At 46.3% G+C, this 288,358-nt stretch overlaps 2 protein-coding genes across 6 annotated transcripts; one reads left to right on the forward strand and one right to left on the reverse strand.

Moving 5' to 3' along the window:
- Positions 1 to 39,669: 39,669 nt before the first annotated feature.
- On the forward strand, positions 39,670 to 49,780 carry LOC138472860 (uncharacterized). Of its 2 annotated transcripts, XM_069611244.1 has the most exons (8): positions 39,670 to 40,618; positions 40,694 to 40,812; positions 40,904 to 41,029; positions 41,910 to 41,975; positions 42,848 to 42,936; positions 43,424 to 43,529; positions 48,289 to 48,368; positions 49,342 to 49,780. In XM_069611244.1, exons 1-7 carry the CDS (start codon positions 39,946 to 39,948, stop codon positions 48,295 to 48,297), a joined length of 1,188 nt encoding a protein of 395 aa, XP_069467345.1. In that variant the 5' UTR covers positions 39,670 to 39,945; the 3' UTR covers positions 48,298 to 48,368; positions 49,342 to 49,780. The 2 variants fall into 2 exon arrangements, with proteins under 2 accessions (XP_069467345.1, XP_069467346.1); XM_069611245.1 differs by lacking the exons at positions 42,848 to 42,936; positions 48,289 to 48,368; positions 49,342 to 49,780 and having other exon boundaries at positions 43,424 to 43,530.
- Positions 49,781 to 63,739: 13,959 nt separating this feature from the next.
- LOC138472861 (interferon-induced protein with tetratricopeptide repeats 5-like) lies at positions 63,740 to 227,127 on the reverse strand. 4 transcript variants are annotated; one of them, XM_069611248.1, is made up of 2 exons: positions 226,979 to 227,127; positions 63,740 to 67,911 (listed from the first exon to the last, which is right to left on the reverse strand). In XM_069611248.1, the coding sequence occupies exons 1-2, from the start codon at positions 226,981 to 226,983 to the stop codon at positions 66,450 to 66,452; spliced, it is 1,467 nt and encodes a 488-aa protein (XP_069467349.1). In that variant the 5' UTR covers positions 226,984 to 227,127; the 3' UTR covers positions 63,740 to 66,449. The 4 variants fall into 4 exon arrangements, with proteins under 4 accessions (XP_069467349.1, XP_069467347.1, XP_069467348.1 ...); XM_069611246.1 differs by lacking the exon at positions 226,979 to 227,127 and adding an exon at positions 134,377 to 134,517; XM_069611247.1 differs by lacking the exon at positions 226,979 to 227,127 and adding an exon at positions 134,346 to 134,401.
- Positions 227,128 to 288,358: the final 61,231 nt, after the last annotated feature.

Raw genomic sequence — 288,358 nt, forward strand, 5'->3', positions numbered from 1 at the left:
GGCGTTTCTGTGCCTCTGAATGCTTGGAATCCAGATTGATGATTGTGGAGACCACTGACAAGTTCAGTGTGCGAGTTGAGTTGGGGCAAGGGCAGCTTCTCAAACAGTTTCCTCATTAAGGGGGTGATTGAAATAGGGCAGTCGTTGGATGGACAGGTAGGGTCGCCTGAAGGTTTTGTCAGGATCAGGTGAACACAGGAGTGCTTGAGGGAGGATGGGAAAGAGCCAGTGGCAAAAGAGTGGTTTCAGAAATCATCGAGTACGGGGGAAAGAGAGCCAATGTTTTCCTTGATGGTTCTGAACAAGTAGGGAGGGAACCTGTTTTGAAGAGGCCTTCATAGAGTGGACAACTCTGGTAACTTCCTCAGGAGTGACAGGTATGAAGTTGGAGAAGGCAGAGGAGGAGGGACAGTGGCCAAGGGAGGCAAGGGGGTGTGGGTTGGGTTTGGTGGGTGAGTAACAAGGGTGTTCAGGATGTCCTGAGTTTCAGTGTCAAAGTGTGAGGCCAGTGCATTGCAGAGGGCCTGGGAAGGAAGAGGGCAAGAGGAGACTGCAGAAGGGTTGGCTAGCTCCCTTCTGATTTTTAAAAGTTCAGCCGTGTTGTTGGATGCACCAGATACCTGTGCATGAATGTGGGCCCTTTTCTGGGCATGGATAGAGAGCTTGTATTACCTTTGGATCAGGCGGGTGAACCTGAGGTTTGCCACTTCTGTTCTGCTGCTCTGCATTTTCATTTCAGGGTTGCAAGTTCAGAGTCATAGCATGAGTTACGCTTAGAGTCGGGTTTCAGTTGGATTCTCATGACTGGGGCAAGGATGTCAAGAGTATTGGTGATGGCTGAGTGAAGGTTGCTGAGTGCCGAGTCAGTGGTAGAGTCAGAGGTAGGGGGGAAGAGGGGATGAAGGAAGAAGCAAAGGCAGCGGCTGATCCTCGTTTAATATGATGGATATTTGAGAACGAGGTTAGCATGGCTTTTGAGAGGGTGGTATTGTTTGTTTGTTTTAATCATTTATAATGCGCACCAAACCCGAAGGTAGCCGGGCGCAGCAGTACAGAATATGCAAGGCTTAAGTTAAAAGGTAGGAGGTAGGAGGGCCAAAGTTACTCAGGTGGGAGGAGAGGAGAGACTGATCTGACCAAGAGAGAGGGGTGATGAGAGGGGGAGCGAGAGAGAGGTCCGAGTGGATGATGGCATCCAGGGTGTGTCCAGCTGAGTGGGGTTGGACCAGAGGGGAGAATGGAGAGGGAAAGAGAGGCACAGAGGTCGATGAAAAGAGTGGATACTGAGGCAGGGGAGTCCAATTGGATGTTGAAGTGACCCAAGAGGTGGAGGTTGGTGGTGATTGAAAGTAAGGAGGAGCATAAGTCATCCCATTCAGAGAGGAACAGGGTGATAGCCCCTGGTGGTCGGTAAATGGAAGCAATGGTCAGAGTGGAGGAAGGAGAGATGACCAACCTGTAAACCAGGCTCTGAAAGGAAGAATAGAGTTGGGTGGGTACGATGGAAGAGGGGACCTATTCAGGATAGATTAAGGCGACCACACCACCAGCACAGTGAGTTTGAGGCTTGGAAATGTTCTTGAAACTGTCAGCGAGGAGGGAGTCAAAAGCAGTGCCTGAGCTGGCATTGAACCAAGTCTCTGTTAGAGAGAGAATGTTTAGGTCAGTGTCTTCAAGTAGGAGGGAAATGTGAGCAGAGGATTTGTTGGCTGAGCAGTCATTAAGAGTCAGCAGATGGAGGCAATCTCTGCCTTTGAAGTTTATCTGAGGAGGAGTACAAGGGCGTGGTATTCGGGCCAGAGGGGGATGATAGTGAGAGTGGTGTGGGGGAGAGGCAGCAGAAGGAAGGAAGTTAATGAGGGAATGCAGGATCTGGTCAAAGAGAAGGAGGTTGGATTGAGGACCATGAACCAGGATAGTGCCAGTGTGGAAGACATTAATGATGCTTAGTGCCACCGTTGATGGGAGAGGAATTGAAAGGGGAGAGAGTAGAGATGAGATGAGGAGTCCAAAGATCTTTAGAGGGGACAGAAAAAAGGATATCCGTGAAAACCTCTCTGGAGGTTGCGCTGACAGATGTGTCTATGATGGCAAGGCCAGGGTTTGCACGCAGAATGTCTTTTTTGTGCTTTTTCATTCCAGACTTAGTGAGAGGGGGGGGTAGGAGATAGAGTAGCAATTAGAGAAGATGGGAGAGATGGAGAATGACATTGGGGTTGGGGGAACGAAGTTGAAAAGAGACCGGAGACTGCACTGCACTCTTCTGGCCTGGCCTGATCTCACAGGTGGACTAGTAGTAACAACGGGAGAACAAAAAGCTATGTAAATGCAATGGAAAAGGCACACATGCAGATACATTAGGGTGCAGGAAGTAAAATAGACACAGCTAAAATCGATTTTCAGTGAAAAAGGCACAAATGCAGATACATTATGGTACAGGATGTAAAATACACACAACTAAAATCGATTTTCAGTTAACAGAAAGCAGAGAGAGAGTACAGTAGGTGATGATGATAGGCAGAGTGAGATAGGCACATATCTGGATCCGGCTGCTAGCATAGGAGGCAAATAAATAGTTCAGCCATCATTCACTGGGTTAAACAGTTCGTAGGGGTGCTGGGTCCCAAGTTCATTTGTGATAGGGGATGTGCACAGCAGGCTGCCACATAGTTTGTGGAGAGGGTTAAAGGGGGGAGGGCCCTTCCACCGGACAGGCACAGACAGGGCCTTACAAGTGGGACTTACAAGTAGGGGCTGGCGTTTGCCTGGCGGCTCTGGATTGGATGTAAAGTAAGGCACTGTAGCAAATCATGGCAGTATGGCCAGAAGAAAAAAAAGCACTCCAGTGCTTGCAAAAGGGGCGGCCATTTTGGAAGGTGGTCACTTCATGATTAAGTATGGCCCAACACCAAACACACAATTAAAATAAAATGCTCTGTGAGCATACAAGTCCCCAAATCAGCACACTGGCGAGACAAGTATGAGTGCTCAGGTGTGTGTGTATGTTGTGACCCACAGACAATTCACCAACCCAAGAGGGCTTACATTCTCTGGCAATGGAGTCTGGTAGCCCACAGCTACGGATGGCTCTTCAGGAGGTAGAGGGGCTGCAGCAGGCAGCTGCAATGTGATCAGCCCCTTCTTGTGTCGGCGAAATCAAGAGAAGAAATGAGGATGCTGCCAAAGACAGGTCCTTACAAGTGGGCCTTAGGTGGGGCCATCGTTTGCCTCCTGGATTCTGATTGGATGCAAAGTAAGGCACTGTAGGCAATCAGAGATGCATGGCCAGAAGACACAAAAGCCAAAGGTGTCGGCCATTTTGGAAGGTAGTTGCTTCATGATTAAATATGGCCCAACACCAAACACTCACATAAAATAAAATGCTCCCAGAGCATCCAATTCCCCAAATCAGAGTGCTGGAGAGACAAGTATGAGTGCTCAGATGTGTGTGCATGGTGTGCCCCTCAGATGATACACCAGCCCAAGAGGGCTTACCTTCTCTGGCATTGGAGTCTGGTAGCCCACAGCTACGAATGGCTGTTCGGGGGGAGAGGGACTGCAGCAGGCAGCTGCAATCTGATCTGCCCCTTCTGGTGTTGGTCAAGAGAAGAAAAAGAGGTGGATGACCCCACAGGGAGAAGGTTTTGTTCAAAATGTCCTTGTGGATTTACCACTCGTGTTCCTCGGGTAGAGCACTTCTGCTGAGAGTGTCTGCTAGAGCACTGAGTTCCCCTGGAACATATTGAGAGATTAGGAACATGTTCCACTGCAGTGCCCACTTCCCAATTTTTTGGGATAGCCTGGAAAGACTTAGAGAGTGTGTGCCTCCCTGCTTGTTTAGGTAAAATGTGGCAATGGTGTTGTCTGCGAGGACTTGCACTGTTCAACCTACTAGATGCTGTTGAAAAGCTTGGAGTGCCTTGAGAACTGCTAGAAGTTCTAGAAGGTTTTGTGGTTTTGGGCTGTAGTTTGAGTCCACAGACCGTGTGCTGTGTGATGAAGGTAATGGGGGAGCCCTAAAAGTGAGGCGTCTGTTGTTAGTATCACTTGAACTGGTGGATTCCCCTTTAGCAGGCTGTCCTTGGACGACCAGCGAAGAGCTTATACTAGGGTTAGCAAAACAACCACTAGATTGTCCCACTGACTGCTTACCTGAGACCATTGTTTTGCTAACCACTCCTGTATTGGGCGCATGTGTAGTGGCGCAATTGAAACTAGGTAGATGCATGAGGCCATCATCCCAAACAGGCGCATCGCCTTGTATACGGTTTTCTGGTGACCGGCTAGATAGTGAGGTACAACATGTTTTGTACTCTCTCATTTGAGGGAAAGACTAACTCCTCTTGGGTTTTTATGATCGCTCCAGGAATTGTTTTACTTGGCTTAGGACGAGGCTTGATTTTGTTCTCATTGATAGAGAATCCCAATTGAACAGAAGATTGATTGTTCTTTGGGTGTTGTTTTTGCATATTTGCATATTTGAGGAGTCTATCCTGTTATCTGCCAGTCGTCTTTATAAAGGAACACTGGGATTGGCCCTCATTACGACCCTTGCGGAAATCGGAAAACGATGGCGGAAATGCAATACCGCCATCGAATAGCGCTCGGTGCGACTATGATCCGTCACCGCAAAGTACGAAGCCATTAGCGACACCGTAGTGAACGCCAACGCTAACTGCACCAAGCACGCGCGCGCGCGCCATGCGAAACCGCAAACACCACCATGGCGCAAGGGTACGCCAATTCCGACCCTAGCGGACATGTACCTAACGCCATCAGGCATGGCGTAATGTACCATTCCGCCATGGTGAGAAGTACGGCATCGCGAATCAACCGTAAACGGCCCCACTGAGTGCCTGTACACCGCTCCCTGCCCACAAAGTACAACTCCCCGTAGGTGCAATGAAGTCACAATGCAACCATTGAAATGTACAAGTCACCCATGCATGGCAACGAACAAAAGAAACACAAGAGGGGCCAATGGGAGCTGCAGGGCACAGATGGCACGAATACAGAAGCCATCCCAATGGACATGACCACAGTCCCCCACCAAGAAACGCACGCAAACACAGGCACCTGTGACCAGCAATATTCCGAGAATCACATCATTCCACCAGTCCACCTGGCTGACCGGCATCTGTTACACAAAACCCAATCCCCCGCCCCTGAGCATGACAACATTCAAACTGTCATATAGGCAGCCCCCATCCCTGACCTCACGGGCTTAGTAGGCAAACGCGCCCAGTACAGTACCACGCAACTAAACCCCGAAGCTCTAACCCAATGCAGATCTTCTCACAATACATCGCCCCCCAAATAGGCATATGCCACATCACTTGCAAAGAAAAACGCTACACGGGCCAAATCAGAATAGAAATTTTATGCACATCAAAGTCACCAAGCCCATACAGCCATCAGGCCATGAACTCCAAAACACTAATCACCATTGTGGGCTGCATCCGCAAGAAATGACCAGCCACTACTTGTGTGTCGCCCTGTTCCCCCATGGTACACAGAGCCACATTCACGTACGAAAAGGCAACATGGAAGCTCACAGAACCGCAGGGCCGTCCCAATGGGGAGGCACTAGTCCAGCTGAAAGGCCGAAATGTTGCTCCGAGCCACCAGTACTGCGTAAGGGCATGTGGGCCATTGGCGATCGTCCCATAAGATCGTAATGCTGCTCCACTGATTAACACGAAGCAGCAGGTGTCGGGAGTAAAACCCTTCTGCAGGAGTGGCATACAGATGGCAGTGGCAAAAGGGGAGGAGATACCTGTCAACCAAAAGAAAAGAAAAACAACAGAATGGCCATCAGAACTACATTCCAACAACTCACTTCAATGATCACACGAAATCCACAGCCATATGCATGCTAGCCCACTCCAAAGGATCATCACCACCCCAAAACCACTTGCGACTCATAACCATCTATATCGAGGTGCAAACACCATCACAAACGAGTGTACCTGTGCATGCGTCTGTCAAAACAGAATCCATCAGATGGGAATGTTAACGTGCATGGACACAAGTGTCTGAGGGCGCGTCGAGACAGGGAGGGCTCAACAAGGCCAGATAGACGATGGTCCCACTATGGCAGCCCTGCATCACATAGCGTAGGGGAGACGGATAGATCCCAAGAAGCCCTGTACATGGCAAACCCTGTATCAAATCACCTGCCCATGCATCCATTCATCATTCCCTCATCCCGGGATCAAAACGCCTGAATAATTACTCACATAACATTAGAAACATCCATTGAGTCTGTGCGTTATGCAGCCTGCAAAATCCACAGTGCCCCAGCCCGTAATTCCAGTGTTGTGAAGTAACATGTATTTGTGAACGGCGGCCTCATCGCCCACGTAGCTATTGCGCATCCCAAACTATTCATATCAATCATTGCTTCCTCGCCATGGGCCCTGTCTCAAGGACATTGAACAATAGAACGTTATATTTGCAGTCAGACCTGTGGGCATCTCCTCGCCGCTAGCTGGAAACCGAAAGCGCCGCCCTTCGAATTCCTCATTTGCAACATCACGTCGAAAAGGCATCTGTGGCCGTTTGAAATCACTAATTATTCCATCGAGTGCGGCTGTGTGTGAAAATGGCAACTGCCTTCACCCACAAATGGGACGCCCCGCCCGTCGTTGCAACTCGGTACAGTGATGCATGAGGGCCCACCGTTACTCGAGTACTACGTTCCACTGACCCTTCACAAGTCTGTTCGCGACTGCACAGATAGTATGTGAAACAATGGGACCACAGCAGAATGAACATATCAACCAATCTTACACGGCCATCGGGTACAAATACATGATTGCAATAGCAAGATACCATTCCCCGAATTGCAGCGTTGTGCGCGGGACGTGCTCGGCCAAAGGGGAGAGCAGTTTGCACAGGTGGAATTAATCACCACAGGTGGAGGCCATACAGCCTGAAAACACATAAATTGCACAGCCAGTCTCCTCCCACAACCACACCGAAATGCTACCGGCAGGACTCGCGATGTTGGCCCTGGGGGACCTGATAGCACTGCAAGTGCTCCAACTCCAAGAAGAAGACGAACACCAACTACAACCAGCCGCACGGAGGAGACGCAGGAGGAGGAGGAGGCCAAGGCAGGGCCAGCAAGGCCCACCAGCACAGCCACTACCACCACGCAGGCAGCCCGCAATCCCACGCCTCCGAGCACATCCGTTCAACCTCACTGATGAGCAGATCCACACCCTCTACCGTCTGGACCGGGACACCATAGCCGCCATTGTGGCCATGACACAGGCTGACCTTGTCAGCATGATAGATAGCCCAACCGCCATCCCGCCCCTACTGAAGGTGGTGTCTGTACTCCACTTCCTGGCCACAGGCACCTACCAGCACACAGTCGGACAGTTGCATGGCATTTCTCAGCCACTGTTCTCACGGACACTATTGCAAGTGCTCGATGCCCTCCTGCAGCACGCAGACGACTACATCTCTCTACCACGCTCGGAGCAGGAAATTACCAACACAAAAGTGGGATTCCATGCACTTGCCGGCATACCGGGTTGCATTGGTGCCATCGACTGCACCCATGTTGAATTGGTCGTCCCACATGCCATGGAGGCCCAGTACCGCAACCGAAAACAATTTCATTCCCTGAATGTACAAATGGTGTGTGACTCCAACAGGATCATTACACATTGTTGTGCCCGATTCCCTGGATCAACCCATGATTCTATGGTCTTGAGGAACTCTACAATACCACGCTACATGGAGCGACACGCAGGGAACAGATCCTGGCTACTCGGTGAGTCTCATTACATGCATGATTATGTGGGGTATGTGAATTGGCAATGACCTGGCAGGAAGGGGGGGGGGTGTGCGTACGTATCAATGGCATTCCACATCATACGTTTCTCGTCCACATACAGGTGATGCTGGATATCCACTGAAGAGATGGCTCCTCACACCAGTCCGGAACCCACGGGACCAGCATGAGGAGGACTACAACCATGCCCACTCACGTACCCGTGTAGTCATTGAACAGGCATTCGGCCTACTGAAGACTCGTTTCCGCTGCCTCAGCAGGTCTGGCGGGGCACTCCTGTACCGCCATGAGAAGGTTGCAAAGATGGTCATGGCATGTGTCATGCTCCACAACATGTGCGTACGTAGAAATGTGCCCATGCCCCCAGACGCAGAACTGCAAGCACCTGATGATGGTCATGATGAGGGTGGGGATGTGGCAGCACCTCATGGAGTCTGCGAGGCACCGGAGGCCCGTGACATTCGTCAGCATCTCATTGATGTATGCTTCTAGCACTCACGCCTGGTGGCTGATACATGGACACGGGACTCGTGGCACTGCGTGTGTCTGGGACATGCACAATATGGACTGTACGCCTATGATGGCCTAGTACACAAAGATCAATGTCCACACATCTCATTGGTTGATCGTGCACTTTTTATGGCATATGTGATGTCATGTTGAACACCCTATCGACCCGCCACCCAAGTGAGCCCAACACACCCCCTCCACCCTCCTACCTCCCCCCCGAACACCAGTGTCCAAAGATGCTCATTGTCAGTGGGCTGTCGCTATTGCAAGCCCCCTCTGCGGGTATCAGGGGCACCCCTGCCTGTGAAGCGCAGGTTCCTTCCAGATCTACGTTGGGGGCTGCCCTGGACGGAACTTGCAACGGATGATGTGTCTGCCTGCTCACGTCCATGCATGTCCCTAAGGGTTTGCGAGAGCTCAGTGAGCACACGGCGCACTGCGGCAAGTTCGGCACATACGTCTTTGGACGTCGCATGCAGTTCCCCCCTCAGGCTCTCGGTGCTTCTCTCCATTTGGACTCTCAGGCTCTCGGTGCTACTCTCCATTTGGACTCTCAGGCTCTCGGTGCTACTCTCCATTTGGACTCTCAGGCTCTCGGTGCTACTCTCCATTTGTGCCCTTAGCGTCTCTGTACCTCTCTCCATTTCTGCCCTAAGTGTCTCAGTTGATGTTTCTATGTCTGCCTTAGTGCCCCCACATTCATCGGCATGGTCCTTGAGGAGTGTGGCCAGTTGCTGCTGTTGTACGATTAACTGGTCGAGGGACTGTTGCCTCTGCTGGGCCATGGCCATTTGCGGGGGTGTTACAGAGGGGCTGTTGTCCTCATGTTGCCTTGCCACAGGGCTTGTGGGGGATGGCCAGTCGTCGTCTTGTGGGTGCCCCTGCGTGGTATCCTCATGTTGTACGGGATGGGACAGACAGGGGGATTGGGACAGGTCATGGATGGATCTGACTTCGACATCCCCGTTTTCTGTGTCCGAGCATGCTGCCATCAATGGGGTGTCACCTATGGTGCTGCTGCCACCAGAGGCAGTGCCTTCTGTGGCATCCATTGGGGGGACCTGTGGTGGTGGTGTTGTGGGCATGCTGGCTGCTGGGGTGCCTGTTGATGTTCCCTCCTGTGTGCTGCCACCTGATTTGTGCTGCTGCCGTGTCTTGATGCGTGCAGCTGAGGTGGAGGGTCTCTGGCCGTTGGTCTTGGCCCTCTTTGCAGGTGTGCTGGTAGGGGTGTCCTGTAGCTCGTCGTTTGGATCAGACCCTGTGGTGGAGTAAAGGAGGGCGAGGGTTATTGATGGGTCTGTGGGAATTGGAATGGCATTGTATCACATGCTTTGGGGTGGTACCTGAGGGTGATTTGGGTCGGGGCCTTGGAGGTGCTTTAATTTGTGTGTGGAGTGAGGGTGCAGTTGTTTGGCAGCCTGCAGTTAGGGTGTGCCTGCTGCACGTGTAGTGCGTGTATTAGGGGTTTTTAATTATTTATGTATTTATTGTGGGTTTTAACGTGCGCTATCAGGCCGATGTGTGTGGACGTTCTCCTGGACATGTGTTTCTGTTGCACTATGTGGACGCATGGTACTTCACATGGATGGACTGTGTGGATTTGGCATTGTTTTATCTGGCCCACCTACCTGAATCTTCGGATGTCTGCACTCCTTTCTCCATCCCTCCGACTCCCTCTATGCTCTCCATTCCGATGGTGGAGGCACAGATTTCTTCCCAGGGGGTCAACTTGATGGGTGATTCAGGACCTCCCCCGGTGGCTGTGGCAATGTTGCGGTTGGCAGAGAGTATGCTGCGGACGCGTATCCGCAGGTCGTCCCATCGCTTGCGGCATTGCTGTGGGGTGCGGGGTGCGGTCCCCACCGCACTTACCCGCTGTGCCACCAGAGCCCATATGGTCTTCTTGTTTGCAAGTGCCGTTCTGGTCATTTGCGTGGAGAAGACGACGGCAGCATTCTCATGGAGGGTCTCTGTTAGCACGGTGAGTTCCTCACGGGAGAAGTGGACCTGCCGCTTGCGGTCGCACACTTTCTTCGCTACTTTTCCCATTTTTCTTGGTTTCGCTAGGGTGGGTGACGGGTTGGGGTGTGTTTCAGGGTAGTGATTTTAGTGGTTGTGTGGTTTTATAGGTGTACGGCGGGATGTTTCCGGTCACCGTACTTTCCGGTAGGCGCACACTGCGGTGACCGCTAAGAGGGGTGGCGGTATAGCACCTAGGGCGCCGTACGGCGGCGGTGTGGCCCGTTTTGGGGTCATTTCCGCCATCGCGGACTTTGCACTTCCGCTGTGGCGTGGTGCTCGTGCCCGATGGGTCGGAATGGGCCGCACTTTGCTCCTTCGTGCAATGGCGGAAACGCTATTTACGCTGTGGCGCTCCGGTCAGTCACTTTCCGCCAGGGTCGTAATGAGGGCCATTGACTCTCTACGTAAGTGCACTGCCATCACTGCTAGTACCTTTGTGAACACTCTTGTAGCTGAGGCTATGCCGAAAGTAGCACTTTGAACTGGTAGTATTTTCCCACCACTGGAAGCGCAGATACTTTCTGTGCGCTGGGAACATTGAAATATGAAAGTATGCATCTTTCATATCTAATGTCTTCATGAAATCCCCCTGTTTTAGGGAGGAATTACCTCTTGGAGTTTTGTCATGCAAAACCTTTGTGGCTTGACATATGTGTTTGCTGGGCGCAGGTATAGTACATGGTGCATTTTCAAGTCTTTCTTTGGCCCAAGGAAGTACATTGAATAGATACCCTTGTTTACCTGGTTTGCTGGGACTATTTCTATGGCGTCTATCCAGGAGAGTATTCACCTGTATTCACCTGTTCATTTCATCTGGTGTCATTTTTCTGTGTTTTGGCAGATGGTTGAGTGGTTTCTGCAGGAGTTCTATGCAATACCCTCCCGCCACGGTGGTTAACACCCACTTGTCTAAAGTGATCCCCTCCCATGCGTGAGTGAATTGAGAGATGTGACCTCCTACTGGAGTAGCATGTGAGGGGTCTGGAGCATCCCATCATTGTTTGCGGGTAGAGGAGCCCTGGACTTTTTGTAGCCTCTTTGAAAACTGCTGGCAGACTGTCCCAGTGAGTTGCCCCACGATGGTCATTGGTTTCTCTGGGCATAGTTAGAGGAGTGTTGTGGGACCTGCCCCCGGAAGAATCTTCTTGTGTTGAATGACCCTCTTTGGACAACAGGTTTATTAGAGAGTTGTCCTGGTGATTTTAAGGTGTCATATTCCTCATTGGCACTTTTCAGTGCATCTTCAACTGCCTTGCTAAACAGGGCATTTGGCTCAATGAGCATATTCATTAAATGTGCCTGCATTTCTAGATTAAAGCCTGACTGCCTTAACCAGGCCTGCGTTTAATTAAAGTGGCTTCAGCTTTGATGTGGCCTGCATTGTCAGCAGCATCCATTTAAAAAAATAAATCCAGTTGCCCAATTGTTTGCCCTCCAAATCTGTCTTTAACAGCTCAGATCTAAGAGGCTTGGGGATGGCTTATATCTGTTGTTCTAGTGAGTCCCACATATGGTAACCATAGCTAGCCAGAAGAGTGGTATTGTTGGCGATTCTGTTTTGATAGGCAGCTGAGGATGCAACTTGCCTGCCAAAGGTATACATCTTTTTGTTTTGTCAGGTGGAGCTTCAGCAGAGGTTAGGGGTGTGCCTGGTCTCATGGTGGTGATGACCAGGGAGTCAGGTTTTAATTGATCTCTGATATACAGCGGTTTGGTAGGGCCTGGCCTGAACACCTTCTCCATGCAGGGGTTGACTGCTATTGTGAGGTTTGGTTTTAGTAGGGAAGGCTGAACATGTCTTTGTACCGACTGAAGGTTGGGACTGAATTGTGTAGCAGGCTTTCTGTCTCCCAAAATGTCCTCTACAAAATCTTTGTTGTATTGGGCCTCCTGAGTGTCTATTTTAAAGTGTTGGGTGGCCCTTAGGAGCAGTTCATTGTACTGCAGCTGGTTATCAATAGGTGAGTCAGGCATTGGCTGATCCTGACTGTCTGCGGTCTGGAAGACGCAGATATCTGCATCATCATCATCATAATATTGGTCCTGGTCCTGACTATACTGGTCGCCATGTTCACCCTGGGAACCTCGATCCTGGGAATCTGAGGGGTCCACAATATAGAGATCCTGTGAGGGATCCTGTAACAGTGAGGTAACATAAGTTTGGGTGGAGGTGCCGGTCTGGGAGGGGTCTATTAATGAAAGTGGGGACCAAGGCCGTGAAGCCAGCGGTGAGGGCTGCACACCCAAATACCACTTAGTGGTCTGACAGTTTAATGTTGGTTGGTCAAAGTTAATAAATCTTCAAAAGCTTAGTTTATGCTTATTAGAAAAATATTAGATTTTATTCGTATCTTGATACTTTGCAGCTGTGCATCACTGTCTGATCAGATGCATTAAATGAGCTTCTAATGGCCTATGCATTTCAGAATCAGGGTCCTTTGTCAGGGCCAGCTCTATTGAATGCTCATAGAATCCGAATGAGTTAGTAATCGGATCTGTAACCCACAATAAACAATGTATACGTAATGTATTAACAACATCCATTACATGCAAAAATCGCAAATTCAATTGTGAATCAAGTCGGTAATCCAACAGCAAAGGTTACCGTGAACATGGTTAGGTACAGAGGTGTAGTGTCACCACAATCAATGTGTGGTGCGCATGCCCCCCACACACATTTAGTGTTCAAACGAAGTCGAGTAACATTCAGTGTTCCCACAAAATCGAGTAACCGAAGTGGAAAATAAATGCAGTTCAGATGAAATTGCAAGAAGTGGTAAAACCAGCCGTATTTCGCGTTACAGAGCGGTGCATAATGTAATCAGGTTAACACAAATGGCGCCATCGAACATCCAATTGAGTGTTGTATATAAACAGACATGCATATAGTTGATAGAAAAAATAATACATACGTGCCAGATCGAAAATATGTAAAGGTAGTTCGATATACCCGTTAAACAAAAGGAAAATAAGAAAGAAGAAAAGAAAGGAAAAGAAAAAGTTAGCTAAATTAAGTCATTGTGCTTGGTGTAATGTAGCTATTAACAGTGAAAGGAACGTACTGACCTGAAAGTGTGATCAGTGTAAAATCTTTAAGCTGCGGTGTTGCCGCACAAAAAATGTTACGATGCTGATTGCTGGCAGCAAGCGGGCGCTGTAAAAGATATATATGTTAGGATGTCACTCTCTAGGGCTTGCGATGAAGTCCGCATTCTACTGATAAAACGGATTACCTTTGTTGGATTTACCATGTTGTAGCTGCTTACCTAGCAACCACCAGATGGGGATCCACGAAGGACGCCGGAGGAGCGCGCCCTTCGTGCGGCTAGTGTTATAAGTTGTTTGCTGGTTGTTGCCATGGGTACGACCCAAACCGTGAAGAAAACGGCGGCCATCTTATAAAGTGTGACTAAATATACTTGTGTATGAATATCATATAGTATTCATATCCTGCGTGGTTAGGGTCAGATGTACGGGCTTTTATATTAAAGTAGTTATGAAACGGAATGACCAGATTCGATCACTGTGAAAAAAGCGGAGGAAAATAGTTGCAATAATTTTAATAATTTTATTAATTATACTGCGCAAAAATGTCTAATGAGGGTGTGCTACCACTGTGTATATCGCGCCCCTACCTTCTAGGTGCTAATATTAGTTATTGAAAATATAGTAATCACCGAACATGAAGGCATGGTCGGGCGGTGTTCTGTAATATTTGGTATCCCCTACTGATCCGGTATCCCCTTGTCTTCGGCTGTCTTCGGCTTAATGCTGATTGGCTGCATTAAGCTCTAGCAGCACCCTCGTGAGTCGGAAATAGCAGACTAAAGCAGCAGAGTTCCGAGCTGCGCACAGCTTCCTGAGCCAACGTAGTGTTATGAATCATGTCACTGGATGCTACAATCGCATCTCGTGAAATGCTTCATAACGCTCCGTTATTAACTGCTTCCTGAAGTATGCAATGCACGAGGAAACGTAGCGTTATGAAGCATTTCACGAGATACTACAATAGTGAAATGCTTCATAACGCTCCGTTAAGAATTAACTGCTTCCTGAAGCTAGTGAAATGCTTTATAACGCTGTTATTAACTGCTTCCTGAAACATGCAATGCACGAGGAAACGTAGCGTTATGAATCATGTCACTGGATGCTACAATAGTGAAATGCTTCATAACGCTCCGTTAAGAATTAACTGCTTCCTGAAGCTAGTGAAATGCTTTATAACGCTGTTATTAACTGCTTCCTGAAACATGCAATGCACGAGGAAACGTAGCGTTATGAATCATGTCACTGGATGCTACAATAGTGAAATGCTTCATAACGCTCCGTTGCTGGACAAGAGGCAAATACACATGGACTGAAAGTGTGCCTCTTTTTTTTTATTAATTAAAACTGGAAAATGATACCTGTTTATTTTTTCAAAATGTTTCCAACAAATGCAATAGTTAATTAAGCTTGCTTCTATAAGTAGTTTGGATATATTTGATGCTAAGGAACATTAGAATTAGTGTGCCGTTAGCATGCTGAAAATAATCGTGTAATTTTATAACACTTACATGATATTTAAAAAAATGCAACTATGAGGGTATCAGTAACTTGTAATGACCACTCAATATGTTATAAGAAAAAGTGAACAGGGATATTTCCATGTTTTTTAAAAAAAAATGTGTGTCTGTTAGCCAACAAGAGGGTTGATTTTAAATGTTGCTGGAACTGTGATTGAGTAGGTAGACATTTTAAATAAATGCAATGATTTTGATTGGCTCACACAGTGCTGTGTTTGTTAGCCAAGAAGAGGGTTGGTTTTAAATGTTGCTGGAACTGTGATTGAGTAGGTAGACATTTTAAATAAATGCAATGATTTTGATTGGCTCACACAGGGCTGGGTGTGTTAGCCAAGAAGAGGGTTGGTTTTAATTTTGCTGGAACTGTGATTGAGTAGGTAGACATTTTAAATAAATGCAATGATTTTTATTGGCTCACACAGGGCTGGGCTTGTTAGCCAACAAGAGGGTTGATTTTTAAATGTTGCTAGAACTGTGATTGAACATTTAAATAGTGTAACTGCTGTCTGATTGGCTCACGCAGTCTTGGGCCGGCCCCAGACATTGCTGGGCAGGGCTTCACACTGCATGTATAAAAATAAGCTGCAGAGAGCCTGAACATTTAGTCTGAGGAAAGAGACTGAAATTGGTGAATAGGAGTGAGACAGGTAAGTGACTGGGAAAGGCACATCGTTGGGGATTAGCATGCCTATCTCCCTTGGTATTACTCCTTTCCTAACATCTCCTGATTACAGTACTTGTCACATCACACATATTTCATTTGTAATAGGAGTGGGTGGGAAGTCATGGATTTTTCATGGCAGGAGAAGGCCCCTGTATGTTTTGTATTGTGTCTGTATGGGGATTAAAAGTGTTTGTCTGGCAGGCAATTAAGTGTTGTTGTAACTTGTGGAGTTATTCTACCCAGACAGTTTTCATTCAGTTGTATTCTATTGTCTGATTGAAACTGTATGTTTATTTGCAAGCCACCCCACAGAATGTTGTCCGTTGTGATGAGCAGTTTTGTTCTGAATTATTAACATTAGATTACTGCAGGCATGGGTGCGTGGGTAACAGATGGTGCAAATGGTGGGTGATTAGACAGCATGGCTGCATAAGGTGCCTTGTACCTCTAAATGTTGAGGCTTTCTGCAGCTTACTTTTTTTACATGCAGTCTGAAGCCCTGCCCAGTAATGTGTGGGGCCTCCCCATGACTGTGTGAGGCAAGCAGACAGCAGTTGTATTTAATTAAATGTTCCTCAATTGCAGTTATAGCCAAATTTAACAAGTCAACCCTCTTGTTGGCTAACATGCACAGTACTGTTCTAATTGATGTAAAAATCAGCTTTCTTAATGTTATAGTGGTTGGGCTAAAGAGCGTGCATGCTGTAGGAGTGTGACAGACCTCATCAAACAGACCTGCTCGGAGGTGCTGGTCCTTTCTTCCTTTCTGGAAGGCACTGCGATCACAGTTCTCATTAAAGTGTAGCTTATTTGTTTATTTATTCATATTTGTAGAGCGCACATCAGCACAGAGGCATTGTGGCACTTGTTACAGAGAATGAACATCACTTAGTTACATATCAGGAAACAAACAGGCAAAGTTGCTGTGAACTGTGCATGGAACAATTTAAGGAAACAGGTAGAGAGGGGGAGAGGGGAGAGGGGAGGGAGTGAGAGGGAAAGGCAGGTTAGTTGAAGAGAACAGTTTTGAGGTTTCTTCTAAAGGCAGGGAGAGAGGTTTCAGCTCTGAGGGCAGTGGGGAGTGAATTCCACAGCTTAGCGGCTATGTATGGGAAGCCTATCCCTCCTGCTTTGGCCCTGTTAATGGGCGGTACAGTGAGTAAATCGGTGTAGTTAGATCTTGTGGGCCTGCTTGAGGTGGATCTGGATAGCGTGCCTGAAAGATAGGGTGTGCAGTATAGTTAATGCATGAGTGGCTGTGAGGATTTTGAATGTGATGCGGTCTTTGACTGGGAGCCAGTGAGCCGACTTTCTAGCTTGTGAGATGTGGTCTCTCCTGGGGATACTTAATGCAGCTCTTAGGGAGTTGTTTTGGGTTATTTGGAGTCGGTTTACGTTTTTCATAGAGGTGCTGGCTAGGAGCGCGTTACAATAGTCGAGCTTGGCTCCTATGGTGGCTCTGGCTATGGAGAGGCAGGTTTCCTTGGTTAGGAAGGGTTTAATAGCGTTGATGAGTTTCGTGCTAAGGACGGATGCAGAGACAATGGCTCTAACTCGTTTGTTCATAGAGAGGGTAGCGTCAATGTGGACCCCTAAAGTTTTAACTGAGGATAAGACTGGGATGGTGCACTTGTCTATGGTGAAGTTGGCGTATAGGCAGTCTAGTTTGGCTAGAGTAGCCTTTTTACCAAGAATGAGGTTTCCTGTCTTGTCCCCGTTAAGGCATAGGCCGTTAGTGGCCATCCATGCTTGGATAGTGGAGTAGATTAGTCTTAATGCTGTGGCGTCTTGGTGATATATACTGGTTAAGGGAAGGAGCACTTGGGTATCATCAGCATAATTAGTGTATGCGATACGAAGTTCATCCAGTCTATCAAAAAGGGGCTTAGTAAAGAGATTGTATAGCATGGGAGCAGTGCAGGATCCTTCTCGGACACCACAGTGGATGATGTGTTTGTGAGAGGGGCAAGCTTGGGATAGAAGTCAGCTTTTATTAAAGTTACAGGGTTATGTTTCTACCGCTGAAAGGAGTCCAATCCTTCTTATAGTGGGGTGTTCATTGTAGTGCTTCTTTGAGAGGGTCATAAACCTCATTACAGTTCAGGTGAGGGTGTAGGAAGCTTCATTTTGTGATATAATTCGTCTTGTCTTTAATCTCCTAAAAAAGTGTCTTATTGAAGGAAATAAAGACTATAATCTTCCCACCCCCAAATCACTAACCAGTTACACCTGGTGTGGGTTTTGTGTAAGTGCTGTGGTGTAATTTGTTCTTTAAAATGATATTCTCCATAGTCCATTGATTGAAAACATTTGCTTTTTGCTATAACAGTTGTCTTTCAATCTCTTGGGAAGTGCATGTCCCCTGTACATCGCAGGTAACATTTCATGGTACAAAGTTCAGTTTTTACACATAGATTACATAGTCCTTTTATCACACTGAGTTCCGTCCACACATTTTCACATTTAAGGTTTAATTCACAGAGTTTTGAATGGGGTTTTGCAATTATAGGCCCTTACACTTTTTAAGTCAGTTCTATTTGGCAGAAGTGTGTGTGCATTTGCAGTCTAAAATGTGTGTCTTTCTTTTTAGACGGAAAGGTACGGACGTACTACCCTCACTGGTTGCATACAGCAGTGCTCTGTGCTGAAACCCTTCAAGGTGCAGACTGTGGTTTCCTTTACAGTTATTTTCTACTGTACTACGTGCCTTAACCAGGAGGAGAATAAACTGGTAAGCTGTGCCCAGTTGCGGCATTCTGTTTTCATCTGACGTGCCAAAACCGAATTTAGGTGTGCCCAGTTGCTGTATTCTGTTTTCATTTTGCTTGCCAAAATTGAACTTCGTTGTGCCCAGTTGCTGCATTCTGGTTTCACCTGCCTTGCCAAAACCGAATTTAGCTGTGCCCAGTTGCTGCATTCCATTTTCACTGTGTCTTGCCAAAACCGAATTTAGCTCTGCTCAGTAGCTGCACTCTGTTTTCACTGTTTCCTGCTGTGAACGAGCTAGCTTTGCCTTGGGGTTGCTTGGTGTCTTCATTAGCTGGTGTGCAACCCTCTGACTCCCCCCTCCCTTGTGCCACCCACCCCATCCCCTACCCGCCCGAATGCATCAGTGCCCAACACTGGTAAGTGTCTTCCCCCCTCCACTGAAGCCAACCATGTCGCCATCTAGGTCTCCTAACTATCTCATATCCTTCTCCTATCACTAAATCGGGCCAGAAGAAACTTAAGAAGGAAATACTGGGCTCCAACCCAGGCCTTCCTATTGCAGACAACTATATCACGGTTTCCGCCAGAGAGACTCTCACTGACATCCTCTTCTTCCTTAAGGCACCTGACCTATGGACTCACTACATTGCTGGCTTTCTCTCGTCTATCGCCTCTTCTCCCATTAATGGTGGCACTCGCTGGGAGGTTTTTCTTGACCTCTTCACCATTTCCAGAGTCATCATTAATGTCTTTTTCAATGGAACAATCATGGTTCAGGGTCCTCAACCAAACCTTCTTCTCTTGACAGGCTCCTCCCTCGCCTCTCTAACCTCACCGCTCCCTCCGGCCAGGCTCCCTTGCCTTCTGTTCCCTCCTCCTACTCCTCCTCCTCCTCCTCCTCCTCCTCCTCTGCACAGGCTCCCTTCCCTTCTGTGCCTTCCTCCTCCTCTACACAGGCCTCCTTGCCCTCTAAGCCCCCCCTTCTGTACAGGCGCTCCTGCCCTACTGTATTGTCCCAGCTCCCTTGTTGGCCTTGGCTCCTTCGCCAACCTCCACTATTCCCATTGACCTCTTGCCACTCTGGGGGGTGGGGGGATCTTCAAAGATGGCAAGCTGCTCCACATTTCCACTCTCAACACTCACTCTGCCGTCAAACACTCGTCTGACATCTGCAACCTCCTCGAACTCATGAATCTTGATTATCGCTCATCTTCCCTGAATGGATACCTGTATCCATCAACCCTACTCGTGCCTACTCCTCCTTCGAGTGCCTAGTTTGCAGACTCTCACTCTCCCCTAAATTGTCTCTCATTATGGCCACCTATCGGCCATCAGGTCAGTCCACTCTCTTCATCTCGGAATGGGCTGACCGGGCCTCCTCCTGCTAATGGGTGATCTGAACATGCATCTAGACTCTCCTGACTCCTCAGGTCCATTCTGCAACCTCTGTGACTTTCTCCCTCTCTATCCTACCCTCTACCGCCACGCACACCGCAGGCCACACCTTGGATGTTCTCATCTCTACCGACATCCCTCTCACTACCTCCCTCTCTTGGACTGACCACTCTTCTCTCAACACACCTGAAGCCCTCCTCTCCTCTTGCTGCAACACACCCGGCACAGACACTTGGCTTCAAAGTCACCAGACCCATGAAAAAAGTGACAGTGGCTGCCTTTGCCTTAACCTACTGTCCTCCACCCATTCCTTCGGCTAACTCCCACCCTGAGACAGCCCTCGCTAACCTCAATCTCTCTATCTCCAACACTCTTGACACTCTTGCCCCTGTCATGAGGGTCCGACTGAAGCCTTCCAAAAAGTGCAACTCTTTGTAAGACTCTGACCTGGCTGCCCTAAAACGCAACAGTATGGCAGCTCAGCGGAAATGGAACGTGTCTAATAAACTATCTGACAAACTGCCCTGCCGCCTCCTTTAAAGGCAATATTGACTCTGCATCCGCTCCAAAAAAAGAGTCTTTATTCAAGCCTGCATCTCTGCGGCATCAAACAACACGGCCAACCTTTTCAAAGTCTGCAAGGAACTGGTCAATCCTGCAGAAGCCTCTTTCTGTCACAACAACCCAGGACCTTTGCTCGGCTGTGGCTTCACACTTCACCACAAAAACCCAAGACATCCTTTCCACCCTCTCTTCTACGCCACTGCATACACCAATACCAGAGCCTCCCTTGGCCCCCCTCTACTTACCATCTCTTCTCTCATCCATCACACCTGATGAGGTGACCAGATAAGTCCGATCTATGAAGGCTTCATCCAAAGAGGTGGACCCTGTCCCTAAAAAACCATTAAAGACAATATTGACTCCCTCGCCCCAGTCTTGGCTGAGCTCTGCAGTCTCTCCTTTTCCACTGGAGGTTTTCCAACTGCCCTTAGCCCCTGCCCTGTGCACCCGCTGGTCAGAAACTCCTATGCTGACCCCTACATTTTGACAAACTACCGCCCTATCTCCATCACTCCTTTCCTGGGCAAACTCCTGGAGGAGTTGGCTATCTCTCAGCTGACCCTCCACACTGAATCTATTGGTTGCTTCCATGACCATCAGTCTGGCATTAGAGCCTCCAGAGGCATGGAAACTGTTCTTCTGAACACCCGTGAAGATGTGCTCTGAAATCCTGACACTAACACTCCCTCTGTCCTCATTCTCCTTGACCTCTCCTCTGCCTTTGACACGGTTAACCACAACATCCTGATCGCACGTCTCCGTGACACCCTGGGATTCACAGGTCAGGCTGTGGCATGGTTAACCTCCTTTCTCTCCGACCGCCCATTCCAGGCTGAACTCATAATGTTTCTCTCGACTATAGCTCTATCAACATATGGCATCCCCCTGGTTCTATATATGTCTATATGGTTGCCTTGGCACGTGTGATTGTCACTTTCACCTCTAACATCCAGTGTTACGAGGATGACACATAACTATCTTTCAGGCTACCCTCAGCCGCCACCTACTCTTCAGCTCATATCTGAATGTCTGTCTGCTAATCAGTCATTGTGTGCTGCAAACGACCTCTGCCTCAACTCCAGTAAGATTGAGATCGTTCGCAATGGGACCCCTGCTCCCGCTTTCCCACTTTCACTGTGGCCGGCCTCCCTTGGTCCTGCGCCCGCACCCACCTGCGAGGCAAGAAACCTTGGGGTCATTTTTGACTCCTCTCTCCTCTCACATTCAGGACATCTGTAAAAAGTCTAACTGTCAGCTACACCTCCTCAGAAGTACTTTACCTTTCCTCACTTTCCCCCAGCAGCTCACTGTCTCCAGAGCCCTGGTTCTCTCTTGGCTGGACTATTGCAACAGCCTCTTCCTCAAACTCCCTTCTGCCCCTCGCCGTCTGCAACTCATCCAGAATAGAACCGCAAGACTTATCCTTTGCCTCAAGACCAGGAACCGCATCTCTCTGCCGCTGCAATCCCGTCACTGGCTCCCTGTGGCTGCAAGGATCAAGGTCAAGACCCTCTGCATTGTTTACCAGGCTTTCTGGGACCTGGGACCTACCTACCTGCAATGCAGCTTTCCTAAATACTGTCCCTCACAAGCCCTCTGCTCATCTACCTCCAACCTTCTACGAGTGAGCCGGTTCTGCAAGCAGAGATTTGGAGGGAGATCCTTATCCTCAGCAGGTGCTTCCCTTCTAGAATAGCCTCCTTGCCGCCCTCCGTCTTGAGCCTGATCTTCATAAGTTCCAGAAACTCCTCAAGAACTTCCTCTTCTCCTCTTCCTAATCTCTCCCACTACCCTGCTAACCTAGTTCTCTGCTCTCTCCCGCTCTTCCTCTAGCTTGCTGACTGGCCGCCTGGTGTGCCTCGGAGTCTCATAGGTCGCAGGCACCCCCGCCAGTCTTCTTTCACACTTGCCTCAGTGCACTGCATCCCACCCACACTCACTGCACTTGTGAAATAACCCAAGAGATTGGCTCTCTCTGCACTTACCCCAGTCTCCAATGACCGGGTGTACTTGGTACTCCCCATCCCTGTGACCATCTAAGCACTTAGCCGATCCATGCACCCTGTGCCTGAAGATCGCCTGTCTGTTCTCCATTGTATGCACCCTCAATTGTACTGGTAAAACTGCAGAATCACCATCAGGCCTATTTGCTGTATCTCAAACTGTTAAATGTATTTTACGCACTTACTCTGCCTGTGGAGACTATTATTGTCTCAGAATTTAAACAAGTTCTCTGAGTTGCAGTTGTTTTTTTCCCCATGTTCCCCACCCTCCTTGAGTGCTTTGAAACACTTGTCTGTGTATAGGCGCTATATAAATGAACAAAACCATACCAAACCAAGGTGTTTGTTTGGTGATCGCTTTCAAAGCCGTTGGGTTTCAGGGAGGCGCCGGCACACAGAAAATGTAATCCAAATTGGCTATGTAAGCACCCTTCAGCTGTAAAATGCTGGAGGAAATTATCTATCTAATGCTTTGGTGGCGGTATGTTTTCAAGTGAAAGAGCCCAAAACTGTTCTCACACACTTGTACGCTTGCTCCATCCATCGCACTCATTTCCTTGAACACAGTTTCACTTTCACACTCACACAAACTGTTGGGTAGGACTTAAGCAATGGGCAGCTTTATTCATTGTTGGGGAATATTATGCAAGTTACGCTTGTATGAAATCCCACTGACAAAGCATTTCATCATTCTGTGGTGAATAATATGAAAGGCACATATGTTGCTCAGAAGTAGTGATGTTCTAGACTTCTTACACCACCTAAAAGACACTGATGTGTTTTTAGGTGCTATGAGTACTTCTGTATATTATATAATGAAATGGAGTAGAAAATGTATTCAGGACAGTTTCAACTTTCCAATTCTAAATGTCTCGACAGTAGTTTAGGCTCTTTCCTTGCTCTATAACCCTTAATGGTCATACTTTCAATTTCCATTGACAAGCCCACAATTTGGTACCACACCCATTCATACGACATTTAAGGTTAGATATGTAGCATAGAATTTTCAACTTGGTAGATGTTCTACTGAGATGTACACTTGTCTGTTTAGAGAGGTGTCAGGCATACGCCTCTCAATGAATCAGGTGCCGTTAGGTAGGAATTGGTGTAGTCACACTGGGTGAGACTACACAAGATTTATCTTCTTGGTATTAGGTAACCCACCTTTTGGTATAGGTCTGTACTCCACAAGTTGGTAGTGTGACTGAGCAGCCAGGGCTATCTCAAGAAGGGTATATGTGAGCTGTAGAGCTGTACAGATGAAATCAGTCAATACAAGGAACCAAGTAACACTTACACTCAAGGTTTCAGTTGTAAATAATTATTCTCCAGCATGGGGTCTGGCATGGATTCACATGCTCATGAATATTCACCGTCTTCAGGCTGGGAATCCTCAGTAAAAGAAAACAGTTTCACTTTTGTTTACAAACTGTCTTTCTCCTATAAACCAATCATTGAGCTCTGGATTCTACTGCCCCCAGCCAATGACAGCCCTCTCCCTAAGCCCCTCCTCTGTGAGCCATCTTCAGATGTTTACCGAGTGTTTGTCATTCGAAGTTTCCAGAAGGCCATCGGGCCTACACCGGACCATGTCGGAGGAGAAGAAGGACGGGGCTTCCCTCTTCAACTCAGCACCAGCTGCGGTTTGAGGAATGTTTACGTGGAGGACAAGAATTCCCAGTGCCTTCATTATCTTCACCCGACACACAAGGAGGAGGAATGCGAGATCTGTCGTGGCTTTACCAAGCGCACTTTGAAGGATCGACACATCAGACTGGCGGCGTTGCTTAAAGCCAAGGCCTCTACCCCGTGTGGCTCATAGGGACATGCCTCATCCGGATCCAGCCAGTCAGAGCGGGCTTCTAAGTCCTTTGAAGGCACTCCATCCGTGGGGGCCCAAGACAAGGCCCGCACAGTGCTTTTAAAATATTATCTGTGCATGACACTGAATGGTTTGATTGGTGTTGTTAATACATTGTGATTCTGGACTGCCGCATTCTCGGCCAGTCCTCTTTCTGTGATTTCTAGGTGTTCCACTGCCTTGTTCGGGTCCTCATTCACGGCATTTATGTGATGGTTTCTACACCCGTGCGCTTAAGGCAAGCCTGTGTGTGCCCGTCCATGCCCAGGTTGGGCCCTGGCTGCGTCGCTGCACTAACTGCTCTTCCAAAGTTTCTTGCTCTTGCCCCAGCTTCTATTATATTACCTAATAATTTTGACTCACGCCCTGTTTCAGAGGCGATACCTCCGGTCTATGGTTTTTTATTGATTGCCCGCTCTTTGGCAGCACATGCTCAGAGCTGCCAGGATGTGCTAGAGGACCATAGCCCGATTTCGTTTTTATAACTGAAACCTGGCTTGGTCCACATTCATATCCGTGCATGCTCCTTCCCAACTATGCAATATTGAGATGGGATCACATGCCTCCCCGCATGGGTGGGCGTGTTGCTGTAGATTTAAATTCTAATTTCAAAACCTGTACTGTGCCATTGGTTCATGGCTTCAATATGGATGCGATTTTGATTGGCATCTCTGTCTGCTTCCGATACCTTATATGTATTATTGATCTATTGCCCCCCTTAGGTATGATAGGAGGTTCTGTGGTGAGTTTCCTGGGCTGATCGCTACACTCCTCCAGAAGTATTCTAATCTGGCTATTATGGGTGATTTTAACCTTCCGATAAATGAAACCTGTTGTCTACTGGCTAAGCAATTATTTATTTTTATGTCTGATTTGGGCTTTCACCAGCTGATTAACTATCCTACGCATCGGCTTGGGAACACTCAAACACTCTGGATTTTTGTTTTTGCATCACCTACAACCTTTTTGGTTGCTCCGGCGTTGCCTATCATTTGGTCCGATCACCGTGTGGTTTCCTTCTCAATGCTAATATTGTCTCGGCCATCACCTGGCCCGCAACAGTTTGCTTTTAAGGGAATAGTGTGCTCAAAAATGTTATTGTCCCGAGGGTTCGGGCATTTGTTTTTAAGCATACGTTGATCAATGGTAAAAACATTTCCTATGCACCTTACCGTAGTTTTCCTTTTTTTTTTTTTTTTACACATGCGAATTCAGGCAGCAGGGCGCAGCCATCTTGTGCTAATCTTATCCGTTGCCGCATCGACCTAAGGTGAACTGACCTGGTGGCACTAAATGGTATCCCCCGCCCCTGAGGCTGACATCACCAAACCTAGTGATATTCTCCGCCCATCTACATGATGTTACTTGGCAGCGTAGCCAAACGCGCCCAGTCATCACCTACGTGTTGACGCAGAACCTGGAATATCAACACACATCATCTCACAACACAGCGCGTCCCAATTTTGAATATAAAACTATACTTTTAAAGGAAATAGCAAAACTCTAACAATTTGTAAAGTACTTTTATTTCACAATAAACACTCCGAGAACATCCAGCGATTGCCATATTCAAGCAAATGGGTAATTAATTTCTTTGTTCTCGATCCACAAATGTTTATCGTGAGTCACGCAGTGTTCCTTTTGGGTATAAGAAGCGCGTTGGACGCACTGTGAATCGCAAGGCTTCGGCATCAGCTTGGCGCTAGGCCACCATAAACGATGTCAGGTTGCTCCTTATCGCTGGTACCGCGTAAGGGCATATTTGTTTGCGGTTGTTCAGTCTCTTGCTGTGCAGGCTAAGTCACAATCTGATATTTCTCCTTCTCAGGAACTGTGCGACTCTTTCTCTTTCTTTTTTAAAGACAAGATAGTTAGCATCCGAGAAGGCATTGTTGCTTCCTGCACCACTGATTCACTGAATTCCCTTCCCCACCGTGGGCACCTTCACGGCCGCCAAATTGGTGCCACAGTGGTCTTCATTCCCTGTTTACAGAGGAGGAAGTGCTGGCTGCTTTGAATGGCCTTAAGTCTGCTTCTCCCCAGGACCCTGTTCCATTATCTGTACTGAAAAATATCTCTTGGGATATTGTGACACAACTTATTGAGGCTGTTAATGACTCCTTCTTTGGGGATTATCCCTACAACCTTAAAAAGGATCTGGTTATTCCTTTGTTGAAAAAGCCTGGCATTGACTCAGCGGTGCTGTCCAATTTTCACCCTATTTCTTTACTCCCCTGTCTGATGAAGCTTATGGAATCTTTGGTGTCCCTGCTTCTTAGCACCTTTCTGGAGTCCTCAGATTTATTTGACCCATTTCAGTCTGGATTCTGCCCTGGCAGGGGTACAGAGTTGGTCTTGATTTCTGTGGTGGATGACCTGGCCCGTCTGGTTGACCAGGGTGGGGTGGTTGCTCTGATTCTGTTTAATTTATCAGCAGCATTTGATACCATCAACCACTCTATCCTGATCTCCCGGCTTGACAATGCAGTTTATTTTCTTTGGGCATAAATGGCCAGTGTGTAAACCAGTAACCTAGTCTTACCTTTTGTGGTCTCCCCCTGCCCCCCATTACTATTTACCCCTCGGCAGTGTTGTGGACAGAGTGATGTCAGTGTTTGTCATAAAAGTGCCACTATTCCTATGAAACAGTCAGAGTACTTGATTCCCATAAATCCTATAGACCGGCACTAATTTGACTTTCACAGGTCCAAAGAGAGATGTGGCAGAGTGCCTTCAGATGCAGTGCTCCAGTTGCTGCTAATGCAAATGATTCAGACCCGGGTGTGTCAATATTTAAGCAGCTGCCTGCAAGAGCACATTGATGTACAGCATTGGAACTCTATTAGAGTTACATGCTCTCCCCCATCATCCGGCTGCGAATCCTCGTTACTAGTAAAGCAATGTGGAAAGTTTTTATTTGCAGCACATCACCCGCATTTTGGTTCTTTTTGACCCTGATATATGTGGCCTATTGGGTTAAGCTCGGCCCCTGCAGGACAATTCCAGATTCTGTAAGTTAAGACATGTAGCCTAAAACAGTAGTATGATTTCAGGCCATTTTACTGTATCTTAACCATAATTCTGAGAAGTATCACATAACCCTTACCAATCGTCCACTGGCACTAAAAAACTTGGTACATACATTCCCAAATCTTACAGTTTAGTCTCCACATTGTAGTGCTTTGAGTTTTGAAGCAAATGTGAAGCTAAACCGTCATTTACCAGTGACAGACAAATACTGGTTCCTACCAGTAACACCAGCTTCAGGTGAGTTTTTAATTTGGCAAAAACAAAAACGTTTCCACAAAAACAGCCAGGCGTGTGGGTAGATTCACATTGGCCCACGTCTATGTTAATAATGACATTTTGATCATTTCTTACATGCTACCATTTACGTTTTCAGTTGGCTTTTGCATAGAAATGCACTGGTTTTCCTTCTCGTGCTTTGTTTTCAAGCTTCTAAAAGCATGTCGTTGTCCTGACAATGAGTAACTTTGAGTTTTTAGATGGATCAAATGCTCTGTCATCTTCTTATTGTATTTCTTTCTTTGGAATCTTAAATGGATCCAACAATGTCCAATTAGATGAACTATATCTCACCCTCTCATTTCCTTATAATTATTACATACACAAACATAGACTACAGAAAAGTATCCTTTGACTTCTTTGCAACTACTTATGTTTTTTTTCTTTAGAGGATGGATCCTACTAAAATGCAGGAAATCAAGAACTATAAAACCACAAGCACCTATCCCCCCGGTGCCTCAAAGCAAGAAAAACTTGTAATTCGTAGAAGAGCTTCCAAATTCGAAGTGTCTGGTAGGCATTAACTTTTTTCAGTATATGGAGGAACTTGTTTGAGGTCAGGAATGAAAATGTAACATTCTTTGGAATTGTGGGGGGGGATGAGGTTTCAATCATATCATGTGGAATTATGAGGAAAATATATGCCCTCACTCCTCAAGGCTTTAAGGAAAAAAGTAAACTGAATGAGCCAAAAGCTTACCAAAATCTCACTACTTTCTTCATATATTATTCACAATGACATTCATACTATAATGGGGTGAACCTGCTACACTTCCAAAGCAAGTAGATACAACTCTAGAGTCTTCGGTAGGTAAAGAAGTATTGAGTCTGTGGGCAGTAGGACAAGGGATAGCATCATTTTAATAATCAGGAATTGTTTCTCAAATTATCTTGATTTCGAGTAATCCAACTAGGAACTCTTATTTTATAGTGTATTTAAAGAATTTTTATTTTAAATGGGATTTTACAGGTAAGTTCAAGTATATTTTTAATTATGCTATTACAATTCGCTTAGCAAATCTTCAAAAATTGTCTGTATTGCACAGCACATTTATCTGGCTTTAGATACACATTTTAGAAGTCTGAAAATATCAACTGGTGAAAAGTAAAGATATGGCACTGTGTGTGTGAAAGAGTTTTCAATACTGAAATGATAAAAAAAAGTTTTTGTGGATGCATGTAGCTCCTTTTGTGGGAGGCAAGTTTGGTTGGGAACTGGAAGATCTTTAGAGACGACAGTTAGTGTACTGCAGCCGGTGGAGAGGTATTTTCAAATGGATAAAGGCTGGTGAAGGCTTTTTGTACTATGCGGAGACATTTGAACACAATATACTTAAACCTTTAGGCAATGGAGGCTGGAGAGGGCTGTAGTAATGGGGTTATATTTCTTGTGTCCAAGAGGTAGATGGGCTGTGTTCTGCACTCATTGCATCTTGTGAACAACGAAAAATGGGAGACCATAGTCAATGCTATGCCTAGAATTCAATTTTAACACAACTACTGTCACTTTGTACTGGAACATGGGTAGAGTATGACGTGGTAGAATATTTTGAAAGACAAATGTGAAAGCTCCTACGAATTGAAATGAGTAGTGTAAAGCGGAGATGTACTCCAGAATGTGTTATGGTGTAATTTCTGGGACCCCAGCTGTGAGCCATACTCCAAACCTGTCAAAAGAAGTGAACATCTTGCAGGCTTTTACCAATCTTAGTTACCTTATAATCCTTACGGTATTAATATTACTTGTCTTTTGTCCAAATAGAAAAGTGAACATATTGCTTAATGATAATTAGGATTGGCCACTGGTAGAGGGTTCCAGTGCTAGAGGGTGCCAGTGGAAAAGCTATCATTTGAGGCATCTGTACGTTCTGCTGCCATCTTGCTGGACCATGCCCTTCCATTGTACTTTTAATGTAATGGAAAATGGCAGCAGAGGCCTAAATATATAACATTTTAGAAGTATTGCTTTACAAATTCACTTTTGAAGGACCCATTTTTGGCACAACTTACATTTCTTTCATACACCTTTAATTTCTTACAGGGGGTGATCTGTATTATGTATCATTTGGAAAGGATGGCAGGAAGATAAGTTCGAAAGTGGTTTCTACCACTGAGGAAGCAAATGAAATATTTGTGGATTTTCATGCCAGTGCTACAGGCGCACACTGTGGAATTCGGAAAACGTGCCATGCCATTTCTCAGCGCTACTACTGGCCCAACATGAATATGGACATTTGCAAATGGGTAATGATTCTTTTGTTTGTACTACTTGTTAATGTCATTTTTTTAATATAGTTACACACACTGAGACATGTCTAACACTTAATTATTTTCCAAATCTGCTTCTTAACCATCCTATGGGCACATGTTGGGTAACACTACTTTGTGGACCAAGGCCTTTAAGCTGCCTCTGCACTGCAATCAGGATCCCTTTACTAATAATAAATAACCATTAAATGATCTGTTGGGCATCACCATTCCAGCGTAAGTGTTGTTTGCATTAAAATGTCAACTCTGTCATGCTTGTTAGTTGCGGACCCAAAATCCTTGCCCAAAGCTTCTTTCATTCATCTGGGATTACCTTCCCATCAGAAAGGGTAATGTTGTTTACAAATAACACTGAAAGGTACGATCTATTAAATTTGATTGCTAGGAGTGATCTCTTTTGTGGTGACCTCAGGGCTTTTTATGCTTCACCCTTTTTTATGTTTTCATACATATTCTAATTTAAAGAACACTCACATCCACAACATTTCTCTTAGTACATAATTTTCATTGGACCCAATATTTAATATGTGCCTAATAGCCTGCCCCTATCAGCCACCTTATTCAGCCAACCTTTACAAGACCCACCCATAACTAAAGTAAGTGTCTCCAATGGTTACACACAGTTTTTTGATCACTGCTTGTGTCAATGGTGCTCTGTGTTTTGCGTCTTGAAGCTGGCGAGTAGTTGCCAAAAGACAGGCCCTTTGGCTATGGTAACGTTTACTTTCAATGTTGGGAGTGGTTGAATGTATTTCTTTTTACACTTACATTCATATGTTTTTACTATTTTCCTTAGGTATCACATTGCCCAGAGTGCCAAACCAAGCCAATTGAAATCAAGGCAACTACTGACTACTGCCCAATACTGGTAAGCCTTATATTATTCAGAAGGCAATGGTTGTATTTGATTAACCTGTTCTCACTAACTATATGCCAATTCTACAGTGATGTCATGAGCTGGCATGTTTTCTAGATGCCGCAAAAAGGGGGATACACATAGTAATTCATAAACTTGGTAAAATGATTTAAGATTGTGGAGCATTTGGTTTGTAGACCATGCCCTTTTAGTTTAATTTTTCTTTTAGGTTACTGAACCATGGGAGTTGGTGGGCATGGACTTGATTGGCAAACTGAACAAAACCACAAGGGATAACGAATACATATGCACAATAGTGGATTATTTCACTAAGTGGACTGAAGCATTTCCTTTAAAAAGCAAATCAGCAGCAGATGCAGCTGATTGTATTGTCAAATTCTTTTATAAGTTTGGAGCACCGAAGCGCATTCTAACAGACCAAGGAAGAGAGTTCAATAATGAGGTAAGCAGTATTCCTCTTGTATTTCTCATGGTATTCTCTCGACTCTTTGAACCTGTAAGGCAAGACCTCCAGACAAACAGACAATAAAAACACTCCTGTAGGGGAAAAGGTTTGATGCACTGCTTTGTAAGGAAAACATTTAATTTGCATACAAAATGGAAAAAGTATCAGACGGTCCTGTCGAACCAAATTAACATGGAACTCTGTTAGTTGAAAGATACATTTGTTGCCTACGCCATATTTTTGTATGCAAACCTATCATATGGCCAACTCTCATCTGCAATACCCATGCCCCATGCTGCCGCGGATGTTTACTTTCTCGTGAGCTAATAGATTTTCCATAGTCTGAATCATTTGGCCGGGCTTGGACGATGCATGTGCATCCCAACAAACCTCCCATTCCCCTAGCCTGTTTTACAATTTAGCTCATTATATTTGTCTAGAGAGGGACCCACGAATAAGTTTGCAACACAGAGGTGGAAGCAAGGTATAAAGTCAATTTTCCATGCATCTCTGTCCATAATACATTTTCATAACTGCAGAAGGTCTGTAATCTTTGAATTCTCTGTTTTTGCATTTTTTTGAAAACAATGAAAATAGTACAGTTTAGCCTCTTTAAAAAAAATAAAACAATTGCAGGTGTTGCAAGACATATGACTTTATATTGCACAATTAATTCCAGCCCTCAATCCAGCCTCTCCCTTTGACATACATGGCTGGAGAAAAAACAATTTGCCAACTCACATTAGAGGAAGGAATGTAGCAAGTGTCAGGCAGTGTGTTTGCAAAAATATTCAAGAGATAGTGATTTAAAAAAAATGTGTATTGTAAGGCCATGGACTCATCCACTTTAAAAAGAGTTGATTGTCAATTTTCCTACAGTTATGTACATTTTAGCTCCTGTCCTTTCTGAAGCAACTCAGGTCAGAAAGCAGAATACTAGCTTTTTCTTAAATACATATTTTATACTGCCATACTGTTACAATACACTCTTGCACCAGAACACAAACACTCAGCAGCCTTCAATATAATTGTCCCGGGATCCACACAGGTACATATAGTAAGTTACTTATCTGTTCTTGTACTTGTTCATCCTTGGATTAGAAAATGAGCGGATAGACTAGCATACACACACACACTTTTTAAAATGTAGAACATGGCCACAGCTGAATTGTCAAGCTTATGTCAACATAACTGACATGTCTTTTTTTACAGATCTGTTTTTAATGTTTTCATTATTTTGTAGCTGAATGCAGCTCTGTGCAGATTGCTCAATATAAAGAGAGGTATTTCATCGCCTTACCACCCACAAACAAATGGTCTTGTGGAAAAAATGAATGGAACAATTCAACGGTAAGTTAATCTACGAAACATGATGTCATTTGAAAATTATGGGCTCAAAAATATCGCATGGGTATTTTTGACAGTATCTTATATTTTACTATCTTTAATGTCAATGTTGGGTGGAGGTTTGCTAAAGTGTGTACCTGTGGTAAGACTTTATGAAATGATCCATTGGTATACAGAGCCCCAACTTCTAGTGTAAGTCTGCACTGCTCAAGTTTTCTTTTAGTGTGGCAGAGCAGCCAGACTTATCTTACGAGAGAGATGTGAGTTGGAGGTGAGTACAATGAACTCAGAATACATGGGCCCAATAGGAAAGTAGTTATTTATTGTGTGTGTGTCTGTATAGGTGTATATATATATATATATATATATATATATATATATACGGGTACGTAAGTACTATTTGAAACTAATAAACACAATAGAAAACCAAAGCAATACTTCAGGTGAGTAAATCGTGGCATAAGACTTGTACAACTTGCCTGCAATGATTTGATCATGCTCTACATTTCCCAGCAAGCACCCAGGAGCCTGGCTCGTTGTCCTCAAAAGTATCTGTTGGTCCCATTTACCCGGCGGTAAACAATTACATGTGATCATTCATCACTGGATTCCTTTCTTGATCAATACCTCAAACCATTTAAATGGATTTTTATAATGTCATTGATTTGATAGCCAACATTAGTAATAAGTACAGCAAAACAATATGTAGGTTATTTGTTTTCACATTAATTGTTTGTGAATCGTTTTCAAACATGATGAATAAGTGATTTTTTTTTTTAGATCACTGTGCAAGTTAGTTAAGGAAAGACCAGATTCCTGGGACTTGTATTTAGATGCCGTTCTGTTCGGACTTAGAACCAAAAAGCAAATGACAACACAATATAGCCCATATTTCCTTTTGTTTGGACGAGAGGCTAGGTATCCTTCTGAAGTGCCAGAATCATTTGAGGTATTTCCTTAATTGTGGTTATCTTATTTCCATACCCATTTTGTGATTTAATTATAATCTGGAAGTGCTATTTATGGTGAAGACAGAAACAAGCATTAGTGAAGAGGCAATAATTGGAAGTTTTACTGCCAGCCTGAGTCTCTTGATTTTGTGTCTCTTGTTGACCTGACCTGCCAATTTCATTATGTCATGAGTGAACAGATTTCATTCTGTTCTGACTTTTTTAAAGTGAAATATAAGATGTGAAATATTGCTGCAATTCTCCAGCATGGGGTCTGGCATGGATTCACATGCTCATGAATATTCCCCGTCGTCAGGCTGGGAATCCTCGGTAAAGAAAAAACCAGTATCAGTTTCGTTTCTGATCTGTCTTTCGTAGTAATAACCAATCACTGGTCTCTGCGTCATACTGACCACAGCCAATGACTGCCCTCTACCTAAGCACCGCCTCTGGCAGCCATCTTCAGATTTTTACCGCACGTTCATGTGTTGGGATCCTCGTGCTATTGCTCTCGAGCGTTAGTGCTATTTTTCGCGCTTTTTTCACAAAAAAACTTCGATTCTTTCGGTCAAAGAGCCTCAAGCTCCACCGATCCTACATCCGATCAACGGGGACCCGTGTCGGATTCATCTGTGCCCCTCAAGGGTGAAGATTTCGTCGAGCTACACTTCGGAGGAATCCAGAAGCTTCTCAGGCCCGGTCTCGGAGATGGCCCAGGAGAAGGGAAGCTCGACGCCCGGAAAGCTGTTCAGGGTCTGCCCTGGATGCCAGCTGCAGAACGTCTTCAAGGAGGACGAACACTCTTTCTGCCTTTACTGCCTTCATGAGGACAAGACGCACGTGGAGAAGGACTGTGCGTTTTGCGGCAACATGTCGGAACGGACCATGAAGGACCGCCATCAACGTCTCGCCAACTGGCTGGAGGGTAAGAGCCCGTCTGGCGAGAAGAAGAAGAAATCCGAGCGGTCTTCTAAGACCTTTGAGGGCGCCCCGGCGACGGGGGCCCAACATAAGGCCAAGCACCGCGAGTCCGCTGGCACCGGGAGCGCCGAACGTTCGGGCTCTACGGGCGCCAGGCAGGGCGCACCCTCCCCGGCACCATCAACCACGAGCCAACGCTCTGGGTCGGGTAAGAGGAAGGCCGAGCACCCGGCGAAGCTCCTGGAGAGGCCCCGGTCGAGCTCTAAGGCAGAGGAGGAGCGTGGCAGTGCCCCCTCCCTCAAGGATAAGGCGGTGAGCGCACCTAAGGTGGTGAAGGCCTTGATCCATCCGACCAAGCCCTCTATCGAAACGGTCGCGGCGGCCCTGGCTCAGCCTGTGGTGGCTGCACCAGTGGTGGCGACCTCAGGGCCCAGAATCTCCCTGCCTCCTCGGAGGGAGTCTTCCTTTGTGCCCATCGATAGGACCCCCGTGAAACCCTCCGTGGGGAAGAAGAAGGGGGGGCAGGGCGTCGTCGGAGATTCGGCCTCAACCTCAGAAGAGGAGCTGATCGAGGTCTTAAGCCACGGCCTAGGCGTGGAAGAAGGCCAGCCCGTCGGAATGGACCCCGACGCAGGTGACGACGACGACATCGTCGAGGATACCGACGGGGCCCCTGCCCGCCCGTCGGATTCCCCTCTGCCAGCACCGCAAGACAACTCGGCAGCCATTTTGTTGGCCATACAGTCCTTATGCTCCGAGATAAGGACGAGGCTACCGTTACCGACGGAGGAACCTCTCCCGTCGGGGGATCCAGAACCGGGACCTTCTGGTGTTCCCCCTACCAAGAAAAGAAGGATCCATCCACCACCTCCTTTTCAACCGTCGCGCCCCGTCCAGCCCTCCTCCCCATCCACCCGAGGGGATGATACGGGGACTGACACGGCAGCGACGGGTACGGACGATGAGGCATACGACGAGGATTTTCCGTCGTCGCCTCCCACCAGGGCTTCTCCGCCCGACGAGATCGGATCTTTCCACTCCATGATCTCCAGGGCTTCCGAGCTTTTCCAACTCTGCCCTGAGGAGAAGAAAAAGGAAGGCTTCCTTTATCAGCGGCGCGAGGCCAAGAGGAAGACGGTCCTCTCAGTGCCTCTGTTGGACGACATTTGGGATGAGGGCCTTTCCCTCCTCAAGAACCCTTCCACGACGCCAGCTAGAAGAGACCGGTACGAGAAAAAGTACCGGGTCCCGGACACGGCCCCCCTGTGCCTCCGGGCGCAGCCTACCCCGGACTCCGTCGTCTCCGCGGCAGCCAGGAAGAAAGCGGGGGGGGGTGCGGCCTCCACATCGACTTCCCCGCCGGACGGCGAGGGAAAGAAATTGGATGCTATGGGACGTAGAGTCATCTCGTCGGCAGCGACGACGATTAAATCGGCCAACGCCTTGGCTATCGTGGCCCGCTATGACAGGGAGCTCTGTTACAAGATAGCTCCCCTGCTGGATTTTCTGCCAGACGACAAGAGGGCGGAGGCCCTTGAGATCCTGCAGGAAGGTGAGGTGGCCTCGGACCACGCCATCACCGTGGCGACGGACATCGCCAACACCGGGTTCCGCCAGCTGGGCAACGGCGTTTGCCTTCGACGTCGTGGATGGCTCAAAGCTACGGATTTCCGGCAGGACGTCCAGACCAGAGTCCTGGACATGCCCTTCGACGGGAACAACCTGTTTGGGAAGACAGTGGACGATTCCCTTCAGGCCATCAAGGCGGATACTGAGACGGCCCGGGCCCTTGGAGTCCTGCAACGACGGACGCCCTTTCGGAGCGGCGGAGGCAAGGGCGCCTCCAAAGGTTCCGGCGACGGTTTCGCTTCCTACCGTCAAGCGGCCCGCTCGTCGTCGCAAGAGGCCTACAGAGGACGAGGCAAGTCTAGCGGACCCCGCCGTCGTCGCCAAGGAGGTCAAGGCGGCAAGGCCGCGCCCAAGCAGGATTGAACCGGCCGTGGGGTCGGGCCCCCACCGAAGCACCCCGGTGGGAGGCCGGCTGGCGGGCTTCGTCAGCGTGTGGGAGTCCATCTCCACCGACCGTTGGGTGCTGGACGCCCTGGCCCGGGGCCACGCGCTCGAGTTTCAAAGAAGGTGCCCGCGCGTCCCCCCCGTGGCCAGGAAAGAACTTCACGTCCCTCAACTTCTCCTGGAGGTAAAGGCGATGCTCACAAAAGGCGCCATCGAACTCGTCCCAAAGAGGCTTCGGGGCTCCGGAGTCTACTCGAGATACTTCCTCGTGAAGAAGAAGACGGGAGGATGGCGCCCCATCCTGGACCTGCGACGTCTGAACAAGTTCATCAAGGCGCAGAAGTTCCGGATGGTCACCCTCCAGCACGTCCTGGGTCAGCTGGAGGAAGGAGACTTCCTATCGTCGTTGGATTTGGAGGATGCCTACTTCCACATTCCCATCCTAAAGGGGCACCGCAAATTCCTCAGATTCGTGGTCCAAGGGCGTCATTACCAGTTCAAAGCCCTTCCCTTCGGACTACGGTCGGCACCCAGGGTATTCACCAAGTGCCTCGCACCGGTGGCGGCGCAGCTGCGCCGCGAGGGGATTCACGTCTACCCCTACCTGGACGACTGGCTCATCCGCGCCAAGACGAGGGAGCTCGCCGTGGTCCACACAGCAAGGACCGTCCAACTCCTCACGGACCTGGGATTCTCCGTGAACTACGCCAAATCCCACCTGGTGCCCGCGCAAGTCGCACTGTTTCTGGGAGCCAGGCTCGACACAGTGTCCCTTCTGGCCTCCCCGTCGGAGGAGAGGACCAGGACCATCTTGGGCAAGGTGCAACGGATGTTGGTGGCCGACGCGGCCAAAGTGAGGTCCATCAAGTCCCTCCTCGGGATGATGTCTTCCTGCATCTACCTCATTCCCATGTGCAGGCTCCGGATGCGCCCGTTGCAAGAATTCCTGGATGCGCGCTGGATCCAGACGACGGGCAGCTTCGAGGAAAGGATCAAGCTCGACGAGAGTTTCCGACGAGCGATACGGTGGTGGGGCACCCGCGCGCATTTGACGGCGGGCATGGACTTCCAGACCCCAGCCCACCAGGAGACCGTGACCACGGATGCCTCCCTGGAAGGGTGGGGAGCGCACACCGAAAATCTGCACGCAAGGGGACTCTGGCTCCCGACGGAGAAGTCCCTGCATATCAACGTCCTGGAGCTCCGTGCAGTGTTTTGGGCCCTCAGGTCCTTCCTTCCATCCCTCAAGGGCAAGGTGGTGAGGATCTTCACCGACAACACCACCACCATGTTTTACATCAGGAAACAGGGCGGAACCAGGAACCAGGTCCCCAGCGCTGTCCAAGGAGGCGCAGGACCTGTGGCATTGGGCCGTTGCCCAAGGGATTTTTCTGGTGCCGTTTCATCTGGCAGGGATAAAAAACACCATCGCCGACTCACTCAGCAGGGAGCTGCGCTCGTGCCACGAGTGGGAACTACGGCAGGATCTGGTGGATCGCCTCTTCCGACGGTGGGGCACACCCCAGATCGACCTGTTCGCGACGGCGACGAACACCAAGTGCCGGAGGTTCGCCAGCAGGTTTCCCCAGACGAGGAGCATGGGCGATGCTTTCTCGTTCCCCTGGGAGGGCCTGTTCCTCTACGCGTTCCCTCCCTTGCCTCTGCTAATCCGGCTCGTCAACCAGCTCAAGAGGTCACGGTGCAGGATGATCCTCGTCGCACCTGCGTGGCCGAGGCAGATATGGTTCCCGGACCTTCTGGACTTGTCAGCGTCCCCGCCGATCAAGCTGCCGGCGGACGCGGATCTACTCTCCAGGGAAGGAGGCGCCATCCTCCACCACGACCCGAAGTCGCTGAACTTGCAGGCCTGGCTCCTGCAGCGCTAGAGTTTGGAGGATACGACATACCGGCCGATTGCAGAGAGGTTCTTGCAAAGGCCAGGGCGTCCTCGACTCTTAAATGCTACGGACACAAATGGAAGAGGTTCTCTGTCTGGTGCCACGCACAGAAGATTAACCCTCTACGGATTACGGCCCCCCAAGTACTGCCGTACCTGCTGACGCTGGCCAAAGCTGGTCTGGCACACGCGTCCATCAAGATTCATCTTGCTGCGATCTCCCGATACACCAGAACCACGGGGCGGACGTCCTTGTGGTCTCATCGTCTGGTGAAAGAGTTCATGAAGGGACTGTTCAGATCGTTCCCGCCGGTGAAGGCTCCGGCCCCGGCGTGGGAGCTCAACGTGGTGCTGACCAAGCTCATGGGACCTCCGTTCGAGCCTCTGCACTCGGCCCCGTTGAAGTTTCTATCGTGGAAAACAGCTTTTCTTGTGGCCATCACCTCCGCACGACGAGTGGGAGAGATCCAGGCCCTTTCCTGCAAGGCCCCGTACTTGACTTTCCACGACACGAGGGTAGTGCTCAGGACGCACCCCTCCTTCATGCCCAAGGTACCGTCGGACTTCCATCTCAACGAACCCTTGGTGTTACCTGTGTTCTTCCCGTCGCCTTCGTCGCCGGCTGAGAGGACTTTGCACTCGCTGGATGTAGCTAGAGCGCTGAAGTTCTACGTGGACCGCACGAAGGGTTTTCGGAAGACGTCACAACTCTTTGTGAACTTTGGACCTGTCAATCAGGGGAAGGCTCTCTCGAAGGCTTCCATTTCCAGATGGCTCTCCGGCTGTATCATGTACTGTCATCGGTTGGCAAACCGACCGCTGCCTGGCCGTCCGAGAGCCCATTCCACCAGAGCGATCGCAGCTACCACAGCGTTCCTTTCTGGTGTGCCCCTGCTGGACATATGCAGGGCTGCTACGTGGAGGTCGACGCACACCTTCACAAAGTTCTACTGCGTCGATCGGGATTCCAGGGAGGAGTCCAGGGTCGGCCAAGCAGTGCTGCGCAAAGTGTTCGCCTGAGGTGAGCCTGGTGAGGAGGTAAAATGCTTAATGTTGAGTTTGATGTAATGCTTAATGTTGAGCCTTTGCCACCTCCCGTGGTTGTGCATGTGTGTACTGCTATGTATTCTTTATTCATGAGCATGTGAATCCATGCCAGACCCCATGCTGGAGAAGGAACAAGTTACTTACCTGTAACTGTTGTTCTCCAGCATGGGTCTGGCATGGATTCACATGCGAACCCTCCCGCCTACCCCTCTGCGGCTCTTCACTTGGTCATACTGCCACTTCACGTGCTTCCAAATCTGAAGATGGCTGCCAGAGGCGGTGCTTAGGTAGAGGGCAGTCATTGGCTGTGGTCAGTATGACGCAGAGACCAGTGATTGGTTATTACTACGAAAGACAGATCAGAAACGAAACTGATACTGGTTTTTTCTTTACCGAGGATTCCCAGCCTGACGACGGGGAATATTCATGAGCATGTGAATCCATGCCAGACCCATGCTGGAGAACAACAGTTACAGGTAAGTAACTTGTTCCTTTTATTCTGTTGCGATTTGATGAATTTTTGTCGGATTGCAAATAACCATAGTTTGTTACACTAATACAGGAGTATTAATAAAGTACTTTGTTTTGATGTTTTAGGTTCCACAAGCAGACATTGAGAAGTTTGCTGGTAATGAAATTATATCAGAGTGTATTTCATTTCGTGACAGTGTCTTAGATGTTGTTCGAGAAAACCTGAACAAATCGGCACAGAAAATAAAAAATAGAGTGACGGCACAAAAACGGGACCCTGAAATCAAGATCGGTGACAAGGTTATGAGAAAAAACATTCGATCCTCACAAAGAATAGGAGGAAAGTTAGACCCATCCTTCTTCGGACCTTTTGTTGTTGAAAACATTTCTGGTAAACTCATAGATCTGCGTGACAATTCGGGAAACCTTTTTCCAAAAATTAACAGTGATCATATACAAATATTTAAGGAAGTTACTGAGCACATACCCACACAAATCTTAAAATGTGCAGTGACAAAATTGAAAGGTCCAGTCCCAGACGAGATTCCTGTGTCCCTTCCAATGTTGGTCCTACCAAATCCCACAGATCCATCGGATTTGAAAGAACTATGTATAGATAAAGAAAGTGTATCCACTTTGGATGATTTCAAAACCTTGTCAAAATCTACAGAAGATTTAAATCAACAAATATCTGCTAAGACAAATGTAGCTGCAGATACACTACAACTTTCAGATATAAACACTGCATGGTCTGAAACCCAATTGACTATGCCAGTGAGCCATAAAAACACATGCACTGTACAACAGCAACAAAAATGCAGCTGTGTGATCAATGAATTACCAGGACAAGTTTCTGAAATGAATGCACATTGTAACTCCGCTCCTTGCAAAAAGACAACCACCACAGTAGATTTAGGTTCTCTGGAGAACCCAAGTGTTTCCATTAATTGTGTTGAATACAAAGAACCATATCACTGTAAGTAAATGAACACAGTGAACTTTAATACTTGCATTGATGTTGTTATTACTTAGGACTGTGATTTATTTTCAGGTATTGATGATGTTTGGAACAATGTAACAGGACATGTATTGGTTTCAAAGATCGGTCATTACAACATCTTCGACTCAGATCTTGTATGCCTTCAACCAGGCAAGCAGCTGGAAAGTCAGGTAAAAATCTAAATTTTAAATCCCATAGCAATATAGTCATAAATGTACCTGGTTCACACTTTTCCAGTTGTAACATTGTTCAGTATTGCAGGTGATCAATGCACACTTGTTCGGACAAGTACGGACACATAATAAAGAATCCAGTGATGAAGTGTTCTATATCGATAGCTACGCCATGACCCTGATTTGGCATGGAAAACCACCATTAATGAAAAAGGTTAGAGGTTTTACATAATGTTATTCATTTTTGACTGCAATGTGCACATACAAAATTGCGTACAATGTTGAAAATGTTTGCCCCTGGTACATTTAACAAATGTGTCCTGTAGTGAATTGTGACAATTATAATCAACTCCTTACTATATGCATGGTTCACATAGAGTAGATACAAATTGTGGTGTACTGGCTCAAGGAGAGCCAAGGGGTGACCTGGGTTGGAACATCTGCCATCCACTTTATAGGCCTTAAAGCCTAGCTATACTTTTATTATGTCATGATGATCAAATTGACACAACTGGATTGTTCATTAGAAATAATTATGGCAATGAAGTTGCTGCAGACTGAAGAAATCCTATCCAGCCCTCAGTAGTTAGCCACAGCCATTTTGCGTCTGTGGAACAGGCACTACAGTCTGACTAGTCCCTTAATGGTCACATTCATCTTTCTGCTATTTTTGAAATTTCTTTTATCTGGAATAAATTGATTGTTATTGCACTTGGGTGCCTCTTGTATCCAGGATTTTAAGTCGTAAGGACTGCTGGATTTAAGTCTCAGGATTTGGAAAACTACCAACTAGGTGACTTTGATCTCCGACTATGAATAGGCAAATCCAGGCGAAGTGAGAGATTTTTGGGTAGCATGCTAAGCCTTAACTTTTGCCAACCACTCTTACCTGACCAGTAAAGTGCTCACACCTTAATGGTATTGTTTTCCTTTTCACCATTATTTGCTCTATGATCCACTTTTTGTTATCAATTGGTATTAACCAAAACACAGACCTTGGTGTTCCTTTTTCTTTAATAAATAATTAATGGCTGGATTTTAACATGGGCAATTGTTCCTGCATCTCACATTCAATGCTTTCATCCTTCTTATAGGTTGATCCATTGCAGTACAAGTTGCTGTTGGGAGTTGTTAATGATGCTCATCATTGGACATTAGTGGTAAGGGAATCGTACTATCTCCTTGTACATTTTCCCTGTTTGTTACAAAGTATTGGTCATTTTTTAAATGTCATAAATTACAAAGGCTATTTTGCAAATAGTCTACAGTGGACACCACAGCAATCATCTAATTTTTGACCATTTGCCGAGTATAATCATATGTGCAACGGAAGAGTGCACAGATTTTGCATTTGAAATGCTTAGCTATGTAAAGAGCATAGAACGGTTTGAAGGCAACACTCCTTGCACTTTCTGATGGGATACAATAAGGAACAGATTGTGGGACATGAATGCATTTCCTTTTACACTATAATGGGCCTCATTACGAGCTTGCCGGTCTGGAAACAATGGTACCGGTCAGCTTGCCGGTACCATTGTATCCGGACCGGCAAACTCCGAGCTGTGCTTGCATGTGCCTTTCATTCCGCCAGGTCTGACCTGGTGGAATGAAAGGCACCCACGAGCACAGCATGACTGTAGCACAGGCACCATTATGAATGGTGCCGGTGCTACAGGCATCCCCATTCCGATTGAGCCCTATGGGGCTCAAATGGGAATGGGGATCACCCGATTCCGGCACCCGTGAAAGGGCAATTACCGGGTCCGGCGGGGCCGGAATACCCCGGTAATTGCCCATTTGCGCGTGCCGGACTTTCTTGCAAGTTTGGAGGTAGCCTGCCAGTTTTCGGGGCAAGGCTACCTCCAACCTTGTGGGAGTATCCTCCATTAATTGTTAATGCATGACAAATATACAACTACATGCCAATAATAATTTACAAATGTAAATCTGGTATTTTTATTTCCAAATATGATTAGTAGCACTTTAAAAAACAAAACCTAATTTTATTTTACAAAAATGTATTACATTTTAGGCGATATACCCCAGTGAAAAGAGAGCGTTATACCTGAACTCTTTGGGAGAACTAGACAGTCAGATTCAAAAGTGCAAAGAAGTAACAAGGTAGCTATTGATCACGTCAATGTGTATTACAAAGATTATGGATGTTATACTTAAACATTTCAGGTAAATATGCGGGTCTGTGTATGTTCTTCTTCGGCACCGTTTTGTGCTAAAACGATGTTGAGGAATTGCAGCTTCTGTGCAAGCTTACCACAGAAGCTGAACATGAATATCAGTGTGCTGTAGGAATATTCATTCCAGGCTGAATCAAAATCTACCTAGATCAGTCCCTTTAAAGTTGGAGGATGAATGAGCTCATTCCCTATGGGTCACACGTCGGTCAATCATTAAAAAAAACACCATTAGGAAACTAGCCCTGATGAAGTTTGTGACAAGTGTAATTGAAAGTACGTTATCCACATTTTTAAAACTGGGTGTTTTAAAATGCTGATTTGTAATTTCCACCTTAATGTTATACAGATTGCTATGAATTGCTATGAAGTGAAGTTTAACATCTTCAAAACTGCAATGTTTTTCTACTATCTAGGGCTTTTATGAGAAGAAAAAACGTGCCAGTCTCTAGGTGGACATGCTCCAGTGTTGCACATCCAAAACAACTAGACAGTATATCTTGTGGTGTTTTTGTCTGCAAGGTAATGTATCAGTATATTTTTCGCATTACGTTTCCGACGGACAGAATATACATGTTTAATAAATCCTGTACAAAACAGCTCTCTTCTACTATGTCACAGTACGGTTTTTATTTGTCTAGGTCACTATCAATTATGCAAAGCATTTCATTTGTACTTGACTGTTCTGTTTAGAAGCACATATGTAAAATGAAAAATGCTAAAGTAGTTGTAGACCTGCTAACATGTCTATTGTGCAAACAAACCACATAATTATTATAATTTTAGTTTGCAGAATACCTTTTAGAGGAGGAAGCAGTTGTTTTCGAGAGTAGCATGGATGCACTCAATAAATATCGAAGGGAGATAGCTGAGAGCTTAATAAATCAGTCAGGTATTGCAGCTTCTGGTAAAGTCTTAGTTCATAATCCTGTTTGTATTAATATGTTAATGGACAAGTTTCAGACAAAGAAATAAGAACCTGATAGGTTTAAACCAGATTTGAAAGAATTAGTATGTACTATTTTTCATTGTCAATGTATTTTATGATCAGTACTCATGAACTGTCTGCAGAGTAATTGCATACAATATACCGGCATAGACAGACATTTGGCCTCATTACGACCCAGGCGGTCCAGAAATAACGGTGGCGGTAAACCCGTCGCCACCGTTGTTTCCGGACCGCCTGAGTCCGACCCCTGCAGGCGGGAGGTGATGTTCCCGCCAGGTCTGACCTGCCGGGTTTAACACCTCCCGCATGCAGGCGGACGAGGAAACACCGGCAGCACCACGAGATGCTGCCGGTGTTTCCATGATCCCCATTTCCATTGAGTCCCATAGGACTCAATGGGAATGGGGATTTACACCATTCCGCCTCCGTGATTCCCAGAAAACCGGGGTTGTAATGCCCCGGTAATTCCGGAAATCACAGAGGCGGAATGGTAATACGAGTCCGGCGGTAACCAGGCGGTTTTACCGCCTCGGTTACCGACGGACTCGTAATGAGGCCCATTGTCTCCAGAACAGCTGTTACTTGTCAAGCCATTGAAATTGGAAGGGAAGAAATAGAAAGCTACTTCAGGCTGTTATGCAAGCCCCATTCCAGGATTTTAAAAAAAGATATAAATGGTTGGTACTTTTGGGCATAGATTTTGGGAAAACACTGTTAGGGACAATTTACATTTCTGTGCTAATTCCCTTCAACCTTAGAGACCCCCAGCTCTTGCTGGACTTTAGGACTTTTTATTTTTAACCATGGAGCGAGTGACACCCTTTTTCTCACTCACTCATGTGTTTTGATCTGATTTGTAGTTGCATTTCCTTTGTTTTTGTAGTCTGACAAACTCCATAGGAATATACTTTTTGTATGGTGACACACAGCACCTTCAGTGCAGTGTCACAAAGAAATCCTTTAGATTTCTCTGAAGGTTTAAATACCTTTTCTTGGGTGAACTACAGTTCCCAAGTATAGTGAAGTGAAATTGACTTTACTTTCCTTTTGGTCCAGCACACACCATCTTACGTGGAGTGCTGGTGGGTTACTTAGTAGCTCCTTTTCCTACTTACTCATGTAATATCTTTTTTATGTTACCCTCACGACTTTTAATGGCTTGTGGCAGTGGATTAATTTTCCTACCATTGTGCTTTTCTACCGCTGGCTGAATTGTCAGCTGCAGCCCATGGGTGACCATTTTGTCAAAAAGGCCCCAGTCTTCTTTTTTTGCCATTTCTTGCTTGTGAGGTCTCTCTTGGGTTTTACTCTGCACGCAAAACAAGGAAGCGAGGGAGGTGCCCGAAACTCCCTGTCCTTAGTCTCCTTCGTAACCTGAATGCACCCAGTCCTTATTGGCTGGCTGTCCTTATAGGACAGCCAGCCTGCTGTGAGTGACAGCTAGGCTGTGCATGAATGGGAGAAACCTGCATGAAAGGCGAGGCTTCTTGTATTGAAGACATGTAAAAGCAAAAGGAAATATCGAGGCCGAGTACCTTCGAAGGAAATACACCAAACACAGGTTATAAAGATTCACAGATCTTTATTCAAAGTAACTGAACAGTTTTCAAATGAACAAAGTATCGGATAGCTATCTGGCCCTCAGTACATCACAGCGAATACCAGGCCTTTCAGTGTGTGTAGTGAGTGGGACTGTAAATCAGAACATTTGCTCTTTTATACAATTTCTAATCTGATGTCCAGCCCACCTATAGGTCAATCATTCTTCGGGTTAGGGGTTTGTGCCGGGTTCACTACTAATTTGGTCATCTATATGCATATGGGTTATTCCTAGTTCATACACAAACAGGTCACAATAGGAACAGTGTATCTTCGGATTTAACATTAAGCCTTCGTACACGTTTTATACAATGTAGTTCAAATGTTCGCATTCAGTATTTAAACAACATTGTGCTTAATATATGCTCACGGATCGGTTTCGTTGGCACAGGTAATCCTCAATCCACAGGTCAATGAAGGACAAGGTCTAATTACATGACCCTAACATTTGGCCTGCGGGCAGTTTAGGCACTAACCCAAATGCGAAGGTCGAGTCGGCCATGTTACAAACAGAAGAACACTGTCCACCATTTTAGAACACAGGGTGACTTTGGAGCGAGAATCAAAATGGCGGATGAACCTAAAATGGCGGCAAAGTCGATCTAAAATCAGAACTTTACAACGCGGATTTCTTCGCAGAGCGACTGGGCTTAGGCCAATATATACTATAAAGGAGGCACGATATGATATCCCGTTTAACAGACAGTCCACCACTGGAAGAAACATCCGACAAAGGAATTGTGAAGAGAAGCTTGCGGCATCCTCCTGGACCGTTGAACTGCCTGGTGAAGCCCTGCTGCTGTGCTGAAACTGCTTTTCCTAATCGACAAGAGCAGCTCTGGAAAGGACAACTTCTACCCTTGGGTTGGTGAGACCAGCTAACCCCAAGAAGAACTTTGCTGGAAGACCTTCCCCAACTCCCTGTACTGCTGGAACGAAGTGCCAAGGGTCGAGAAATCCATAGTCGAGTGCATCGACTTTAAGCCATACCGAAGCTCCAGGAAAATCCTGAGGACTCTCCGGAAGCAGGACGACCCAAGCTCGAGTCACCACACCAGACCGCTGGACTCAGAGAGCGATGGAAGCCCATCCAGTCTCCAAGATCTGCGGTGGTGCTAATTGACAGTAGCTGAAACCGCAAAGGGCCGCTAAACTGAAAAGAGCCCATAGCTGCCGCCAACCTCCAAACTGCTGTGCAGGAGTCCTCCAGACGTCCTTCCTCTTGTCCCCACGACTGAGGCCCAGGAACCCAGGATCTGCAAGTCTGCAACCAGGATAGAAGCCAGCTGGATCCTCTTCTTTTAAACTATGGTACTGTTCTGACTCAGGGGTACTTACCTCTTTGTCTGTAGCTTGCTTGTATCAGTTGAGACTTGCAGTAGCTGCCTTTCTAGAGATATTTTAGCTCTAACGTTTGACAAAGTTTAAACGATCGTGTCCCAACAGTGCTTTTCTGCAACAAACTCTCCAACTTTGTGCAAGACTTTTTGCTTTCTAAGAAGTGCTTCCGCTCCATAGACTTTGCTCCAAATTGACTTTGGCTGTTTTGGCTCCTTGCAGACTCTTCTGTCCCATTGACTTTGATTCTAACTGTCCCTCATAGGTGAGACATTGGTTTTTAACTAAGAGTGCTGGTAAAGGTTTTTATCTAGACTTCATTGGAAGATTTGAAAGTGCTCACATGCTCTGAGAACCTGTTAACCTTTTTCCTTCCTTTTACCTTTGCTTTCTGCCAACCTCAGAATTTACCAAGCACAAAAGTGATATATAAATGCCAATACTGTCCTACTTAGTGAAGTCACCTCAGGGTGTAGGAAGTGTGTATGAAGCTTCTCTCACAAATATCTACTTGCTTATCTTGATTGTGAGAACGTGTTATGAAGTGTATTTTTAATGTTGCACATTGTCCTTTTTAAAGAATGCTTATTAAAACCTAACCATTACATAAATAATTATTTTACTAGAAAACCTTGAGTGTAAGTGTTATTTGAATACTTGTATTTGTGCATTTTGATGCTACAGCTCTACAGATCACCTTGAACTCTCTTGAGATAAGCCTGGATGTTCAGTCACACTACCAACTTGTGTAGTACAGACCTATACCAATAAGTGGGTTACCTAATACCAAGAGGACAAGACTGGCGTAGTCTCCCTGAGGGTCACTGCATACAATCTTGCCTACCAAACACCAACATAACAGTCATGAGAATGACATTGGACCACATTGTTAAGATATTGAAAACGAAAAAATAAGCAGTAAGCATGCAATCAAAGGGCCTCACTCAGTTTCGGCGGTCCGGAATTAAAGTTCCAGTTTTCATGAATACCAGCACTTTACCAGATGGGCTGACTAGGAGTTTGCCGGTGGGGCACTTGACTTATGTCCATCCAAAAGCTGGAGCTTAGCAGGTTCCCTACCACTAAAAAATTATGTCATTACTGGCACTTAAAGTCAGGATAAAAGGCTATATGATATTGTTAAAATTATTGCAGGATGCACATTGCATTGTCCTGTGTGAACAACTTTGATTAAACTGCCATAAAATACAACGTACCTCTGGTATGTGTGAAGTATATTGTGCGTGTAATTTAATGGACAACATTCTTCAAGTGCTCATGTGATTTTCATGAAGTAACTTACCATACTGTGTCTTTAAAGTGAATATAAATTGCCTGTATATTTACAATATTTCATGTACACATAGTAAACTGTATTTTTATGACTTCTTACAGATGACATGAGTAATCTGTGCCACATTTGTGCAGAGGTTACTTCGACCGTTGATGGACAGAGTGATGGGGTGCAAAATTGGGTAATACATATGATTTTCAGTGTTTTGTTTTCATTCCTAACTGTTATTTCAAAGATTGGCTAAGTCACAAGTAGTCTTATGAGAACATTGGACGTCGCACTCCACCAACTCCCGGTCACGCATCCTCCATGGACTCTAACTTGTCTGATGTCTCCTTGCCTCAGTTATTCTCACTTCAGCCTTTTCTCATGTCGCCTTCACTCGCCACTTTGTGTAAATGCTTGGAGGCTGCGTGGCCCGGTCTGGTTCAGCTTTCCTTGCACAGCTAATTCAAATCTCCTGGGCTTTTCTCCCCAACAGGATTTATCTCGCAAAGCTAGGCTTTCCCCGGCAGAGCGTCAAACATCTCTATATTATCGGAGTACTTTGCATTACTCGGACGGTCTTCTTCACAGTAGTGTACTCATTTTTCTTCACACATAGATAAAAGGTTTCTACACCCCAGTAACGCACATTCATTTCTTTGGATATAAGTTTTTGGGGGTGGGTTGTGGGTGAGTAACTTATCGAGTTCATCTTTGAAATGGGAGTTTTACTCCCCAAGGGGTGGGGCTCTCTTACGGTGAAGTTTCGCTTGCCTCTACCACTAAGGTGGGTATCTCATAGCAAGCTCACCTCCCTAGCCTCACCGGGAAAGGCTCCCCACTGTGGAGAAGTGACTGAATTCTGCGATCCGTCACATTGCACATTGTATATATGTATATTCAATGTATTGAACACCAAGGCTGCAATAATTTACAATTCGACACACAACTATGTGGAAATTATTCTATGTAAAACTGTTAGTGTTTTGATTTGAAGCCCTGGCATTCACATACATAGTTGGTAATCTGTTATTTTTCTTTCATTTCAATTAATGTTCTTTACCGTTGATTTCATAAATACAGTATTTTAATAACTATTGCCATATGTAGTGATGCTGACCGCATTTAACGTTACTTGAATCCTAAACTACTGTTCATATTTTGTTTAGATTGCGTGTGATACCTGCAATCTATGGTTCCACTTGGCCTGTACTGACAAAGAACAAAGACCAGCTGATGAGTGTTCAACATTTCTGTGCTACAGATGCTATAGGAGATGCCAAAGAAGTGATAACCCGTAGGTTATGCGAAAGCCTCTATGCCACCATGGGTGCCTCTGTATGTGACTGGGTTTAAAGTGATTGTATGATACCCATGCCTTTTCTGGACTGCCAGTACTCAGCAGCATTGACATTAATGTGGATTTGCTGCATATGTTATTTGTGGGAAGAAGCACTTTCAAAATGAGCTGCTCCAACTTGGTCCTCAATTTGCAGACTATATACTTGTCATGTTTAAGAGTAAAGTAAAGAAAAGAAAGTGAATGCTACTTGCAGTTTTCATGTACATAATAAGTATTTGTAAAATAAAGTTTGAAGTTATGTTGTGTCTTGGTTTGGAATGGAGTATATAAATCCTTGACATTACCTGCAGGCAATGGCATAAGTTACCACTGTTCAATATTTGTAATATTTGTTTCCTGCCAATTTCACTTCAGCATTGTACGTTTAGAATATGGTACTTGCAGTAGGAGTCCATGGGCCTAATTTACAAAAAAAGCACTAAATCTGCGCTAACAACTTTGCGCAAGAAAGATCATTGCATGGACGAAAAGAATAGCGTGGGGAGCAGATATTTGGTATCCCCCTGATGTTGAGGGGTAACATTTAACAAAGCACTGCTTGAACTATCGCTTGCATTGGGGAGGGGAGTACATCATTAGCCTTCACTGTGTCAGCTTCTGGAAGCCATCCCATCCTTTTTTTGAAGGGGATACCAAATATTACAGCTGATCTAGGGTTGTAATATTTGGTATCCCCTTGATTTTGAGGGGTAACATTTAACAACGCACTGCTTGAACTATCCCTTGCATTGCAGGGGGGAGTACATTGTTTGTCTACACTATGCCTCCTTCTGGAAGCTATCCCACCTGTTTTTTGAAGGGGATACCAAATATTATAGCTAATATAGGGTTGTAATATTTGGTATCCCCTTGATGTTGAGGGGTAACATTTAACAACGCACTGCTTGAACTATCCCTTTCATTGGGGAGGGGAGTACATCATAAGCCTACACTCTGACAGCTTCTGGAAGCCATCCCATTCTTTTTCTGAAGGGGATACCAAATATTACAGCTGATATAGGGTTGTAATATTTGGTATCCCCTTGATTTTGAGGGGTAACATTTAACAACGCACTGCTTGAACTATCCCTTGCATTGCAGGGGGGAGTACATCGTTTGTCTACACTATGCCTCCTTCTGGAAGCTATCCCACCTGTTTTTTTAAGGGGATACCAAATATTACAGCTAATATAGGGTTGTAATATTTGGTATCCCCTTGATGTTGAGGGGTAACATTTAACAACGCACTGCTTGAACTATCCCTTTTTTTGGGGAGGGGAGTACATCATAAGCCTACACTCTGACAGCTTCTGGAAGCCATCCCATTCTTTTTCTGAAGGGGATACCAATTATTACAGCTGATATAGGGTTGTAATATTTGGTATCCCCTTGATGTTGAGGGGTAACATTTAACAACGCACTGCTTGAACTATCCCTTGCATTGGGGAGGGGAGTACATCATAAGCCTACACTGTGACAGCTTCTGGAAGCCATCTCATCCTTTTTGTGAAGGGGATACCAAATATTACAGCTAATATAGGGTTGTAATATTTGGTATCCCCTTGATTTTGAGGGGTAACATTTAAAAACGCACTGCTTGAATTATCCGTTGCATTGGGGAGGGGAGTACATCATTAGCCTTCACTGTGTCAGCTTCTGGAAGCCATCCCATCCTTTTTTTGAAGGGGATACCAAATATTACAGCTGATCTAGGGTTGTAATATTTGGTATCCCCTTGATTTTGAGGGGTAACATTTAACAAAGCACTGCTTGAACTATCCCTTGCATTGGGGAGGGGAGTACATCATAAGCCTTCACTGTGTCAGCTTCTCGAAGCCATCCCATCCTTTTTTGAAGGGGATACCAAATATTACAGCTGGTATAGGGTTGTAATATTTGGTATCCCCCTGATGTTGAGGGGTAACATTTAACAAAGCACTGCTTGAACTATCCCTTGCATTGCAGGGGGGAGTACATCGTTTGTCTACACTATGCCTCCTTCTGGAAGCTATCCCACCTGTTTTTTTAAGGGGATACCAAATATTACAGCTAATATAGGGTTGTAATATTTGGTATCCCCTTGATTATGAGGGGTAACATTTAACAATGCACTGCTTGAACTATCCCTTGCATTGGGGAGGGGAGTACATCATTAGCCTTCACTGTGTCAGCTTCTGGAAGCCATCCCATCCTTTTTTTGAAGGGGATACCAAATATTACAGCTGATATAGGGTTGTAATATTTGGTATCCCCTTGATTTTGAGGGGTAACATTTAACAACGCACTGCTTGAACTATCCCTTGCATTGGGGAGGGGAGTACATCATAAGCCTACACTGTGACAGCTTCTGGAAGCCATCCCATCCGTTTTTTGAAGGGGATACCAAATATTACAGCTAACATAGGGTTGTAATATTTGGTATCCCCTTGATTTTGAGGGGTAACATTTAACAACGCACTGCTTGAAATATCCCTTGCATTGGGGAGAGAAGTACATCATAAGCCTACACTGTGACAGCTTCTGGAAGCCATCCCATCCTTTTTTTGAAGGGGATACCAAATATTACAGCTAATATAGGGTTGTAATATTTGGTATCCCCTTGATTTTGAGGGGTAACATTTAACAAAGCACTGCTTGAACTATCCCTTGCATTGGGGAGGGGAGTACATCATAAGCCTTCACTGTGTCAGCTTCTCGAAGCCATCCCATCCTTTTTTGAAGGGGATACCAAATATTACAGCTGATATAGGGTTGTAATATTTGGTATCCCCCTGATGTTGAGGGGTAACATTTAACAAAGCACTGCTTGAACTATGCCTTGCATTGCAGGGGGGAGTACATTGTTTGTCTACACTATGCCTCCTTCTGGAAGCTATCCCACCTGTTTTTTTAAGGGGATACCAAATATTACAGCTAATATAGGGTTGTAATATTCGGTATCCCCTTGATGTTGAGGGGTAACATTTAACAACGCACTGCTTGAACTATCCCTTGCATTGGGGAGGGGAGTACATCATAAGCCTACACTGTGACAGCTTCTGGAAGCCATCTCATCCTTTTTGTGAAGGGGATACCAAATATTACAGCTAATATAGGGTTGTAATATTTGGTATCCCCTTGATTTTGAGGGGTAACATTTAAAAACGCACTGCTTGAACTATCCGTTGCATTGGGGAGGGGAGTACATCATTAGCCTTCACTGTGTCAGCTTCTGGAAGCCATCCCATCATTTTTTTGAAGGGGATACCAAATATTACAGCTGATCTAGGGTTGTAATATTTGGTATCCCCTTGATTTTGAGGGGTAACATTTAACAACGCACTGCTTGAACTATCCCTTGCATTGGGGAGGGGAGTACATCATAAGCCTACACTGTGACAGCTTCTGGAAGCCATCCCATCCTTTTTTGAAGGGGATACCAAATATTACAGCTGATATTGGGTTGTAATATTTGGTATCCCCCTGATGTTGAGGGGTAACATTTAACAAAGCACTGCTTGAACTATCCCTTGCATTGCAGGGGGGAGTACATCGTTTGTCTACACTATGCCTCCTTCTGGAAGCTATCCCACCTGTTTTTTTAAGGGGATACCAAATATTACAGCTAATATAGGGTTGTAATATTTGGTATCCCCTTGATTATGAGGGGTAACATTTAACAATGCACTGCTTGAACTATCCCTTTCATTGGGGAGGGGAGTACATCATAAGCCTACACTCTGACAGCTTCTGGAAGCCATCCCATTCTTTTTCTGAAGGGGATACCAAATATTACAGCTGATATAGGGTTGTAATATTTGGTATCCCCTTGATTATGAGGGGTAACATTTAACAATGCACTGCTTGAACTATCCCTTGCATTGGGGAGGGGAGTACATCATTAGCCTTCACTGTGTCAGCTTCTGGAAGCCATCCCATCCTTTTTTTGAAGGGGATACCAAATATTACAGCTGATATAGGGTTGTAATATTTGGTATCCCCCTGATGTTGAGGGGTAACATTTAACAAAACACTGCTTGAACTATCCCTTGCATTGCAGGGGGGAGTACATCGTTTGTCTACACTATGCCTCCTTCTGGAAGCTATCCCACCTGTTTTTTTTAAGGGGATACCAAATATTACAGCTAATATAGGGTTGTAATATTTGGTATCCCCTTGATTTTGAGGGGTAACATTTAACAACGCACTGCTTGAAATATCCCTTGCATTGGGGAGAGAAGTACATCATAAGCCTACACTGTGACAGCTTCTGGAAGCCATCCCATCCTTTTTTTTGAAGGGGATACCAAATATTACAGCTAATATAGGGTTGTAATATTTGGTATCCCCTTGATTTTGAGGGGTAACATTTAACAACGCACTGCTTGAAATATCCCTTGCATTGGGGAGAGAAGTACATCATAAGCTTACACTATGACAGCTTCTGGAAGCCATCCCATCCTTTTTTTGAAGGGGATACCAAATATTACAGCTAATATAGGGTTGTAATATTTGGTATCCCCTTGATTTTGAGGGGTAACATTTAACAACGCACTGCTTGAACTATCCCTTGCATTGCAGGGGGGAGTACATTGTTTGTCTACACTATGCCTCCTTCTGGAAGCTATCCCACCTGTTTTTTGAAGGGGATACCAAATATTATAGCTAATATAGGGTTGTAATATTTGGTATCCCCTTGATGTTGAGGGGTAACATTTAACAACGCACTGCTTGAACTATCCCTTTCATTGGGGAGGGGAGTACATCATAAGCCTACACTCTGACAGCTTCTGGAAGCCATCCCATTCTTTTTCTGAAGGGGATACCAAATATTACAGCTGATATAGGGTTGTAATATTTGGTATCCCCTTGATTTTGAGGGGTAACATTTAACAACGCACTGCTTGAACTATCCCTTGCATTGCAGGGGGGAGTACATCGTTTGTCTACACTATGCCTCCTTCTGGAAGCTATCCCACCTGTTTTTTTAAGGGGATTCCAAATATTACAGCTAATATAGGGTTGTAATATTCGGCACCCCCTTGATGTTGAGGGGTAACATTTAACAACGTACTGCTTGAACTATCCCTTGCATTGGGGAGGGGAGTACATCATAAGCCTACACTGTGACAGCTTCTGGAAGCCATCTCATCCTTTTTGTGAAGGGGATACCAAATATTACAGCTAATATAGGGTTGTAATATTTGGTATCCCCTTGATTTTGAGGGGTAACATTTAAAAACGCACTGCTTGAACTATCCGTTGCATTGGGGAGGGGAGTACATCATTAGCCTTCACTGTGTCAGCTTCTGGAAGCCATCCCATCCTTTTTTTGAAGGGGATACCAAATATTACAGCTGATCTAGGGTTGTAATATTTGGTATCCCCTTGATTTTGAGGGGTAACATTTAACAACGCACTGCTTGAACTATCCCTTGCATTGGGGAGGGGAGTACATCATAAGCCTTCACTGTGTCAGCTTCTCGAAGCCATCCCATCCTTTTTTGAAGGGGATACCAAATATTACAGCTGATATAGGGTTGTAATATTTGGTATCCCCTTGATTTTGAGGGGTAACATTTAACAACGCACTGCTCGAACTATCCCTTGCATTGGGTAGGGGAGTACATCATAAGCCTACACTGTGACAGCTTCTGGAAGCCATCTCAGCCTTTTTTTGAAGGGGTTACAAATATTACAGCTAATATAGGGTTGTAATATTTGGTATCCCCTTAATTTTGAGGGTTAACATTTAACAAAATACTGATTGAACTATCCCTTGAATTGGGTAGGGGAGTACACAATTTCTTTCTGAGCACTGTGACTCTGGGCCTGACCAAGGGGTGCTCCGGGCACTAACACACAATTAATGTGGCAGGGATCACCCTGATCGCTGTGGTCACACGACAAGACCGCAGCTGCCGTGGGCTCCCGGACAAGCAGCTGCTCTGCGATCACACAGAGGGCCAGTGGCCTGGAGACACCCAGGTTACACATGCTTGTCTGGGGCACCCAGACTGCACCCAGACTAGCAGGGCCGCAGGCCTATGATCACACATGGTAGGCTTGCAGGCCCAACACAATGAGACACAGATACAGAGTGCCATTACATTTAGTCTACCACCGTGGTATTGCACGTGCGTGCGCAGGCTCCTTCTTTTCCCAGTCAGGTATGAGGCCGTCATGACACATCCTTAGAGGGACAATACATGTTCTTAAAAGGGAAACACCACAAATTCTCCCACTATGCTAAGAGATGTGTAATATATATACATATTGTCAGTCTGGTTTATTGTGTGATTTATCTGCGTTTCATGTCAACCCTGTAAAATGAAATATTATTTGTATGTGTTTTACGTGCCTGCCATGATGACTGCGCCGCTACGCCACACCCTCTACAGTGAACCCATCTATCGGGTCAATTTCCCTAAGGAGGTAGTATTCCGGAGTATTTTTTTCAATTTCCAGCCATAGTTTGTGTAGTCATTTCCATCACTGTTGGCAGCTGTGATTTATTAAGCTACTAATTATATAAACCACTAAGTGTTGGCAGCTGTGATTTTTTAAGCTACAAATAACCATATAACCAACTAAGTTTCATTTAACTCAAAGCAGTTTGGCTGACTGATCAAGTAACAGTGGCGTACCGAGCCGCGGGAGTGGGGGGGCCAAGCTGCCACCCCACAGGCTCTTTTTAGAGCCTGACCGGGAATTTCGTCATTGGGCCACCCCTCCCGTTCGGCACCTCAACGAGGGTACCCAATGGGAAAGGTGTCCCGCTGGCAGGACAATGTGTGCTGAGTAACTCCTGCTCAGCACAGTAATTTTCCTGGCAGCAGGACACCTTACCCTTTCCGAAACCTCTGGCAGGACAATGTCCCAAGGAGCTCAGGGCAGCAGCAGAGGGGCTCTCAAGTTGCTTTGTGTCAACAGAGCATTTCAATGTGAGCCATTAGGCACTGATGGGAGGGAGGGGGGACTATTAGCAGGGACTTTTGTCCCTTTAGAAATGTACATGGCAGGAAGTGATCAGGTGTGAGAGGTTTGCATAATGCTGCATGCTTATGAAATAATGACTGAAGATGTGCTCAGTTGCTTAAATTGTCCACATCCCGGTTTCACTATTTTAACCAAAGTGTGTGAAGTGTGTGATCCTGGGCAGATCATTTAATCAGACTGTCTTATCTGCAGCTCTGTAAGTGATTCACTTCAAAGTGTATGTGTTAATAAATGATGCTGTTATTTTTTTTTTAAAAAGCCTTACTTGCTCCATATATAACAGTGCATCTTAGGTATTTTGCCTCACAAAATTATTTGCCACTTGGCTTCTTGCAATGTGCTTGCTTTCTGTGAAGTAATTTCTGTTGGTGCAATCCATAAGCAAATCAGGAGATGTGCATATATTTTACCCCAGAGCGCCTGGACAGGGCTCTAAAAGTTGAGTTCCCTGCATCTGTAATGATTCTGCCGTTTTTCTTGTGTTAAAATGCGATATGATGAGACAACCTGGAATTGCGTGCACTCCAGTTGAGAGGGGAAAGTATGATGAGACAACCTGGAATTGCGTGCACTCCAGTTGAGAGGGGAAAGTATGATGAGACAACCTGGAATTGCGTGCACTCCAGTTGAGAGGGGAAAGTAGCGAGTTTTGAGAGGGGAAAGTAGCGAGTTTTGATAAGGGAAAGTAGCGAGTTTTAAGAGAGTTTCACTGTGGCTGTATGGAACTCGGGCGTTATGCCGGTGTTATGCAACATTTGGTATCCCATACCGAGGCTCGGAAATCTCCTACTTTGGTCTGCGATCTACGAAGACAGCCGAAGACAGGGGATACCGGATCGGTATGGGATACCAAATATTACAGAACAGCGGCGCTATTGCGCTAACGTGCCCTCTCCGATCAGATCAGCGCAGTCTTGTGGTAGAAGATGTCAAGAAAATAATTGCTGGTTCTACTGATGTACGTGTTGAAGCACGCATCTTGAAGTGTTTGTGTCAGAGAAAATGAAATGTGGCATATATGTAGCGTCGGAACGGACAAGTAAGTTAGAAAAAACCAGAAAGAAAAGAAACTGAGAATTCCATTATAGCCAGATCTAGTGAAAAAGTTGGAACTGCCAATAAGACATAGAAAGCCGGAGCTGTGAAAAATGGTAATAAATAAACAATATAAAAAGTAAAAAATAAATAAATTGTAGTAAATACAACTTAGGGCTCTGGGTTTCTCTGCATACTGTATACAAAATTAAATGTACAACTAGTTTCAAATAAGATAAAAACCATAACCTCGCAGTTATTAAGGGTTGTACATTCCATGCCGTAGTGTATCGCCTAGTTAAATAGCTCACTCGAATGTTAACAATATGTGGATTGAGGTGTGAAGACACATTGTGTAAAATAAATGAAATAGAGATCTGTGCCTAAATTCACGCTGTTTCTATCAAAGAAAACAGCTAAGATAAAGTTCTTCATTTATCCCACTAAGCGATAATGAGTCAAGTCTATCGATCAAGAATGCTTCTTTCTGGGCTTGCCATGTTTTAATGTCACGAGTAAAGCCTTTGGTAGGTATCACTTTGAGTATTAGAAACCTTAGTTAGGTAACTGAATGTAAACGGACATGACCAGATTTGATCACTGTGAAAAAAGCGGAGGAAAATAGTTCTAATAATTTTAATAATGTTATTAATTATATTGTGCAAAAATGTCTAATGAGGGTGTGGTACCACTGCGTATATAGTGCCCCTACCTTCTAGGTGCTAACTGAATGTTAATGGACATTCAGTTACCCAACTAAGGCTGGTTTAGTGATCTCTATTAATGTTGTCTACATTAATGGATGATTCCTTAGGCAATATGACCCAAGGAGGGGGGGGCATTACCAGTCGGGGCAATGCCCCGGGACATAGTTAGAAGTCTGAGAGAAGCAAGGTCTTTAAAGGAGCCGCAGGAGCATTACCCGACCGGTGATGGCCCACCTCTGATTGTCATATTGCCATTAGTACCCCATTAGACCAGAGTACTATTGGTCTTTCTTTGGTTGCAAGATGCTTCGCGTTTCACAACCAAAAAAAATGTGTGTAAAAAATGACTGTCGCAGACTGCGAAACATAGTCCATTTTCCCTTTCTGTGGCGGCAATGGTAAACAAAGAAAATGGCCACCATGGATCATGAGAAGGGACTACATGCAATGTAATCCCTTCTTCCTTTCCATGGCGGCCATTGAAATCAAGGGGAAGAAAAATAAACAAAAACAAATTCTGTTTTCCCTTTCCGTGGCAGCAATGGTAAACAAAGAAAATTGCCACCATCTAACAGGGAGAAGGGATTATATGTAGTCTCTTTTCCCTTTCCATGGTGGCTTGAGTAAGTCGAAAAAAAGAATGCTGGAGTCTGGGGACCGGCACGCAGGAGACGCTGGAAGGCGTGTGTTTGTTTCATTTTTATTTCAGCGCATCGGGTACTAATTATAATTATTATACAGGTAATGATCTCTACCCCATAAGGGCATAGGCTGTACATCAGGAAATTCCCTCATGTCGAGTGTATAGATGTGCTGGTCTATTGTTAGCAGTCTTCAGGTATCTGAACAATTATTGGATTTGTTATATCCATTGGCAGGTGTCTTGAGACAAAATAACACTTTGGGGAATCATCATTGTCAACTAATATTTGAATGGTTTGATCTTTGAAATCTACTAATGGGGTAGGAATTAGAGAAATTCCTTGTTAAAGTGAATTTATTTAATGAATGAAAGCTCCTTCATTAAACAAGGTTTGACCTTTTCTGATCTTTATCGGCATGGTGTACGTTTGTGTATTTACAGAAATAGTGACTACTTTTTTCACTTGATCTTCAGGCAGTAATTGAGTGCACTGAAAGGCTTCCTAAATATTGCTGATATCCATCGTGTTTCTCCCCATTCTGGACCAAACTGTTGGAAATAAAATCCAAATGAATCTCTAGTCGATGTAGCATATCATTACTGAAATAAAAATCAGAAACAACTCTCCCGACTCAGAATATGTGATTTATTGTCTTGCTTTAAATTGTGATCTTTAACATATAGCTGCTAGTAATCAGGTGTCTAAAATCCATAGTAGCAAGACCAGATTTCCAATTATTTAACAGACCAAAATGTGGGAATCTCGCAGCTCTTTTTGTAATTGCATGAACAGCTGTTTACTGATAGAAATTCTTTCTTAATTCAAGCAGTCTTTTGAGAGAACTGGAACATTCCCACAACTAATTTGATTGACAAAGAATTCCAGCTCTCTTTTCCTTTGTAAAATAGCTCAACTACATATTGTATTTCGTGGATATTCATTGGCTGACTTTGAATCCCACTGGATAAAAGACATTGAATGTCCATTCAAAGTGACACCACTCCTTATTTGGTGAAAGGTTTCTTTTTAAAGGTTCTATGGAAGTCTCTCCACTTTCATTCTATTCCTTAAAAGATATGATGGGAAAGTCATGTACTTTTTACTGATGTGATTGGCACTAAAATGTAGTTTGATCAAAAGGCAAGTTTGGGTCCAGAGTGCCTGATTTGTTTAATCTATTAAAGGTGAAAGACTTTGAAGTAAAGTGTTCCCCAGTCAGAAAGCTGTGCCCTCATGCACCACAACTATCACTGGATGTGTTAGTTGTCACCATATTTTGACCATGAATTTGGTAACTCCATCTATTCTTAACATCCTGAGTAGAACTGACTAGTTCTACAAGGAGCAAATTGAGGGTCAGAATTTTAGCTGTTCCTTGATTCAAAGTGTTCATCACTCTCGAGAGATAAAGTTTGGTTGATACCCTGTATTTACGAGAGCCAATAAGTCACAGATGTTTTCACTTCCAACTCATAGACAATATTGAAATTAGTAAACATATTGAAATGTATCTTTCTCATGTGTGTGGTTTCACGGATCTTGCAATGCCATCATGTGGACATCTTCCAGGGATCATGTTCAGGTGGATTGGTCAATAATTCAGTAGAAATATAAATACACTCAAAAACAAAGGCTGAGCATCCACTGCCACATGTTCAATTTGTTCGAGATTATGGCCACTGTTTGGACTGCAGTCTAAAGAATCCTCTGGAGATGAAAGAACAACCTTTTTTTTATGTCTCTAGATGAACTCTATTCAGTTTGTTCATTTAGGGTCTTGTTTCTGAGAGTTTCTCGGTTAGTATCATTATTTTCCTTTACATTTGCAACCCCTTCTTGTATAAGCTTGATCAGTTGTTCTTTTGAAGGTTGCAGACCATCTTTGAAAGAGAAAACTCCGAGTTCTGCCTCGAATGAGTTCACTTCTATCGCGAAGGTGATTGTCACATTCTTCTCTTCACTAAATGTTACTTTCTTGTTTTAAGTTTGTTTGTAATTAAAGGGATAACATGGTGTCACTACAGGTCTGTATCAATTTATTTCCCTGAAAACTTAGGGGGGCCTTCATAAGGCATTAAAGAAGGTTCCTCTAATTATTGGTGTATCTTTCTTATGGTATCACCTTTTCCTCTTTTTCATGTGCATTGAATCATTTTGGACAGGGCTTGGAAGATCATTAGCACTGGGGTTTACCTGTTGGCAACTTATCATAACCATCTCTCCTAGTGGAGTAAATGTGGTAATTCTCCTAACAGCTGTTATATGCTGCTGTTATATGCATTACAGGGCCCCCGCTCACCATGTTACTGGAATGTATTATCTGGGCACCTAGGAAGAGGAGGAAGAAGTTTGTCTTGATAATTGTTTCTAAAAGGAGGTGATTGGTTTCTTTCTCAAGAGAAATTCTGGTCTGAATTCCCATGAGAACTTGATCCTGGATTCTGACTATCTCTGCCTGGAGGGGAGGTACACCTGCAGACCAGGATAGGGTTTGTCTGGTGGGACCCACCCCCGAGGATAGCTGTGTGATAGATATGTGGTTAGATCCTTGTCAGACCCCATCTGGTGGCCCACTCTGGCTGTCATGCCCTAATATTGATCCGGGTAGTCTCCCTTAGACTTAATGTTCTTAACTGTATCAAAGCAGAGACCTAAGTGCTTGGTGGCAGGATAACAGTCAATATTTCTTTCTAAATTCAGATGCCTCGCTCTTGCCCAATGTAGATGTAGAAGGTTATCCGGCATACGTGCAAGAGGAGCTGAGTGTGCAGCAACTGCTGGTTCTGCAGACCACTGTGTTTTGATTCCGTTCGGGAGCAATAGCTATAGAGCTTCCTGGTTCACTGAAAGTGAAACATTATGCATAGGGGATGGGGTGAGCATGCTTTCCTTTATCCCAAATTGTCTCTACATCCAAGGTGTAGGGTCTTTGCTTCTAAAAATGACCCTGTCCCTAGTTGGCATCATGTGAATGTCCCCTTTGCGAGGCACCCAGCATACTTCCACCCCACAGAATGAGGCAGCAGACTTTGTCAAAACCCCTTTAGACTAGTATTGCTGCTTAACTTCGAAGTACACACAAACCTCTATTAGTGGCTGGAACAAATACAGGCTTGAAGCAGAAATGCAATTTTTGAAAAACACCATGATCTTCATAATGTAATCGACCAATGGCAGGGTGATTGGGGTGTGATATTTGAGGAGATATCCACTGGAGGGAGATGGCCCTCAGACAGACTCTCCATCCATAATACGAGTGTAAGTCTTATGTCATTTTACGATTAAGTCACTCTTCAGGGAGTATGTGAAGTGTTGTGTTCTGCTTTGTTTGGGTAATGTAGCAGTGTTGAGGTGCAGCAAACATCTGGACAGCACTTAATCCAACTTTTTTGCTGTGCGTAGCAATGATATTTTTGCAGTAATATTGGGATCCCAGAACAAGAGGAATACGTCACAAGTAGAACAAAAGAAGTCTGTAATGGAGCTCTCAAGTATCTGGGGCATCCTTCTGACAGGAATCTGTGCATAGATGTTTTTTCAGCAAACAAGTGGCTCTGTGATCCCTTTGGCAACCACGTGTTTGCCTCTCGCCTGAATTATCAGATGACAAGGTTTTACATTACTGAATGCCCCAACCTGGTAGCAGCTAGGACGGTTGCCTTCCTGTAAATTTGGGATCTCGTTTCCCTCTATGGCTAAGAGCTGCAAGGCACCTTAGACAGTTTCAACCCACAGGTGTTTAGGACAGCATTCGGGTCACGTTTCAAGACCTCTAGTGCTTGTCTTGAATGTCCTGGTTTCACGTTTAGGGGAAGGAGCTTACTTTGGTACCATTCGGGTATTTCCGCTGGCCATGCTATTGTGGAAATTAATCCAGTGGTAGGGCATGCACCTTTGTATGATTTGTCCTCAAGGGAGTGTGTTTTCTACAGTCACTGTGTGTGAACGTTCCATCCTGTGGATTTCGAATTGTGTGATTTGCCTTTTTGAGACATTGCTGTCTCAAGGACCTCTCAGACAAGCTGGCAATACTACTGTATCTTGTGTCCTACCACTGGGGGTTGTCTCACTGTTTCTGATGCAATTTATAAGCACACATATATGAACACCAGAAGAACATTTGTACAGCTTTCAAGATCCTCGCCTGCTCCTAGGCATAGTGCAATGCTTGCACTATTATGAGCGGATTCGGGTGCCTTCTCGCTCTGGGCTGAATCAATAGCTACAGACCTCCCTCCAGAAGTCTTTCCATGGAGTCTTAGTTCCTAGAATAGATAGTTGGTTCTGTGAGGTGCTGGGACAGGCAAGAGTAGGCACCTAGCTGTCCAGGGGCCACTTGACCTGAGGATCCATGGCGTCCAAGTTTTAGCAAAGGGGCTCGGCTGGAGGATATATTGAAGGCAACAGACCTGTTTTACAATTATGCATTTAAGATAAATTGAACCCCAGTGGACTGATTACACTTGTCAATTGTGAGTTATCTTTGAGCAAGCACGATACTTGCCTTTGTCTCTTTCCTTAGAGTGTAGATTGCATTTACTTACTAGTAGGTGGAATTGTCATTCTATTAAAGACTTAGAACTAGGTTTTATCCTACCCTGCCATGTGCATATGATCCATTTGATATGCATTGCTTCCCTACCTCATATCTACCTCTCCTTTCAACACCAGGACTAATTCCTCCATACAAGGACACGGACCCGGTCCTTCCCCATTCCCATTTTAATCCGGGGCTGAGGAGCACAATGGATTGCTGTGGTTGTGTTTACTTCTTTCACTCGATGCTTTCAGCAGCTTTCACAGGTTCTCCCTTTATGACAGCATTATGTCCTCGATGGTTTTCAATGCGATTGACTGCCAGTAAAGTTTACTGTGCGCGTTTATTTTGAAATCGGATTACATCACATCACCATGTAAAGTAGCCAGACTTCTTACATTGTGAGCATACAGACATTTTACACACCAGAATAAAAAGAACATATATATACAGGCATGACTGTAGCACATCAGCGGATGTATTGCTCATATTAGAGAACAAAATCAATGAAAGTTAGGAAAGCATGTATGGTTTATCTATATTACAATGCTTGTTTTGGTGTGCAAGGTGCCATACCAGTGTTTATTGGTGAAGGATTTCATAACCTATTGATCAATCAAATGTCGTGCAACATAAACTTAAGGCTAAACATGCAATCAATTGTGCCTTTTATAATATGCAAAAGATTTACCACTTGGGTGTTTGGATCCTCATTTTCTTTTTTTATAATATTTACACTTAAAAAATCCTTCCCTTTAAAATATTAAACGGGAGATTTCTTGTATTATCTACATCTTTAAAATGCAAACGAAAAAGTACAGTAACAAACAGATGCAAGCATCTGGTTATGAAGCTTCATCTTGCATGTGAACACAAGGAGTGCCTCTGTGGTGGAAAAGGGCTGTGATGCCTTTTTGCCGATTCAAAATGTATCACAAGAAACATGTATTGAAATGGCCTTGAAGTGAAGGAGGCTTGGAATAGCTCATTGTGGGAGGGCTCACGAGAAAGTGGAGGCTGTGTTCTGACAGATTGAGGGACCAATGGTTGCAAAAACTGAAGCCACTAGAAAGGGACTGTGCAAATGGAAGGAGGAGAGGCCTCTTGACAACAGCTACACATGTATGGAGATGGAAAGCCAGGGCTAACACAATTTTACAAAGTGAGCTAGCCAAACGTTTGCATTTATTTCAGAGTGCACATTATGACAATTTGGACTGCATTGATAACAAAGCCCACCTGTTTTGTCAACCTATGCTTCTCAAATCACAGAACATGAAGTACTCTTATACAGCAGAAGCAAGTGCAGTTCAGGGTTGACACTTTTTGGGTGGTAAGTAATGGACATCTGGGTGGTTAGCTCAGGAGAAAAGCGCTGGCTTCTCACATGGCACCGGCCTGAACTTCAAAACGTGAATCGACTGGCAGGTCTGATCAACATTCCGTGGTCAATAACATGAGTACAATTAAATGGGGTTCCAATAACTGCTGCTATTACAGCACATAGAAGATGGAGGAAGTTGGAATGCAGACAGTATATTATACCCACATGTAAGTGTGCCATGTCCACTTAACTTTGCCAAAGTAAGCACATGCATTTTACAGACAGTTTAAAGATGACTGTGACTGGAGTATTCTGGGAACAATGAACGTAGATGGTATTTACTTTGCATGGTCATTTCTAATTTAATGATGACTGATGTTCATTGTTATTTAGCAGTAGCAATGGTAATTGAGGAGCGAAGGCTTTACTCTTAATTTACATCTGTAGTTGACATAATTTGTGATCTTTGTGCACTTTATGTGAATTATTCTCTTTTTGGCATTACAACCTTTCTGTGGGCAAACGGTTCTGTTTATATATTGGAGATATCATTAAAAGAAACACCAACCATGGTACACTTCATTCAACAAAAGCTGGGTTTGAGAAGACTTGCTGAGCTAAGCAATATTCCTCAATGCTATGCTATGTAATTGGGATTTTAAACTGCACAACGCTGCCATTTGCATGCTCTCCGGGCACACTGGCAGGTCTGAAAGAGTAGGGTTAGTGGGGAGACAGGGAAAATGCAAGATAGCTTTCCCGTTGTGTTGATGCATGCAGTTTGAGAGTACCCTGAGCTATGCCTAAAGGTCTGTTTCTAGTTATGTAGGGATGGAGCTGGTCAAGCAGGCCAGTGACAAGACCATGCATGTATTTGTGTACTTGAGGGTGCGTGGTGCTAGGCTGCATTGGCCGAGAATGTGATATGTAAGTAGACTGTAGAGATGTAGCATTCTGTTGTTTGATGGGTGTGGAGAGGATATCCTAGAATCTCTAAGTAACGAAGAGTCACAGGTTATGCCTCATACGTTTTTTATAAACAAATACATATTATTGAATTGCCATGTGTTAGTGCCTTAGTTTGTATGCATATAATGTCATTTGATAAATCAACACCAAATTAGATTTCTCAGCCTAAAACTTAATTTTATCTTTAATGCTCGGAAAATATTGTCACAGAAGGTTGTCCAATGGTGACAATGCTGTGCAATCTTATAACAAACAAGGATGTCCCATTAAACCCATTGGGAAGTTTAATATACAATATTGTTAATATGGGTGCTATTATAAACCTTATTACATCTTGCTTATTTAGTACAACAGATGCCAAGAAAACATCTCCAAACTCTTTTCACTCACAAAAGCAAAATAATTATTTTTATCGAAAAACAGTTCACAAAATGCAATAATAAATTACAGTAATTGTTTTGTAGTTTTGAACGAAAAGGTATCGGGGATTGCTTTTGGCATTTGTTGTACCTGATAATGAAGATTAGTTGAATTTAAGGTTCATAATGACAGTTCTGTTGCAAATATAGCTTTTTGTGTTTCTTGTCACAATACTGTACAGTCACATTAAAATACATAATTTTTCAGACTAATGTGAAATGCAGGCTGCCTGAAAGGAAATCAATGAAATAGTTAATTTTTGGAGGGAATGTGAAAGAGAGTGATATGTAGATAGAGGTATTTGTGCATTAAGGATATGAATCATATTGAAAGACGCATATCACACAAACCAGACAAGTATTCCTCATTGTCAGGCTCCAGCTGAAGTGCTTTCTCATAGCACTCAATCGCTTCCATCTTTTCTCCATCAAGTTGATGCATGTATCCAAGGGCACCAAAAGCTGTGGCATTCCGTGCATTTCTTTGAAGCATTTTCTCAGCTAAGCGCTTCAGACAAACTTTACACATATGACGTTCATAATTTGCATCTTTGATCATCAGCCCTCTTTTATAATGCCTGATGGCTTCAGTTTCCGATTTTTTGTGATATTCTAGGTAGCGTCCGTAATTTAAGTTTACCTGTTGACTCTCTTGAGGAGTAAGATTAGCCATAGCAAGGACTTTCGTGAATGTTTCCTCTGCTTTTTCGTATTGGTTTGCTTCAACGTACATGTTTGCCAGGTCCGTATATGCATAAATAAACATAGGTTTTTTTTCGACAACCAATTCAAAATGATAAATTGCATTTCGAATGAGTTCTTCCTTTTCAACGTTAGAGCTTCTGGGAGGATATGATAATTTTGAATATTTCTCATTTTTCTTCATCTGATTTAACTTTTCCCTGTAGCAAAGACCTATTTGGTGATGGAGAATCCCAGATGTTGGTGTCAGGTTTATAGCCCGTTTCAGAAGCTTCAAGGATTCATCTGGTGACCCCTTCTTTCTGTAGAACTTGGCAGCATAACGGAGGAGATATGGAAGATCTGGGGTCTTCTCGAGTGCCTCGTTCATGTATTGCTCAGCCTCTTCATATTGTTTCATCTCTTGCAGTTTCAAACTAAGAAGACTCATGACAACAGTTTCCCTTGGATTCAACTTCACTGCACGGCGCAACAATTCTAAGATTTCACCATCACTTTCGGTGGTTTTCTGTTTAAAAAAACCGTAGAGACGATACTCTGCTATGGCATACCCATAATTCCATTCTGGTTCATCAGGTTCCAATTCTAGAGCTTTTTGGAAACAATCCTTTGCTTTTTCATAATACCTTCCTGCAAACTTAAGACAGGACCAACCCTGCTCTCCATATATTTCAGAAAGTTGAACCTTATAGCGGAAAGGGCTTGATAACGCTTTGCAGGCATCTTCAACTTTGGTTATGTATGTGTGAGCATCGTCCAGTTGGTTCAGGTGATAGTACACCCAGGAGAAATTCCCATAGGTAACAATGCTTTTCCTGTCTTGGTCATCAGTATGATTCTTCTGGATAAAATGCGCTGCCTTCTGGAGACTTTCAATAGCCTCTGCATTGTTTCCTTTCAGGTGCTTCGCATAAGCAAGCAAATTGTATACCATGGACTTGTTTTCCGTTATGCCAAATTCAATTTGCTCATACATTCTGTCCTCCAAATCATCAAGGTTTGTGTCATCCCTCAGCAGCCCCCACGTGAAGTGGCATTCCATTTGCAAGAGACTTTGATTCAAGTTATTTTTGGTAACCTCACTGTAGACATAAAGATAACACTACATTAATGCAAACATAACCATAGCAAATTGAACAAGTCTATAATACTTCAATTGGCAGATGTATATGATTTACAAAACTGCGAAACCACATCATGAATGTGCAAGTAAAATAGAGTAAATTGAAACATGAATCACATATACAGAAGGAAAATAGTATATAGATCACTGTTTTTGGAGTTAATTTCTATGCAGGGTTAATTTCTTCACTTATTTTAAGGTGAACACCTTTTAATGCATCATCCTTTAGGTCATTTTTGGGAAATATTCACTTGAAGGTTTCATGAATTTGCATATAATCAATAGTCATGAATCCGTTCCATCCTACTGAAATAGGAAGAACTAACCTAAGACAAGGAAGGGTTTAAAACAGTTCCACTTGTTTATTGGCAAAGCAAAGGGGTGTCCAGGTTCACTGCCATCATCAGTGTTTATTTTCTTTATTTAGAAGTTGTGAATACACTTAAAAGAAAATCAAATACATTATAAAACAATATTAACCTTAAATGCCTGATTGAAGAAAACCTAATATGAAACTGGATCTGACACAGATTCCAGAGGTGCCTTGAACAGGACTCTAAAGAGGATTCCACAGTAAACATTAGGGACCAGATTTGAAAAGGTTGTGACATCCAGTGTTGTAAACCTTCAGGTAAAGATCTCTTGGATACAGAAGATTTCCATTCAAGGGAAAGGTAATGTGTGGATATTATTAGCACCCGGCGGTGTCACTCAGCCAATAAGTGGAGTAGGAAAGTATGCATTACACAATAGCAATTGCCTGGATTCTTAACTCTTGAATCGGGTTGGCACACTGCTGGACCCCACACCCTCTGAGGCTCCAAAATAGGCCACCTGTGAGGAGTCAGTAATGCAAGGCGGACAACTGTTTGATGATTTATCAAAGTATGCCATTTTATTCTTAAAATAATATTTTAAAAAAATGCTTCACTGATCCCACTCTACTGTGAATTTCCCTGCCTATCCAACTCTAAGGGAACCCACTCTAGCACAGAATAACTGGCTACACACTCAGCAATAAACATGCAAAGAAAATATATGGCAATACAACATGACATGAACAACATTCACAGTTCCTGAATAACCTTCTAATGTCCTGGGTAATTTTCCTTCCCCAGAATTCAAAGTCAACTCTGGAAATATTCAACCAAAGAAAGAAAGGTCTTGAATAATGTCATGATGTTTCAAAGTCCAAGTAAAAGTTCATTAACCAAAGTTCCACTGGCAACAAATCTCTTCTCCCTGGGTAAAATATTCACTTTACACAAAAAAATGTGTCAGAGTTCAAAAAGGAAATGCAATCTGCACACTGTTAGTAACACACATTTCTTGGTCAACAGCTAGGATTTATTTAGTTACAGTTTGTAACATTCACAATGGTATATTTGTCAAGATGACTTCTCAGTACTGCTGCTTCTATTTCAACAACCACACTTCTACTTGATTTACAATGAGTCACCTTTCTCTCATAGTATTCCACCTTGTTTAGACTACTGCAATGTTGCATCGACTGACAAGCAGATATACCACCACAGTTTCAGTACTTTGGACTACTTTCACAGCTTCAGTGATTTGACTTTTAGACAGGCTTCAACAAGATATACTTTAACGTACTTCAACACCCTGTGGTAGGCCAGGCACTCTTCCTCTGAATATCTATTTTTAAAAGGGGCAGCCTCTTTGCCTCTCTTGTCTGTCTGCCACAATGACAATTTGCCTTTAAGACTCACTTCTCTCTGCCTTCCACAGTCTTTGGCACTACAGGTTGTGTCTTCTTCAAAATCATCTTTACAAGCAGTCTGTTTCCCTTCACCAGCTTCACCTATACCTTTCTGCCAGCTATCAGCCCAATTAATTATCCAGAAACCTTGGTGTGACTCTGTCAGCTTCAGGTAATGCTTGCACACTTGTATCTTAGGCCAATTAACTGTTAGTAACTTCAAAATATAGTTAGATTGCTTTTCAACTTCGAGAATGTTAATATGGGGAAACACTTGGCATGGGATATGCTTGTTCTCTGCTTCAGTAATATATACATGTTAACTTCTTATTTGTGAAAGGTATGCCTTGTTCAAGTAAAGAATAGAATGCAGTCTTCCTTTAGAAATCACAATTAGGCACACGCAACAACTCCATGATGTCGTTTTCAGAGTTTAAAAATGTAAATTTCGGTATTGAATTGTATTCTCATGTAACGTGAAGGAAAGAGTTCAGTCCTCCTTTGGGAATCACAATTAGGCACATGCGACCATGTAGTTTTTAGAAGTTAAAGACTGGTTGGGTATTTGGTAATGGTCTTTGCAACGTTCAATTTCTTTAAATGGTGTCTCGTGACCACTCCTTCAAATAGTAACAGTCTTATAATGGTGAACAATGGATGTAAGCAGTATTCTCTTCATACGCGAGTAAAAGGACTTTTCATTTAAACTCAAGTGCTACATTTCCCATTATTCAGGTACTTCAGAGTAACAGTCTTAGAATGGTGAACAAGGGATGTAAGCAATATTTTATTTCTACGCCAGTAAAAGAACTTCTCATTTACATGCAAGTGCTACATTTCCCATTATTCAGGTACTTCAGATTCAATTAACAACTTCTCGCTTTACTCATACACGAGTGAATGGGGAACTAGATACTGTTGTCGGCAATGCTTGCACAAGGTATTAGAGTGCTGAGTTTCACTTACCGTCTTCTTCAACACTTGCTCTGTGGCTTGCACTGATTCTACAACCTCCACCATGTCTTCTGCTGCTTCTGGCTGCTTAAGGACACACACCCTTCCTCTGTGAAGGTGTCTCTGATCCGGCCACACATTCCTGGAGCCCCTCTTGCTCCTGAGACTCACGGCTTGGTAACTGCTCCTCGCCTCAGTGTCTTCAGCACGTTCAGTACGCGGCAACCATGGCAATCGGGCTCACATGAGGAAAGCCAGGTCTCCTGCACGCCTTCCGCTATACAGCCACTGCACTTCAGAGTTTGGGGAAACAGGACCCTCTCAGAATATGCAGGTGAAATCTGCTCTCGCCATGTTCCGGCATCCCTTTTGTTCTCCCACTTCTGCTTGGTTTGCCAGTCTCGTGCCTTCTGCCTTCTTCCTTCTGATACTACTGCTATGGCTTGCATTCCAGTCACAGTTCCAGCTCCCTCATCTTCTTCCAATTCCATGCAACTCAGGGTGGTTTGTATGCCTCCCAGGTTTTTTCAGGTGTGGGCTCGTAGGCCAATTGCCTGACTCATGCAACTTCAATCCTCTTCCTGGTCCCAGTACATCTGGGATTCTGGGACGTGTAGTGCCCTTCTGCAAATGTGTTTCTTCTAGCAATTTTAAGATTTGTTTTCCCTGAACACATTAAAAGATGGACTGTTAGAATTAGCTGTTACAGAGGAAGGTAAGTTATTTAAGACAACATTTCCATACTCCTTTACATTATACCCTTGGGAGTAAGAAGGGTGTTTTACTTGGGAAACTTTGGAAGATTCTTCTGTTTTTAAAGGGGAAGTGCGCTCAAAAATGGTATTGTCCCGATCGTTCTGGCATGTCATGTTAAGCATACTGTGATCAATCATAAAAAAGGTTCCTATGCATCTTATCTTAGTTTTCCTCACTTTTACACATGCAAAAACAACATGTAAGGCGTGGCCATCTTGTGCTAATCTTATCCGTCGATGCATTGTTCTAAATTCAAATGCCCTTGCGGCAATAATACAGATCGCCCGCCCCTGAAGCTGACATCACTTGTCCGAACGATCTGCTCCACCTATTTTCATTACATTCATGGCCAGCGTAGCCCAACGTGCCACGTCATCACCCACACCTGCAGAAACAGGAAGATCAACACAGATAGCCACACAGAGAGCGTACCTTCTCTGTCTTGCAAAAAATATCAATAGTCTGCAATGTAACAAGTGCTTTTATTTTTTAAAGACCGTTCACAAGAGTATAAAGTCCACGAAAGGACCAATATTTTTTTGTCCATGTAAGTCAGAGCTAACAAACATTGCATGACTCATGGCATGCTGTTTACGATGAATGGTAATTCTTGTGTGTCCTTGTGTTTCCTTATGTTACAGTAGCAAACATTCGAATGATCCATTTGGTGCTCCGTGTGGGAGAAGAAATTGATTATTTGCACTTTCAAGCCCACCGCTTTTGTTTCTGCATTTTGCTACATCTGGAATGCTGACAGGTAGCTCATTGTTGCTGGAACTGCCAAAGGGCAGATTGGTCCCAGTCGGTCGTCCCACATAACGGTGATCGAAAAAACACTGTTTATGGTAATCCGCCAATGTTGATTGAAGAATCCGTCTGCTGGTAGCTGGAAACTATTGCATGGGCAGTACGGTGCAAAATATCTGCGAACATAACACAATAAAAAATACATTTCAGTACCCATTCTGTACTCTAATATAACAAGTTACTGTATAACTCATAACTGTTTGAAACCAAATCATAAGCACAAACCACAAATATTGAACACAGGCATGACAACATGGGGTAGTACTTGAGACCACCAGTTGCGTACAAGTTGTGCGCTATGAAGTAGGTATCGCTCCCAATGCGACGGAGAACCACATGGAGAAAACGAAGAACAAAGATAGCAACCTTTTAGGTTGAGCCACTGACAGATGTCATTATAACGAAGCTGGCAAGATGACTGATCGATGAGCAACCGCTCTGTACGACGTATCGCATAAGTGCATAAGTGTAAACTAACTTTAGGACTGTCCACTCTCAATATAGTAAATGTTATCATTTTTGTGGCTATTCCACAACTGGTGTCCTTCGAGCAGTTGCTGACTAGTGTTCAAGCCCAAATAACAAAAAAGGCGCTTGTTTTCAGCGATCGGAGGCAGAGAAGTGTAGGTTTTGATTTTGAAATAGAATGCAGGGAAAACAAAATACAAGGCAATGATGCGTGCCTGTGTTTCAGAAAAGGAAGTACAGTTTCAAACTTCCATGTAAAATGTTATGCCACGTTAACGTGTAAACATTCCGGAATGGTGTGTGTTGCTGCAACACACGTGTTTATATCAGCCCTTAAAGGAAATTCTATATAAACCCCACCTCACCCTCGCCCAGAACTGTTTCATGCCACCAAGCGCATTCCGTGTTGATGTAGTAGTCGGCTGTAGCATATTATCATACTTTTCACAATGTTACTTGTGAGAGTTAGATAGACCATACCTTTGCTACATGGAGAGATGAGCTCAGCTTACACACGCTGTAATTTTCAGATGGCTGAGCAAAAAAAACAATTGTAGCCTGCCATCCTACGTAATACTGTTATGTACACTGTCTTACCAATCAACGGTGCATTTTCAGACACTGTGTGTGATGTCATTACTGGTGCTGTGGCCTTTCGCAAGGCACCAACATTCACACTGTATTCAGAGAACCTTTGTGATACTTTTTTTGTATTCTGTACATTTAAACAGTGTTATCCTTGCTAGCTGCTGTGATGCTGGAAATGCATTGGAGGGGCAGGGCCTCCCTGTCCTTGTCCTGTAGTCCTTTTTCATTTGTGTTCTGTATTATTTTCAGACAAGGAGTCCATGTGGGACTCCTGACAGTGCAGCTCTTCCTGTTTTTGGTTTGGTGTACAGACCCATGGGATACCCTTATGGCACTCATGGGTGTGGGGTACAGCCCTGTGCCGCAAGTGTATGTTTTTGGGCACCTGTGTGTGGCCCACAGAGCAGGGTATGGTCTGGTGGCAGCTCCATGCTGAATTTGACAGGTGCTCTGAGTATCCTCCATTTTGGGATACCCAGGCCCTGCCATTGGAATCAGTTGATTCCTGATAGGAAACAAGATGGCCCCTGTGTCCTCTTGCTTTCTATTGCCTGTTACCTTGTTTTCCCAAAGTCCTGGGAAGCCCTGACTCTGTCCCTTCTCCCTGACTGGCTGTTGGGTAGAAGTTCCATATATGGTGTTGTTGTGAAGTCCAGGCCACACTGGCTGGAGCCTTCCCAGTGACTGTATGTTGTGGGTACACCCTATGGGTTGGACCTGGGTGAATGGAGTGTGTGACCAATATGCACTATTTGTTGTGGATGTTTGGTATCTGGTGTTTGACAAAATGACTGAGACAGCCCTGCCGAAAACTGGTATGAATGCAGTGTGTAGTGTTGAATGGCTGGGTGTGATGCTGGAAATGCATCAGAGGGACAGGGCCTCTGAATCCTTGTCCTTTACTGCCTTTTATCGTGTGTTCTGTCGTGTTTTCTGCCCAGGAGTCCATGTGGGACTCCTGGCAGTGCAGCTCTCTCTTTTGGTTTGGTGAACAGACCCATGGGATACCCTTATGGCACCCATGGGTAGGGGTACAACTCTGTGCCCCTAGTGTATGTTTTTGGGCACCTGTGGGTGGCCCACAGAGCAGGGTAGGGGCTGGTGGCAGCTCCATGCTGAATTTGACAGGTGCTCTGGGTGTCCTCCATTTTGGGATACCCCAGCCCTGCCATTGGGATCAGTTGATTCCTGATAGAAAACAAGATGGCCCCTGTGGCCTCTTGCTTTCTATTGCCTCTTACCTTGTTTTCCCAAAGTCCTGGGAAGCCCTGACTCTGTCCCTTCCCCCTGACTGGCTGTTGGGTGGAAGTTCCATATATGGTGTTGTTGTGAAGGCCCAGCTAGACTGACTGGAGCCTTCCCATTGACTGTATGTTGTGGGTACCTCCTGTGGGTGGGACCTGGGTGAATGGAGTGTGTGACCAATATACACTCCTTGTTGTGGTTGTCTGGTTTCTGGCATGTGAGACAAAGACTGAGACAGCCCTGCCCGAAACTGGCCTGAATGCAGTGTGTAGTGTTGAATGGCTGGGTACTTGTCCCAATCCACATTCCTTGTTGTGAGTGTCTGAAAGGGAGGAGTGTGGCCTGAATGCACTGTGTGCCTGATTGGCTGACTGACTGCATGAATGCTCTTCTGTGTGATTGGCTGCTGTGTGTGTGCCAGCAGTGTGGATGAGAGACAGGATAGTATATCTGGGGACCTCTCACCACTGGAAATTGTTCAGAAGCGTTCAGAAGCTGAGTCTCCACTCAAGAGTAACTGGAACTGCTGACCCTCGACGCCCAGCTGGAAGAAGAAGACTTGCTGTTGCATTTGCTTCGACCGATCCGAAGGCTGCCGTGCTCGTCGAGGACTGACCCGAGAGAGGACCTGGCTAGGCGCCCTCTTCCCGTGCTCCGAGGGACCATCGAGCACCGCTGAATCTTCGCCGAAGCTCCCTGGACGCCAGACCATCGAAAGGCTGCCGACCGGAGAAGGGGACTGCCGAGGAGATCGAAGTGAAGCACCCGGACATCGACGCCGTCGAAGTCCATTGCCGTCGACCAGGGTTCGCAGGTCTGTGTAACCGCTGGAGGCCCGTCGAAGTTGTGTTGCCCAGCCATGGGAACCACTTGACGCCGTGCCGCCGACGACCGGAGCCGTCCGCTCCTTGCCTAAGAACATTTGAATTGAAGGACTCCCTCGACCGCACCGTCGACCGCTTTATCCTGCCGGAGAAAGTCGAGGACGACCAACGCGCCGAGGAGAATCCGCCGGTGGGTTTCCCGCCACCTCACGACCCCAAAGACTCGAGTGACTCGACGCCCTTGCTGGGCCACCGTCATTCACAATCTTTGCGGTCCAGAACTAGTGTCGCCGAGGTGCACCGCACGCCTCTTCCTCGCAGGACGCCGACGTCTCGACGCCGACGAGCACCGCTCAGATCGAAGCCTGCCGCCTCATCGACGCCGTTCTACCCCGTTTGTTGTCGGACGTTCGACGCCCCGTGTCTCCCGCTTGAAAGGGAAGGCATTCAAGAAGGGCCGTCGATTCCCCGACACCGAACACCGAGTTCCTCGACGCTTCTCGACGCCTCTCGACGATCCGTGACTCCTGCTTTAAAGGGGGTCATTCAAGAAGGATCTGTCGACGCCTCTTCGAAGAACTCGACTCCACCAGGTACATTGGGGGGGTAAAAACATTGTAAGAGAGAATAAGACTATTGAACAATATATGGACTGGGCTTGTGTTATATCTCTTTATTTTACAGGTTGTCCAGGTGGGGGGATCTCCACACAGAACGGTGTCCAGTAGCAAGGGCCAGTCTTCTGCCCATTGATTCAACCATCTGTTTTCTCTCCTCTCTCTATTGCTGGTTTCCTTCTTATTGATCTGTGTGCCATTTTAACAGTATTGTGAATGCACTTTAATGAGGTCTAATATTAGTGGTACCACTTTAGAATTGTAGATATTTACCATTATTGATTTTCCTGAGCACAAAGTGTGTTATTGTGATAACTGTACATAACCCTTGAATATTAATTATATAAAGACTGTGTTTTCAGTAATACAGTGTGTGGACATTCCTTTGTGGGGGCTTGGGGATACACTGTACTTAAGAACCAGCCTGCATCACCTCCTGAGAAGCTAGGCCTTGATTGCTCGTCCATAGCTACCATAATAGAGAATCTTGGCTGGGGTCCTCTGTGCCTCTCCTCTACCATATAGAGAGCGGAAGTACAGACCCCCCCACCGGTCTTTACAAGCTGGTGGCAGCGGTGGGATGCTTATGGTTTTAAGAATCAGTGTATAACCGTGCCACTTACAAAATATCCGCACTTTATTAGATTAAGGTTTGGGTGTGTACCAAATAACTGCATCACAAGCAATGGAGCCCATTGCGAATGGTAAATTGACTAGGATGAGCTTAGAGGCTCTCCAGAGTGCTTGTGAAGCCAGGGAGTTAGACTTTGTGGATAAGTCTAGGGCGGAGCTGATAGCTGCCCTGGTGGACTACCAGACTGATGGTGAAACTCTTGATGAAGGGGGGATGCAACCAGTGAGGACTCTGCCCCTGGGGTTGTCACTGAATCTGTTTCTGGGAATGCCGCCATTCCTGCTGCCTCTGTTCCAAACCCCAGCAATTCCATGGAACTTGAGTTATTAAGGATGAAGTTAGCCTTTGAATACCGCAAGTTGGAAATAGAAGCTGAGCTTAAGAAAGAGGAGCTGGCACAGCAAGTGGAACTCAAGAATAGGGATCTTGCGCTCAAAGACAAGGACACTGAATGTCAGAGAATCCAGTTAGAGAAAGCTTGAGTGGAGACTTCAGCTAAACCAGTTGAGAGTGGCAGGTCCCCAGCCACCAAGTTTCTGAAAGATTTGGTTGGTGTGTTTGTGGAGGGTTCAGATATCCTCCAATGGATTGAAGCGTTTGAAATGGCTTGTGCAATTCATGATGTGGATAAAAGAGATTGGGCTAAGTGTTTGTTAAGCAGAGTGCCTCAAACTGGATATGACTGTATTCTGAAGCTGAGTGTGGAAGAAAGGGGTCAGTATGAGTGTATGAAGTCTGCTTTAATTGCCAAGTTTGGCAAGACACCTACCCAATACCTTAAAAGGTTCAGGGATTTTAAGAAAAGAGAGAATATGTCTTGGGTTGACTGGGTGAGTGCTGCGCACATGAACATGATGGGGTGGATTGATGGATACAAGGTTAAGACTTTTGTTGAATTGTCCCACCTGTTGTTTTTTGAGCATTTTTCTGAAGCCTGTTCACCAGAGCTGCGTCAGTATGTTGCTGACCAGAACATTTTGGACCCCTTTAAGCTGGCTAGGTTGGCTGACAAGTGGGTCTCCCACCGGGTGTCCCCTAAGGACTCCAGTGGGAAGGACAAGTACAAAGAAAAGGGGACCTCTCAGAAAGCTGAGGAGTCCCAAAAGCAATCACAGTCGGGTAAACCAAAACCTTCCTCTCCTAAGACCCAAAAATCTAGTGGGGATAAGTCCTCTGTGGGTGGGAATAAGAGTAGTGGTCCACCTGCTGCAAAGCAGGCTCCCAGTGGTTCCAGTACCGTACCCCGCACTCCTGGCACTTGTTGGGACTGTGGGGCTCTGGATCACAAAAGGGATGACTCCAAGTGTAAAGGTAAGGCACTTGGAGTACAGGCTGTCAGCCTGACCTACCCTTACCCCGTGTCTGAGGTGGAGGCCACTGTCCTCCCCTCCTCTACTGGGATCACATTTGGTGCTCCGGTAGAGATTTCCTTAGTGTCCCTTGGGGCCTGGGACCAGTACGCAGAAGTACTGGCGACTATCCCGCAGAACACCCGTAGGTTTTTGAGAAGTGTCCTCTTGAATGGCCAGCCTTCTACTGGTTTGAGAGACACTGGGGCAAGCATGAGAGTGGTGGACAGGACCCTGCTCAAGCCAGAGGACTATGTAGGTGCTCCTCTGAGAACCACCAGGTTAGCTGGTGGGCCTCCCAAATTATCGCCTGTAGCCTTAGTCACACTCATGATTGGAGACAAGACAGCAAAGCTTCCTGTCCTGGTTCAGGACAATGTCCCTGCTAACATTCTGTTAGGAAATGATCTAGTAGAGTTGGGGTTGATCTCGGATGGTCTTCCCATGACTGCGGCTGCGGTCACTAGGTCACAGGTGACAGCGGGTCTGACTGTGAGTCAGGTACCCGAGCCAAAGGCGAGGCCTAAGGCAAGAAGAAGGAAGACCAATAAGGCCACCTCTTTGGGGGGAACACCTTCTCTTCCTGCTGTTCCGACAGCACCCATTGGGATCCATGCTCCGGACGGGCTGGGTCCAGTGGAAAACCCAAACTCAACTCCTGTGGGAGAAGAGACAGAAGACTCTCCTGTGGGAGAGGTTCTCAACCCGGAGGATCATCCCGACCTTCAATGCTTGTTAGCTGAAGGGGGACCCTCCCGGGCAGACTTCTGTAAGGGACAGAGAGAGTGCCACTCTCTCGAGGGTCTGAGGAAACAGGCCCTGTCCCAGGCACAAGGTGAAGTGCCTAGGACATTCAAGATTTATTGGGAGGGTGAGTTCCTTGTTAGTGAGCCCACTAAGCCTGAACCTGGTGCCCTCAAGAGGTTGGTGGTACCCCAGGTTTACAGGCCCTTCCTACTGCAGTTGGCGCATGAGGTGCCCTTGGCTGGTCATCTTGGGACCAAGAAGACTAAGCAGAGGCTCTCTGCCCATTTCTACTGGCCACGGATGGGAGTAGAGGTGGAGTCCCACTGCAGGACCTGCCCCACTTGTCAGTTGTCTGGCAAGACTGGAGGCAGGGTCATTGCCCCACTGCAGCCATTACCAGTGGTTGGCACACCATTTGAGAGGGTGGGCATCGACATCGTCGGTCCCCTTGACCCTCCCACTTCAGGTGGACATCGGTTCATCCTGGTCTTGGTAGATCATGCCACCAGGTACCCTGAGGCAATACCCCTTCGGACTGTTACTGCCAAGGTGGTTGCCAGGGCTCTCCTGGGCATTTTCACCCGTGTTGGATTCCCCAAGGAGGTTGTCTCTGACAGAGGATCCAATTTCATGTCTAGTTACATGAAAACCATGTGGAAAGAGTGCGGGGTAACCTACAAGTTCTCCACCTCTTACCACCCCCAGACCAATGGTCTGGTTGAGAGATTTAACAAAACTCTCAAGGGCATGCTAGGTGCTTTGGAAGAGCCCCTAAGGAGGAAATGGGATCTCCTCCTGCCATGCCTGCTGTTTGCTTACAGAGAGGTACCTCAAGAGGGTGTTGGTTTCAGCCCCTTTGAGTTACTCTTTGGACATCCCGTGAGGGGGCCCCTCGCCTTGATCTGAGAAGGCTTGGAGGCCACCCCTCCAGGTCCCGCCAAGCAAGTGGAGGACTATGTGTTAGGCCTCAGGCGGAGGATGACACAAATGATGGGTCAGGCAACAGCAAATCTCAAGGCCAGCCAGGAATTGAATAAGTACTGGCATGACCTTAAAGCTTCACAAGTGGATTGGACAACGGGGCAGGAAGTCCTTGTGATGGAGCCTACAAAGCCTAGAGCTTTGGCCGATAAATGGACTGGACCCTTCCGGATAATCTCCAAGATGGGCGAAGTCAATTATCTGGTTGACATGGGTGCCTCTGGGGTAGCCCCTCAGGTATTCCATGTCAACAGGCTCAAGCCTTTCCACAGGCGAGCCGAGGTCTCATGTCTCTTGCTAGCTTCAGGGCAAGAAGAGGATGAGAGTGAGCCCCTTCCTGATTTGCTGCATAGCAACCCTCATGATGGCTCAGTGGAGGGCGTACGTCTCTCTCCAGATTTGACAAGAGAGCAGCAGAGGGCCTGCAGGGCTTTGCTCCAGCAGTATGCCTCTCTGTTTTCACTGACACCGGGCCTTACACCGTGGTGTAAGCACGAAATTGACACTGGTGACAGTGTGCCTGTCAAAAGCAGGTGCTACCGTATGTCAGATACCGTCAAGAACCACATCCAGGCTGAGGTCGCCAAGATGTTAGATCTGGGTGTTATTGAACCCTCAACCAGTCCCTGGTCCAGTCCAGTGGTCCTTGTCCCCAAGGCAAGTTCCCAGGCGGGTACCAAGGATTGGAAGTTCTGTGTGGACTACCGAGGAGTCAATGCCGTCACCAAAACTGACGCGCACCCATTGCCCAGGGCTGATGAGCTCGTGGACACCATAGGTGCTGCCAAATTTGTGAGCACCTTTGACCTTACCTCAGGCTATTGGCAAATAGCTCTGACGGACCATGCCAAGGAAAAGACGGCCTTCTCAACACCTGAGGGACTCTACCAGTTTAGGGTCATGCCTTTTGGGTTGAAGAATGCCCCTGCCACCTTCCAGAGATTGGTCAACCATGCGCTCAGTGGGCTGGAAGCCTTTTGTGTGGCTTACTTAGACGACATTGCCGTCTACAGTTCCACCTGGGAAGAGCATTTGACACATCTGGATAAGGTGTTGCAGGCCTTGAAAAGGGCTAACCTCACTATCAAGGCCACCAAGTGCCAGATAGCTCAGGGGAAAGTTACCTATCTTGGTCATGAGGTAGGAGGGGGTCAAATCCAACCTCTCTCCAGTAAAGTACAGGATGTACAGAACTGGGAGACTCCCACTACTCAAACCCAGGTGAGAGCCTTTTTGGGTCTCACTGGGTACTATCGCAATTTCATGGCAGACTATGGAACCATAGCTGCACCCCTGACAGCTCTAACTTCACCCAAACAGCCTAGGAAGGTTAATTGGACCGAAGACTGTCAGAGGGCCTTTGATGGCTTGAAAGAAAGTCTGTGTAGGGCACCTGTGTTGTGTGCGCCTGACTACAGCCGACCCTTTATCGTCCAGACGGATGCCTGCGACACCGGAATTGGAGCTGTCTTGTCCCAGTTAGATGACAAAGGGAGAGAACATCCTATCATATTCATCAGTAGACAACTCAAGGGTAGAGAACTTAGGTGGGCTACTGTTGAAAAGGAGTGTTTTAGCATAGTTTGGAGCCTTAGGCGTTTTAGGCCCTACCTTACGGGGTCTACCTTCAAGGTCCAAACAGATCATAAGCCCCTGAAGTGGCTTATGCAGATGAAGGGTGAGAATCCGAAATTGCTCAGGTGGTCCATTAGCCTGCAAGGGCTAGACTTCACCATAGAGCACAGACCAGGGAAGAGTCACGATAATGCAGATGGCCTTTCCAGAAGGTATGTTGACCGTCTGGATGAGCGTGTCTATCCCGTGGGAGATTAGACACCCTCCACCTCAGTCTGGGGGGGGCGACTGTGATGCTGGAAATGCATCAGAGGGACAGGGCCTCTGAATCCTTGTCCTTTACTGCCTTTTATCGTGTGTTCTGTCGTGTTTTCTGCCCAGGAGTCCATGTGGGACTCCTGGCAGTGCAGCTCTCTCTTTTGGTTTGGTGAACAGACCCATGGGATACCCTTATGGCACCCATGGGTAGGGGTACAACTCTGTGCCCCTAGTGTATGTTTTTGGGCACCTGTGGGTGGCCCACAGAGCAGGGTAGGGGCTGGTGGCAGCTCCATGCTGAATTTGACAGGTGCTCTGGGTGTCCTCCATTTTGGGATACCCCAGCCCTGCCATTGGGATCAGTTGATTCCTGATAGAAAACAAGATGGCCCCTGTGGCCTCTTGCTTTCTATTGCCTCTTACCTTGTTTTCCCAAAGTCCTGGGAAGCCCTTACTCTGTCCCTTCCCCCTGACTGGCTGTTGGGTGGAAGTTCCATATATGGTGTTGTTGTGAAGGCCCAGCTAGACTGACTGGAGCCTTCCCATTGACTGTATGTTGTGGGTACCTCCTGTGGGTGGGACCTGGGTGAATGGAGTGTGTGACCAATATACACTCCTTGTTGTGGTTGTCTGGTTTCTGGCATGTGAGACAAAGACTGAGACAGCCCTGCCCGAAACTGGCCTGAATGCAGTGTGTAGTGTTGAATGGCTGGGTACTTGTCCCAATCCACATTCCTTGTTGTGAGTGTCTGAAAGGGAGGAGTGTGGCCTGAATGCACTGTGTGCCTGATTGGCTGACTGACTGCATGAATGCCCTTCTGTGTGATTGGCTGCTGTGTGTGTGCCAGCAGTGTGGATGAGAGACAGGATAGTATATCTGGGGACCTCTCACCACTGGAAATTGTTCAGAAGCGTTCAGAAGCTGAGTCTCCACTCAAGAGTAACTGGAACTGCTGACCCTCGACGCCCAGCTGGAAGAAGAAGACTTGCTGTTGCATTTGCTTCGACCGATCCGAAGGCTGCCGTGCTCGTCGAGGACTGACCCGAGAGAGGACCTGGCTAGGCGCCCTCTTCCCGTGCTCCGAGGGACCATCGAGCACCGCTGAATCTTCGCAGAAGCTCCCTGGACGCCAGACCATCGAAAGGCTGCCGACCGGAGAAGGGGACTGCCGAGGAGATGGAAGTGAAGCACCCGGACATCGACGCCGTCGAAGTCCATTGCCGTCGACCAGGGTTCGCAGGTCTGTGTAACCGCTGGAGGCCCGTCGAAGTTGTGTTGCCCAGCCGTGGGAACCACTTGACGCCGTGCCGTCGACGACCGGAGCCGTCCGCTCCTTGCCTAAGAACATTTGAATTGAAGGACTCCCTCGACCGCACCGTCGACCGCTTTATCCTGCCGGAGAAAGTCGAGGACGACCAACGCGCCGAGGAGAATCCGCCGGTGGGTTTCCCGCCACCTCACGACCCCAAAGACTCGAGCGACTCGACGCCCTTGCTGGGCCACCGTCATTCACAATCTTTGCGGTCCAGAACTAGTGTCGCCGAGGTGCCCCGCACGCCTCTTCCTCGCAGGACGCCGACGTCTCGACGCCGACGAGCACCGCTCAGATCGAAGCCTGACGCCGTTCTACCCCGTTTGTTGTCGGACGTTCGACGCCCCGTGTCTCCCGCTTGAAAGGGAAGGCATTCAAGAAGGGCCGTCGATTCCCCGACACCTAACACCGAGTTCCTCGACGCTTCTCGACGCCTCTCGACGATCCGTGACTCCTGCTTTAAAGGGGGTCATTCAAGAAGGATCTGTCGACGCCTCTTCGAAGAACTCGACTCCACCAGGTACATTGGGGGGGTAAAAACAATCACTGAGAAGGGTATTCAGCAGTCAGTCAGCCAATCAGGCATACAGTGCTTTCAGGACATTCTCCTCCCTCTCAGACACTCACAACAAGGGATGTGTATTGGGACAAGTACCCAGTGTAAAGACCGGTGGGGGGGTCTGTACTTCCGCTCTCTATATGGCAGAGGAAAGGCACAGAGGACCCCAGCCGAGATTCTCTGATATGGTAACGCTGGTCGAGCAATCAAGGCCTAGCTTCTCAGGAGGTGATGCGGGCTGGTTCTTAAGTACAGTGTATCCCCAAGTCCCCACAAAGGAATGTCCACACACTGTATTACTGAAAACACAGTCTTTATATAATTAATATTCAAAGGTTATGTACACTTATCACAATAACGCACTTTGTGCTCCGGAAAATCAACAATGGTAAATATCTACAATTCTAAAGTGGTACCACTAATATTCGATTAGAGTGCATTCAACAAGGCTGTGAAAATGCCACACGGATCAATAGCAATGAAACCAGCAATAGAGAGAAGAGAGAAAGCAGACGGATGAAACAATAGGCAGACGACTGGTCCTCGCTACTGGACACAGCTCTGAGTGGAGATCCCCCCACCTGGGCAACCTGTAAAATAACGATATATAAAACAAGCCCAGTCCATATATTGTTCAAGAGTCTCGTTCTCTCCCACAATGTTTTACCCCCCCAATGTACCTGGTGGAGTAGAGTTCGTCGGCGAGGCATCGACCGATCCTTCTGGAGTGACTCCCTTTAAGGTAGGAGCCACGGATCGTCGAGAGGCGTCGCGGACTCGGGGTTCGGTGTCGGGGAATTGGCGGCCCTTCTTGAATGTCGCCCCTTTCAAGCGGGAGACACGGGCGCCGAACGTCCGACCGTGAACCGGGTAGAACGACGTCGATGAGGCAGCAGGCTTTGATCCGAGCGGTGCTCGTCGACGACAGAGCGTTGGCGTCCTGCAAGGAAGAGGCGTGCGAGGCACCTCGGTGACGATAGTTCTGGACCGCAAAGAGATGAAGAAGAACTGTGGCCCAGCAAGGGCGTCGAGTCGTCGGCGTCTCTGCGGTCTTTGGGTGGCGGGAAACCCACCGGTGGATACTCCTCGGCGCGTCGACGGTCAGGCCTTCTCCCACAGGAGACGGCACGGCGATGCAGACGAGAGCGTCCGTTGATCAAGTTGAAGTTCTTAGGCAAACGGGAGCACGGCGGCTCCGGTCGGCGACGGCGGTCGTCGACAGTGGCGGACAACAGTCCGGGTGCTTCGCTTTGGGATTCCTCAGCAGTCCCCGTATCGGGTCGGCAGCCTGTCGTAGGTCTGTCTACCAGGGAGCGTTGGCAAAGGTCAGCTGTGCACGATGGTCCCTCGTAGCTCGGGAAGAGGGCGCCTTACCAGGTCCTCTCTGGGTCAGTCCTTGGAGACACAGCAGCCTTTAGATCGTGAAGGAGAGCCACGGCAATCCTTCTCCTCCAGCAGGGCCTCAAGGTCAAGCGTCAGTTACTCCAGTTACTCGTCGTAGTGGACTTCAGCTTCTGAACAATTTCCAGTGGTGAGAGGTCCCCAGATATACTATTTGGTCTCTCATCCACACTGCTGGCACACACTCAGCAGCCAATCGTACAGAAGGGCATTCATGCAGTCGGTCAGCCAATCAGGCACGCAGGGCATTCAGGCCACTCTTCTCCCGCTCAGACACTCACAACAAGGAATGTGGATTGAGACAAGTACTCAGCCATTCAACTCTACATACTGCATTCAGTCCAGTTTCGGGCAGGGCTGTCTCAGTCTTTGTCTCTCATGGCAGAAACCAGACAGCCACAACACGGAGTGCATATTGGTCACACTCCCCATTCACCCAGGTCCCACCCACAGGCGGTACCCACAACATACAGTCAGCGGGAAGGCTCCAGTAAGTCTAGCTGGGCCTTCACAACAACACCATATACGGAACTTCCACCCAACAGCCAGTCAGGGGGAAGGGACAGAGTCAGGGCTTCCCAGGACTTTGGGAAAACAAGGTATCAGGCGATAGAAAGCAAGAAGCCACCGGGGCCATCTTGTTTCCTATCAGGAATCCACTGATTCCAATGGCAGGGCCGGGGTACCCTAAAATGGCGGATACCCAGCGCACCTGTCAAATTCAGCATGTAGCTGCCACCAGCCCATACCCGGCTCTGTGGGCCACCCACGGGTGCCCAAAAACATACACTAGGGGCACAGGGTTGCACCCCTACCCATGGGTGCCATAAGGGTATCCCATGGGTCTGTTCACCAAACCAAAAGAGAGAGCTGCACCGCCAGGAGTCCCGCATGGACTTCTGCGCGGAAAACACGACAGAACACACGATAAGAACAGAAAAAGGACAAGGATACGGAGGCCCTGTCCCTCTGATGCATTTCCAGCATCACAGTCGCCCCCCCCAGACTGAGGTTAGGGTGCCTGATCTCCCACGGGATAGACACCCTCATCCAGACGGTCAACATACCTTCTGGAAAGGCCATCTGCATTATCGTGACTCTTCCCTGGTCTGTGCTCTATGGTGAAGTCTAGCCCTTGCAGGCTAATGGCCACCTGAGCAGTTTCGGATTTTCACCCTTCATCTGCATAAGCCATTTCAGGGGCTTATGATCTGTTTGGACCTTGAAGGTGGACCCCGTAAGGTAGGGCCTAAAACGCCTAAGGCTCCAAACTATACTAAAACATTCCTTTTCAACAGTAGCCCACCTAAGTTCTCTACCCTTGAGTTGTCTACTGATGAATATGATAGGATGTTCTCTCCCTTTGTCATCTAACTGGGACAAGACAGCTCCAATTCCGGTGTCGCAGGCATCCGTCTGGACGATAAAGGGTCGGCTGTAGTCAGGTGCACACAACACGGGTGCCCTGCACAGACTTTCTTTCAAGCCATCAAAGGCCCTCTGACAGTCTTCAGTCCAATTAACCCTCCTAGGCTGTTTGGGTGAAGTCAGCGCTGTCAGTGGTGCGGCTATGGTCCCATAGTCCGCCATGAAATTGCGATAATACCCAGTGAGGCCCAAAAAGGCTCTCACCTGGGTTTGAGTAGTGGGAGTCTCCCAGTCCTGTACGTCCTGTACCTTACTGGAAAGAGGCTGGATTTGACCCCCTCCTACCTCATGACCAAGATAGGTAACTTTCCCCTGAGCTATCTGGCACTTGGTAGCCTTGATAGTGAGGTTAGCCCTTTTCAAGGCCTGCAACACTTTATCCAGGTGTGTCAGATGCGCTTCCCAGGTGGAACTGTAGACGGCAATGTCGTCTAGATAGGCCACACAAAAGGCCTCCAGCCCACTGAGCGCATGATTGACCAACCTCTGGAAAGTGGCAGGGGCATTCTTCAACCCAAAAGGCATGACCCTAAACTGGTAGAGTCCCTCTGGTGTGGAGAATGCCGTCTTTTCCTTGGCATGGTCCGTCAGAGCTATTTGCCAATAGCCTGAGGTGAGGTCAAAGGTGCTCACAAATTTGGCAGCACCTATGGTGTCCACGAGCTCATCAGCCCTGGGCAATGGGTGCGCGTCAGTTTTGGTGACGGCATTGACTCCTCGGTAGTCCACACAGAACCTCCAATCTGTGGTACCCGCCTGGGAACTTGCCTTGGGGACAAGGACCACTGGACTGGACCAGGGACTGGTTGAGGGTTCAATTACACCCAGATCCAACATCTTGGCGACCTCAGCCTGGATGTGGTTCTTAACGGTATCTGACATACGGTAGCACCTGCTCTTGACAGGCATGCTGTCACCAGTGTCAATTTCATGCCTACACCACGGTGTAAGGCCCGGTGTCAGCGAAAACAGAGAGGCATACTGCTGGAGCAAAGCCCGGCAGGCCCTCTGCTGCTCTGTTGTCAAATCGGGAGAGAGCTGTACTCCCTCCACTGAGCCGTCCTGAGGGTTGCTATGCAGCAAATCAGGAAGGGGCTCACTCTCATCCTCTTCTTGCCCTGAAGCTAGCAAGAGACATGAGACTTCTGCTCGCCGGTGGAAAGGCTTGAGCCTGTTGACATGGAATACCTGAGGGGCTACCCCGGAGGCACCCAGGTCAACCAGATAATTGACTTCGCCCATCTTGGAGATTATCCTGAAGGGTCCAGTCCACTTGTCTGCCAAAGCCCTAGGCTTGGTAGGCTCCATCACGAGGACTTCCTGTCCCGGAGTCCAATCGACCTGCGAAGCTTTATGGTCATGCCAATACTTATTCAGTTCTTGGCTGGCCTTGAGATTTGCTGTTGCCTGGCCCATCATCTGTGTCATCCTCCGTCTGAGGCCTAACACATAGTCCCCCACTTGCTTGGCGGGACCTGGAGGGGTGGCTTCCAAGCCTTCTCGGATCAAGGCGAGGGGCCCCCTCACGGGATGTCCAAAGAGTAACTCAAAGGGGCTGAAACCAACACCCTCTTGAGGTACCTCTCTGTAAGCAAACAGCAGGCATGGCAGGAGGAGATCCCATTTCCTCCGTAGGGGCTCTTCCAAAGCACCTAGCATGCCCTTGAGAGTTTTGTTAAATCTCTCAACCAGACCATTGGTCTGGGGGTGGTAAGAGGTGGAGAACTTGTAGGTTACCCCGCACTCTTTCCACATGGTCTTCATGTAACTCGACATGAAGTTGGATCCTCGGTCGGAGACAACTTCCTTGGGGAATCCAACACGGGTAAACATGCCCAGGAGAGCCCGGGCAACCACCTTGGCAGTAATAGTCCGAAGGGGTATAGCCTCAGGGTACCTGGTGGCATGATCAACCAAGACCAGGATGAACCGATGTCCACCTGAAGTGGGAGGGTCCAGGGGACCGACAATGTCGATGCCCACCCTCTCAAACGGTGTGCCGACCACTGGCAATGGCTGCAGTGGGGCAATGACCCTGCCTCCAGTTTTGCCAGATAACTGACAAGTGGGGCAGGTCCGGCAGTGGGACTCCACTTCCACTCCCATCCGAGGCCAGTAGAAGTGGGCAGAGAGCCTCTGCTTGGTCTTCTTGGTACCAAGATGACCAGCCAAGGGCACCTCATGCGCCAACTGCAGTAGGAAGGGCCTGTAAACCTGGGGTACCACCAACCTCTTGAGGGCACCAGGTTCAGGCTTAGTGGGCTCACTAACAAGGAGCTCACCCTCCCAATAAATCTTGAATGTCCTAGGCACTTCACCTTGTGCCTGGGACAGGGCCTGCGTCCGCAGACCCTCGAGAGAGGGACACTCTCTCTGCCCTTTACAGAAGTCCGCCCGGGAGGGTCCCCCTTCAGCTAACAAGCATTGAAGGTCGGGATGATCCTCCGGGTTGAGAACCTCTCCCACAGGAGAGTCTTCTGTCTCTTCTCCCACAGGAGTTGAGTCCGGGTTTTCCACTGGACCCAGCCCGTCCGGAGCATGGATCCCAATGGGTGCTGTCGGAACAGCAGGAAGAGAAGGTGTTCCTCCCACAGAGGTGGCCTTCTTGGTCTTCCTTCTTCGTGCCTTAGGCCTCGCCTTTGGCTCGGGTACCTGACTCACAGCCAGACCCGGCGTCACCTGTGACCTAGTGACCGCAGCAGCAGTCATGGGAAGACCATCCGAGATCAACCCCAACTCTACTAGATCATTACCTAACAGAATGTTAGCAGGGACATTGTCCTGAACCAGGACAGGAAGCTTTGCTGTCTTGTCTCCAATCATGAGTGTGACTAAGGCTACAGGCGATAATTTGGGAGGCCCACCAGCTAACCTGGTGGTTCTCAGAGGAGCACTTACATAGTCCTCTGGCTTGAGCAGGGTCCTGTCCACCACTGTCATGCTTGCCCCAGTGTCTCTCAAACCAGTAGAAGGCTGGCCATTCAAGAGGACACTTCTCAAAAACCTACGGGTGTTCTGCGGGATAGTCGCCAGTACTTCTGCGTACTGGTCCCAGGCCCCAAGGGACACTAAGGAAATCTCTACTGGAGCACCAAATGTGATTCCGGTAGAGGAGGGGAGGACGGTGGCCTCCACCTCAGACACGGGGTAAGGGTAGGTCAGGCTGACAGCCTGTACTCCAAGTGCCTTACCTTTACACTTGGAGTCACCCCTTCGGTGATCCAGAGCCCCACAATCCCAACAAGTGCTAGGAGTGCGAGGTACGGTACTGGAACCACTGGGAGCCTGCTTTGCAGCAGGTGGACCACTACTCTTATTCCCACCCACAGAGGACTTATCCCCACTAGATCTTTGGTTCTTAGGAGAGGAAGGTTTTGTTTTATTCGACTGTGACTGCTTGGGGGACTCCTCAGCTTTCTGAGAGGCCCCCTTCTCTTTATCCTTGTCCTTCCCACTGGAGTCCTTAGGGGACACCCGGTGGGAGACCCACTTGTCAGCCAACCTAGCCAGCTTAAAGGGGTCCAAAATGTTCTGGTCAGCAACATACTGACGCAGCTCTGGCGAACAGGCTTCAGAAAAATGCTCAAAAAACAACAGGTGGGATAATTCAGCAAAAGTTTTCACCTTGTACCCATCAATCCACCCCATCATGTTCATGTGCGCAGCACTCACCCAGTCAACCCAAGACACATTCTCTCGTTTCTTAAAATCCCTGAACCTTTTAAGATATTGGGTAGGTGTCTTGCCAAACTTGGCAATTAAAGCAGACTTCATACACTCATACTGACCCCTTTCTTCCACACTCAGTTTCAGAATACAGTCATATCCAGTTTGAGGCACTCTGCTTAACAAACACTTAGCCCAATCTCTTTTATCCACATCATGAATTGCACAAGCCATTTCAAACGCTTCAATCCATTGGAGGATATCTGAACCCTCCAAAAACACACCAACCAAATCTTTCATAAACTTGGTGGCTGGGACCTGCCACTCTCAATTGGTTTAGCTGAAGTCTCCACTCGAGCTTTCTCTAACTGGATTCTCTGACATTCAGTGTCCTTATCTTTGAGCGCAAGATCCTTATTTTTGAGTTCAAGATCTCTATTCTTGAGCTCCACTTGTTGTGCCAACTCCTCTTTCTTAAGTTCAGCATCGATTTCCAACTTGCGATATTCAAAGGCTAACTTCATCCTTAATAACTCAAGTTCCATGGAATTGCTGGGGTTCGGAACAGAGGCAGCAGGAATGGCGGCATTCCCAGAAACAGATTCAGCGACAACCCCAGGGGCAGAGTCCTCACTGGTTGCATCCCCCCCTTCTTCAAGAGTTTCACCATCAGTCTGGTAGTCCACCAGGGCAGCTATCAGCTCAGCCCTAGACTTATCCACAAAGTCTAACTCCCTGGCTTCACAAGCACTCTGGAGAGCCTCTAAGCTCATCCGAGTCAATTTACCATTCGCAATGGTCTCCATTGCTTGTAATGCAGTTATTTGGAACACACCTAAACCTTAATTCAATAAAGTGCAGATATTTTGTAAGTGGCACGGTTATACACTGATTCTTAAAACCATAAGCATCCCACCGCTGCCACCAAGCTTGTCAGGACGAGGTGGGGGGGTCTGTACTTCCGCTCTCTATATGGCAGAGGAAAGGCACAGAGGACCCCAGCCGAGATTCTCTGATATGGTAACGCTGGTCGAGCAATCAAGGCCTAGCTTCTCAGGAGGTGATGCGGGCTGGTTCTTAAGTACAGTGTATCCCCAAGCCCCCACAAAGGAATGTCCACACACTGTATTACTGAAAACACAGTCTTTATATAATTAATATTCAAAGGTTATGTACACTTATCACAATAACGCACTTTGTGCTCCGGAAAATCAACAATGGTAAATATCTACAATTCTAAAGTGGTACCACTAATATTCGATTAGAGTGCATTCAACAAGGCTGTGAAAATGCCACACGGATCAATAGCAATGAAACCAGCAATAGAGAGAAGAGAGAAAGCAGACGGATGAAACAATAGGCAGACGACTGGTCCTCGCTACTGGACACAGCTCTGAGTGGAGATCCCCCCACCTGGGCAACCTGTAAAATAACGATATATAAAACAAGCCCAGTCCATATATTGTTCAAGAGTCTCGTTCTCTCCCACAATGTTTTACCCCCCCAATGTACCTGGTGGAGTAGAGTTCGTCGGCGAGGCGTCGACCGATCCTTCTGGAGTGACTCCCTTTAAGGTAGGAGCCACGGATCGTCGAGAGGCGTCGCGGACTCAGGGTTCGGTGTCGGGGAATCGGCGGCCCTTCTTGAATGTCGCCCCTTTCAAGCGGGAGACACGGGGCGCCGAACGTCCGACCGTGAACCGGGTAGAACGACGTCGATGAGGCAGCAGGCTTTGATCCGAGCGGTGCTCGTCGACGACAGAGCGTTGGCGTCCTGCAAGGAAGAGGCGTGCGGGGCACCTCGGTGACGATAGTTCTGGACCGCAAAGAGATGAAGAAGAACTGTGGCCCAGCAAGGGCGTCGAGTCGTCGGCGTCTCTGCGGTCTTTGGGTGGCGGGAAACCCACCGGTGGATACTCCTCGGCGCGTCGACGGTCAGGCCTTCTCCCACAGGAGACGGCACGGCGATGCAGACGAGAGCGTCCGTTGATCAAGTTGAAGTTCTTAGGCAAACGGGAGCACGGCGGCTCCGGTCGGCGACGGCGGTCGTCGACAGTGGCGGACAACAGTCCGGGTGCTTCGCTTTGGGATTCCTCAGCAGTCCCCGTATCGGGTCGGCAGCCTGTCGTAGGTCTGTCTACCAGGGAGCGTTGGCAAAGGTCAGCTGTGCACGATGGTCCCTCGTAGCTCGGGAAGAGGGCGCCTTACCAGGTCCTCTCTGGGTCAGTCCTTGGAGACACAGCAGCCTTTAGATCGTGAAGGAGAGCCACGGCAATCCTTCTCCTCCAGCAGGGCCTCAAGGTCAAGCGTCAGTTACTCCAGTTACTCGTCGTAGTGGACTTCAGCTTCTGAACAATTTCCAGTGGTGAGAGGTCCCCAGATATACTATTTGGTCTCTCATCCACACTGCTGGCACACACTCAGCAGCCAATCGTACAGAAGGGCATTCATGCAGTCGGTCAGCCAATCAGGCACGCAGGGCATTCAGGCCACTCTTCTCCCGCTCAGACACTCACAACAAGGAATGTGGATTGAGACAAGTACTCAGCCATTCAACTCTACATACTGCATTCAGTCCAGTTTCGGGCAGGGCTGTCTCAGTCTTTGTCTCTCATGGCAGAAACCAGACAGCCACAACACGGAGTGCATATTGGTCACACTCCCCATTCACCCAGGTCCCACCCACAGGCGGTACCCACAACATACAGTCAGCGGGAAGGCTCCAGTAAGTCTAGCTGGGCCTTCACAACAACACCATATACGGAACTTCCACCCAACAGCCAGTCAGGGGGAAGGGACAGAGTCAGGGCTTCCCAGGACTTTGGGAAAACAAGGTATCAGGCGATAGAAAGCAAGAAGCCACCGGGGCCATCTTGTTTCCTATCAGGAATCCACTGATTCCAATGGCAGGGCCGGGGTACCCTAAAATGGCGGATACCCAGCGCACCTGTCAAATTCAGCATGTAGCTGCCACCAGCCCATACCCGGCTCTGTGGGCCACCCACGGGTGCCCAAAAACATACACTAGGGGCACAGGGTTTCACCCCTACCCATGGGTGCCATAAGGGTATACCATGGGTCTGTTCACCAAACCAAAAGAGAGAGCTGCACCGCCAGGAGTCCCGCATGGACTTCTGTGCGGAAAACACGACAGAACACACGATAAGAACAGAAAAAGGACAAGGATACGGAGGCCCTGTCCCTCCGATGCATTTCCAGCATCACACAAGTAAAATCAGTTCTGCTACTGTAAGTAACGGTTTGCAGGGGCTTCATACTAGGAAGATTGCTGAACAGAGCAAAAACGAGCCACGGGCGATCTAAACCAAATACAGTGAAACTGTAGACAAAGAAACTCCAATGTTGTCTAATCAGAAAGGGTCTGTTTATATTTCTTGAGGAAAGAGGCGTCCTGCCATTTCCATGGAGACACGTCAATAGCTTGCACCCAAAGAACGTGGAAACGAGACGTGCATTGGCGTTGTGGAAAGGGTCGAGCACATCTAGTGATGTCAGCTTCAGGGGTGGGCGATCTGTATTATTGCTACGAGGGCACTTGAACATAGGGCGATGCATCGATGGATAAGATTAGCACAAGATGGCTGCGCCCTACACATTTTTTCGCATGTGTAAAAGTGAGGAAAACTAAGATAAGATGTATAGGACATATTTTTATAATTGATCACAATATGCTTAACACGACATGCCTGAACGATCGGGACAATAAACATTTTTAGCGCACTACCCCTTTAAAGTTTGCTCATTTTTAACAGAACTTGTAGCCCGGGTCACAGATCTTATATGTGGATCAGGGATATTATAATGGCAATAGGCCATTACCTGTTTTGGCAACCCAGAAAGGTACTCCCTTTCAAAGGACAAATACTGTGTCCCACAGGATCTCCTCATCACCCTGGGCCCTGTCGCCTCCCATGAGATCCTCCCGCAGTACACCATCTCCAGGGTTAGGATCAGGAAGTCTCTGCCTTTTCCTGGCCACCTGGGAAGAGACTTTAGGCTGAGTTTCAGTGAGGGGTCCGTAGGATTCATCACACATCTCACTGAATTACCCCACCCCTCCACAAAAACATACCTCTTAACTGCTGTCATCAAGGCATTTTTACCCAAAAGCTCCTCTCCTGATTGGTCACCTATGGAAATGTGGACGGGACTCGGTGTATTTGCCATTCCCATAACAGCCATCTTTTTTAAATGTATTTTTTACATGAGAAACTGCTGGTGCTTTCTGTGTGTGTCATTTCTCAAGTGGAAATACACACCTATTAGCAGCCTTGCAATTTTGCCTGGTTGCTAACAGCTATTGTCCGCTGCAGCTTCATTGGTCTGTGACTCCGGTCATGTGACCGGCCCAACACCCTTTCACAAACCTCCCAGGGCAGCCTTGTCCAGGCAGCCAGCCAAGTGTCTACGGGCAAAGGGCAGCTCCCTTATGGGCAGCTCCCCATCCTGTTAACCCCTGTTTGCCCTTGGACGACTGACGAAGCACCCTACAGCCAACACTAAGGTAAGGTGGCACAGGCAGTGAACACAGCCATTACTGTGCTCAATTAAAACCCTGCCACTTCTACATTACCACAATCATATTATAACACTGTGTAGATTAGACGTTTCACCACCTAGATAGCCTGATAGATTTGTTGGGAGTTAGAAGAAACTCTAATGTTGTCTGATCAGAAAGGGTCTGTTTATACTTCTTGAGGAAAGAGGCGTCCTGCTATTTCCATGGAGACACGTCAATAGCTTGCACCCAAAGAACGTGGAAATGATACGTGCATTGGTGTTGTGGAAAGGGTCGAGCGCATCTAGTGATGTCAGCTTCAGGGGCGGGCGATCTGTATTATTGCTGCAGGGGCACTTGAACATAGGGCGATGCATCGATGGATAAGATTAGCACAAGATGGCCGCGCCCTACACATTTTTTCGTATGTGTAAAAGTGAGGAAAACTAAGGTAAGATGTATAGGAAATTTTTTTATGATCGATCACAATATGCTTAACACGACATGCCTGAACGATCGGGGCAATAACATTTTTTAGCGCACTACCCCTTTAAGGTTTGCTCATTTTTAACCCCTTAAGTGCCATGGGCGAGGTATCTCGTCCTTGAAATTGCATACGCAGTGCTAAGGACGAGATAGCTCGTCCTTTTTGGCACCTTGTTTTGAGCGATCCCTGCAAAGCAGGAGACCCCTGGGGACAGGGATCATCTGCCCCCAGGGGTGAAAATGAAAAAAAAAAAGAAAAATCGAAGGAAGGGGGGAGGTGGGATGGGGTTTGGGCCCTTGGGGCCCACTAGCCACCACGGATATAGGAAAACGTGGTGTCGTTGGAAAGGGGAGATTCTCCCCTTTCCAACGACACCATGTATATGACGCAGTGCTGGTCACGGATCGGCGCAGAGCGCTCGATCCGTGACCAGCAACACACTGGAGCACCAGGGATACGTTTGTGATGTGGGGGGCAGGGGGGCTGCTTACAGTAAGCAGCCCTTTCCCCCCCCTGGTCTCAAGAGCATGGGGGCACATATGTGCACAACCCTGGGGGCAGACGGCTGATCATCTGCCCCCAGGGAAGGGGGCAAAAATGTATAATAATAAAAAAAACGAAATAGAATGGGGATGGGAGGTGGGGGGGCCTGGGATTTTTTTGCCCCCTGAAATGGTGGTGGCCCTCCCCCTCCAACACCAAGTGGAAAGGGGGGGCACCCCTTGTAGCCCTCCGTGGGGTCAGATTTATGCCCCCAGGCAGGAGTACATGAGGTGGCCCCCATCCCATTGGGGGGTGGGGGGAGGGCCACCAGGAATAAGTGTGCAGGCCCCCCAAAGGATGGGGCCTGCAGGTTAGGGCCCCCCTTGGGGGCAGATGGCTGATCATCTGCCCAAAGGGAAGGGGGCAAAATAAAATAAAAAAAATGAAAAATAAAAAACAAAAGGGAATTTTGGGTGGGAGTGGGGGAGGGCACTAGCTACCAGGGATATATTTTACAGAAAAGGGGGGACTCTCCCCCTCACCCCAAGGGGAAATGGGGGCACCCTTTGTAGACCTTCCTGGGGGAAGATATCTGCTCCTAGGATGGGGCATCTGACCCCAGGGAGGGCTGCCTGAGATGCCCCTCTCTTATCTGCCCACAGGGAGGGCTGAATGAGATGCCCCACCCTGCATTTGGTATGGGGGGTTAGAGGGTCACCCTCCATTACATTAGAAAATTACCTGGCGGTTTAGGGTGCCCCTCAGCCCGCCCTAAAGTGTAGTGTACCATTTTCCATTTTTTTCTTTGTTTACAAAACTTGCCTTGGTGCAGAGGGTCACATTAGTATGCCAATCTGGCCCTGGGTGCCCAAACCTTACTGCCCCACCCACTGGGGGGCCTGTCCCACAATTTTTGGGGGCCCTCTCCCCCCCACCCCAAATGGAGGGGGATGTACCTAACGCAGCCATTTGTAGGAGGCCCAGGGAGGCCTGCATGAGGTGCCCCCGCTTCCCATTTGAGGTGAGGAGGGAGAGGGACCCCAAAAATGGTGGGACAGGCCCCCCAGTGGATGGTGCAGTAAGGATGGGGCACCCCGGGCCAGATTGGCACATCAATGTGCCTCTCCGCACCAAGGGGAGTTGGGTTACCAAAGGAAAAAAGTGAAAATGGTGGAACGCTATTTAGGGGGGGCTGTGGGGCACCCCAAAGGGTCGGGGAATTTTCTAATGGGATGGGGCGTTGACCTCAGCCACCCCCCACCCGTAATGGAGTGGGTGCCATGTCATGCAGCCCTCCCTGGGCCCAGATATCTGCTCCTAGGAAGGGACGCCTGAGCCCAGGGAGGAGTGTAGCACAGCCCCCCTTATCTGCCCCCAGGGTCGGCTACATGAGATGCGCCGCCCCTCCAATTGGGATGGGGGTGGAGAGTTGCACCCCCCTTCAAATTTGAAAATTCCCCAGCGGTGTAGGGTGCCCCTCAGCCCCCGCTAAAGGGCAGGCTGCCATGTTGAATTATTTTCTTTGTTTACCAAACTTGCCGTGGCGCAGAGGGGCACATTGGTGTGCCAATCTGGCCCCGGGGTGCCCAAACCTTACTGCCCCACCCACTGGGGGGCCTGTCCCACAATTTTTGGGGGCCCTCTCCCCCCCACCCCAAATGGAGGGGGGTTGTACCTAACGCAGCCATTTGTAGGAGGCCCAGGGAGGCCTGCATGAGGTGCCCCGCCACCCATTCCCAAAAATTGTGGGACAGGCCCCCCCAGTGGGTGGGGCAGTAAGGTTTGGGCACCCCAGGGCCAGATTGGCACAACAATGTGCCCTCTGCGCCAAGGGGAGTTGGGTTACCAAAGGAAAAAAGGGAAAATGGTGGAACGCATTTTATGGGGGGGGGTGTGGGGTACCCCAAAGGGACGGGGAATTTTCTAATGGGATGGGGCGTTGACCCCCCTAGCCTCCACCCGCAATGGAGTGGGTGCCATGTCATGCAGACCTCCATGGGACCAGATTTCTGCTCCTAGGAAGGGACGCCTGAGGCCAGGGAGGAGTTCAGGACAGCCCCCCCCTTATCCGCGCCCAGGGAGGGCTACTTTTTTCTGGTGTGACCGTAGATAACACATGTTTTTTGTTTTGTTTACAGCTTTTTCTACGCGAGCAGCTGCAACGTTATGTGAGTACTGTTTTTTATTATTCTATGGTTAGGGCCCACTGTCAGTCGGGTGGGTGAGACTGGGGCTGGATTGTGGGTGGTGTGGGTGTGAATGGACCGTCTGGGCAGATATGTTGGTGGGCTGGGATACAATTGCAGGGGCAGGCCACAAATTGCCCCCAGAACATTGGTGTTTCCCTGGGAGCGGATCCCTCCCATGTGGGTTGTCCGTCTGCAAGCCCAGGCTCCACCTCTGGCTGTGCTACGTTACGAATGGGGATCATGCTGGGGCTCCCTGGAGCTGCTGCTGTGCTTAGGGGACGGTACACCCACATGGTACATGGATGTCCAAGGCCAGGGACATCACCTCCAACTGTCCTGGAGTTGCGGCTGGGCTGAATTACAGCTTTTCCCTTCGGGAAGGTATTGGCACACTGCCGAGACTCCTTGGTGGGGAGAAGCTGTAACGCAGGGCAGGTAGGGCTCTAGCAAAGTCGGTGGTAATATCCCTGGCCTTGGGCACCCTTCTCCCATGTGGGTTTTGCCGGGGGTTCTGGGTAATACATTCTGGGCCGATTTGCGTAAGTCAGACCTCTGTGGATTCCCACGAGTGTCCTCTTTTCGGAAATGCATGGGGTTCCCTGTTTTCCTTGGTGGCTTGGACACCCGAGGCCCATATCTGTATGGTGTGCCCGTCTGCAGAAAGTGTGAAATTCATGTGTCAAAACAGACTTGGGGTTACCTGTGTTTTAGGCTTTCCCGTTGGCGCCCAGGTAGGTGCACCCACACCTGTGAGGTACCGTTTTCATTGGGATACCTGTGGGAACGCAGGAAGGTATAACATTTGTTGTGTTTGTGTGGTTTTCATAACGTTTTGACCCATTTTCTGGTGCCCTTTGTCACACAACCCTTTCATTTCCCAAATGTGCCCTACATTTAGTCGCTGCTTTAGGCACCATACACTTTTGTAACCTGCACAAGTCACCTACCCTTGAAAAGGTCTGCCTGTGCTCTTTCATCAAAAAAGTATGCTTGCCATTCCTCACCACATTGGTTTTCCTGATTTACACATGCTAAGTATGTCTGTTCAGGACGTAAGCATAAAACTCCTGTGTACCATGGCTCAGTGTTTGGCTTGTGGTATTGCTTGTTTTGTAAAACCTACAAAAAAAGTGCGCTTTCCTAGCTGCAAGAGTCGGGGGAATGTAGCGAAGCATTGCTTTTCTCAAAATTCATAGAAGCCATTGCCGTACAAAGCCAACCATGTCCACCACATACCTTTTTTTCGGTCATTTTCCCGCTTTTCCCCCAATCTATGGCATTTTCTCCTACCTAGTTGTTGCCTGACCTACGCAAATCACCCCTTCCTAAACTTGGAATTTTGTCTACTTTTAAGAAATATATGCCTTTCTGTCCTCCAATTCGACTTTCCTACCCTTTTCTTCCATTCCGTCATGCATGTCCAATTGGCAAAAATGGCCAAAATCGGCTACCTCTCACAAAACAGTTGATAACCACATCAAAATATTTTTTTTTTGTTTCCACTCAACCTGTTCCTGAAATCCAGGAAAATGGGGAACTCAGCACAGCAAACCATTTGTTCCTAGCTCTTACAAGGAAATAAACACAGGCTTCTTTGTACATCATTTTATTGGCATTTTATGAAAAAACCCAACATGTTTGCCCTTTTTGCTTATTTTCTCTCACCCCCCTACAGCAACCTAGGATTCCTGAGAGGCGTTACGAGGCGTTACGAGGCTACATGTGGGGGAAAAAGGAGCCAAATTTGGCCGAGATATCTCATATAACAAAAAGTTACAAGCCATTGAATGGCCACATACTGAAAACACCAAAAAAGGCCTTGGCACTGGGGGAAATACCCAATGCACTTAAAGGGTTAACAGAACTTGTAGCCCGGGTCACATATCCTATTTGTGGATCAGGGATATTATAATGGCAATAGGCCATTACCTGTTTTGGCAACCCAGAAAGGTACTCCCTTTCAAAGGACAAATACTGTGTCCCACAGGATCTCTTCACCACCCTGGGCCCTGTCGCCTCCCAGGAGATCCTCCCGCAGTACACCATCCCCAGGGTTAGGATCAGGAAGTCTCTGCCTTTTCCTGGCCACCTGGGAAGAGACTTTAGGCAGAGTTCCAGTGAGGGGTCCATAGGATTCATCACACATCTCACTGAATTACCCCACCCCTCCACAAAAACGTACCTCTTAACTGCTGTCATCAAGGCATTTTTACCCAAAAGCTCTACTCCTGATTGGTCACCTATGGAAATGAAGACGGGACTCAGTGTATTTGCCATTCCCATAACAGCCATCTTTTTTAAATGTATTTTTTACATGAGAAACTGCTGGTGCTTTCTGTGTGTGCCATTTCTCAAGTGGAAATACACACCTATTAGCAGCCTTGCAATTTTGCATGGTTGCTAACAGCTATTGTCCCCTGCAGCTTCATGGTCTGTGACTCCGGTCACGTGACCGGCCTAACACCCCTTCACAAACCTCCCAGGGCAGCCTTGTCCAGGCAGCCGACCAAGGGTCTACGGCAAAGGGCAGCTCCCTTATGGGCAGCTCCCCATCCTGTTAGCCCCTGTTTGCCCTTGGACGACTGACGAAGCACCCTACAGCCAACACTAAGGTAAGGTGGCACAGGCAGTGAACACAGCCATTACTGTGCTCAATTAAAGCCCTGCCACTTCTACATTACCACAATCATATAATAACACTGTTTAGATTACACGCTTTACCACGTAGATAGCCTGATAGATTTATTGGGAGTTATCTTGTGTGTTGCACTTAGCTGTATTTTGGGGGTAGGAATTGTGTCGTACCTAGAATTCCGGAGGTGGAGATGTGTTGCACTTGACTGTATTTGGGGCTAGGAAATGTGGTGCACTTAGATGAATGTTTGGGGATAGGAAATGTGTTGCACTTAGCTGTATTTGGGGGAAGGACATATGTCACAGGTAGATGAATTTCTGGGGGTGGAGATGTGTTACAAGTAGCTGTAGTTGGGGGGTAGGAAATGTGTTGGACTTAGTGGATTTTTGGGGGATGGCAAATGAGTCACACTTAGCTATATTTGTGCATAGTAAATGTGTTGCACTTAGATGGATTTTTGAGGAATGTGCTGTGTCACGCTTAGCTGTATTTTGGGGGTAGGAAATGTGTTGCACTTATATGGATTTCTGGAGGTGGAGATGTGTTGCACTTAGCTGTATTTGGGGGTATGAAATGTGTTGCACTTAGATGGATGTTTGGGGGATGGGAAATGCGTTGCACTTAGCTGTATTTGGGGTGTATGAAATAGGTTGCACTTAGATGGATTTTTGGGGGATGGCAAATGAGTCGCGCTTAGCTATATTTGGGGGTTGGAAATCTGTTGCACTCAGTTGGATTTTTGAGGAATGAGATGTGTCACGCTTAGCTGTATTTTTAGGGTAGGAAATGTGTTGCACTTAGATGGATTTCTGGGGTGGGGATGTGTCACACCTAGCTGTATTTGGGGGAAACGGAATGTGTTGCACTTAGATTGATTTTTGAGGAATGAGGTGTTGTACTGAGCTGTATATTGGGGTAGGGAATGTGCTGTAATTAGATGGATTTCTGGTGGTGGAGATGTTTCGCACTTAACTATCTTTGGGGTAGTAAATGTGTTCAACTTTGTCAGACTTTCGGAGCTAGGAAACGTGTTGCACTTGGCTGTAATTTAGGGGGTAGAAATATGTCACCCTTAACTGTAGTTTGGGTGTAGCAAATGTGTTACACTTAGATAGATTTTGGGAATAGGAAAAGTGTGGCAGTTGGATGGCCATTTTGGGGGTAGGAAATGTATCGCACTTGGATGGATTCTGATGGGTATTGTTACAACTACAGATATTAGAACACTAGCGGAACACCAAAAAGGATACTCAGGTATACAAAAAGGATACAAGTTGAGTTCCCAGAGGGCTTCTCACAATGAAGTATTCCGGATGACTTCTAAGAGGAATTAGATGATTGAAAACCTTCTAACTAATGTCACTCTCAGACTAGATAAAAACAGCCTGAGGGAGTAATTAGTGGAAAGGGCCAGATATGGAAAGGATATCACCAGTCTGCTGAAAAGAAAACAAGGAGTTTTAATCACTACTCTTCATGAACTAATTACTGGGTATGGGTTAGAATAGAAATACACTAACCTGCAGCTAGATGGACTGAGGACTGTAATCCAGGAATTCCAAATCCGAAAACAAAAACCAACGAAGGAAAAGGGAACTTAGTAAGGTGACTAACCCGAACGGAACGAGGGCCGCACTAGTGACGAGTTGGTGCACACCGGATAGCGTCCATAAGTTCAGTGCACTATCCTTGAAGCAATGAAGGCTGAAATGGATGGCTATCCGGTTGGAAATAAGTCTAAGGAATTCCTAGAACAAGAAGGTCCAGGATAGGCAGGGACTGGCAGGGCCCTTTAAGGGAGGTTGAGGCTGGGATAGGAACTGATTGCAGAGAAACACAGGACTCAGTTCTCACCTATATTCACCCCCTTGTGGAGACAGGATAACTGGAGAAGATGAAGGAGGAACGGAGAGGATCCGGTACCCTGGACGTGGAGAATAGAATAACCAGCTGAGCCGCTATGAGTTGCTGCAAGGAGCCAGAGGACCGCGGCTTTGGGTTAGCTGGAGTTCCTGCCGTAGATTGCAGCATGGGTCCGGCTGACAGCAAGAGGAAGAGCAGTCTGGAAACTGCTGGGAAGCGTGGTAGAATACCGAGCTCTGTAACGCTGACAAAAGAACAATGATCAGAAGCGCCGTATCGCGGGAGGCTTCCGTTTAAGTACCAGTCAGCTGATGAGGGCGCGTGAGTAGCGCGATGACGTACCATCATGTGATACTCGCGCATACCTGTGGAATAATTGGTAAGCGGTATGCGCGGTATGGAATGTCCGTTGGGAAAGGCAGAAGGTAGGCAGCAGAGAAAAGCGCGATAGAAGTCTTACAGGGATTAGCGGGAATGAAGGCGTTTGCCAGAAAACTTCCCCCAGAGTCGCCACCGAGTATAAAACGGTCTGGCTGATCTCTGGGCTGTACGTGCAGGGTGCCAAGCATGAGCATGAGAGGATCTGACAGCCATGACAGGTATGAAATGTGTTGCACTCAACTAACTGCACTAAAAACGTAATATTTTGCATACTCACCCTCAAACTCTAAACTAAACATAACCCTATGTCTACCTCACCACAAACCACACACACTTCACAACACCCAACATTGAATCAAACACACAATGCACAATCATACCTAAATACCACATGACGGCTACCAACCAAAAATGCACCAATGCTCAGTGATTGGGTCTTTGAAAAACATTCACAAAGTTGTCCACCTCACATTTCTGACCCCTCATATATGGATTCAGAAGTGGGATCGAAATCAGTTGATACAAACTGGGGATCCAATATGTATATGACAGTTTTGGATCAGACAGAGATTGAGTCATAAGAAGATTGGCACGGCCATTCCCTCCCTCTTCTTAAAGAATATGCCTCTTTTATTGTCCATGGTTCTAATACTACTGGGGAGGAGATGAATTCTCGTTCTCTTTCCATCAAAGGAACCAGGAAAATAAGAGAGATCCATAGTAATCAATGGCCTCTTAAAATTAATCTGGGATTACATTTTTTTAAACTCTCAGGACAAGCTATTATTCCAATCAGACAGCCAGTAGAAGGGAAGATATACCATCTATTCTTTCATCAGAGCTATATTATTCCTGGCAACGATAAACTGCTGGTTTCTTATTATTAGAAGGAGAATTTCCTATGTATATATCTGCCTGCATTATGCCTGATCAGGGACATTGATTTAAGGTGTGCCCCCTAATCTCTAGTGACAAAGAACTAAAAGTTATACGTTTCAATCTATCAATAAATCCTTGTGAGATATATAGAGGAGAAACAGTTGGAAGGTTAATATATGATGTTGCTTATGTGAGAAAAATGAAGGTGTCTCACCCACAAGTCCCTGGGGATCTGTCATCCAGGTGGCCAGGACACAGCCCTGCCTATTGCTTCCAGTTCCTGGGGGTGAACCAGTGGGGGAGGATCACCTGGATGAGGGTCTTCGGGAAGTGGAAGTGTGACACGGAAGGGTGAGGCACGGTATGCCCTTCCTTATGACACCTTTTCCCCATCCTACCCAGTAGGATATTTAGAAACTCCACCCCGCCCCCTTTTCCGACATAAACACTTTCCCACATCGTGATGAAAGACAACGAACTAACACCAGAGCTGTGTACCTGACATGTCACAACACAAAGGTCAGGCAGAGTCAGGCAGTTACCGATAACTACACACGCCTGACTGCCCTTTCCCTTCCCCACAGGGATAAAAGATGGAGCACGAGAGCACACTTTGAGCAAGACTGAATGCACGAGAAAGCAGCCATTCTGGGACAGCAGTTCAAACTGAGGAGAAATGGCTGTGTTAGGCTCAAGGTTGCAGTGGCAACATTGTATATGAAGAAAGAAGATAATAGACAGACGTCTTTTGTAAGTGAAATTGGTACCAGAAACAGAGTTGTCCAGTGCCATGTGGGTGCTCATTCGAAGGGCACTGGCAGGTACCCCTCTCCTGAACTAAGAGAATGAATGGAACTAGGTTGGATTGAAACTAAAAGTACCAAGAGGCCTTAGGGGAGGCCGTCGTGAAGTGTCAAAGTGGTCATAAGAGATTCAAGCCAAAACCCTTGTTCAGTCGAAAGTATTTGACAGGTTGTGGAAACAAAGTGAACTGTGTTACAGTGGCAAGCGTGAACCCGACTAAGGGATGCCTGCAAATTGGGGTGAATAGTAATACACCCGTGAACATTGTGACAACAAGTGTGAACCCAACTGAGGAATGTCCACAGTGAGTGGTTGGTCTGAGCCTGTCTGAGTGAGGCTACCGTTAAGAGAAGGATCGGAGTCCGGCTGATAGGGATCCAAGGGTGAAGAGTAAACACCCGAGGTGAAGAGTAGCAGAAGGAACTTTTTATTTGTTGTTTATGGCACATCAGGCCCCCTGAAGCAAGATACTTTGCATGAAAGGGACTTGGACAAAGAAGGCCCTGATATTGATGAAAAGGAACTGTAACCTCGTGGGAGAAATCTAGGAGTGTGCTGTGCTCAAGAGTCCCGCCTTGTCCCGTGCTAAAAAACGTCGGGAGGGGAGACAACGGACATAACATCCTGACTTATCATTTTGTGAACACTTCTTTCTTTTCTTGTGAACATTATCCCACACTATTTTGTAGCATAGCAGTAAGGATTGGCAATAGTTTTTTTTAGTATTGGCCCTTTTATTTGACTAGACTAGGACTGTATTTTTATTATTTGATGGCCATAGCTTGCTCCCATCTTACATTTAGGTTTAGATTAGGTGTTTATCTCACCCCTTTTACAGTTTAATAAACACCCTTGAACTGTGATCACTTGTGTCTGCCTTGCTTTGATACCATGCCTTTTTTTTACATATGGTGTCAGGAGTGGGATGTGACTCAATTTAAAGTAATTGGGGAACTCTACAATTTCAAATACGTAGTCATAGAGCTTCTATCCCCTTTGTTGCCACAAAAGAATCAATAGGTTTTGATATCTGTAGCAGAAGGGAAGCTGTTATCCCCGTGGGAAAAGAGGAATGATCCCTACAGATCTGGTTTTGAAACCCCCTTCGGGGTGTTACATAAGGTTGGCCCCAAAATCTGGCCTAGCGTGTGTAAGGTGATTTTCCCTATGGGGCCCCAAGAGGAGGGATAAGCAGCAACCTGTAGGAGTCCTGAGCCAGGGATACTACACCTTACCGCACACATCTGCGAACAAGAGACCAGAGGGGGAAGGAGGGTGGACCCTCATACGGGGGCCTGTAGCAGTTCCCTGAATGTGCAGAATAGCCCCATGGGGGGGGGGCTTTCCCTATGGCCAGCCCCGCCCTGGGGTTAGCTGTCTTTTGGTTGAACCAGGTTAAATAAACAGTCACAGCCACATGTCATTTGGTGAAAGTAAAACTCCTCATTTATATCACAGAACATAGAAAAGGCAGCCAATCAGCTCCTCGGTATGTCCGAGTAATTCGACCTTTTCAAATTTTTCCCAAATTCAGGTGCTACATAAACCTTCAAAAGTCATCATTACATTTCCTCTCTTTGGTTTATCCTCTTTACCCCCAGTGTGGGGTCACTGGGGGCTACACAACTGTTAAGATGGATTTCTGGGAGAACTGCCAGGGGGGCGTTGAATGCAGACCTAACTCCACGTCGCTTCACCGGGGCTGCCCGTATCCTTCATCAACCTGCCGTCTTTTTGGTACTGAAATCGCTAATAATGACATACACTGAAGGGGAACTGCAACCACATCATACCCCGAAATCCTGACAAGAATCAGAGCCGTTTTGAGTGTCCGGCATCGTCCTGAAGATCCGCCGTGGTTCTGGAGGAGGAGACTGTGAGACAAGATATGCGGGGCGGCGCTGCCGAACGCCTACAAGCAAGGCAGCCATGCACTCAAATCCTTCCTATTGCACCCTGCAGAGTGAGACTGGCTGAGCGACCGAGCCAATCGGTACTTGAAGGGCGCTGCACTGAGCCGCTGGGGGCTTATTTGAGGTCCTGACTGGGCAGCGCTCCCAGTGAAACTCAGCAGCTCCGGAACGGAGCATCGAGTCTGAGGGCGCGAACGCAGGCCGCATTGCCCATCCCCCACCCGTGGCTCGGCGGAATCCACTCGGCTGACCGGGGCCCTGACAGAAGACCAACAGCGGGGGGAGTCCTGCGCCCATCAGCGCCGGCGAACACCTGCGGCAGCAACGTTACAACCCGGCATGCCTCTCTACTCATCACCTTCACACGGGTCCCCGTCCCCGGCGGCCGCCGTGTGCGCTGAGTGCGAGCGGTCGGGCGGCCCAGGTCGAGGGGTGCCCGCTGGGGCAACAATCTTCTGGAGAGGTACGTCCGAGGTCTACACACACCCGTGGTAGGCCGGGGGAGGAGCGGACCAGGCTGGCCCGGGGCTTAGGACTGCGGCAGTCACACCCGTTGGGTGGCTGCCCGTCACCAACACCGGCTGAAACCAGAGGGGGCAGAGGCTTATCTGAATCTGGGAAATACGTGGTCTGCAGCAAACTCGCTGGAACACGCCAGCTACAGCGGATTGCACTCCAGGCACCGCAGCGGATATGGAGCCAGGGGCGTGGGTCACGCTAGAGGAAGGACTAAAATACCAAATGGTCAATCAATCTAAGAGCACCATCCGGTGCCTGATTAACTGATGCACTCCTCTCTAGCCACTGAGACCAGGGAGTGGCCATACCCCATATGAGACCAAGCCACGGACAGCAACTCCGGAACGGAGCATCGAGTCTGAGGGCACGAATGCAGGCCGCATTGCCCATCCCCCACCCGTGGCTCGGCGGAATCCACTCGGCTAACCGGGGCCCTGACAGAAGACCAACAGCAGGGGGAGTCCTGCGCCCATCAGCGCCGGCAAACACCTGCGGCAGCAACGCTACAACCCGGCATGCCTCTCTACTCATCACCTTCACACGGGCCCCCGTCCCCGGCGGCCGCCGTGTGCGCTGAGTGCGAGCGGTTGGGCGGTCCAGGTCGAGGGGTGCCCACTGGGGCAACAATCTTCTGGAGAGGTAAGTGTAACGCTCACCTGATTCCCGTAGAGGCGCCGGTCTTGACTGGGCGTATACCGTATCTTCAAAGGTGATGTGTAACACACGGCTGGCTCTTTGGGCTGGACCTCTGTGCACTGTATGTCTGACTCGAAGGGTAAGATGTCTGCAGATAGAAAATATGGGATTAATGAACTGGGTTATTGAATGTCTCTCTCTTCTTCCCTTTCTCTTCTCCTGTAGAACCCAAAGGTTAACGCTCTCACCTTAGGTAAGTGAACGCCGTGCTCTCCATCTGCCTCGGGGCAGGGTGCTGTAACCAGTTTCTTCACTGGATAAGGGGAGCAGGCCTCTTGACTTCAGAGGACTGCTGTCCGTCGTTTACTGCACGAACGGTAAGTTTCGAGTAATTCTAATGTCTTTAAAAGTCTTTAGGAATGATGTCTCTTGTTTTGCAGGGTTCCGGCGATGGCGGATGACTGGCTGAAGTGAGTTGAAGATGGAGCCCGTGTGATGAATAGAAGCGCCTGGAAGCACGTAAGTAAGCGCTTGTTGCCTGCTTCACGATGCGCTCTAACTGTCTTTTTATTTTGCAGGTACAAGTTCGGAGCGGCTGCAGGGTGCCGGAATACCCACTGGGTTAGATGTGGAAAGGAGTAATGGCACGTGAGTATTAAAGTTCCCCAATGTCTTTAAACGCACCTTGTTTTGTCTTTCAGATGCGGGATGCAGCGCCGAAGGCCTCCGGAGCGTGCAAAGAGTTGGTAAGCTTTTGTCTTTCAGATGCCGGAATGCAGTGCGAAGACCTCCAGAGCGCACGAAGAGTAGGTAAGCCTTTGTCTTTCAGATGCCGGAATGCAGCGCGAGGCGTTGGTGACAGCCGATGGACCAGGTAAGTGAAGCGCTGTCACTGAAGACCGTAATGCTAACCTGTTCTTTCTTGTCTTTATAGGTGTTGCTGAAGACTGGATTCAGGATGGTAAGCCTTTTTCCTTAGGCCCAGGATCAGATGCAGAAGACACGATGAGCGTTCTGCTGCAGAGGATGCAGAATAACGCAAAGCAAGATTCATCCATCGGGTGTGGTTTAAATAGCCTCCTGTAGTGCTTAGGTGTCTCCTTCCACAGCCACGCCTAGGTAAGAAAAGAGTTCCTGCGTTCCAGAAGAGTTCCAGTGTTCTGAACCTAGGGAGTGGCTCCTGCCCCACCCAACAGGAAAAGTAGTTCCAAACAGAAGAGGATCAGAGGCTCAACTGGCAGGCAAGTAAGCAGCATGGTCTGCTGCAGGTAAGTCCACCCAAGCATTATGAGCCCGGCGCTTCCAGCGCTGGGACTGGGCATATTTATGAGCCTGGTGCCACTGGCGCCAGGACTGGGTCCAAAAGGTCCCAATTGGGACTGGTTGGCACTCGGAACCTGGGTTATGGATCTGCTTCCAAGGGAGTTGGGAAAACCCTGACCTTTTGGAAGCAGAGATCATGACAGTAAGTCTGGGATCTACACACACCGGTGGTAGGCCGGCGGAGGAGCGGACCAGGCTGGCCCGGGGCTTAGGACTGCGGCAGTCACACCCGTTGGGTGGCTGCCCATCACCAACACCGGCTGAAGCCAGAGAGGGCAGAGGCTTATCTGAATCTGGGAAATACGTGGTCTGCAGCAAACTCGCTGTAACACGCCAGCTACAGCGGACTGCACTCCAGGCACCGCAGCGTATACTGTGCCAGGGGTTTGGGTCACGCTGGACTGAGGACTAAAATACCACATGGTCAATCAATCTAAGAGCACCGTCCGGTGCCTGATTAACTGATGCACTCCTCTCTAGCCCTGAGACCAGGGAGTGGCCATACCCCATATGAGACCTGCCACGGACAGTGGTCGGGATTCTGGTCATTAAGGTCTGCAACCCTGTGAATAACTAAAAAGGGGGAACATTGGTGGGGCGAGAGCAACCAGGCTGCCACATGGGTGGAGATAGTGTGAGAGGCCCACGCAAGGCAGTCAACCCATCGAGAGGGCACGGGAGGATACAAAGACCACCACAGGACGGAGTGCTGGGGACCACCTTCTGAGGGACCCCCCTCCGCCCACATAACCTTCACAAGGGGCATACCGGAGGGCAACTGTGGGCTCACTCGCCGTGATACGCGCCGGTCTGGCGGGACACACCTGTACCTCGGGCCTCCTCACCGGGTTAAAATGGGGAAGGACCTGCCCCGTACAGGAGCAACGCAGAATAAAATCAACAGATACACAATGAGTACCCCAGCAAAGCTCCCTGGACTGAAAAACGAGGTGGAGGAGGATATAACGAGTAGGGGCATGGGCCTGATGCTGTCGCTTACAGATATCATGGCGGCAATCAGCGATTCCAGGAACTCGTGGAGACTAAAATCGACGGCCTAGCCTCTGAAGTGTCCTTTCTGAGACAAGACCTAAGGAATCTAACATCCAGGGTAGGGGAAACAGAACAACGAATATCCGACACCGAGGACACCGTTAAAAACCTGAGGGACCGCCTGGAGCAAATGGAGTGGAAAATCACCATTCTGGAAAATAGAGCCGAGGACAGCGAGGGAAGGTCCGGCCGCAACAACCTTCGCATACTTGGCCTCCCCAAAAAAGAGGAGGGACCCTCCATGGAACTCTTACTGGAAGACTGGCTATCAGACCTGATGGCTCCTAAGAAACTCTCAAAATGTTTCTCTATTGAAAGAGCGCACAGGGTTTCAGCAGGCAGACCGGTCCCCTAGACTTATGAATTATAGGGATCGTGATACACTCCTGCACATGGCGAGAGCAACCACCCCGATTACCTATAATGGCAACCGGATTGGATTCTTTCCCGACTACACGAGGGAGGTCTAGAAATCGTGGCGATCATATGACTATTAAAATGAAGCTGACGTCCCTGGGCATCAAATACGCACTTTTCTCCCTGGCAACCTTCAAATTGTACCACAACAGTACGGTTCATGTGTTTCACAACCCCCATGAGGCCTGGGAGTGGTTAGAAACACAGGTCCTCTCTACCCCGCGCCCCGACAAATCGAGAGGGAGTACACCCCCCAAGAACAACCAAGGCAACATCCAACCCCCCGAGCAAACCACACCATTACGTGGGGAGGCTGGGAAAGCCGGGTCACCGGCCGAAATTGGGCCCGCTTGAAATCTGACTGCACACAGAGAGACCCGTAAAGAATCAGGACGGGACCTCTGAACCTGGTAATCCCGGCGGGGATGTTGCAAAAGGAACACCCGTCCTCCCTCCCCCTGGGGGGTTCTTTCCATTTAAGTTTCGCGGTATTCTAAGTTACACGTGTTTGGGTAGGGGATCCTCCTGTAAGGCCCCCCCGAGTTGGTTTTCATGGTTCGATTGGTTTGGGTGACAGGTACTTCTGGTTGAGGGGAAGTGCAGGGTGGGGGGAGTTTGGGGGTTTCAGTTGTTAAGGGGAAAGGCCCAATGTCACAATCAACAGCACCCAAGGTCAGCGAAATAAAAGACCGGAGAAATCCTTGCACTAGACACAAAGGGGGCCGGAACACCGCCCCTATGGCCCGCATATTCACATTCATATTGACTTGGCCTATGTTTTACGGTTAGTGGTTCTAGGGTTTGTACATGTAGTACACAAAAGCAATGCTACAACGGGAGAGACAAGCGGACACCAGGGCCCAGATCACTTTACGGCAACAGACAAAATATGAGACACAGGAGATACATCACATCCTCCCAAATAACTCCATGACAGGAGACACGCAGGCGTAACACAGTTGAGACAGATCTCCCTGCTGACCTGGAATGTGAACGGCTTGGGGCCAGGTATAAAGCGAAAACTGGTACTCCAATACCTCAACTGACACTCTCCAGTTATCGCATTCATCACAGAAACTCACCTTGATTGGCACCAACAGCGGATTCTTCAGAAAATCTAACTACCCGCACACATACCTTGCTGGGTTTTCTAGAGGTTCTAGAGGAGTCATGATCCTCTTGCACAAACGAGTTCCATTTAAGACCAAAAAAGTGATAACGGCTCCTCAGGGCAGGTTTGTGATGGTACTGGGGGAAATGTGGGGAGAGGCCTGGGGTCTCATAGCAGTGTATGCACCCCCCACGCTGACGGCGGAACTCCTTAACGAGCTCCAAGTCATAATGTTAGAAGAATGAGCGGACTTGTGGGTAATATGTGGGGACTTTAATGAAGTCATGGGGATAGCTCAGGACAGAACACACAGAGGCAACAGGGCTGCAGATACCCCGACCAAGCTGCGCACCTTCGCTGAAGCGATGGGTCTATCTGATACGTGGAGGGCAATCCACACATCAGACATGGGCTACTCATTCTATTCCAACGCACATAGGTCCGTCTCCAGACTCGACTATATCTTCACCCCGAAGAACATGGCCCACCGACTATTATCCGCAGAATTCCTGCCAAGGGGGATTTCTGACCACTCCCCCCTACTGATTAAACTCAAGGGTATACTACACAAGCAGGAACCCACCTGGCGTTTGAATGCCTATTATTTGGGGATACCGGAAATAATGCAAGGGCTCTCGAACAAAACGTCGGAATACTTCGACTTAAATGAAGAAGCAGTGGAATGTCCAATAGTAAAATGGGAAGCATATAAAACAGTTCTACGCACTGTGGGTTTTTTCCGTTGTTTTCCAGGTAAACATAACATTTTATTTCGGTTTCTTGGAATGCAACTATTTACAACAAAGATGGTAATCAAATGTTTCTCGGCTAGGAACAATATATAAGTCGAGAAACAGAATTTTAATTCACGTGTATTTCCTTCACAGAATATTTAAGAACAAAGTTTCAGAGTATTGGACCACTGTTGATCAAAAACAACTCCTATTCCTTGGGATTCAGAGATCTATATCTTATTGTAGTTCCGTTCCTCAAGTTTTTAGTACTCGATCCCTCCTGATATTTGTTAGGAGTGGGATCAAATTGTGGCCTGGCTCGTGGATCTCTCTGATCCGTATTTGTTACGGTTTTCCATTTATGATGGGACCATGCGTACATGTTTCTAACTGAAGCTTGCCTTTGTCTTCCCATCTTTACCCCATGGCCCGCTCTCTCAACCTACAGGGTGGCCTCATATTGACAAATCCAGATTCATCTCAACCATAAGAAGTAATTAGACCACACATCAATCGGTGTGGTCTCCCTTAGCCCTGAAGAAAGTGGTTCCACTAACTTGTTCACCACTGAAACCGGTCAGCTGTTTGTGGATCCTGACTGTGAAAATACGGATCAGTGAGATCCACGAGCCAGGCCACAATTTGATCCTACTCCTAAAAAATATCAGGAGGGATCGATTACTAAAAACTTGAGGAACGGAACCTACAATAAGATATAGATCTCTGAATCCCAAGGAATAGGAGTTGTTTTTGATTAACACTGGTCTAATACTCCGAAACTTTGTTTTAAATATTCTGTGAAGAAAATACACGTGAATTAAAATTCTGTTTCTCAACTTATATATTGTTCCTAGCTGAGAAACATTTGATTACCATCTTTGTTTTAAATAGTTGCATTCCAAGAAACCGAAATAAAATGTAATGTTTACCTGGAAAACAACGGAAAAAACCCACAGTGCGTAGAATCTCGAAGGAATATGAAAACGGGAATACTAAATTATGGTTTAACTCTGAAACAGAAGTAATATGTACCTGATAATGCAAAAGTTCGAGAATGACGTCTCACACTGGCACTCTCTCCCATTTTCACTACTCGGGAGGGCGGCACTGTTTAAGATGTTGGCGCTCCTGAGATTCCTTTATGTCCCCCAAAATGCCCCACTCCCTATCCCGGCCGCAACATTCACAGACATTGATAGGACCCTACGCACATTACTCTGGGGAAGGAAACAGCTACGCATTGCACTAAAAATGCTCCACCGCTCAGTGTGGGAGGGGGGCATAGGATTGCCCAATATTCGTATATATTACTGGACCGCACAGGCAGGAGTGGCAAATGAGTGGCTACATGGGGACCCACTGCTCCCTCACACCAGGGTCGAAACACGAGACTCTGACTTCCCTTCCCCCCTACACATACTACATGATGACAACAAGAACCTAAGAGGGGTCCCGAGTGGGTCCCTTCATATCCGCCGAGTCTGGAAGGAAATACACATACATATCGGTTGGGACGACAGACCAACCCTGATCCAACCCCTATGGAACAATACACACCTCCGCGAAATCCAGAGAATGGGCCACTTTGAAACCTGGGAGAGAAAAGGGATATCTACACTGGCAGATATCATTCATGAGGGGCAATTGATAGATTTCAAAACCCTACGAACGAAAAACGGATTACTACCTATGGACCGCTTTCCATACCTCCAACTCACACATGCAACCAACATCCAATTCCCGAGCCTCACCGACATACCCGCATGCTCCCCCCTGGAGACAAATGTTCTTCCACACCGTATTCCCTCCAAGGTAACCTCCACCCTCTACCAGGCAATCAACTCCTTAGGTTCTGGAGAACTCGCTCACCTCAGAGAAAAATGGGAACATGATCTGGGTGCACTGGACGCGGAAGAATGGGTGGAAGCACCGATGTCCCCACGGGAAATTGACATTGATGCTAAACTCCGACTGATACAGCTGCGGATCCTACACATGTCTTATTACTCCAGAACACAAATGGCCAGTTGGGGGGGAGATGACGATACAGAGTGTCTCCGATGCAAAAGGGCGGACGGCACCTTCTACCACATGATTTGGGAATGTGGGGAGCTACAGGAGTTTTGGACAGCGTGTTTACTGCGCCTTTCCAGGATAATGGGTGCCACAATTCCAAAGGACCCCAAATATATTCTATTGGGAATAGGGGGTGAAACTGACCTCACTAAACACAAAAGGACATTTCTGGGAGTGGCACTAGGGGCGGGAAAGAGACTAACGGCCGCCACCTGGGGCTCGACAGATAAGATAAACATAGACCTGTGGTCCAATGAAATGAATAGATGCGCCTCCCTAGAAGACGAATCTACAACGCAATGGGGTGCCCCCAGAAGTTTCAGAAAATATGAGGAAAGTGGGAAGAATAAGCATCGAAACCAGGAAACGGGGAGAGCCCGGACACCCCGAGTGCCCACCCGGTGGGTTGAACAAATCTTCTGCTCCTATTGTGTTACTCACTGTCAAATGTTATGCTATGTGCCGCGTCCCTGATGAAAGGACTCCTAATGCCAATGCGTACTCATGTTGTTTTCTTGTTCGACAAAACCTAATAAAAAGAATTTGAAAAACAAATGATGGATTTCTGAACTCTGACCTGGTGGGGAGAGGTTCAGAAGGCCAGCCTAGTATCTTGGAACAGGGTAACCTTCTGGACAAGCAAGAGCAATAAAGGTAGCATTGGTGGTGGTCAAGACTAGGTCTCAGGAGGGGTGAGGGTGACTGAAAGACCTTAATGAGCACACAGAGTAAAGGACATTTACAAATCACTCCCAGTTAGGTGTATATACATTAAAAATACAAATACATTTATTCAAGGCCTTTGAGTTTCAACACAATAGTTATTACCAGTAATACTTTTACACCAACACAATCCTACTAAAATACATATATACAAGACCAAGTGGCCTAAAGGGTTAATGCACAAAATGGGTCCACAACCTAGAAAGGGAAGGAGCAGGTAGTGAAAAGAGTCTTTAGGCAGTTCTGCAATATTCACAATCCTAACTGAAAGGCAGTCCAAGCCCTAAGAAGAGGGGAGCCTCATGCTCAAATGCACTTGCAATGCTGGCGCACGCAGTAGTGCAGATGGGCGAAAATGGGGTTTCTTCTAGGGTCTGTAGCAGTTCAGGAAGGTGGGTGAGGTGATGCAGAACAGGTTCCCACTATTCGTGAGGGTCTCCCCCATAGGGCAGAATAGGTTCCAAGAGTTGGGAATGAGTCGATAGCTCAGGCTATCTGTGGAAAGGAGAGGGCCCTCAGGGGCCACTCATGCGTAAAAATGGTTGGCTGTGCTAGGGGCCACTGGTAAAGGTTGCAAGTACTCACTGACCCCTAGCGCACTCCGGACCAAACTTAGGCAGTCGAGTCCACTTCGGTTGCAGGTTCAACTGCGGCAATTGTGCAGCTCTGCGTCTTTCAGCTGCAAAGTTACAGCAATGATTCCCAAATGGGACAGTGGCGATGTCTCAGCTCCTGGTGGATGTATCAGGCCAGTTTCACTGTAGCAGGCTTCAGGGCAAAGTGGGGCACAGCAGCAGTGACCTGCAAAGTTTGCCACCACGGTTGTGCGACACGGCAACCGCGAGTACTCTGGTTCGGGCGCTCTCTCTTTATTCAGACCTGGGAATGCCAAGTGTACGAAATTCAGAGTGAGAGTACCGTTAACAGAGAGCTTGCGATGTGCCAAGTTACAAGGGTCTCCTCGAAACGGCGGCGGTGTCAGAGAAAAGGGCTGCATAAGCTGGTCAACCCACTGGTTGGCCCAGCGACACTTCCGAGAAGGCTTACTTGCAGTGGTTGATGAAGGTGCCGAGACTAGTTAGTCCCACTATTCAAAAGGGTCGAAGCGTCTTCGTAGACCTTCTAGTTCGATCAGATGCAGAGGGGTGCAGCGGGACTTCAGAGGGCTCAGGGTGCCAAACCTTCCAGCGGGTCACCAGCGGCTCCTTGACTCGGCTTCTTAGTTTCAGGATACGTGGATCCTATCCTTTGTTCAGTGAGAACTCCAGAGATCGACATGTATGGCTGTTTGGGGCCTTCTCTAATCCAGAATCTCCTTCGCGCCAAAACGAAGTGGACCCAATGGGACATCTGCTCACATACAGGCACACCATATGTGGATCAATCTCGGACCACAGTGGTCCCAGTCATTCACAGCACACCAGACTCTCTGGCGCCCAGGATGTGGATTGTAACTAGGCAGTCCAGCCCACATCCTGGGGGCAGACACACAAGACATGCAGAAGCCCGCGAAAGCTTGACCTGGGGAAGGTAAAAGGGCAAGATGGCCAAAGGACAGGACAAAGAACCTCGTGGCATGGCCATTTTGGAGCTAGACAACTTTTCTGTGCCAAACGCGGTAAACGCAGTTTGCATGGCGACAAAGGGTTAAAATTACATGAAACGATAAGCTACCACCAGCCCTGTCCAAGGCACATTTCTCCTAAGAAATCCTTCGAGAGTGTCTAGGGCCTTTTGAAATGACAGGAAGGTACATTGTGCACTTGCAACATGTTGCAGAAAAGTTGCAACATTGGAAAACGACTAAGGAAAAGAAAGTCTCCCAGTACTGACTGTCTTTAAGGACATGTCAGTTTCTCCATAACAACGTGAGTGAAAAGCCCAGTGGAGTGCAGCAGAAGGCTGTGCTCCACTGGCAAATTCAGACTAGGGTGTAAAACAGCAGCAAAAAGTTGGGGGGTACACAACTGGAGGGAAAACTTCATATAAATGTGAATCTTTCCAACAACGACCATTCAAATTTGATAAACAACTAAACAAACATCTCAGTGGGACCACTGTTAAGCACGCTCATTCACATGTGATAATTAAATAACTGTTATCCCTTCAGTGGGAGCACTTTTGAGCGAGATCATTCACATTTGATAAATATATACTTATTCCACCTCAGCGGGAGCACCGTTGAGCAAGATCATTCACATTTCATAAATAAATACGTATTTCACCTTAGCGGGAGCAACTTTGAGCGAGATCATTCACATTTGATAAATAAATACGTATTTCACCTTAGAGGGAACACTTTTGAGCGAGATCATTCACATTTGATAAATACATATTTCAATTCAGCGGGAGCAACTTTGAGCAAGATCATTCACATTTGATAAATAAATAGGTATTTCACCTCAGAGGGAACACTTTTGAGCAAGATCATTCACATTTGATAAATACGTATTTCAATTCAGCGGGAGCAACTTTGAGCGAGATCATTAACATTTGATAAATAAATACATATTTTTCCTCAGACGGAACACTTTTGAGCGGGATCATTCACATTTGATAAATAAATACGTATTTCACCTCAGAAGGAGCAACTTTGAGCGAGATCATTCACATTTGATAAATAAATACGTATTTCACCTCAGAAGGAGCAACTTTGAGCGAGATCATTCACATTTGATAAATAAATACGTATTTCACCTCAGAGGGAACTCTTTTGAGAAAGATCATTCACATTTGATAAATAAATAAGTATTTCACCTCAGTGGGAGCACCGTTGAGCGAGATCATTCACAGTTGATAAATATATACGTATTTCTGTGTTATAGACCCACTCCTGGGCAGCTTCAGGCTACCACATTACACACAACAGACAGGGCGACACCGCACATGCCGTACCCCGATGCACTGAGTGAAAATATCCCTAACGAGAGCAACCCAGTTCTCCAGGCAGGTACGGGCCGTTACAGTAATACCCGCTGCAGCAACCGTGCAGAGCGTAACCCCGGCTTAGGTTCTCAGCGGGGTTTGATCTAAGTATAAAGTTGCCCTCGCTCTTTCCTGACCAGACACCAGGCGCTAGTTTACCTCCCCAATTAGCGGGAAGTGCAGTGATGCTTAATAAGGCGCCCCTGCCTATGAGGGTCTCTCTCTTTCCCCCTCTCTGCCTTGGTGGCTTGTTGCCTCCCACACCTCCTCTCTTTGAGTGCGTGCCCGATGGCCAAATAGCAAACTGGACTAACCCCCGTGGAATCTACCTTCTATGACTCTGCTTCATTGTGCACTCAGCTGGCTGTAAAAGGGACCAACCCTGCTATCACCTATTCCAATACATTCCGATGTGTTTTACTTCCTCATGTTGCAAAGAGAAATGACAGTGCAGACAATGACCGTAAGCAGCCCAACAATATACTTCTCTCTTTCAAATGTACCGCACTATGCGGCCCGCTCCGTAAATGTTTCCACTCCCACCTCAAGTCACAGAGAGGAGAAATACAATACGAGTCAGCTACCGACTGTCCCTCATGAATGCGCGCACCCACGGTCACTATCCGCTCACGTTGGGCTGCTTCCCTCAACCCTGGAGAGGGGAGAGCACAAGCCGGCACAGCAACACGGCCCACGGTGGAACTCTCCACACTGGAGGGCCTGGCCGCCCTGCGTGTTCCTGAAGATCAAACTGCCCACTGTGCCTCTCAGTGCGGCTATATAAAATCCCTGGTCCTGTCCACCTGTCACCCAGATGCGGGGAACCAGTGACATGATTTGTTTTGAAATCACCTCATCCACGCTCTCATTCCCCCTGCGGGTTGGCCACACCAAGTCCCCCGGGATCTCAGGAAGGAGACGATTCACAGTCATAAAAATAGGACTGAGCAATATGAACGTAAGCACACCATCCATACACAACAATGAAACGCCCATGCTCGAAGGTGGGGGTTTACACTCACCCCCTGGTCCTTCAAAAACCTTGTCCCTTAAGGTTTACCACATCCCTAGGTACATACAGTAACATTTGATATTTTCCATTCCACAACAACGGTACAGACCACCATTGTCGAGCATAACACATTGGTTTAAAGGATAACACTGTACAAGTAGTAGTTGGCACATGAAATCCCCTTCGGATGGCTTCAGACTCGTCTGCAGGAGCATTGTAGCTCAGCATTCTGACTTGCCTGACCTCTCAAACTCACAGTATCCCTCTGAATGATCTTCAGATGCAGCTCCTTGAAGTGTTATTGATGCAGGCAGACTGTCCTCAGTCACAGAGTCAGACCTTGGCAGTTGATCCTCTTAGGGAGTGGGGAAAATGCCCATGTCTGCACCAGCTGATACCTCCCTCTGGTTCTTAGTCTGTCCGGAGGGACCTGGAGTTGTGTCCTCGTGTCCAATCCAATAGGCTATCTCTGAGCCTTCAGAATTTTCATCTTCTTCCTCTTCTATTAGCATGGGCTGAGTATCGGAGGGCTTTTGGGCTACCTCTGGGATTTGAGGCTCTTTATCCTCGTTATTCTTCTTCTCTTTTTCGTTGGAGGCCACAGACGGTACAGTATTTGGTCTAGAGGGGTATAGGACTTCTCTGTGGATTGTGTCCGATGCCTGAGTTCGGGCGATACTCTTACTGGGGGAAAGAGGGGCTTTACCAGCAGTCGGATCCACCTCCACACCATCCCCTATGGGTAGGAGGTGATTTCGGTGGAGGGTCTTCACATCCCTCTGGGTGCCTTCCCTTCTCAGTCTGAATACGGGCAACCTGTTCACTGTCTCTCGAACGGGTATGGCTGCGATTCCCATTGGTCTCCCAGCTTGTTTCGCCATCTCTTTCCTAAACTCCTGATGAGCACTCTGTCACTAGACTGTAGGTTGTGGAACCTGACCTTATCATCATACCTTCTCTTGTTTTGCTGTGCATTTGATTCAGCAGTGGCTTGCGCTAGTTGAAAAGCTTGTGACAGTTGGTCCTGAAGATCTCTCACATACTTGCAGTAATTTTCGGTGCCAGTCCCATCAGAGGAGGTTCCAAAACTCAAGTCTATGGGTAGCCTGGCATCCCTTCCAAACATCAGCTGAAATGGGGTGAACCCAGTGCTATCATTCCGGGTGCAGTTATATGCGTGAACTAATGTGGACACATGTTGGCTCCATTTCAGCTTCTCTTTGGCACTCAGTGTCCCCAGCATACCTAAAAAAGTACTATTGAATCGTTCAGCTTGAGCATCCCCTTGTGGGTTGTAGGGGGATGTCCTAGTTTTCTTCACCCCAATCAACTGCATGAGTTCTTTTATGAGTTTGCATTCAAAGTCTCGCCCTTGGTCAGAGTGTAGGCGAGCAGGCCAGCCATAATGCACAAAAATATTGTCCCAGAGTACTTAAGCTATGTTTGTCGCTTTCTGATCCCTGGTGGGATAGGCTTGGGCATATCGGGTAAAGTGGTCAGTCACCACCAAAATGTTCTGAATTCCGCTGTTGTCAATTTCAAGGCCGCACAAACTTAGTCCATGGGTCCAGTGCTCTGTAGATGTTGTAGTGCGGCAGCTGGGTGGTTTAGGGTTTTTCGGGCGATGCATCATGCACAGGTGTGGCAATACTCCTCTACTTCAGGGCCTAAGCGCGGCCAGTAAAATTGACTTTGTACTAATTCAAGTGTCCGTTCACTTCCCAGATGTCCATGTTGGTCATGAAGGGCCCCGTGGTCCAGGGTACATAGTGAGCGAGGTAGCACAAGTCAGTGTAGAAGTTGCCCTTGGATTTGGCTCTCTTTATACAGCGCTCCTCCCTTCAGCACTAGCGATTTCCATTCCTTGCGATATAACTGATGATTTGGCAGGTCTTTGCTGTCTGGGGGCCCTATCACGCCAGTACCTTTGCTCCACAGTACTTCAAGTAGTTCCAAATCTTGCAACTGTTTTTGTCTCAGCTCTGTCAAGTTCATGTGCGGCAGTTCGGGGGCCACCAGACTGGTTGCGTCGCAATAACTCACGAGGACCCCCTTTTCTGTCATCCCTAGGCAATCGATAAAGCGGGCTGACTCAGCTGTCTGGCTCACTTCTTTCCGGCAAATGGCCTTCATCATAGCCACTGAGGCTATCTCGATAGGAATGGACTCAGAGCCGTCGTCGGCAGGGGGTCTTCGGGACAGTGCATCAGCGTCTATATTACTGGCTCCAGGGCAATATTCTAACTGGAGGTTGTACATGGACAACGTGGCTGACCAGCGATGGCCAGTAGCATCTAGTTTGGCGGATTTGAGGATGAATGTTAGAGGATGGTTGTCCGTCCTCACTGTGAAAGTAGCTCCATAAAGATAGTCATGCAGTTTTCCGAATAATGCCCACTTCAGAATTCCAGCTTGTGCGCAGGGTAGTTCATTTCAGATGGGCCCAGTAGGCGACTTGTAAAAGCCACGGGCCGGGTGGTACCCTGCTGTTCTCGATAGAGTACGGCGCCCAACCCATCCAAGCTGGCATCCACATGTAGAATATAGGGCAGGTGGGGATCAGCATACGCCAGGACGCCAAGTTCTCCTTGGGATGGTATTGTGTCGTGGACTGCTTCCCACGGTTAGCCGCTGTCTTCTGTGGGGCCGGATAAACCTTAGTCAATTCAGTGATTGGTCGGGCTATGTTGGCGAATCCTGGCACAAACCTGTGGTAGTAATTGCAGAACCCCAGGAAACTCCTCATCTCTCGCAGATTCTGCGGACGGAGCCAAGTCTCTAGGGCTTCCATCTATCTATCAGGATCCACATGCACTCCTTCGGCGGACACCACATGGCCAATATACTTCACACTGGTGTGGCAGCACTGGCATTTTTTTAATGATACTTTCAGCTTCTGCTGTTGTAGACGATCAAAAACTTTCAGTAACCTTTGGTGATGTTCTTCCAGGGTCCTTCCAAACACAATCACATCGTCTAGGTAGACCAGCACCTTAAGTAAATTCATATCCCCAACCATCTTCTCCATCAGGCGTTGAAACGTGACTGGCGCTCCCGATATCTCCTGGGGCAAACAAATGAACTGGTAAAACCCCAAGGGGCAGATGAATGCAGTCTTCTCCTTATGTTCGGGCAACATAGGAATCTGGTAATATCCTCTCCATAGGTCTAAGACAGAGAACCACTTGCTCCCCACTAAACAGTCAAGGGCCTCATACACTCTGGGGGTAGTGTATTGGTCGGGCACCGTTCTGCTGTTCAGTCACCGGTAGTCGATGCACAGACGCACATCATGGTTCCTTTTTTTGGCCACCACAATGGGTGACACATAAGGGCTTCTTGACTCCTGGATAACACCTGGCTGTAGTAATTCTTCAAGATGACGGTGCACGTCCTCCACATCAGCCGGCGCTATTCTTCGCAACCTTTCTCAAAAAAGAGTGGTATCGTTCAATCGGATGTGGTGTTGCACCCCCTTGTATTCCCCCAAGTCCCATTCACTGGTCGAAAACTCATCGGCACTCAGGGACAGCTGGTCTCATAAAGGATCTTTTTCACGTTCCGACAACGGAGATTATCCAAAGTTTATCTTTCCCACATCCAAAGGGGAATATAGGCTCGAGTTCCAGCTGCCTGTGCCACCGGGTCAGCAATGTGCAGCCGGGCGATTGTCAGCCCGCCTGGGAGGTGCACTGTTTTTTCTGTGATATTATTGATAGGAACTCTAATGTATGTCACTCCCTTCCCAGTATCACTGACCAACGTGCGTTGGACCATCAGCCCTCCAGGCAGTTCTCCTCCTTCCAGCGCCTCCATCACTAATCTCCGGTAGTGGTAGGTTCCTCAGATGTGTACATGGCCAGGCACCATCACCGTCTGACCAGGCGGTATGTCCAGTTGACTGTGGTTGGTGGTTATCACATCTCCCACCGGCCCCTCTGGTTGTCCCGCCTGCTCCTGGCTTTGCTTGAGATAGGCCTGCTGGCAGGCTGGGTGCATGGTCAACGAGTGTGCAAACTTGGGACCTGCCATCTCCACACACATTCTGGTGAGTGTACCAAACAGGGCCGAGTTTGTGCCCATAACCAGGGGAACCTCTGAATTCTGGTTCTTGGTGGTGCAGACTAATGCCAGGGTGGACATTGTTGTGTTTACCCCAGCCACATCCTGATTCTTGATCTTCACTCTGACGTACCCCAGATATCTGCAGGTCGCATCTCTGACACCCATCAGATTTAACCCTTCCAGGGGTCTACAGACAGGTGGGACATATGTTGGTGATAGTAGGGCTCGTACACAATGGTGACCTGGGTGCCACTGTCCAATAATGCAGTCGTTCTTTTCCCTTCCAGGTCAACTGGGATGGTCATAATGGGTCCAATGAGGCCAGCAGGGATGCCTCGGGGAACACTGGCTTGAGTTCACAGTTTGTGACTGGTCACGGCTGTCCCTTTTTTATAGAGTTGCAGAGCTCATGGACTAGGTGAAGGTGGTCAGCTGTGGGAACCCCCTGAGCCTTGTGGTGATACCTGGTGGTAGGTGGTTCAGAATTCAGTGCCCGGATAGAGCTGCAGGACTTGCTGGCAGTGGAGCTCCCTCCTGTTGATTGAGGTTCTAGCTGCTCCTCCGCTACAACCTCCTGGACGTTTCCCGACATTGCTTGGGCTGGAGTCAGTTTCAAGATATTAAAACAGGTCGCTACTCGGGCATAGTTCTGGTCTTGGCCACACAGACAAGTAGACGAGTGGAGTGAGTGTCATCTCCACATCAATGGCAAAATCTCCATGGTGGTAATGGAGCAGAGGAGGGAGAAATATGCTCTTGCGGCTCTTGAGCCCGTCGAAATGTCTGATGCTCTCTTTCATGTGATGAGGGAAAAGCTTCTCGGCCTCGCTGCTGATTGGCATTCAGACTCTCTCTGATTATCAGCTGGGTCTGCAAGTCCTTCACCAGTCATTGCAACTCCTCAATCTGTCTCTGCTGAGCAGTGGCATGGTTAGGTGCTCGGATCACGTCTTGAACAGGATGGCTCTGGACATTGACATCACCCGTTTCTTCTTCCAGTGCCCTTATGGATCTTAGTAGGTCCTCATAGGAAGGAGGGGTGTCCAGTTTCTCACGTATTCTCAACTGCAAAATGGGCATGGAATCTCCGTGGCCAAGGTTTTACCTGTAAGAGAACTTCCACCATAACATGGCATATAACATTTGGTATCTTGACCAGGTATGCGGCCTACACTTTTCACTTTACCCATGATGGGTTCCAAGGCACCAGTCATGGCTAAGACTTCATCAGTTGTAATGTGCAAGGGGACCTCGCCTACTATAAAACAGGTCTATGGACTAAGCCCCTCAGGTTTTACCCAGTGTAACACATATGCATGCACCATTTTCCCTCTTTGCTTTGGTTGCTTTTTTTTGGTTTTTTTAGGTAATTAGCCACTGATGTACTACACAGCTCCCCTGCCTGGTGAACAGGAGAGATATACCAGAATTCCTCTGTATACGGTAAATGCCCCCCCTGAGATCTCAGCAGTGCCTTAAAAAGTGTAAAGTGATTTTCCCTGTGGGGCCCCAAGGGGAGGGGAAGCAGCAACCTGTAGGAGTCCTGATCCAGGGATACTACACCTTACCGCACAAATGTGCGAACAAGAACCCAGGGTGGGAAGGAGGGTGGACCCTCATATGGGACCTATAGCAGTTCCCTGAATGTGCAGAATAGCCCCATGGAGGGGGTGGACCTTTGCCTATGGCCAGCCCCGCCCTGTGGTTAGCTGTCTTTTGGTCTTTTGTTTGAACCAGGTTAAATAAACAGTCACAGCCTCATGTCATTTGGTGAGTGTAAAATTCCTCATTTATATCACAGACCACAGAAAAGACAGCTAATCAGCGCCTCGTTATGTCCGAGTAATTCAACCTTTACATTTCCCCAAATTCAGGTGCTACATAAACCTTAAAAAGTCCTCATTACATTCCCTCTCTTTGGTTTAGTCCAGTGTGCTGCCAGGTTAAAATAAAGAAGTGCACAATTTATATTGGATATTTCATGTGTGAAAACTGCATTACATAACTGATTAACTTTGTACTAACATTATTAAAATACTAATTTTAAATTCTCTAACATTATAATGCAGTCGTCTATGCACAATGAAGTACAGTCCATGTTTTGGGTGCACAGTTTGAAATTAATTTTTCCATGAGGAAATGCACACTAGCGTTTTCTTCATCTCGTGGAGAACAAAAATATGTAAAATGCAGGAAGGAAAATGAAACAGTTGCTCTGGAAATCAAGTCTTCATTGTATTGAAAAATGAAGGCTGGCACAGGGCACTTACTCTGATTGGTAGGGAATGTGGGCAGACAAGCCACGTAAACAGGGGGTTGAATGAGAGTTTTCCTAAGAAATGAAATGAAGGGAGGTGGCAGTTCGTGCAGGGACCAAGAGACGGATGGTGCCTTATCTGCCGAACTCCATGTGGGTTGAGTGCTGGCTATGAGATAGAAAGCTGGCAGCTCCCCACATACGAGGGAGTTTGGCACTGAATCTGGGTGTGCAAAGACAGTGAGGTTGTGCGGGAACTTCAGATTTTACCGGCCTTGGTAAGATAAGTGCTAAGTGAGGAACAGATAGTATGCCGTACGTGTGTTGCTAGGATTTATTGCAGTGCAGGGAGGTTAGGAAAATTATATGTCTATTTCTCTCTCTACGTTCAAAGTGAGGGAACATAAATTCGTGTTTGCAAAATACATGCTTGTTTCTGTTGTTCTTTATATCTTGCAGGTGATGCTGTAAATATCATGTGGTAAGATTTTGCAGCTTGTAAATGGTATGTAATACAAAGTGTATATAAAAACAACTGAGACTTTAGTATCATTCATGCATCTGTGATTTATTTATGTAAGTGAAGTACAGAGGGGATGTTTATATCAGTGCAGTAGTGCATTTACCAAGTTACCACTGTAGTTAAATAGCAAACAAGAGAAAGTCAGTAGTAAATATCTACAAAGTATGAAGGTGTGTGTGTGTGCAATGTAATGAGTGATTCCTTCCTTGCATGCTGAAGGGAAGGGGTGCCTAATATGGCACTTAGATTACTGGATGTGCACAAGCCAGTAGTACCAGCCACAGACAATAGGTGGCGCTATGAATACGCTCATTGGGTTCTCTGAGGTGTTATACGTCTGGGGGCTCTCTGCAGGCGACTAAAAGACATTCTAATAGAAAGGAAAGGTTTATGATGGGGTTGTAGTATAAAAAAAACATGCTCACCACTATACCACAGGAATAAGATAATTCTGAAAATACCACAAAGTAAGATACCACTAAAATTACTGCCAATACACGCTAACAATATATGGTCACTAAAATAGAGTGATACCAAACCCATTCTAAATGTAAGGTCAATTTACCGCCAAATTACTGCCAATAATTTTACGGTAAGAAAATACCGCCAAATCCCGAATTTACCCCAATGAGACAAAATCTCTTAAAAGTAATGGTGCGTTGGCAGGGAAAGTGACTGTAGAGCACCTTCTGGGCGTGGCAAGTGCGTTCCACACTACCATATGTGCATTAAAGGGAACCCATTTTGTGAGAGCAGTGAGACAATGAAAGTGAATTTCCGAATGTCTCAAATTGATGCCACATTCCCAGAGTTGGTGAAATATCTGGAGGCAATATTATATGCACATGGAACATGGTCATGAAATAATGCCACAGAGTGGCATGACCGTATCTATGGGGAAGTTCAGAAAGAACCATTGGACAATATTTTTGAAGAGGGTAGCATAATTCAGGTCTGCCTTCTGAGATTATTAAATGCCGCTGATAAACTTGCAGAGAAGGATTGTCTGTTACGACTATGTGCCAAAACATGGTTTATTTTAAATAGGTCTCTGCGAATGCAAGAAAATGATGCCAAGCTAATTAGGAGACTAACAGTTGAATTAGATGGAGTTAGTGAACAGGGGAACATGTTGAAAGCAGAACTGGAGGTATGTCAAAATGACATGCAGTCAAAGTGTAAAGAACTCGACACTCAATTGTCCCAAAGGAAAAAAATGTTTGAGGACAGTGGGCCTCATTACGACCCAGGCGGTAAGTTACCGCCTGGGTCGTACCTTTACCACCATGGCGTAAACTACGTTTACGCCATGGTGGTTGGCGGACTTACCGCCCCATTCCGAGGTTGGCGGGGCGGTAAGTCCCCAATCCCCATTTACCCTTCCCCATTCCCATTTTTGCCCCATAGGGCATAATGGGAGTGGGGAAGGCGTTAATTACGCCACCGTAAATTACGGTGGCGTAATTAACATCAAGGTCCCTTAGCGCCATGGATTTTAACACCTGCTAAAAGCAGGTGTTAAAACCTCCATGGCGCTAAGGGACCTCGGAATCAGGCGGCAAGGGTCGGCGCTGTTTACGCCGCCGTAAACCCCTTACCGCCTGAGTCGTAATGAGGCCCAGTGAGCAAGAATTAAAACACTTAAAAGGATTGGTAGATCACATTAGACAAGATAAAGACGAGGCTGTTTTGGAAATACAAGTTTTACTAAAAGAGAATTTAGCGAAAGTAGGTGAGCTTCAGATGGTTGAACAAGAGATAGCTAAAATGTTTCAAGAAAGGGACAAGCGAGACACAGAGTTTAATGAATGTCAAATGCAAATGAGCGACATGCAAAATGTGATTAATAAGATGGGCGATGAAAACAATTACTTGCGTAAGGAGGCAGATCGACTCCTTAAAAAGTGCATGGATTTAGAACAGCAGATATGCACTTTCAGGTCCCAGGACAAAAGACAGGGCACCACATTCAATGGGATTGAGGTGAATTCCATCTCTACACGGGGAGATAGTGCCCCAGTGGCTGTGCCGGTGTCTGAGCTTGGTTGCAGCGCCTTTGGGGGGTTTGACACACTCATTGGGGGTCACCACCAATCCCATACACCTGAGACAAGGGTTGAACCACAAAGTAGTGCAATCCCAAATATAGCGCAAAGTAGCCCTATCAAGATAATGAAAACAATCAAGGTCCTGATCAAACCGTTCAAAAAAGGAGGGGAGTGCTGTATAGAGGACCACTTAGAAGCAGTGCACGAAATATTTAAAGCTCTACACATACCTAAGGAACAATACAGACAATACTTTCACTTAACTCTGGATGCTCCCACAGCGAGCATCATCAGAGGATTAAATGAACAGCAGAACATGTCATGGGCAGAATTTGAAAAAGAGATTAGTCGTCATTTTTCTCCATTCCAGTCATTACAGGAGGCGAAAAAAGTTGCATACACGATTACAGCTGGGACAAATAGGTCCCCTCGCCAATTTCTTCAAGACTTAAAAAGAGCTTTTTCTTGTTTTGATGTATCTTTTGATCACAATTCCAATGAGTTTAAAACTGGCTATTTTTATGGTTTGCCGAAAGACATTATATCACAGTTAGTCCGCGAATTTGATTGTGAGAAGTCCCTTGAATGGATTGTGCACCAAAGTACAAAACTATATGAGGTGCTTTACAGTCAGGGTAGAGAGAGTGATCAAATGAAAGATACCAGATCAAAATCTAAAGAATCCTCGGTAACAGTAATGGAGATCAGGTCAGCTAAAATGTCACTTGAGTCCGCTCAAAGTCCAGGCAAAAATAATGTGACACCCGAACAGATGGGTACGCCACAGAGATTGTCGCCCTCTGCACCAATGTTTCAGTCACATGATCCTAGTAATAGGGAGAGCTACATTAGCCCTAGGTACTTAGTAGAGAGGCCCCGGGAACAATAATCAGAGACAAAATCAAGACCAAAGAAGTAATAGTCCCTTCCAGACATTGGGGACACAGAACAGATTTGACCCCAACACCATGATATTTGGTAATCAGGACAGACCCCGGTATGTGGATCGATTTACTGAAAATGGGAGTCAGCATAGGGGACAATACTCACAAAATGAGAGACAGGACATGAGGCAAAGTATGAATTATGCTCCACGTCAATATAATCAATCACCGCCACCAGGGGATTACAACCAAAGAATAGGTACACCCCGCTCCCCGCCCCACATGAATCAAGAGTTCAGAAACAACTCCAATAGGAATCACTCTCCTGAAAGATACCGTAATAGATTTAACCATGGGTAAAGTAACCAATATCGGCATAGGCCGCAAAGAGAAGATTCTAGAGAGATAGAAAGATTCCAGTGTCTCGAGGCCCAAGTAAAAATGTTGGCTGAACAAATAGGAAAGCTCTGTACAGCTCAATAACAGTCATCAAATGAAGGGGCAGAAGGTCATAGAAGCGACCTGGTGGCCTCTGATAATAAGTTACTAAATATTCATGACACATGCAATGATAAAAAGACAGATTGCCCTGATCCGGTTTTGCATAATGACTCTGAGCTGTTTAATGATTTAAAAACGCCTGCAAATGCACATGAGGCAGAAATTGCAAATACATCTAAAAAAGAGGTTTGGTTTAACCTAGAGTTGAATCAAACGTTGGAAATGTGTCCAAATGAAAAAGGAAAACGAGGAGAACATGAAATTCCACAGGAACAAAGAGACAGGTTTAAGAAAGATAACTCATGCACGGATAAAATAATTGATGAGGGAGTAGATGTGGATGTTAGAACACCCTCCCTAGACAATCAAGGTGCTAGTAAAATACAGGCAGGAAGAATAAGTACTCAAAAGGAGGGTACAGGTCAGTCACCTGAATAGTTATTTGAGCCACAGATTTCTGAAGAAATTAAAAAGACTGGTATCATGCCAAATACCCATAAATGCCCAGAATTAGAAAATGACAATTTATCAGGTGATGTTTATACGCATATTCAGTTGGAGGATTGCAGTGTGAACTCTGATGATCCCTGGATGGAAGGGCGAACAGTAGCCACACTCCAAATGACCTCTGAATATGGTGAAATGAGTAAGGTTTCTCAAATGGAAATGGATAGAAAGGAGGGAAAAATGTCCTTTCATTTACTGATGTGCTTAGCCAAAAGTGAGAAGGGTCTGAGAAAAGTGGATCCTGAAATCAGTAAGAATTCACACTTTTTGTGTGTATAGAGGAAGTTGAAGACAGATATTATGCTCCCATTACTGTGGAAGAGAAGTGTAGTACATTTGCAATGATTGACACAGGCGCACAGGCCACAATTATGTCCAAAGAATTGGTAAAAAGTATCAATGAAGAGAGATCTCCACAGAATCAGGTCAAAGTGAAACAGAGTGAAGGCCCAGTACATAATTTTAACGGCGAGGAGGAGCCTATCGAGGGTGTCACTGAAGTAGACATAAAAATAGGAAAACACAGAATGAAACAGGACTATTGATCACATCTATTTGTGAAATTCCATTCTTGATGGGAACAGATTGCCTGAAAAGATTGTCTCCTCTCATTGATGGGGTGAATGGGGTTCTGTGGTCTTTAACCAAAAAACCATTAAGGTCTAAGAAAACAAAATCACAAAACAGCAGTGTAAATGAATGCCATACTGTTGCCAAATCGAATGATGCTGTGGAGGTGTACCTCCAGAATAGCTGTGTACCTAGTGTCACCATTATTTTGATGTGTCATGACAAAATGCAAAATGAAAGAGAAATACAATCTGTACAGATGTATTTGGACCCTAGGAAGAAATGGCAAACTGAGATAGATGAACACACATTGCGCTTCTATTTAAAAGAGAAGAAGTGCAAACAGAACACCATACCCAAAACAAGACACAGAAAAACACATCACCACTCTTGCTGAAATACGTATGGAAGATGAGCAGCCATGTATTCATAGTGGTATAAATGGCCACTCTAAAATGATAAAAGCCACTTTGGCGCTTGAACAGGAAAGGAGTTTTATTAATGAGAAACTACTGAAGAGAATAATGGAAAGGGAGGAGCTCCCAAAATTTAGAATTAAAAACCAATATATCTCTGCTTTGGACAACCCAGATTTTGAAAATCGAATTGCAGGAAGGTGCATGATAAAGATTAATGTTGGACAAAAAAACATCTACCACAATGTGTGGATAGTGAATGGAACACAAAATGATTTTTATCTGGGCAATGATATCATGCACAGGATGTGCATGGTGTAAGATTTCCTTAACCAAAAAATATGGTCCCGGGTAGGCGGGCCTGTGCCCGAATTTGAAGACAAAAGAAAGGCTTATCATTGTGTACAATTGGTACCATATGCAAATGAATTACAGGTGAAGAAGGATATTACTATTCCTGCATTCACCAAACAGGTTGCTATAACATTAAAGCGCAAGAATGGACAACAAATGAAGGATTCTGATGCATTTCTGTGCTTGAATGAATCCATGAAACAGCAAGGGTTGGATTATGAATATACCCCATTGATAGATGTTGGGGAGGGGTCAGTCAAAATCATGGTGGATAATAAAGGATGTCAAGATATTCATTTAGAAGAGAATTCCTTAATAGGAATGGCCATACAAATATCACATTATACTGCAGATTTCAATAACATGGTGATTGGAAACATCCCTGAGAGATATGTAGATGCACAGGGTGTATTGCCAGAGTATCTGGATTCTCAACCCAAAGGGATGTTCAAGATTCAATCTGTATACCCTTATGATTCCAATGAGACAGTGTGCTGTCACCAGGAGAATTGTATAGTATTTGAATTAAATGAAAATGATACAGAAAATCAGCACATTGAAATGGAGGCTGATGTACCAAAATATTTAAAAGTGGCAGCTTTGCTGAGAGATACAGCCACACAGTTAGAAGAGAGCACAGAGGTTCCTCCACTGGAGGATTTCCCGGAATTTTCAAAAATGGCAGAGGAGCAAATGCTGTTAGCAGATGCATGCAGTAGCGAAGAGGATAAAAATGAATTGAGAAAAATATTTATGGAATTTAAGGACGTTTTTGCTAAAGACGCATATGATAGCGGCCTAACTGATTTACATGTTGCCACATTACCAGAGGTGTGTGGTAGAACTCCAGTATTTGTGGACCAATATCGATTGCCACTGGCATGCTTAGAGTCATTGGCAGAGATAATTAAAAACTTGGAGTCTAGGTGAATTATCAGACCTATTCATAGTACCTCCAACACTCCTATTTTGGGTGTATTAAAGCCAAATGGTCAATGGCGTCTGTGTGCAGACCTGAGGGAATTAAATAAAAGAGTGCCAGTGTCTAGATGGCTGCTACCATTCAATGATCAAGGTCTTGCTCAGGTGCATGGGTCAAAGGTATTTACCACATTAGATCTCAAATCTGGGTACTGGTGTGTGCCATTGGCAGAGGACATTCAGAATTTATTTGCATTTTCATTTGATAAAACGCAATACGCTTGGTCTAGAACACCATTCGGGTATGTCAATAGTGGGAATGAATTTGGCATATTTTTGAGAAAAGCTATGCCAGATGCAGCGGAAAGAGGGACCATAGTTTATGTAGATGATTTCCTGATAAAAAATGAAAACCTAAAAATCCTTTTTGATGAAATTAGACATGTAGTTGACCAATTGCAAAAGGCGGGTGCCAAAGTATCTTTACAGAAAGCCCAAGGGTGTAAGAAAAATGTGAATTTCCTAGGCCATGAAATAACTGAATATGGGTTAAAAGGTGTAAAAGGTTTATTAGGAATGACGGGATATAACAGGAAATGTATTGAAAATTATGCTGAAATCACTCAGCCATTGACTAAACTATTGAAACTGAATACGCCCTGGAAATGGGAAAAGGAGCAATCTGAGGCAGTTGCCAAATTGAAAGAATGCCTCATAAAGGCACCATGCTTGGCGTATCCCATAAAGAACACAGATTTCTTTAGGCCATCATTCCTGAAGAACGAATTCAAACCATGATTGCTGCTACCACGTGTTTAGATGACTTAAAAACCAGATTACAGTCCCAGATGAATCAGGTAAAACAACAAGAATGGCTTTTAAAGGGAGACCGGTACACCATCGAGAACAACCTACTATATTTCCAAGGACAGTTATATATCCAGGAAAAGAAACTGCAAACTCAAATCATTACAAACGACCATGATTCATTAGTAGAACACATCCTGGTATAGCCAAGACACAGGCTAAGGTAAAACAAAACTATTGGTGGCCCACTTGGAGGAAAGGCATTGCCCGATTTGTTACAACCTTTTGCGTCTGTGCACTGCACAAATCTCAGAAGCAAAACCCTGCTGGGTTACTACGTCCGTTAATGGTTCCACCAGTTCCTTGGCATACACTATCAATTGACTTTCTCACGGATCTTCCTCCCTGCAATGGTTACAACACCATCTTAGTCATTGTGGATTTATTTTCCAAAATGGCCCATTTTATCCCTCTGAAAGGAGTTCCAACTGCATCGACTCTCGCCACCGTGTTCTTGGAACAAATTGTCCAGTTCCATGGATTTCCATCAATCTTGATATCAGATTGTGGGACTCAATTTGTTTCCGCCTTTTGGAGAAGGTGTTGTGCAATTGCCAAAATTGACCTCCGGTTGTCCACTAGCACCCACCCTCAAACCGATGGACAAACCGAACGAACCAATCAGACGCTAGAACAGTATTTAAGATGTATGCTTCAACACTCCGAAGACTTCTGGAAAAACACTTTGGGTAGCCGAGTATGCATATAACAATTTGGTTCATGCAAGCACTGGACAAACTCCATTCTATACTCTACACGGAAGACACCCACAGTCAGTCATCAGTGTTTGATCCACCCGATACTTTGGAAATGCCAGCAATAAAAACTTTGCATGAATCCATCACTGAAGTTCTTGAGGAAGCAACAGAGCACTTGAACAAGGCCAACGAAAGACAAAAACTCTTTGCTGACCGGCACCGAAAAGAACCTCCCGATTACCAGATTGGGGATAAAGTCTGGTTAGCGTCTAGACACATACCTTTGAAAGGACCACGGGCCTTGCACCCCAGATATCTGGGCCCCCTTACTATCAAGGCAATAATCAAACCTGCTGCCATGAAGTTGGAATTACAATCTCACATGAAAATTCACCCGGTATTTCATGTCTCCCTCCTCAAGCCCATGAAACCAAATACACAAATTGATTCACCACCAGAGCCCGAATTACTAAATGGGCAACCCGAACATGAAGTTAAATCTATTTTGGATTCCAAGGTGGTTCGGTCCAAACTGTACTATCTAATAGACTGGAAAGGGTCGGACCTCAAGACCGAACCTGAGAACCCAGCGAATATGTTCATGCCCCTCGATTGGTTAGACAATTCCATCGTAATAACCCCCCCAAACCAGGGCCAGGAGGAGGATTACCCTTGAGAGGGGCCTTGAGGGGGAGTGCTGTCATGGCCACTTACCCAGGATCACAGGAGTGACACTATCACGTGGAGGGAGCAGGGTGCATCATGGTTCACGCATGTCCCCTTGGGACGTTTATACATGGGGGGCCTGGTTGGATGCAGTCCTGGTGCCTTTGGCACCAGGCTCATGGGAGAACTTAAACAAGACATTTTCATTATGGGCAGAAGTGCTTGGAATGGAACTGAACTTTTTTATTATGGGCAGGAATACGCTCAAGAACTTTTCACTTGTGTGTAATTAGTCCAATTGTGGCCTCCATCTGCATATGCACGTGCAACTTCTAGGAGTGGCAGGGTGTGGCAAGCAGAACTGAGCTAAGGGGGCGTGGCCTTAAGAGCCCAGCTATAAAAGCCAGCCCAACCCCAAGGCACACGCTTCGTGTTATTCTGCACCTCCGTGCAGCGTAACGCTCACTGTCGCATGGGATTCAATTTACCTGGAGAAATCCTGCCATCTACATTCATACTAACCATCCGGAGGATCCTGCTCTTACCTGAACTCTTCTTCCTGGCACTGCGGCTCACCTGCAAACATTTCGGTGCGCAGACATCTTCTTCCTGGCACTGCGGCTCACCTGCAAACATCTCGGAGCGGAGACATCTTCTTCCTGGCACCGCGGCTCACCTGCAAACATCTCAGAATGCAGACAGCATCATCTGGGCACCGCGGCACGATGCGCTACATCTGAACTCGCAGCACCTGCAAAAGAAAGGCAAAAGACAAGGTTAGACACATAACAGACATTTCGTTTAACGTGCACTGCCATTTAACCTCGCGCCTTCCCTAAAACCATCACTCACCTGCTGCCGGACATTGCGGTCACATCCATCTTCTGCTCAGCCACGTTCTGCGCCTCCACACTCGTAGTTAGGTCGCATTTCCATCTATTGGGAGAAAACAGAGAGGAGTGTTATTCAGGGAAAAACAACAACGTTGAGAGCAATAACATCAAGACATTGAGAGAAAGCAGAAAGAAGGGAAAAGACAAGAGACATTGGGAGAAAGCAGAAAAAGGGCAAAAACAAGAGACATTGAGAGAAAGCAGAAAGAGGAGCTTAGTCGCAGCTGGACTGGACTATTACTGTGGAATCAGTGAAGGAACTCAGTTCCATCAACAAGCACCCCTGCCAGAAGTAGCATGACGGAGAGCTCATCATTCACACTTACCAGGAGCAATGCCACCGATTGTTGCCACCCACAGCTGATCCGCAGAGGATGAAACCAGAAGAGGGTGATCTAATTCCCGGGAGGGCTGCAACTGTGCCCCAACGCCTCCGCAGAGACAAGGTGAGCATAACAGAGTGAGGGTACATTGGCCCAGGTGCCTTATCTAACACAGTATTTCAAAAACACATGAATCGAACATCTCTTTGAATCTAAATGCGTGTGTTTTACTCTTTGTTAGTACAAGAAGAATATTTGGCCGCATGGGATTAGTGATATGGAGGTGAGCTCGAGTGGCACAGGGGCGAGGGGCATGCAACTGTTACAATAAAGAGGTGTGGGGTTAGAGGGCTTGTGGTCTATATTTCTTTAGGAGGGGTCTGCGGGTGCTTAGGCAGGTTTGTGGAGACAGATGTTTTTTTCCAGGACCAGGCTCCGGCCCGGTCACACACACAGGGCAGTGATGTAAAAGGGATGAGGAGAGATACAGTGTTTAGCCTGTTACATTTCGTGCCCAAGCTTCTGTGAGAACAGGCCAGCCGCAGAGACGGCAGTGGGGAGGAGGTGGGGGGTTGGCACGCTGGCTGTGCGCGGCGACTAGAGGGAGAGGTGCAGGCTAATACTCAGTGTTTACATGTGGCCTAGTAGAGAATGGAGTCAGTAACTAATACAGAATGGAGTCTCGCGGCTCATAGGCCATGCACAGTTATGTGTCGTTCAATGGTCTATCCTACACCTTGGCCAGAGGTGCACTGTTAACCACGGAATGAGCATACCGTGTGCGTCATTAGGAATGAAGGGGGGCTTGGGAGACCCTTCCTCCCTTACAGTAATAAGAATGACTATGTGTCTGCATTGTAACTTGTGTGTACCACCTTAGTCTATGAGAATGCTCTTTTTGCTTGGTGCAACACTTGTCTCACATTGTAGCATCTTTGTTGCAGTCCTCTGTCTGAGATCGGCTCACTTTCCCAGCGCTGGTCGCTGACCATTGTCTGCGTTAGTTGGGTCACATGTTCGCAGACCTTGATTCTGAGCTGTGCAGCTCTGAATTATGAGGAATTATTCTTATTTACTGCAGCTGGTGCTTTTGTCATCCAGGGAATGGAATGTCATCCGTATCTTGTGGCCTTGGCAGCGGGTCCTGTCTCTGACGTTTTGCTCTTTATCCAGCCTGAATTCAGCTCAGCTCGGCTCTTGCTGAGAGGCCTGTGGCCTGCTGTACTTTTCCTAAACCATTATAGTGTGGTTTATACAATGTGCTGCTATACTACATTCTCCATGGGTTAGTTGCACTTGGTTCTATCAGGTCCCATAGGGGCTCCTGCAGCTCCAAAGGGTTATTCGCCTATAAGCATCTGCAAGCTTTGACCAGGATCTCTTGCTTCTTGTGGTCTGCGTTGCTGCGTTTAGCTAATGGCAAAAATAATAAAAGCAATGACAGTATGTGTATGTGTCTGTCCTCTAGCTATGGAACTGTACGCCCGTGTTCTTCATGTATTCAAGTGTGTGTTTATGTCCCGGAGTGCTGATGGCATGTGTGCTTCATGTCTAACGCTGCTTAGTCGTGGTGTCTCTAATGATGTCAGCAACATGGCAGGTTTGATTGTGCAACAGGAACTCCCTATCTTTGCTCAAACTCCTCCTTCCATAGCCGTGAGGAGATCCAGAACGTATCTATTCTGGAACGCCACCAACCATATTGCTCTCAGCTCTTCCTTTATTGCGTTGAACCCATTCACAGTAGAGTTAATCATTACCATCAGCTCACAGCAAGTGATATGTAACCACTTGGCATTTGTATATGTCTGCACCAATGGTATTATTGATGTGAACAACACCTGTGTCCTGCAAAACAGACTATGCTCCACTGGGATCTCATTGAGTGCCGTTTCTGATGCTTCTGAGAAATAATTCCCTCCCCCGTTCACTCTGCTCAATCCTTCTCTGTTCTCTGTCTTCTCAGGCTTGACTGTTGGTGCCACCTTAACCAACCTCTTCCTTCACTTATTGTTGTTCATTTTTGGAAATTCACCGAGCTTTACATCCTTTCTTAGTACTACCAATGAAGGCATGTTGATGTGTACCAACGAGCAAACTCCTCCCCAATCAGGTGGTAGCTTGTCGTATCCTTTCGATCCGCAAGCCCAATAGTGATCCATCAGTGCTGCTGTTCCCGCCTTCATAGCTGTGAGTTGTTAAATTGTTTTGCACCCCACGCTCTCGCCAACTTCAACCTCGCCATTATTCTGATAGCACAGGGCTGGTGTCTTCAGAGGAATTATCGGCATTGGTCCAGCTTCATTCTCTCAGTAACTTTGCACTCACGTCCCATTCGTTCAGGCACTTGTCATTTTCTTCCTACACCTTGTTCACTGATGACTGGGCTAGTGTCAGTGCCTTGCTTCCCACCACTCCATCCTGCTATCCATCGTTATTGTACACTCGTCCATACACTAGTATCTGTGGCCTCTCCCAGGATCCAAGCTCTCCTCCTACCTCATTCACCCTTGCTCAGGGGCATGGCAGTTCCTTCAATGTGATTTGTTTCTCCCTTCTCAGGTCCATCAGTTATATATTGTATAGCTTCGTCTAGCTGCCAATAGTTGTTCATCATGTCTAATGTCTTTATGTAATTATCTTCGTATGGGAATATTCCTTTGGATATCCATCTCAATGTTCCTGACTTCCCTTGATATCTTCCTCGCATTTGCAGCATTGCGAGATACATCAGGGACTGTGCTCTTGCTGCTAGTATTTCAGTTGCTATGAACATTCTAGAGGCACTCATTGCATACGGGATTAAAGAGCAGACATAACAGCTATCCCCGGTGGTTTCCTTACCTACTTTTGTCATGTGTTTGTACCACATGTTGTTAGACACTCAAGCAGTGTCAGTGAGATACATGTCTACTCCCTTCATCTCTGTGTCAACACTCTGCTTACCTCTCCTTATCTTATCAGCAGTGTTCTCTTGTTTACCTGACATGGCCGTTCCACCTGCTTGGGTCGGGGGAATGTTAGTAGAGGGTACAACGGTAGCAGTAACAACAACATATAATTGACAGAATATGAATCCCATCAATCCACTGGGAATTAATAGACACTACATGATGATAATGTTCTTTATTGTTCCCTTCATTTCCACTTACGCTGCTTGACCCTTGCAACCCGGTGATACAGTTGCCTGCCTGAAATGCGCAAAGAAGTGCGTAACTGTGTTAGTGTTGTAAGTACCCCTTAGCCCTTCGAACCAAATAATCACTGATGGCAAAGGCAAAAACCTCCTCCCAGACCTTTCTTACTGATGGGTCGCTTAATGTGGCCAGCACTGGGGGCTCACCGTGCTCAAGCTGTGGGTCTGTTTGGGCCAAGTACTTTACGAAGACAAGATAATATACTCCAGGGGATCGTGCTCTGAAGTGGTTGGGTCTCCTTACAGCGTGGACAAATTGATTAGAGAAAGTGTCTGAGTGACAGGTGGAAGGTAACATGGGTGAAACAAACAGTACAATCCCCACGACATTCACATAGGCCCTGTGCGTGTGGAAAGGGAAAATAACAAACATGCAGTGTATCATTAGTCAATTTGTACAAGTATTTCAGTCGCTGCTTCTGCTGCTTGTGATCGTGTGACAATGGGGTGTCCGGGTCTACCTAGTCGTGTAAGTTCAGAAAGTACTTGCAGCTCGTCTAGGTGCTGAACGTTGACCCTGTCGGTCACAGAGACTATGTTGCCAGGTGAGGCCACTGCTTTGTAGGGCTTGATGTCCTGCAGGTGGTTCTAAATGGTTTTGCCTTCTAACTTGACAGCACGGTCTGCCACCTCTTCGACCACATAAGGGCCGGTAAATCGGGGTGCGTTCCATTGCCTTATATGGTTGCGCAAGAGAACAATATCACTGACTTTCACAGAGTTTTTGAGTTCACAGTCATGTGCAGCATTGTCGCAGTCGATCTCTTCGATGTCTTCTCGGCCCCCCTGGATTCGCTGTATCTGGTGAGAGATAGAAGAAGCACTATCCTCCAGGGAAATAATGTACTCATACATTTCTTGTCCTAACATATCTGCACTCTTCTCACAGTCTTTCAGTGCCCTTGTTGGAGGAGCCAGGGGAACATGCATGCCCCGTCCCGTCACCACCTCATGGGCTGTTAAATGGAGGTCGGACCCTGGTTTATTGCGCAGTGCAAACAATGTGAGGGGCAAACAGTGCAACCAATTTTTCTTGGTGCTTTGCTGGGTCTTGGCTATGTACTCCTTTAGGAGTCCATTCAAGCATTGACACACTCCATTTGCTTGCGGGTGATACGCACAGGTGAATTTATGTTGAAACACTTGTGTATAAGCGCGTTACAAATGCCATATCATATCATATCATATCATATCATGCCTAGCAGGGCTGTGATGTGCTGAAACATTTCATTGGCGAAGTGAGGGCCATTGTCAGACCGTAGGACCTCATACACGCCCCACCTCGGGAAAACCTCACGGACCTTGAACCTGGCCGCTCTAAGGGTGTCAGCATGTGAACAGGGACCGGCCTCGATCCACCTAAATAAAGGGCAGACAACCCTTATCATGTAGCGGTATCCTTGGCAGACTTGGATCATATCCACGTAATCTACGTGTAAATGTAGAAATGGGCCTACTGGTTTTGGTATGGCTCCTCTCACAACTCTCAAGGTATGGCCTGCTGTAAACGGCTGACATGTCAAGCAGTTACCAATAAACAAAAGGGGGGAAGCCCAATAGTACTACTAGAGTAGTAGCTCTACCTTTTATCGGGAAAGAGAGTATGATAGACAATGGAGGTAGTTAGCTCATATCAACAACTTACAGTCAACAATCATTAAATCAGTGCTGTAAGAAATACATATTAAATAGTTTATTAATAGTCGGTTTAGTAGAAAAACACATTTTTATAACTTAAAAAAGCAGTGGGTCAGCCCATATCGCTTAATATGATAAAATTAGAACACTGTCTAAAAAACAGACTATATAGTCGTGACACATAGACTTAGAAGCAATCTAGTAACGTATCTCTAATTGACATGTATTAGATTCTATGATGATTGCAGGGGCATTTGCTATCTTGCACAAATCATAGGACCTTATGTTGGAATAGATGTTTCATCACTCTAGTAATTGCTTGCCTAGATGGAGAAAACTTGACATGTTTCAGTTCTCTAATAGTTTTTCGGAACTTTCTTCAGGAGTTGTGCCACTGTATCTTATAATGTTACAGTAAAAGGCAACAAGAAGTGCTATAAATGCATATCTCAGTAACGATAATCATTCTTGTTGGCAGTGTAAAGTATCAAACTTGAATGTCCTTTCTTCAGCTGTTGATATGAAACAAAAGAAACAAGAAAAAGAAAAAGCTATAATTGCTCTGTTTCTTTAAATAATTTAATTTTATCAGACTGGGCTAGGATAGCTAGTTACCTAGTCCTGTCGGTGTGAGTAGATCTTGTAGAGGTTGATTCCTGAATGGAGCAGGAGTTGGTCCTCTGGGTCCGCTGTTGTCTCTAAGATGAGTCGAAAGCGACCTGCAAATTTAATTTGCATTGTTTATATGACTTGCTGTCATTGTAGTAAGACTAAATCTACAGGACGCATGAATGGAGTGAAATACTAGCTTACCTCTTCTGGGGAGGCCCTCTGCCACTAAAGGGTTTTTCGATAGGAATGATTTTCCTTGTTATTCTTGTAGGGTAAATCTTTCCAAAGATATCGTGATGGCAGTATTATTAGGCGCTGTACTGCAGCTACAGAGAAACACAGAACAAAAACCATCTATTGGTGGGTGTCAATTATACCGTTTTTAAATAGAGGTAAAACAACCTCTTTTATCTGGATCACCTTTTATTGAATGTAGAAAGCCTTGATAGTAGTGGTCCCAGGTGGCTTTATCTTTAATTTCTAGGTGTTCGTGACCCTCAATATATGGATCAGAGTTATATCAGCCTTGCTGATCTGGGGAGGCAGGAGAGAAAAGAGTGGGAGTTTGATCACCTTGAACAGAATTGCAAATTTTAACGAGTGTCGCAAGCTGCGGCATGATTCTTCGTGTTCCTCTAGTTCTACGCTAGGGCTAAACTAATTATACGGTACTTATTTCCATATAAATGGATTTACCTTCTTTCATTGCCTCTCCGTTCGTTAGCGCAGTTGCTCTTCATGCGCGGTAGCCGCCGACTGCAGTTAGAATCTATGTCGCGATCGCCATCTTTGATTGGGGAAACTTATTAAGTCCTATTTTAGTTATTACTCTCATCTAGTCTCTTCTGACTAGTGTGCGCAAACGGCTCAATAACGAAAGAGATCTAAATCGCCATTTTAGATGTGGGTGCTTGTGATTGGTAGTGCATTTTTAACGATAATTTTACTCATGCAACAGTCATCTGATTAACCCAAAGAGGGAATCTATTTTACCCAAAAAGCATCGCTCTGAAGCGAACTTAGAGACTCGATGATTATTAACATATCGAAGTCTCTATAACTGGAGTGGATTTGATTAATGAGGAATAGGTAGTGGCACCTTTATTATATGTAAACTAAAAGTTTCTTTCTATACGCAGTAATTCATGTGGAAATCTGCATCCAATATAGATTGGAGATCACAAACACTCTCACTATAGCTTTTAATAGATTGGCTTTGTACTAAATGCACGGTATAGTATAACTTGTTGAATTTTTAGTTTTAGATTTTTAGATTTATAGATTTGTTTAAATTATTTAAATTTTGTTACATTTTATGCCACTCAATGGCTTCATTGAGCCCTTTTTGGTCACTTTTAGTCTGAAAGATAAGTCTCTGTTCTTTTTCTAAGAGCATTTTTTTCTTCTTAGTGATATCATTCCCTCTGAGTGTTAAAAGGACTGTCCGTTGCAAGTCTTCACTCAAATGGTTCTGTTCTTGAAAGTGTTTCACCATGGGTGCCATTAAGGTTTTATTTTTAATGCAGCTCATGTGTTCTATGATCCGAGTTTTTATTTTCCGGATCGTTTTTCCTATGTAGTTAAGTTTGCACGGGCATGTTATCATATAAATGACAAACTCAGAGTTGCAGTTAGTAAATTGCAACTGTTGCCAAGGTGTTACTAGGCCAATCTCAATTTCTTTAGATTTATTTGTGAATTTATACACTGAACATTGTCCACAGGGATAGTGACTAATGATCAGACTTAGGCCCCACGCTTTGGTAAGGTTTTCTACTTGTGGTTGTTTGCCTCTGAATTTACTGCTACTCACCCTGTTGACTATGGTGGTGGATTTCCTATAGGCAAAAAGCAGGCATGGAAGTTTGATGGTGGATTGCTCGAAAATCTTCCATTGTTTTCGCACTATATTGGTAATGGAAAGGCTAAGGTTAGTGAATGTATTAACATTCACTATTTTATCTTCCGATTATTTTTTTACCTTGTCCTCCATTAGGGATTCGCCATTGTTATTGTAGGCTCTTTTAGCTGCCTTTCTTATAAGATTTTTCGGATATTGTCTGTCTCTCAATTTTATGGAGAGGATTCCTGCTTCTTTTTCGTACGATTCCTTAGTGCTACTGTTTCTTTTTAGCCGCAAATATTGTCCATAGGGTAAGTTGTCTTTCAAATGTTTCACTTGATGACTGTGATAGTGTAGAAGAGAGTTTTTATCTGTGGTTTTATGGTAAGGTTTGACAAGTAAAAAGCCTTCTTTGTGGAAAATGGTCAAGTCTAGGAAGTGTATTTCCTCTTTTTTAATAGTCATGGTAAATTTCAAATGGCGTTTGCATTGATTAAGCCATATTACAAACATTTTAGCCTCTTCCTCTGACCCTTTCCAGATGACTATAATATCATCCATGTGCCTCGCCCATGAAAGGAGATGATTTTCAAATGGATTGTTGTTGTAAATATACTTTTATTTCAAAAAAATCAACGTATAAATTCACCACACTGGGAGCCATAGTGGCTCCCATGGCCGTTCCTTCTATTTTTTGATAAAACTGGCCTTGAAATTCAAAGAAGTGTTTAGTTAATGAAACTTATATGCACCAGAGTATAAATGACATTGGTACTGGGTCATTATCAAGGCGTGTCAACAATATTTCTTCTAGAGTTTCTATGGTTTCTTGTTGAGGTGTATTTGTATACAATGAAACGATGTCTAGAGTTATTAGAAACTGGGTGTTAATATTGTAAGGAAGAAGTAGCACAGAAAATAGAAATTGATTTAACCAAAATGGAAGAAGATATAAAAAAGACTATATCAATCGAGGCCTTAAAAAAGAGACTAGAGGAAATTGAAAAGGACATGAAAGAGTTTAAACAAAGTAATACCTTAGAACGGATACAACATTTAAAGAAAGACCTCACAAAATACTCCCATGAGAAAGCCTATCCTTATACTAAAGATGGCTACAAGACCACAGGGCAACAAGGTAGTAGACCACAGAATCCTAATCAGAACCGTAGAGTCCGATTCAGAGCAACTTCATTCAGCTCTAGCAACAGCAGCAGTGACCCAGATAACACGGCTACAGGGAGTACCACCCCTCAAAGAGGACGATGTAACAACAGAAGAGGACAAATCAATCAGGGAAATAAATCGAGGAATTTTTTGCAACAAGGCCCCAATCGGGGCAACTGGAACAACGACCAACGTCAAACCAGGAGCGGCAATCGCTCCTAGTTAATTTATCCAAATACAAACTCACTGAAAAAGAAGAATTAGTCCTAAACAAAGGTTTGGGCTACGTAATCAATAAGAAACATGATCCTTTTCTCTTTCACAACGATTTTCACAAATTGATGCAAAAGATCCATCTAAAAGAAAAGCTGATACAACTAACGAGACAGTGACAACACAGATTAAAAACTATACTGGCCTAAAAAATCCGTCGTAGTTTTGCCCCCCCCAGCCATTCTTACTCTCCAGAGTCCATTATATATGAAAAACAAGTTTTGAAAGAGATAGAGGTACTGGAAAAGAAAAACAACCCTGTCTTCCAGAACCTAAGTCGCCAAGAACTCGATGCAGTAGATAATCTTTCTAAAAATGACGAAATCATAATAAAAAGAGCTGACAAAGGAGGAGGAATAGTGGTTTTAGACAAAGATGACTCCGTAAACGAATGTCTAAGCTAGTTAAATAACACCAAATACTATAAAGAACTGGCAGAAAATCCATCTAAAGAGCTTCTAAAAATGATCGAACTTAAAGCTGAAAAAGCCAAAGAAAGGGGATGGATAAGCAGTCAAGAAAGCAAATTTCTCATTAACTCAGACCCTTCTATTCCAACCTTTTATTGTCTCCCTAAAATTCATAAGACCTTAACAAAACCTCTGGGACGACCGATTGTAGCAGGTATTAATTCCGTCCTTGAACCGCTATCTAAATTCGCCGATCACTATTTAAAAAACTATGTTACCAAAATGGAGTCCTATTTTAAAGATACCAAAGAGGTCATCAAACATGATTCGAAAACCTTCCTTACGATATTAACACCCAGTTTCTAATAACTCAAGACATCGGTTCATTGTATACAAATATACCTCAACAAGAAACCATAGAAACTCTAGAAGAAATATTGTTGACACGCCTTGATAATGACCCAGTACCAACGTCATTTATACTCTGGTGCATAGAAGTTTCATTAACTAAAAACTTATGTTAATAATCATTGAGTCTCTAAGTTCGCTTCAGAGCGATCCTTTTTGGGTAAATTAGATTCCCTCTTTGGGTTAATCAGATGACTGTTGCATGAGTAAAATTAACGTAAAAAATGCACTACCAATCGTGAGCACCCACATCTAAAATGACGATTTATATCTCCTTCCTTGTTTAGCCGTTTGCGCACACTAGTCAGAAGAGACTAGATGAGAGTATGAACTAAAATAGGACTTAATAAATTTCCCCAATCAAAGATGGTGACCGTGACATAGATTCTAACTGCAGTCACCGGCTACCGCGCATGAAGAGCAACTGCGCGAACGAACGGAGAGGCACTGAAAAAAGGTAAATCCATTTATATGGAAATAAGTACCGTATAATTAGTTTAACTCTAGCGTAGAACTAGAGCAACACGAAGAATCATGCCTCAGCTTGCGACATTCGTTAAACTTTGCAATTCTGTACAAGGTGATCAAACTCCCACTCTTTTCTCTCCCGCCTCCCCAGATCAGCAAGGCTGGTATAACTCTGATCCATATATTGAGGATCACAAACACCTAGAAATTAAAGATAAAGCCACCTGGGACCACTACTATCAAGGCTTTCTACATTCAATAAAAGGTGAGCCAGATAAAAGAGGTCGTTTTACCTCTATTTAAAAATGGTATAATCGACACCCACCAATAGATGGTTTTTGTTCTGTGTTTCTCTGTAGCTGCAGTACAGCGCCTAATAATACTGCCATCACGATATCTTTGGAAAGATTCACCCTACAAGAATAACAAGGAAAATCGTTCCTATCGAAAAACCCTTTAGCGGCACAGGACCTCCCCTGAAGAGGTAAACCATTATTTTACTCCATTCATGCGTCCTATAGATTTAGTCTTACTACAATGACAGCAAGTCATATAAACAATGCAAATTCAAATTGCAGGTCGCTTTCGACTCCTCTTCGAGCCAATAGCGGACCCAGAGGACCAACTCCTGCTCCATTCAGGAATCGACCTCTACAAGACCTACTCACACCGACAGGACTAGGTAGCTAGCTATCCTAGCCCAGTCTGATAAAATTAAATTATTTAAAGAAACAGAGCAATTATAGCTTATTCTTATTCATACTTTACACTGCCAACAAGAATGATTATCGTTATGAGGTATGCATTTATAGCACTTCTCGTTGCTTTTTACTGTAACATTATAAGATACAGTGGCACACCTCCTGAAGAAAGTTCCGAAAAACTGTTAGAGAACTGAAACATGTCGAGTTTTCTCCATATAAGCAAGCAATTACTAGACTGATGAAACATCTATTCCAACATAAGGTCCTATGATTTGTGCAAGATAGCAAATGCCCCTGCAATCATCATAGAATCTAACACATGTCAATTAGACATACGTTACTAGATTGCTTCTAAATCTATGTGTCACGACTATATCGTCTGTTTTTTAGACAGTGTTCTAATTTTATCATGTTAAGCGATAGGGACTGACCCACCGCTGTAAGTTGTTGATATGAGCTAACTACCTCCATTGTCTATCATGTCAAGCAGTTACTCACAAATGCGGCCACATGTTCATTTAAATTGGGGCAGAGCCACGTTTCTCCAATGCGTGTAGCAATGACCTCCTTCCCTGTGTGTGTTGGATAGTAAAATTGTGCTAACGCTGTCTTCAATAATGCTAGTGGCATGACAACTTTTCCTATGTTGTTCTGTCGCCATAAAGCATCTGTCGGAGACATTGAGCACCCTCTCCAAACCCATAGCTCTTTCTCCTCCTTGGGTGCAGCTGCCTGTAGCTCCATAATCTGTGTCTCTGGTAGTATATTGCAACCCTCCTTCAGTACCATAGTTCTCGCCCCTCCTTGTGCCATCTGTCTCTCTCTCAGTTCCCACAATTCCCCCAAAATACGCTGCGCATTTTGACTCAAAATCTGCTGCTTCATTTTCTCTTGAGATCGGGTTTTCCCCTTTTGTGTGGTCTTGACATTTCACTATTACTACCCTTGTTGGATAGGCAATCACCTCAATCAATCTGTCGAATAATAGCGCATGCTGCACTGTGGTCTTGTCTGCTCTCCTGAACCCTCTCCTGAGCCATCCTGCAAGTCCTGAGAATACTGTTGACGTCACGTAGGCGGAGTCAGAATAGATCATCACTGCCTTCTCTACGGTGTTTTCCAGTGCTAATATGAAAGCCACTAGTTTTGCTGCTTGTGCTGAATAACGGGAGGGTAGCCGTGCACTTGCGACCACCTCACTTGTCCTGTCATCCTTGAGTCTTAATACTGCAGTCCCATCATGTCTGACCCCATCACTCTGATCAATTGTCGAAGAACTGTCGATGTAGAGTTAGTCTCCCCCCTCAAGTGCATCTTCCTCTACCTTGCGTGTCTCACTGAACATCTCTATGTTTTGTGTGCAGTCTTGTGTATAGTCTCCTGCCTGGAGAACATCTGCCAAAAATGTTGCTGGTTTTACAGTCTTGCATCTTACTATCTTCAAGCCTACATTTGATAGTATCACCTCGTACCCTGATGCTCTCTGTGTGGTCAATGTGCTCTTTGACATCCGCAGTATCGCAAAGAGGGCGTGCTCCACGTAAAGAGTGGTGGTGCACCCCATTGTTACTGCTGCTGATTTCTCCACTGCAAAGGCCTTAGCTGCCAAAGCTTGTTTGCACGGATAATGTCCTCTCATCACCGGATCAAGTTGCCCACTGTAGTAAGCTATTAGCTTATGGCCCATGCTGGCTTTTGTGTCAGCACTACCTTCATCACGACACCATCAGTGTGTGAGAATAGGAAAACATTTTTATTGTAGTGTAGGATCCCTAGCACTAGGGCAGTGCTTATTGCTTCCTTCAGTTCCTCAAAGGCCTCAGTCATTTCTGTGGTCCATGTCAGTGGGCCTCATTACACGGAAGGCGGTGAACCATGGCGCTATTAGCGCCATGGTTCATGCCGGTAAAATACCGGCACCGCCTTGGTGGAAAGGGAAATTACCGCCCCATTCCAAGGTTGGCGGGGCGGTAATTCCCCCTTCCACCATTGCCCTTCCCCATTCCCATTTTTGCCTCATAGGGCTCTATGGGAATGGGGAAGGCGCTAATTACGGTACCGCAAATTGCGGAACCGTAATTAGCTCCACTGGTCCCTTTGCGGGTTGGTTTTTAACGCCTGCAAAAAGCAGGCGTTAAATTCCCCAACCCGTAAAGGGACCTCGTAGTAAGGCGGTAAGGATTTACCGGTACCGGTAAGATACCGGTACCGGTAAACCCTTACCGCCTACCGTGTGTCTTTGTTTCCCTCTGTGCCTCTTCCAGGGCGCCCAATAGTGGCCTTGTGTATGTGCTATAGTCGAAGACCCATGCTCTGCAGTAGATGCATAACCGTAAGAACTGTTGCATCTCTCTCACTGTGGTTGGCTGAAGAGTTTTGCGTATTGTCTCTTCTCTCTGCGGGGTGATCTGTCGGCCATCCTTGGATATTGTCTGTCCAATGTACAGCACCTCCTTCTGGCAATACTGTAACTTGGCCTTGTCTACCTTGTACCCCTTGTCAGCTAACACCGTCAGCATGTGCACTAAATCCCTCCTGCACTGGTCTTCTGTCTCACTGCAAATCAAAATGTCGTTTACATACTGTAAAACTGTGCTTTCCGTCTGTATGTTGCTCAGGTCCATCTGGATTACTCTGTTAAAGATAGATGGTGACTCGCAGTCCCCCTGTGGTAAATGAGTGTGTTTCCACATCTGATTTCTATACATAAAGAGGGTCAAGTCTTGTGAGTCTGGGTGTAGTGGCACTGAGAAGAATGCATTCTTCAAATCAATGACCGTGAAACAGGCAGCTTCCGCTGGAATGCTGAACACAATTGTCACTTGGTTTGCAACTAGAGGATACTCTGCTTCTACAATATGGTTAAGAGGTCTTAAATCCTGTATGAAATGCCACGACCCCCCCTTTGCGCACAGGGCACACTGCTGTTTTGCATGGGGATTCTGATGGTACCAGAATGCCTCTCTCAATCAGTGCTGTGATTGTCTCATAAATGCCTTCATCTCCGTCCTTAGTTAGGGGGAACTGTTTTACCCTTGGCAAAATTTGCTTCTGGCTTCAGCTTCATCGTCCCTCCCCCTATGCTCTTTATGCACCCCACGTCATAAGGACTTGTGGTCCATAAACTGCTGGTCACCTTGGCCATGTCCTCCCATAATGAGGGTGGCACCTCCAGCGCCATCGCCATTCTCTGTGGCACCTCTCTGTAGTGTATCTCTAACCTGTAGGTTACACTAATTTTGAACACCATTTCCAGTTCCTGTCTCTCCTCCTTGAATAGTTAGTTGTCTGTTACTGTAGTTAACCTGCACCCTTCTGCAACTGCAATTATTGCTCTCCATGCCCGCCCCATACCATCCATTTCGTGCACTGCAATCCAATCCTCTCTTGCCACCAATGCCTCTATTTCTATGGGCACTATTGTTCCTTCTGGCTCATCCAATGGTGTTTCTGGCCTGAACAGGTACTCGTTTGGGACCCTCCCACTTTCCCTGCAATACCTGGAAGCCATGCAATGGCAATGTCAGTCCCATACTGGAACATCTCTAGGTCCACTTGCACCCCCCTCTGTACAGTGCATCCACAATATGCTTGGACAATCTGCCTTACATTTAGCATGTGTATGCCTTGTGTTGAGCACACTATGCCTTTGTATGTGAATGAGATGGTCATGTTCAGTCTGCTCATAATGTCTCATCCCAGTATGTTTACAGGTGTCTGTCGAGAGTAAAGTCAAGGCAGTGATAGATCGGGATCTCCTATAGATAGTGAGATATTATCTGTACAAGGAACCACTTCCCGAGCGCTAGAGAATCCTTGAGTGTTCATGGCATCGTCTGACAACGTAAATGCTCCTTCCCTAATGCATGACCTAGTCGCCCCAGTGTCAACAAGAAAGGAAAATATTTTGTCACCTATTGCCACCCCTATGCGAGGTTCCTCCGCAGGGTTGGGTGTGATCGACATGATGGGACACATCAAGTTCGTCTGTGGGCTGTCCTATTGAGGGTACATGGACACCCAATTTCCTGTAAATGGGTTGTTCCCTACCATGGTAACTCCCCCAGTCATCGGACGGGTACTGTCGTTACTGTGTCCACATGTGCTGGTGCGTCATCATTCTGTATCTGTGCTAGTTGTGTGCTCCCTCATATCTGTGGTGCTTGTAGATACTGTGGTACTGGTGTTGGCATCTGTGGTACCTGCATCTGTGCTGGTGGTGCTTGTGCTTGTGGCATTTGTTGATATGTACCCTGCATCTGCCCTTGTGGTGGTTGGTCCTGTGCATAATCGTCATCCTGATCCCCTTGATATAGCTGTTGGCCCTGCCCTCCCCAATTCTGTTGCATCCCTCTGAACCGACATAATCTGTCCACAGGTCCAACACTGTGGCGACTCCCTCCCTTGCCCTTGGAAACCCCCCAAAGAGTTCCCTGGATTTTGCTGCATCTGTTGCCCATATCCCCAAAACCCTCCTGGAAACCCACATTGATTGTGATGCATATGTGGTCCAAAGCTACGCCCCCTTTGTAGGGCTCCCCTTCCTCGGAATCCCTGTTGTGGTCCACCCTGCCCCATGAACTCTCCTCCCATGGGCAGTGCAAACTGTTGTAGCTGCTGCTGTGCCTGTGAGGTGGGACTGGGTATAACCGCCCCTTCCATCGCATACTTCGATAGCTTTCTCTGCACTAATTTCACTTCATCTGCCTTCCTGTCTTCTACTTTTTGCTTAACCTTCTTACAATGATGCACTATTGTGAGCTGTATCTCTGGCTATCCTTTCGCTTCCATCCCTACCAATTTTCTCAAACTCTTGTGAACCGGCTCTGGTAGTCCCTGCACTAATATGTGGTAGAATATTGCTACTGTTTTGTCCCAAGGCTCTCGGGTTACGAGGCGTCAAAGCTCTTGAATCTCCTGAATGAACTGCACCGGATCTTCATCTTTCCTCATCTTGCGTGACATAATCGCCCCTATGTCTGACGTGTCTGGGTATTGTGATCTCATTGCTTACCATACTGCTGCCCTGCAGTTTGCAAATGGCGACCCATCATGTGCTGTGTTCTGTGTCGTCACCCCCAGGAACCCAGCCCTCTTCCATACATCATCAGTTGCATCCCCCAATATTGATACTAGTCCCTTCACATAACCCAGTGCCAGCCTATGGCCAGCTATCATTTTCTCCATCTCGTAAATCCACTTCCCCGCTCCTGCACTCAATGATGGTAGTCTGCACTTCAAATTCTTCTTGCCTGTGTGCTTCCATGGCACATACTGAGGTCTCACTGTTCATCTCTCCAATAAGGTAATCTGTGTATATGCTGTCCCCTCCTCATGTATCCTCCCAGTCAGTCTAATTTGTCGATCCCCCCTCTCGCTCTCAATGCCTGTGCATACATCTACTGGTTCCAATATGGGCACTCTCCTGTTGTTGTCATAAGCCCTAGTCAATCGTCCCCTTGAACAAGCTATGCCTGTCTCCCCTCTCCTCCTTCCTGGGAGATCCCTTAGTCTGGTGATAAAGGTGTTGTGCAAAGGTTATCCGCCCGCTGTACCTGCTCGTCTGAGCCACCCTCTCCCTGTGTATGCATCCTAAACTCCCATGACAGCCGTTTGTCGGTCCCCACCTCCGCTGACTGGGATTGAAACGGCTCCCCTCTATCGACCCTACTATATGTGTCCTCATTTTCAGACCCCGTATCCATGTTGCTACAGAAATCGTCCGCAAAACTCAGTTTCCTCGATATCAAGTCTGTTGGGCTTCATGCTGAGGTCGATGTCTCTCAAGTTACCCCTACTTCCTCCTGCCCAGCCCCCCACGTCTGCTTCTCCTCCATCTGTTGCGCTCCTGCCTCAAGAGTTTGTGCTATCTGGCTCTGTCCGTCTGTCTTCCTCAAATCTATTCCTTCCCCTATCCAGTGCTACGTCTGTCTTCACTGCCCTTATTGCTTGCTCGTCCTCTTCCCTGCACGTTCGGTCCCTTGCCATTCTGTCCAACTGAAACTTCCTCTGCTCCCTTTCTGCTAACTTGTGTTTTTCTTGACCTGCTATCTCTCTCCGTCTTTCTGCCTTCTCCAGCTCCCTTTCCCTTTTCTCCCTCATCTCTCCACCCTCTTCCGCTCCTTGAGATCTCTCTCAATCCTTTCTTCCCGCTCCCTCTCCATGCGTTCCTTCTCTTCCTCCCTTCGTTGTTCCCTATCCTCCCTTTCCAACTTCTCTTCTCTCCTTCTCTGCCTGTCTCCGCGCTCTAATCTCACTTCCCTCTCATTGTCCCTCCTGTCTTCCTCATCCATTATCTCTGCCCAATCTGTTGTGTCGGTGTTCCTCTTCAGTCCTTCTATCGCCTCTGTCGCCCATTCTGCCTCTCCATTTGTCCTCCCTTGGAGTTTCAACAATACCTGTGCTGCTATCCATTTGTTACGCCTTCAAGCCCCTCCTTCGCCTCACTGCTCGCCTCTGGGTAGCTAACTGGCTGCCCTGTGCCTCTCGGCTTCTCCTCCTTTGTGTATGGTGGTGGTTTATATGTCGGATTTGAATACTCCTCTGCTGCCCTTAGTTCCCTCATTGGATACATTCCCTGTTCATCGTCTGTATCATCGGATGCTACGCTCAGAGGGGTGGGGGAGGTGCAGAGGGATGGGTCCCTGGGTCCTTCACCTCCTGCTGGCTTAGCAACCACTGACGCTTCACAGCATCCCCCTCACTCTCCTGAAACATGCACCACAACTCGAATATGGCCATGCGTTTTGTCAATTTCTTCCCCTTATAGGTCCCCTGTACGTGTATCAATAGTGATTCCTGCACGTCTTTGGAGAAACTTCCACAAGGTGGCCATGGTTTAGTCAATTTCCCCTCGGTAACCTTGGACCATTCTATGCTGCACTTACAGATCTTTTCCCTATAAGGCAGTAATGTCTTACACAGGTGCTGAAGGGGTGTAACCCCGCCGCATCTGCCCTGATACATTTTGGTGCCTTTACCTGACCTCAAGTCTAGGGTTTCGATAGTCCGCTGTTTAGGGAGAAAAGCACAATGCAATAATAATACTTTCCAGTTTCTACGAGCCTCTCTGGCTCCACAACTTATCAGGCATGCTCCGTGCACCGCCCCTCCTTCACAACCTCTGCCTCCTCAGGCACACCCACAATCTTGCGCAAGCGCCTTTCGCGCACCGGCACTTGTTCACCTCGTCTGCTAATACCAATTTTCCAATACTAGCTCCTCACCATCTCCAGCGCTCCGTGTCCCATGCGCAAACCTAGAGGTGATGTCACCAAGCTACCAGAACAACATAGGAAAATCAAATATCACGCGCACACTGTAATAGCCCTTTAGTCCCAAACCACACAAAAAAAAACACAGCTGTCTTGCTGCACTCCAGGCAGAGTATACCAATATTCTCTTGTGCTCAAACTGCACCCGCTGCATTGCTTAGCATGCAAACCTCCTCACTCCAGGAGACTTAACCAGTCGACTCACCTTCCACAATCTAGGCTAGGTCCCTTGCTAACCCTCACAGGGATACCGTCATCTATGACCTGGGCTAAAACGCCCAACCCACAGCAATACCACTATTTACATATCTTTTGTCATCCAAGCCCTCAAGTCAATAGTCTGGGTTATTCACCAGAACCTTTTACCTCTAAGACCGAATGTGCCCTAAACATAGAAAAAGGACTTCTACCTCTGCTCCCATCCCATCTCACTTGACACTGCTTAACAATATTTGAACAATACTCAATGTTCCTAAACAATACTCCACAATACTCAATACCCTCCCTCACACCCACAGTTGCTGTTAGACTGGGTCAATACTTACACTCTGTGGTTTGTTAACGCTGCTCGTCTGCCGGCTCCCCGTCAAGGCGCTCTCAGCCCTGTCTTGGTCTGCCTGGACAACTCGCTGACTTCGGGCAGGATGATTCACAAGGGGCTCCTGACGACCTGTACACGGGCAGGAATTTTCCCGTCTTCTCGAAATATGTCAGGGTTCTGCAGCCTCTCAGGTTCGGCAGTGAAGGAGACGACGTGGTGCCAGGCAGGCACAGCCAACCATACCTCTGCTACCAACTTGTTGGGACAAACTCCCAGGTATGCCACAGGGCCACTAGGAGTTTGCCGACTCTCGGAAGGCCCAACACCTTCCACAGGATAAACAGAGGACTCGGTCAATGGTAAGTTCAAACTACGGTTTATTACAGACAAAACCAACAGGGATCAGCGCAGGGACACGAAGAATCCATGCGCAACTCAACTTCTCCTGGCTCACAGGCCAGTTTTGATGCAAAATTATGTCACTACTCCGTCACTACTTGGGCCACTCTCCAAAAACCTATCGACGTGTGGGATTGACCGTCAGGAGCCGAATAACCTATATGGTCACCTATATGTGTTATTCTACTGGCTCTCACATGTCAGGTAGCTGGCCTGGTCATCCCCAGGTCACTATCTATAACTATGTTGCAGTGTGGTGGGCATACCATTGGTTCTGACCCGTTGCTACCCACCCCTAGGATACTTAACTGTGATTGGCTAGAGCTGACATCCCAGGCCTGGGATCGGTAAAGGTTCTCAGCTCTCGGTGTACCTTTTCAAGGTAATACAAATGACTATGTGTCTGCATTGTAACTTGTTTGTACCACCTTATTCTATGAGAGTGCTCTTTTGCTTGGTGCAACACTTGTCTCACATTGTAGCATCTTTGATGCAGTCCTCTGTCTGCCAGCCTAATATCGGCTCCCTTTCCCAGCGCTGCTCGCTGTCCATTGTCTGCGTCGGCCAGGTCACGTGTTCAGAGACCATGATTTTGAGCTGTGCAGCTCTGAATTATGAGGAATTATTCGTATTTACTGCAGCTGGTGCTTTTGTCATCCAGGGAATGGAATGTCATCTGTATCTTGTGGCCTTGGCAGCGGGTCCTGTCTCACACGTTTTGCTCTTTGTCCAGCCTGAATTCAGCTCAGCTCGGCTCTTGCTGAGAGGCCTGTGGCCTGCTGTACATTTCCTAAACCATTATAATGTGACTTCTACAATGTTTGTGCTATACTACATTCTCCATAGGTTAGTCACACTTGGTTCTGTCAGGTCCCATAGGTGCTCCTGCAGTTCCAAAGGGTTATTCACGTATAAGCATCTGCAAGCTTTGCTCAGGATCTCTTGCTTCTTGCGGTTTCTGCGTTGCTGCATTTAGCTAATGGCAAAAATAATAAAAGCAATGACAATATGTATATGTGTCTGTCCTCTAACTATGGAACTTGACGCTCATGTTCTTCATGTATTCGAATGTGTTTATGTCCCGGAGAGCGGATGGTACCTGTGCTTCATGTCCAACGCTGCTTAGTCGTGGTGTCTCTAACAATGTCAGCAACATGGCTTCTTGGTGCTTTAATGGAGGCTGTCAATTGAGGTGTCTTTGGTTATAGCATGGGGCTCCTTGTCCACTCTGGGGTAGATTTGTACCGCACCTGGTCCGCAGGGCTGGTTGTGGGTGTAAGGCTGGCTGAGAGGGAATCTCTCGACATATTTGTTAACCATCGGTCCGTTGGGAATTCGTCCAAAATAGAATGGGTGATTGCGGTGTTCCTGGCCTTTTTCTGTGTCATGAATTTCATGGGAGGCAGAGGGGGTGATAGCATTTCCCATCCCTCTTCACTGCCCAGTTGGATATTTAGGAACTCTACCCCCCTTTTGCAACACAAACACTTTCCCACATCGTGAAAGACAATGGACTAACACCAGAGTTGTGTACCTGACATGTCCCAACACAAGGATCAGTGCAGAGTCAGGCAATTGCCGATAACTGCACACACCTGACTGCCCTTTCCCTTCCCCACAGGGATAAAAGGCAGAGCACGAGAGCACACTTTGAGCAAGGCCGAACACACGAGGAAGCAGCCATTTTGGGATGGCAGTTCAAACGGAGGAGAAAGGCGGTGGGACCTGAGAGGATGACCAGGAGGGAATTGCCCTTGCTCTTTTCAACCCAGACCCACGAAGCCTCAGAGAAAGGAAACATAAGACCGGGAATCGCAGTTGTAGCGTGGTGTGACAGATGTCAGCGGTACATGGGATCCTCCTGCACTGATAGCCAGGGCGGGGAGAAGCGGTTGCCATTGTGGTACCGTCCTTGACTCCAGCTGCAAAAGAGAAGACAGCGAGTTCAGCCCAGCCGGTGAATCGGAGGAAACTGATAGTGGACTGGAATGTGTTAGGCTCAAGATTGCAGTGGCAACATTGTATATGAAGAAAGAAGATAATAGACTGAAGTCTTTTGTATGTGAAATTGGAACCAGAAACAGAGTGGTCCGGCGCCACGTGGGTGCTCATTCGAAGAGCTCTGGCTGGTACCCCTCTCCTGAACTAAAATAATGAATGGAACTAGGTTGGATTGAAACTACAAGTACCAAGAGGCCTTAGGGTAGGCCGGCGTGAGGTGTCAAAGCGTTCATACGAGTGTCAAGCCAAAACCCTTGTACAGACTAAAGTCTATGACATGTTGTGGAAACAAAGTAAACTGTGCTACCGTGGCACACATCAATCCGACTGAGGGATGCCTGCGAATTGGGGAGAATAGCAATACACCCGTGAATATTGTAATGACAAGTGTGAACCCAACTGAGGGATTTCCACAGTGAGTGGTTGGTCTGAGCCTGTCTGAGGGAGACTATCGCTGAGAGAAGGATCGGAGTCCGGCTGGGGGGGATCCGAGGGTGAATAGTAATCACCTGACATGAAGATTAGCAGAAGGAACTTTTTGTTTGTTGTTTATGGCACATCAGACCCTCAGAAGCAAGAGACTTTGCATGAAAGAGACTTGGACACAGAAGGCCCTGATATTGATGAAAAGGAACTGTAACCTCATGGGAGAAGCCCAGGATTGTGCTCTGCTCAAGAGTCCCACCTTGTCCTGTGCCAAAAAACGTGGGGAAGGAAGACCCCGGCCATAACATCCTGGCTTATCATTTTGTGGACACTTCTTTCTTTTCTTGGGAACATTATCCCACACTATTCTGTAGCATAGCGGTAAGGATTGGCAATTGTTTTTTTTAGTGATCATGACCTTGGGGGTAGTGTTCTGTGGGGGGATCACCAGGGAGGAGCAAGGGCCCAGGGGAATAAGAGGACTCAGTTGGGTGAGACACAGTATTTATCATCCCCCAGGGAAGAAATGTCAATGATACCAAAGTCTGTAATGGCTTGTTGTCAGAGAGAACTTTTTACTTCCTAAGTTGAACATCTAAATGTGGGTGAAGACATTCATAGACCCTTAGGCATTGGAAGAAATGAAAATCCTTTTAAAACCAGGGAGGCTCATAACATTGGATGTTCCCCTACACCTCAAAGGAATAGTAAAGAAAAGTCTGAAAATAAAACCAATCTAGACTGCACAAATCTTTATTCCTCTGTAAAACCAAGTCTGGCAAAATATCCTCATGATATTTCTTTAAGGAATATCATTTGGAAAAGAAATACGCACGTAAATAACATTCCTGAAAACTGATTTTTTCATTTTGGACTAAGTAATTCCCAAGATACTAAAGATGTAAAGAGCAGCTCATTAGTGGGAATGGCCCACACATGGGGGGAGACTGGGAGGCTTAAAATGAACCCTCAGGTACAGGCCATGAGGAAGCAGAAGGAGTGGGGTAGTAGTCATAGGTGGAAGAGTTGTGAACTCTCCACGTTGCAGCAGAACCTGGAGGACCGGGAAGAGGCTGGGACCACTGTCGAGTGTCGAGCAGTAGCTGGTCCTGAGAGGATCCTCACCTCCAGAAGTTGTTATTGCAGAGGTTACGCAGAGGGAAGCACCAGAGTAGGAAGCTTACCCCCTGGAGACGTGACTGCAGAGTCTATGCGGCGGGAAGCGAAAGTGTAAGAAGTTTCCCCCTGGCTAACTCCAGTGGCAGGTGAGCATCAGAGAACTGTTGGAGCGTTGGACACTCCATGTGGAAGTGGCGCAGGCAGCGGCACATTAGAAGCAGAGGATTTCCTGACTGCGGACAACAGCAGCTGAGACAGAAGACATGGGAGCAGCGAGGGAAGTGGACGTGCATGCCTTACCCGGTGAGTTCACTAAGCTGTTGTGACACCGGAGCGCTACTTGAGCGCTTGCATGCTCACTGCAGGTTCTTTAATGTGAGAAAACAATCAGGTAGAGTTGAAAACACGCATAGAGGCAATTTCAATACCAAACTGGCAGAAAACAGCATTATTTTGTAACATCAAATGATTGTAACTTTAAGCATGAGCGTTTATTTAAACCCAGCAACAAGATGGGGCAATAATTTCATAACCTGATGCAGAATACAATTACCCAAGCCAAAAGAAACTGAGAGCAAGGCAATTTAAAACCAACAAACATTGCCAAAGACAGAAGGGTGTAAATTAAGGTTTCAAAGTTTGTAAAGTTTATTGCCAACCTTTGAAGAAATGCATAAGTAAAGCTAGTATAAACCAATATTGCCAAAGACAAGGAAGAGGCAGAAAAAGACCATATCATTTTCAGTGTCTGGTTGATGAAGAAGTGGGGAAATCAACGTAGCAAGAAGGCTGCCCTTCTGTGAGAGATTGTTCAGAAGGAGAGGAGCATAACTTGGAGAGGTGTTGGAAGTTACAAACGCGTACTAAAGAGCACCAATGTGAATCTTGTCTTCCCTGAAAAATTGCTTAAATGCTAGTGTTGTGAAGCAAGAGACATTGTGAAGTTGTTTTAAGATGAACTCGACCACAGAGGCACTTATTGTTTATCATTCACTGACCTGGCAAGGGAGTATACCAGGTCAGCGGTTGTGATAAGATTTTATGCTGTTCGGGCAGGGGAGTATACCTGAACAGTGAACATCGAAGTAGTAGGCCTGGCATGGGAGTAAACCAGGTGTCATTGAAGTACTAGGCCTGGCATGGGAGTAAACCAGGTGTCATTGAAGTAGTAGTCCTTGCATGAAAGCAAACCAGGTGGAAGTTGATGACGTGCTATGATGTGTTAAAGAATCATCCTTGCAAACATTCATTGTTGAAGAAAGTTTTATAGAAACTTCTGCAGAAGTATATAAGTGTTTCTACACAAACATGCCTTGACAAAACAATCTTGACAAAGACAATCTATGTTGACGTCGATGAACTAAGGAAGTGTCCTTGGTTCATGCAAAGAAGAGTGTTTGAGTTCTTACTATTACAAATGGGAGCCAAATAATTGTGATGGAACTTTTCGATGTCAAGTGGGAACCACAAAGAACTGTGTTGGAACTTCTTGTTGTGAAGTTGGAAACACAAGAATTGTATTGGAACCTTATGTTAATAAGCCGGAATCACAAAGAACTGTGTTAGAACTTATTTAGCAGACAGGATTTCCTTACTCTTTTTGGAATGGTTGAACAGAATCCTGCTTGAATTTGGGGAGGGGGAATTTACCCAAATTATAAGGAGAAACAGTTATCTTATAGTGAACTTAACTGTTATATGTGTTGCTTTTGAACTGCCATATATTACCTTCCTGTATTATTGTATGTATAAGTGTGAGGGACGGAAACCTTTTATTAGAGTGTTTCCCTTAGTTTATTTTAGGAAGGGAAATCCTACTCAGGGTAGGAATAGTGAGGTGTTTATCCAACCTGTTGAGTTAGTAAAATGGCATCTTTTGAAAAACCTTCACAAAGTTGTCCGCCTCGCATTTCTGACCCCTCACACTCATTACAGAGCGAATACATTGGTGCTAAAAGTTACCACTGCAAGTTGGTCATAATGGTCTTTTCATTGTCTAATAGCTATTACCCTGCTCATTCTTTTAAATCTAATGTGATCTCAAGAGCCCCAGTGTACGATTGTCTTTACATTCTTTTAGTGTAGCTCACACCATGTAATAAATCAGTTGTTTAGAATATTGTACGTTATATGATGTATTTGTAAGCTTTCTAAAATCTTCAATGCCTATCGAGTTAAAATGATGTTCAGGGACTATAAAGCTATTGCTATCTTGTTATATTTCATTTGCTAATGTTGAAACAGGTTGCCTCAGTAATATGTGGCTTAAGTCAAAGAGAATTGTTCCAAATAAATCAAAATTAATTTTCCTGGTTTCATTTATGTTAAGTCTGTTAAATAACGCTAGGGCTTCATCATCTCAGAAAATCTGGCAACGTGTTAGTGCCCTTTGTATCCCTTAGACAATGTATTTTGTTTTCTATCAGCCAATTTTATATTAGTCTCTTCTGCATTCAGTTTATCATTTCTAAGCTTCTGTTTATAGAAAAATCTTCTGTCTGGCCTACCTTCTTTAATAATCCTTCTTTATTTTCAGTTATACCCTCTGGAATTAGAAGATGATAGGAGTTCTGAAGTTCTTCTTTAAGAAGAGTTGCCAAATAACAGGTCTTTTATCGTGGGCTCCAATTTAAACGGTAAGCAAATCTTTCAGAATTTAGGAAAAAATTCCCTAAATCCTCCCCTTCTCTACAAGGCTGTAATATTCCTTGTGGAATTACTGGTCTCTGTAAAGATGCAGCTATTCTGTTGAGCCCTTCCTGTAACCTGGCGTTAGCCTGTATCTGGTGTTTTGTCAATTTTGTTAAAAGGGCATCTAGCATAACAATTGTAACTTCTTCTGATTGTATTTCTACTTGTGTGGTAGAATTTCCTTCTGAATTGCTAGGAGGGGTAAGGTGTTCCTCACTAGTGTCTGACTCAGATCTTACGTCTTTTTCTGTCGGTGCGTTAACCTCTGTTTCTCCAGCTTCACTTTTAACACTGTCAAGAGAAGTTGATGAGAGGGTAAATGAAATTCTGGGTCTGGACACAAGTGTCAAAGTGAGTTTACTATAAGATTTTTAACTATAGTCTGACACTGTTTTAATATTAAATAGTGGTCTCATGTGAAAAAAGGTTTTTTTCTGGTCAAGTGGGAGGCTGTTTTAGTTACTATTCGTTGTTTTATTTTGAAGATGGTATCTTGCGGTCTAACATGCAAAACAAACTCCTCTGCCTCTGTAGGGTGTAGTATTAGTTTCATAAGGAAACCTAAACCCTTTTCTTTCTTGTGGATTCCTAGTTTGTATCAACTTAGTTACATCCCATGCCTGACATCATATGTGAGGGGTGAGAAATGTAAGCGGACCAAGTTGTGAAGTTTTCTTAACAAATGCTATTTTATTATTATATAAGGTTGATTAAACACCTCACTATCCCTAACCTGATGAGGATTCCCGTGCCTAAAATAAACTAAAGGAAACACTCTAACAAAGGATATCTGTCCCTCACACTTATACATATAACAAATAAACCAGGAAATGTATGGCAGTTCAAAATAATAATGATTGATTTCACAAGTTGATTACATTCTCTTCATAACCTGTGTGAACTCCCCTTCCCCAGGTTTAAATGTGATTCTGCTTCACAGTTCAAGAAAAGAACACAAGAAAATCCTGATTCGTAACAAAGTTCCAATAAAGTTTGAAACAACTTCAACTTGTCAACAGAAAGTTCCAACACAGACGATATGAGTATCTTCTCCTTCTTTAAACATGTTCTCATTTCTTCAACGGCAACAATGATGGTCTTAGTCATGATGATCTGCCACTCTGAAGACTTAAAGAAATACAAGTTCTCTGTAACTGCCTTCAATGGCTCTTCCTCCAGCACCACACACAACATAAAGTGTTTCTGTCAAGACCACCTTGTAGCACTCCTTCAACTATCACTTGGCCTGCTTCCATGCCAGGCCAACAATATCCAAAGGTTTGCCATCCGAGTATACTCCCTTGCCCGAACAGCTTGTCACACAACAAATCACATCATTCAACAAATTAGAGCTTTAAAACTGTCAACAACTTTTCAGGGAAAACAAGATTCACATTGATGCTCATTAATATTCTCCTGTAAATGATGCTCCTTTCCTTCTAGATACTTTTCCCCAAATGTTCAGCCTTTTTGCCACTCTTGTTTCCCCACTACACAAGCAACCAATGACTGATAGGGATTGGGTCCCCTCCTACCTCTCCCCTGGTTTTGGCAATGTGTGTGTAACCCAGCGTGTACCAGATGTACAAATATGGGCAACACGTTTCAGAGTTAAAATACCTTGCATTACCCCCCTTCTGCTGTTGGCAATCTTGGCTAGGTTTTATTGACCTTGTTTTCAGTTTCTCTTGGCTTGGGCAATGCTTTTTTAAATTAACTCTCAACAAAGTCACCCCCATTGGTGGTTGGGTTTTCCAACCAATGACTGATAGGGATTGGGTCCCCTCCTACCTCTCCCCTGGTTTTGGCAATGTGTGTGTAACCCAGCGTGTACCAGATGTACAAATATGGGCAACACGTTTCAGAGTTAAAATACCTTGCATTACCCCCCTTCTGCTGTTGGCAATCTTGGCTAGGTTTTATTGACCTTGTTTTCAGTTTCTCTTGGCTTGGGCAATGCTTTTTTAAATTAACTCTCAACAAAGTCACCCCCATTGGTGGTTGGGTTTTCCATGCTGCTGCTGCTGCTTTATAATAGTTCAGTATTCAAAGGTATTGTGTGAATCACTTTCATTCACATGCGAGTGCTGCTTCTGTTGCTTTGTACTAGCTCAGTAAAAAGTAACGCGAGAATCACTTTCATTCACACGCAAGTGCTGCTTATGCTGCTTTGCACAAATTCTGCTTCTACATGAGTGCTGCTGGCTCACCGAACACCTGTTTCTCACATGCGAGAGGGGACAGAGCGCTCCGGGGTCACTGACAACATGTGTACTCACTGAATAACAAGATCACCTCTGTTCCCCTGGCCACTCACAGGACTTCTTCTGCTCTGGCTCCTCGCAACTCTGCAAACTGCTTCGGCAAAACTGCCTGCGCCTACGCCACTTCCAATTTGAGCTCCTCTTGCTCTTGAGGCCCTCTGGTGCACGCCAACCACCTGGAGACAACCGAGAGGCCCTTGTGTGCTTGCCAGCCACCTAATACAACCTAGAGGCCCTCGGGTGCACGCCAGCCACCAGAGGCAGCCTCCTGCACACCTTTTGCTGTGCAGCCTCTGCAGAACAGGTCACAAGGGGGGAAGCTTTCCTCCTGCATGCTTCCTGCTGTGCGGTCGCTGCACTTCAGATTTCCAGGGGCACAGACCCTCTCAGGAACGCAGCTAATATCTGCCAAGCAGTGGACCCGATGTCTTCTTACTCCTCCAGCTTCTGCCTGGACTGCCAGCACAAAACCATGCTGCTTCTGACTTCTTCTACTCTTCACCAACAATGCCAACTCGTCTTCCTCTTTTCCAATGTCCTGCAAATGAGATGCCCTGTTAAGCCTCTTTGTCTCCCTCAGGTGTGGGTCATCTGAATTAATGAACGGACCATTCCTGCAACACTGTGCCTCCTCAGCCCTCTTCTTTGTCCCTCTGCCAAGGGAATTATGAGACTCGAAGTCCCTAATCGAAAAATTAGGTTTTCTTATTTCTGTTGTTTTACAATTAACCCCTAGTTTGTTCCTTATAAAATGCTTTAGAGGAACACCATAAGAATGATTCATTAGCCCTGATTGTACAGGGGAAGGCAATTCTTTTATACTGATGGTATTTACAACTTTCCTTTCACTGCCCCTTTTGGTGTTAGGGAGGTTTTCAGCTTTACATGAGCATGCATGAGGCATTGTGGGTATGCAAATGTATTTGTGGGTATGCAAGACAGCCTTGCAAATGTCTGTCTAGGGTTGATTAAGCTATGTATAAGGTAGCACAGCCCTTTTAGACAAAGACAATCTCCTGGAGAGAAATGTGTGCATTTGAGCTAATGTGCATACCCACAATGCATTGCTGTTGTGGCTCAGAATTGGAGGTGAACTTCCAGCGATGGCTACTAGGTGGCGTTGTGGAATGTGTGACTTGGCTCAAATGGATTTTCCTACTATATATATAAATATTCAGTGAAAGAAACGTTGTTAAAGGGACGCTATGGTTAACAGTAAAACCGAAAACCCACAGAAATGTGCCTGTTATGGTATGCTATTCAACCATAACTCGCACCAACACCGTGCACTGCTAAGACTAACACCCAGGACATCAAAGAAGACTCACAAATGTCATTGATGACATCACTAATGACATCCTATATCTGGGCCACTTGTTTTTGTTTACTGACATATCTAAGCCAGGCGGTTTTGTTCACTGACAGTCAAAATATGAACATTGAAAAGGGTGCTATATATCTAGACGTTAACTTTGTATGTTCTTAAAGTACTTTCCTTATGGTTTGATCTCGGCTCATGGTGCACATATATGGGGCAATAATTAGGCCTCAAACACACAATTCATTTGCATACATGATGATGAACTTAAATTTTATTGACATTTTCTGGTGATGTTGTTTCTTTCTTCCTTACTTTAGTTTCCCTGTATGTACCTCTGATTTGTATGCATTGTGGGTTTTCATATGTATTGTTTGCACTAACACAAGTATGTAGTAAGTCTTGAATTATTACCTAAGTATTCCATGTTTAACATTGCTCAGAACTCTGATAAGGTAGCATTCATTATTTTTACTATCCAAAATTACCAGATTAAAAATATTGTACTTCTATGGTGCATGCTGCAGCCATTGCCTATCTGTATGTATGATTAGGTTCCTGTATTAACAACAACACTCCAAATATAATGTTTTGTTTAGATGGGTACATCATTTAATGCATTAAGTAGTTCATGATAGGTCTCCTGATCACCCCTGACATTTTGTTACCAGAATTATTAACACACCCCCTTGTAGGGACTTTTCATCAAACTTAATTTCATATGTGATGTCATCAGTGATGTCAAAAATGACATTTGTGATGTCATCTTTAATGTCCTGGGTGTTAGTCTGAGCAGTGCACGGTGGTTTGGGTTATGGTTGCTTAGCTTACCATAACTGATGAATTTCTGTGGGTTTTCGCTTTTACCTGTAACTATAACATCCCTGTAACAACGTTGTTTCACTAAATTCCATAGGTTTTTATTAGAGCAACTTAACCATAACATCCCTTTAACAAAGTTTATCACTGAATTTCACAGGTTTTTATTAGTGCAACTTAACCATAACGTTCCTTTAACCAAGTTTGTTCACTGAATTTCATAGGTTTTTATTAATTAAAATGTTTCATGACGTTACATCACTGTATATAAGTTATTATAAATACCTCTTTTAACATATATCAAATAACTGTAAACCTCCTTTAAGAAACATATTTTTGGAAACGCATAGTGATGTGTGTCGTTATCAGCACCACATGCTGGGGATGCAAGTCATGGGTGAATTGCTAGGGCATGAGGCTCAACCATGACCCCAGCCCAACCAAACCACTTTCAAAAAAGTAAAACACAGGACAGATTTGCAAAAGCATGATTTCAGGTCCTTGCTAATGCTCCTTGTGCACATTTAATGCAATCCCGTCCATCACTTCGGGCTTCAGCCACAAGCAGAATTCTTTTTCCATTTAAGATAGGGCTTCGGCCATGACCACATTCCCAATTAGTAAATCAGAGTAGGCATTTGTCCTTACCGAGGGCCAGGCCCACTCTCCATGCACCAAAGTTATATCACTATTTTTTGTACTTACATTTTGACACTTTTGAAAAATAAAACACAAGGCAGATTAGCAAAAGCATGCTTTCAGGTCCGTGCTGATGCTCCTCGCGCAGGTTTGTTGTAATCCAGTCCAGCACTTCAGGCTGTAGCCGCAAGCAGAATATATTTTCGCATTCCAACCTAGGGCTTTGCCCATGGCGCATGCACCAATAAGCAAATCAGAGTACACATTTGTCCTTGCTCAGGGCCAGGCTCATTGCCAAGACACCAAAGTTATATTGCAATTTTTTGTACGTACATTTTGACATTTTTGAAAAAATAAAACACAGGACAGATTTGCAAAACCATGCTTTGAGGTCTTTGCTGATGCTCCTTGCAAATGTTTGCTGCAATCCTGTCCAGCACTTTGGGCTGTAAACACAAGCAGATTTTTTTTCCCTATTAAAACCTATCCCGATTTTCAAAACCTTTACCACATAGCCGGTCCCTGGTGGCCATGCCCACTTTAACCCCATTGCAGGATGAGTTTGGTGATGGGAATTCACAGGGAGTGATGTGCAACACATGGACATCGTGAGCTGAGTGATTTATTTTTGCAACTATGTTGAGGTATGGATTCCTGATGAATTTTCCTAATGGGTTTTCCACTCTTTTAAAAGTTGAATATATGTTTGTAGGCACATTTTATTTAACAATTCTACTGTATATTCATACATGTTTTGTCTATAGCTTTGTAAATTGTGCTCGGAGTGGGAAGTTCTGCCTGAAATCTGACCAAGGGTCTTCAGGGTATTGTGCTGTTGTTTAACCTTTTCTAAAGTGTTGTCTATTAATATGCCAAAGAGCATGAAGTCTTCTACCTGCTTACCCAATGGATCGGCTTGTGGTTCTGCCTTGAAACCTGTACCTCGTAGCCATGCATGATGTTTGACAATAGTCCCCTCTAATTGGTGCCCTGCAGTCCCTGCTGCGTCCAGTGTATTTTAGTTAGAGATTTTAATAATGGGATGCAATAGAAGACTTTTTATTTTTCTCCAGGACATCATCTATACAATCCATGCCCTCATTAGTCTTTTGAAGCCTTAATTCCAAAGCACTCTGCAGCTCCTATTAGTAAGGCTGTATATAGAAAAGGGTCCTCTGTTGACAAGGACATTACAGTTGGCTCTTCCACATCTGAGGACATCATCTGGTAGTCATTGGGGTCTACCCCCTAATATACATCATCTTCCTCTGTGTCTGGATCACCCTTATGCTCAGGAGTAGGATCTGACAGAGGTTTAGCTTTTTAAATGTGTGTAACTAGTTGTGAACGTGTATGAACATCTTCTCTGGACCCTACATTTATTATCTTCCATGAACATTACCACCTTGGCGATGGTGTCCATACTCTTTCCCACTCCACCCTTACAGCTTATATGTGTTGGCAGCTGAGCTTACCGTATTCAGCACCTGGGCCCTGACTGATATTTTGTGCCTCGGAGTAGACTCCATCTGCTCATCGCTCTAACCTCGGAGAAGGCACCTTCATGCAAATGTCTCTGCCTGGTTTAGGGGAATGCACAGCATCTCGGTTGTCAGAGCAGTTCTCCATATTGAAAGATGAAGTCAGGCTTTCAGAGATGGGGCTGGCTGTGATGCGATGCCTTTCCTGGTGTAGCCCCTGGTCGCCGATTGACTTAGAGTTTTGCTTATTTCTTCCCCATTTAGATCGCTTTACCTCGGCCTCAAGGGAGCGTTTTGGCATCAAACAGCAAACTTTTCTTCCACTCTTCATACTTGCAGCCAACCAATGGCAGAAAAAAAAGAATCTGAGGACATCGACTCATGGGATGTACGTGATTATTTCGATGCTGAATGTTTTGACAAGTTAATAATCATGAACATTACCGCAGCCCGCTATCCCCCCTCCCTCCACCTCCCTAACCCTAATCCTTACCTCCAGCACCCAACTTAGCTTTTGTCCTTCTCCGCAGCGCTCACCCTGCAACGTGAGTTCCGCCTCCCCTTTGAAAGGCAGAACTTCCGCCGGCGTGTCCTTTTCTTTTTTCTTTTTTGAAAAAACTTTCATTGATATGATATGATATGATATGGCATTTGTAACGTGCCTATACACAAGTGTTTCAAGGCGCGACGAGGCAGGGAGGGGGGGGGGGGAACAGGGGGAAGACAGACAACGATCCTAATAGGCCAGGTGTCATTCAGATCGCGCAAGTGCAGGGGTAAGGGGAAGGGAGAAAGTGCATGGGGAAGGGGAGGGGGGGAAGTGCAGTGCAAGGTAAGTAGAATAAAATAAAATGAATAAATAAAGAGGGCCAGCTGGTGGCAAGTGCAAGGTAAGTGCAGACAAGTGCTGGGAAGGGGGGGCTGTAGGGATACAGAGACAGTCCCGCAGTGCAGGGGTTGCCAGGGCGGCCGTGCAAGTGGAGAGTGGCTTGGCCCCTGACCGGGGTTGGTGAGAGTGGCCCAGTTGCAGTTTCAGTGCAGTTTCAGCGAAGAATTAGCAGGGGAGAGGGAGAGAGAAAGCAGAAGCAAAGAGGAAGGTTTTGAGGTGCTTCCGGAACCGGAGATGGTTCTCCTCAAGTTTCAGGGAGGCAGGAAGGCTGTTCCAGAGGGAGGCCCCTGCCGCGGAGAGAGATCTACCCCCAGCTCGTAGCTTCGAGAAGCGGCTGACCTTGAGGGATTTGGAGACGGATGAGCGAAGGGCTCGGGAAGGAAGATATTTAGGAAGAGAGAGTTGAAGGTATTTAGGCCCCAGGCCCCAGAAGGCCTTGTGGACAATGCAGAGGGTTTTGAACTTTATCCTCGCAGCCACTGGGAGCCAGTGTAGATATTTCAGTCCTGGAGAGATACAGTCCCTGGGCTTGAGGCCAAGGACAAGTCTCGCAGTTCTGTTCTGGATGAGTTGCAGAGGGCGGAGAGTGGAGGCAGGCAGATTAAGATAGAGGCTGTTACAGTAGTCCAGCTTTGAGAGAACCAGGGCTCGGGAGACAGTGAGCTTCTGGGGGAAGGAGAGGAAGGGAAGAATACCTCTGAGGAGGTGCAGCTGGTAGTGTGACTTCTTAGAGACGTCAGATATATGAGGAGAGAAGGAGAGTGTGGAGTCGAAGATAACCCCGAGGTTTTTTGCCTTGCAGGTAGGAGCAGGAAGAGGGCCAAGAGAGGACGGCCAGAGAGCTGCAGGGAAGGAGGGGGTGGGTGTGCCGATGAGTAGAATCTCAGTCTTACTGGCATTAAGGCAGAGGTCATTGGCGGCACACCATTCCTGGATAGCAGACAGACAGTCAGCGATGAAGGAAGGAGAGGAGAAGGCCGAGGGTAGCCTGAAAATGAGCTGGGTATCGTCCGCATAGCACTGAAAGTTGGGGCAGAGAGCGGCGATGCGGTGGGCAAGGAGTGCCAGATACTGGTTGAACAGCCAGGGGGAAAGATTAGATCCCTGGGGGACACCACAGGTGGAGAAAAAGATGTCAGAGAGGAAGGACCCCAGTTGGACCTGGGAGGGTCGATTGGAGAGGAAAGAGGTCCGCCACGCCAGAGCCTGACCAGTGATACCCAGGTTATCACGGAGACGGTTGAGCAGGATGGCATGATTGACAGTGTCAAAGGCAGAAGAGAGATCGAGCAGGATGAGAACACACGGAGTGTTGGAGTCGAGATTCAAGAGCAGGTCCTCACAGATGTTCAGGAGAGCAGTTTCCGTGCTTCTGGCTGCTCTGAAGCCAGATTGATGGTCATGAAGACTTCCAACAGATTCAGCATGGAGGTTAAGCTGGGAGATGGCCAGTTTCTCCAGGAGCTTGCCCAGGAAGGGAGTGATGGAGATTGGGCGATAGTTAGCCGGGCAGGAGGGGTCAGAAGAGGGTTTCTTAAGAAGAGGGTGCACAAGGGAGTGCTTAAGGGGGGATGGGAAGACTCCAGAGGCGAAGGAGTGGTGGCAAAAGTCAGCCAGGGCCGGAGCCAGGGAGTCGATGTGGTCCTTGATAGTTTTGGAGGAACAGGGGTGAACCTGTTTAGACAAGACTTTCATAGATCGGACTTGTCTGGAAACCTCGTCAGCAGAAAAAAGGGGAAAGGCAGAGAAGGAGGGAGGAGGGGTGGCTGCAGAAGGGCCAGAGGAAGAGCCGGGAAGAGAGGGAGGGAGGTGATAGGAGCAGAGTCAGGACAGGATGTCCTGAGTTTTAGAGATGAAGTGAGAGGCCAGTGCAGTGCAGAGGGCCTGGGAGGGGACAGGAGAGGTAGAGACGGCAGCAGGGTTGGCAAGCTCCTTGCAGATTTTAAAGAGTTCGGCCGAGTTGTTAGATGCCGCAGAGATGCGGGCTTGGATAAGGGCTCTCTTCTTGGTGAGAACGGAGAGACGGTATTGCCTTTGGATCAGGCGGCAGGCCAGTTTGTCAGAGGATCAACATGAGGCACACCATTTCCTCTCTGCCACCCTGCACTTGCGTTTAAGGGTGACGAGATCCGAGTCATACCAGGAGTTACATTTGGCTTTGGGCTTCAGGCGGATTCTCATGACAGGGGCAAGGATATCAAGAGTATCAGATATAGCAGAGTGGAGCATGGAGAGGGCTGTGTCAGGGTGGGAGTCAGCCGAAGGGGGAGGTGGGGGCGAGAAGGTGGCAGCGAAAGCCTCAACTGACACGCTCTTCATGGGTCGGATGACCGAGAAGGTGGGTGGCAGTGATGAGGGTGGCTTTGCCTGTGGGGTAGGGAGGGTGAGGTGGGAGGATAGGAGAAAGTGATCACTCCAGGAGAGAGGAGTGGAGAGAGGGACGGAGAGGGGAAGGCAGGAAGAGATCAGAGCATCAAGAGTGTGCCCTGCAGAATGAGTAGGTCCAGACGGGAGAATAGAGAGTGAGAGAAAGTCGCAGAGGTCACGAAAGCGTCCCGTGGGGGGACAGGAAGCATCCAAGTGGATGATGAAGTCACCAAGAAAGAGGAGTTGAGTGGTTGAGGACAGGAGTGAGGAGGAGAGGTCAGCCCACTCAGAGAGGAAGGAGGAGATTTGACCAGGTGGCCGATAGATAGTAGCCACGGTAAGGGAATGGCTAGGAGAGAGAGAGAGAGAGAGAGACGGCAGACAAGGCATTCAAAAGAGGAGTAGGTCTGCGTAGGAGTGACAGTGGCAGGAATCCACTCAGGGAAGATAAGAGCTACACCCCCCCCTGCACGGTTGGGTCTGGGCACGGAGAGGATCTTGTAACCGTCATGTAGGAGTGTGTCAAAGCTGGTCACAGAGCTGGCCGTGAACCATGTCTCAGTGAGACCGAGGACGTCAAGGTCCAGTTCCTCAAGAAGGTGACAGATATCAGAAGAATGCTTGATGGCAGAGCGAGAGTTAAGAGTGGCAATGTGGAGAAGGTTGCCATCCTTGAAGGACTTCCGGGGAGGGGTACAGATCAGAGGTACGCCCTGCGGAGGTGTAGAAGAGGGAGGTGAAGAAGGAGCACGAGAGGGTGCAGGGAGGGAGGGTAGAGGCAAGGTTGCCGAGGACAGAGGAGGGGGGACAGCAGGAGAGGAAAGGAAGTTGATGAGGCGAGGGAAGCGTCTATCAAAGAGGTGAAGGTTGGCCTGAGGACCTTGGACCAAGACGGTCCCATTAGCGTAGACATTAATGATGGCCTTAGAGGAGTGGAAGGAGGCCAAGAGGACATCCCAACGGGTGCCACCATTAATGGGAGAAGAGGAGAAAGGAGAGAGCACAGAGATCATATGAAGGGTCCATAGGTCAGGCGAAGGCACAAAAAAGAGGATGTCAGTAAGAGTTTCCTTGGAGCAGGCACTAGTGTAGGTGTCAGTGATGGGGAGGCCTGGGTTGGAGACAAGGATGTCCTTTTTAAACTTTTTCCTACCAGATTTAGTGAGGAGAGCAGGATAGTCAATAGAGAAGCAGTTAGAGAAGATAGGCGAGATAGAGAGCACCATGGAGTAGGAGGGAGTGGGTGGGAAGACAGACGAAACGAGAGCACGCAGGCAGGAAGTGAGCGGCAAGCCCAAGTTTACCACATTACAGAACAATGAGTGCGTGTTAGGTACAGAGGCCACCTAAGTTTGAGAATCCTGCGAGGGGGGAAAAATCCCTAGTTTACCACATTTCAGAACAGTGAGTGTGTATTAGGTACAGAGGCCACCTAAGTTTGAGAATCCTGCGAGGGGGAAAAAATTCCTAGTTTACCACAACTGTGGGACACAGTGAGGTGAAGACACCATCCGAACGAAGTGACCAGGAAAAGATGGGGTGGGCTGGGAGAGGTGGAGAAAGAAGTACAGGTGCCTGGCGTCCCCTGCGGACACCTGTAGACACACAGGGAGCCGCAACCGTAGGAGCCGCCCTTTGCCTAAGGGGCCCAGGGGGGCTGCCCAGGAAGGGGATGGATATAGGCAGAGGGAGGAGGGGTAGGGGAGGGGGGTGTGGGCGGCAGGGAGGCGGGAAGGGAGAGGAGGACCAGGAAGTGGGAGGGGGTAAGCAGGCACAACAACGCGCTCAGAGCGCGAATGCAAAAAACAATTTCACACAACAATGGACTCACGGAGGCCCGCAAGGGCCAGGCAGGGCTTCCCTTAGCCCACAGATCCCTCAGGCTACCGGCGACTGCTCTCCCACGCTCGGATGAACAAAGAAGCAAGCGGGGGAGCAGCCGTCGAGTAGGCCAGAGGGAGGCAGACCAGTCAGCCAATCAGAGGGGGGTGTGGGCGGGAAGGGAGGCGGGAAGGGAGAGGAGGACCAGGAAGTGGGAGGGGGTAAGCAGGCACAACAACGCGCTCAGAGCGCGAATGCAAAAAATAATTTCACACAACAATGGACTCACGGAGGCCCGCAAGGGCCAGGCAGGGCTTCCCTTAGCCCGCAGATCCCTCAGGCTACCGGCGACTGCTCTCCCACGCTCGGATGAACAAAGAAGCGAGCGGGGGGAGCAGCCGTCGAGTAGGCCAGAGGGAGGCAGACCAGTCAACCAATCAGAGGGGGGTGTGGGCGGGCAGGGAGGCGGGAAGGGAGAGGAGGACCAGGAAGTCGGAGGGGGTAAGCAGGCACAACAACGCGCTCAGAGCGCGAATGCAAAAAACTATTTCACACAACAATGGACTCACGGAGGCCCGCAAGGGCCAGGCAGGGCTTCCCTTAGCCCGCAGATCCCTCAGGCTACCGGCGACTGCTCTCCCACGCTCGGATGAACAAAGAAGCGAGCGGGGGGAGCAGCCGTCGAGTAGGCCAGAGGGAGGCAGACCAGTCAGCGAATCAGAGGGGGGTGTGGGCGGGCAGGGAGGCGGGAAGGGAGAGGAGGACCAGGAAGTGGGAGGGGGTAAGCAGGCACAACAACGCGCTCAGAGAGCAAATGCAAAAAACAATTTCACAATTTTCACATTGTCCCCGCTTTCCTTTTTATGGAAGCAGAGAACACCCCCGCAATTCCTGAAGTCCCATAATGTCAATCAAGGGGAGTGTGGGACACCCCCGCAACCTCCGCTCCTCTTGATCGACATTATGGGACTTGTGTTATTTTTCCAATGCCAAATTCAGCATTTTTGTCAGTTGGTTTTTTTCTCGATTTTTCTACGGAACCCGGCTCATGAAGCATCATGGGTCCCTATATGCCTAGTACAACTGTGGGCACCCCTTTTCAAGTTCGAGAAAAACAAGATGGTCGTCTATGCAACCTAGATGAAACTCAAGTCAAGCTGTTCACATTGTAATCTGCATAGCTCAAAACCAGTTACCACTAAAGCGCTGCCTCATCACCATATAAATAGCTCTGAACTGTTCAAAATTTATCAGAGCATATGTCACTTCCCTTCCTCCACCATACACCTAAGAAAGCACACCACCCATGTCAGTATAAGACCCAAATGAAGCTAGTACTGGAATCAGAGACTTGACCTGCTCACCCATTAACACCATATCACAATTCAATTACTCTGTATCAACAATAAATAGTCATTTCACCCACCACCTACTCACTGATGCAGAAACTTACATCCTTTGTATCACGGATAGAGATACTTGGCTTTCTAAGGCCTCATAACTTAGCACTTGCAAACCTCATGCCTGCTAGTTTTTTTAGCCCACAAGGACAGAGGATTGATATCAAATGAAAGAAAGGATCATTCTAATAGTCACCAACACTCCAACTCTAATTCTGAAGTCCTTATGTTTATATTCATGTTCTTCTCATCTTTTTCTTGCAACAGATTTTCATTTACAGACCTCCAACACCAAACCCGACAATACGGAAACCCCCTCTTTGGTTGACTAGACCCTAATGTCCTTTACCACACTCACCTAGCTGCCCTCAGAGAATTGATTTATTAACTGTATCACAGCAACGTCCCACAGACCAATTATTTTCTACCCAGTATAACTAACCTCGGTTTCACTGAGCTTGTTTAGGGGCCTACCCAGCATTCCGCAGGACATATCAGGCATTGCATAATCTACTCAACCACTCATATAGATGAGTAGGTTTCATGAAGATTGAGTACTATTTGAATAATACTCAACCTCTCAACCTTGCTTGCAAATACATTGACATGCTGTCTAGGTGGTATCAGGTTTGCAAACATGAAGGGGGCTTATGGTGACATACACCATTTTATAGAAAGCACTGGTAACGTTTTTGATACCCATCACCATGTGTGAAGTGTATTTCTCTTAAGTCAAGTAGGTAAGGTTAGTCAATCTGCAGGTCTAGAAGGATTCAATGATACCCTAGATGGGATATTTCATCATGATCTTCTCCTCGCTACCCGCTACATGAATCAACTACTATGGAATCGTATTCTGCACAATTATACATTTATATTTGGTGCCATTTGGTGCCTTTAGTATTCACATCTATATTGTAGCAGGTTGTATAATGTGAATTTAGTCGCTAGTAAGTGCAATATTTATTCAGCCTTGTATTACATTGATCCATTGTGCATCAGCTTCAGTGTAGCGACCATCAGGTTTTGCCACGGAAACTGCCACATGCTGTTGCGCTCACCTGGCTCCCACAGGGGCGTCGATCTGAACTGGACAGCTGCGGTCTCCACCAATGTGACGTGGAGTGCCGAGATGACGGACTGGACTGGCCCACCTAGCTTCGTTTGCTTGGCCCGTAGGAGTATTCTTCTGCAAATGGAGAAAGGGAATTAACCACCCGTGGAGTTGAGCGTAAACCCCCCACCCCCGCTGTTCTCCCCACTGATCACCTTTAATGTCCCCTCTTATAGTCTCACCTGATGGTTTGGAAAGATGAGCTCTCCATCCTGCATTGAGCGCAGGGGCGCGTAGATAACCAGTTGCTTCTCTGGTTCGAAGGAATTGGTGAATTCCAGAACAATATTGACTCTGAGATTTCCGGCAAGACGCCGTAAGTATATAGTTCGTAAGAGTTCAAATGTCTGACTTTCACTCTTGTCCGATTCCTTGCAGGTTGCAGCTTGACCCTAGCGATGAGTTCCTCGTGGCAACCGATAACATTCAGGTAAGGATTTGTATTATCCAACACAGTTCGATAAAATAATGTCAGTATGAAACCTGTAGCTTTCTCCCTTATTCAGGTGCTGAGAGAAAGTATGAAGTCTCAGGGAATAATGCCTCTGGCGGTAAAATTAGGTAAGTCTATTGTGGAGAGGAGGTTTCCCCTTGTTTGTCCCTTTGTTTCACCTTGCTGTCCTTTTGTTCCCCTTAGGGGCCGGGGTACGGCGAAGATGCTGTGGAGGCTGCGCCAACCCGTGAAGAGGAATAGTGCCCCCGGTGGTAAAATCAGGTAAGTCTATGGGGGGTAACTAATATTGCCTCTGTTTATTCCCTTGGCTCACCTTGCTGTTCTTGTGTTTCCCTTAGGTGCCGAGTGCGACGGGAACATGCAGAAGGATGCGGTGGATAGTGAAGATGCTGCGAAGGCCGGTGAGTTCAGCGCGGCGCTGCAGCAGGCGAGGCGACGCGCATAAGATAACTTCTTTCTTCCAGCTCGAAGGTGCGGTGGATTGGGAATTCAGGTAAGGATCAAAGGTATTGCTCTTGTTCTAACCTTTTCTCCTTCTTTCTCCCTTTTTCTAGGAGCTCCAGACTCGAGGCGGGCGTAGCAGAAGACTGGATGCAGACTTGCAGGCACGGTGAGCGTTACGCTGATGGATGCAGAATAACGCGAAGCGTGTGCTGCTCTTCGGGCGTGGTTTAAATAGCCTCCAAAGTAGTCCCAGGTAAGTATTCCTCCCCGACCCCACCCGAGTAAAAAATAGTCCCAAGGTAAAGTAGTCCCTTCCAAGCCTCTTTTGGCTTGGAGCTCTCGCAACATGGTCTGCATCAGGTAAGTTTTAATCTATGAGCCTGGTGCCTATGGCACCAGGACTGACTCTCCATATGAGCCTGGCGCCATAGACGCCAGTACTGCACCCAAGTGGCCCCTAGCAGGGGTTGTTGGGCTTGCTTGGAATAACTTGATGCCTGCTTCCGGGGCTGCTGGACTTGATCTGGATCCCCGGGGGTAGGCATCATGACACATGCAGCACACAGTGACTTTACATTTGAGCCAAGTTAAGCAGAAGACTGGTACATGTTCCTTTCCACAATTATTCTAGAGTATTTTGTATTTTATTTATTTGTATTGCGCTCCTTGCCCAAAGGCTTGCGGGCGCATGTTTGGTAGGCAGTAGCAAGTTACAGAGAGGACGTTTCAGGTTACAGACAGGGTGATACAGTATACCATTACAGATGCAAGTAACAAAGATAGTAACAACAAAGTAGCAGTACCCGGAGGTTACAGAATAGGGGTACGAGCTGTGTGCAGTTATAAGTTACAAGCTGTCTTGTTCCCGTAACCAAAGTTTAGCTTTGGCTTTGAATGCGTGGCATTGCGGAATGTTCCTTAGGGCATTGGGAAGTGAGTTCCAGAGCTTGGCAGCAAGGACCGGAAAACTCGACCCTCCTGCCGAACGTAGTTTGAATCTGGGGATATCCAGTGTGTGCACCTGGGCGGCTCTCAAGGGTCTAGTGGTTGTGTGTTGCGAGAAGCGTGATACTAAGTAGGCAGGAGCTGCATTGTTCTGTGCCTTGTGTGTGAGCACAAGTGATTTGAGTGATATGCGGTGCGAGATAGATAACCACTGGATGTTGCGTCTAATATTGGAGATGTGATTCCGTCTAGGTATGTTGAGTGCTGCCCTTATGGCGTTGTTTTGTGTGACCTGGAGTTTGTCCAGATTTCTTTGGCTAGTCCCAAGGTAGAGGGCGTTACAGTAGTCGATTTTGGATAAGATGAGGGATCTCACGAGGGTCAAGCAATTATCCGGAGTCAGGAATGGCCTGCAGGCTGTGATCAATTTGCAGGTGTAGGAAGATGCAGAGACAACTGCATTGGTTTGTCGCGTGAGAGACAGGGTGGAGTCGAGGTAGATTCCTAGGGTTTTGGTGACATTGGCCACTTTGATGTCAATCCCATCAATAGTGAAGGATTTGTAGTTAGCGTTGAGTTTCGAGAGTTTAGATTGGGAGCCCAGGATGATTAACTCCGTTTTTTCGTCATTAAGGCAGAGCCCATGATTAGCCATCCAAGCCTGGATGACGGTGTAGACCATGTTGAGGGATTTAGAGTCGGTTACAAAATCACCAGTGATAGGGATGAGTATCTGGGTGTCATCCGCATAATTAGTGTAGGAGACACCCAGATAGTCAAGGATATCGAAGAGTGGTTTAGTGAACACATTGTAAAGTGTGGGCGATACACAAGATCCTTGTGGGACTCCACAAGGGACGTGGGAAGGGTCGGCCGCTGCCAGTGGAGAGAAAACACTCATGGTTCTGTTGGCAAGGAATGAGCTGATCCAGGAAGTAGCTGCGTCCGAGAAGTGGGCGGCAATTTTGAGGTGGTGACAGAGGATTTGGTGGTCGACCAAGTCGAAGGCTGCTGAAAGATCAAGGAGGAGCAGGAGTGCCATTTTGCCCTTGTCTTTCAAGTCCTCGATTTGGGTTTTTAGATCTAGTAATGCAGTCTCAGTGCCATGCCTAGGACGGAAACCGGATTGTCTAAGCCCTAGTAGATTATTGCTTTCGAGATACTCCTGGATTTGGAGATAGGCTGCGCGATCGAGGATTTTAAGCAGGTAAGGCACAGTGGTGATGGGCCTGTAGTTTGAAGGGTTGTTAGGGTCCAGATTGGCTTTTTTAATTAATGGTATGACCCAGGCATCTTTGAGGTTGTTAGGCACGGTGCTTGATTCAAAGGAGGCATTTATGAAGGAGGTAATAAATGGGGCGAGCTTGGGAGCGGCTTCCTTAATGATGACGGCAGGGCATGCATCACCTTGGCAATTGGATGGTTTTAGTTTAGTTATAATGTTTTCTACTTCCTTGATGGAGAGGGGGGAGAAGCTGAATGGTTTGAGATCGTGTTTAGGAGCTTGTATTTTATAATTCATGGCGGCGCTCGTTGAGCTTGAAAGGTGTTTTTTTTTAGCATTGATTTTAGTTTGGAGAGTGGTAATTTTGTCTAGTAAAGCTTTTTGGATATTTGAGCACCATTCAGTGTCCGGAGTACACTTATTGAGAGGAGCAATAGGGGATTCCAGTTCCTTAAGTATCTTAAAGAGTTCCTTAGTGTTAGAACGGGCTTGGGTGATTCTTATATTGTAAGCTTCCTTTTTGGCCGGTAGGATGGCTTCTTTGTAGGCAAGGGTGGCTGACGTGAGGTTATTTTTGTTGGCTAGGGAAGGGACACTTTTCCATAAGGCATCGGCTTTTCTTTTTTCTTTGCGTAGGTCGCGTAGTTGCGGTGTGAACCAGGAGTTCAAGTGGGTCCGCGGTTTTTGTTTACGCAATTTGATGGGGGCAATAGTGTTGAGGGCTTTTAGCATGACACGGTTATAAGTGTCTACTAATGATGTAGGGTCAGTGCAAGACTCTGCAGCTGCGTTCAACAATGGGAGGATGAGAGGTAGAAGTTTCTCAACAGTGATGTCTTTTTTATTCCGTGTGAGCGTGGGTGGTGCGAGGGGGCCTGTAAATGAGGTGAACAGTGGCTGTGCGCTTGGGCGAGATAGGTAGTTTGAGAGAAAGCGATTCAGCTGAGTGTAACTGAAGGCTGTTTGCAATTCTGATGTTGAGCGTATTCCTAAATATGACGGCTAAGCCACCGCCTTTAGTTTGGTTGGTATTTCTGTCACACCTGATTATGGTATAGTTGTCAGGGATGGCAAGTGTCAGAGAGGGACCAGAGGCCGCGTGCAGCCAAGTTTCCGTGACTGCAAGTAAGTCCAAGTTTTCTGAGACAATGAGATCAGCAATATCAAGGGCATGAGCTTGGATAGATCGTGCATTTATGAGAGCACCTTTGAGCTTAGGGGCTGTAGTAGCGTTGTCTTGTGTATTGGAGGTAGGAGTCAAGAGAAGTTGTGGTATGTGAGGGCTGGAGTTGCAGGTGTTGCCTGATACAGTGCTGTTAGTGTGGTAAGACCAGTGTGTGCATCTAGATGCTAATTTTTGGTTCCTGATCGATAAGGCACAGGGTAGGCTCGGTTGTGTAGCAACAGATGATGTGTCGTGGTGAGACTGTATGATGTCGTCGGCGGGATTGTAGGCCAGAGATGCGGTGGGACGCATAGCGTAGTAGCTAGTGCAGGTGGCTGTGTTAATAGTTGCAGCGGGTATGCGCTGGGATACAAGGCGCAGGCGAGAACCAAGCCTCGAGTTTCTGCTGAGTGTCGTGCAAGGCTCAGCGTTGATAGTATCATGGCAGGTATGACTGACAGGCTGGCGAGAGTCAGGAGAGGAAGGTGGGCTAGTTCTCGAATTCAATCTGGTGTTTCTCATAACGGTAGTACAAGGTTGGTTAGGTGTTGGTCTGGTAGTAAAGTGGCGTGTCCAGAGTGCTGGATCATCCAAGTACGGATTTGCAGGTGTCATGGTGCTGGGCCACGAAGAGAGGGTGGTAGTTCCCATACAGGAGCTAGTGAATGAGTCTTGATTAGAACGAGGGTTGGGTTGGCTAGTCCAGTGTTTACTGTATGTAAACAGTAGGTGGATGAGGGTTGATAAGCAACAATACATGATGTGGGTGACGTCGCTAGTACACAGGGTAGCAGGTGTGGTCTGATAACGACCAGAAGCACAACACAGGTTGATTCAATGTGGTCAGGGGATAGACTTAGGGATCAACACACCGATTAAAAATGGTCTGTATACGAATATAGGGCGTGACACAGCAATCAATGAGGTCAACTAGGAGGCACAGCAATAGTCAATGTGGTCTGTAGGCAACCATAGGGCACATCACAATAATCAGTGAGGTCAGTAAGCGACCAAAAGGCACATCACAATAATCAATGTGGTCTGTAGGCGACCATAAGGCACATCACAATAATCAATGTGGTCAGTAAGCGACCATAAGGCACATCACAATAATCAATGTGGTCAGTAGGCGACCATAAGGCACATCACAATAATCAATGTGGACAGTAGGCGACCCTAAGGCACAACACAATAATCGATGTGGTCAGTAAGCGACCATAAGGCGCATCACAATAATCAATGTGGTCAGTAGGCGACCATAAGGCACAACACAATAGTCAGTGTGGTCAGTAAGCGACCATAAGGCACATCTCAATAATCAATGTGGTCAGTAGGCGACCATAAGGCACATCACAATAATCAATGTGGTCAGTAGGCGACCATAAGGCACATCACAATAATCAATGTGGACAGTAGGCGACCCTAAGGCACAACACAATAATCGATGTGGTCAGTAAGCGACCATAAGGCGCATCACAATAATCAATGTGGTCAGTAGGCGACCATAAGGCACAACACAATAGTCAGTGTGGTCAGTAAGCGACCATAAGGCACATCTCAATAATCAATGTGGTCAGTAGGCGACCATAAGGCACATCACAATAATCAGTGTGGTCAGTAAGCGACCAAAGGCACAACACAATAGTCACTGTGGTCAGTAGGCGACCATACGGCACAACACAATAGTCACTGTGGTCAGTAGGTGACCATACGGCACAACACAATAGTCACTGTGGTCAGTAGGCCACATTGAAGCGAGAGCCAGCCTCAGTGCAGATATACATGCTTCTTGCTAAGGTGGGTGCTCTCGCTGCTGCTAATAAAAGTGGTTAAAGGCAGGCATGCTACTGTGTGGTGCTGCAGGGATAATGAGGGGTAACCCTGGGTAGGCGTGCAAACGTGGGGCGCTAGGTTAGGGCGCAGTAGATTATCTTAGAGGTTGTCCATGTGATTAGCGCTGACCTCAGGATATTTGGCATCAGGACCGCGATTATCCGCGGGCAGCCCGCAGACAGTCGATGGGCCTTAGGAGCCGGGCCTAGGTGGGCGGGCCACCGGCTTAGGTGGGTAGATGCATCGGCTTGTGGGATCCTAGGCAGGGGGTATGGGAGGGGCTCCAGCCCGCCTTCTCGGACGACGCCGTGTGGGCAATGGAACCAGCAATTAGCTTGCAAGTTGTCATAAAGATTTGGATAGAGATTACAGACCTCTTTGGAATATAGGTTTGTGGCTCAGATCGGCGAACAGGCGGCAAACAGGAAGCCTTAAACCTCGGCCTTGCTCCGCAGGCCGGCTTCCGCCTGTCGGTGGCGAGGATTGGAGGATGAGGCTCCCGGTTGCTCAGCAACGAGATGCAGCCTCGTTTTGGTGCCGCACAGCGCCGGCCATATTGGGTCAGGCGCTGGTGCTCGTAGCGTGGCACAACAAAGAAATACGAACAGCTGATGTTGGGTGCCTTCCGAAAAGCATGTGGAAGATGGGAATAGAATGAACCCTCCATCTGAAAATTCCAATAAAATTGATACTTTCATGTTTCACAGCATAACACAATTGACTGGTATCCAGTATTAGATTCCTGGCTTTGATACCACATTAATGATTCCAGTGCAGACTTTTTTAACTAATATTTTATTCTGCAAGGTCAGGAATATCATGTATGTCCGATAGGTGCACAATATATTGTTGTACGTAACACACTGTGCGGGCATCTCAGAGTAAGACACAGACAACAGATTCTGATTTATAATTGAAACACTTTATTAACTTAAAAGTCAGGATGGAAAAGGCCTAACTTGCCCTATACTATGGTGGGATTTCCCTAACAAAATAAAACGAAGGAAAGTCAGTATCAGGGAGTTCAACTTTGGAATCCGTCTGTGTCCAAAACCTATGCTTGCCCTCACAACTAATCTATTCAATGTGTAGGGATGTCAGCAACCAACAAAAACAGTGTCCAACACAAAGTTCCGAGCTTCGTTCAGCTCACAGCTTCCTTGCAGCTACCATCCCCAAGTATAAACCAGTTCCAACAAAAAGTCTTGTGAGACTGACATTGTGACCAAAGCTTGGGGTTCCATTCCCCAAGCATAAACCAGTTCCAACAAAAAGTCTTAGGATACTTTAGTTTTGACCAAAGCTCGGGGGTTCCATTCCCTAAGTGTAAACCAGTTCAAGGCCACAATAGTGTCTTCAACTTTATTAAAGCAAGTTGTAGTTCATTCAGAAAGCAAGTTGGAGTTCATTCAGCTTTTAAAGTATTCATAAAATACAGGTTTCTCCCACTTTATTATGCCATACACCGTTCTCAGATTTACTGTTAGAGTTCACCTTCAAAGTTCCATTCACCTTAAAGTTTGATTTGTACTGGGTTTGCTGGCATTGGCCCTCATTACAAGTCAGGCGGTGGACCATGGTGCTATTAGCACCATGGTCCATGCCGGATTCCGCCATGGTGGATGGCGGAATTACCGCCCCATTCCAAGGTGAGTGGGGCGGTAATTCCCCATTCACCATTCGCCCTTCCCCATTCCCATTTTTGCCCCATAGGGCATAATGGGGATGGGGAAGGCGCTAATTACGGCACCGTAAACTACGGTGCCGTAATTAGCACCAAGGTCGCTTAGCGCCTTGGACTTTAACGCCTGCAAAAAGCAGGCGTTAAAGTGTGAATCAGGCGTTAAGGGTTAACGGCGCCGACGGCGCCGTTAAACCCTTAACGCCTGACTTGTAATGAGGGCCATTGTGTAGTTTCCATTCATTTTAAAGTTCAAAGTCTGTTGGACTCCATTATATTCTAAGTTCTGTTCACTTTGAAGTTACGTATTTATAGCTTTGATTCGAATTGCAGGCTTCATTGACTTTTGATTCTCCAATGTAACAGTTCTGTTAATTTTATTAAGGTTTCATTCGGTGCGGTGTTCAATAAGCTTGAGGTTACATTTATCATGACTTTCACTATATGTGGTAAAGGTTTTATTTGGTTCGGCATTCAGTTACCATAAGATTGCCCTGGTTAAGGTTTTTGTCGCATTTGTTAAAGGTCTTATTCAGTTCGGCATTCAATAACCCTGATGTTGCTTTGGTTAAAATTGTTGTCGTATTTGTTAAATGTTTAATTCAGTGCAGCATTCAGTAACAATGAAACTGCCTTGATTAAGGTTTTCCTCGTATTTGTTAAAGGCTTCGTTCGGTTCGGCATTCAGTAATCATGAGATTGCCTTAATTAACGTTCTCATCGTATGTGTTAAAGGTTTCATTCATTTCGGCATTCAATACCCAAGGGATTGCCTTTCGTGAAATATCTCGCACACTGAGACTTTCGAAAATGTGCCTTATTATACACGCAACCACTTTGCTTTAAAGTATTCTCAATTGTTCACTTGTTAACAAGGATTCCACTTAGAGACCTTTGAAAGCGTATTTTGTTAAACAAGTGACCACTCCGATACAAAGTAATCCTTATGAACTATTCAAACACTTGCATACTGGGTTTCTCCTCTGATTGAATTTCACTGATTGCTTCCAAGGATTCTCCTGCTATGCAGATCTTTCAGCCTTCGGTTCTCCACATCAGGGGGTTGACGCCTGCCCCTCAGGCACTCTTGTCACAGCTTCTGCCCACAGGAGAACCAGCACTCCGAACATCAGAGAAAAGGACAGCCTCCCTGCACAGATTCCTTCCCAGTGTTTGGTTGGCTCCACTGAACCGCAGCTGCCGGATTACACTTCCCTGAACCATCGGCGTGCTTCACAATCATGGCTCCCTGCTGCTCCTCTTGGTCTCTCTGCTGCTGCTTCAATGTTGCCACTGCCTCTCTCTGTGTTCCTTGACTGAAGTTGCTTTAATGCACCTGCAGCCCCTTGACAGGCTGCAGGTGTGAGTATCCAATTGATTCTGCCTGACCACAATCAAAGGGACATGCCTGACCTTGATAGTTCCTAGCATGCATCTTCCTTGTCCCTGTACCAGAGTGGTAAAAGTACCTAGTCTTCATTACTCTCGGCTGCCTCTTCTTCGTCCCAGTACTGTCAATGGTTACATATAAAGAAGTCAGGGGAGTTGACTTACAATAGCCCATGAAGGCTGGGGAAGGTTTGGGTTGTTCGCCAGTAGGGAAAGGGGGATACCATGTCTCGTCTAAGGGCATCCCACTCTCATTCCCCAAGGACCCTCCACCCAGTTGATCCTCCCTCGCTTGTCCACCCCCAGGGTCAGGATCCAAAGGTGATGGTCTCTCCCTGGCCAACTGCACAGAGGATCAAGGGGGAATAGAAGTAAGAATACCCTTAGGTTTCTCACAACAGACATATATTGTACACACCCAGTTTGACTTTCTTTCTTCACAAGAACTCGTTTCAACAAATAATCTGACATGAAATCTCCGTACATCCATAAGCAGGTATCTGGTTATAGAGAGTCGAGTGGGAGTGGGCTGTTCATATGATTGTAAGGTTAATACTGTGGGTTGAGTTACTCTTATGGAATAGGTAACCATTAGTAACCCCTCCCTCCTGTGGCAATGGAGAGCCTCCCAGACCCTGCTAGTGGTGGTTTGGCCTATAGATAAATCCTAAGGTTTTCCAACAGGCAAGCATAATATGATTGACCTCTTCTTTGGCACTCCTGGCCTTCCTGAGCCACTACCCACCAAGAAGTAGCAAAGTTGCCTCAATGGTCAGTCCACCTTTGGACATCACAGTTAGGAGCAATGGTGTGGTCTGAGTTATGGCTACAGTGCCACATATCTTCTATCCCAGAGCCTGCAGATGTTGTGCCCCCATGTCAAACCTCATCAAAAAGAAGTGTGCATGCAAACTACTGCATGGTGGCTTCACGGCAAGAGCCCATGATCCCAACGAGACAAGGGCATCCCTCTAAAACAGACATTAACTTCTGGCACTCCTTTGCACAAACTATTTATACATATCTGAGTCACATGCCCTTACAGGTATCACTGCCAAGAGTGCTGAATCGAAGTCCAGGTCCCTAGAACCTATCTTCCAAACCTCCACCATTGCCATAGGAAGGGGGCCGTCCTGTGATGAAGAAACTGGGAAGGTGGCCTGATCAACGGTATTACCCGAATTGTTCGTTTGCAATTGTTCGAATGCACAATTGCACGAATTTAAAGGGTCACAATTGACCTTTTCACAATTGACCGCATATATATATATATATATATATATATATATATATATATATATATATATATATATATATATAGAAGGGTTTGGGGCGGGTTTGGGTTGGGTGGGGGGTTGCCGGGGGTTTCCCCCCGCATATATGTTACAATTGACCTTCACAATTCGGTCAATTGTGAAAAGGTCAATTGTAATTCGAGCAATTTGCAAACGAACAATTTGTATACATCCTGATCAACATTGCCTGCGAACGCCACCCAGCTGAAGCAACCCAAGCTCTCCAATTCAAGACAATGAAGGTGAGAGCCAGAGCATGTGTGTCCCCTTAACAGTTAGGCCAATTTATAGCATGGCACCAACATGGTTTCCTCCAGAAATGTCCCTACCCACTGCATTTGTGTGTGCCTAGGACCAGGGAGAAAGAGTTTAGTTTCGTAAATGGGAGAAGGGTGGTGTAGGGTTGAGAGAGGTGTGAACTTCCATGAGGAATCTTTTATAGCTGTGCATAAGGTCACTCTTATCATTGAAGACATCAGCAATTTGATTCTCTCTAGGTTTCTTCTTACAGCATCTACGGTAGAAAGCAGGGTAGAACCCCACACATAATAAAACACAAATGGTAACATGGTAATGCTTTTACAGTATGGCATTCTAAATGTGTGTTTGTGATCATTCACAAGCTGTTATTTCTATTGCATGTAATATATAATCATGTATTCACTGCAGTTTGTAGAAGTATTTATGGTAAATGTATGAAATTATACACTGTAGCGTGTTCAGTATACTTACTGCATTATACACAGTTGCACAGAATATCAGTAGTATATTCACTATAATATACATAATAGCATTACGTACTGTTTTATTATCACACCTTTGCTACAAACCAATCTACAATTAACTGTAGTTCACTTTGCCTAAATGACTAACATTCTTGTTCTATATGTGTTCATTTGCAGGACAACAGTTTATTGCATACTTCATGCAGGTCTGTACGCCATTATACAGTCCCTCCAACCCTCATTCTCTGACCGCAGTACAGATAATACCCATAGCGATCAGATCACCCGGTGCCTGGCCTTATATCTCTGTCACCGCTCTTTCTGCCCCTCATCGGTCCGCCCTCATCCCTACTGCCTGGTTCTCTTACCAAAGTCCCTCATTGTAAAACGTTCTCCCTTTCTTTGTTCCCTCAACCTCACAGACAACAACCTCATATGTTCCCACTAACAGTCCAAAACTCATGTTCCATTCATCTGCCTCCAGTCCCTCAACCTTTTTGTCTTTCCTACTCATAAAGTCATCTTGTACCCCTCCTGTTCCACATTCTACCTGTAAGCCCTCTGTCCACTGTCCACTTTATGCCCTCTGTTCTCTGTCCACTCTTTGTTCTTTGGGGTTCCCCAGGGCTCCGCCTTGTCCCCGATGTTATTTAACATCTATATTTGTTCCCTGATTATTACGCGGACGACAGACAAATCCTGCTCTACCTAGATATTGACCGGGAGACAGTGTGTCGTCTTGTCTGCATGACTGCCTCTTGGCCATGGGGGATTGGATGGGCACCAGTTGGCTCAAGTTAAACGGCGACAAGACAGAAGTCTTGGTGGTGGGATCCTCGCCCACATCTGACTCTTGGTTTTCTTCTTTCTGGCCTGCTTCTTTGGGTGTACTTCCCATTCCGGTGACAGTGGTGAAGAACTTGGGGGTCTATCTGTCTATGTCACTTTCTATGGCGGCACTGGTTAGTGCAGTATGCCAAATCCATTCGGGAAATCGGAGTGGAAAGTTGATCTATGGGTCTAAGGACTCTCAGAGAGCTACAGCGTGGGCGAGAACCATGGCAGAATTTGACCTCACACCTATTTACCCGAACACTGGGGCAAAGACTGCCACTTGGTCCAATGGTAAATTCTCGTTAAGGATCGACTTTATATTTGTGAATAATCACGAAGAATCGAATCCCTTGATTTTAAATTTAATGGATACTGAAGCTAGTGATCATGTAATGCTTAGTGTTAAATTACATGAAAATATCCTGAGACCAAAAAGTTACCTGAGAAATAGTCTAGAGGTCAACTCTGGTGGTAATCGCTTACGCAGGACCCCCAAGACGATGGCTAGATGTAATGCTCTCCTTAGGACCCAATTGGTGGCCAGAGAAGAGACCAGGGTGCAAGACATTATAGCCAAAGTGCTTTGTAGAGTCACAACTGAAGCAGTTGCACTCAACAAAGTGGTGTGAAAAAATGTATTACGCCCACTGCGGCGGTTTCACCCACTTATCGCCAGGAAAAGAAAGAGAAGAACTCTGCTATTAGTAAATTGGGAAAACAATATGAAGGGTCTCCCTCAGTCCTTAAAGAATTGACAACTGTTGTAAGGAACAATTATAAATCATGGCTCCGCAATCACAGGGAGTCCTGCAATGATGAAGGGTGGGAATACCTGAACAAACTAATAAGAGTAAATGACAGCAAAAAATGTTGACATTGGTTGGGGAAGGCTCAGGCACTGTCCGGAGCGCAAAAGGAAATAGTTGCGGTAACAGAGGCCAATTGGATAGAGTTTATCAAAAGGTCTTTTCAGGGAACAGGAAATCCATATCAGGTCCCCTGTGATATGCTATATAGCAAAGTGGGTGAATATATCAAAACAGTTGATCTGGTATTTAGAATTAAGAAATTAAAATCTTCTAGTGCCACCGGCCCTGATGGCCTAAACAACTTGACCTTAAATAGTGATCCTGAGCTCTGGGCTAACACGCTAAAACATATGTACTTACAGGTATGTCGTACTGGGGTGATCCCAGAGTCATGGAAAGACGCCATCCTGATCCCTGTGTTTAAAAAAGGCCAGAGAGATAGGCCAGAAAACTACAGACTTCTGGCAATGTTAGACTGCAGTGGGAAAGTATTTGCTAATATCCTATTGGAACTACGCACGGAGTGGGTAGCCCAAAAGGGTATACTCACTTATCACCAAACAGGGTTCAGAAAGGGGTGTTCAACAACTCACCCTATCTGGACCATGTTGACACAGATATCTGACCTAGAAGTTAAACTAGGGCTGGCTCTGTTTGCCTGCTTCGTGGACTATTCTTCCGCGTTCGACAGTGTCGACTGAGGAAAACTGTGGTCCATGCTAGAGGACTGGGAAATAGATCCTTCCCTCTTGTATTTCATAAAAGCACTGTATGGAGATACTGCAGTAAAAATCAGGTTTTGACAGGATGGGGCCCTCTCAGACATTATACCTACTCGAAGGGGTTTAAAGCAAGGGTGCTCTTTAGCTCCTTTGTTTTTTAACATTTACCTCTCCTTTTTGGCAAGAAGATTGGGGGAAGCACACAATACCCCACCACAATATAGTAACAAGGGACTAGTATGCATTTCCTATGCAGATGATGTGGTGATCCTTGATAGGACCAAAGTGGGTCTACAACACTCACTTCTTGCCTTGACCACCTTTTCAACAGAGTTGTCATTAAAGCCAAATATCAAAAAAACTAAGATCATGGTGTTTGGCGGAACATCTGTTGGTAATAAATATAACGCTTGGTGGTTAGGGGAAGAAAGAGTAGAAATTACTAATAGCTATTGCTACCTGGGAATCACCATAAGGGCTAAGTTTTTGGCAGCTGCCATCCTAGAGGAAGTAACACAAAAAGCATGGGGGAGATGGCTAGTTCTGAGGAAGACGATAGATGCCCAAGGGGGTAAATTCCTCGAAGCAAAAATGTTAGCGTATAAAATATCAATCGTCCCTATAATTATGTGTGCCTTGGAGGTTTTCCCCTGGAAATGGGTAGAGGCAATTGGTAAATTAGAAGGAAAGATCTTGCGATTAATGTTAAGCCTACCTCCTGGTATGCCTGTTCAGGCAATTAGATTAGAACTGGGGCTTGCTTCTCTAGCTATGCTGTGGTCAGTAGCCTCATGCAATCTATGGGCCAAAATAAAGTTCAAGCTAGCGGGTCCAGATAGCCTACTTTCGCTTACTGCCCAACATGCGAGCAGATACGAGACTAGCAAATGGTTTAGCGACTTGGAGACCAGAGTAACAAACTACATGCTTAAAATCAGAATTACACAAATTCCGAGGACATGGTTGGAATTCAACCTGGCCAAGATCCCAGTAAAAGCAAGAGCTGACGATATAGATACTGCGCTGGTTCTGCGTTGGTGCGCTAAAGAAATTTAAGGAATATGTCAGACAATCATTTGATAGAAATAGCCCTAAGTCTTAACTGATAAAGAAACGATAACTGGAAATGACTAGGTATATGCTGTCAGTCAGGCTCCAAACAATTAAGGTGTTAGAAAACACGGTAGCATGGAGAGGCATACCTCGACACCAAAGGTTATGTAGACTCCGTGGGATCACCATAGAGTCCGCCAGACACGTGCAAACACAATGAGAAGAATTAGGAGTCATATATAAGCGGGCATATGAAAAATACAAAGACCCGACTTCTGATGTATTCTGGAGTGGTCTATTTGGAGCTGATTCAGCAGTATTAATTACAGCGGCAATGCATGTGTGGGAGGTTGCATGTAATAAGATAATGAATATAAATGGTGATAGTTTCTAAGATTGTTTTAATTCTGTTTTTATATGAGGTTGGTCGTAGGAACTGCTCTTTTTATGTATTTATAATAACATGATTGCAAATGTGTATTTTGTAATATGTCAGTGCGAAAAGGATGTGAGTCATCCAAAAAAAGCACTTTAATAAATAAAAAAAAAGTATGCTAGTCTGGTCATTCTCTGTTGCAGGTTCTTTGTAAAATCTTGCCCTTTCTTCCTGCTCGACTGCGATCGCCTGTGGTGGCCGCATTGGTTTCGAGCAGGATTGATTATTATAATGCTCTTCTTCTGGCCCAGCCGGCTGGCTTGATCCGCCGGCCGCAATTGCTTCAGAACTTAGCAGCTCAAGTTGCTACTGCAACCCCTTATGGCGCCCATATCAGCCCCTGTATTGCGCCATCTGCACTGGCTCCCCGTGCAGCAGCGGATCATCTTTCAATCTCTGTGTATTGTTCATTGGGCGGTCTATCAGGTTGGACCAGAATTCCTTCAGGATACGTTTCAGCCTTACATTCCCAATCGGACTCTTCGCTCTAGTAGCGATCGATTGGTAGTGGTTCCTAGATTTCGCCTTCAGAGAGTGGGTTCCAGGGCCTTCTCTGTAGTGGCTGGTAAGCTGTGAAACAGTCTTCCTCTTAAACTTAAGTCCACCGAGAACCACTTAATCTTCCGTCGCCTACGTAAGACCACTCTTTTCTGCTGATTTTTTTCCCATCCTTTGAGTGGCCTTGCTATGTACTTCCCCGCGCCAAGAAGCCTTTGGGCGTATGTGCGCGTTATAAGTTTTCATAACATAACATAACATGCCTCTACAACCCTCCGGATTGGTTCTTTCACTAGCTTTCTGTTAAATAGCCTGGACCCCTGAACCTTCCATCCCTTCTCACTGATGTTTTACCCCTGCCTAATCAGCCTCTCATCCTGGTGCTGCACAACACTCATTCTTTTATCGCTGGCTCTTTTCCCTCCAGTCCATAATTGTGAATCTGTGTCTGCTCTTTACAGTGCCTCACGCTGACACACTGCCCAATCTTCTAGATCACCCGCATTTCAATTTGTACTAATCAAATGGTGCATTAGCCTTGTTTTCTGCCCTCTTTACGTAATTATCCTGGATCTTTTGCACAGTCCCCACCATGCAATCTCACCCCCGCCAACCCATCAGCCACCCATCATAGCTCGCTATCCTTCATTTGAAGGTATCACTCTGGCTCTCAGGCCCCATCTCCAGTCATGCCCCTATCTCTCACCATGGCCCTCCTGCATCTCCATTCTTTCAGTTCGTAATTCTGGCTCTATGCGCCACTCAAGTCACACACTGACTCTAACTCAGATCATCCAGCCCTTACCTTTGATCTCTGTCCACTCACATTCATCACTTGGTACTTTTTCCACTCTTCCAGATACTCAACCTGGATCTCTGCCCCTAGTCCCGTGTTTATTAATGTATTTATTTATTTATATACAGGGAGGAACAACGCTCGTTTGTTCACAAAAGAACATACAATAGATTAGAAATCAGATTTGCAGGAAGCAGTGAGCTTCTTACAGTGAGGTGACTTTGAGGGATAATCTGACCACGTTGGGGATGGGAGTAAATGGAACAGTCACCAGAGACAATTCATGAGTTGACATACTTAGGTTAAGAACCACCAACATTAGACCTTATTAAGTGCAGGTAGGTGGTACGGCCAGCTGTGCTCGGGATGTGACCATGATGTATGAAGTGCTAGAGTGAAGGCAGAGAAAGTGAGGGAAAGAGGCAGGTTAGAGGCAAGGGAAAAATGTTACCTAGAAGGCAGATGAGAGGTAGGTTAAGAGGGTAACTCGAGCGCAAGAAGGTAAGCTTTTAGTTTGGGTTTGAACAAATCCATGTGCACTGTTTCTTGGATGTCTGGAAGAGGAAAATTCCATGCAAGTGGAGCAAGAAGAGAAAAAGAGCGGAAGTGAGAGGAAGCACAGGGAGGGCAAGTGGCCACAAGGTTAGTCGGGGAGGCAGGGCAGAGATACAAAGAAGGCTCGTAGAGTTGGATAGAGGAGGATAGATATGGTGGTGCCTTACAGTGGATGAATTTGTGAAGTAGGAGAAGAAATTCAAATATGGCCCTGTCTTGCATTGTCAGTCATCCAGCCTTGCGACGGTATGAGGAAATAGGTGTGAACTGAAGGGGTTCTAAGAGAGTCATGGTAGTGAAGTTAATGATCTTGTCAAGAGGACAGAAAGCATAATTGAGGAGATCAAAGAGGGTGCTGGCACGGTTCCATGTCATTTTGCTGACACCCGTTTTTCCGACGGGTGTTTTGCAGTGGCTATTTTCCCAAAAACCTCATAGAAATGTTTTTTACATCATTTTTGGGGGGTCCCCACCCCAAGCCCCCTTCATTTAATAATATGTTTTCTTCTCGACCCCCCAACCCTTTATTTGCCCTTTCCATCCCCCAACAGAATTTCAATGAGGTTTTTCGGAAAACACCCTGCAGCAAAACAACCGTCGGAAAAACAGGTGTCGATGAAAGGACGCGATACCACTGGCACAATAGTCCAGTTCAGAGAAGATAAGAGTGGTTAAGAGATACTTGGCGGTGTTGAAAGGAAGGCGGTGCATGATTTTCTGAATATTTAGCAGCTTGAGCTGAGCTTCTGTTGCAGTTTTGGAGATGAAGTAGAGAAGGTGTGAGAAGGGTGATAGATGATGCTGAGGCTTCTAGCTGAAGAAGAGTAAGGGAGAGTTTCAGGTGGGAACTGGCTAGGCAGAGGAAAAGATGAGAGAGAGCATTGAAGAAGAGCACCTGTGTTTTGTTAGAGTTTACCATCAGAGAGTGTGAAGCCATCCAATGCTTAATGGCTGTGAGACGGTTGGAAATTTGGATATAGAGATCAGAGGAGACTTCTGGAAAAGAAGAAAAAGATTTGGGTGTTGTCTGCAAAGAGCTGGTACGATAGTCCAAAGGTGGAGTTTACTGCTTCAGGGGAAGAGGGATAGAGTGTAAAAGAAGAACAGACCCAAGACAGTCTTGTGGAACACCAACAGTTATTGGAGTGAATTGAGAGGTTTTGTTGCTCCAGGAGAAAGAGAATTGGCAAGGTGCAGGGTAGGATTCAGTCTAGGCAAGGGCTTGATCGCGAATCCCAAGAAGAAGGAGAGTTTTAAGGAGATTCGAGTTGCAGCAGACAGGTCAAGGAGAATTAGGATAGATGATAGATTGGAGTGCTTAGGAGAGGCGATTATGTTTGACAGATTAATGAGAGTGGTTTCCGTGGAGTGACAGGAGAAGTAACCTGCTTGTAGGGGATCTCAAAGGTTGTGGATGTCTAAGAAATCGGTAAGACATTTGAACACATCTCTTTCAGGCACTTAGAGTAGAGTGGAAGGAGAGACAACGGGCAAAATTTATCCTGTAGGTTTGGGTCAGCCCCTTGCTTTTTTAGGAGAGGGATGACTATGGCTGTTTTGAAAATAGAGGGAAAGTAAATGGAGTCAAAGGAGAGATTTAAGAGTTTAGCGAGGTGAGAGGCCACTAAGGGGGCAATAGGTTTGACTAGCTGGGGTGCAAGAGGGTGTCATATATTAATAAATGAGACAAGTTATATGCATATCCAATCAATCAATTGGCAGGTTATCCCAAGGACTCACCGTTACCTCTTCCTCCGACAGACCCCCTTTCGGTAGTGGAAGGCTCTTCTTGTTCCAAATGGAGAGAAGATAATGAAAGCCTCCCAAGTACCTCTTCCCCCTCCCGGATAAACCAGGTAGAAGAAGAAGTCCCAGGGAAACCCTCTGGGGAAGAAAACCCTGTTCCGAAGGTAGCGGTGTGTTGTCCTCCGTTGCAGTCGGGGATTTCGGCGAAGTCAGGAGGGCGTTCGTCTTTGAGAAGAAGAAAGAGACTGGTAAGTATCAGAGTGTAACAGAGGGATAGAATGTAAGGTAAGAGGAATGTGGATTACCCTTAAACCGGAACAATAGGGGGAAGATGATGGTAGTCAGAATCTTCCGAAAACCTCTGAGAAGCAATCGAGGCGGAGCTAAGATCTGTTTTGATGGTGCAGAGTCTTGCCAGTGTGTTTGAAATGCCGGTGCGTGATGTGCCTGTTACTAAGCGAAGAAGAGGATAATAGTGAGTTGTGAATGTTAGAATAAGCGGGATTGGAGGTAATTGGTTATATGGGATTGGGATGAGGCTTACCACGGTCCGGAATGGGACCGGATGGCAAACTTGGTTGATGAAGAGGAGGAGACCGCGAACTCGGAAAACAAAGAGGTAGTTGGAGAGACGCTAGAATTTGAAAACAGGAAGTTTAGAAGCTGAAGACAGTATTTCGCAAGTCAAATTCTAAGACCTAGGAACGAACTTACGTAGCGTTGTTAATGAGGAGTAGCAACGCAATGCCGTGTTGATCTCCGGGACTGATATACCCACCCTCGGGTAGGGAGGCAGTACTTCCGGGAAATCAAGGTGTGCTGAGGCTAGACTCGCAACTCCAGTTACGGCGGCCATCTTGGTAGTAGAAATGGCTGACACCCGCCGTCCTATGGTCCATCGATGCCACAAAGCCCAGCGTCTCCGAAGGGGCGTGACAGTATGCCCCCTCAAATGCCCCGGGCCTCCCGGTTTGGACGGATGGGACAAAAAGAACCGGCGGACCAAAGTAGGAGCATGAACCGCCGATGCCGGTTCCCAAGAGCGATCCGCCGGAGAATAACCCTTCCAGTCAATCAAGAACTGTAGACGACCCCGGAAAATGCGTGAATCGCAAATTCCCGCCACTTCATACTCGGGACCTGTCGGGGTGATGACAGGAGAGGGTAATCCTTTCCGTGCACGGGAGAAACGATCCGCCACGTCTTTCTTCAACTGCGAGACATGAAACACAGGATGAATCCTGGACCAGGATGAAGGGAGATTGAGCTTGAAAGCTGATGACCCTATACGCTTCAAAACGCAGAAAGGGCCGAAATATTTCGGGGACAATTTGGATGGTACCAGATGACGAGGCAGAAATCGAGATGCCAACCAAACCAAGTCTCCTGGTACCAACCGCGGAGCCGGAGTACGATGTCTGTCAGCAGAGCGTTTGACCCGGATCTGGGCCTCCCGAAGAGAGGTCTTGGCTGTTCGATGTCCCAACTGGATGGCATCAACGAGAAGATCCACATCGGGAAATTTTGAAGTGGAGACCGGTCCGCTGGGAAAACACTGAGGATGGTATCCGTAGGAGCAAAAAAAAGGGCTGAATCCCAAGGCTGAATGTCGAGAGTTATTATACGCGAATTCAGCCAAAGGCAACAAGGAACACCAGTTATCTTGTGAGGAGGAGATGTAACAACGCAAATATCCCTCAAGGGTCTGATTTAGGCGTTCCGTCTGACCATTTGTCTGCGGATGGAAACCTGAACTCAATGCCCGGGAGATATGCAAACTCTTGCAGACTTGCTGCCAATAGCGAGATGTATATTGTGAACCTCGATCAGAAACAATGGTCTCAGGTAATCCATGAAGGGAAAAAATCCGTGAAAGAAAAACTCTTGCCATCTGAGCTGCGGTGGGAATCCGCGGAAGTGGAACGAAATGTGCCAATTTTGTGAAGTAATCGATTGTGACCATGATTACTGTACAACCGTCTGATGGTGGCAAATCAACTATGAAATCAGTGGAAATCATTTGCCAAGGACGGTCCGGGATCGGCATTACTGAGAGGAGTCCTGAAGGGGCGTTTCGAGGGCATTTTGACTGCAAACAGATAGCACAAGCGGACACATAGTCTATGATGTCTTGAGTCATTTCCGGCCACCAGAAGTTACGTTGGATCAACTCTTTAGTATTAGCCACACCTCGGTGACCCGCTAGGTATGAGTCGTGACAGAGATTTAGAACTGTCTTTTGCAGTTCACTCGAAGGGAGGAAGAGCTTCTTGTCCTTATAAGCACATCCTTGGACCAAGTTGAGTTTCCAGGTCGCCAGTAACTGTGGATTCAACTGAATAAATTGCAAAGTGGAGTTAGCCACGTTCTGTAAAAACGTGGTAACTACTTGCACGAATGTGGCTCTGGGAAACAGAGGTTCCGATCGAAAAGGCGTAGAAGAGGTATAATCCTTTCTGGACAATGCATCAGCCTTGAGATTGACTCTCCCGGGAATGAAGGTGAAAACAATCTCATACGGTGAAAAGAAGTGTGCCCAACGTGCCTGCCTGCTATTTCGGGTCTGAGCATACTGTAGGACGCGTAAATTACTGTGATCAGTCCTGACCTCAACTGGGTGTCTTGCCCCCAGGAGAAGATGTCTCCACTCTTCGAATGCCTTTTTTATAGCTAATAGTTCTTTTTCTAGCACTGAATAATTGATTTCAGAGGGAGACAGTGTTTTAGAAAGGTAAGCTATAGGACATTCTATTCCTTGATCATTTTCTTGAAGCAAAACGGCCCCAAGGGCCTGATGAGACGCATCCGATTCCACAATGAACTTCTTGGTTTGATCTGGAGTAATCAGTATGGGTCCTGTGAGAAAATGTTTCTTCAGGTTCTCAAAGGCAATGTGTGCCTCCCCGGACCAAAGGAATTTTACATTCTTTTTAAGAAGTGTCGTCAGTGGAAGTATCTCTTGCGAATAGTGTGGGATGAAACGTCTGTAGAAATTGGAGAACCCCAGAAATCTCTGCAGATCCTTAATGCAGAATGGTATAGGCCAATCTGTAATAGCTGATACTTTTTTAGGGTCCATGGATACCCCATTTGCAGAGATTATGTACCCTAGGTAGGCAACCTGGTTTCTGTGAAACTCACATTTCTCTAGTTTGCAATAAAGGTGGTTGTTGAATAGTCTCCGTAGTACTTCTTTCACGTGCTGACAGTGTTCTGATGGTGATGAAGAAAAGACCAGAATATCATCTAAATAGACAATAACTGTGTGAAGAAGAATGTCTGAAAAGAGGTGGTCCATAAAGCGTTGGAAGACTGCGGGGGCGTTGGATAGGCCGAAAGGCATTACTTTATATTCATAGTGTCCCAAAGGAGTACGGAAAGCTGTCTTCCATTCATCGCCAGCTCGTATACGAATGAGATGATAAGCCCCGCGGAGGTCCAGTTTTGTAAAGATGGTAGCTCCTTTAACGGCTTCTAGTATATCTGGGATGAGAGGCATAGGATAGCGATCCGGGATGGTGATCTTATTTAAGCCTCGGTAATCTATACACGGTCTGAGTTCCGTAGAGTCTTTCTTTGGGATGAAGAACAAAGAAGCCCCCGCTGGTGAGGTGGATTCTTGAATAAGTCCATTGCAAAGATTCTTTTGAAGATATTCTTTAAGAACTTCACGTTCCCGTCCAGATAGGACATACATGCGACCGAAAGGAATCGGTGCATCTGGAACTAGTTCCAGGGCGCAGTCGTCTCTCCGATGTGGGGGTAGTTCAGCATATTGAGATTCGGAGAACACTGTCTGATACTGTTTGTATTCAATGGGTAATTCCTGGATATGGTTCAATACAGAGATGGAACCCGGATTTTCCAACATGGAGATAGTGGGACGAAACCCAACCGCACCGTCCGAAAGACAGTGCGTCAAACAATGTTCAGATCCCAGAAAAACCGTGCCCGCCTTCCAATTGATGTATGGGTTATGAGCACGAAGCCAGGGTAGTCCTAGAATAACTGGATAGTGGGCTGTACGGATTACATCAAAGATAATGGATTCTTGATGGGAGGAGATATTCATCCGCAAAGGTATAGTTTGTTCCTTTATGGGACCTGATGTTAACGGACTACCATCCACGGACTCAACTGGGATTGCCATTGTCTTGACTGAACATGGTATATTATGAGCGGTCTTCCAGAGGGTATCAACAAAGTTCCCTGCGGCCCCACAATCTATTAAGGCCGTGACCGGAATGGGGTCTGTATCTCCCCATTTGATCTGGACATGTAAGGCCAACATAGTAAGATCGGGGATCTCCGTAACTTGGGAAGGTATCAGATAAGATGAGGAACCGTTTACTGACTCCCTAGCCGCGGTTCCCCTGGCGGTTGGGAGATGGCGTTTCCCTGACTTTTGGCTGGGATGAGAGGACAATCTCGAATTGCGTGTTCTTTGGAACCACAATACATACACAGGCCCTTGACTCGACGTCTATGACGCTCCTCTGGAGTAAGGCGACCTCTGGTAGTCCCTATCTGCATAGGTTCATCTGTTTGTGATCTTCCTACACTAGGAGGGTATGTCATAGGTGGTCTCATGGAGCGGCCACGACGACGTTCCTTCACTCTTTCTTGCAGTCGGTAATCCATCTGCATAACCATGGTGATCATCTCTGCCAAATTCGGAGGTCTGGGTACTCGGGAGATCTCATCCTTTAGCTCTTCGTTTAATCCTCTGCGGAATATTGTGATTAGAGCATCGTCCGCCCATGACGTACCAGCTGCTAACTGCTTGAAATTGGTGATATAAGACAATAGATCTTGAGATCCTTGTTTGTAATCTAATAACTGCTCTTGGGCTGAAATCGTGATCTCCTGACGGCTGAACATGGCTCGAAGACTATTCAAAAAGGCAGGATAAGAATCTAATAAGACATTATTGGTAGTAACAAGAGGCGTGGCCCATGCTAACGCGGACCCCGTCAAGTTTGCAATCATGTGTCCTACCTTATCACGGTCGCTTTGAAAAAAGGCTGTCTTGAAAGAGAACTGAACGGTACAAGCCTCGATAAAAGTCTTGAGTTTATGAGGATTACCATCGTATAAACCTCCTGGGATAGGGCCAGGAGGCACTTCGGACCAGCTAGGGACTCTGCCTGCCTGTTGTCGGAGGTAAGCATTCTCTTGTTTTAAAGAATGCACTTCATCTGTCAGAGCCTGTACTGCAGTGACTAATTGCTGTTGTTGTGAGGCGTCCATGTTTCTTAGTAACCCTGAATCCCTGAGACAACCTGCTCAGATATACTTTATATTTTTTGGCGTTGCTAACTGTCATATATTAATAAATGAGACAAGTTATATGCATATCCAATCAATCAATTGGCAGGTTATCCCAAGGACTCACCGTTACCTCTTCCTCCGACAGACCCCCTTTCGGTAGTGGAAGGCTCTTCTTGTTCCAAATGGAGAGAAGATAATGAAAGCCTCCCAAGTACCTCTTCCCCCTCCCGGATAAACCAGGTAGAAGAAGAAGTCCCAGGGAAACCCTCTGGGGAAGAAAACCCTGTTCCGAAGGTAGCGGTGTGTTGTCCTCCGTTGCAGTCGGGGATTTCGGCGAAGTCAGGAGGGCGTTCGTCTTTGAGAAGAAGAAAGAGACTGGTAAGTATCAGAGTGTAACAGAGGGATAGAATGTAAGGTAAGAGGAATGTGGATTACCCTTAAACCGGAACAATAGGGGGAAGATGATGGTAGTCAGAATCTTCCGAAAACCTCTGAGAAGCAATCGAGGCGGAGCTAAGATCTGTTTTGATGGTGCAGAGTCTTGCCAGTGTGTTTGAAATGCCGGTGCGTGATGTGCCTGTTACTAAGCGAAGAAGAGGATAATAGTGAGTTGTGAATGTTAGAATAAGCGGGATTGGAGGTAATTGGTTATATGGGATTGGGATGAGGCTTACCACGGTCCGGAATGGGACCGGATGGCAAACTTGGTTGATGAAGAGGAGGAGACCGCGAACTCGGAAAACAAAGAGGTAGTTGGAGAGACGCTAGAATTTGAAAACAGGAAGTTTAGAAGCTGAAGACAGTATTTCGCAAGTCAAATTCTAAGACCTAGGAACGAACTTACGTAGCGTTGTTAATGAGGAGTAGCAACGCAATGCCGTGTTGATCTCCGGGACTGATATACCCACCCTCGGGTAGGGAGGCAGTACTTCCGGGAAATCAAGGTGTGCTGAGGCTAGACTCGCAACTCCAGTTACGGCGGCCATCTTGGTAGTAGAAATGGCTGACACCCGCCGTCCTATGGTCCATCGATGCCACAAAGCCCAGCGTCTCCGAAGGGGCGTGACAGAGGGTCTTATGGGGCACAAGAGGGGTTAGCCTTCATCAGTAGAGCTATAGTGTGGCTAAAGTGGGAGATAGAGGCAGAGGATGTTGGTAGAGTAGGCAGAGTGTATAATGTAAGACGAGCGTGTGTGAGGAAGGTCAAGAGAAAGTCATTAATTTTTCAATGTTTTGAAGCAAAGGATTCAGCTAGGTCATTAGCTTTGAGGGTAGAGTTGATAGTCATAGATTTAGAAGGATGAGGAGTGAGTTAAGGGTGCCCTGTAGCCAGTGAGGATGGTTGGACTAAGAGTAAATGAGGGCGAGGTAGAACTCCCTTTTTGCTCTATCAAGAGAGGACTTTAGAGAGTTCAGGGCAGAGAGGTAGAGTTGCAGATCCTCATGCAAGCGGGTTTCCATCCATGTCCCAACTATCTATCCCTTATGTATGCTTCTCAGTGTGCCCTTCTTCAACCTTCAATTCTTCATCTGGACACTTTGCCTCATTTCACATTCTGACAAATATCTCATCCTCTAGTCATCAAGCCAATATTGTACGCCATACCAGTTCATATTCTGGCTCTGCCCACTGGGTTTCTGCCTGATTTTCCAGCCCATCATTTTAACTATTTTCCCCCTAACCTTCCTCATCTGGCACATTCCCCATCTTCTCAGATGCTAACACTGGCTCTCAGGTTCCAGACCATCACCCTGACTTTTTGCCCTCTCCTCAGCCTCTTCTATCTGCTCACTTACTTATGTCCATGAAACTGACTCGCATTGCTGCCCTTAAAGTCTTTTATTGTTACTCTTGGTAGTATCCGCTAATCCCACAAACTTGCTTTCTCCCCCCCCCCACTTCCAGCTCTTCCACACTTTTACTCTGCTCCACTAATCAAAGCAATCCTCATTGCTCCTTGCCACCTGCAGAGGCACACCCTGACACCTGTATGCAGTTGCATTCCCTCATCATGTTTCTCTGACCACTCCAATCCTCCACACTGGTCATATATCCCCTGAAGTCCCCCATTCTGGTTTCCTGCTCCCATATTTTTGTCTGTCACCACTCACTGTGCTGTCCCATACATCTAGTTCTCACCATGGTACTCTTCCTACTCCTCCACTTAAGCACCCTGGGTACCTTTTCCCCATGACTTCATCATCATCATGCTGCACTCTGTCAACCCTGTAGATCTTTACACTTGATTATCCACTCCCCCTTACAGTGAAATTATGCCTTCCCATTAAAGCTATTACCCTGGATACATTCCACCCTGTGCGCACCAACACTGTCTCTCTTGCCCTTAATGTCCCTGCCTCTGTCCATGTTTCTGTCCATGTGACAGTTCCTCTGGTCCCTCACCCTGGACCACCTCAATAGCACCCCTAGCTCTCTCCTCTAGCCCAGACTACTCCACCTTCTATAATCTCTCACCATGGCACTTTGGCCTGTCTTCCAGACTCGCATGCATGCCTCTATCACTCTGCAACTCCCCAGTCTACCTTTTCTGCACAACCAGTGCATAACCGAAGCTCTAATCCCACTGCACATACTGACCACCTATCTGCCCCTCCAGTACCTTAACATAGTTCTCTATACCATTTATTCGCTCATGACAGATTGCCTCCTGCAGTACCCTGCTTTGTCTCTCTGTATCCCTCCTTTTTTTATTTGGTAATTCTGTGGGAGACCATGGGGCCTCATTACAAGTTTGGCGGTCTGGAAATAAGGGTGCTGGTAGCAACGTGCCGGCAGCCTTTCCGGACCGCCAAGCTACGAGTCTGCTGCCCGGGGCAAGGGAACTCCCAGCAGGTCTGAGCTGCTGGGAGTTAAGGCCCCTACCGGCAGAGTTTTCACTGAACCACCAGCACTGTTAACAATGGTGACGGTGCTTCACTGTCTCTCTTCCTGTGGAGTCGGGACTCCACTGGAATGGGGATTGACCGTTCCGCCACCGCTCAAGATATCCCGGTAGCACCGGGATATCAGGAGGCGGAAACGGTATTACAGGGTCGGACGTAGCCCGCCGCATACTGGCGGGTTTTACCGCCGACCTCATAATGAGGCCCTACAGCTTGTGTTTTCATGGTTTTGCAGAATGGTGTTTTAAAAAAAATGATCTGTTTTGTTTGGAAAGATTAAACAAGCAATTGAATTAATTGACAATTTAGCTGATTTGTGAGCTGTATTCAAAACCTATATATTATTTGTTTGTTTTCTCCATAGACACCATGCAAACGGCAACAGTGTGTGGTATAAAACTCACTAACAAAACATAACATCTGAATGGTTCTGATGAGAATAAGAAATGTGTTTGTTGTATTGGAAACACACGCAATGGTACAGAATTTAAAACAATAAGGATGCTATACTTTTCATATTGTTGTACCATTGAATGTGTTGTCCCATATCTTTTGTTCGGAACATTAAAACTCACAAACCTGCATTATTAAATGTGTATTATGGAATGCACTTAAATCCCCTCATCTGCCATAAACAAAATGGCCAACTTGTTCAACAGTCCCACAGATTTTAATTTGTTTGTTCAGGTCGGCAAGTAGCAACCTTTTAGCCATGAAGGCATGTAACATTTCAATTAGGAGTCCTTATGCAGTGCTGTTGTTTTTTTTTCATAGCAAGAGACTTGAGGTCCTGTATATATAATGGCAAAAGCAATGCTAATGTAGCCCGCACTGGGCTTGGATATACACAAGAAGGACGCAGAGCCAGAGGGATAAGGAAACACAACTATCTTTATTTAACTGCAACAGGAACTGGCGTCCTCACGCCAACACTCCTCCCTCCAGTCCTTCATCATCGGACACACCCCTCTGCCCAACAGGCATGCACCTTAAAGGTACAGGGGGCTATAACACCAGCCCCGGACAAATGTTCAAACATCCAGGTCAACATTCTTTGACCCAGCGTAGCGGCTTCCGCGTCACTCGCTGGGGTCTGGCTTGTCGCTCCCCAGATTTCTTTCTCCCAAAAGATCAAATGGGGTTCCTCCTTGACCTGGGTCCCCTCTGGGTGGGACCCATAGGTTGTCCTGTGGCTCCTGAGACACCGGGTCTGGCTCCAGCGGAGGAGGAGACTCACAGTCTTCTCTCTTGACTAAATGTTTGAATAGAGAGCTATTTCTCGTGACAGCCTTGTCTTCATTCTGGCCCATCACCATCCTCCCCTTGACGGCCGTGACACTCGTGGGCTTCGGAGCAAAGCAGGAGTCAGTCTTTTTGATCATGGGCTGCTGGACAAGGACCTTGTCCCCAATCTGGAAGTCCTTAGGTACCGCTCGACGCCTTGCGTCTGACTCTTGCTTCGTTCTTGCCTTCACCTCTGCATCTCTGTGGGCCACCTCAGCGTCCACACACCCCGGAGCCGAGGAGTCCCTCACAATGCGTGTGTGTACATTGTATCGGGCCATCAACTCTGCCGGAGTCTTGTTGGTGGCCTCGTGCAGGGTATTACGATAGTCCCATAGGAGCCGGCACAGGGCCTGATGAGGATTGGTGGCCTCTATGCAGGCTCTTTGAAGTGTTTTCTTTATCGACGCCATGAAGCGTTCTGTCATGCCATTCGCTTGTGGCCACCGTGATGTTATCTTCCGGTGCTTGAATCCCAGGTGTCTTGCCAATGCCTCAAATTCATGGCCGTTGAAGAGCAGGCCATTATCTGACTTGATCATCCTTGGGATGAACCATTCACTGAGCACTTCATCCAGGGTGGCTGCTTCCTGAGGGAATGCTGTGGTAGCGATTCTCTTAACGATGGGAAAACGAGAGTACTCATCAATGAGGAGGAGGAGGTACTCCCCGGACTCCAATGGTCCATAGAAGTCGAATGCAACTCGCTCCCACAGTCGCTCTGGAACTTGCATGGGTTGAAGGGGCACTGGGGGCTCTGCTGGTGCGGTACACTGGCAGGCTAGGCATTTCTTGATCCACTCATCGACCAACGAGTCCAGGAAGGGGAACCAGACATGGCACCATAATTGTCTTTTGGTGTTTTCGGCCCCTTGGTGTATTTCATGAGCAGTTTGGACGACGTCAGCCATGAGAGCGGCGGCAATGACAATGCAGCACCCTCTCAGGAGTACATTATGGTCCTTTACTGCTAGCTCAGACTGCACCCTTGGCAGGCTCTCCATTTCCACCTTGCACACCCCCGATGAGCCAAAATCGCCCGCTGGTAGTCCTTCCATTTGTTTGCGTTCGTCAGGCTAATGGCAAGGGAGGTCGTTGGATCAGCAGCCGATGCGGCCGCAACCGTGTCCAGGGACAGCGCAAGTGGGAGCGGACTGGCAGCCACATAGTCGATGTACGCCACGTCACCGCCGCGGGTGACCGAGGACCCTCCGGATGGCGGGAGAGGTAGTCCGCCGGGTTCAGGTCGCCCCCAGTCTGTGCGAGATGTTGTGGTCGTACTCCTGCAGTCGGATACCCCACCGCTCGATCCTTGGGGGCATTTTGGTGCATGGGCTGCCAAACAAAGATAACAGCGCCTGATGATCTGTGATCAAGGTGAACTTTTTGCTGACGATAAAATTGTGGAAATGCTTGCAGGCCGAAACGGCGGTCAAGCTCTCCTTCTCTGCCTGTGAGTAGACGGACTCAGGCGTGGACAGGGCCCTGCTAGTGTACGCCACTATGTGTCTCGGGTTGATGTCAGCTCCGCTCGTCTGTGCCAGGATGGCACCCAGGCCAACAGGGCTGACATCCACTGTTATTTCCGTGTGCCAGGAGGGGTCAAAATCTGCAAGGCGATGGGCCTCCTTCAGGGCCTTCTTGATGGACTCGAACGCCTGTTGGCATGCAGGGGACCACTCTAACACGGCCTCCTTCTGTAGCAGTTTCCTGAGCGGTTCGGTGATCGAGGCATAGTGGGGGATGTATCTCGCACAGTATCCGGCCATCCCTAGAAAGGACCGCACATCGGCCACTTGCTGCGGCTCTTTCAGTTTGGTAATTGTGTCGACCTTCTCTGGGCCGGGCGTCATCCCCTCTCCAGAGAATATGTGCCCAAAAAACTAACTTGAACTTACTGAACCGACACTTGTCAAAATTGAGTGTACGTCCTGCAGCCTGGACTGCTGTGCAAGTGGCAAGGAGTGCTGCGTCGTGAGCCTCTTTGGAGGCTCCGAAGATGAGAATGTCATCGCTGTAATTCAATGCCCCTGGAATAGGCCTGATGATCTGCCTCATTGCTAGGCCATAAAGACCCCATATGGAAACTAAGGCACAATAACCATATACTAAAGTGACACCTCAGACATGAGGTTCGTTTTCCAAACAAGTCTGGTTTATTTCAAAGTATTCTCAGTCGGCCGACCTGGTCTCAACGCCCCACGACGTGTGTTCCCAGACATCATAAGAAGTGAGAGAGTGAGCAGCGCTCAAGCAGCAATATATATACATTAGACATAATCTTTGTTAAGGCAATTCAATCCACCCACATACATGTCATACAGGCTAGGGTTCAGTGATTGACAATTATGACACGTTATGACAAGTCTTCATTCAGTCTAAACATGGTTATTCTAGCAAAGGCAGCAGAGACAGCTTTATGTTATGTGGAACATGGAGCTCTGGCTCCGCAAGGATATCATGTTCTTAGCAGGGAAACATTCCTTACTATGTTATCTGTGTGTCTCGGTTCGTGAGCTAAGGGTCAGATAGTTCTTGCTGCAGAAAATACCACTCTCCACGAAGGAGCACTGCTAGGAGAATATAATTCATGTTTTAACTGCCTTTCACAACATCGTTTGCAAGACAAGCCAGCACCTGGACTACTGATTAGATGCAGCTTCTGCTCGACTTCAAAGACTTAGTGAGAGAGAAAAACAATGTACTTCTGCACAGTTTGACATTCCTGTCTGTGTTAGTATTTCAGCATTCAGGCCGCACTGTGAGTGAGTTCGAAGCATATAAAACATTTTGCAAAGCGTTTTGACAGGAAGGAAAAAAGCAAATGGCCGACATTTCACAAAATGGACGCCCTCTGGTTACATTGACGATTCTAGGATTGTGATATTTGCACATGATGCGATTGGTTTCTGGCTAGCATACTATACATACTATAGGGTCGTTTCTGGTCTGACAAACCCTCCTTTTGGCCATAAGACATTAGCATCATCCATACATCGTGTCTTCATCAGACCACGTGTCCAATTCCGAACTACCCATACTGCTGTAATCGTCATCCGAAATATTAATAGCCATACATTCTTTAATTATCTCGTTTTCGTGGTGTGCACCTTCACTCAACATGCGAGGAGGTTTCCTACTAATTGCATGTACACACTCATTTGTAATTTGGGAGCAGAGGACAGGCAGGCATTGTATGCAACAACAGCAGAACATGATGATTCCAAATATCATAACCAAAATTGCAATTCATTTCCATCCCCATGATCGCAGCAGTTCCCAAAACCATGAACTTATATTCAGATTCCATCCACCTATGGGAACATGAATTTCAGAACTTAGGACATGCAATTTCTTAATTGCTTCAAGTATCGTGGGGGAGGAGTCACTTACGAATACACAGCACGCTGACCCCACAAATTTGCATACTCCTCCACGATCAGCCAAAATTATATCAAGCACCATTCTATTCTGAAGTGCAATTAATCTGATTGCTTTTTGTTCCAGTGTCATATTATAGAGTATATGTGTAGTTCCATTTATCGTTTTTTCTAACACCCTGGACAGTTTCCTTATATTCCATGAATGTATTGCTTGTCCCCAAAATGGTATAAATGATTTCGATATATCCCCTACGATCTGTCCTGCGGTATCATCTCGACGTGGCCGAGATCTGGATAGTTTTGCTATTTCGGAGTTTTTGAAAGAAATATACCAGGTAAAAGTATTCCTAAAAACCAGGTCCCTTCCCAAGTTCTAGGTAACCATGGATAGGCCTGATCTCCACAAATAAAATAAACAGAACCTCCTATATATAATGGTTTCTCTTCTTGCTCAAGTACAGCAATGTTCATGCATCTAGTGTATGATCCCACTGCATAGGAACCTTTTTTCCGCAAGCAAAATGGGACAGAACGTGGACTATGAATGATAGTATAGGAGGAGGCACAGCATTGTTGTTTCCTACCGGAGCCATTTTCTGATTTTCCTGAAATTGTGGTGCTCTTTGGTTTCTATTCTGTCCTTGTATTCCCAGACGACCTCCATTCTGTCTTCTCGGGAAAGTCCCATTTCTATTCTGTATATGTGGGCACTGTGCTCGCCAATGGCCTTCTTGTCTACAATAGGCACATTGATTAATCCCTATTGGACCACCTTGCATATTGGACGTTAATGCAAATTGGACTCTGGACGGTGCATTCCCATTACCTCTATTATTATTTGCTACTTGCTGCAACAATACAATATGTTTTCAAATTCCCTTTGTCCCTTAGTTCCTTGTCCTTTTCTGAATTTACTCTGTTCTCATACTACTGGGCCATTTGTAATACTTCACTTTGTGTTTGTGCTTGCCATGCCCTTTCAGATGTCATTATTGAACTTTGAGTTTTCGGTAGCAACCCTTGCACAAACTTATCAACAAACAATCTCTTCCCAGGTTCAGTACTTAAATCTTGACCACTAAAATCTGCAAATACTTCTTCAAATCGATTAAAATGATGTATCACTCCTTCTTTGCCCTGTAAAAAAAGCATTCAATTTATCCAAAACTATTCTTTTTTCGGGTACCAAAGTTTTCAATTTCTCTACTATTCGCGACAGCAAAGCCAACATTACTTGCGGCGGCTTCTCTCCAGCCTTTCTCTCACTATCAATTCTAGTCAAATTCTCCCATGTTTCACCTAACTTCGGCGCGTCATTTATATTTCTAACCTGTTTCCATATGTCTACAGGAAGAATCACGGGAAACAATAAATCAATGTCACTCAATGTAAAAACAGATGAATTCAAAACAGATTCAATTTCCTTATAGAATCCTGATGGGTTTTTCCTAATATCAGGGATTGTCTGCTTGATAGTATTTACCTCTTGCCTAGAAAAAGGGACATGTACAAATTGTGAAATATAATGAGCTTCTATCGTTCGCGCTGGGGTTTCTCCAACGGCAGCAACTTCTACTTTCAGGACAAACGTGGGAGGCACTTCCCTCATGGGTAATTGCAAACTAGGCGATTCTACATTTGTTCGTCTATTAAGCAACAAAGCTAAATCAAGAGAAAAAGCAGTCGTTCCTGTTTCAGGTGAAAATGCTCTTTTGTAAATTGTCATTAAATCAGCAGGACAACATATCTTATTCTTCATACATTCACTGCCCAACACTGCTTCGATCCATACCTTTATCAGTCTACATATTGGCCAACCTAATTTCAGTGCTCCTGTGTTTCGATATGCCGCTGCGTCTCCTTGCCTGCCTCCTCCTTGCACACCTTGTCACAATCACGCCGCTAGCCAGCTCACACCGTGTACCACACATCTCCACACTTGAGATCCTCTCTCACCAACTCTGCACTCCATCCTCTATAATGATCCATGGCACCATACCACTGGTTCACCACCCTACCACATCCATCACGCCCATTCATAACAACATGACTAATTCTCACATCTACCACTCCACCAATCCTTATCTTAATGCACCCGCCTTGTGGCTTCAACACTTTGCCACCAAACCCACACCTAATCAACCCTGCTCACTCCAATTTAGGAATCTTAGACTTAGATCTAGATTGCCTCACGCACCGTGCGCCCATCGTAACAAACACCAACACCACACTACCAACCCACTCCCATCTACACAGGTTCAACCTGACCACCCTCTGGCCCTTCCTAACAAAGAAGTAAAGGGAGCCCTCATCAATGCTAGATCCCTTCCGGCCCACGCTCTTGATATTGCAGACCTCATCACGTCCCAAAACCTTGACTTCATTGCCATCACGGAAACTTGGTTACATGCTGCTTCAGGCCTGCTTTTGGCCCTAGCTTTCCCAGATGGATACTCCATCATCAGAAATGACCGTCACTCCAACCTCTCCAAAGGTGGTGGCGTCGCATTTATACACAGAGACAACCTTAACATGAGACTCATTCCCAACACTCAACTCAGCTCTGCCGAATCTCTATCAGTCAAACTCTCCCTATCACCTACTAACACTGCATCACTGCACCTCATCTACAGACCTCCAGGACCTCTCACCTCCTTCTCTGAGGATATTATATCCATCCTTAATGACAACACCAAACCTAACTCCCCAGTCTTACTACTGGGCAACCTTAATCTTGGCCTATCTGACCCCAAGGATCTCCAGGCCGATGAGGTTGCTAGTAACATTTCTAATTTAGGCTTTTCGCATCGCATTCTCGAACCCACTCATAACAAGGGCAGAACGCTTGATTGGATTGCTGACAAACTGCAACACGTCGGTAAGCTCCAACTCTGCCTGTGCTTGGTCTGACCACCATATCATCATCTTTAACATGACAGCTAACAACCCACGACCTAAACCTAACTTGGCACCCCCTATTCCCACAAGAAACAAAAAGGACATCACCAGGGACAAATTACTCCCTCTCATCCTGCCGATACTCAACAAATGTGCCTCACAGCACAACGACCCTACAGTCCTATTGGACACCTTTAATCAAACCCTACTCAAAGCCATCCACACCATAGCATCCCTCAAATTACGGCAATCTAAACAAAGAGCTCACCTGAACTCATGCTTTACCCCACAACTGAGAGCACTAGGCAAAGAAAAACGCAATGCCGAAGCTCTCTGGAAAAGTCTCCCATGCGAGACCAATAAAGACAACCTCTTCATAGCATCCCTTAATTACAAGGAAGCGATTGTACAAGCTAAAAAAGAGACATACAACCTACGCATCTCGCAAGCAGAATCCAACACAAAGGAGCTATTCAAATCCTAAAGAATTAGAATCCCCTTCACCCATCCCTGACACCTGCAGCAAAGACAGCACGTGGTGCAACAATATTCAAAAAGCCCTCCTGACTAAAATAACCACTTTACAGTCTAAAATCAATGCTAAACAAAACTACCTACTAACCACCTCCCAAACTAAACACCCGGCATTTAAGATTGCCACCCCTTCTTTTACTTTCGTACCTCTCACCATCCTTGAGGTAGAAAACATCATTAGCAAGTTAAAACCATCCAACTGTTAGGGCGATTCCTGCCCTGCCCCCATCATTAAGGAATTCGCGCATGATCTTGCCCCTTTTATCACCTCCTTTATTAATTCCTCATTTCATTCGGGCATCGTCCCTGATAATCTCAAGGACTCGTGGGTCATCCCTTTGTTGAAAAAACCCACCCTTGACCCCTGCACACCCTCTAATTATAGACCCTCACTACGGTCCCGTTTCTTCTAAAAATACTAGACAGAGCAGCTTATTTACAGATCCAGAAGTACTTAGAAACCAACAATTTAATTGGTACTAGACAATCTGGATTTAGACCTAAGCATGGGACAGAAACAGCCCTATTAGATCTCAAAACTCAAATTGAGGATTTAAAAGACAATGGCAAACTGGCCCTGCTACTACTTCTTGACCTCTCGGGAGCTTTTGATTTTGTCAATCAGCAAATCCTCTGCCGCCATTTGAAATCAGCTGCCCACTTCTCAGAAAAAGCCACTAACTGGATCAGTTCCTTCCTGGACAACAGACACATGAGATTATTTTCACCTACCTCATCCGCAGATCCAACCCTGGTGCCGTGTGGAGTGCCACAAGGTTCTTGTGTTTCACCTACACTCTACAATGTATTCACCAAACCATTGTTTGATGTACTTGATTATCTGGGTGTCACCTACACCAACTACGCTGATGACACCCAGATACTCATTCCCATCACTGGTGACTACATGGCCGATTCCAAAGCCTTGAATGACATCTATCAAGTCATCCAAGCGTGGATGGCCCAACATGAGCTCTGTCTCAACGATGACAAGACAGAGCTTCTCATCCTGGGTACCCAACAGAGACTGAACAAACTTGACCCATCTTTCAAGACCTTCAATATTGATGGCAACTCCATCAAACTGTCTAATGGCACCAAAACTCTAGGAATCTATCTCGATTCTACGCTCTCCCTCAATAGACAAACTAATGCGGTTGTCGCTGCCTCTGCTTATACATGCAAGCTCATTACAGCCTGCTGCCCTTTCCTCTCAACACAGAATTGCATTACTCTGGCCAGGACACTGGTTATGTCTAAACTTGATTACTGTAATGCACTTTATCAAGGGACTAACCAACGCAACCTCAACAAACTCCAGGTCACTCAAAATAATGCTATTAGAGCAGCCCTCAACATCCCCAGATCTGCACACATTTCTGAAACAAGGAAGAGTCTACACTGGCTTTCAGTTGCCCAAAGGATATCACTGAAATCCCTTGCACTCACACACAAATGTGTAAACAATCAGGCCCCCATCTACCTAGCCTCTCGATTCTCTCAGTACGCACCTACCCGGTCACTCAGATCAGCCCAAGCACATTGTCTGACCATCCCCAGATACAAACTTCAGAAAGCCGGGGGTGTAAGTTTCCCAGTTCTAGCTTCTAAACTATGGAACTCACTTCCACTCACCATCAGATCCTTATCTTCTCCAACTTTATTCAAACAAAAAGCCAAGCTATGGCTATCCTCCACACTTGACTAACTGCCATTTAACCATCTACTTTACATCTGTCTTCTTACTCCTGACAACAACCACCTGTTTATTGCACTGCCATGTACCTTATTTATCCTGCTCATTTTGTACCTCGACCTTGGCACTACAGTCATGTATACTGCCTGAATTCTAATGTAACTGTAACCATTGCCCTATGTGTACCTTGTTGTTCTAAGATAGCGCCCGGATGCCTTCGGGCCTGGAGCGCTATATAAATAAATAAAATACAAATACAAATTCATCCTGTAAGTATTCTACCATAACTTGTAATACCTTTCTCTGCATTTCTGGTGTATACTGACTAAACTTATAATGCACTTCAATTGGGGAAATGGAAACATCTGTAATACATCTAAGCGCATCTCGCCTACAAATTCGCATCTCTTCACTAACAGGTTTCAACGGCGGAAAAAAACGTTGCTGGACATACGACATATGCGGTTTATCTTTTTTCATTAATTCTTTATGCAATCGATCAAGTTCTCGCTTAAACACAAATATTCGGCCTATATGTTCTCGTACTTTCGTTGCATTATCTCGCAAATCCGAAAGGACAACCAAATTACGCAATTCTTGGGGTACCACTGTGTCGGTCAAATCACTCCATATTTTCACAAGATAATTCCCCATGCATTCTAATAATACCTGCTATTCACCAAGGCTTCTATGATCAGATATGGAACTTTGTACAGCCACTTCATCATCACCAGCAACATACGTTTCTGCCCATTCTTTCAGTTCTTCTTTCCTTCTTCTGCTAATCGTACTACGAGTCTGTCTAATACTTCCTTGCGCAGGCCCCATCTCTATTGAACTGCCTGCTAAAGCAGCTAACTCATGCTCTGGAGGCGGCGGAGTAAATGGTGTCACGAGCACAGGGGGGGAGGAACTGCTTACTGCTGGTGCAGATGGAATAACTGGAATGGGAGGTACATAAGGAGGAGGTGCAACTGGGTCAGTACTTCGATGTTCATTTCTTCGCTCATTCAATATTTTGTTTATTAGTTTGTCTGATGTATGCAAATCTTGCGATGGATATATTTTCTGTACATCTAATTGGAAAGCCCTATCCATGTTCCTAATGGCTTCTGTCTGCTGATACTGATCATGCTCCAGCGCTTTCTCTACATTCGTTTTATGTCTGCGCGCGTGTTTCTCCCTACTTCTCAAACGAAGATTAGCTTCCTTCCTCCAGTCTCTTACAACGTCGAACACTGCTGGTCGGGCCTTTTTGCGTAGCAATACTGATTCTAGGTGTTCTATACATGCTAATTCAAAACTCCCATTATTAGGCCACTGAAGGTCTGATACATGTCTGGTCTGCCTATGCCAAATCACCTTAAATACTATTGTCCCTATACCAAACTTGATATACATTTCATGTGCCGGCGACCCTTCGGGTGGCGCGACCAGTTTCCAAAGATTGTCTACCGCAGTGAAAAGATCTCACTAAACAGGAAGACAATTTCCCAGGCATGGTTAATTCTTACCCTTTTATTAACCTGGGCGTTTGATCTTGCAAGAGCAACACTCAACCAATATCACGATGTTTAAGAATCGTGGCACGAATCACCTGATCAACCAATTTGTCACTCAGGACGCAATTCGTCAGTATACAGACGCAACCAAGAATCATTGTGACTGCGTGTCTGGCTCAATCTGCCTCGTTCCAGGACCCTCACCTTGATGCTCTCTGGGCGCTGCTCATCGATCAGGGATCGGCTGTGTACAGATCTGCGGAGTTTCTCATCACTTCTACAGGGGCGCCCCGAACACCTTCCGATCCCGGCTCGACGGCTTTGTCCTCGACTCATTTTTGCCTTCTTCGAGGTTTGTTTTCAAACAAGTCTGGTTTATTTCAAAGTATTCTCAGTTGGCCGACCGGGTCTCAACGCCCCACGACGTGTGTTCTCAGACCTCGTGAGATGTGGGAGAGCGAGCGAGCAGCGCTCAAGCAGCAATATATATTCATTAGACATAATCTTTGTTAAGGCAATTCGATCCGCCCACATACATGTCATACAGGCTAGGTTTCAGTGATTCACAATTATGACAATTATGACACGTTATGACAAGTCTTCATTCAGTCTAAAGATGGTTATTCTAGCAAAGGCAGCAGAAACAGCTTTCTGTTATGGGAACATGGAGCTCTGGCTCGGCAAGGATATCATGTTCTTAGCAGGGAAACATTCCTTACTACGTTATCTGTGTGTCTCGGTTCGTGAGGTAAGGGTCAGATAGTTCTCGCTGAAGAAAATACCACTCTCCACGAAGGAGCACCGCTAGGAGAATATAATTCATGTTTTAACTGCCTTTTACAACAGCGTTTGCAAGACAAGCCGGCACCTGGATTACTGATTAGATGCGGCTTCTGCTCAACTTCAAACACTTAGTGAGAGAGAAAAACAATGTATTTCTGCACAGTTTGAAATTCCTGTCTGTGTTAGTATTTCAGCATTCAGGCCGTGGCCTCGCACTCTGTGTGAGTTCGAAGCATATAATACATTTTGGAAAGCGTTTTGACAGGATGGAAAAAAGCAAATGGCCGACATTTCACAAAATGGACGCCCTCTGGTTACATTGACGATTCTAGGATTGCGATGTTTGTCACATGATGCAATTGGTTTCTGGCCAACAACTATACATACTATAGGGTCGTTTCTGGTCTAGCATCATGGCCTCTTGAAAAATCTCTACAGCTGAGAAGATTCCAAAATGTAACCTCTGATATCGGAACAGTCCTTCATGGGTGGTGAATGTTATCACTCTTGAGCTCCAGTTGATGGTACCCCTGTATCAAATCAAGTTTGGAGAACATTTGTGCATTGTTAAGTTGCACGATCATGTCCTCATGCAAGGGCCCGGGTGTCTCTCCCTCTGGAAAGCGGTATTCGCCATCCTCATGTCGACACACAGGCGCAGCCTCCCGCCCTCTTTTGGCATGATGACCAGGGGTGAGACCCACGGCGTGGGCCCCGTGGCGGGCTCTATGATGCTGTCGGAAAGTAGCTGGTCGAGCTCTCTGGAGACAGCCTCTTAAAGATGGAACCCAACACTCCTGGGGTGTTGTGGGACCAGTCTCACAGATGGGTCTATGTGGAGCCTGATCGGTGGTCTTTTTAGTCTTCCCAAACCCGTACCCAGTTGAGGGAATTTCTCTATTATGCCACATTTGGTGATGAGGCCTTGGGTATCACCGGTTGTGATGGCTCAAACAGTGCCCCGGCACCTCTGATTCACTTCAGGCATGAGGCTGTGTAGTAGCTGAGGAGGCATCGTCCTTTTGTGGGACATCGGATGACGTGTATGGTTGTGTCAGTCTGTCGTCCTCTGAGGAGGAGCCGGCGCTTGAAATGGTCAACGGTCTGCAGGGGTTTTGGGTGCGCCCCACTGAAAGATTCTGGAGTGGATCATTTCCAGCACTGGTTCATCAGGGATTCTCAGGTACTTTTGCTCCCCCATGATGTTCACGGTGGCGCAAGAGTCTACCAGAAAGTGAAAAAGGCAGTTGCCCATCTTGACTAGGAACCGCAGAGCTTCCTTTGCCTCCTCGCTGTCCTGGATAAGGTTGACATATTCATCCTGTGCTCCCAGGTCGTAATATGAGGTGCCTGGGTTGGGCATGGCCGTGTACTGACTTTCTTCCGCTGGGGGGGTTCGTCGTACTCGTCTGCCAAGTGAGACGGCTGTTCGTGGTACCCATAGGCTTGTGGATAGTCTGGATAGTGGTATTCATCAACGGCACGGACATATAGCCGTTGATTGGGCTGGTAGAACCTCTGTTGAAAATATTGAGGTTGTGGTGGTCGTTTCAGCATCCTAGTAGGCACCTGGGGACTCAGGATAGGAAACAGCCTCCCTTCCCTGCAGACAGATGGGAAGTGGCCCTCTCTCCCACAGTTGGCACATCTTTGTGACAGCGCAGGATAGGAGCCTGAGTGGGGGAACGCGATGCCGCATCGGTAGCACTGTCTCTGTTGTCTGGGTGGTTGCATGTTGGGTTGCCTCTAAGGAGTGACTCCCCTCTCTCCCTACCGTTGGACTGGCTGTTGAGCTGCAGCAATGCGTTCAGTCGTGTCGTGCTTTAGTGCTGGTGCGTCAGCCATTGAAGCAGCCTGGGCATCTATGCTTTTGTTAGGCAGAATTATATGCAGTACCCTTTGGGAACACCACACACAATTAACACTACAAGTGGCAGTACAAATTCACCTTTGGTACAAGCCTGTACCACACAGTTAAAGTGGTAGCGATGGCTGAGCACCCAGACTTATCTCAAGAGTAAGTGAGCAGCATCTAATAGTTACACAAAGGACAGCAATTACTATGATTCAGGCAAACACTGACTCAGGGTTTTCAAGTAAAAGAATATACATTTATTTCACTCTTCAGTTGTATAACATTTCAATATACTAAGCAGTTTAAAAATCACATTCTTAATACACCACACCACTTCCCTTAAATTCCAGACAAGTTAAGCTCACAAAATGAAGTGGGAGCAAAATGGCACTCCAGCAATTTAAAAGGGAGGGAAAGACAGAAGTTAACAGAAATTGAATCACACCAACAGGTAAGTACTCAGGGCAATCGAACAAGAGAGACTACAATGATAAAATTAGATAGAAAAAGGCTTAGGGCCAAAGACAATGGTTCAAAAGTCTTTTGCTCAAGATAATACAATTCAGTGTAGTTCGCAGTAAAGTTTGTGGCACGGTTTCTGGACAAGGTTGGTTGGTAGAAAAGTTAGTTCAAAGAGAAGGACAAGCCCTCGGATTGGAGAAAGATTTCAAACACTTTCACCGCGGCTGAACGAAACAAACAACCAGATTTGCACAGTACCTTAAAACAGAGAGGGAGCTGTAGCTGAGGCAAAAGTTCCTGGTAGTTCCTGCAGGCTCACGGTTCCTGAAGCGACTGTCAGACTGATCAGAAGTAGGAAGACTGGAGGGTCCTGCACTACCCAGGGAAGAAACCAGCAGCAAAGCAAAGCAATGAATAAAAGGTGCGCTCCTTAAAACCCAAGCAGGGTCCGACCTTCCTGGCTACCGGCCCACTGTTGCTCTGTACAGCGAATTCGACCAGATGAGGGGTCCTGGCTTGCAGTTTGGGTGAACTGGTTGGTCCCACCAGCTCAAGGGAAGAAGTTTCCTGGAGGATCTTCTCTGTCGTCGGATTCTGAAGATTCACTGTGCAGTTTAGTCATGGTAGGGGTCCTCTTCCGTCAGTTCCCCGTAGGTTCTTTCGTTCCAGTGGCGACTCTGCTCTTCCAGTCCCAGAGACCTGCTTTTTTACCAGTTTTCCCCCATTCATACAGCCTGGCTGTCAATCACAGAGCAGGGTGACTGTCCTGGCAAGGACAGTCGCGCAGCCAATTGAACAGGAGTGCAACTTGGGTTACCAAGGGAACCCATGGCAGGGGTCCTAAAACCCCTCCCTCACATCCTGCCTACCGAGACTCTCAGGCGCCTAAAGGAGGGCTTCTGTGTGGAAGCCCGCGAAAAGGCGATGAACAAAGGGACCAAACCTGGTTTGGCGCGCAGAGTAAAACATGAGTAAGAAATGTACAAAAAGAAATGGTGAATAAACCCAGCCCGAACCGTAATAAAATATATATGGTCAAGCGGGTTTATGTTTGAGGCTAATATAATACCCTAAAACATTACCATGGTTATTTATGATAACTGTGGTATAAAAAATAGGGTAGATACCACTGCCACCAGCCAAGTCTTAGTGTAAAGGGAGCGAAGGGATAGGAATTAACCCTTTCCAATACTCCACGGAAGATGGGGCGTACTGGGTCTGTGGTAAAAGTGGCTAAATAAAGTTAATGGCAACTTTACCTGTTCTGAGGGACAGTAGTCAACCCCAGAAAATGGAGTCGGTGGGAAGTCTAAAAGACAACCCTGTGTTACTGCACCGAAGGTGCTGTGTAACACACATGGAAGAATATGGTGCCATGGAGTAGGTGAGGCTCCAGTGCCCAAGATCACACAAAAAGTAGAAATACACATAGCAAAACACATTGTAAGAGTGGGAAAAAGGCTCACACTCTTACCTGGTGAGAAAAATTAATCCTAGAAATCCAGCAAAGCTGCTGAGGGACTCAGTAGGTAAGGGAAATCAACCATTTATGAGAATTCTCCCTAACAGCTTTCTAAGATTCTTGCAAGTTCACTGACTTCTGGGATCGTGACGGGCTTTTTCAGTAGTTGTTTCTTAAGCGTGGTTGATAGGCAGCCCTCAATGATGCGCAGGCGTATAGCCTCGTCCAGTGAAAAAGCATCAAACTGGCAGTGAGCCCCTTTGACCCTCAGGCGGGTAATCTACTCGTCAACAGTCTCCTGTGGCTTCTGCGTGCATTGATTGAATAGGTATCTCTGTTGAGCTCAATAATAAGTAGCCTGTCGAGTGCGGCGATCAGGGAGGCGAAATCAGGTTGGTCGGCCGTTGGGATGGTTTCGACAATAGTTTTCACCTCCCCCCTACCAGATTAAGAAAGACGTCATGTAGGTGAGGTGAGTCGCCTTCCCCGACCCTCTGAAGAAGTGGTAGAAGTTCTCCATCCATTCGGTCCACCGAGGATCCTTGTTTGCTTGTGGCGTTGCAGAAAATGGAAGGGGCATGTGTAGCTGTACGGATTTCATGCTGCGGGGGGTGGTGAGGCTGGTTTGCCCATGTTGGCAGTAGGTGCCCTTTACGATGATCGTGAGGTAGGCGATGGCCCACCTACTCACTAGCTGTGGGTCCGGCGGTTAGCAAATATCCCAGGGCACCGCTCTGACATGGCACACAGGAGAAGCCAGAACCAAGAAGAAAGGGATCCAGAAGTATACTGAGGGCGTGTCCAGTAGGCCCACAGGGTGTCTATGGGCATGTGCAGTGATGTGAGGCAAATAAGGAGGAGTAAAGTCTGGAGGGCACAGCTGCTCACCGTCTGTTTGCTCCTCTCCAGCAGGAGTGTAGATGGTCCGGTTTCGTTGCTGCAGGCAGGCATTGTGGGGGGCACCGCCCGATACCAACCGCGAGCGCGCTCCTGCACCATGGTGCAATCGTCGGCCCACAGGGCCGCTGCAATTTCGGCGCTGGTTGTCGCCCTCCAGCAGGTCCTCTCAGGGTGATGGGTGGGGTGGACTGCACCCAGAGCAGGATCTCGTGTGGGCCGGGGCCCGTCACCAGAAGGATGTGATGCAGCGGGTCTCGCCGTCACTGGTGCGCCAGGCAGCTCTGTTGCGAAGGAGGAAGCGGCCCGGTGGGATCACCGGCCGCATGTATTGGAGGACGCGTGGTGGATTCACCCGCAGAAGGACTCCGGCTCGCAAGGAGAAAGCCTCATAGCCAGATGTAGCCCGGACTGGGCTTGGATATACACAGGATGGACGCAGAGCCGGAGGGATAAGAAAACACAACTATCTTTATTTAACTGCAACAGGAACTTGCATCCTCACGCCAACACTCCTCCCTCCAGTCCTTTGTCGTCGGACACACCCCTCTCCCCAACAGGCGTGCGCCTTAAAGGTACAGGGGGCTATAACAGCTAGGAGTCCCAGAAAGCAAGATACAAAAACAGGATTTGTTAAGAAACTCCTGAATGGAATGGGGCGTGTTTTCACTCTTTCCTAAATAAATGATGTTTGTTATTTTGGAAACTTGTGACTGTCTGCATTTTCAAGGCCTTTATATTGCCTTGTGATATATGACATGATCTCAAAATAAGGAGGTGCAATGAAGTTTCAAAAGAGAACAATACCTGGTCAATTTGCAGACAATTTTAGTAGCACACCAAGCAAGCTAAATTGTTATGTGATACTAAAATAACAGCTGGCATGAGTTAATCGAGGTTCCTCACAGATAAATGCAGCACGTACATTAATCCACCGAGCTACAGTACAGATTTCGCTTTGATGTCTATAAATTATAGTGTATCATGCTGTATATTCAAAAACAGCATTTTCCTAATTAAAGTGCATGTCTAAATTTGTCCGTGTTCTCATATGTACAATATTACAATGCGTTTCCATACGTGTACTTGTATTTTCATACCTGTATAACTGTTTGTACTCACCATTAATAGTATTAGCACTAAGTAACATATGGCCACTGTTTCACTATGTTCCCCCTCTCTACATCCACGCCCCATTTCTACTTCAACGATATATCAAACGCCAAAACTGTTGGCTTTGTCATTGCTTGTCATTTTATATAGGCTATTATCAGTTGATCGTGGTCCTAGCACCATGCACCAAACAGACAAGAGAAAGCTGAACATCGTGGCAGCTTTATTTGTTTTGTTTGTTTGTTTTGTTTATTTATTTATAGCGCGCGCCAGACCCGAAGGTATCTGGGCGTGTGTGTAAGAATGCTTCAAGTTTACAGGTTACAGTTACACATTTCAAAAGTGGTTAATAGATACATTGGTGACGGGGAAAAAAGATGACACTACGGTTTGTACACAGGGTAATATACAGTTTGAGCACATAGTAAAATACAGAATTATATACACAAGTAATTGTACAGATAAATGAATCTTATTAGAACAGTTCAAACGAATGTATACGGTTTGTCCGTGGCACAATTGTTTGCGGCCGAATTGACCATGGTCAATTCGGCTGCAAAGCCAAATTTTGCCGTGGCCAATTCCGCCAACACTCAAACCCCCCACTGACCCCCATACACACTCACCCCCACCCCCTACTTACCTTTTCGCCATCTGCTTTGTTTCTTTTTATTTTTTTTGTCCCCGCCTCCAGATCTCCGGAAGTGAGGGACATCCCCGCTACCCTCAAAGGCCTTAACTACCAAACATGGCTAGCGGGGGACACCCCCGTTACCCATGTTTGGTAGTGATTACCCAAATTGGTTGTACCGTTCAAACACAAAATGTACAGAACATAGTAGTACAACAATTACAGAGCACATGATAACAATTAGAAACTGAAGGATATGGACGGGCAATGTTGAACAATGTGAGTGTGTAACATAAACCTTGCTTCTGGATTTTTCATTTGTGGTTTACTGAACTTCTAGAGAGGGAATATACTGGCCTTGGTTGGATTTCACACCAGGGAGTACAGCCTGCTTGTGAAAAGTTCTAGTTTTGGCTATTGGGTGGAGCTGTAAGTGCTGCCTATTAGCTAACACTATTGGCTTGGGAAGTGACGATAGAAGAAATATGTGATGTGAGGAGGGATACACAGCCTGTGGGTGCTGTTTGGACCATCTTACCCTCCCACTGACTGCCCGTCGCCATGCTGGTTCATTTAGACATTCCCGCCGACTTCTGCCACACACCTCCCAAAACACCCCACCTCTGGATCTTTTTAAACTAGCTGTAAGCTTTTAAGGGTATGCCAATCCAAGCAGTCTACTGAAAGCTAATAGCTTAATCAAAGCTGAAAACCAGGTTCTGGTGTAAAAAAATTGTCTTCCCCGACTGCGTCTTCAGTCACTTACTTATTGAGCAATGTGTCCTTGCATCTGTCTTGTACTGATTTTCTGTTAAAAACAATCATTGGGAAAAATGGTATTTTTAGCTCTATTATAGGCAGTAGATAGGTTGCCATTCATGCCATAATATGTCCAGGTACTAACACCACTGACCAACGGTTGGCATCTTATTCCCAGGGAGCATTTTTAAGACACTGCCTGGAAAATGCCTATCGCATATCTGCACAAAAGCCAGAACTGTTGTCTTTGCCAACACTTGTTTATATAATGCAACCGTTCATGAACCTGATGCACGGCTTGTGCAGGTCCAATGAGGTTCTTGCAATATTGTGGGATGTGGTCAAAATAGGAACTGTTTGGTGGAAAACGGCCTTGAGATGTATTTGGTTGCCATATTCCCTGTTGCCGAGCATCCCTTGAGTACAAATATTGTTGCCAGACCCCACCCCCAGAAGCCATATGTGCTTATGTTTCCTATTAAATGAAGTCACTGTTGTCCATTTTTTATGAAGGGCTATGCACTCCCCTTGGACCTCCTTCGAGCCCCCCTAGGGGGGCCAGCCCCCCAGTTCGAAGACATCTGACTTAAATGGACTTCAACAGTTGTAGAGTGAAAGCAAGGATTTATTTTTTTTCCCCAGAAGAAATTGTCTTAAGCTAACTTTGGTCCTGTCCGACAGCAAATAATGTATATGGTTGTTTGTTGGGGCCTAATAAAAGAAGGGACAGTCACGTTGTGTTGGGTTTAATTTCAAGTAATTGGATGAGGTCCATTATTGGTTGAGGTTAAGGCATGATTTCAGGCAGTGGATACTGTGTGCCAATGACACTTTGGCATACCCGTTGGTGTTGTCAGCATGTTGGTGGAGAGTGATGTTTTTTCTTCTAGAAGTGCTCCAAATTGTTCCAGGTATACATTGGAGAGTGGATGGAATTTTGGGGGACAACCTATGTTACAACGAGATGGAGGTATCGCCATCTGTATGTCATGCTATTGTCGTGCCAGAAAAGTGGAAACAATTTGAGCATTCTAGCTGGACCCCATATGACTGGAGTGGGTGAAGAAAAGGGTCTGTGGTCTGCCGCATTTGATAAGAGAATCAGGGGGCACCGTCCAATACCAGTGTTACTCCCTTCACTACAGAAGGAGAAAGGTTATAGCGGGTGAAGTGTCCCTCATGATAGTAAAATATATTGAAAAAAGGATTACCGTGAATCAAATTAATTAGAAATGTTTGAGTGAGAAAAATAACTTTCGGTTTTCACTCTGCTGAACATTTCTGATAACCTGCTTCCTCCCTCCCCCTTACTTACCGGTGGCCAGCACACCTTGAATACCGTTCATACACACTGTGTGCACGTTTTGTTGAGAGGGATAAAACAAATCCTGTCAATGAGCATTGTCATATTTTGTTTGTGAATCTGGTAACCTGGAAACCTGTACTCTGTATGGACATACCATTCACTGTAGTTTGTTAGGGCAGTTTTAATGCTTTTCGTCTCTGTCATCAAAAGAACATGGGTTACCATCTTGTTTGCTAACCCTGCCTACTGGGTGATGCCCAATACCCAGGAGCTGGTTTTAGCTCTTGCTCATCAAATTTTAATTTCACACCACATCAAAATTAGATCAATGTGGGTGATGCGCCAACCCAGAAACTTCTAAAATAGAGTGTTGTGTGACACTTATGCCAGTCTAGCTCACTTTTGCCGAAAGACAACTTAGCCGAATTCGGTTTTGCCACATTTGTTTGGCACATTTTTTACCACAAACAGATATATGGTAAACTGGAGTAAAGTATAATGGGGATGAGGGTGGGTGGTGTAAGAGAGGGTGCAGGGGGTCTCCCCCCGCTGTTATTGTTAAATAAAATAGGCAAATTCGCCAAAGGAATTCTGCGAAGTTGCCATTCGGACAATAAATGTGGCAAACCTTCATAGAATCCTTACGCCAGGTTGGTATCACTATCTCGCCTCACAGATGAGAGAGGAAGGTGTGCAATATTGGGCTAACTTCTGCACAAAGCCAATTAAAGAAACTAATGTTCACCAGGCGCTCCAGGTCAGTTAAGTTAATGGGGAGAGAGAGAAAAATTCAATACAGCTTTACTGCTTACAGCTTCGGAAGTAGTTTCACTGTGAGTGCACACGAAAGCGACTTAAATCTATTTTATAATCGGCACAGTAGCTCAAACTTGTAACAGTCAGCCCAACGGTGGACTTCATACATTTCTAAATAAATATGATCTGCGGTGCCCCACTAAATTCTACTCCACGATTAGCTTGGGTTTGAGCTTTCAAGGGCCTCTTTTACACCGCCATCCCATTTCTGAAAAGTACAAAGGAAGGTAAATGCATCCCACTCAAGATTTAATTTTAGAGTGCTGTTTTCTGTAATTGTTGAGCATCTTTGTGTACTCTAAAGGCAGAGAAACCTTACCGTTGATTGTCTTTTCATACAGAACACCTGTACACATGCTCTGTAATTGACTTATTTCATGCAGTAATAGTTGTATTGTAGTATATTAAGCAAATGTTTCTTCACACGAACAGAATTGTGTTTATATGGAACTGTAAGTGACTGCACACAGAAATGTACAACACCTCAACACATGCTAGGTGTTGTGAATGCAGTTCATATCTATGTACATGTCATGATTTCGCATGGGATCGGCTGGGCTTATATACCCTGAAAATTGGGAAATATTATTGGAAACATTCATTGAAAACAAAGAAAATATTATATAATTATAGATGGGTTGCTCTCTCAATTGTGGGATATATTCTCCCCTGAATGGTTCCAAGTGACATCGAGAACGACGGCAGACAATGATTCAGAGTTGACAACAGCCCATCTGTAACTTCATGTTGTGTAGTCCCACCCCCACATTCCTTTTCCACCAAATGCATCATCCGCATGGACCAGCATTGGGGGAGGTGGAGAGGAGAAGCCGCAGGGGACTTCTTCAACACAAAGCTTCCTCCCCCCCTTTAAAAAGGAAAGACACAATCCTTGTCATCCTCCTTCACCTCACTTGTGTGCTTCCCTCCTCATTCCTGAACAGGAAAAACTATGTAGGCTCCCTGCTCATAACAAAGCATCAAATCCTGGGCCTTATTCCCCCCTTCCAAGGGCTGGAACAGGGGGTAATGGCCCGGTGGCTGCGTTATCCGTCCTCGCTTCGGTCGGGCCGATAACTTGGGCTGCCGGGCCGTTACCCACGTTCCAGCCCTTGGAACGGGGGTTTAACGCTATATTAGTATCAGGTTTACAGCTCCAATTAAGTCATTGGGCCTCATTACAAGTTTGGAGGTAGCCATGCCGTTTTTAGCGGCATGGCTACCTCCAAACTCGGGCCCGGGTCCCGCAAAAGGGGACTTACCGGGCCATTCTGACCTTGGAGGGCCCGGTAATTCCCTTTTGCGGGACCCGGTACATCCCCATTCCCAGGGAGGATGCTAACAACGGGCCCGTTGTTACCATCCTGGTCTGCTAGCGGGTCCCGCTCTGCACGTCTGGTCTGGCCAGGTGTGCAAAGCGGGACCCTCTGCAGACCTCGTAATGTGGCGGCCCGGAATGAACGGTGCCGGTCCCTTAACGGCCCCGTTCATTCTGCGGCCGCCAGCCTCGTAATGAGGCTCATTAACTCACAGAAGACTGCAGTGAAAAAACACTAGCAGGCACTTCAGAGCACCAAGTTTGATTATAGGGCTTGAAAAAACTAGCTAGAGGTCTGAGGAGAATGTGTTTTGGGCGGGAGGGGCAGGAAGTGGGTGGGTAAATAACCAAACAACACCTACAAACTTTGTGTACCGCCTCCTATGCCAATTCTCCCTAGCTTTACTCTGGTGCAATAGTTTCAGCATATATAGCCAAAAGTAAAACTCTCTACACATACCATCATACTTTATGTTAGGCAATATTGTATGCAGCACCAGCCTTGACCTTGTGACAATAGTTAACCCAACGTTTGATATAAGCATGTACTACACACGTTGGTAGCGTAACTGAGAAGGCAGGCACATCTCAAGAGGGGTCAATGTGAGCTGTAACTTTGTAACATAGAGTTTCACAGTGACAGTTGTCCAAATAAACACTTTCTCTCAAGGTTTCTTGATTAAATAATTATTTATGAATTTAACAGTCAGTTATATAAGCCTTCTTCAGAAGGGAGAAAATCACATGTAACTTTTAAGGATACTTCAAAACACACTCTTAGTTTCTCTAAATCAGATGATACCCATTGGGGATGACACACAGACACTACCTACACCCTCAGGTGACTTAAATAGCTAGGACACTGTGGACATTGATTTATCACTGGTACATTTAGAGCAATACTGAGTTTGGTGTAAAGGTTATTTATAGGCATAAAACATAGGTTAACACAATACTTCATAAACAGGTAAGTACTTTTCAAAACCCTCCAATGCAAAGTAAATTAACCCTTTCCTGGAGGAAAGGTAAAGGCACAGAGTCAGAGGTAGAAGAGTATTTCAGGGGGCCAGGCAAGTCAATGTGAGTTGAGCAAAGTCTAGGGAAGCTGAAGATCTTCTGGTAGGTACATCAAAGTCTTGCACAAAGTTTTAAAAAGAGTTTGTAGAGATAAAGAACACTTGAAAAACCACAAGCTGCAAGGCTTGTGAAGGGCAAAGATGCAAGCAACTCTGCAAGGCAACCAAGACAAGTCTCAACTGAGAACTAGCAAGGCTACACAACAAGAGGTAAGTCCTCTTAGGTTTACAGTTCCTTTGGTATGAAGAAAACTGGATCCAGCTGCACTTTTGTTCTTGGAGGTCTGCAGTTCCTGTGTTCCTGGGCCTCAGTCGTGGGGACAAGAGGGAGGATGTCTAGAGACTCTGGCAAAACGAAATGGACGGTCGGTGGCAGCAATGGGCAAACTTCAATTCAGCGGCACTTCGCGGTGTCAATTCCTCGGGTCTTAGCAAATAGCACCACTGCAGACTCTTGGCTGTCGAGATGGCCTTTCCTTGCATCTCGGATCCAGCACTCTGTTGAGGTGGCTCAGGCTCAGTCAGTCCTGTTTCCTGGGAGTCCGGAGGATCTTCCTGGTGCTCTTGGCCAACTTAAAAGTGATACACTTGAATCTGGTGTTCCTTTCCCTGGCAATCGGATCCTGCAGCAGCAGTGGAAGTACAGCCAGCTCCAAGAGGATGTCCAGACGAGTTCACTTTGGAGTTGATTGGTCCCACCAACTCAAGGGGAGAAGTCGTCCTTTCGGGGCTTCTCTAGTCGAGGCGAATTCGGAGCTTCAGCACAGCAGCAGGGCTTCACCGGGCAAACCAACGGTCCAGGAGTTGCAGCCGGCATCTCTTCCAAGTTCTTCTTCGGATTCCTTTGTTCCAGTGGTCGACTCTACCTTCCAAGCAAAAAGCCTCACCTTCCAGGACAGCCAGCCAATCACCTAAGAGTGCATTCCTGTCTCCTAGGGGACTAAGCAACCCCTGCCAGACAGTCTGGAGCCAGAGGTGGGCTTCACTAGTGAATCCTGCCAAAGACAAAATGAACAAAGGGACCAAACCTGGTTTGGCGCGGAGAGTAAATCTCAAGAAGGACCTTTCCAGCAGGAAATGGCGAAAAAAGAAGACCGGGACCATTTTGACTAAATGGAAACCCATGGGTGCTTTACCAAGGCTGCAATTGCAGCCCTCGGTAAAAACACACAATGGTAGTCAAAAGTAAACCACTGCCACCAGCCATTAATTGTAGAAAGGGTAACATACAAATGTTACATGAGAAACTAGACAAAGGGGATACTAAGTAACCCCTCCAGCATCCTATGGTAAGATAGTGTGTGCTGGGTCTAGAAAAGTTACAATTTGTAAGTAAAGTCAATTTCACTTTACTGCTCTTGGAAACAGGGGTTTTACCAAGAGAGGGTATTTAAACCTTTTGGGAAATATAAGAGACTTCCCTGTGCCACTGCACTTAAGGTGCTTTGTGTCACAATGGGCCTCATTACACGGTAGGTGGTAACCATGGCGCTATTAGCACCATGGTTGCCGCCGGTATTTTACCGTGTCCGCCTTGGTGGATGGCGGAATTACCGCCCTACTCCAAGGTGAGTGGGGGCGGTAATTCTCCATTCACCAAGGCCCTTCCCCATTCCCATTTGTGCCCCCATAGGGCATAATGGGAATGGGGAAGGCGCTAATTATGGTACCGCAAATTGCGGTACCGTAATTAGCACCAAGGTCCCTTTGGTAAAACCAGCCGTTAAAGTCGGGTCCCGCAAGGGGAACTCGTAGTAAGGCGGTAAGGGTTAACCTTCCGTGTAATGAGGCCCCATGTAAAGATGATGCCTATGGAGTTGGTCAGACTCCAAAGTCAAAAGAAACACAGGGTTCAGATTAAAGAAAAATACATGAGAGAGTGGGACAAAGTTAGACATTAAAGTCCTAAAGTCCAACAAAAAGAGATGGGGTCTCTAAGGTAGAAGAGAATTAGCACATTTCTGATAAATCTCCCTAACACTTTATAATTAAACTTCTGCCAAACTGGTGAAGCAACGTAACTATCTGCTACTATGACAGGACCCATCAAGCTCTGTTTTGAGAAAATGACATGTAAATAAAGTTACATACGTTTGCATGCAGCGCCTTCTGAATCTTGCCTTACCTCATGTTTTCTGCTCTTTTCGTCCACTCAGACTCCAATAGACAGTCTCCTCCTCTGCTACCAGTAGACTGCCCGGGCTGTGTGCTCAGGCTCTTACAGAAACCACTTTTATAAACCTATCTCCAGTGTCATGTGTCTTGAGAAGGGCGGACTGAAGTGAATGGAAACCAGAAAATGAAACTCAGGCACAGAAAGCAAATCCCTGCAGCCGCAGTCCCCGGGAAACGAAACTCACGGAACTGGACATGATCATGAAAACAATGACCTCGCACAGAGGCGAGCCTATCTATTTGTAAGAGTTCCAGTTAATGTTGTACATCTTTTTTTTTTTTTAGTGCTGCGTGATTTGTGGCTACGGATCTTTCCTGGCATGGAAATTTGAAAGTGTTATTTGTATTGTTTCCAAAAGTCTTCCTCATAACCGGTGCTGAAGTTTTCAGAGGAGTGAGTTGATGGCTCGCCGACCTTTACGATAATGATATTTATCTGTAGGGAAACGATCTTTGTCTTTATCTAGTTGTATATAGTGTCACTTTTTGGGGGGGGTAGGGAAGGCACCGGAGTCTTCAATTATGGCTCGTTATTTTGCATTTCACATTGGTGCCATAAAAGTCCACACAATATCACTTCCCTGTTGCTCAATGAAACAACCCTATAGTCCTGCTACTTTCCCCCCAAATGCAATGCGCGCTATTCCATACGGTCTCATTCGCTCCCCCAAACTGCCTACCTCTGCCCCAATCTACTTTTTTTGGTAACGTTAGTGGCGGATAGTATTTTAACACATAACAGAAAAAATAAAACTGCAGGATCATTACAGATGCAGGACACTCACAGGGTCGGACTGGGACAAGAGATAGGCCCGGACACCCAAAAAAAGTGGCCCACCCCTCGCCTCAAAAAGTGACCCACCCCTCGCCTAATCAAAAGTAGCCCTCAAACCATCATCCGTGAATCGCGTCAATTCACGACTTTATAGAAAATGCTACTTATGGAGGGTTCATGTGACTGTTGCATGTTATGTTTTGTGTAAACACTTGAAAAAGTGATAACATTCCTTTTGTTCTTTTTTTAAAAAACATCATCATCACATAGCTTAATACTTATTTTGCAGAACCAAACTCAAAGCATGTCTACTCATTGCCACCAGTAATGAAAATAGAGTTGCATTTAATAAGCAGTACTATGTACTGGAACAACTCCTATCTTGTATGTAATAAAACATTGACCTTTCTTAACATCCCCAGTGTGAAGGGTTCATTCCCGTTGCTCATGCATAATGTGACAAGACCAGACTAAGAAAAGCGAATGAAGCTAGCTGAAATTACTAATGCTGGTACTGTGCCATCAAATGGGAACTGGACCTGTTCGGAATTCTTGTTGGCTGCACGCACCTGATTTACGTGCACTGAGCCACCCGCTGGCTGCACTTTTGAGTTACCTGCACTTCTCCCTCCACCCCTTGCTCAGAACTTCTACCCTTCCACCTCCCTGCACTTGCGCGATCTGAATATCACAGGGCCTATTAACATCATTGTTTTGTCCTCCCTCAGTTTCCCCCTCCTTGTCTTGTCGCACCTAGAAACACTTATAAATGCCATATCATGTGTTATCATCATATCATGTTGAGACTCCATCAGTAATCAGTCCCTGTCAATATCAGCAACCCTACCTTTGGCTCTCCAGTGGTTTTGGACTGCAACTCCCATCACCCAAAGGCCATTTAGACAATGGTGAGGGATTATGGGAGCCATTGTCAAAAATATCTGGGGAGCCACAGGTTACAACCCCCCTGCCTCTGGGTGCCACGGATGTAGGACTGGGCTTCAATTCCTCTGGGAATAGTATGTATATGCACCTCACTGTGCATTATTCTAAACAGCACATATGATCTGCTACTGTTCCCATCCCCCACACTCACTGGGTCTGGGATGGAACTTTTTTTTGTTAGCTAATAGCTAATATACATGGCATGAAGAATTTCTGAAAAATCGGCATGTTTTATCAGTGGCAGTTGGGCAGCAATCTAAGACTGCAGGCCCTCGTGAGTCCGTACTGTGTATTACTACTGTATGAATGTCATGTGGAAATCAAAAGCAGTCAGAGCACACATCCGCAAACCTAGTCACTGGGGAGCGGAGCTGTCTCGCAGTCTCCTAGGTTACACCCAACTAGTACCAACCAGGCTCTCTGTGCAATTATTTGCCCAGCCCAGGATGAGGATCACAAGACTGCACTGCACTGTAATGCATCCCAGTACATAACTCCCTGAATGTCAGCCCATACCTTGCAAAAACAACCTCTTATTGACTGGCATCAAATCCGGCTTCCACCACCCACGAGTGACTCCATAATCGAACGAACGTTACGCTACTTGTGCAAATCGCCCCGAAACAGGAGGCTATTCTAACAACATGCTGCTTGAGTGCCCCACAGGTGCTGAACCAGTGAAACAGCACTTGTCAGGACTGTGATGCAGGTGGGCACTTCAATAACACATTCAAGAGTGCCACAGTGCTTGCGCCAAAACAATATTGTGCTGCAATTTGAGCGTCGTAATGCCGCATATTTTAGAGTGTGCCGTGTAAGAAGGGCTGACTGAGCTGTGAAGTGAGTGCAGTAGTGTTGCACATATAGGAGTCCCCCATATGCACTCTCGACAAGTGTTATGCTGCAATATAGGCACTGCAATGGCGCATACAGAGGAGTGCCCTATAGGTCTCTTGCCTGGCGTAGTTTAGCAGCGTATAGGGTGCAGAACCAAAATGTCATGGTTTTCATCCACGTTGTAACGTGACGTGAGCCCGGCCCTGTGCCCAGGGCTCGTGCAATGTCACAGAGTGCGCCACCATGTGAACACTTCAATAAAGGGCCGAGCGGCTTCCCGCTCAGCATGCATTTGCCACCAGACTCCTACCTCCTCACATTACTTCACCAGCACCATACTGGGGGTAGAGAGCGCTTGCCCTGCAGAGCCCTTCAGCAGCAGGGTCCGGACACCCCGAGCCCCACAGCAATCCCTTGGGAAAGACAGATAAGGTGTAGAGGTGTAGAGGAAAAACAACCTAGTACTCCCACATTATGCACACTGGAGGTATAAGGGTACATTGTTTATAAATGCTGAGAAAAAGAAATGCTACACCGGTACAGATTGATTTATAGTAAACCTGAGGCCATCACTCTGTGGCACCACTACAGAAGTAATAAAGTGGAGATGGATGGAACAGATGTTCACAGTCTTGTCATATTCACATTCGGAAGTATCGAGGGTGGGGAAAGAGGGTAAGAGTCAAGCAGGCACAGGCCCAAAACAAGACTGTGTGCCAGGGGACCCAAGAGACCCATATTGCATATTTATAAATAAAACCAACTGAATACTCACACACAGTACACCAGCTTATTATCTCTGTGTAGTTTGGTTGAAAATAAAGTAATTGCCTCTCTCTTAGTAATTACAGGGCACCTGCAAGCCCCTTACATTGCAGGTGGAGGCACAATTTACAATGGTAAATTACCTCCGCTCTGCTCCACTCAGATAACATATTTCATCTCTGGGGATGTTGTGTTCCCTCCTCCATTAGCAGAAGGTTAGTGCCCTGAAGCCCCCCCACCCCTGGCATGGAAGTCCTTTGTATCAGCAGCAACCTTTAAACACATGTCCTGCACTATCCCCCATTCAGACCTCTATACGAGGCCTCCTGTAGACCCATTGCAATACGCCTCTACAAGGCCCCATATGAACACTCTGCATTACACCCTTATCTCCCTCTACAAACGCTGATCAATCCACTCTCTCTCTCTATACTCCTCCCGTAGGGAAACGTACTGAGTAACACGGGTTAAACATGACAGTAGTAGAGGGATTTGTGGCTGGCTGCATCTGGCATGGCATGTCTTACCTCGGGTCCAGTGTGTGTGTCCAGTTAGAAGAGCTTCGGTCTCCAGTCGAGTCTTACCCTGAGCCTGGGTCAGCTCTCAGGACAGGTGGTCAGTCTGCTGCTGCTGCTGTGTTGTGTTGTCAGTCCGTGACCCACTGACCGTGACTGGGCTGGCTGCTGCCTGCTGCCTGCTGCCGGTGTCACTGTGGCCAAGCCCAAAATCATCATGCCCAGGGTTTGGAGGAGGCCCAACTCTATCCTCTCTCTCAGAGAGTCATGTCACTGCGGCGACGCTGAGTCTGCGCGCACGGCCTGAGCTGCACCCCCATTCCCAGGGCCCTGCCCAGCCCCCCAGGCACAAGTAACAAGTTGCTTTCAACTTTACAAAGGAGGGCAACACATTTGTTGCTGCTACTTCCTGCAAAGTTGAAAGCAACATGTTTCGATAAGGTGCCGGGAGGCACTTCAGAGCGAGCCGGGGGTGGCCCGGGCCCGAGGCGAGCACTCATCACCAGTGTAGTGATTGCACGGCCGCCACGGCGGCGCGGCCCTCTGAGCTGAGGGCGGGCTGAGCAGCAGCTCTGAGCCTCTAATCATGCACATAATGCATGATGAATGCAGATGCATTAATGCATGCATGCATGCAAATGATTTATCAAAGCAAGGTAACAAGTGTTACCTTGCTTTGATGAATAATTATGCAATGCTGTACAGGCACAGCGTGACAGCCCTGCCCGCCCCCCTGTTGCAGAGTGCGCCATGGTGCTTCCTCTGACAGCTGTGAGGCAGCCGCCAGAGGCGAGGCGACTCGCAGAAACAGCAGGGAGAGGCCCAGGGCCCTGCTCTGAGCTCTCGCTGACTCGCTCAGAGTATTTAATAATTACATTAATAAAAATTTAAAAAAAAAAAAAAATGCTGCAGGGCTCAAAAAACCGGCCCAGGTCCGGCTCAAAAAACCAGCCCAGGTCCTCAGATCGTATCGGCCAGTGGCCGATGGGCCGAGGCCGCCAGTCCGAGCCTGGACACTCATGTATTAGAGCGCTAACGAGACGCTCTGGCGAAAAATACATGCAAACCTCCCAATTTGCATATAGATTGCACCAACAGAAGTGATTTCACAGAAAAGCACATTGCAAGTAGCATCATCAGTCTTTGATACTTGGAGGCACTATGGAAGTGGATTTAGAATAAGTTGTCACAAGTAAGCCAAGTAGCAAATAACATTGTGGTGCAAAATACCTAAATTACACTATTATTATATATGGAGCAACTCTGTAGTCATTAGGCTTTTTTTCATAATAGCATGATATATTAACATAAGCTATGAAGTAAATCAGAATCATTTACAGAGCTACAGATAAGACACAGTGATATTAAGGGGCCGATTCATGGAACAAACGTGCGCCGAAAATCTTTGCGCAAGCATGCGCAAGCGGAAAAAACAGGTGCACACGCACGTGTGCGATTCATGGAAGTCCCTGCGCGTGTTCACCGCGGGATGTGCGCCAAACCCGTGCATGGCGCACAAGTCACTGCAACATCCCGAAAGGCGTACGCAACGCGCACAGTGAAAGCGCACAACCTCAGCCTATACACCAGAAAGTGGGCGGGACACGGGGCGTAACGCGCGGAATGGGGAACAACGCGCGAAAATAAGGGCGTAACTGGGGATGTACTGCAGGGAAGCAGACGGAATGCCCACACGCACTCGAACCACACGTATTCATGGAATCGAATAGGGCAAAGCCACGCACAGCCAAAGACACGCGCAAGCTGAAACACGAAGGCAGGCGGTAGAGTCCCAACGCACCAAAAAGTGGCGCTGGGGAAGTTACACACGCGATTGAGCAGGGTACGTGTATTTCGGGTGTTTGCGTGAAGTTTTTCACGCGATCGGGCCTGGGGGAGCGGGCTATGTGTATTTCAGGGGTTCGCGTGAACTTTTTTACGCGATCGGGCCTGGGGGAGCGGGCTACGTGTATTTCAGGGGTTCGCGTGAACTTTTTCACACGATCGGGCCTGGGGGAGCGGGCTACGTGTATTGCAGGGGTTCGCGTGAAGTTTTTCACGCGATCGGGCCTGGGGGAGCGGGCTACGTGTATTGCAGGGGTTCGCGTGAACTTCTTCACGCGATCGGGCCAGGGGGAGCGGGCCACGTGTATTTCAGGGGTTCGCGTGAACTTTTTCACGCGATCGGGCCTGGGGGAGCGGGCCACGTGTATTGCAGGGGTTCGCGTGAACTTTTTCACGCGATCGGGCCTGGGGGAGCGGGCTACGTGTATTTCAGGGGTTCGCGTGAACTTTTTCACGCGATCGGGCCTGGGGGAGCGGGCTACGTGTATTGCAGGGGTTCGCGTGAATTTCTTCACGCGATCGGGCCTGGGGGAGCGGGCCACGTGTATTTCAGGGGTTCGCGTGAACTTTTTCACGCGATCGGGCCTGGGGGAGCGGGCTACGTGTATTTCAGGGGTTCGCGTGAACTTTTTCACGCGATCGGGCCTGGGGGAGCGGGCTACGTGTATTGCAGGGGGGGGCACGTGTATTGCAGGGGTTTGCGTGAACTTCTTCACGCGATCGGGCCTGGGGCAGCGGGCCATCGGGCCTGGGGGAGCGGGCCACGTGTATTGCAGGGGTTCGCGTGAACTTTTTCACGCGATCGGGCCTGGGGGAGCGGGCTACGTGTATTTCATTGGTTCGCGTGAACTTTTTCACGCGATCGGGCCTGGGGCAGCGGGCCACGTGTATATCAGGGGTTCGCGTGAACTTTTTCACGCGATCGGGCCTGGGGCAGCGGGCCACATGTATATCAGGGGTTCACGTGAACTTTTTCACGCGATCGGGCCTGGGGGAGCTGGGTACCACTCACCGTCTGCTTTGCGTGTAGAAGAAGGCGTAGCCAACACCCGCTGTGAAGTAATAGCGTGTGAACCCCAACGGATGGAAAACACACGCACCGCACGAAAAGCACGTACAGAGCAGTGTAAAGGCACGCGGGATCTCCAAGCCCTGCCAGGGCAACGCCCGTGCGCGAAACGTCACAGACGTGCTTACGCTGTAAGGGCTTTTGGTCCAATAAAATCTTGTACACGTGCTGACGCGCTTACGCGCTAAGGGCCTTTCCTCGAATTACACGCTGACATGCAGGATTTTCACGTGCCAAATCACTCCGTATCAAGCTGGCCACGCGAAAACACACGGAAGACCACGCTCCTGCCCAGAAGGCCGAATCACTGCCCCCCAGTGCCCCGAGCAGCCTCCCACGTGCCATCTGCTGTTGCCTGCCTGCCTGCCTGCTGCCACCGTGCCCTGCCATTTGGTGCCTGCACATCAGCCATCTGCAGGGGTCCAGTTGCTGTGTCCACCCCTGCTGGAACAGAAGACTCCCGACTCGAATAACATCGCTCCACAGCCCAGCCCCAGGACCCAGTTGCCCACCCACTCCTGCCCCTGGGGTTGCCATGTCGGGCACATCAACATCTGACACCAGTGGCAACCCCCGGCCAGAGGGGCAGAGGGGCACCAGCTTCACTGCCACCGAAGTTGGTGTCCTGGTGGAGCAAGTCCTGGGGCAGTATGATGCCCTCTTCGGATCGTCCCGCGCCAACAAGGAAGGACGGGAGAGGATCTGGGCCGACTGTGTGGTTGCCATCAAAGCGGAGGGGGTGGCAACCCGCACCATCCAGAAGGTCAAGAAGCGCTGGGAGGACTTGAGGTCCAGGACCCTCATGAAGGCCCGGCGCCTCGTGGAGGGGGGCCGGGGCCGCATGAGTTCCATCCAGTTGAGGGTCCTGGAACATGTACACCCAGCGCTCCACGCCCAGGTCCTTGAGAGGGAGACCCGTCTGGAGTTGAGCGGTAAGTGGCCAAGCATTGCTGTGTGAGACAGGGCATGTTGCAGTGTGCTGGTTGTCTGATACTTGCCTGCATGTGTGACATAGGCCATGTACGCATGTATATGTGCAGGGACATCATGGTAATGCATGTGCGACCAGTAATGTGTGAACCGCACGGTTGTTGCATGTGTTTAAATGTGACATGGGGAGCCCTGTGCAGATTGCACACATAAGAGCATGGCAGTCTCGGTTCCTGGACATGGGTGGGGGCGAGGGATGGGTGCTGATGCCAGGTACATATGTGGTATCCATGTCTGTGTGCCTGACCTGCGTGTCTGTGACTTGTGAGTGCCATGGATGCATGACATATGTCTGTGACAATTTACAGATTCACTGATGCAGCCTAGTCATCCTTGTATGCACTGTGATTGGGGTGTACGGGTCCAGATGGATGTGACTGAGGTGAAGTGTGTGCATGTGATAGGCATGACCCATGATGAATGTGAGTCCCATTACATTGTTTGAATCGAGAGTCCATTGGACATGTATTGAAATGTCCATGGTACGCACCATGACTGTCACTGTGTGTGTTGTGTCTGGACTGACACATGTGTTGTGGAGTGACATGATGGAAGTGTACTTTGACAGTGGCACTCATCTGCTATTGCTTCCTGTCTAGGGGACCATTGTACAGTACCCTGATGCTTGTGTTCTATGTCTCCCTCTATGCAGCGGCTAGTGAAGGAGATGGCGGAGACGGCGCTGTGGAGCAAGGCGGCGGGGATGCCCCCACGGCTGCAGCGGAAGGGGTGGGTGAGCCCCCACAGGGGCCTGCTACGGCGGTAGACGGTGAGGAGCCATCCAGGTTGGTGGTTTCCACAAAGGAGGAGGAGGACGCCACTGAGGCGCACATGGAGCCTGTTGGGGGCATCCCTGCTGGTGCAAGTGGTGCAGTCCAGGGGCAGGGGCAGGAGGCAGCACAGGTCACCGTGGAGGGGCCTGTGCATGTCGCTGTCCCTGACCCTGTGGGTGCACCACCTAGCACCAGCAGGGATGCCCCGTCCCAGGCCCGTCCGCAGGTAGAGGGGATGTCCATGTCATCTGACTCCCCTCCACCTGCGGACAAGGGGACCCCTGGCCGTATGGAGAAGGTCCTGATTGGGGTCGCGATGCGCACGGCTGTGATTCGTGATGCCGTGCGTGCTTCCTAGGAGGAGCACGCACGTCATCACGAAGAGCACCGTGCCGACGTGGCCCAATTGGGATCGTCCATTTTCGGGGGTTTCCTGCATGTGTCGGCCAATCTGGCGGCCCTCTCCTCCTCTGTGGAGACTATACGCCAGTCGGTGTCCTTGCCGTCTTCCGGCCCAGAGGCCCCCTGTGGACCTGCCCTGACCAATGCAGCCAGCTCGGTGGGGATCCCATCCCTGCCACAGTCGGGAGTCAGAGGTCCAGCAGGGATGGACACCACAGCAACTGGACCCCAGCAGATGGAGGATGTGACGGCATCATCGGGCAGGGCACGTGCACGACGGCGTCGGTGGTTTCCATCAGCCTGGATGCCGTTGTGGTGGCACAGGCAGTTGCGTCGGAGGCAGCAACAGGCTCAACGTGCGAGGCATCATGGCTCGGGGGCCATCAACATCAGGGGTGCAGGCATCGGCCGGAGGGCAGGAGAACCCTGGAATGGGAGTGGCTTCCGTGTGGGAGCGGTTGTGCCAGTGGATAGGTGCGGAGCGGCAGCGGGCAGAGGAGGAACGGCTCACAATGGTCAGGGCAGAGGACTCCATGCGGAGGGCGCTGAGGCGGGCTGAGTACCTCGAGGGTCTTCGCAGGGAGTTGGAGCTGGACACTGGATTATCCCTGCGGGACCTCGGGGCCAGGGAACATGCCCGCCTCCAAGCCATTGACCAGGAGTTCGATGATGCCCTGGCCCATGACAACAACCAGTGAGCCGTCGGACTAGCCCGCTGCCTTTGTATATAGTTGTTCAGTTAGTGTTAGGTTTCCTTTGATTTTTTGATTTTTTTTGGTTGCGAATGGACAATGCACCACATTTTTGTATATAGTTCAGTTTTTAGTTAGTAGTCATAGTTAGGTTTCATTTGGTTGGGCTCAAGGATCCGGGATGATCTTGTTAATAGTTATTCATTGGCTTTTTTAAATTTTTTGGATTATTTTCTTGGACATTCATCTTGTTTTGTTTGATTTGCTTTGTAGTTTTTCTCATTTCATTTCCATTCATTCCATTCCGTATCATCTCATTGCTTTCATGCATGTCATGTTGGGTGTTTTAACATTCACTTGCAGCCATTGTGTGTGACAGACATGTGTTAATTTGCATTATTTACATTGGGGGTGTACAATGTAATTGCCTTTGATATGTGGGTGGGTGTGATAGTTGGTTGGGCCTTTTGGCAGGGGAGGATGGCCATTACGGACATGATTGGGGATTGTTGGGACCCAGGTGCAGGGGGGCATGGATTGGACATGGGTGGGGGCCTGCTGGCAGGTGCCCCACAGTGCTGGGGGGTGGGGGTGGTGGGGAACATGAGTTGGACATGGGTGGGGGCCTGCTGGCAGGTGCCCCACAGTGCTGGGGGGTGGGTTGGTGGGGAACATGAGTTGGACATGGGTGGGAGCCTGCTGGCAGGTGCCCCACAGTGCTGGGGGGTGGGGGTGGTGGGTAACATGAGTTGGACATGGGTGGGGGCCTGCTGGCAGGTGCCCCACAGTGCTGGGGGGTGGGGGTGGTGGGGAACATGATTTGGAAATGGGTGGGGGCCTGCTGGCAGGTGCCCCACAGTGCTGGGGGGTGGGGGTGGTGGGGAACATGAGTTGGACATGGGTGGGGGCCTGCTGGCAGGTGCCCCACAGTGCTGGGGGTTGGGGGTGGTGGGAGACATGGGTGGGATGCCTGGTGGAGGCTGACCCTGGTGACTGGGGTGGGTGGGGGTGCTGGGAGACATGGGTGGGGGCCTGGTGGAGGCTGCCCCTGGTGACTGGGGGGGTGGGGGTGCTGGGAGACATGGGTGGGGGCCTGGTGGAGGCTGACCCTGGTGACGGGGGGGGGTGGGGGTGCTGGGAGACATGCGTGGGGGCCTGGTGGAGGCTGACTCTGGTGACTGGGGGGGTGGGGGTGCTGGGAGACATGGGTGGGGGCCTGGTGATGGGTGCCCCTGCACTGCTGGGGGGTGGGGGTGGTGGGTGACATGGGTGGGGGCCTGGTGGAGGCTGACTCTGGTGACTGGGGGGGTGAGGGTGCTGGGAGACATGGGTGGGGGCCTGGTGGTGGGTGCCCCTGCACTGCTGGGGGTTGGGGTGGTGGGGAACATGAGTTGGACATGGGTGGGGGCCTGGTGGAGGCTGACCCTGGTGACTGGGGTGGGTGGGGGTGCTGGGAGACATGGCTGGGGGCCTGGTGGAGGCTGCCCCTGGTGACTGGGGGGGTGGGGGTTCTGGGAGACATGGGTGGGGGCCTGGTGGAGGCTGACCCTGGTGACTGGGGGGGTGGGGGTGCTGGGAGACATGGGTGGGGGCCTGGTGGTGGGTGCCCCTGCACTGCTGGGGGTTGGGGTGGTGGGGAACATGAGTTGGACATGGGTGGGGGCCTGCTGGCATGTGCCCCGCAATGCTGGGGCTGGGGGTGCAAGGGGACATGAGTTGGTGATCATTAGTGCAAGGAGACATGTGCCTTTGCTGGGGGGCATGCCCATGTTGGGTGGGCTGCCTGCGGGACATGACCAGGGATGCAGGGTACTCCCCTGTGGTGTGGGCTGCCTGCAGGAGCCGTGGAGGGTGTACAGGGAACACCTGGGAGGACCCACACTGGCAAATCACATGTAGGACTCCCCGGCACCCCTGAAATACACGTACCCTGCTGAAATCGCGTGTAAAACTTCGCGCGCACCCCTGTAATACCCGCACGCAGCCCAATCGCGTGTGAAACTTCCCGCGCACCCCTGAAATACACGCGCCCAGGCCAATCGCGTGTGAAACTTCCCGCGCACCCCGGAATACACGTACCCTGCTGAAATCGCGTGTGAAACTTCGCGCGCACCCCTGTAATACCCGCACGCAGCCCAATCGCGTGTGAAACTTCCCGCGCACCCCGGAATACATGTACCTTGCTGAAATCGCGTGTGAAACTTCACGCGCACCCCTGTAATACCCGCACGCAGCCCAATCGCGTGTGAAACTCCTCGCGCACCCCGGAATACACGTACCCTGCTGAAATCGCGTGTGAAACTTCGCGCGCACCCCTGTAATACCCGCACGCAGCCCAATCGCGTGTGAAACTTCCCGCGCACCCCTGAAATACATGCGCCCAGGCCAATCGCGTGTGAAACTTCACCCGCACCCCAGAATACACCTACCCTGCTGAAATCGCGTGTGGAACTTCCCGCGCACCCCTGAAATACACGCGCCCAGGCCAATCGCGTGTGGAACTTCCCACGCACCCCTGAAATACACGCGCCCAGGCCAATCGCGTGTGGAACTTCCCGCGCACCCCTGAAATACACGCGCCCAGGCCAATCGCGTGTGAAACTTCACCCGCACCCCGGAATACACGTACCCTGCTGAAATCGCGTGTGGAACTTCCCGCGCACCCCTGAAATACACGCGCCCAGGCCAATCGCGTGTGGAACTTCTCGCGCACCCCTGAATTACACGCACACGCTCCCTCAGGCCAATCGCGTGTGGAACTTCCCGCGCACCCCTGAAATACACGCGCCCAGGCCAATCGCGTGTGGAACTTCCCGCGCACCCCTGAAATACACGCGCCCAGGCCAATCGCGTGTGGAACTTCCCGCGCACCCCTGAAATACATGCGCCCAGGCCAATCGCGTGTGGAACTTCCCGTGCACCCCTGAAATACACGCGCCCAGGCCAATCGCGTGTGGAACTTCCGCGCACCCCTGAAATACACGCGCCCAGGCCAATCGCGTGTGAAACTTCACCCGCACCCCGGAATACACGTACCCTGCTGAAATCGCGTGTGGAACTTCCCGCGCACCCCTGAAATACACGTGCCCAGGCCAATCGCGTGTGGAACTTCTCGCGCACCCCTGAATTACACGCACACGCTCCCCCAGGCCAATCGCGTGTGGAACTTCCCGCACACCCCTGAAATACACGCGCCCAGGCCAATCGCGTGTGAAACTTCACCCGCACCCTGGAATACACGTACCCTGCTGAAATCACGTGTGGAACTTCCCGCGCACCCCTGAAATACACGCGCCCAGGCCAATCGCGTGTGAAACTTCACCCGCACCCCGGAATACACGTACCCTGCTGAAATTGCGTGTGGAACTTCCCGTGCTCCCCTGAAATACACGCGCCCAGGCCAATCGCGTGTGGAACTTCCCGCGCACCCCTGTAATACCCGCACGCAGCCCAATCGCGTGTGAAACTTCCCGCGCACCCCGGAATACACGTACCCTGCTGAAATCGCGTGTGAACCTTTGCGCGCACCCCTGTAATACCCGCACGCAGCCCAATCGCGTGTGAAACTTCCCACGCACCCCGGAATACACGTACCCTGCTGAAATCGCATGTGAAACTTCGCGCGCACCCCTGTAATACCCGCACGCAGCCCAATCGCGTGTGAAACTTCCCGTGCACCCCTGAAATACACGCGCCCAGGCCAATCACGTGTGAAACTTCACCCGCACCTCGGAATACACGTACCCTGCTGAAATCGCGTGTGGAACTTCCCGCGCACCCCTGAAATACACGCGCCCAGGCCAATCGCGTGTGGAACTTCCCGCGCACCCCTGAAATACACGCGCCCAGGCCAATCGCGTGTGAAACTTCACCCGCACCCCGGAATACATGTACCCTGCTGAAATTGCGTGTGAAACTTCCCGCGCACCCCTGAAATACACGCGCCCAGGCCAATCGTGTGTGGAACTTCTCGCGCACCCCTGAATTACACGCACACGCTCCCCCAGGCCAATCGCGTGTGGAACTTCCCGCGCACCCCTGAAATACACGCGCCCAGGCCAATCGCGTGTGGAACTTCCCGCGCACCCCAGTGATACACGTAGCCCGCCTGCCGTGCTGGTACAGGGTTAGTGCAGCCCTTTGCGCTGGATTGGGGATTTTGATGGCTTTTCCCTGCGCGAGAGGCGTTCTTGGGGGCGTAACTGGCGCTGCTGCAGGGTCGCTGCGCCACTGTGCGCCACGGCTGGTTTTGGTGGCTGGAATCCATGAATACGCTGTGTGCGGAAATGGGTTTTGGCACATGCGGCTGGCGCAGGGATTCGCACGCGCACACTGTGCGCCAGCCGCGTGCGCCACTTGTGCGCTGAATTCTATGAATTACCCCTAAATGATTTGCCCATGATCACACACTTTAAGTTAAATGGTGAAACTGGGATGTGGACAATTAAGCAACTGAGCACATCTTCCCAGTATTAGTTGATACAGATCTTTATTAAGTTTTTGCTTTGCATTTCATGTGCTTGAATAACACTTTATAACAACCTCGATGCTTAACCCAACAAGACGCACTGCAACTGCACTGGGTTCGATCCACTCACATAATAGTTATTTCTAGAGTGGCTTTGATAAATGACATAGATGGGTTCTGGGCTATGCTGAAGGGAATGGATTGTAGACCGATGCCAAGCAGCTTTCTATTTATCCGTTTGTGCCCTGGGAACAGAGGCATGTGAGGGGTGAAACTGGGGATATGGTGCATGGCAGTGGAAGGGTAAGCATTTTGCTTAACAATATGACATGAGAGCAGAGCGGTGACATGTATGTCAGTGCAGCGGAATATGACTTTCATAATCCTCTGTGGTGATGTCACTGCAAGGAGTTCTGACTCTTTGATTGTTTTAAGGCCACTAGTTGAATTCAACCGAATCTATTTACTATGTTCTTAACATAAATGTGGTGCATTTTGTATTTTTGCAATTGAATTTATTTAAGAAGCGGCTGTCATTTTGAGCACAAATTACTTACAAAGTATGCAATAACAGAAATGAGTCAGACCTATAGTCAAGTGCCTTTACATAAGGGTATTGTAGGGTATTGTTGAAGTGTATTACGTATATATGGTGGTGAAGGGTTAAACGTCGGAAACCAGGGACATTTGGAGGACTTAAGAATGTCCCTTACATTGAGAGATTGATTCCAGTTTCTGCATATCTAAACATTTTAAAAGGTAGCTCTGAGGGCAGAAGGCAGGTGAGGGTGTTGGGTGTTTAGTTTGGATCGGAAGGAGGGGTTAGACTTCCTTCAGTTTAAGTCTGGTTTTGTAGAGTTCCACTGAAGAGATGGCTTTTATTGCAAGGGGGAAAGCATTCCAGTAGAGTGATGCAAGTGTGGAAAATTATTGAAAGTGGCAGGAGGCATGGGGAAGTCTGGTACTTATTGGTTTTGAGGAGACAAGGAGCAGAGAGTTTGAAGGGGTGATTACAATTACATGCATTCAGGAAAGTAGAGGGGGCACGATCAGGGATGGATATATAGATGAGTTGCAGGAATTTAAAGAGGGGGCAATTTTGCATGGAAAACCATCCATCAGTGTGCTGATGGTAGCAGTGGTGGAGTGGATCTAGGTAAAAAGGTGTGTCGCAAAGTTGAGGACTTTGCTGAGGGGAGCAAAAGAGTAAAGTGATAGACCAATAAATAGGCTTGCGCAGTAGTCCAGTTTGCTGAGCACAAGGGAAGAAAGAAGGGTTTTAGTGAGATGTGGGAATTTGGGTCTGGCTGCAGTAGACGTCATCATCATAAACTGGTAGAATTTCAGGTCACTATAACCAGGGCCGGTCTTACAACAGATTGCACCCCAGGCGGGAAGCATCGTTTGCACCCCCCCCTCCCCGACCTGTGATCTCATGCATGTGTCATGAGCTGAGCAGTGGGAGTGGGGACTATGAGTTAACAAAATTGTCAATGCAGGCATCTGCTGAATTTCATGAACCTCAGAAAATAGCAATAAGAGGGTCAAACCCGAACAGGCCTGGTTATGTTAGTCTGCTTTTGCTCTTCATTTTTTTAGTAACAATGACCAGTTTGCTGCTGTGACTCAGGTCAGAGAATCGACAATTTCAGATCTACACTAATGTCATTCGTATGACCTCAAACATTTAGCCACTCTTAAGAGTTGATGAACTGGTCTTGAACAGTGTTACTCAAACCTCCAAGAACAAACCCACCGATAGATGTACAAGCCCGTCTATCCCAGCATTAAAATACATGCATTTATGCAATATGTATTCCATCAAATATTTCACGGGAAGTTAAATATATTTAGGAGAGACACACGTAAACAATATCACTACTCCATGTGAGTGGTAAAGTCTACTTTAAACATGCAGAGAGTTAACATGCATGTACAATTCAACATAGCTCCCAATCTTAATGTTGGAGAGGTGGCATTCTAAAATTATGACATTACAATATGGACTTTACAGTGAAACACATTGCAGTGCATTACCGCGGCAGAGAAATGGCAGTTCGAGTATTGGGGTTTGTTTCGCTCATGCTCGTGAACTCTCAAAATTCTTAAATGTTTCCTTCGTGATCACTCATTTTAGCTCCGACAGCACCATGAAACTGCAAGATCACAATGAAAAATGATGTCTACCATCCCAACATAAAAACAAAAACAATCAAATTCTTATAAGGTGCAAGGCAACCTTTTCTTGGGACTCGTTAAGTTTACTTTTTGCAAATTACTAGTCGCGTGCTGCTTGAATAACATCGGCCCTTGCACATTGTGCAGTGTATAGACGAATTTCATTTCAAGGGACTTGGAGTACTGCGGGTATGAGGGGAAGCATCTCCAGTGTACCCCAAGCAAAGTGCGCTTTTCCCTCCACCCCCAACCCCCAGCCTTGCAGCCCTGCGCTTTTTCACATTCTCCATTATGGTAAAGAACATTGTCCCGAGCCTGGGAGAGAAATGGACTATGCAGAAGGAGCTCCCTCCCCAGGGTGTGTTTAGCTGCTGGTAAATCAAATGCAGAAATGGGTGGCATCAAGAGCCCCACGCTCTGAAACATCTTTTGCGCACTGGTTGGTCACACGACAGAAAGTGTGAGCAGGTGATTCCCCAACACTTAGAGACCTGGCTTTGATTAATGTGGCGTTAGCCAGTCATGGCCATTTCCCAGCGTTTGTGTTAAAGGAGATCGGAAGCTGTACCGTGCAGGGTATTTTAAAGGCCATGAATTGATGCTACATCATGTTGCCCCCAATGGAACAAAGAAAGTGAAGCATGCATCCTGCAAGTCTGGGTATTTGCATTATACGGAAGACGGGCCATCCGTCCATGGAGACGGTTTCTACTGTAGTTGCTGAGTCGCTTTCCCAAGCCAGCTGCTGCGCAGACTTCGCTCAGCTTTTGGTCCAGTGCCTGCATCCATCCTTCACACCATCATTCACAAGGCGCGTTTGTGTAGGTGTTTGTTTATCTCGTTAGACTAGCGTGATTGCTATTCCAAACAAAAGAAGCACACGACAAAGAAGAGTATAAGACAAGTCTGAGCGAACAGTGAAATGTATGAAACTCTTGCACTAAAATAAAGTCAGCAGTGCATGTCCAGGAAAGAGGGAACGACGAACAATATACTCAGAGCGGGAACTAGGGGGGCATAGTAACCCCCAAACTGGCCCAAGCGTGGTACCGACCCCAGGGCCTCGCCTTTGAAGTGATTTTGGCCCAGCCAATGGACTGACCAATCCAACCCTGCTGGAATGTGCAACTGTCTAAGATCTGCTGACGGTGACACTCTGCCAAGGTCTTCCGAGAACCGGCCTTTTGATCTCCTGAGGAGAGTCCACCACCAGTGCTCGCTTCCTTTTTGATGACTACTTGAACCTTGAAAACAGTGTCTAGCTTTGTGGCCTCCAGAGGCTGTTCTTGGATGGCCCAGTCATCTCTGCCATTTAAAAATAAATAAAACGCCTATGCCGCAATAGGCCTTACCTGCAAGGACGGGAGCAGGAGGAAAGAAGTGTGCTTGCCTTGGTAGGATCGAGTTACTGTTGGGTTTCCTGAAACAAGGCCAATCAGCGAGGGCAGGATGCAGCAACTGTTTGTATTTGCTGATTATGCTGCTGCTTGGCAGTGTGTGCTTGTGATGGGAACAACTTCAGGATTTAGTGACCCACACGCTCCTCTTTTCTGTACTGGCCGGGGCCGACAACACCAGCCAGCCCCAATACGATCCACACTTCAATGTCAGTGCACGCCCATAGTCTGGAGGAGGGCAACTGCACGTGCGCCCATGGGCCTGGCTGGCGCCAGCAGCGCCGACACCACCCGGGGCCGGGGGAAGGTAATAAAGCAACAAATGTTGCTAATTTATTTGCCCTGCCCTGCCTGTGGGCCGAGGCCAGGCCCGTTTCTTGGCCCGGTGGAGGCAGGCAACAGCCCGTGGCGCAATAGCCCCGGGGGACGCAGTTGCCCCGGTCCCTGGAGCCTCTGGAGGGGATGGAATTCCCCAGTTTGTGGGGCGGCGCATTGATGTGGGGAAAGTTCTGCAAGTGAGGTGCTGGTGCTGCCCCTTCCGACTGTAATGTCTGGTAGTACAAAAGTACTACGTGACATTACAGAAGTCAGAGGCTCCCTCTGACCACTTCGTGCTACTTGTGGTGGGGGGCATAAGCACACCAATAAAAACACTTTAGGTCCCCCTGCAGCTAAAACCAGCCCCTTTCTTCACAATGCCGGCAGGAAACTGCTAATGGTGGCCCATTAGTCACTAAATGGTTTTGTGCTGGCATTGAGATGGGAGGGGAGGTGCTGTGGGCTGTGGGGAGTGGGCGTGCCTTGTAGGGACGCACTGTGGGCCCCGACATGGTACAAACAGAGACCCGTTTGGGCCCATGGTGTGCCCCTGCAAGCCCAGAAAATGGCCAAAATAATAGTTTAAAGCAGCGCTATTTCTTTCATGCCGCTTCTTTTCCGAACTATATATCAAATACACTTTAAACCACTTCCATGGCACTAGTGATGAGTTACTTCACTATGCGGATAATAGTTTTGACCAGTGTTGCTGAGTAAATATTCTTTAAGCTACGAACCAGTTTATTTATTTATTTATGCAATGTTTGTGGGGTACATAGAGACGGATAATTTATTTATTTATGCAATGTTTGTTGGATACCTGTATGCGACACACATTGCATAAATAAATAAATATGCAGGTACCTGACAAACTTTGCATGAATAAATAAATAATCCGGGTCCATGTATCCTTATAACAAGTCAACAGACAGACTTTACTGTATCAAAGCATACACTTGATTCCCATTCAAAGAATGTTAAAGTGATTGTTTATTGGGTTCAGGTGTCTCCTTGTCATTGCCCTTTTGGCTTAGGTTGCCTCCAAACCCCCTTCTGCATCTTGTGTTCTTTGTTGGTTGTATATACTGCATCCTGTGCCATATTCATGGTCTCTTGGTTGGTGTGTCCAGTCCTCATTATCTGCAGCCTAAGTGGGACTGGGGCATAAAATTGTCTTGCGCACCAGTAAAAAAGTGGCCCACCGTTGCAAATGGCAATTCATTCCTTGTGTGATGGACTGTTTGACTTTGGGTAGGAGTTCCTTAACAGTGTTGTTCGGGAATGGCACACAGGGTGCAGTGGGAGCGGTGCGCGGGGTGCGGCAGGAGTGGAGCGTGGGGTGCAGTGGGAGTGGCGCATGGGATGGGGCGTGGGGGGGGCGGCGTATTCCTTGTGTTCCTAGTGTTTCGCCCTGGGCACTACATGGACTAGAAACTGCCCTGGCCGAGGCCACAGCCTGCAGCAGTGCCAGTGGTAGAATACACGTGTAACACGTTAGTTTCCTAACATTATAAAAATGAACAGGCACATTCATTTTTATAATGTTAGGAAACTAAAGTGTTACACATGTATTCTAGCACTGTGGACTGCTGGTGCAGCGCCCCCTAGAGGCTGACTGACGTCAGGCAGCCGCCTGGGCTGCCTGATGCAAAGACCGGCCCTGACTATAACAGAGGGCCTCAAGGTTGCAAGCCATGGGCAAGAGAGTGAAGAGATCATGGACAAAAAAACTGAGAGAGGGGGATAGTGTGGTTGACATTGGAGGCAGGGAGAAAGATGACTTAACACTTTGAAGAGTTTAGCATGTGACAGCATAGAACCATCTGGTTTTGTATACTGGTTAGACACCTGTTATGCGTTCATTAATTGCAGGCGTGAAGGAGTGGAAGGAGCAAATCATCTGAATATTTTCAGCAAAGAGGTGATATTTAAAGCCAAAGGATTACATGAGTTTGCCGAGGGAGGAGTTGTATAGTAGAGCAGGCCTAAGACTGATGCTTGAGACCCACCACCATGAAAGGGTGGTAGGGATGAGGTACTGGAGTCCCATTTGATGGACAGCGACATAGGAAGACACGCCGTCGTATATGGTTCCTTGATGCCAATGAGCAAGAGACTTTTAAGCAGGGATGGATGATGGACAGTGTCAAAGGCAAGGGAAAGTCCTGGAAGGACGAGGATGAAAGGGGCATGGAAGTGGAAGGTAGTGGTGACAATATTCACAACATCGTTCAGTGCAGACTCAGTGGATTGTTTGGCCTAGAACGCAGACTGCAGGGGGTCAGCTAGTGAGTGTTTCTCGAGCTTGTTGAGGAAAGTCCTCACTAGGAATTTAGAGTGATAGTCAGTAGAGAGAGATGACTTTAGTGGCCCTAAATCGAGTTCAAGTTCGTTTTTTGTTGAATTTAGTGGTTAAAGCCATTACGCAACATATAATGATGACATCTAAATTAGAAACATGAGATAAAACCTCACAAAAGGAGAGAACGTTTTGGTATAACCTCACGTGGATAATGAGCTTGTCAGGAAGGTGGAAATCTGTGGTAGAAAGTCTTGTGTGGCTGATGTTGGAACAAGCAACTGGAAGTGGTTACCACAAATGTTGAAAAACCATATTGTGAAACATTCCTGATAATAACTTCCAGCTTTTGGAAACCCTGGCCTGGACTCCAAGAGGACATAATCAATTGATCAATAATCCTAAAGTTAAAAAAGAGATTTCCAAGTATGATATGCCCCTAATACAAGAAACATGGCTTACTCATTCGATGCAGTTTTGATGGGTTCACCTCCTACAGCATTCGAGTAATTATAAGTAAACTAGGGCATTCAAAAGCTGGCCTGTTTGTTTATTTAAAAAACAAATATGCATTCTATGAATTCAAAAGGCAAATCTGTGGAAAATAATTAGGGCCTGCTTCATGGAATTTTCTTGCTTGCAAAATAGGGTACTTGCGAGTGCAACTTCGCACCTTCGTCGATTCACGGAATCAAATGCACACTACTTTTCCTAGACTTGTGTGGAGTTCACACTGGCTCGGCACCTCTGTGCGAGCCATTGAGGGCCTTGCGCGAGACTCCAAGCAGAGCGTGGGCGTGGCTTGCGCAGAGGGCTTGTAAGGGGGCGTAACACCAAAAATGGGGAAGAACTCGTGAAAAACTAGACATTCCCAGGGGTGGCCTGCAGGCAGTCCCTCGCTCGCCCACAATTGCGTGGCACGAGACGTATTCATGATTCGATTGCGCAATGTCTCGGCTGAGAAATTGCCACACAAGTCCTTCATACTATCCACCACCTGAAGGCAGGCGTAAGTACACTTGCGCGTAGGATTTGCAGTGTGCAGGTGACGTTACACGTCGTATTATGGTGTGCGTGTACTCAATCGGGGTTCCGATGTAACTTAGGGGTGTGCGTAAGCAGTGTAGTGGGGGTCAGGAACATTTTACGGGGGTTTGCATGCTCATGTTGTTGGGGTGCCGAATACAGTTATGGGGGACCCCGCACAGGGTTCCTGAGTCACGGGCCTGCTTACGGGGGACCCCATGCACTGTTTGAAGGGTGTGTGTATTCGCGCAAGGGGAGCATGCAAAGGTAGCTGTTCTGGCTGTTTATGCTTTGCGTGTGGGCGTGTCGGGGCATTCCGGGCGCGACTTGCGAATACGGTTACTTTGCACTGTAAATTCCATGAATACGAGGGGCGAGCATTTTTCTACCTGCGCACAGGCTCGCGCAGTGTCCTTCTTGGCACGCAGCCCGTGCAGGATTTCTGCATACATTTCCATGAATCAGGCCCATAATTGCAGTTTTTTGTGGATATAAGAATGAACAGAATAGCATGGTAAAAGATCTACACACGTGTTCATACTTATCTTCTAGAGCGTGACAGAATAGCACTTTACCTTGTAAGTTTGTTGACTCTCGCTCCCGCCAGTTTAGTTATCTGCAGCGGGAGCTCGGAATGCTAGATGTCCGGAGGAGCTAAAGGCACTAGAAAGTTAAAATGAAGCCCTGCATTGAATCCTTCCAATTTGTAATACGGGTGAATGGAGCTGAACAAGTATAGCCATATTGCTTTACAGGATAGTGTCAGTAAGATCTTTGAAACAATGGTATTAAACAGACTGAAAAAATGGACCAAGGATATACATTTCTTCCCTCCTAACCAAATAGGTTTTTTTAGAGAAAAATAGGCTTAAGCTAATAATCGTTTGGTCTTTAATGCATTGCCCAAATCAGCCTTGAAGGAAACCAGCTGTCAATATGTGTGGCATTCGTTGGCTTCACATCGGCCTTCAACACAATTTCTTGTATATGCCTTTGGAGGAAACTTCAGAAATGAGTTCTTGGGGAAATCTGGGTAGAGTGTATGAACATATTACACACTAACAACTCCATTAAAGTATAGATAAGGGCATTTTCCGGGGGACATCAGTACAGATAAATGTTTCAAACAAAGACACATACTTGCACCATGTTTATTAAATGTTTTTTTGGCTAATTAAAATGAACTAGTTAGTCTAAAAGTGTACCTCATAGGCTTGGCAAAGCTCATTGTCTGGACAGAGTATGCAGATTATATATTATCGTACAGAATGCGGCCTTCAAGCACTTAGCAAATATGCAATTAACAACCATTTGATTATCAATAGGAAAATGAAAATTATGATTTTTCCAAATAAAAGAACCCAAAGCAAATGTAAAGGGATATTAAATACAGTACCCCTACAAGTAGTCAATGACTATTGTTATTTAGGAATGGAGGAAAACAATAAGCTATCATTTAAATATCTTTGGGACAACAGAGTGTGAAGAGGCGCTGCCCTTGGAGCGATTCTGAAAGGACAGACAATATGGTGGTTTCTCATTGACTCTGTTTGAAAGGAGGTACTAGTAAATATGTATACATGGGGTGTTTTATGGACTAGAAAGTATGCCTATATTCTGAGAGACTTTTCTCATGGTTTTGGCAGACAATCCGAGGGGTTCCTAAGAGTGCCTCCCTGATTCTATTAACATGCAAGTTGAGACTTTCGTACATAAGCACTGAACGTTCATTTCGAAAAGGGAGACCGCGTTTTTAAAAAAACAGGATCCCAAAGATGCAAACATCACTGGGATTTTCAAAGAAGCTATGGCAAAGGGGCATCTTTTCGGAATAAAGAATTATGTGAATTAAATCAACAATTCTTAGGTAAGATTAGGTACATTGTAAATAAGGAGGATACAACAGAACATTTATTTATGAAGCCAGCTAGACACTGGTACTAGAACCAAAATGATGCACACCTTGCCTCCTTGAAGCAAACTACAGATTATTTTAAACATTCTCTTCAACCTTACCCGTTGCTCTTTCCAGATAAAGATCACAGACGCTTCCAATGAAATTCTGATTAAATCTTTTGGAAGTACGAGATCAAACCACCCCGGCAGAATATTGCGAAGGCTGATCGAATCTATGAATCTATCAATTTTGTAATAATCCAGAAAAACTCAAAACGCTTAAATATCTGTTTCTAAAGTGCAAGTCTACCATGTATCTCTGTGTTTGTTATTTTGGTAGATGTGTATATAATTGGCCATCATTACGTTTTTTTGTAACAGTTGTATTAATGGTAGGTAATTTAGCCCGATGTTCACAATATTACATTTTTGGAAGATCAGGAAGTAGCTTTGTTGAAGTTGAATGTCAAGCATCAATATTTGGGGCGCTTTATCACTCGTTTAGCACAGCTATATTGGCTCAGATTAGGTTTAAAGAATGTATGTCATGAATAGTGTGTAATCGATTTTTAATAATGAGATATTATGTATGGAATGATTTAGTAGTGAAAATGGGTCTAGCAAGAACTGAATAATTCATGTTGCTTTCTTTTTGTTTTTCTTTTCTTTTATTGTAAATGTATATAAGTGTATATGGTTACATTTGTAAACCAAGAATACACTTAATTAAAAAAAAACACAGGACTGTGGAATGAGGGGTTGTTAGGGTCAGCACTTGGATTGTTTGAGGATAGGCAATAATGGGGCTGTTTTCTAACAGTCTTGGAAGATACCAGTTGATAAAGAGAGGTTAAATAAGGCGAAGAGAGGAGGTGGTTGATACAAGTTGCTTAACATTTCGTGTTGCAAAGTGATCAACTGAAGCATAAACTGGTTTGGCAGAGCAAGGGATGGGAAGATGTTCAGTGCAGGAGGTGGAGGAGACATAAGACAGAGAAGACAGTGTGGTGACGATGGGCAGAGAGCAGGATGAAGGAGGAGGTGGGAGAAATAGAAGGTGGACAAGGCCTTGGACATCATTCTGGTGTCGCCAGGGGTAGCAACTGTCAACCCTGGCAGGTCCCTTGGTACCTCTGGTATTCCCTCTGTGACCACTGGTCCAGTAACCTTAGCACTCAGAAAGTAATGTGTTGTTGCTGAGTGAAAAAACAATGGTTTCCTGAATTTAATCACTTTTATTTTCACGCTCAAGCAAATATTGTCCCAGTCACCTTTTCAAAGATAGAAATCTTTGTACAATGTGGGCCCAAACACCACAAGCAGCTAATGCAGAGTGCAACCTTCACGTTTTGGCTTAAGAAAAGTATGCATTTTCCACAATATCACCTGACCATGGAAACTTTAGGATTATGATTGGGTAGAACTGGTTTAGTCTGTTTACTTTCTATGTGCTCAATGTTTGAGTGTTTACAGTTTCCTTAAATGAGACCTTTTATTTCTTCTGTCACATTTCAGTACATTCTGTAAAAAGCATTTAAATCTGTACTTTTCTACATTTTGCAAACATTCCCTCTTTTAAACACTGTCTGTTAAGGGATGGAGATAGATTTGTGGGTTATGTGGCTGCTGTTTGTAACTGTGTTCTTCGGGTAGCCTTTCACAGATGTGAATCCTAGCTATGCTGGCCTACCCTTTGATCCTTCTAATGTTCAGAAATTGAGTACTGTAAGGAGGACAAGATCAATATTTGTGTTTTGAGGTGCTACTAAATGGAAAGATTATGTTAGCACGCCCTGTACAGAAAATAAGAGAATAAATCAACCTCAATTTGCCCAAAACGTTTCGATAACAACCTGTTTCATGTTTTCAAATTGATTTAGATTGTAATTTTGGTTTTACAAATAAAATGTATTAAACACAAAAAAATGGTTCTGCTCATTACAGGACGCAAGTCCTAAATCTTGGTATATGGTGCCAAACCTGTGCATGTAAGGTTGCACCTTTCATATAACTTATTTCTGGCATACCCCAGTTTTACCTGGTCTAATCTGGCGGTGCTTGGGAGATTTGTATTTATTTATGTATTTATTTATTTATTTATTTATAGAGCGTAATGAGCCCTGAGGCATCTGGGCGCTTTAGCTTGCATGGTATATTACATGTTGTAATAATTTACATAGATTATATACATTGTTGTATGATTACGCATTAGGTTACAGATATAGTACAGTGTAAGAAGGCAGTGATGAATTTACAAATGGCTTGCAAAGTATATTAAATGTTACAGAAAGTTGCATAGATTATATAGAGTGTTGTATGATTAGACATTAGATTGCAGAGAAAGTGCAGTGTAAGAAGTGCATGTTGCTAGTGCACTTGTGTGGAGAGCCAGATTTTTGCGGTTTTCCTAAGTGTAGTTAGGGATGGTTCTGATTGGAGTCTAAATGGTAGGGAGTTCCACAGCTTAGCTGCTAAGACCGGAAGCTGCTAACTCCTGCCTTCTGGAGTTTGAAGCGTGGGATTTTGAGACAGTGAGACTGAGCAGCTCTGGTGGGGTGTTCTGAGATATTTCGGGAGATGTTGTTGCTAAGGTAGCTGGGTGCTTTATTATCGAGGCACTTGTGAATCAGGTATATGGTTTTGAGGGCAATTCTTTGTTTGATTGAAAGCCAGTTCAGGTTTCGTCTGGAAGATGAGATGTGTTCATATCTGGCAATGTTTAATGCTGATCTGATGGCATTGTTTTGAATTTCCTGCATCCTATGCAGGTTTTGTTGATTGGTTCCTAAGTAAAGAGCATTGCAGTAATCCAGTTTGGACAAGACTAGTGCCCTGGCTAGGGTAATGCGGTTGGCAGTCGTGAGGTATAGTCTGCAAGCTGTAATTAGTTTGCATGTGTGGGCGGTTGAGAATGCAATCGCATTAGTTTGTCTGGAGAGGTTCAGTGTGGAGTCAATGTTAATGCCTGGCATTTGTACAGCCTTAGAGACTTTGATGTTGTTGCCATCGATGTTGAAAGAGTTGAAATGTACGTTTAGGTTATTGATTTTGGAGGGTGAGCCCAAGATGAGTAGTTTGGTCTATCATCAATCAGACAAAGACCATGCTTGGCCATCCAAGCTTGAATGATGCTGTAAATGTCATTCAGTGCTTTGGAGTCGGTAGCTTAGTTGCCGGTAAGAGGGATGAGTATTTGGGTGTCATCAGCATAGTTTGTATAGGTGACACCCAAATAATCAAGATCATCAAACAAAGGTTTCGTAAACACATTGTAAGGCGTAGGGGATACGCACGAGCCTTGAGGGTCTCCACATGTGACTGGTGCTGGTTGTGCTGAAGCTGAGGGTGCAAATACCCTAATTTATCTATTGTTGAGGAAAGATTGGTTCCAGCTATTAGCTTTGTCCGAGAAGTGTGCTGCTGTGGGGGAGGGGGGGGTGTTGCAGAGTACCTTGTGATTGACGAGATCAATTGCAGCGGACAAGTCTAATAATAGGAGGAGGGCTAGTTTGCCTTTGTCCTTGAGGTTTTCAATTTGGGTCTTAAGGTCAATCAGCGCCGTTTCGGTTCCATGCAAGGGTCTGAAGCCATATTGTCTAAGTCCAAGGAGGTAATTTACTTCTAGATGCTCTAGGTTTTGCAGGAAAGCTGATCTATCCAAGATGTTTAGAAGAAATGGCAAGGTGGTGATCGGTCTATAATTCCTTGGGATACTGGGGTCCAGTGTGGGCTGGGTCCAGATTAAGGCTGCACTTGGCATATGATGGCAGCATATGGGTTTGTGGGGCTGTGACCGGTACATAATGACTTACATGGAGTATGAGGCTTAACTTTGCCTAAAATATCCCTACCTGGGTATATTGGAGCTCACAACATATCATGGCAGTTCCTGGCATGTGAGCCTATAACAGGCATTACATGGCAGCAACTGTTCTTAAGAGACTATGCTGACATAGTGAAGCAGTGCTCTTGGCCTTTGATGGTGCTGATTGATCTTCCTTCCCCTGTCATATCGTAAAATGAATTTTGAGGTATTACTGTAGTTAATGTACTATTGACAACTTCAAGAGGCATTTGTCCAATTCAGTGCTGTGCTTTACGTTATTGATACACTTATTGTGTTTTTTTTTAAATGTGATGATGTAAATTCCAAAAGGGCATAAGATATCCCTCGCTGTGATGCCATTATGGTCAAAGATCGCGTGATGATGCTTTCTGTGACATCCTGGCATTTTGGTGATTTGACGTCCCTGGACATGGTGACCCATATTTGGTGATTTTAGATAAGTAGAGCCAAGGTCTTCTGTGGAAAGGGGAAAATGGAGCAGTTCTTGGTAGGGGCATAGCTTTGAGGGCCATGCATAGATACAAGAGTATGAGAAGAGGGAGCAAACAGGATTAGTGTAACAGGAGGATTTGGCTGTGCCAAGAGGTGTGGTCAGGTTCCGTAGAGCATCCATGTAGGGAGCGAGAACAGTGCGAAATCCATTTTGCACAAGAAGTGTAAGCAATTGTGACATCACAACAGCAGTAAGGACTGCCATAGATGCTTTTTATATTTTAACTCTGTTTGAAACTATTTCAGATACAGTACTTTTAGTAGATACAGGTAAGAGGAACGTATTAAAGAAGCTCCCAGACTTATTAGAAGGTGCCTGACTACTTTTTCATAGGGCCCAAAGCTCCTGTCTTTACAGGCTTAGCACATGGCTGGTCGAGCTCTAAAGAACTGGAGGAGCGAGGCAGCTCCAACGATGGTGCTTCAACGCTGTCTTAGGGAAGTCCATTTTCGTTTTCTTTTTGACCCATTTCTGTCACAAAAACTTTCCTTAACACCTGGAGAATGGGAAGCTGGATTAATTTTGTTTTTGTTTTTTTTAAACATGTTACAGTTTATTACAAACCTTTCATGATAAAATCACTCCCTCCAGCCCAATGCAAAAAGGAACATCAAAACAAATTCCCAACATAGTCCTTAAAAGTTCCAACATCAGGCATTCCTTTAAACCTTCAAAAAACAAGAATGAACAGTTCCTTGTGTCTCCTTTTAAATTTAAAACCTCCATAAAAAATGTGGTAATAGCCAATACCTCTGATACTTTTTCGCCCAACATGGACCCCTCCCACCATTCATCTTTTGTTAGGGTCCTATACTCCTGTAAAACATCACCTAAGAATGTCCTCCTCTTCACCTCCAAGGCCCCACAATCCAACAGGAGATGTTTAGTTGTTTCGACCTCGGCCATACAGTACCTATACAGCGGAGAATCAACCACCTTGTCCCTTCTACGCCATAGAATTTCATTTGTCAGGAGAATGTTCAACCTCAAAAAGCCATTCCTATGTCTATTAGACTGGAATTTTACCAGATATATCGGCATTTGGTTAATGGCCTTCTGATCCATCTTAAAACTGATGGAAACCTTGTATGCAGATCTCACATCCATGGTCTCTATCCAATCCACCCTTCTCAGTTGGATTTTAGCTGTAGACATCAACAATGTCTCCTCATTCAAACCCATAAATTCCAAGTCCTCTCTACACTTGAGTTTCCAGGAGTCAACAATTCGGTCCCTGAGCATCCCCACCTCGTTCTTATTGCTCTTTGTTAGGCAAGATTGTATGCAGTACCCTTTGGGTGCACTACAACAACCCTGAACCCCTGGCAATAGGGACCCAACCTTTGGTATAAGTCTGAACTACACAGGTTGGTGGTGTCACTGAGCAGCCAGGCTTATCTCAAGAGTGATCAATGTGAGGGTTATGTTTGTAACACAGAGTTTCGCACAAGAGTAACTCAAATAAACACTTACACTCAATGTTTCATGATTAAACAATTATTTATTAATTTAACAGTCATCAGTTATCTAAGCCTTCTTCAGAAGGGAGCAAATCACATGTAACTTTTAAGTACACTTCAAAACACATTTGCAGTTGATTTAAATCAGTTGATACCCATTGGCGATGGCACACAGACACTTCCTACACCATCAGGTAACTTAAATTTCTACTGTCGACACTGTCGACATTGATTTATCATTGGTACATTTAGATCAAGACTGTTCAGGTGCAAAGGTTAGGTATAGGAATAAAACAAGGGTTAAACACAATGCTCAATAAACTGGTAAGTACTTTTAAAACCCTCCAATGCAAAGTAAATTAACCCTTTCCTGGGTAAAGGTAAAGGCACAAAGTCAGAGGTAAAAGAGTCTTTCAGGGAACCAGGCAAGCCAATGTTAGTTGAGCAAAGTCTAGGGAAGGTGAAGATCTTCGAATAGGTGAATAAAAGTTTTGCACAAAGTTCCCAAAAGAGTTTGTAGAAATAAGAACACTTGAAAAGGCCACAAACTGTAAGACTTGTGAAAAACAAAGATGCAAGCAACTCTGCAAGGCAATGAAGGCAAGTCTCAACTGAGAACAAGCACAGCTACACAACAAGAGATAAGTCCTCTTAGGTTTACAGTACCTTTTGAATGGGGAAAACTGTACCCAGCTGCACTCCTGTTCCTGTGTAGGTCTGCAGGTTCTTTGTTCCACCATGGAGACAAGAAGGAGGACTTCTGGGGACTCCTGCACTACGATATGGATGGTCGGTGGCAGCAATGGGCAAACAGCGATTCAGCGGCACTTTGCGGTTTCAGCTCCTCGCGTCTAAGCAAATAGCACCACCGCAAACTCTTGGCTGTCGAGATGGACTTTCCTCGCATCTGGGGTCTAGCACTCTGTTGAGGTGGCTCAGGCTCGGTCAGTCCTGCTTCCTGGGAGTCCGGAGGATCTTCCTGGAGCTCTTGGCCAACTTAAAAGAGATGCACTCAAATCTGGTGTTCCTCTCCCTGGCGATCGGTTCCTGCAGCAGCAGTGCAAGAACAGCCAGCTCCGAGAGGATGTCCAGACGAGTTCACTTTGCATTGCAGTTGATTGGTCCCACCAACTCAAGGGAGAAATCGTCCTTGCAGGGCTTTTCTAGTCGAGGCGAATTTCGGAGTTTCAGCACAGCAGCAGGGCTTCACCGGGCAAACCAATGGTCCAGGAGTTGCAGCAGGCCTCTCTTCCAAGTACTTCTTCGTATTCCTTCGTTCCAGTGGTCGACCCTACCTTCCAAGCAAAAAGCTTCACCTATTATGCAGGTTTCTCCCATTCATTCCAGCCTAGCTCTCAGTCACCCAGCAGGGTGGGTATCCTTGCCAAACAGTCAGCCGGACAATCACCTAAGAGTGCATTCCTGTCTCCTAGGAGACTAAGCACAGGGAGTTTCGGGCACCTCCCTTGCTTCCTACCACTGCCAGAAACTCTGGAGCCAAAGACAAAACGAACAAAGGGACCAAACCTGATTTAGTGCGCAGAGTAAATCTCAAGAAGGACCTTTCCTTCAAGAAATGGCGAAAAAAGACTGGGGACATTTTGACAAAATGGGCACCCATGGGTGCTTTACCACGGCTGCAATTGCAGCCCATGGTAAAAACACATAATGGTAGTAAAAAGTAAACCACTGCCACCAGCCATTAATTGTAGAAAGGGTAACATAAAATTGTTACATGAGAAACTAGACAAAAGGGATACTAAGTAACCCCTCCAGCACCCTATAATAATATAGTGTGTGCTGGGTCTAGAAACGTACAATTTGTAAGTAAAGTCAATTTCACTTCACTGCTCTTGGAAACAGTAGTTTTACCAAGAGAAGGTATTTAAACCTTTGGGAAATCTCAGAGACTTCCCTGTGTCACTGCACTGAAGGTGTTGTGTTTCACAATGTAAAAGATGATGCCCATGGAGTTTGTCAGACTCCAAAGTCAAAAGAAACACAAAGAATACATCACAGAAAAATACATGAAAGAGTGGGAAAAAGGTCTCACTGTCTCCAGGTAAGGAATTAAAGTCCTAAAGTCCAGCAAAATAAGCTGGGGTCTCTAATGTAGAAGGGAATTAGCACTTTTCTGATAAATCTCCCTAACACTCATCCCCCCCAGACTAAGGGACAGGAGGATTTAATCCAATCCTGGATAAATCTCCTTACTCCAGTCGGTCCTACTTTCTGGAGAGACCATCAGCATTTTGGTGATTACATCCTGATCTATGTTCTATAGTGAAATCAAACCCCTGAAGGCTGATTGACCATCTTAACAATGTAGGATTATCCTCCTTCATCTGCATTAACCATCTCAAGGGTTGGTGGTCTGTTTGAATTACAAAGGTAGATCCATACAAGTATGGTCTAAACTTCTTCAAAGACCACACAATGGCAAAACATTCACGTTCTATGGTTGCCCACCTTGTTTCTCTGTCCTTCAGTTTCCTACTGATAAAGCAGATAGGGTGTTCCCTGCCTTTCTCATCCAGCTGACTCAGAACTGCACCTATTCTTGTATTTGAAGCATCAGTTTGTACAATAAAGGATTGGTTGTAGTCAGGAGGTCTTAATACTGGAGCATGACAAAGGGCTTTCTTAAGTCCTTCAAATGCCTTGCTGCACTCCACATTCCACCTGACCTTCTTGGGGAATTTGGGTGAGGAGACTGCATTCAAGGGAAAAGTTATGGTACCTTAGTTCTCAATGAAGTTCCTATAGTAACCTGTGAGACCTAAAAATGCTCTCACTTGGGTTTAAGTAGTAGGGGTGGCCCAGTCATGTACAGCGTGTACCTTGCTAGGCAATGGCCTGATTGTACCTCCTCCTACATCATGTCCAAGGTAGACCACTTTACTCTGACCAATTTGACACTTGCTTGCCTTTATGGTCAGATGGCCCAGCTCAAGAGCCTGCAAAACATATCCACGGTGGTCAAGATGTTCTTCCCAAGTGGGGCTGAACACTGCAATGTCATCCAAGTGTGCCATGCAGAAGTCCACCACCCCATTCAGAACATCATTTACCATACTTTGAAATGTAGCAGGTGCATTTTTTAGTCCAAAAGGCATGACGTTAAATTGGTAGATTCCTCCTGGGGTGGAAAATGCAGTTTTCTCCTTGGCCTGGTCTGTCATAGCTATTTGCCAATAGCCTGCGGTCAGATCAAATGTACTGAGGAACTTGGCTGAACCAAGGTTATCCACCAGCTCATCTGTCCTAGGTAAAAGATGGGCATCAGTCATGGTGACTGCATTAAGAGCTCTATGTCCACACAAAATCTCAACTCTTTGGATCCTGCCTTTGGCACTAGTACAACAGGACTGGCCCATGGACTGGTAGATGGCTCTATTACCCCGAGATTAAGCATCTTCTTAACCTCCTCCTTTATGTGGGTTCTGACATGGTCTGACATTCTGTAACCTCTGCTTGTGACAGGTATACAGTCACCATTGAGAATATCATGCTGGCCCCAAGGGGTCAGGCCTCGTGTCAGTGAACACAGGGAGGCAAACTGATTTAACAAAACTTTGCACTCCTCCTGTTGGTTCAGAGTCAGATCAGAAGATAGATTAACTCCTTCTATCTTTCCATCTAAAGGCTGTCCCCTGAGAAGATCAGGGAGAGGTTCACTCTCCTCCCCCTCCTGATCAGATGCTAAGAGCAAAGCTCCCAGTTCTGGGCTGGATACATATGCCTTTAGGCGGTTGGTGTGAAAAACTCTGGGGGCCTCCTGGGGTTGCCCAAGTCCACCAAATAATTGACCTCTCTAAGTTTGCCCACAACCTTGAAGGATCCAATCCATTTGTCCTGTAAGGCCTGCTGCCTTGTATGTACCATAACTAGCTGGTCTAGTAAACACAACCATGTTGGCCTTCTGGTCATGCCAATGTTTAACCAGAGCCTGACCTGCTTTCAAGTTATCAGAAGCTTCTGTCATCATGTGTGTCATTCTCCTTCGGAGACCTAACACATAGTCAGTGACTCTCACTGGCTTGTGGGAAGGAACACTCTCCAAACCCTCCTTAATTAAGGCCAGTGGACTTCTAACTGGATGACCAGCCCCTTCCTGAGGGACTTCTCTATAAGCAAAGAGAAAGCATGGCAGTGGAAGGTCCGACTTTCTTCTAAGGGGTTCTTCTAGCATACCAATCATGCTCTTCATAGTTTATTAACCCTCTCCACCAATCCATTTGTTTGTAGATGGTAGGCTGTTGAGAACTTGTAGGTCACTCCACAGTTTTTCCACATGGCCTGCATGTAGTGGGACATATAATTGGTCCCCCTGTCTGAGATAACCTCCTTAGGAAAACCTAAACCTACCCTAAAAATACCAAGGAGGACTTAGCCACTGCCTGGGCAGTAACAGTCCTCATAGTTATGGCGTCAGGATACCTGGTAGCATGGTCTACCACAACCAATATAAATCGGTTGCCTGAAGATGTGGGAGAGTCAAGGGGACCAACAATATCAATCCCTACCCTCTCAAAAGGAACTCCCACCACTGGGAGAGGCACCAAAGGTGCTACGTTCTTGGCTCCACTCTTGCTAGAAGTCTGATAAGTGTGACAGCTTTAACAGAATTCATCTACATCAGACCCCATCTTGGGCCAGTAGAAATATAGAGAAATCCTTTCCTTGGTCTTCTTAAAACTTTAGTGACCAGCTAAAGGAATCGCATGGGCTCACTGTAGAAACTGGGGTGTCACCTCTTAAGACACTACAAGTCTTCTGTAGTCCCTGGGGTAGACTCTATAGGCCCACTGTAGAGGAGGCCATCCTCCCAGTACAGCCTGTGCTTCCCTGGCTCTTGCCCTTCCAGCTGGGAAGCTGCCTGTTGGTGAAGCCCTTCAAGAGTAGGACACTCTCTTTGCCCTCTGCTGAAGTCTGCCCTAAAGGGGCCACCTTCTGCAAGCAAAGTCTGCAACTCAGGATGTTCTTTAGGATCCAGATCTCCAACAGGAAGGTCTTCTTCCAGCTCTGTTTCACCAGTAGCTGGTTCACCATCCTCTGGTTGGTCCTCCCACTCAGCCTCATCGGGTGGAGGAGTCACAGGTCTGACTTTGGACTGTTCTCTCTGGGATGTCCTGGTTTTGTGCACAGGAGTAGCACCTTTCTTCTTTCCTAGGACGTTGGGTTTCCCCTTTGTCTCCTTTCTCGGCCTGAGATTTGAAGAAGTCCTTCCTGCGGACTGGGAGTTATAGGTTCTTCTGTAACTACCCATTAAGAGTCATCCGAGGTGAGCTATCTGACCTTCCTAGTCTGCTCCTGCTTCCTTTTACTGATGGGACTGGGGGTGCTTGATACCACTCCAAGACCTTTTAAGACATTCCCCAACAGGACTCTCCCAGACACCTCATTCTGTACACTGATAGGTATTCGTACAGTCATATTGTTGCACTGGATGAGAGCTGGTAGTATTGGAACCATCTGGAGAGGGCCTCCAGCAAGCTTAGTGGGGACTTTGGGTGCCTTAGCAACATCCTCAGGTTTGTAAAAGGTTTCATCCACCACTGTAATTCTGGCCCCAGTGTCTCTAATTGCAGGGGTTTCCTGACCATTCACAAGTACACTGTTCTTGTAATATTCTTTTGTATTGTATGGAATAGAGTTATACACATCTACATTCTGCTGTTCCCACAGACCCAGGGATACTAAAGAAACACTAGCTGAGACTCCAATAGTGTCTTCAGCTAGTAGTTGAAAGTTGCCACTTGCCATATGAACCACATCCTCTGGGATAAAGGCTAAGGAGGCAGTGTGGACCCCTGAAGGTTTACCCTTACATCTGGGATCCCCTTTCACAAGGTCAGTTGACCCACAAGCATAACATTTACAAAATGTTTTGACAAATGGGGGCTTCTGCTGACCTCCCTCTGGTTTAGCGCCAGAGGTTTCACTAGACTGACCTGGTTTCCCAAATGGCTTACCCTTCTTATATTTGTGGCCCTCTTTTGGGTGTTTGGAATTAGATTTCTCGTTGTAATCCTACTTGTACTGTTTCCCCTCATCCTTTTTGTGAGTGGCCCCAGAATCCTTGTGAGTAGCCCTGTTGGCAACCCACAAGTCATCAGCCTTTGCTAGCTTCTTGGGATCAATCTCTTTTGAGTCAGCCAAATTCTGTCTCAGCTCAGGAGAGCAGGAATCAAAAATAGATTCTATCAAAAATACATTTCTCATTCCTTCAAAGGTGTTCACTCTGTAACCCTTAACCCAACCATCTAAGTGTTTCAAACATTCCCACACTCAGGTAGCCCAAGAGGTATCATCAGTCTTTTTGAGGGTCCTAAACCTCTCAAGGTACTGGGTAGGAGTTTTCCCAAATCTGGCTATTAATGCCAGCTTTATATTCTCATACTCAAGTTTATCCACCCCCCCCCATCTCCATTACAGCATCACTTGCAACCTGGGGGAGCCTAGCCAAAAGCCAAGGAATCAGCTAATTCCCTGAGAGTCCCTGAATCCCATGGGTATATTCAAAAGCACCCACCCAATCCAAAATATCAAATTTCACATCATACATACTCACTGCTTCTTTGGCAAGGCGAGGCCTCTTGGGACTGGAACTTGCAACCTGGGGGAGCCTAGACAAAAGCCAAGGAATCAGCTAATTCCCTGAGAGTCCCTGAATCCCATGGGTATATTCAAAAACACCCACCCAATCCAAAATATCAAATTTCACATCATACATACTCACTGCTTCTTTAGCAAGGCGAGGCCTCTTGGGACTGGAAGACATAGAGGACTCTGGAGTGGAAACATTTTTAAGAGACAATCTTTTCATTTCAAGAGCATGTTGCATTTACAATTCCCCGAGCTTGATGTCCTGATGTTTGGTTTCAGCTTGGAATTGTAATGTTTTGAATTCTAACTCAAGTCTCATGTTCTCAAGAGACACAAATTTCAGACTCAGTAATGGACCTTGTGGGGTCCCAGTGGACAAAGGTTGAGGCAAAAGGGCCTGCTGAGGCAAAGAGGGGCTCCCATCCTGGGACTCCTCTCTGTCCTCTGACTCTCCTAAGACATTAGAGCTTAACTCAGAATTATCATCCTCATTAACATTTTCCACATGTTCTGGATTAGTAGGAGTTACAGGTCTACTATCCATCCTTTGGCGTTCTAACAACCTTGCAATCAATTTATTTTTCTTTCCTTTAACAGGGAGACTCCTGTCTTTACACATTTCTTTCAGTTGATCTACTGTTAAAATGATCAGGGCTTCCTGCTTGAAGTTATCCATACTAGGCATGTTATAATTGCTTTTCTAGTGGAGCTTAGCCTTGTGAAGGTTTATAGTTGAGCAAAAGTATAGCAAACACTCAATGTAACAACATTACAATAGATCCTCACCGGCTGCCACCAGTGTTAGGATAGATTGTATGCAGTACCCTTTGGATGCACTACAACAACCCTGACCCCCTGGCAATAGGGACCCAACCTTTGGTATAAGTCTGAACTACACAGGTTGTGTAACGCTCACCTGATTCCCACGGAGGCGCTGGTCTAGGCAGGAAGGTATCTGTGACTCGAAAGGTGATGTGCAGGACTCGATTGGCTTCTGGGGCTGAGCCTCTTCGCACTGTGTGTCGAACTCAAAGGGTGAGATTTCTGCAGGTGAAAGAATATGGGGGTTAATGATCTGGGCTGTTGACTGTCCCTCTCTCCCTCTCTCTCTCTTCCTAGCTTCTCCGTAGAGCCCCCAGGTCAACGTGCTCACCTTAGATAGGTGAATGCTGGACTCTCCATCTGCGTCTGGTGCAGGGTGCCATTGCCAGTTCCTTCACTGGGTGAAACGTAGGCCTCTTGACATCAGAGGATCGCTACCGCCGTTAACTGCATGAGCGGTGAGTTTCCGGACACCTTTTTAGTCCTTATAGTCTTTAGGTGCGTGGGCACGTAATATAGAACAGGGCTTGATATGATGCTTTCTCCTATTTGTTTTGCAGGGCTCTTGGAATAGAAGATGGTGTGAAGAGAGCTGAAGCTGGAGCCAGAGCCTAGGGACGAAGCGCTTAGAAATGCGTAAGTAATTGCAAGCGCTCTAACTGTCTCTTTTCTCTTGCAGCTGTGAGTTTGTGCTGAAGAGTTGCTGGAAAACGCCGGAGTATTTGCAGGCGTTCCATTGTGGCGAGCGCGATGGGCGTAAGTAAATACCTGTCTAATGTCTGTTCTTTTGTATTTCAGATGCTGGGTCGCAGCGTTGAAAACATCCGGAATGCACGGAGTGCCGGTAAGTAATAACTATGCTTTTGTTTTCACAGGCGGAGATGCAGCGTGAAGAAATGGTCGCTGCCGATGAATCAAGTGAGGAATGCGCTGCATGTGAAGGTTGCCATGCTAACCTGTTGTTTCTTGTCTTTACAAGTGCTGCTGAAGACTGGATTCAGGAATGGTAAGTATTGTTCTTGCAGGTTCTGCTGAAGACTGGATACAGGAGTGGTAAGTATTGTTCTTGCAGGTTCAGGATCGGAAGAAGAGAAGCTGGAACAGACTCGGTGAGCGTTCTGCTGCAGATGCAGAATAACGCGAAGCACGTTTCATCAATCGGGTGTGGTTTAAATAGCCTTGGAGTGATGAGGCGTCTTCCTCCACGGCCCCGCCTAGGTAAGAAAAGAGTTCCTGTTCCAGAAGAGTTCCAGTGTTGTATCCAGGGAGTGGAGCTTGCCCCACCGAGGTAAGAAAGTAGTTCCGGCTTACTGAGGGTTCCTATGCAGCTGGTAAGTAAGCAGCATGGTCTGCTGCAGGTAAGTCCACTCAAGCATCTTCATATATATTATGAGCCCGGCGCTTCCAGTGCCGGGACCAATGGCATTGATGAGCCTGGCGCCACCGGCGCCAGGACAAGGTCCAAAAGGTCCCAGTGGGGGCCGGCTGGTGCCTAGGATTAAGGTTAGGGGCCTGCTTCCAAGGACGTTGGGCTGGTCCTGGCTCCTTGGAAGCAGTGATCATGACAGTACCCCCCCTCAAGGCCCCTCCCAAGCGTGTCTTCTCCGGGGGTTTTGGTTTGTCGGGGTGATTCAGATGGAATTTCTTGACCAGACGAGGTGCATGGACATATTCTGAGGGTTCCCAAGACCTTTCCTGGGGGCCGTATCCTTTCCAATCAACCAGATAATATAATTTAGATTTGGAGATTTTGGAGTCTAGGATGTTCTTTACTTCGAATTCGAGTTCTCCATCTACTAAAACAGGTTCTGGGAGTTCGGTCAATCGGGTTTCTGGTTGTACTGGTTTTAGTAAGGAGACATGGAATACTGGATGTATTTTCATATGCGAAGGTAATTCCAATTTGACAGCCACCGGATTGATTATAGCAGAGATGAGATAGGGTCCAAGGTATCTCGGGATGAAGGTGCGGGGTCCTTTTAGAGGCAGGTGCTTAGTGGATAACCAGACCTGATCTCCTACTGCGTAGTGAGGGGCCTCTTTACGTTGTTGATCTGCTCCTTTCTTGAATTGAGCTTTAGCTCTTTGCAGATGGGCAGTGGCTTCCTTAAAAGCACGAGTGATCTCAGAGTGCAAGTGATCCACAGCAGGTGCTTCGAATTCTTGGGGAGGATCCAGGTTCGAGGTTCTAGGATGGTGTCCATATAATAGGAAGAAGGGAGTCTTCCCGGTTCCAGAATGAGTAGAATTATTATAAGCGTACTCTGCGATCCAAAGAATGTCCTTCCAAGGGTTTTCAGTTTGTTGGAGCATGCAACGTAGATATTGCTCTAGAGTTTGATTTGTCCTCTCGGTTTGTCCGTCAGTTTGGGATGGTGACTGGTTGAAAGTCTCACATCAATTTGGGCTAAACGACAGCAACTTCGCCAAAAGTGGAAGATGAATTGACTTCCCCTATCGGAGACCAAAACCGAGGAAAAACCGTGTAGCCGAACAATGTTTTCTAAGAATTCTCGGGCCAATACTGAAGCTGAAGGTAGGCCTTTCAGGGGAATGAAGTGAGCCATCTTGGAGAATAGATCCACGACTACTAAAATGGTATTACACCCTGAGCATGGAGGTAAGTCCGTGATGAAATCCATGGACAGGGTATGCCATGGACAGGGAGGGATGTCTAGTGGATGTAAGAGGCCGGCTGGTTTCTCCTTCTGACTTTTATTTTGGGCACATGCACCACAGGAGATTACGAAGTCTCTAATATCCTTCTTCCATGATGGCCACCAGAAATGTCTTTTGACCTTTTCCATGGTTTTGGTAATGCCAGGGTGACCCTCCATTAGTGAGTCGTGATAACAGGAGATCACTTGTTTTTGTATTTTCTCACTGGGCAAGTACAATCGTCCTCGGAAATATGGAAGGTCTTGCTCCACAGAGAATTCTTTTCCCTTTAATTGCCAGTCCTGTAATTCGGCCCGAGTTAGGATTGACTTGACTGTAGTCTTGATGTCTTCAAAGGATTGAGCGCTGACCAAGCCCAAAATCCTTTGTTCTGGGATTATGGGTATTGGTTCTGGATTGGTCAAGTGTTCATCTATTCCCATCCGGGAGAGGGCATCTGCTTTTCCGTTTTTACTGCCTGGTCGATAAGTAATTATAAAGTCAAACTCAGCCAAAAACAGAGCCCAGCGAAGTTGCCTGGAAGACTGAGCTTTGGCCGTCTTCAGATATTGTAAGTTGCGGTGATCTGTCATTACGGTGACTGTGTGTCTGGCTCCCAAAAGATAATGCCGCCAGGCTTTAAAGGCCGATCTGATAGCTAAAAGTTCCTTGTCTGTAATTGAATAGTTGATCTCGGGAGCCGAGAATTTGCGAGACCAAAAGGCTACAGGATGTAATTGGTGTGTGACCGGATCACTTTGTGATAAAACTGCCCCCATAGCTAGACTAGAAGCATCCGTTTCCACGAAGTAGGGGAGTTCTGGGCGAGGATGTTTTAGAACAGGTGCAGAAATGAATTTAGCTTTTAAGTCCTGAAAGGCTTGTTCTGCCTCGGTAGACCATTCAAAACGTTTGTTCTTCTTTAACAGAGCGGTGATGGGTTGGACAATTCGAGAGAATTCAGGAATGAATCTACGGTAAAAGTTAGCGAAGCCTAACATGCTTTGAACTCCTTTTACAGAGGTTGGTGAAGGCCACTTGATGATCGCATCGACTTTTTTTGAATCCATATGGACTCCGTTAGGTGACAATATGAATCCCAGGAACTCAACTTCAGTTACGTTGAAAACGCATTTTTCAAGCTTAGCAAAAAGGTTATGTTGACGTAATCTCTCGAGAACTTCTTTAACGTGTTTCTGATGTTCCTCTTCAGATGATGAATAGACGAGGATGTCATCAATGTAGACAACAACACACATCTATGAGTTCTCTAAGGACATCATTCATAAAATACTGGAAGGCGGCAGGAGCGTTACAAAGTCCAAAGGGCCTAACTTGATACTCAAACAGCCCATACTTGGTGCGGAAGGCCGTCTTCCATTCATCGCCCTCCTTTATTCGTACCAAGTGGTAGGCTCCTCTGAGATCCAACTTTGTATATATACATGCATCTTTGACTTGGTCCAGGAGTTCAGGGATCAAAGGTAACGGGTATCTGTATTTAACAGTGATCTGATTCAGGGCGCGGAAATCTATACAAGTTCTAAGGTCTCCTTCCTTTTTCGGAACGAAGAACAAAGCCGAGGAAGCTGGAGATTTTGAAGGACGGGTAAACCCGTTAGCTAGGTATTGGTCCCGATATTGTCTGAGGTGAAGATTCTCTGGCTCGGTGAGGGCATAAATCCTACTGCAAGGAGGAGTTGTTCCGGGTATCAGATCTATTTGACAGTCGTAAGACCTATGAGGAGGCAGGGTGTTAGCTTGGTCCTTCCGAAAGACGTCCTGGAATTCGTGGTATTCGGGAGGTAATTTGGGAACCTCGGAAGAGATTGCCGCCAGTGAAACATCAGGCCGAGGTTAACAAGTGGTAAAACATTCTGGAAACTGAACCGTCTTTGCTCGCCAATCGATCTGAGGATTGTGCTTCTCTAACCAAGGAATTCCCAGAATGATCTGGAACTGAGGGGCCTTGATCACATCGAACACGATTTTCTCCCGGTGTCCACCTTGGCTCACTAACGTCACTTCTTGGGTGGCGTGCGTTACTGGTTCGGAGGCTATCTCCGTGCCATCCACTGTAGTAATGACGTCTTTTACTGCCTTAGGGACAAGAGGTAGATTCATCCTTGATACCATTTCACGGTCCACATAATTACCGATTGCGCCGCTGTCGATATAAGCTTCAATTGCATGCAAACGATCTGGACGTTCAGGGCTAATGAGGACCATAGGCACCACGAAATGCGAGGTCACGGGACAGATTTTAACGCTCGGCAAGAGGACCTCTACACTTGTCGGGCTAGGTCGTTTCCCTGCTCAGAATTTGTGGTACTGGTATCTGCGGCTCCTACAGCCTTCTTAGCTGGTTTCACTGGACAGTCTCGAAGAAAGTGCCCCGAGTTTCCGCAATAGAGGCATAATTGCAGCTGTCTTCTTCTTTCCCGCTCTTTTTGGGTTAAAGGTCCTTTCATGCCCCCTATTTGCATGGGTTCCACGGTGTCAGCTCCCCTAGTAGAGGTCTGTGGTTTAGAAAACACTCGGGTATCGAATTTGGAACGATCAGCCTTCCTGTTCTGTAATCTGTGGTCCAATTGGACAACTAAGTCAATATAGTCTGAGCATTCTTGTGGAGGGTTCACAACTTGAGCTAAAACATTCTTGAGCTCTCCACGCAGGCCTCTGTAGAAAAGCGTTATTCTTTTATCCTCAGGCCATTGAGTTTCCACTATAAGTCTGTTGAATGAAGCAATATAAGTCAAGAGGTCTTGATTACCCTGTCGTAACGAAAGGAGTTCATTGTCCAAGGCCTGCCCTTGTGCATGTCTTGCGAACAGTTTCTCCATGCTGGACTGGAAGGCCTGGAAATCATGAAGAACCGGATTGTCCTGAGTGACTAAAGGGATCGACCAATCTGCGGCACTGCCACTGAGATAAGAAAGCACGAAAGCCACCTTGGTCTGATCTGTTGGGAAGGCAGCTGGTCGACATAAGAAGTGTAGGCGGCACTGGTTAAAAAACACTGCAAATTTCTTTGGGTCACCAGAAAAGCGTTCGGGCGGAGCCAAAGGCACATTACCAGGTAGATTGATTTGCACTGGATTTGAGGATGCTGAAGGATAACTTCCTCCTGGAGCGGGCAAAGGTGTCTGTCCTGCCTGCGTTTGTAGCAATTGCCTAGCGAGGTCCTCTGTTCGCTCCTTGGATATTATCAGCTCTCTTCTTAGAGAGTTTGTTTCCTGACGAGCCGCATGTACTTCTACTCTTAGTTCCCCAAGCAATTGGGCCAATTGATCAGTGTCCGAGGTTTCCATTGCGCCTGGGTAGGAGTTTTGTGGTGGGCTTCGCGTTCTCTAACACTCACCTGATTCCCACGGAGGCGCTGGTCTAGGCAGGAAGGTGTCTGTGACTCGAAAGGTGATGTGCAGGACTCGATTGGCTTCTGGGGCTGAGCCTCTTCGCACTGTGTGGCGAACTCGAAGGGTGAGATTTCTGCAGGTGAAAAAATATGGGGGTTAATGATCTGGGTTGTTGAGTGTCCCTCTCTCCCTCTCTCTTCCTAGCTTCTCCGTAGAGCCCCCAGGTGAACGTGCTCACCTTAGATAGGTGAATGCTGGACTCTCCATCTGCGTCTGGTGCAGGGTGCCGTTGCCAGTTCCTTCACTGGGTGAAACGTAGGCCTCTTGACATCAGAGGATCGCTACCGCCGTTAACTGCACGAGCGGTGAGTTTCCGGACACCTTTTTAGTCCTTATAGTCTTTAGGTGCGTGGGCACGTAATATAGAACAGGGCTTGATATGATGCTTTCTCCTATTTGTTTTGCAGGGCTCTTGGAATAGAAGATGGTGTGAAGAGAGCCGAAGCTGGAGCCAGAGCCTTGGAACGAAGCGCTTAGAAATGCGTAAGTAATTGCAAGCGCTCTAACTGTCTCTTTTCTCTTGCAGCTGTGAGTTCGTGCTGAAGAGTTGCTCGAAAACGCCGGAGTATTTGCAGGCGTTCTATTGTGGCGAGCGCGATGGGCGTAAGTAAATACCTGTCTAATGTCTGTTCTTTTGTATTTCAGATGCTGGGTCGCAGCGTTGAAAACATCCGGAATGCACGGAGTGCCGGTAAGTAATAACTATGCTTTTGTTTTCACAGGCGGAGATGCAGCCTGAAGAAATGGTCGCTGCCGATGAATCAGGTGAGGAATGCGCTGCATGTGAAGGTTGCCGTGCTAACCTGTTGTTTCTTGTCTTTACAGGTGCTGCTGAAGACTGGATTCAGGAATGGTAAGTATTGTTCTTGCAGGTTCTGCTGAAGACTGGATACAGGAGTGGTAAGTATTGTTCTTGCAGGTTCAGGATCGGAAGAAGAGAAGCTGGAACAGACTCGGTGAGCGTTCTGCTGCAGATGCAGAATAACGCGAAGCACGTTTCATCAATCGGGTGTGGTTTAAATAGCCTTGGAGTGATGAGGCGTCTTCCTCCACGGCCCCGCCTAGGTAAGAAAAGAGTTCCTGTTCCAGAAGAGTTCCAGTGTTGTATCCAGGGAGTGGAGCTTGCCCCACCCAGGTAAGAAAGTAGTTCCGGCTTACTGAGGATTCCTATGCAGCTGGTAAGTAAGCAGCATGGTCTGCTGCAGGTAAGTCCACCCAAGCATCTTCATATATATTATGAGCCCGGCGCTTCCAGTGCCGGGACCGATGGCATTGATGAGCCTGGCGCCACCGGCGCCAGGACAAGGTCCAAAAGGTCCCAGTGGGGACCGGCTGGTGCCTAGGATTAAGGTTAGGGGCCTGCTTCCAAGGACGTTGGGCTGGTCCTGGCTCCTTGGAAGCAGTGATCATGACAGGTTGGTAGTGTGGCTGAGCAGCCAGGCTTATCTCAAGAGGGGTCAATGTGAGCAGTAAGTTTGTAACACAGAATTTCACACAACAGTCACTCAAATAAACACTTACACTCAAGGTTTTTTGATTAAACAATTATTTATTAATTTAACAGTCAGGTATCTAAGTCTTCTTCAGAAGGGAGCAAATCACATGTAACTTTTAAGTATACTTCAAAACACACTTGCAGTTGGTTTAAATCAGTAGATACCATTGGGGATGGCACACAGCCACTTCCTATACCCTCTGGTGACTTAAATTGCTAGGACACTGTGGACGTTGATTTATCACTGGTACATTTAGATCAAGACTGTTCAGGCGCAAAGGTTAGGTATAGGAATAAAACATAGGTTAAACACAATACTCAATAAACTGGTAAGTACTTTTAAAACCCTCCAATGCAAAGTAAATTAACCCTTTCCTGGGGAAAGGTAAAGGCACAAAGTCAGAGGTAGAAGAGTCTTTCAGGGAACCAAGCAAGTCAACGTTGGTTGAGCAAAGTCTAGGGAAGCTGAAGATCTTCGGATAGTGTTAGGCGGAAACCTGTGCAGTTCCCTCTGGGACCACTGCAAAAGATTTAGGAATACAGGTGTTTGGCAGTAAACCCACTTGGTAGCAGTCTGTACCACACAGATTCGCTTGGTAGCTGTGGCTGAGCAGTCAGACTTCCCTCAAGAAGAGTTAGGCAGTATGTGGAGTATACAAAATAGGGCAATTTACACAGTAGAACAAGCAAACACGGAACAGAGCTTCGGTGTAAAGATATATAGTCATTTATTTATAAAAACACATCTATGGAAAACACACTGGCACTAATACGGCAAACAACTTCAATCACAATTACTATAAGTAAATGAATCCCCCTAACAATAGTTCGACAAGTCTAGGTTCAACGGCACTTATTTGCAGACAGAGGTGAATGCTTTAACCTAGATGGCACTCTAGTATTCGTTAGGACGGGAGGGAAAAGGCAGGGTATGAAATTAACTCGGTACCAACACTTTTACGAACAAATGCAAGGCAAGTAAGGCAGGGTCTACTGTAGATCGCAAAGTTCAGAGGCCAGGCCCACTCGGAGAGAGGCAAGGCGATATGTCCCAAAAAGTATCACAGTGGAAATGCACTTCGAGTCTTTGGCGCAAATTGTCACAGAAAGATTGGACCAGTTCAGAACAGAAAGTTAAGAAGGCTTGGAGGCGACCCAATGGAGAGGCGAGGATTAAGACACCTCACGCTAACCGACACAAGGGAAGCCAGGCGGGCACGGTACCTTGTATGTGGAGAGACAGCTCTGGGGGGAGCAGTTGTTCCTGGTGGTGGATGCAAGTCGGGGCTTTACCAAGAGAAGAGATGATCTCGTCGTCGAAGGAAAGTTGAAGATCGTTGCACCACCAGGGAAGAGACCAGCCGTGGAGTGTTCCGTCACAAGGCACCACCTTTTGGTCACGGTACGGGTTAGTGGCTATCCGGTTGCCGGGGTGCTCAGCACGGGCAATTCGACCACTACGCCCTGGAAGTGAAGAAAAAGCAAAGGGGACTGGTTGTTCCCACCAGTCAGGGGAAGAAGACTCTCCAGCCGGGAGATCTCCTCTGTCGTTGGGAAGTGGTGAGTCGGTTCAGCAGGGCTCCACCAGAGGTGTCGTCGTTGCAGGTCGGCTCAGCTTTACCCTCGTCGGATTATTAGGTCCTGTGGCGACTTCTGAAGATCCATTCCCAAAAGCCCTGCTTTTATGCAGAAAACCCCCATTCATTCAGCCTAGCTGTCAATCAAAACACGCTAAGTGGTGAGCGGGGTGGCTCACCACTTGGGCCAATCACACCAGAGTGCGAGTTGAGTTGGCAAGGCAACTCAGTCCAGGGTGCCTAAACCCCCTCCCGCACCCCCTGTGGTACCCAGACAGAATGGCACCACTTTGGAGGGCCTCTATGCAGAAGCCTGCCAAAAGTGGAACAAAGGGCTCAACCTTTGGTTTAGGAGTCACAGAGACGAACACAGACGCCATTTTAAAAACTGAGTTCTGGCAGAAAATACCAACCGATAGATTTATTTAAGATAAATAAACCGGTGGTATGTTAGAGATTAACGAGAAAAAGTATTAACCTCCAACAATGGGAAGAATCCCATAGGGTTATATTTGGGGTCGAATATAATGAGTAGTTTCCACTGCCACCAGCCAAAACTCGACGAGGGGGGACGGGACAGTGCCCGCTCGAATAACAGACCCAGGGGTAATCGAATTACCCCTACTAGTACGTCCACAATAGGATGGTTTGTACTAGTTCTGTTAGTAAACTTAGGTCTAGTAAAGCCAATGGTGACTTTACATGCCCTGGGAGACAGTAGTCAGTCCCGGGTATGGAGTCTATGGTGGGGATCCTCTAGGACACCCCAGTGTTACGGCACAGAGGGTGCGGTGTAACACACATAGAAAAACATATGAGACCCTATGCGGTAAAAGACCCCATAGCCCATAGAACACATTGACATTCAAAGGAATTAACCACATTCATGTCCAAGAGTGGGAGAAAAAGAGTCTCGCTCTTGGCAGGATGGAAAAAAACAAACTCCAGAAATCCAGCAAAGCTGCTGGGGGACACACTAGGTTAGGAAATTCAGCCTAATCAGAGAATTCTCCCTAACAGATAGGTGAATAAAATTCTTGCACAAAGTTTCCAAAAGAGTTTGTAGAAATAAGAACACTTGAAAAGGCCACAAGCTGTAAGACTTGTGAAAAAAAAAGATGCAAGCAACTCTGCAAGGCAACCAAGGCAACTGAGAATAAGCATGGCTACACAACAGGAGGTAAATCCTCTTAGGTTTACAGTAGCTTTTGAATAGTGAAAACTGGACCCAGCTGCACTCCTGTTTCTGTGTAGGTCTACAGGTTCTTTGTTCCTGGGCTTCAGTCGTGGAGACAAGAAGGACGACATCTGGGGACTCCTGCACTATGATCCGGACGGTCGGTGGCAGCAATGGGCAAACTTCGATTCAGATGCACTTCACGGTTTCAGCTCCTCACGTCTAAGAAAATAGCACCACCGCAGACTCTTGGCTGTTGAGATGGACTTTCCTTGCATCTGTGGTCCAGCACTCTGTTGAGGGGGCTCAGACTCAGTCAGTCCTGCTTCCTGGGAGTCCAGAGGATCTTCTTGGAGCTCTTGGCCAACTTAAAAGCGATGCACTGAAATCTGGTGTTCCTCTCCCTGGCGATCAGTTCCTGCAGCAGCAGTGGAAGTAAGGCCAGCACCGATAGGATGTCCAGACGAGTTTACTTTGGAGTGGATTGGTCCCACCAACTCAAGGGGAGAAGTCGTCCTTGCAGGGCTTCTCTAGTCGAGGCGAATTCGGAATTTCAGCACAGCAGCAGGGGTTCACCGAGCAAACCAATGATCCAGGAGTTGCAACAGGTGTCTCTTCCAAGTTCTTCTTCAGATTCCTTCGTTCCAGTGGTCGACTCTGCCTTCCAAGAAAAAAGCCTTGCCTTTTATGCAGGTTTCTCCCGTTCATTCCAGCCTAGCTGTCATCACCCAGCAGGGTGGCTGTCCTTGCCGGACAGTCAGCCGTCCAATCACCTAAGAGTGCATTCCTGTCTCTTAGGAGACTAAGCACAAGGAGTTTCGGGCACCTCCCTCGCTTCCTGCCCCTGCCAGACACTCTGGAGCCAGAGGCGGGCATCACTCGTGAACCCTGCCAAAGACAAAACGAACAAAGGGACCAAACCTGGTTTGGCGCACAGAGTAAATCTCAAGAAGGACCTTTCCAACAAGAAATGGCAAAAAAAGAAGACCAACCATTTTTTCGAAATGGGTGCCTTACCAAGGCAACAATAGCAGCCTGCGGTAAAAACACATAATGGTAGTAAAAAGTAAACCACTGCCAACAGCCATTAATTGTAGAAAGGGTAACATAAAAATGTTACATGAGAAACTAGACAAAGGGGATACTAAGTAACCCCTCCAGAACCCTATAGTAAGATAGTGTGTGCTGGGTCTAGAAAGTTACAATTTCTAAATAAAGTCAATTTCACTTCACTTCTCTTGGAAACAGTAGTTTTACCAAGAGAAGGTATTTAAACATTTGGGAAATCTCAGAGACTTCCCTGTGTCACTGCACTGAAGGTGCTGTGTGTGACAATGTAAAACATGATGCCAATGGAGATTGTCAGACTCCAAAGTCAAAAGAAACACAAAGAATAAATCACAGAAAAATACATAAGAGAGTGGGAAAAAGATTTCACTCTCTCCAGGTAAGAAATTAAAGTCCTAAAGTCCAGCAAAAAGAGCTTGGGGTCTCTAAGGTAGAAGGGAATTAGCACATTTCGGATAAATCTCCCTAACACTCTTTAATATATCCAGGACTGGAGCACTATTAACCACCATTGTTTTCCTGTACAGACATTATGACTTCCACTTCACAATGGTATTGAGTGACTGCAATCCCAATTCAAAATTAATTAGTGCAACTTGCAAGCTATTTGGCAGGTCCAAAACAGGCCTCCAAAAGATCCCTTGCAGAAAATTACAAAAAGTTGGTGGAATCCTCAGTACTGTTTCCGCCCGTACAGTAGAATGGGAGCTAGCTTTTGTTTGTAAAAGGTTAGGATTGGGACCAGTGTGAATCTGCCAAATTTCCTTATAATTACTTTAGTCGGCGTCGCTAGCCTAATACACTTGTGCTTTAGATCTACGGTCCATAACTTCGCCTTTATGCTTTTATTTATTAGAATACCTAGGTACGTTATGGACTCTACACGCTCAGTCTTCTGCGTGCCTATATACAACGCAAAATTAAGGCTTTCCTTCCTTCTGGCTCTGGTGAAAGCCATGATTTTTGTTTTGTCTGTATTGATCTGCAACTCATTGCTCTTAAATTACACGTTTAGATGGATAAGTTGCCTTTGGAGGCCTACTGGTGTGCAGTATATTACCACCAAATCATTGGCGTACATAACCCAAGGGATGTCCTGCCCGTAAAGTTGCAGAGGAAAAGCTCTAACCCCTCTTGGCGTGAAGCCATATCTGAGAGGAATAGATTAAAGATGGCAGGTGCCAAGGGGCAACCCTGTTTCCGTCCCCTCCCTGTTGGAATCGAGGATGAGAGTAGCCCCCTGGCAGTCATTCTCACCTGGATTGAAGTTCCCGAGTAGAGGCTCTTAATAGCTTCCAAGAGATCTGGCGGACAGGCCCAGACAGACATTTTCTCCCACAATATTTCTCTACTGATGCTGTCAAAGGCTTGCGCCAAATCAATGAAAGCCATATAGATTATTTTGCTGATACTCCATGGCTCTCATCTTCAGGACATTAAGGATCATAAGGTTTAAACTCGTTCCCACCCCTAGAATAAAGTCTGCTTGCCTATTCTCAAAATGCCCCGATTCCCGAATCCGTGAATTTAGATGTTTTAATAGAATCTCTGCAAAGATTTTCCCAAGAGAATCCAAAAGGGAAATGGACCTGTAGTTTCGTGGGTTGTCCCTTTCCCCTTTTTGTAGATAGGGACCACTACGGCCATCCTCCATGTAACCGGGACATCTCTTACTGCCAATATTCGAGTGAACAGAATCATACAAAAGTCAGGCCATTCCTCTGGGTTCTGTCTAATGATGTAATTGTTTAGACCGTCTGGTCCCACTGCCCTCGATGGGTTTAAATGTTTTATTTGATTTAATATGTCCCCTCTATCGAAAGCTATTGCCCACGTGACCGAACACTTTTTAGATGTAAGAGATCGCTGTTGTTCAGGTGCTGAGAAAAGGTTGGTAATGCATCGAATCCACACCATCTAAGGCACCTTCAGTGTCATAGTAGCCATTTGAAATGTGCAAAACAAGCAGAACACAGTCTTCAGCTGATTCCGGCGCTACTTTTGAGTTAGATTTAATGTGCGTGTAGAGGCAGCAAGGCATAGGTCTAAATCTCTCAGACTGCAGAGAGAGCAAAATTCGTACTACTTCAAATTAGACCTTATTCTAGCCTGCGCTCAAAACAGGAATTACAAATTTTCAAAGTTTACTCGTTGTGTATGTCCGGATAGACACAAAGAACTCTTGAATACGACAACTGTTTTGATTTTCTTAGCCTTCCCGGCCTTGATTTATTTTAAGTTGAAAGTAAGTCACTTCAATTTGAATTCAAAGGTTCATTCAAACTTGAGAAAAATAATATTAAAGTTACTGTTAACCAGCCTTGTCCCTTGTCCCGACACGTGTTTCCCCGCCTATTATATGGCGGTTCCTCAGGGGTTTTAATGGCTGAAGGTTCTTACTAAATCATATTCATTATTATCATGCATAACGGTTGATAATTGGCCATTACAATCCTAATGGAGCAAAAGAGAAATGAAAAACAAATAAATAAGAGGCTGTCAATGTTTTCAAATGTAGTCATGATGTAAACTTCACGGCTATTTTTGTAAATAGTAAAACAAACCAATTGAGCGAAAAAAGGGAAAATGGACTTACATGTGCAGTCTGTAAGTCAAAGTGTGATGCTTCTTAAATCTCATATTAGTTTCTAACACGGTGTCTCCATAACCAAGTCTAAATTGTGTAAGTAGATAGAAACAGAACGTTTTCAGAATCTCCATTTACGGAAGATTAATAGTTAGTTGTCGTGCTTATCCAAGTGACTGTTTAAAAAGAAAAAAAGGATTTGATGCATCTTACCTATGTATTCCCAAAAACCTGCAGTGTGTGCAGAGTGAACTCCAGCGGTACGATTGCCGAGCAAACTGTGGTTCGCGCTGACGCGTTTAGATTGGATCACGTGAGAAAAATAGAACGCTCACGCATATGTCACGTGAACTCTCAACGTGCTGCAGTTAACATGACACCATGTTGGATTGGGAAAGAGCCCAGAGCCACCTGTGTATTCAACATTATTATATAGCGATCAAAGAGTATGTAGTGTTGAAAAATATCTAATTGTACTAAATGTGAAGACAACACGGAGGCCAAAACAAAAGCCTCCTTATGATGTGGAGTTAGAGGCGATAGGTAAATGTGGCTAAATTTGGATTTCTAAAAGCCGTGAAGATCATATCGTGACGCAGTTGGATAGGCTAAGAATTTGTCAATCTTAAAAGAAATTTGTTTGAAACGAATAGAAAAATTTCAGAAAGGAGGCATAACTAATTTTTGTACATTATTGTTCCCAGAAATAGAATTTGTTGTCAATACGTCAGATGCCATATATTGGTTAAATGTCAGTATAATGTAATATATATGTTAGGTTCCAAAAAACAAAGCATTTTTAAAAACCTGGTTAGACAAAAATATAATAGATATACATAAAGCGAAGTAAAGAAAACATAGCAAATAAATATGGAAGATAGATCATAGTAAATAATACAGTAAGAATGGTGGCAGCACAATGACACTCAAAATGTTATTCTCATAGCACAATAAACATTGTTTACAGGAAATGGTGTAATTCCTGATCCACATTTAAACCCATGTGGATTGTGTCCATTGACCATATCCAAAACGCCTCTCTTTTGCGAAGGAGTTTTTCCATGTTACCTCCTCTTTTTGGGGTGGACAGTTTTTCAATACCATAGCATCTAATTTTGGCTAGATCTGACTCTACATGGTGTTGCTGGAAATGGAAAGCAAGCGGAGATTTCATGTCCTTGTTTTTGATTGCTCGCAAATGTTCACCTACTCTTATTTTCAATTTTCTAATTGTGCTGCCAATGTATATTTTGTCACATGAGCATGTTATGGCGTACGTCACAAATTGACTATTGCAGTTTATAAGTTGTTTAATAACAGTTTTTTTCCCATTTGGTTGTTCAAATTCTTTCTTGCCGTTACACATATATGGACAGATCTGACAATTGTTGCATTTAAAATTCCCATATGTTGGTGGTGTTAGCCATGATGTTACAATTTGGTTCTGTTGGTATTGTTCGTACTTTTTGTTGTCGAAGTAGGATGGACTTATCATTTTCTTTAAATTGTTGCAGTTACGGAAAACCATGTTCGGCTTTTTTTCTAGAAAAAGATTTAGGTCTGCATCATTTGTTATGATGTTCCAATTTCTTTGTAAAATCTTTCTGATAACATGATTGTTGGTACTGAATGTCGTGATGAACCTACATTTCTCTGGTTCCATTGGTCTTCTTGGTTTGTCCTGTAATAAAAGTTGTCTTGGTTTCTCCATGCTTTTGGTTATCATGTTCTTGAGGTGTTTCGACTGATATCCACGTTTTTTGAATTTTACTATTGCCATATCTTGATGTTTTTTAAATTCCTCTGATGATGTGCAGTTCCTTTTGATTCTCAAAAGTTCACCAAATGATATATTTCGAATGACATGATGAGGATGATTGCTGGCAGCATGTAGGATACTATTGATTGCAGTTTCCTTTGTAAATAAAGTACTGTGGATGGTTTGATCCTGTATGTACAGATGGAGATCCAAGAAATTAATGGATTGTTGGCTATAGGTAATGGTGAATTTCAAATTATAATCGTTGTCATTCAAAAATGAATGGTATGCTTGTAGTTGTAATTCTGTGCCATTCCATATAATGATAATATCATCAATGTACCTTCCCCAAAAAGCAATTCTGTTGTTGGTGGTAAAATCTGGGTGTTGCCAGGCGACCTGTGTTTCGAAATGACCCATGTAGAGATTGGCATATGAAGGTGCAAATTTGGTCCCCATGGCCGTTCCCTGGACTTGTCTGTATAATTTGTCTCCGAAGCAAAAAATGTTGTTAGTCAGCGTAAAATGAATCATTTCTGAAATCATTAGATTTTGTTCTTGTAATGACACAGATCTGCTTTTCAAAAAATAATTGACTGTTGAAATTCCTTTAGAATGAATAATGCTGGTATATAATGCTGTAACATCAAATGTAACAAACCAAAAGTTTTCTTCCCAGTAGATGTTTTCTAATTGTTTTAGTGCATGTGTAGTGTCCTTGATAAAGGAACTTAGGCCAGATGCAAGGGGTTGCAGGTGATGGTCAATGTACTCTGAAATTCTTTCGGTAAGTGAACCAATACTATTAATGATTGGTCTGCATTGAGGTAGAATGTTAAACGGTTTATGTATCTTAGGCATGAAGTAGATTGTTGAAAGTATTGGATGCGAGATGTTCATATATTCATATTCATCATCTGAAATTAACCCTTGTTCATGCCAATGTGAACTCATAAGCTGCCAATCTGAGTTTAACTTTTGAATCGGATTTGTTTGCAGCAGTTGATAGCATGCTGTATCATTCAGTTGGTTCATAGCTATTTGTATATAGTCTTCCGTTTTGAGTAATACAATATTACCCCCCTTGTCAGCAGTCCTAACTGTAATATTGTAATTTTCTTTTAATCTTTTGATAGCTGTGATTTGTTCTCGTTTCAAATTCTGATTTACATGTGATTTTTTATTCTTTAGATATAGTTCTCTTAATTCTTCTTGTACTGCTTTTTGAAAAAGGTCTATTGCGTTTTCTGATGGTAGTATAGGCATGAATTTGGATTTGGATTTGAGTTTGGTGTGTTTGGCTAAGCCCAAAGTGATCTCTTGTTCTCTTGCAAAAGTGGATACGGTGTGGACATCCTCTTCTTCTGCTAGGTTGAGTAGATCAATGGTCTTTTCTACATGGTCTAATGAAAGTTCCGAACATGTATTTGTATTCATTGGTCGTTTCTGCAAAGTGTTATGTAGAAAGAATTTTTTTAGTTTAAGTTTTCTGCAAAACCGATAAAGATCTGTGATAGTTTCAAAGTAATCATAGGTGTTGGTTGGACAAAAGGTAAGACCTTTGTTCAATGCTGAAATCAAGTCTTTCGGAAGTTGTTGATTTGTGAGATTAATTACTAGGTTTTCCTCTTTGGTAGAATCATTGACCTTGTTTTTACGCCATTGTTTTTGCCTGTTTCGTTTTCTTTGCTTGTTACCTTTGCCTCTTGGTTTGTTGAAGGTGTACACCCTCTTAAACTTATAATCTAATTCGTCTCTTTTGAAGGTCTCAACATTCCGGAAAAGACCTTCAAAAATTACGAAATATTGGATGAAGTCATCGAAAAATTTTCTCAGGAAATCAAACTCAAGAAACAACGTCAGTTTCTAAGAGACGAATTAGATTATAAGTTTAAGAGGGTGTACACCTTCAACAAACCAACAGGACGACAACTTAAACAATTTAATCTACAGAAATCTTCAAATATTCCATCACCCAATCCAACTACACCATCATCCGAATCTGAATCTCTGAGTGAAACTGAACAGAATTTAACAGATTCTATCCAGGAAGAGGTAGCTGAGAATAACCCGGAAGACCCAATACCGTCCTCTTCTTTTTTAGAAGAATACAGACATTTCAAGAAAACTCGTACAAATCTACAACAAAATTTAAAATGGGGCTTTACCACGACATTAAATACCTCAAGACAAAGAGGGGACATAGAGGCAAAGGTAACAAGCAAAGAAAACGAAACAGGCAAAAACAATGGCGTACAAACAAGGTCAATGATTCTACCAAAGAGGAAAACCTAGTAATTAATCTCACAAATCAACAACTTCCGAAAGACTTGATTTCAGCATTGAACAAAGGTCTTACCTTTTGTCCAACCAACACCTATGATTACTTTGAAACTATCACAGATCTTTATCGGTTTTGCAGAAAACTTAAACTAAAAAAATTCTTTCTACATAACACTTTGCAGAAACGACCAATGAATACAAATACATGTTCGGAACTTTCATTAGACCATGTAGAAAAGACCATTGATCTACTCAACCTAGCAGAAGAAGAGGATGTCCACACCGTATCCACTTTTGCAAGAGAACAAGAGATCACTTTGGGCTTAGCCAAACACACCAAACTCAAATCCAAATCCAAATTCATGCCTATACTACCATCAGAAAATGCAATAGACCTTTTTCAAAAAGCAGTACAAGAAGAATTAAGAGAACTATATCTAAAGAATAAAAAATCACATGTAAATCAGAATTTGAAACGAGAACAAATCACAGCTATCAAAAGATTAAAAGAAAATTACAATATTACAGTTAGGACTGCTGACAAGGGGGGTAATATTGTATTACTCAAAACGGAAGACTATATACAAATAGCTATGAACCAACTGAATGATACAGCATGCTATCAACTGCTGCAAACAAATCCGATTCAAAAGTTAAACTCAGATTGGCAGCTTATGAGTTCACATTGGCATGAACAAGGGTTAATTTCAGATGATGAATATGAATATATGAACATCTCGCATCCAATACTTTCAACAATCTACTTCATGCCTAAGATACATAAACCGTTTAACATTCTACCTCAATGCAGACCAATCATTAATAGTATTGGTTCACTTACCGAAAGAATTTCAGAGTACATTGACCATCACCTGCAACCCCTTGCATCTGGCCTAAGTTCCTTTATCAAGGACACTACACATGCACTAAAACAATTAGAAAACATCTACTGGGAAGAAAACTTTTGGTTTGTTACATTTGATGTTACAGCATTATATACCAGCATTATTCATTCTAAAGGAATTTCAACAGTCAATTATTTTTTGAAAAGCAGATCTGTGTCATTACAAGAACAAAATCTAATGATTTCAGAAATGATTCATTTTACGCTGACTAACAACATTTTTTGCTTCGGAGACAAATTATACAGACAAGTCCAGGGAACGGCCATGGGGACCAAATTTGCACCTTCATATGCCAATCTCTACATGGGTCATTTCGAAACACAGGTCGCCTGGCAACACCCAGATTTTACCACCAACAACAGAATTGCTTTTTGGGGAAGGTACATTGATGATATTATCATTATATGGAATGGCACAGAATCACAACTACAAGCATACCATTCATTTTTGAATGACAACGATTATAATTTGAAATTCACCATTACCTATAGCCAACAATCCATTAATTTCTTGGATCTCCATCTGTACATACAGGATCAAACCATCCACAGTACTTTATTTACAAAGGAAACTGCAGTCAATAGTATCCTACATGCTGCCAGCAATCATCCTCATCATGTCATTCGAAATATACCATTTGGTGAACTTTTGAGAATCAAAAGGATCTGCACATCATCAGAGGAATTTAAAAAACATCAAGATATGGCAATAGTAAAATTCAAAAAACGTGGATATCAGTCGAACCACCTCAAGAACATGATAACCAAAAGCATGGAGAAACCAAGACAACTTTTATTACAGGACAAACCAAGAAGACCAATGGAACCAGAGAAATGTAGGTTCATCACGACATTCAGTACCAACAATCATGTTATCAGAAAGATTTTACAAAGAAATTGGAACATCATAACAAATGATGCAGACCTAAATCTTTTTCTAGAAAAAAAGCCGAACATGGTTTTCCGTAACTGCAACAATTTAAAGAAAATGATAAGTCCATCCTACTTCGACAACAAAAAGTACGAACAATACCAACAGAACCAAATTGTAACATCATGGCTAACACCACCAACATATGGGAATTTTAAATGCAACAATTGTCAGATCTGTCCATATATGTGTAACGGCAAGAAAGAATTTGAACAACCAAATGGGAAAAAAACTGTTATTAAACAACTTATAAACTGCAATAGTCAATTTGTGACGTACGCCATAACATGCTCATGTGACAAAATATACATTGGCAGCACAATTAGAAAATTGAAAATAAGAGTAGGTGAACATTTGCGAGCAATCAAAAACAAGGACATGAAATCTCCGCTTGCTTTCCATTTCCAGCAACACCATGTAGAGTCAGATCTAGCCAAAATTAGATGCTATGGTATTGAAAAACTGTCCACCCCAAAAAGAGGAGGTAACATGGAAAAACTCCTTCGCAAAAGAGAGGCGTTTTGGATATGGTCAATGGACACAATCCACATGGGTTTAAATGTGGATCAGGAATTACACCATTTCCTGTAAACAATGTTTATTGTGCTATGAGAATAACATTTTGAGTGTCATTGTGCTGCCACCATTCTTACTGTATTATTTACTATGATCTATCTTCCATATTTATTTGCTATGTTTTCTTTACTTCGCTTTATGTATATCTATTATATTTTTGTCTAACCAGGTTTTTAAAAATGCTTTGTTTTTTGGAACCTAACATATATATTACATTATACTGACATTTAACCAATATATGGCATCTGACGTATTGACAACAAATTCAATTTCTGGGAACAATAATGTACAAAAATTAATTATGCCTCCTTTCTGAAATTTTTCTATTCGTTTCAAACAAATTTCTTTTAAGATTGACAAATTCTTAGCCTATCCAACTGCGTCACGATATGATCTTCACGGCTTTTAGAAATCCAAATTTAGCCACATTTACCTATCGCCTCTAACTCCACATCATAAGGAGGCTTTTGTTTTGGCCTCCGTGTTGTCTTCACATTTAGTACAATTAGATATTTTTCAACACTACATACTCTTTGATCGCTATATAATAATGTTGAATACACAGGTGGCTCTGGGCTCTTTCCCAATCCAACATGGTGTCATGTTAACTGCAGCACGTTGAGAGTTCACGTGACATATGCGTGAGCGTTCTATTTTTCTCACGTGATCCAATCTAAACGCGTCAGCGCGAACCACAGTTTGCTCGGCAATCGTACCGCTGGAGTTCACTCTGCACACACTGCAGGTTTTTGGGAATACATAGGTAAGATGCATCAAATCCTTTTTTTCTTTTTAAACAGTCACTTGGATAAGCACGACAACTAACTATTAATCTTCCGTAAATGGAGATTCTGAAAACGTTCTGTTTCTATCTACTTACACAATTTAGACTTGGTTATGGAGACACCGTGTTAGAAACTAATATGAGATTTAAGAAGCATCACACTTTGACTTACAGACTGCACATGTAAGTCCATTTTCCCTTTTTTCGCTCAATTGGTTTGTTTTACTATTTACAAAAATAGCCGTGAAGTTTACATCATGACTACATTTGAAAACATTGACAGCCTCTTATTTATTTGTTTTTCATTTCTCTTTTGCTCCATTAGGATTGTAATGGCCAATTATCAACCGTTATGCATGATAATAATGAATATGATTTAGTAAGAACCTTCAGCCATTAAAACCCCTGAGGAACCGCCATATAATAGGCGGGGAAACACGTGTCGGGACAAGGGACAAGGCTGGTTAACAGTAACTTTAATATTATTTTTCTCAAGTTTGAATGAACCTTTGAATTCAAATTGAAGTGACTTACTTTCAACTTAAAATAAATCAAGGCCGGGAAGGCTAAGAAAATCAAAACAGTTGTCGTATTCAAGAGTTCTTTGTGTCTATCCGGACATACACAACAAGTAAACTTTGAAAATTTGTAATTCCTGTTTTGAGCGCAGGCTAGAATAAGGCCATTTGAAATGTGGCATTATTACTCAATAGCGTCCAGAGATCTCGAGTATTCCTGTTGGCCAGAGCCCTCGTCATGGTTTCAGCATCATCTTGAAACCTTCGAGCCCTGGAATCCAGCAGCCAATTTCTGTAACGCTGTTTCCTTATTTTCTTTTATATCCCTTTGTCTCCGGAGAGATGTCGATCTATAGCTCTTAGATCGGAACTTAGCTCTCTTTTCTTCTGTTTCACTACCATACTTGACACGTGTAATCTCTTCAGATCGGGTTTGACCCCTGAAGCGGTTTTTAGCTGGAAGGCCACGAAAACCGGGGAGCAATCCACCCCCTGTCCTTGTTCGACATGAAGCCTGCAAGTCTACTAACGATGTTAGTAACCTCCATCCGGGGAATTCTTAGGCGATTGTGCCCTTGATTGACCTGTAAAGGGCCTTCTGATGATACCATTACTTCCTCAATTTGCCCCTTAAAGGTTATTTTTTGCAGAGTGGTCACTGTTTTCCGTTGAAATAATTTCCAGGGATTCTAACCATTCAAAACAAATCATTGGACACAAAAGTGTAATCCAAGTGGGCCCTTAGAGCATCCCTGGGCCAGGTTGTTCTCCCAGGAGTGGCCCCCTTAATATTACCATTTAATATAGTAATATTCCTCCCTTTTAGCTCGGACATCCACAACCCTGCTTTCTTGGATAAAGGGTCTTTGTGTAGTTTTAGGTCACTCACATCCAAACATCTGATATTGAGGTCACCACATATCATAACTGAGTGGTAGGCAAAGTTTGTATGCAGTACCCTCTGGGACCACTACACACAACTAGGTCTACAGGTGTAAGCAAAACCAACCTTTTGTATAAGTCTGTACCACACAGTTTTTGGTAGCGACCTGAGCAGCCAGGCTTATCTGAAGAGGGAATGAGCGCTTGTAAGGGTGTTACACAAACGTCTACAATGACAAGTATCAGATAGACACTTATACTCAAGGTTTCCTGGTAAAACACTTCTCAATTTATTACACAATCATTTATAATGCATTCACTAAATAGGGCAACCAATATCACACCGGAATTATACTACAATACTGATTACTAAGCAGTTGAGCTCCCTTAAAGTAGGAGCCAAATAGCATCGAAATAGGAGCAAATAGGCATAAATTAATGACATGAATATTACAGTTACTTTAAAACACTGCAATTAGTTTGAGTTCACCAGAGGAGTTTATTCAATGGAGTAGGTAGGCCAAAGTCAATGGGCTAGTGTCTTGTATAAGTAAACGGTTTTGGTATTTTAAACGGAAAAGTCTTTGCCACGGTTCTTATAAGTAGTTCACGGAAGAAATGTTTGTATGTCGGGTCACAAGCTGACTAGGCCTGCAAGTTGCCAAAGTTCCAAGAACTTTCACGGTGAGATAAGTTCTCTCAGTCGGGTTTTCACAGTACCTTATATTGAAGAAAAAGATGTAGCTGAAGACTCCTGTTCCTGGCAGTTCCTGCAGATCTCGCTGTTCCTGAGCCTCAGTCGTGGGGACAAGAGGGAGGATGTCAGGGGACTCCTGCACTGCACAGGGACGGGTCACCAGATTCCTGTTGCAGTTCTTCAAGCACACAAGCTGGTGTCCTTCCCCCTGGTTAATCCTAACCAGCTCCGAGAATGGTATCCAGGTGGCTTACGAGTTGATTGGTCCTACCAACTCAAAGGAAGAAGTCGTCCTTGAAGGGGCTTCTCTGTCGAGATGAACGTGGCGATTCGGACCTGCAGCAGGGCTCCACCAGGCAAACCAACGGTCCAGTAGTTGCAGCAGCTGTCCTCTTCCAGATCCTCTTTGGTTCTTTCGTTCTATTGGTCGACTCTGCCTTCCAAGCCAACAGACTCGCCTTTTAAACAGTTTTCTCCCATTCATTCCAGCCTAGCTGCCACTCACCCAGCAGGGCGGCTGTCCTTGCCGGACAGTCAGCAAGCCAATCACACCAGAGTGCATTTGGGTCTCCTAGGAGACTAAGCACAGGGAGTTTCGGGCACCTCGCTCACTTCCTGCCCACCCCAGACATTCGGGCGGCAGAGGCGGTCTTCAGTCCTGAAGCCTGCAAAAGACATCGAAACAAAGGGACCAAACCTAGTTTGGTGCGCAGAGACAAACTCTAGAAGGACCTTTCCAAAAAGAAATGGTGACCGGGACCTGTTTAAACAAAGGAGGCTTAGGCGCCATTTTGAAAAACATGGCTCCCGCGATTTTTAGCTACCGGTGTTCGCGGTCGGGAAAAATCAAGATAGTTCGTTGTATAACCACTGACACCAGCCATTTTGATAGGAAAGGGTAGCATTTGACTGCTACGTGAGTTTCTAGACATAGGGGATACTAGGTGACCCCTCCAGCACTCTATTGTAAGATAGTGTGTGCTGGGTCTAGGAATTTAAAAAGACTAGTAAAGTCAATTTAACTTTACCTTCTCTGGGAAACAGTAGTTTATCCCAGAGAAGGTATTTAAACCTTGGGACAGCTTAAAAAGCTTCCCCGTGTCACTGCACTAAGGGTGCTGTGTAACACACATGAAAAGATTATGCTTATGGAGTTGTCTTAAAACACCATAATCAAAGAACACAAGAGTAAAACACATATCAAAATTCATGAGAGAGTGGGAAAAAGGCTCACAATCTCTCCTGGTAAAAAAATCAAGTCCTCAAATCCAGCAAAGTTGCTGGGGGCCTCTAAGGTGAAGGGAATTAGCACATTTATGAGAATTCTCCCTAACACTGAGGGGTTGTTATATTCCACACTTGATAAGTCCAGTGCATTAGTCACCAGATCCACAAAAACCTCATCCCCAATTCCTGCTGGATTCCAATATACGTTAAAAAGCAATAGTGTCCGATGGTCCCCCTCCCGCTCATGTACCCATGACAGTACCACTAACTGCGCAAACGGGCTTACCCGCTTGAACTGCAAGACTACACACATGCTGCCCCTTCTTACCAGTGTTATCAAACCCCCGAGGGCCTGCCAGGACTCTTCACC

The sequence above is a fragment of the Ambystoma mexicanum genome, chromosome 8 (genome assembly GCF_040938575.1).
Source record: "Ambystoma mexicanum isolate Mex_15411 chromosome 8, UKY_AmexF1_1, whole genome shotgun sequence".
In the NCBI taxonomy this organism is placed as follows: Eukaryota; Metazoa; Chordata; class Amphibia; order Caudata; family Ambystomatidae; genus Ambystoma; species Ambystoma mexicanum.

Bases quoted from the DNA above. Each gene is read 5' to 3' on its own strand.
- LOC138472860 (XM_069611244.1), top strand. From the start codon at position 39,946: ATGAGAAAAAACATTCGATCCTCACAAAGAATAGGAGGAAAGTTAGAC. The intron at 40,619-40,693 runs GTAAGTAAATGA...ATTTATTTTCAG, and splicing joins ATACAAAGAACCATATCACT to GTATTGATGATGTTTGGAAC. The intron at 40,813-40,903 runs GTAAAAATCTAA...TCAGTATTGCAG, and splicing joins GCAAGCAGCTGGAAAGTCAG to GTGATCAATGCACACTTGTT.
- LOC138472861 (XM_069611246.1), bottom strand. From the start codon at position 134,486: ATGTTTGCAGGTGAGCCGCGGTGCCAGGAAGAAGATGTCTCCGCTCCG. The intron at 67,912-134,376 runs GTGAGCCGCAGT...TTATGTCTACAG, and splicing joins GCGCACCGAAATGTTTGCAG to TGAGGTTACCAAAAATAACT.